Source organism: Callorhinchus milii, unplaced genomic scaffold (genome assembly GCF_018977255.1).
Source record: "Callorhinchus milii isolate IMCB2004 unplaced genomic scaffold, IMCB_Cmil_1.0 Scaffold3, whole genome shotgun sequence".
In the NCBI taxonomy this organism is placed as follows: domain Eukaryota; kingdom Metazoa; phylum Chordata; class Chondrichthyes; order Chimaeriformes; family Callorhinchidae; genus Callorhinchus; species Callorhinchus milii.
Genome location: NW_024704744.1, coordinates 61,979,202 through 62,267,559, shown reverse-complemented (window position 1 = coordinate 62,267,559; position 288,358 = coordinate 61,979,202). Strand labels below are relative to the sequence as shown.

At 41.5% G+C, this 288,358-nt stretch overlaps 2 protein-coding genes and 1 non-coding gene across 7 annotated transcripts in view; 2 read left to right on the top strand and 1 right to left on the bottom strand.

Annotated features, from left to right (window-relative positions):
• The window catches only part of ttc27 (tetratricopeptide repeat domain 27), a 115,497-nt gene extending 95,532 nt beyond the window's left edge, over window positions 1–19,965 (top strand). The window contains 4 exon segments of the mRNA XM_042333120.1: window positions 5,685–5,882; window positions 10,469–10,580; window positions 12,491–12,591; window positions 19,680–19,965. Of these exon segments, the coding sequence (XP_042189054.1) occupies window positions 5,685–5,882; window positions 10,469–10,580; window positions 12,491–12,591; window positions 19,680–19,802 (534 nt within the window). The 3' untranslated portion in view covers window positions 19,803–19,965.
• Window positions 19,966–58,153: 38,188 nt separating this feature from the next.
• ltbp1 (latent transforming growth factor beta binding protein 1) lies at window positions 58,154–262,591 on the top strand. 5 transcript variants are annotated; one of them, XM_007898448.2, is made up of 36 exons: window positions 58,154–58,607; window positions 60,147–60,217; window positions 82,340–82,598; window positions 112,406–112,566; window positions 128,184–128,351; window positions 145,148–145,354; window positions 146,251–146,528; window positions 149,145–149,247; window positions 161,287–161,364; window positions 171,945–172,058; window positions 174,630–174,794; window positions 179,246–179,476; window positions 182,535–182,557; window positions 183,600–183,687; window positions 186,408–186,509; window positions 190,926–191,051; window positions 192,880–193,002; window positions 193,678–193,797; window positions 194,991–195,110; window positions 201,771–201,893; window positions 202,660–202,782; window positions 205,296–205,418; window positions 206,992–207,114; window positions 211,780–211,902; window positions 216,008–216,136; window positions 219,580–219,705; window positions 224,064–224,207; window positions 226,573–226,740; window positions 228,215–228,301; window positions 236,603–236,731; window positions 237,499–237,639; window positions 238,362–238,502; window positions 242,603–242,773; window positions 252,349–252,510; window positions 260,095–260,244; window positions 261,515–262,591. In XM_007898448.2, the coding sequence occupies exons 1-36, from the start codon at window positions 58,186–58,188 to the stop codon at window positions 261,682–261,684; spliced, it is 5,292 nt and encodes a 1,763-aa protein (XP_007896639.2). In that variant the 5' UTR covers window positions 58,154–58,185; the 3' UTR covers window positions 261,685–262,591. The 5 variants fall into 5 exon arrangements, with proteins under 5 accessions (XP_007896639.2, XP_007896641.2, XP_007896640.2 ...); XM_007898450.2 differs by lacking the exon at window positions 174,630–174,794; XM_007898449.2 differs by lacking the exon at window positions 211,780–211,902.
• Window positions 262,592–266,940: 4,349 nt separating this feature from the next.
• Window positions 266,941–267,013, bottom strand: trnae-cuc. The gene has a single exon. It is a non-coding gene; the product is annotated as a tRNA-Glu (tRNA).
• Between the last annotated feature and the right edge of the window lie 21,345 nt (window positions 267,014–288,358).

Here is a 288,358-nt window from a genome sequence, read left to right as displayed (position 1 = left end):
GAGTCCTGTAGCTCAGTGGTTAGAGCACTCGCTTTGCAAGTGAGAGACCTGAGTTCAATTCCAGGCAGAGGGCGAAACCTTGGGCAAGTTTCCTTACTCCACACAGAGCCTAATAATAATCCCTCCAAAAACTAAAACCAATAATAAATTGATCATTTTCAATCTACGACTGTTTGTGGGACATTGCTGTGCGCAATTGGCTGCCGCGTTCGCCCACAAATATATACAGTCAATTCACTTTACTGTGTGTTCTGTGAAGCGCTTTGGGATGTCCTCCCGACGTGAAAAGCGCTATATCAAATGCAAGGATTATTATTATATTACTGTACACTCCACCACCCGCCACCTCCGCTTGCTGGCTCTGGCCTGCTAGTTCCGCGTCCTCTCTAATCCACCATCAACAGCATACTTTCAGCCACACACCCCAAAACCATTGGAACTCTCTCTCTCAATCCCTCTGCCTTGCCCCTTCTTCCCCATTTTCAGATCACACTTGAAGATCTTCCTCTTCGACCATACTTATGGTCACTTCTAGCCGACTCACTATTAAACACTCCTGATGCTGCCCTGCATGAAGGACACTATATAAATGTAAATCTTTATTGTTGTTGGTCACTGAGCATGACTCGAAGTGGGACTTGAGCCCACAACCTGAGCCAGGAACCTGGAAGATACCTCAGTCCTTGTTCCACCTTGTTAGAAATTCATCGCTTTACCTTCCAATGCAAAGTGCATAGCCACCTAGAGAAGATGCTTGATGGCCAACTGTGTTTGCATGGGGGGGAGAAAGGGGAAGAGATTAGTAGTGGCTGATCCTCACCTCAGGGGTGGTAAAGTGGAAGGGAGAGGGATTAGCAACACTGATCACAGTAGTAATAATAATAATAATAATCTTTATATTTGATATAGCACCTTGTCACATCATTGAGATGTCAAAACACTTCACAGGATTTTACTGCGAAGTGTAGTGATTGTGCATTTGAAGGTGAATTTGGCAGCCAATTAGCACACAAACAATCAGGAAGTGAATGACCCATTTGATCAGCCACGACATTGGAAGAATTCCCTTCTCTTTTCAAACTTCTCTTTTCAAATATTGCCATCGGATTTTTAATAGACTGGACCTTGGTTTAACATCTCATCCCAAAGGACGCCACCTCCACAATGTAATGTACCACAAGCATTGCGTGTCAGCTTAAACATTCAGTTGAAAGTCCTGACATGAGGTTTGACTCGGAGGCAAGAGGGCCACCGACTGAGCCAGGCTGACACCATGAAGGAAGGAGCTGCTATTAGGAAGTAACAGTAATGAGTGGGAGGATTGTCGGATTGGGTGGGAAGCTGCTCCAGTTGAGCCTAATTTACAATCGACTGGTTTACGTGGTTTGTTCACACTTTCCAATGCATTGGGTTGCCCCAGTTCCCAGTGCACATTCCAGGACTATCAGCGGTCTCACAAAGGCTAGAAGTTTGGAAAACTCTGCAAAGATTTTTAATTTTCCTTTTTCATGACTAACTTACGAATTGTGCAGTAAAGAGGATGCTGACAAATGACTAATTTTGAAGTGATATCTGATATCTCGTGGCAATAAAATAATTGCAGTTAATGGAAGCAGTGTGAGATGCAGTGGGTTAGCATGCTGTCCTTTCACCATGTAAATGTAAAGCTCATGGAAATTGAATGAAGGACAGTTGTCTGCCACCCAAATCGTCACATAAAATACTCTAGACAGAGGGTTTTTGTTTCAATGTCCTGGATCATTGAATTGTGCATGGGGGGGGGAATACGATTTGAGTCAGACGTTTCCCCCACACAGTGAATCCCACATCACAGCTGAACCCTGGGGAGAGGGAGGAAAAATAGGAGCACAGAGTCCAATTACATTGCTCACTCCCTTTTTGACTTGTTCCAGCGCAATGTTGGCAGGACCTCAGAAATAAGACCTCCTGGAGTTTGGTTTATGGGATAGAGGTCCTAAAACAAGCAAAAAATAAACATGGGAGCCAAAAATGTGTGAGGGAGGGTGGGAAATGACCAGTGTTAACCTTCCCATTGAAACATCTGTGACTTGAGGCTTGAGGGGTGTCAAACCGCTTGTGGATTCCTGTGTGCACAAACACATTATTCCATCAGTGGAGTATTACGTTTGAACTGGGTTTGAGTGGTGCATCGAGTCCCTTGTTATGAATCCTGCACTGTACTGCAGGTTGGATGCTTTTAATGGTGATGTTATCCTGCAATTCCAAAGAAGGATTGTAAATTTGTGTGTGTTAAACCATCACTCACACAATGAGCAAGAACGTCTGCAAAGGAACCAATTCTTAAGACCATCCAAGCATCTCCCTGTAACCCAGGAAATCAGGCTGTGTACGTCTGACCATATCTGATTTACACAATGGATTTCAAAATACATTCAAATAGGAAAAATGCTTAAAATGGGAAAACTCAGTGTAAATAACACTAACAACAACTTGCATTTATATAGTGCCTTTTATAGAAAGAGAAAAGCCAGAGAATAATAATGATCCAGGAATAAGCAAAGTAATTGAGTTAGGAATGGGGAGCAGAGGGAATGGGGGTTTAGCACTTGTGTTTTCGGTGATTTCCATGAGGCTTTTATTGCTGCTCCTGCAAACATTCACATAAAGAATTACAATGAGCCGAGCATTGTGCTTTTCCACACCTGATATGAAGTGTCTTCAAGTTACGTAATAATTCACCGTGGAGTCATTCAGTCACAGGGCTGCAGAATGTTTCTATAACTACACTAAGCTCCACATGGTGTTTTCACAGTTCTGAGTGCTCTGTGCTGATGTTACTGAATCCAGATTCCACAGGCTTTAAAGCAGGTGCAGGCGTGAGTTACAATTCACCTCAATACTTTCCTTCGAGCGTTGAGTGTGAAATTTCACCCACAACAAACAAGGCTCATTTGGGCGTCAGCCTGGCTCAGTCGGTACCACTCTTGCTCTGAGTCGAAGGTTGTGGGTTTAAGCCCCATTTTAGGACTATAGTCTATGCTCACAAGTCTAGACTGACATACACCAATGCAATGCTGCATTGTCAGAGGTCCAAGGTCCTGTCTGCCTGTTCAAGTAGATAAAAAGATCCTGTGGCACTATTTGAAAGGAGAAGGGAGTTTCTCCTATTCCCCTCCAACAAACTGTAAATAATTGGTCATTTACCTTAAGGTTGTTTGTGGGACGTTGCTTTGTGCAAATTGGCCCACGTGTTTGCCTGCAAAACACACAGTATCTACACTTTACAGAAATCCTATAAAATGCTTTGTGACGTCCTCCCAACATGAAATATGTATCAAATGCAAGGAATATTATTAATAATGTTATTCTTGTAGGAAACTTCAGTCAACTTCAAAAGGAAAACAAATGCAAAAGTGGAAGCAGGCAGGAACCATACATTTTGTTAGAGCACCAAGTTGAGCAAGTGAATGTGAACACTTTAATTGTATTGTTCTCTGACGAAGCCTATTTTACACCTCACCTACAGACCATAACAACAACAAAATTACATTTGGAAAACGCCTTTCACATCGGGTGGATGTCCCAAGGCGCTGAATAGTCAGGGATCAGGACCCGAGCATGGGGTGGGGCAGGGTTGGGATGAGGGAGAGCAGAGGGGATAGGAGGGCAGCTGAAGGCAGGGTCAAAAAGGAGGGTTTTGAGTCGTGCCTTGAAGGAGGCAAGAGAAGGAGAAAAGCAAAGAGTTCCAAAGAGTCGGGGAGAGAGGCTGAAAGCCTGGCCATTGATGGTCGTGTCGGTCGGGCGGGAGACCCTTTGCAAGCGGTCAGATCCTGCTGAGCGGAGGGAGTGGACAGGTTGATAGGGGGGGTCAGCAGGTCAGAGATGTAGGAGGGTGCAAGGCCATGAAGGGCCTTGAAAGTGAGGATGAAGATTTTGAATTCTATCCTCCTGAGTGATTGGGAACAGTGGAGTCGGGCGAGGGTGGGGATGATGGGGTCACGGAGCCTGGTGCGGGAGAGGACACGAGCTGCAGAGTTCTGGATGATCTGCAGCTTGTGGAGGGACGAGTTGGGGAGGCTGTCAAGGAGTGAGTTTCCATAGTAGAGAATGCGTGTATGAAGGTTTTGCCGGCCTGAGGGGCGAGGCAGTAGCGGAGTCGGGCAATGTTGCAGAGGTGGGGGAAGGCAGAGCGGGTCATGGTACGGATATGGGGGAGAAAGGACAGTTAAGAGTTGAACAAGACGCCCAGGTATCTGACTGGCTTGGGGAGGTGGAGTGTGCAACCATTGATGTTGCCAGTGCCTGAGGTGTGGAGGCGCTGGCGTGAGACACTCGGGAGGGCCTCGGTCTTGCTGACATTGAACTGTAGAAAGTTGGCTCTTATCCAGGACTTGATGTCTGGCAGACAATCTGTCAAAATGTCGGTTATCCTGGATTCGAGGGTGGAGGCAGAGAGATCAAGTTGGTTGTCATCTGCGTATTGCCTTGGGGTGACTGTGTCACTAATGACCCTTGTATTTGTTGCATTTTATCACATCAAAACTTCTCAAAAACTCTCTGCAGGTAATTCCTGTCAAATGTAGTGGTTGGTTTTTGTAGGCAAACTTGGGTACAGCAATGTCTCACAAACAGCCAGCACCTTGGGAAGTCCTCCCGACGTGAAAGGCCAGTACAAATGTAATTTGTTGTTGTTGTTGTGAAAGACCTATTTCTGTGGAATCATTGTCCACCGCACTGGAAGCAATTCGCTTTTTTCAAATTTTATGCCACCAGATCTAGGTGGGAAGACAAGAGATAAAGACCTCCTTCCTACAACTGGACCTTCCCCCTCCCCAATGCATCATCATTATCATTAGGTCCCAACTCCTCCCTGGGTGGTAATGGTGGTGCAAGGTTATCTGAACACCCACATAAACCACACAGCACACAAATCCTATACAAATCCAACACCTCCAAACTAACACTTAAAAATACATTTTTCTCTGCTGACTCTGCAAAGCTATTTGTTGAACTCTTGTCAGTGTGCGGGCAGTAGTTTACAGAATGGGAGCTGCAAATCTAGTCCACACATCTATTGCAAGACTGCAGTGAATCCATGTGCTTGGGGTGTGTCCTTGTGCAGCACGAGTATGAGCATTCAGTAATCCAAGCTAGTTTTGTAGGTATCTATGAACACCAGAGACATTGGATACTGTTGGTTCATTCGAGACGTGTTACTCACTATAAAGCAAGCATGTGAATGACCAGTTCCTGTGAGTCCTTTACATTTTTGATTCTGGCTTCTTAAACATTAACTTAAACCATTCCAAAAATATCTTTATATTGCACTCTCGAATGCACCCTGGATTATCTCGGACCTTGGGACGTCCTCTCAACGCAAAAGGCACCATATAAATGTAAATCTGGAGAGTATTGGTAAATTTTACCATTGTGATTCCATGACTTACACGTGAGAGCAGCCACATAGAGTTCCGTAGTGATATGACTTAGAAACAGGCCATTGGCCTAACCTGGTCTGTGCCAATGTTTATTCTGCTCACAAGTCCACACCTATTCTATTCACTAAGAGTGTGTCTCTTTAGTGAGGTGGCTATTTTTGCTGCTGCTGTTTTGTGTAATCCTAAAAAGGAAAATGTGAGCCTCTGAACGGAGAGATGGAAAACGATCAGTAAAAGAGCGTACATTGTGCACACTAATTACAGATTCTCAGGATCCTGGTGCGGGCAGCAGTGGAAGGTATCGCCGACTGTAGGGGAGACACAGCTACAGCCTTGAAGGGGAAGGTCCAGGAGCTCCTTGGGAGGGTCACTTCCAAAGTGCCCAATGATGGACAGATTTGGAAATTATATGCCAAACTCTACGGAGACGGACAGACAACAAACACGGAGGATAATGAGAAGGTTGGTACTCTTATGGGGCAAGCAGTAGTTATTGTTGTCAACGTTTGGCACTGAAGTAACTGATGTCTAACCATTTTTAAAAAAAAACAACCTAAAACCCTGCTCCTGGTATTGTACTATAAGGCAGTACAATGTCCAAGAGTATTGTCTGATGACTTCCTTTCAATCTCCCCTCCTCTATTCCTCCCATTGCTTTGATGAATATTGGGAGTTTGATGTATGATAAATCACCAGATCAGAACGCACTGTGCCACCTTCCCACTCCCAGGCCTTAATTTCCCCTAAATCAGACTTACTGATCTTTAGTGACTCCTACGTTGAATCAGTGCTGGTATGTGCAGCAACTTTCCAGAAAAGCATCCTTTTCCATGAGCAGTTTTCTGCTTAAGGAAAAAAAATTGTAATAAACAAAGAGAAATGGATGCTTAGATTCTGCATGAGAAAGCGGGCTTCTATATTGACCCGGTCTTGCTATCTGAGTGCATCAATCGCTGATAATAGACATATTGGTTAAGAAATCCCTTTTTCCACAAGGTGCAGTGACTTTGACAATGTGTGTCTTGAGTTGGATTTCCCCATTAAAAGCATGTGTGTCATTAAAGTCACTGCACTTGGTGCCAAGGGGAACTTTAGCCCTATTCACATCACTGCAACACACTGCAAAATAAATATTCATTGTTGGGTTGTCTTTTTGTTAAAGTCAAGCAGTGTTTTTTGCTCTGGGATGTGGACCGAATCTTCTGGCTTCATTGTGAAGTATTTTTTCCCTCCTCCTTCACTAGCACCTTACCTCCCCCATGTAAAGGCAAGATTCTGTGCAAACCCACTTCAACTAGAATTATCTCTACAGTGTCCAGAGCTCCCAGTGAAATTTGCTCCAGTTTAACAACTGTGGGTACACAATAGGTTTCCAAGTGTCAAATTTTCGCTCCTCACCTGATACTTGCAGATCTGTCCAGGCCAACAATGCAAGCAATATGTTGATGGGGCTGAATCAGCACAGCGTCAGGAACATCAGAGACAATGTTTATCTGTGGCTCCTGAGATGCAGGAAGAGTCAATGGTACCATCTCTTGTTACCTTGTACTATCACCTTCAAAAGCAGAGTTCCTGGGAGCAACATCGCCATAGGGTAAAAATACTAGGTTTGAGATGCTCTTATTCCTTCCCTCTTGTCCACAACAATTTTCTCTGGATAGGTTTATTACGATGTCAACTCATGTTAGAGTCAGTTGTCCTCAGGTACTTCATCCAGGAGCTGCTCGCTCTTAATAATAATAATCATAATCATAATAATAATTCTTGCATTTGGCGAGACCTCGGGTTAACATTTCACCCGAAGGATGGCACCTCTGACAGTGCAGCCACCTCCCACAGCACTGCATTGGAGTACCAGCTTAAACTTTAATTCCAAGACACTTGGGACTTGAACCCACAACCTTCTGACTCAGAGGTGAGTGTGCCATCACCCAGCCAAGCTAACACACAAGATGTGTAACTCGATGCCATTGGGCATCTCATGGGCCAATTGCTAAAATAGAGACTTTTTTTTAAAGCCCTGAACAGGCCTCAGTGAACTGGAGGCTGGCCATGCAAGTGGGAAGCCAAGCCTGGCCCTGCCGTCTTGTGATGTCTGCACAGAGAAACAGCATGGGGTCAGTGGACAGTAACACTGGCTGATTTGATTTTTGAGGTCAGTGGTGGCACCCCTCTCCCCCCTCGCCAGCTGAGATCAGATGAGGCAGCACAGTCGGGGATTGAGATGCAAGGTTTTTATTTATCATGAAAGGGTAAAATATGCTGATCATTTCTGGCCAAGCCTTCTTCCAAAATTACATGACTTTGGTCCAGATTTCAGGCATCTGGTATGATCCTGTGATTTAATGACCATATAAGGTGCCAACTGCACGGTTTAATCCAAAAAGACAAGAGACATAAAATGGTACCTTTTTTTCCTGTCACCAGAGAGTTTTCCGCCTCTGGCAGTCTCCAAGCCTGTGTGTTGCAGGTCAGTGAGTGTAATGTGCTGCTTATTATGACTTGTGCCAGCATCACTGCAGAGATATTGTTGAGGTGCTGCGTTGTGGGAGGAATATCTGTACCAAAGCTGTGTAGAAAGCCAAGCGATTTTGGGGAAATTTGCAATCACCTTCTGGATTTAACTTGTCAGGCTGCTTCAAATCTCACTGTTTGTGGGTTATGGCTGTGTAAATTGGTGCCACGTTCACCCACAGATTACATACAGTCACACCTCTTTACAGTATATATGTGTGTATATGGACTCTCGTCCAAGTGCCAGATGTGGAGCTCCTGCTGCAAACTCCCCTGGGCCAGTCTCTGAGGAGTTTGCGGAGCTGTGTAAAGGCCACTTGACCCAAGTGTCCACCGACACTAATCAAGTTCAGAAATCATCTACTTTCACTTTCCTATATTTCCATCTATTTGCTCTCCACTCCCTCCTCTCCTTTCCGGGTCCAGTCATCTTTAAATCAGTGACAAAGGAAAACCTTGTTGTAGTCTGTCTGGGATTTCTAATGCTAATCCTTTCTTTGGTCTTCACTCAAGGAGTGCGTTGTGGGTGGGTGTCTGCGCTGGCTTCGTAACTGCGTGCTTGGACTGAACCACGTGGATCTTCTCCAGCAGATCTTGGGGCACCATCCTGCGTGTGGGGCAGATGCACAAACAGGGCGTGTCGTGCTCCGAGGACATTTCACTATTTTAGGGGCACGGGAGGGAGGGGAATGCGAGCATCGCACATCCCAAGAGACGTTGCCTGAAAAGAACTGAGTGACTGACTGATTAAGAGAATAGGAACGCAACATTTCTTTTAAATTAAGAGTGAATTTGGAACTTTCAATTGGCTTGGGAGGGGTGGGGGGTAGCCTTGCACTTGCACGAGCTAGACCTCTCCTCAAGGCAAGATAAAGGAGTCTGTGGAGAAATGGGAGTCTCTGGGAGTAATTACAGGGCAGGACCTTACTGAGGGGTCTAGATGACATCATTCCTTGTGAGGCTGAGGCTGTAACAATTAATTGCCCAGCTTCTGAGCCCAAAGATTAGATCAGACTCTTTTTATTACTCCCAGATATTCAATCTCAATATGCTCATGTATTATACTCAACTTAACCCTCTCTAGAAATTGTTACTGAAATGTGCAGTTTCTGCCTGTATTTTTGTGTCTAGGGGGTAGGGTGGGGAGGTGTCTGTTTCAGGCCATTATCTTTGCATCAGTCAGTGATGACTGCTGCGTCTTCTGTGATTGAAGTGTGCTGGATAGTCACCTCGCTGCTCCACCTTTTTGTTTCTCCAGTTGGGTTTGGTAAAAGTGCAGGTAAATAGGACTGAGAGGATTTTCCTTAAAAGAGCCTGTGCTTGTGCGATATCGCATGTTAAAGCACAGTTTCACAGGTACTAATCTGGAGAGGGAACTCTGGCTGATTTTCTCTACCCACTCCATTACACAAAGATTGAGGCAAATTTTAGTATCCTGACTGATTAGATTTGGGTCAGACATGGATTTGAACTTGGGACCTTGCTGACTTCAGCTCCCATCATAGGAGGGTCTATCACCACATCTTTACTGCAATACTGTGCTCATTGTGTGTGAGTTATGATACAGATATATATTAAACAATATATATGTCAGAAGATACTGAAAATTTAAAGGAGCTAATTTGTCCTTGTGTCTTGTCCTCTGACAACAATGCAATTCTACATTTATTTGTTCTTTGCTGTTTAGTGCACTTGAATGCAAGGAGCACTAGATTCTCATTCTCACCTTCAAGTTCCTCCATGGTCTTGCCCTACCCTACCTCTACGACCTCCTCGAACCATACCAACCCAGCCTTCACTGAGCAGGTAGAGGTTGCTTTATATCTTCATCCCACCCCTAACCATCGGGGGTTGGGGTTTCAGCCTAATTGCTCCCACTCTCTGGAACTCCATCTCCAACTCGTCTCCTCCCTCACCTTTTTCAAGGTCCACCTCTTGCTCTGTGACTGCGTCTTCAGTCACCTTTCCTTTCCTTTTCCCCTGGCTCCCACACTCAGCTCGGGTGCTAAGCATCTTGGGTCATCCTCCTGATGTGAAAGGTGTTATATTATTGTAAATTTGTATTGTATTGTTAAGGAATGTACCAAAAGGCTCTGGTCTAGTGACTTTAATCCAGTGTAGCTTATAAACTGTATAGTGGTTTCATACAGAGGATTGCCTAGTCCTTGCACACAAGTGCATTCTACAATCGTGCCTTGATTCTAGACCAGCCTAAATTGGAAGAGAAGGGAGTTTCTCCCTGTATCCCGATCACCAATTCCCCAAATAAAGTTGAGCTGTTTGTGGGACATTGCTGCGTGCAAATTGGCTGCCTCATTTATTTACAAAATACACTGCAGTTTACAGTAAAGCCTGTGAAGCTCTTTGAAAATGCTAACATGAAAGGCAGTAAATCCATCCACTGAGCCATTGCATCCTGTTGTCTGGCTTGTTGCTGTGAATAGCAGATTTGGAAAATTGGAAATAAAAGGGAAAATGCAGAAGTACTATATGTTTGGTACACATTTGTAATTTCTTATCTCTTTTATTTGTAGGCGCTGCAGTTTCTAACTAAAGCTCATGGGTGTGAAACTAACTCAAGTGGATGGGAAAAAGATATTGCATCTTTCAAAGATGTAGCTAAATCAGCTATAGAGCTCGCACACGGTAAGTTGACAATAGTTCTGACGTATCTAATGGGTATTTTTAAATCACTCACACCCAGTGTCGATCCTCTGTTTCCTGTTGTCTTCTTTTGCCATTATTACCCATTAGAGCCAGGATGCAGGAGCAGGTGTGTTATGTTTTCCCCTAAGTTTAATGTTGATGTCGTCTTGTTGCAGTTTCATGTGAACTGCCCAGGCCAGGGATGTTACAAGAGCTGGGATTCACCTCTGGTTCTGTTCATTCTCTGTTGCCCAGTGAGGGAAAGCAAGAGAATCCTATCATGAGTTGTCAGGTGGATGTTGCTGTGAGACTATTAGAAAAGGAGAGAAGGGATCTTTCTCCCAGTATCCTAGCCAGAAATCCTCCAGATAAATTCATCATTCACCTAATTGTGGGACCATGCTGGTGCAAATGGCTGCTGCATTTGTCTGCAAAAGCAAAAAAAGTGTTGTAAAAATGCAAATTCAACACCAGCTATTGTTATTTTGTTTGCATGTCTCTTTGGAAAACTGAAGGTTGTTCAGGTATTCGTACTAAGTGCAGACAACCCTGTTATAACATGGCCGTCTGAGTCCAATATTTCTGATACTGTGTTAAAAGAGGGAGTGAAAAATAACCGACTTCTTGATTGTCAGGTTGCTGTCGATGTCACTTCCTACATGTTGCAGGCATGTGCTATGCATAAGAAACACAACTAACATCACTTTCTTTGTGAAAACGATGCTTCCTGCAAGTAGAAAGCGTGCACGGCGCGTAGGAAATTACACTAGTTGTTTTTCATGCATGTAGCACACATACAGCATGCAGGAAGTGATGTTCGTAACAACTTGGCAACCTGGAAGTCTGCCATTTCTTTGACTGGGTAGCCACATTGCCTGCCGGTAATCAAAGATCTACTTGGTACCTATGTTAAAAGCAAACCCAAACTGTAGGGATGCACTTGATAATAGGTCGCCCTGAACGGTCCAGAAAGGGTTTTCTCTGCAATTTTAAAGAGCACTGTGAAACCAAACAGGGTAACTACTGAACCAAAGCACCTTTGTTGATTTAAATTCTTGGAATAAACTGGGAAAAAAGCAATGTTATTAACCTCGTTTCACAGTTAATGCCGAAATGCAGTATTACACACATCAAAGGGTTATAATAACCATGGATATTCTTGAGGAGTCATCTGGATTTAATTTTCAGGACTTCTTTTTAATAACCTGTTTCATAGTAATTTTAGCTTGTATCACTGCAAACTACAGCTTTAATGCTGGAGAATTTTGCAAATTCTTTGCTTAATGTTGGCAGTGATGTGCACTGAATTCCAGGATGAAAGGAGGCCATAGTGAAACATAGTGTTAGTGGGATGGGGAAAGGGGGCAGTTGTTGCAAGCATTTTTTATTCATAAACAACAACTTGCATTTGTAGAGCTCGCTCCTCACCAGGTTAGTGTCCCAGGGCACTTAACGCTTAATAAAGTCAACAAGTGAAGATTTAAGAGGAGAATCAGCAGAAATAATGCCAGCAATAAAGATTCAGCATCTGGATGACTGAGCTCAATGCTTGGGATGTTGATCAAATTCTGAGGAAAGGATCCTGTTTAAAATAATACTACTACTTGCACTTGATACAGTGCCTTTCGTGTGAAGTCGTCTCAATGCACTTCATAAGATGTGCCACAAAGTGTATTGACTTTGTTGTTTTGTAGGCAAATATAGCAGCCAAGTTGCACTCAGCAATGCCCCACAAACAGCCGTTTGAGGGATTGCTGGCCAGGATGTCAGTCTATCTTTCTCTTTCAGTTCTGGGCATGTCCAACATGCACTGGTTTTATTTCAGATTTCTACTTAAGTTTTTACTGTGCAAAGGGGTATCATATATGAAGTTGTGTATTAATAATTTCTGGCATATATTTTATTTCTAGTGTCAATCAAGTGCAGCAAAGCTCAAAGTAACCCTCAGGTGGCACTCCAGATGCTGTCTTCAGCTCGTCTCAAGCTGCGTGGTCTGTCCAGTAAAGCACAGGTAGGACATAAAGTGTTACAGTACAGAAACAGACCATTCGGCCCAGTAAGTCTCCACTGGTGTTTGTCTCCATGCCAATATAATCACATTCAAAAGGCTAGAGTTAGAAAAACTCCAATAGGCACACATAAGTGCTTTGTTGTTTTTCTTAACTACAAGGTTTCCTTTGCCTTTGAGAATACACAGGAAAATTACTGGGAATCAGTGAGAAAATGACACAAATTTGTCAGAACATAGACCAAATTCAGTGAGTAATTGCTGAACTGCTGAATTCCCGACAACTGGAACCACTTTTACAGGGCTTGTGAAGAGGCCAGCTACTCATTCATATTTATGTGTGTCATTAGATCCCTCACTCTCGAACACTGAAGAAAATAGTCACATGGAAACAATGCTGCCGTTTCAAACGCAAAGATGACTATTATTATAATCCAAGAAATTGATCTTCCCTTCTGTTAGTGTGTTTCATTTTTCACAAGATCACAAGAGAGGTTCAAATAAAGAAAACCTCCAGCCCATTTGATCTCATTGTTCCACAATATCCACCCTATCATCTTCCCATTACAGAATTAAGCTTTTGCTTCAATGGGTCAGGGTCCTGGCCACTGCTACACTTACTGGTGACCTGTTAATCCAACTCAAATGACTAGGTTACACAGTGACAGTTTCAGACAAAGGTACACAATGGATGCATCAGTCTCTTCATTCAATTTCTTGCCACTACTTTTATTGTGTGTTAATCAATGTTTGGTACATATTGCTGGTCTCACTAATGAATATTAACTGTATAGAGAGTCCGTGAGAGCTTGTGAGCTCTGACAGGGGGAAAGAAAACTGCTTGAGGGCTTGAGTTGCCTCTACAGAATTCAGCAAAGAAAATCCCTATTGAGTTTATTGAAGTGCTTGTCACGCCACACCCAGCTCAGCTTCAAGGACCACTCACCAACACATTTACAAGTTAATTCTTTTGAAATACACTGACAGTACTTATAGCCCCAATAATCTGAGTCCTGCTTGAACTCAAAAGCTATGATCTGCTGTCAACTGGGGACCTCGATATGAGATTCTACAAGTACTGAGTGGAGCAAGGGAACACGTTTTCAGGCTCTGCTAATGTACCCCTCTATGGGCACTTAACATGTTTCGTTTTATTACATCTTCAGCAGAAATTGTAAGTATCAGATTTAAACTATGTGGTTGAACATAGTTTTGGAAACTTCAGCATGGATGTAGATACTAAAAAGGCTCGTTAAAACATGTCAGTGCCAATTTAGAATAGAAGTTGTACATTATGATATTATCTCTAGTAGACTTCAGAGCTTTACACAGATGCCATGTGCAGTAGATAGTGATCTAAACTAATCCACTTTGGGGAAGTAGTGTTGCGTTTGCATGTTTTTGTTCCTGTGATGGCCACAGTGTAAGTACAGCTGGCACAATGGCTGTGCATACATGGCGTTCAGGGCAGTTGACTTGCAGTGGAAGTTGCAGACAGAGTAGGCAGTGGGTGATGCTGCATATCTGCACAAGCTGTCTGGCAAACCCACTGGTACCACTGCACAGTCGTTGTAACTTGGAGTTTCTTTGTGCACAGCTTTGCAACCAGCTACTTCCTTTGAACATTGCTTTAAAGTACAACATAAATAAGAACTATGCATTTAGAGATGCAAGACCTGACATTCCAACTAGTCTTAGCCTGCAAGACCATTTAAAATTCTTAAATTTAGCTCTAATTTGGAAGATGGTTCTTTCCAAGCACTCCAGAAAATCCGCTTCTAGATTTCAACCAAATTTAATTATGTTCCATGTTTCTAGATGATTTTAAACTTTAAGACAAAATGATCTTACAGGCTTTAGAGAGCAAGTGGAATTTCGGATCTCTACTGGATTCACTTAGAAGTATGACTTCTGTATTTCAAAGTTTATTTCTCCCTGGTCAACTGTACTATTTTCTCTTTCACCTCTTAATAATCAATAACACTTCCTGCCCCTTTCACTTTGGGAGGATGCTTAATAGGATTTTATTATAAAGCATAGTGATTGCTTTATATCTCTCTGAAACATCTAACATATTCCCCCTGCTGGGTCAATCCACATCTTCTTGCTCCCAGTGGGGAAGGACCTACTCATTGCCATGCATGTCCACAAATTGAGATTGGAAAATTACAACATTGATAGCCATGGATCCACATCCATGTTTTACCACCATACCATTGTACATTAGGGCACGCATATAAATACTGATCTCATCACTTAAACATTTGTTTCAGGTTAAATCAGAAGGACAACTTGCCCAGTATAAATAGTTTGACTTCATCCTCTCCTCAGGTCACAAGAGATTAGCTAGGATGATTTCACTCTACAAAAATACCAGTGTTAAGCTGTTTCTTAATTGACCTCAAACACACTTCCTGGTAACCCGGTTCAGCTGTTAATTACCTTCTGTGTAAATAAATACTTCCTGGTACCTTGTCCTAACTTGCCCTGCACAACCCTAACTTATCCTCGACTTGCCTCAATCCTCAGCCACCTTATGTCACTGCAGCCTTGAGATTTGACCATTGCGCAGTTCAGCATGATTTCTGAGGATTTGAACCCAGTGTATTTGGCAGTTAGCTCCAACATCCTGCTCACTTTATTTAGTGTCACCTCACACTGTTTGGATAGTTGAGCGATATAGACATTACTTTGTAGGATATATTGTCAAGCAACAGCAGTGACTGTGTTTTGCTGGCTAATGTGGCTGCCGATTTGCGCACAGCAATGTCCCTTAAACAACTATGAAGAAAAGTGAGTTTCCCTGTGTCCTGGCACTAATTTTATTTGAGACGAGGACACAGGGAAGAAATTCTCCTTTCTTTCCAAATAGTGCCATGGGATTGTGAATGTCCACCTAAACATGCAAACTGGACCTCGGTTTAACATCTCATCTGAAGGATGGCACCTCCAATAATGCAGCATCCCCAGCACTGTTCAGGAATGTCAGCCTGCCTGGACTATGAGTTTGAAGTCTTAATGTGGGGCTTGAACTCACAGCTTTGTGACTCAGAGGCGAGAGTGCTATCAGCTGAGCCAGGCTGACACCTAACCGAATTAAACTCCACGGGCTGTTTCAGCATTTCCCTTTGCGCTTTTTGTCCCATCAGTGGTGTACACGTGGCTCCGATTTTTGCTTCCAACAAGCAGTACCTTGTATTTGCCCGAATTGAGCTGCATGTATCAATGATAAGTCGAGGTCCTGAAAATTCCTTGTTCCTATATTGTCTGTGACCAGGTCAGTTTAATGTAAAACTTCATTTTGAGTGTGACCTTACTGAACTTGGAAGAAAGTGACTATCCGCAGCTGCTACTGATGGGGTTTAGTAAAGAATCGCGTGGTATAAAAATGATAAAAACTACTCCACCGCTTGTCCTCCCACCTCAACCTTCAAGGCACTGTCCTTGAATGGTTTAGGTCGTACCTTTCTCACTGTCTTCACTTTGTCTCGACGAATGGCTTCTCCTCCACCCCCCGTACTGTCTCATGTGGTGTCCCTCAGGGCTCTGTCCTCGGTCCCCTCCTCTTCACCCTCTATATGCTCCCCCTCGGTGACATCATCCGCAGACATGGAGTTAACTTCCACATGTATGCGGATGACACCCAACTCTACCTTTCCTCCTCTACTCTCAACTCCACGACCACCGATGTCCTGACAGCCTGCCTGTCCGACATCGAGTCCTGGACGAGAGACAACTTTCTTCAGCTCAACGTGCGAAAAACCGAGGCCCTCCTGATTGGCTCACGTCAGCGCCTCCGCACCTCAGGCGCTGACACCATCAGCATCCAAGGCTGCACTCTCCACCTCTCAAAGCCAGTCAGGAACCTCGGCGTTTTGTTCGACCCTGAGCTGTCCTTTCTCCCTCACATCCGCACCACAACTGGCACCGCCTTCCATCACCTCCGGAACATCGCCAGACTACGGCACTACCTCACCCCTCACGCTGCTGAAACCCTGGTCCACGCCTTTGTCACCTCAAGGCTGGACTATGGGAACTCTCTCCTCGCCGGCCTTCCCGCCACCTCCCTCCACAAGCTGCAGGTCATTCAGAACTCTGCAGCTCGTGTACTGTCCCGCACCAGGCTTCGGGACCACATCACTCCCACCCTCGCTCGCCTCCACTGGCTCCCCATCCCCCAGAGGATTGATTTCAAGATCCTCATCCTCACCTACAAGGCCATTCACGGCCTTGCTCCCTCCTACCTCTCCAACCTTCTATCCCCCTACCTACCTGCCCGTACCCTCCGTTCCTCTGGCTCCGGTCTGCTCCACGTCCCCCGCCCCAACCGCCCTACCATCGGTGGTCGGGCCTTCAGCCTCTCAGCCCCCAGTGCCTTCGCCGCTTCCTCCCTTTCCTCCTTCAAGGCCGGTCTCAAAACCTTTCTCTTTGACCGTGCCTTCAGCTCCCTTCTCGACTCTCTTCCCCCTCCTCGCTCCCTCCCTTCCCTCCCCTCACCCTGACCATTTCCCCCCTGCTCGGGTCATGACCCAACTGTGCAGCGCCTTGGGACGTCCTCCTGACGTGAAAGGCGCTTTATAAATGGAATCTTGTTGTTGTTGTTGATGTGTTTTTGATGGAATAATTTCTAATCCCCAGCAATAGTTTGAAATTTTAGCTTGAAGGGAAATGGAACTCTTTCCCATTTATGGAACAATTCAACAATTCTAAAACTAAGGATGGATTTTTAAGCTTGATCTTTGCCCAATGCAAATGATTGGAGTACCAAAGTCCGGTTCTTTTAATTTGAAAAACAGTGTACTCCCGCAGGAGAAACTACAAAAAATCCCTACATTACAGAGTTAACTCTCCCTTATGTACTCGTGCCAAGCGTCAGTTTGAAGTGCTCAAACTTTACAGACAGATGATGAGAGATGCGTTTCAGAATCGCAATAGTGGAGCAGCAGTAGACAATGGGTAACTTATTTCTGCTGCACTCACAAGGGAGTTATCAGATAGAGTGCGTCACACTGCTTGAATATTCTCACACACAAAATGAATTTCTAGAAATAATAGACAGGCAGTTGAGGCTTCAAGGTAATTTCTGTAGGATCCAATTCTACTCAAAGGAAGGTCAGACATAGTGATTTCATCTTTTATAATACCTCATTGCCTGAGGTTGCAACGGATTTGGGTTTGGTTGATGAGTAGCAGCTCGTCTGCTTTCTGGAAATGGAACGTACATTTGACAGCAGACCATGAAGGACATAAGATGCAGAAAGATGACTCCTACCCAGCCATGGGACCTCTTAGACCTGAGATCCTTACATGAATTTCAATTTCTGGGATTCTATTATTGTTAACTATATAATAATTATCCTTGCATTTGATGTAGCCCTTCACAGAGCTTTTTCCTGTGATGTGCAGTCACTGTGTATTAGCATTTGTAGGCAAACAATGCGGAAACCTGAGGTGGCCCACCAGCTCTCTGTGCAACTGGAGTATGTGTTGTGTGTGTTTCACCCAATGAGTGGGTCACAAATGAGATCAGCATTGATCATTTTCAGATGTATCAGCTGTCTATCAAGTTTACTTCCTTACTTATAGCCTGGCTATGTGCTGATGAGGAATGTGATGTTTTCATTATTGGTAAAACATGTGCCCCATTTATATTTCATTTTTAGTGTTGAGTCAACACAATTTTCAGACCAAATTCATATGCAGTGTGTAAGTACAGACTTGGTTCCTGGTGTGAAAATTCAGTTATCGGTCCCTTCCCAGAAACAACTTTTATTGGTTCATGAAAATATTGTTTAAAAGCTTTTTGTAGTTTGAGTCTAATTTCCAGTATTTCCTAATAAAATTATTTCTTAAGGAATCAAGCAATCTTAACAAGAAATCCCATTTGTGTCAAAACGGAGTTTCCCCTGGTGGTTAATGGAAAGAATCACTCTTATTTGGCTTCCGCGTTCACTTATACAGTCACACAATCACCACACTTCACAGTATATCCTGTGAAGCGTTTTGAGATGTCCTTCCTACATGAAAGCATTACATCAAATGCAAGAGTTATTATTATTTTTGAAACTTGGATAATAATATAATAATCCTTGCAATTTGATATAGCACCTTTCACCTAGGGATTTTACAGTAAAGTATAGTGACTGCATTTTATAGGCGAACACTTTATCAAGTCCTTCCTCTCTGACTACTCTTTCAGTCATCTTTCCAAATCCCCCCGCCCACTGGACTGTCCAGTGCCTTCAGACATCCTCCCGACAGGAAGGGTGCTATGTAAATGTAAATTTCTTATTGTTATTGTAATCCCATTAAGAAATCCCATATGTTGCACCCTACGAAGGTTTGTTTCCGCTCCCAACACTTCAAATTATAATTTAATGGTTGATCAGTACCATCACCAGGGGATGAAGGGCTACAATTATGAGGAGAGATTGGAGAAGATGGGCCTATTTTCCTAGGAGCAGAGACGGTTGAGGGAAGACCTGATTGACATATACAAAATTATGTGTTTCTCTTTAGGGCAAATAGAAGTTATGTCCATTGAATAGGGGAATCAGTAACTAGGGGACATGTGTAAGATAGCCACAAGAAGAGTGAAAGGAGAATTCACAAGGAATTTGTTCACCCAAAGAGTGCTTGGGATGTGGAATGCACTTTCGAGTAGGGTGTGGAGGTGGGGTCCATTGTAGCCTTTAAGAGGGAAGTAGACAGGCTGGGGAAAGATAGACAGGTCTGATGTGCCGAATGGCCTCCTTCTGCACTGTAGATTTCTATGTTTCTAGGCTAGCTGAGCTGTGTTGCATGCACTGAGCTCTTAGCAAGTGACATTTTAGACCAAATGTATATATGCAAAGAACATCAATGCTGTAATAGTCTTAAGCGCTCGCTGAAGGTGCGCTGTGTGAAGGGTGCTGGATAAATGCAAGTTGTTGTTGCTGTTATTTCTAATTTTAACCAAGCAAAAGAAATGGGAATGGTAGTTTGAAGATCCTGAATTTGAAAGAACTGAGGAATGAATGCAAGTAGAGGGTAACATGAAAGCAACAAGTGAATATTTAACTCTTTTCATTTGAATCTCTCAACTATTACAGCAAGTTTACACGGACGTAACTACTGGCGAAATACAGAGTGAACTGGCCGACGAAAAAAAGACTGTGGACAACATGATTCTGGAGCTTCAAGAGCTGAGCAACCAGTTGCGAAATCAATCATGAGGAGGTGGAAAACATGAATCTCGGATCCCCATGGGGAAACACCAGGAACTCATTTACGTTCGCCATAGAACTGCGATGAAATGGTGCAGCAGACGTGCCAGAGGATTGTATATTTGAACTGCCTCAATAATCTGCATAATAAAATGGTTCCTTTCTACCCTGATAATCAGTGAGTTTTTGGCTGCTTGGCTTCATCCTTGCAACTGGGTGTATCTGGTCTCTCGTCTGTTTCATGAATTGGAAAACTCTGAATTAACATTGTTACCCACTCAATGTTTGACCTGATGGTCTGGTTTGCAAGCTCTGGAAGATGTTTTAAGACTTGGAGTCCAACTAGTAAAGTGTGTAATGCACCTAACAGCACTGCCTGCCTTCTTTTTTCCTTCCTAGTCCTCATTGAGGCTTGTTTTGTAGTTTTCTCCTCCATTTTTTTCCCCTGCTTTCTGCAAGGCTATAGTTACACACTTTCGCTGAGATATATGGCCTTTGGTCACTCAGCTTAAGTGACCATTCTTCACGTTGTACCTCTGTATGTAGAAATCGTCAGTACTGGCAGAGGTTCTTCAGCACTTGAGAAGGAAGATTTTCAGATGAGGTTTATCCTGGTCTCACATGTTGCCCTAACACACAGCAGAGGTCAGGTGTGAGAAACTTGGACAGTTTTTTTCCCATCCCTAGTCAAGTGATACTGAGGCCATTTGTAACCCTCAACTGCTGCCCTGGCATAGCACTTTATCCAAGTTTTTTTGTCCACATTCCTCTCCTGCCTTCACCAAAGTTGCAGGAGAAAACTCAACACGTGCCAAAAGCAATCTAAACAGAGACAGTAAGTTGGAATTACACAATAGCAGATGCTGTGAAAATAAACAGGAATGCAAGGGAATACCATAGTTGCTCATCTTTCACTGTGGCATCGACCCTGAGGTATAATTTGAGGTACTCCTTAAAGGGATTCCTTACGAAGGAGTCTCATTACAAAATGCTGCAAATTAGACCACAGGGTCAGGCACTAGCTTGTGTTCTCTGGGGACCTGCCAAATTGACACGTGAACCATGTCTGTTCTGTTCAGGGAAAACACATTTTCTTATTGATTTCTTGCAATTGGCTTCCATGGTAGCCACATAGCAGGCTCCTGGGAAGAGATCAACAACAACAACTTGCATTTATATAGCGCCCCTCATCCCAGATCAATTGAGGGAAACATTTTCCTAAAACAAAATACAACCAGATGCCTCTGCAGTGCAACCTCCAGCAAGCACCCTCACCAGTCACAGGATAGGGAGGGAAGCCTCTGTGATGCAAGACACCATCTTATAGGACAAGTTATTAATAATAATCCTTCCATTTGATAATATCGCCTGATCGCATCATTGAGATGTCTCAAAGCTTTTCACAGAATATCCTGTAAAGCAAATTGACTATTTCGTAGGTGAAACGTGGCAGCCAATTACGCACAGCAGTGTCCCACAAACAGTTGTAGATTGAATGACCAAATTGTTTTTTTTGGAGGGATTATTCCCCCAGAAAGCGATCTGCCAATTGACTAACAACCAGGTTCCTACTTACTGCTGGGTAAACAGGCGTGTGGAGTACGGAAACTTGCCTGAAGTTAATTGAAGTAAATTTCTAGAATGCAACTAGTTACATGCTAAGCAGAGTGACAAGTAACGCAGAATCCCTTATTAATATTTTGCATGGGAAGCGGCTGGGATCTGTATGGAACCTCAGATGGGATCGGGGAGAGAACACATGATGATCACAGTGCTTGTTCATTATGATGCTAGTCTGTACGGCAAGAACAGTGCGTTTCAGTAACACTTTGACATTGGCAACACAAAGCTTATACAGCATTTAGATACTTTAAAGAGAGATGGATAGTTATTTAGGAAGTAAGAGTATTAAGAGATATAGAGAAAAGACAAGGAAATGGGACTAAAAGATTTGTCATGATCTAACCCTAATAAAATGGTAGAGCAGGCTCAACAGGCTGAATGACTGACTCCTCCTGCTCTTATGTTTGTAGACAACAGGGATATGTGATTAGAGAGTACCAGTGGGGAATCTAGTGCACCACAAGCACGGGAGGAAGAAAATTCTGTTTGATTAAATCGGTCATGTTAATGGGGGCTTATGTTCTACTGAATTGTGGCATTTTCACGACTGAAGCACAAGCACACCCCCAGAGGAAGGGAAGGAAGATGGAATGTCAATCATTGTGGGCCACCCATTGCAACTTGCTATTGGAGTCCTCATCATCTAGCAAAGCAGGGTGGGGTGGAGGAGAGACCTGAGGGCAATAATAACTTCCAAAGATTTACAAACATCTTTGCAAAAAATTGGTAAAAGAAGAAAGATGCTCCTGAAACTTGGAAAATACAGATAACTGAGTACTAATTCATAACAGGGCTTGAGTTAATAATTTGAGCCCCAAATAGCCTCATTATCCTTCTGGTGGGGGAGATGGGGTAAGCGAGGTCTCATTGGAGCTGAACTGACTAGAATACACTAGAATACAGCAATGCAACTTTGAGCCCCTTTATAGATTATTAGCATTTGGGTTTTAGCCTGATTTGGGCTTTAGTAATAAAATAATACTGTGATATCCATAGGGTTTTCGATCCCAGGCTTGTCACCTGCCCAATGCTTTCTTTTCCAGACCACTGCTTATTTTACTACACCCATAAGTGAATACACAGCAAGCTACCCTATGGAAATGACGAAATTGCTGTGATATTTTCCTGAATAGTAAAGAAACCCGGTCTGTTAAGTGTGTCCTGAACACTTAATCATTTTTTGTAGTTTGCACATGGAATTTCGATTTATGGAAACAAGGGGCAGAGGCTTTGGAATTGGACAGATGACAAGAAGCATGAGAAACCCTGTGGATTCAGCATCTTACAGATTTCCTTCCCAGGTCTGTTTTGAGCATGTATTTCCTGTAAATTACAGGGTTACCTATGCAGGCTGGTGCTCTATTCTATGAACAGATGCTGATGCCTTGGAATTAAGCTACCCACTAGTTGTTGGAACTCCAATGTAGGGGTATTTCCTTCAAAACTCTTGTCACTTATATTGGGTTTGTGGAGGAAAATGATCATATCCTCTCAAGCTGGTCTGATAGTCTATCAGCTGCATGCTTACTGCTTTTTAAGGGACGTAGGATTTTGAATCTGAGGCTCATTTCATCTTACACTGAAAGATTAAAATGCCTTAAAATGTAACATTATGCAGAATTGTGATTTTTTTAAAAAAGTCTTAATTTGGAATCTTTTCATTTTATTTTGGTTAGTTGGGTTTCCGACATATGTAGAAACCTAACACCAAGCTAATACCCTGCCGTGCTAGTATCCTGCCAACTTGTATCGCAACCAGACTGAGAGTTGCACATATGTGTGCGCCTACACATGGAAATTTCTCTGTATCTGGAATGGGATGTACACACTCTCCCCAGGGAGATGCACCGTGCTTACCTAATTCCAGAAATGATATGGGGCAGGTTGTAACGAACCTTTCAAGCCAAAACCGAGCATTGCCTGGCAAGCTTTCCATTGCTTGGTCAGCAAGGACCACCTGACTCATTATCATGTCACCTTGGAGCCAGCTCAACTCCAAAGAAACTTTGCTCACCCTCTCCCCCCCCACCCCATTTCATGCACTGTGGAAAACTGATTTGTAGTACCCTTTCCTCCGAGTCAGAAATTTGTGGATTTAAGCCCCACATCATGATTTTGAGTTCATAGTCTAGGTTGACAATGCTGCCAAATTGTCATAGATGTCATTCTTTAGATGATACGTTAAATCGAAGTCCCGTCTGCCTGTTCAGGTGGATGTTAAAGACCCTAATGCTCTAATGAAAAAGTGAAGGGAGTTTCTTCTGGTATCCAGACCAACAATTCCCCAAATAAAATTACTCATTGATGATTGTTTGTACAACATTGCTTTACGGATGTAGGCTGTGATGTTTGCCTCCAAGTATACAGTCATTACACTATAGGAAACTCTGTGAAGTGCTTTGCGACGTTTCAAAAATTATTATTAAATAAGGACAAGATACTGCTTTCAACGTTTGCATTGGGTTCCTTTATTTTCTTACCAGCTGTGATGTTTTTAGCTGAAAATTCCTCAGTTTTGGCCGGTCACTCCAGGCAATGGATACTCTTGAACATGGTGATGGGTTTCCATGTGTCTCAGACACCTGGGTCATCAAAAAAAATCACCCACACAGCACTCATTGTTCTTTGTGAATGCTCTTAGTTGGGTTGAAATTCCAGTCAGGTTAGCGAGCAGGGGCATTGGCAATGTCGGACACTAATGGAATTTTCTCCTCAGAATTGCATGTCGCCACAGGCGCTACACGGAACAACAGCCGGAATTTCAGCCCAAATGTGTTTTACCGTACTATTCCCATCAGGCGGTTTGTGGAATGTCCGCCCCACAGTTTAATAGGGGTTTCAGAAACGTGTGACTGGGCAGCTCACCTGGGGAACATGTTTTTGCAGCAGGACATATTTAATAACTAGGAATAAAATATCAACACAATCTCTTTTGGCCAGCGAATAGGCCAGCAACTAAGAGCTTGTGTTTACACCTCTGCTCCTGTTTAAATCTGTGTGTACGCAGCTGAAGTGCGGGGGAAGGAATGGCATGTTAACTAAAACCTGTTGCTTGTAATATTACTGGAGGTGGCGAGCTACCCTCCAATAATTGATTGTGGTTCTGTGGAGTACTGTGTCCCATTCTGCTCACCACACTACACGAAGGATAAAGCAGCGATGGAAAGAGTACAACATAGGTTTACCCAGATGATACCAGGGTGACAGGTGACTGCTATCAGGCTGGACTGGATAGTTTAGGCCTTTTGCACTAGAGAAAAGATGTTCAAGAGGTACCTAATAGGGCAGTTTGAATTATAAAAGGACCCACTAAGGTTAGCATAGATTATCTGTCTGCATTGGTTGGGGAATCTGTACCAGTGGACACAAGTATAATATTAGTGACTAGGGGATTTAAAGAAGATTTTAGGAGGAACTTCTTCACGCAGAGGGTGTGAATGTGGAACTCACTGCCTGAAGCAGTGGTTGAAACAGCTAGTATAGATTCATTCAAGTGGAAGATACAATTATATAACATGAAGGGAGTAGAAGGATAGGCGAGCGAGTAAGGAATGGCTGGAGTCTCGTGAAGAGTATAAATATCGGCAGGACTGGTTGGGCTGAATAGCCTGTTTCTGTGCTGAGCAGTCTGTAAATCTATGTAAATAATCATTTCAATAGTTAGGAGATAAATCATTAATCTTTACATTGTAGTGACAGTGATATGAGGGGCAATTCTGATGTGTACTGTTCACTCTAAATCGCGAGCTAAATTAAAGAACAAACACCTGATTTCAAAATACACAGTCACTACACTTTACAGGAAATCCCGTTAAGCACTTTGTGATGATATCCCGTTGTGAAAGATGCTATATAAATGCAAGGATTATTGTTATTTTATTTCAGCTCTCTGTACTTGCACATCCTCATGTCAGCACAAAGCACTGAAATCACAATTGTTTTTTAATAGTTTTAATAATAATAATAATCCTTGCATTTGATATAGCGCTTTTCACGTCTTCTAGACGTCCCAAAGCGCTTCACAGAATATACTGTAATGTGAATTGACTGTATATTTCTGGGTGAACGCAGCAGCCAATTGCGCACAGCAATATCCCACAAACAGTTGTAGATTGAAAATGACCAATTTATTATTGTTTTTGGTTTTTGGAGGGATTATTATTAGGGCTCTGTGTGGAGTAAGGAAACTTGCCCCAGGTTTCGCCCTCTGCCTGGAATTGAACGCAGGTCTCTCACTTGCAAAGCGAGTGCTCTAACCACCGAGCTGCAGGACTCCACATACACAGTCATTACACTTTAAAGTATATCATGTGAAGCATTTTGAGACATATCACGATGTGATAAGGCACTCACAATGCAAGGATTATTATTTTTTATTATTAAACGACTACTTTAATAACCCTAAGAAAATGGTTGGTTCAAAGTTCTTGAACTATCCACTAGAAGGTTTGTGAGATTTGAACTGAGCATGGTTTGTGCTGTATTGTCCGAGGTGCTGTTCTTCAGATGTTAAACTGAGGTCCCACCCGTCTATTCGGGTGGATGTTAAAGATCCAATGCCATTATTTGAGAAGAGAAAAGAGTTTCTCCTGGGGTGCTGCTTCACAATCCTCCAGGTGAAATTGACCATTCCCTTCATGATTATTTGCTGTGCGCAAATTAGTCACAGAAAAAGCCACAGGAGTGGATACAACAAAAAAAGTAGCCATGTTAATTAACAATAGGTTTCATGCAGCAATGGATGCATTGGTTGTGTTCATTCCCTTCCCCGCCCCAAGAAAACACATATTTCTGTAATGCTCTATTTTATATTTAGAGAAAGAAGGGCAAAATTACAGTATTGCAATGATCCTAAACACATCTCAATTCTTATTTAAGGAACAAGGTGAAAGTGTGTTTTGAAATATCTTCATCCCATTCCTTCCCCACCCATCCACCCGATTTCTGAACAACGGTAATAAACTGTCAGAACATATGGGCCTAACTTTGTCTAAGTAAATAAGCACACATGTTTTACACACACACAACCTAATGTAAGACCCATCTCATCTGTAGACCAATGAGACACTTTTCTGTCAGTGCTGCTTTGCTTTTTGGCCACCAGGAGGTGCACAAGAGCAGCCCAAGACGGCTGTTGCTGCAAGTTACCCTCCCCACTGTGGTCCTGCCCTTGGTTACCCTCCCACTGTCTGCCCCAGTCCCCAGATACACATGGACACATGGGAAGTTAAGGAAGCAGGACTTGTGGGCACGGACCTATCTCTTGCCCCGCCCACTCCACAGCATATAAACTTTATTGAGAGAAATGCACTGGACTATAACAGCTTTAATGATGTAAATAACTGCAGGGCTCCTCGTAAGGTTCAAAAATGGAGTAACTAATTTGATGTTAGTCAAACCGGATGCTGGTTGCACTTGTGTATATGAATGATCATCTTTGCCACTGGTTCAAATGTTGTATTTATAGTTTAACCCCCACCCCCCCATAAAAAAGAAAGTCTTCCTCTTCTATCCCCTCCTTTCCAAAAGGTGCCAACTCCTCCTGCGTCCACATAGATTGGCTGCTCTCTGCTCCTTCACCTGAGTGGCCACCCGTTCGTATGTGCATCCAGGCTGTAAAGTTATCACTTTCATAGGGAAGTTCATTTTCACCTACACTGTCCTGTAAAACTTCCGTCCAATAATAACCAAGACCTTCACACCGTTTAGTTCACAATTTTTTTTACCTTAATTATACCTTACATACACAAGTAAGCCCCTGCTGGGAGTTGGGCGGGGGGTGGGATAGTTTATGGCTACCTAGCAGGTAAGGACCGATATCCTCTTTGAACACTGTTCGACATGTGGCTTGGGGTACACAGTGTGCTTATAAACATCACCACACGTCGGATAATGGGCCTATTACTTGCCACAGTACCTAACTAGATGGAACGGCTACAGATTTATTTAATTGTGTCCAGACTTGAATAATTTCAGACACACCATATTGTTGGAATTGCCCCTCCCCCTCTGTGGGGATGAAGATTTATGCACAAAATCTGTTGCAATGTTAATTTGTTTTTAGCCTTAATCAATGCAAGGTAAATTAGATTTTTTTCAGTGGGACTTATAAAGGTTTCTTGTTCAACCTCAGGTCAGCTGGTCACAGCCAAGGCAACAGTAGTGGTGCAACAATTGAATAGAAACTAAAAATATTAAATCAGTAAAGGTTGATGCAATGATCTGCAGTGTTCCATCAGTTTTGAAACACGACCTCTACTTATTGATAATAATTGTATTCATGTCAGGAGGATATCTCAAAGCGCTTCACAGAATTTACAGTAAAGTATAGTGACAGTGTATTTCCTAGGCGAACACGGAAGTCAATTTGAACACAGCAATGTCCCACAAACAGTGAAGTAGTTGACAGTTTTATCTGGGGATTGTTGACTAGGATACCAGGAAAAACTTCCTTCTCTTTTCGAATAATGGTTGACCAGTTTTATCTGGGGATTTTTGACTAGGATACCAGGAAAAACTTCCTTCACTTTTCGAATAATGCTGTGGGATCCTTAACGTCTATCTGAACAGGCAGACGGGACATTGGTTTAACATCCCATCTGAAGGACAGCAGCTTCAACAGTACAGAGCATTGTATTGGAGTGTCACCCTGGACTGTATGAGTTCAAAGCCCCGAACGGGGGGTTGAGTACCTTAACACACACCCTGGGGTCCTCAAGCCTTGACTCTTGCCAACCTGCACTGAATATTCTCTGAATTAGATAAGCAGGGTGTATCCCTCCAGGGAGAGAGTGTGCATTCCATTCCGATAGATGGGAATTTCCACATGTAACTGGCATGCATAGAACTCTATCTGATTGGGATACTCTTAAGCACAGTGATGGGTTTCCACATGTGTCAGACACCTGGCTGACCAAAAAAAGGAACCCAAAGTCTGTTAACTTTGTTCACAAAATGTGTATGAACCCAAGAGTGCTACAAACTGAATCAGGCTAACTACTTATCAATAAATCAATCAATAAGTGGATGGGTGGATCGCTTTCTGATTGTAATAGTCCCTTCCAAAGAAATAGTTTGGTCATTCAATCCACAAGTGTTTGTGGGACACTGCTGTGCACAATCGGCTGCCGCGTTTCGGCCACAGAGTGCAGTCAATTCAGTTGACAATATATTCTGTGAAGTGCTTTGAGACATCTGAATGATGTAATAAGGCACTATATAAAATGCAACAGTTATAGTTATTATTAAGACAATACAGTGCAAATTTACATTTATATCTCGCTTTTCACATCGGAGGACATCCAAAGTCAAGGTACCTTAGTGAAGTCAAGGTGCCAAACTGAATGTCTGGTTGTTTATCAACAGCACACCGTACCTACGTCCAGTGACTTAAAGCAGATTGTGCATGAACTTGTGATACAAGATCTGGAGTGAGCTGTAATGGAGGTGATGTAAACGTGGTAGGTCATTATTCTACATCCACTTGCTGATAAGATAGTTCAGCTCAAATAGTAATTGCAACATTCGAATAGCTTAATGCTGACTCATTTCAGGGAGTTTTTTCTAATCTCCAGACTTGCATGAAATGTGCACTTATCAGGGTCATATCCATCACAACATACACTTCAATTAGCACATGATGAATTTCCTTGTAAACAAAAGCACGGGGCAGGGGACTGTGTGCAGTGATTCTCTAGACTCTAGAGTACTTCATTCTTTAAACTTTAGTGCAAAACCGTTTGTGCTGAAGGAAATATGGTATTTGACGCAACACAAAGTGCACCGACAGCCAGTGTAAAGGACTTTTAATTGAGGTTTAACAATAAGTTGTTACTGTCTATTTGAGAACTAAGTTTGCTCTAACTGTGATACCCTCTCCTTAGCACTTTACTGGCCCAAAAACACTGCACTGAATGCATCGATATTGAAGGAATTGAAAATACTGCTGGGTTTTTTTCCTCAGCCGAGCTTGACAAATGTGGAAACCTATCTCCGAGGTTAAGAGTATTCAAACCAGATTGAAAGTTCCATGTATGCCAAGTACATGTTGAAATTCCCATATCTAGAATGACGTGCACACCCTCTCGAATTCTGGAGAGTATTAGGTGCAGGTTGGCAAATGCCAAGCTTTGGATTCTGCAGCTAAAACCGCACAGATTGTCATTGAAAACACTGCTTGTCCAGCTAGGCTACCTGTTAGGGCTTTGGCTTGCAGGGTTAACAGGTGCTGAATGTGAAAGGGAATAACATGTTAATATACTTTCTTTAAGTCAAAGTTATTGAGATCCATTTGGTCGAAGAGAATCTTTGTGCAGGGACTTAGAGAATGGGCAGACAGGATCTTGGATGGAAGATTTCTCATTGTTTCTTGTAATTCAGAAACAGCAGAATTCAACTACATTTACAATATAATTATCTATTGTTGTAACTTCAAAACAATGTGGTCGAGGTACATATTAGATTTCAAGTATAATTCACAGGTTTATGGAAAAGATGGGTCAATGGAAGTGAATGGTGCTCTACATTTCTGTGGTTCTAACTAATTTTAAGACCAATCTTTTCAACTGGATTTTCAGCCACTGAACAACCTCATCACGTCTTTATGATAATTCCCTGCTCACCGACTTCCCAATTCTTCCCTCCAAAAACTGCAGATTATTCGTGCCCTTTCCCCCACTAAGCTCCATGAGCCGATCACCCCCATCCTCGCCCGGCTTCACTGGCTCCACACCCCCCAGAGGATCATCCTCTCTTTTAACGCTCTTCATAGTCTTACTCCTGCCTATGTCTGTGATCTGCTAAAACCTACCACTCCACTTGGTGGGCACTGGCCTACTCCATGTCCCCTGCTCTGCCCGCCCCACCTTTGGCTCCTTCAATGCCCGTCTCAGGATTTTCCTCTTTGACTGTGCCTTCAGCCACCCCCCCACCTCCACCCCCTTGCCCTCTGCCCGCAGTCTCCAGCTCGGGTGCAAACCCTTGACTTTCCAGTGCCTTGGCCCATCCTCCCAACATGAAGGGCCTATATAAATGAAATTTGTTGATTTGTTGTTGTTGATATTATTGTTGCTGAATTGCAAACATAGAATGCTACATCACTAGAATAAAGCTCGTTGCTTTGTTTGGGTGCCGATTTTTCTCCCTGAAGTTACATAACTTGGGAGATGGCATATGGGTTCACAACAGGTCCAGCCTGTTTGAGGCGAGCCACGCTTTGTAAATATATGAACGTATCTCAGGATTGGAGATTTTGATGAAGTGCTTTGATATGGGTTTGCTTCTCTCTGTAAATGGTTGGAACTTGCACTCCAGGATACAACACCATTCAATTAAAACGATAAGCTGTGTTTGTTTTGTCAACATACCTGATAAGATCAGGTCGCAATGACCTTATCCACTTTTGTGAGAGGCAGAAATGCATGGGTTATCAAGTAGCTTAGCATAGTGTGGCAAAACTCAGCAAGTAAACACAGGTGCCCATTGTGATCACAGCAGGGAAGAACAGGAGCCCTTGAGAATGGGATTGCTCTGTCCATATCTTGCTCGTAGAATAACCAAAGGCAATGAGATATCTCACAGTACGTCTGTCTATGATTCTGACTTTGTTGCCCATTGTTCGAAGTGAATACTCCAAAAACAACATGCTTTACTGAATTTTACTTTTGCCCCAAAAAGTAATGTATATCTTAATTATAAAAACAGTTTTGAATTGCAGCCTTACTGATTTGATTTTAATAAAATATGTATTTGCATATCACCCACCCTCAGTGGCATTGTGTCTGAGCCCTGTTGAATACTGAAAAATACCTTAGTGTTATGCTCCTCCATGTCTGTGCACGCCCCAGGTGCACAGTAGCTCTGTTACGCCATCCAGATATGAAAGTTTGTTGTTCAAAATTAACATGTGCAATAGCATTGCTACATCAATTTTAGCAATTTGGCCTCTAGTCAAAAGGTTGCCTTGGAAAAAACTAAGTGGCAAGGCAGATGGGTCTCCTGAGGCATATTATTGTTCTGGTTGATGTACTATGGGACATCCGATATGCCATGCGGTTCAAATCTCAACATAACCATACTGATCTGTCTGTCAAAGCTCTCCCCATTTGGTTGCAAAACATTCCAACCTGTGATTCATGGTTCCAGTGGTCGTGCCCCAGGCAAACACTGAGAGGCAAACAGCATCTCCTTCGGCTGACCATCCTAACACTGAGCCCTGATGACCCTGACTATGCTCAGTTTGATTTTGCTGCCATTTGAAAGTACAAACACAGCTTGTCCTAGGTATTTGTCTTTACACTGTCTATTATAGTGGTTTAATTGCAGTAGCTTTGAAAGGTTATGCCCTGTGTTTTCTGTGGTGCTTGGAGTATCGATAAGAAATTTCACAGATAATGGAGTCCAATTTAAAAATAATAATCACTACATTTGATATTTCATGACTCAAAGCCCTTCACAGGATTCACTGTGATGTGTATTTTGCCAGGAAACAACAGCCACTTTGCAGCCAGCAATGTCCCACAAACCAGCCATGAAGTGAATGACTATTTGTATTTGGGGGATTGTTGGTTAGGACACCAGGAGAAACTCCCTTTTCGTTTTCTAATAGTGCCATGGAATTTTTAATGTCCACCTGAACAGACAGACAGGACCTCGGTTTAATGTCTCATCTGAAGGATGGGACCTCGAACAACACAGCATTCGTCCATCTGTCAGCCTAGACTACCAGTTTATGACTAACAATAGTTCCTGAAGTTTATGCAATGTAATCAAGTTTGCCATACCATCTATATCAAATATCTACTGGAATGTATTGTTGAATCCCAGCTTTGCTCCTTTCTTTCCCATCACAATCTGTATTAGCTCACCCCCAATGCAGTTAAAACCCTCATCCACATCTTTGTCACTTCCAAACTTGACATTTCCAATGCTTTGCTTGCCGGCCTCCCAGCTCCACCCTTTCCAAGCTTCTTACCATCCAGAACTCGTCAGCCGGTATCCTCTTCCAATGTCCTTGTCTGGCTTCCTATTCCTCAGTGGATCCTCTCCCTTACTTGGCCTCGTCCTATCCTATCTATGCAATTCCCTGCCACCCAGTCATTTCTTCCGCTCTGACAACTCTTGCCTGCTTCATGCCCCCATCTTCAGTAGTTGAGCTTTCAGCTATTTCGTCCCCACACTCTGAAACTCTCTTTCAAAATTACTCTGCCTTGTTGACTCTCTCTTTGCTTTCAGAACCCATCTAAAGCGGTACATCAGACTGTGCCTTCAGCCATCTACCCCTCTTATCACCCTCCCATTCTGGGGTCCCACCCAGTCTGTGTAAAATGCTTTGAAACATTCTCTATGTGTAAATTACTGCTGTTGATGTATGAGCCTTACTACAATATATACATTCTGGGATCGTGAGGAAGTTCAAAAATTCTAGCTGTGAGTGGTGAATACAATTAAATCTACTACGATATCAAATTTGGAACTGAATCCAGCAATAGTTATTTTAGGAATATTTCTGGTTTCAAAGGTTGACCCTTATAGAGCTAAATTTATAAGACTGGCTTGGCACTGGCTGAAAGGCTAATATTACAGACAGGACGTAATATTGATGGATAGATAGTGGAGTGATATGTCTAATCGCAGCACGAGGGAAAAAATATCAGCAAAAGTATCTGAAGAAAGATTCAAGACATCTGGGATTCATGTAATGTTCTTTGCATCTCGAAAATTAACTACAGAGTTTAGGAATGTTTTGTGAGAAATATAATGGGGTCTAAATTGTAGCATTTCATGATGGGATTTTCAAATAAGGAATCCATGGTGCAAAATGGGGACTCTGGACAGTAACCTTAAGAACGTCAGACTGACCTGTGGGCACTCTGCTCCAACACAAGCCCTCAGTTTGACATCTCATCTGAATGAGGACACGTATGACAACCCCCCTCCCCAATCCCGCTGGAACTTCATCAGATAAGGAATTCCATTATAAAATACCATTGTTTACATTCCAGTGTGGCTAGCAATTGCATTTTGTAAATATTCAGCATTTCAGTAAAATATTTGATTAGAAAATTTAAAAACTAAGCATAGCGAGAATGCGTTACAGTTATGTCAAATACTGAATAAGGAAGTTCCTGGCTGTTAAACAGGGCCAACAGCAGTCACGGTTTAAACCTCCTGGCCATTTTGAAGCTCTTCATTCTCAAGATAGAGGAGCCCCGAACAAATCTATGGCTAACTGCAAAAATGTGCAGCTGCAATTCACAAAAAACAATAACACAGCACATTGAAAATATATCAGGCTAAACCTTAGTATGATGCCTCAATGCTGAGAACTATTCCAGTAACTCCTACCACCACCTTTGCACCCACACACCACTGATCAGCTGCCCCTCATTGTCTACCCAGGATTACATTCCACCTCTGCTGCGACTGTAGCCATACCAGCTGATAGTGTATATCTCTGCAGAGACAGACTAGTAATCACCAGATTTTCAGGAAAGTTCTGACACTCAGCAATGCATTGTAATATAAGTAGAGCTACTAATACGTTTAAGAATTGTTTTCTCCATTCTGTATTACAGGTGATAATGTTTTCTATAAAATAATACTGACAAGACTCCTTGCATCAGTAATGAAAAATGCATTGACCTGCAGTGTTCCACCAGTTCTGAAACACAGCCTCTGCTTGTTGATAATAATCCTTGCATTTGATATAACGTCAGGAGGATATCTCAAAGTGCTTCACAGGATATTCTGTAAAGTGCAGAGACTTGGTATTTTGTAAGTGAACTACAGCATTTCCATGTTGAAATTTTGCCTGTGATAGAAGGCTATTTAGTTGATTGAATCCATCCCTTGACACTACCTCAAGAAAACTTTTGCAACCAATGGTAAATTAAAAATTAAAAATGATCAATTCTGTTTTCAGGACAGTAAGGTCTGTAAATGTGACACAGCAAAGCTTCAGATCATGACACATCGAGGAGCAAGACAATAATTGAGCCTGATCAGACCATCAAGGCCACATCACAAGAGCAATGTTTTGAGAAGCAACTTATCAAATGTTAACGCACAAACTGTGGGATGATTCATTGGCAGATGTTCAGCCAATGCCCAGTATTTCATCTCAAATTCCAGCTTGATGCATGGTGGAAAATGGGCAGAGACTTTCATAACACCAGGAGGATTCCATCTCCGTAACATTTGGAAAGTATCTCACACTGCGCTGTGTGTGTGGTGATTCACAGCAAAAGTCTTGCCGAATTACTGTGGAAAAATATAATGTGGGTCAAACTTGTGGCATTCCGAAACACATTATTCAGAAGTAGGGGGTGGGGTGGGGGTGGGGGGGGGTATAGAAATGAAGAAAGGGGTGTTATTTCAAAAGAGATTGTGATGCTGTTCATTAGATAAGGAACTGAACATGGTTTTGGAACACTAGGATTTTGACCCAAGTTTAAATTGGATCTGGGTTGCAGGCTGAGACCTTGAAAATATAGTTTTGACAGGAAATCGATTCCATTCTGCTGCTGTATAAATAAATGTAGTGTTATAAATCAATGAGCTATCTAAAAAATGTTTTACTTATGTAAGTGAAGCTTTGTGTGTTTAGTTGTGTGTGTATGTATGTGTGATGCCCAGAGCTCTCCTCTGGTTGGGAGAGAGATAATATAATCTTTACATTTGATGCTTGATATTTATATAGCACCTTATGCTTCACAGGAATTACTGTAACGTGTAGTGACTGTGTATTTTGTAGACGAAAATATGGGGATGAGAGAGGAATGGAATGTATCGAGCTCGTTTCTGACCTCAAATCACTCTCTGGACGAGAGACAACTTTCTTCAGCTCAACGTGCGAAAAACCGAGGCCCTCCTGATTGGCTCACGTCAGGGCCTCCGCACCTCAGGCGCTGACACCATCAGCCTCCAAGGCTGCACTCTCCACCTCTCAAAGCCGGTCAGGAACCTCGGCGTTTTGTTCGACCCTGAGCTGTCCTTTCTCCCTCACATCCGCACCACAACTGGCACCGCCTTCCATCACCTCCGGAACATCGCCAGACTACGGCATTACCTCACCCCTCACGCCGCTGAAACCCTGGTCCACGCCTTTGTCACCTCAAGGCTGGGCTATAGGAACTCTCTCCTCGCCGGCCTTCCCGCCACCTCCCTCCACAAGCTGCAGGTCATTCAGAACTCTGCAGCTCGTGTACTGTCCCGCACCAGGCTTCGGGACCACATCACTCCCACCCTCGCTCGCCTCCACTGGCTCCCCATCCCCCAGAGGATTGATTTCAAGATCCTCACCCTCACCTACAAGGCCATTCACGGCCTTGCTCCCTCCTACCTCTCCGACCTACTATCCCCCTACCTACCTGCCCTTACCCTCCGTTCCTCTGGCTCCGGTCTGCTCCACGTCCCCCGCCCCAATCGCCCTACCATCGGTGGTCGGGCCTTCAGCCTCTCAGCCCCGAGGCTCTGGAACTCTATCCCCCAGTGCCTTCGCCGCCTCCTCCCTTTCCTCCTTCAAGGCCGGTCTCAAAACCTTTCTCTTTGACCGAGCCTTCAGCTCCCCTCTCGACTCTCTACCCCTCCTCGCTCCCTCCCTTCCCTCCCCTCACCCTGACCATTTCCCCCCTGCTCGGGTCATGACCCAACTGTGCAGCGCCTTGGGACGTCCTCCTGACGTGAAAGGCGCTTTATAAATGGAATCTTGTTGTTGTTGTTGTTGTTGCTGGAAGAGTTCACCATTGGTGATTCTTCAAAGCAAAAGCTGAAAAATAAGAATAAAGTAAGTAACGACAAAATAGAGAATGATCAAGGTATGTGAAATCCGGCATTCATAAATTGAGGAATCCTAGAATTTTACAGCACTTGAAGGAAGCCATTCAGTCCATTGAGCCTATGCCGGCACTCTGAAAGAGCTGTCTGTTTAGCCCCACACCCCTTTCCCTATTCTCTTTTATATTCTTGTTTTCTAACTTTTGGTTGATTTTCAAAGCTATTTTGGGTTATTTTCAGAAGGAACCCAACCTAACTGCCATTGCAGATATTTTAAATCTTACAGAGATTCTCTTATTGAAAATCTTCAGGGCGTGTGAGGTGCATAGTTGAACAATCTTGTTTTAGATGGGGAAGCAATTTACACCCTTGTCTCCAATCCTATCCTGCTGATGTTAGCCAGAATTGTCCTAGTGAGCTGCAGGAGTAAACTGGACTGTTTCCAGGTAGGCAAACATCTGTCTTTCATGTTCTTATCCACAAAAATGCTGTGAGCTCACGTCAGTGCCTCTGATTTACAGCAATGACCGGAATATTTGACCCATTACTCGTTTATTGGATATCAATTTGTGGCTCTGTGGAAATGCAGGGATCTTTAATGCAAGTTTTTTTTAATATAACTCTGTGGATCTTTTTTGTGCTTTGGGCCAAATGATCTATTTCAGCTCTGAAATTTCTATGTAAGGCATTAGTATGAGAGTGTATGGCTCTAGCTTGTGGGGGTTAGCACAGTACATGGCAGGATGGGCTGTGATTTTTGTGGTTCTGTGACTCTCTAAGATGGAGTTACTTAGTAGAGTTATTGCAGAGTTAGAATTAAATGAAGCTACTCAATAAATATTACAATTTCCAGCAGAGTTACAGCTTAATGATACTTTTTATTGCCTTTTTTGGTAGTTCCACACTGTGCTTTGTGCCAGAGGACTGGAAGATAGCAAATAGTTCTGTAGTTTTCAGAAACAGGGCAGGCCACAAACCTGGAAATTGCAGCCAATCTAGATTTAATGATAATTAAAGCAAGCTATTCATATTGGTTTGTGACTATAGGACATAAATAACCCTAGAAATTACAAGATATTGACTCAATATTGAAATATTCCTTTCCACCATAAGGTAGTAGATATTTGGGAACAAACTGAGTCAAGTTTCCAGTCAATTATGAGACAGCGTTGTATCTTTAATATGGGCCAAGATCAAAATCTTTTGAGAAAGAGGATCATAAGGACTATAACACATGTGCTTAATTGTTATGGATTTGGTATGGAATAAAGTTTGAATATAGGGCATCAGTGGTGGCAAGTGTGGTGGGGGTGAGTGATGGGTTAATCATACATGGAGCTATGGAGACAAAAGCCTTGGTGGACCAAACAATCTTTGGTGTTAGGTTTCTTTTACATTCCTGTGACCACTGGTTAATGAAAAGGGAAATGTGTATTAGATTACCAAACAATCAGCTTTGCTTCAAAGAAGAACAAAGAAGAACATTTTTCTGCTCCAGAGCACCAGAATCAAGATGGAAACAATACCTTTCTTTTTAAGTGTTTGTCTCATATAATCCAGAATACACAACAGAGAGAGAGAGATGCTAAAGAGCAAGTGCTTGCTTGGTCTGCAAACAGCAATGAGAACAATGTTGGTATCCCAAAGTTAATGACTGTTAAGATGCTGACCCTCGCATATTTGAGCATAAAGACCACGTAGATTGCGAGAGTGCTAACACTTCACGCTTATCAAGAGTGAAACGAGTTGAACAAATAAATTCTCACTTGCTCCAGCAGTTTCAGTTTCCGAATTGAACCTGACCCGCTATTATGTTACATGAAAGAAAGCTGGTTCAGTTGAAAATGGGAAACTTCCTGGGAATTTTGGAACTTTCACTGTAGTTTGATCCCTTTTCTTTGACGGGCACATTGAAAAACGAGGACAAAGCAAACTTATTTGACCCGACAATCTGCTAAATTGAGAACAAGGAATGTAAAGTTTCGCCCACTCTCACAACTGAAGTAAAACAAGCTAAGCATACTGATTTTTAAGTTTGTTCATCAGTCTGGCCCACTTGATAGAACTCTTGCCTCTGAGTCAGAAGATTGTGGGTTCAAGCTCTACATTACTACTTTAAGATTATAATTTAGCCTGATGTTTCAGTATTGCTGGGGGAGCCCCGGACTGTCATATCTGTTCAGGTGGCCATTAAAGCTCCCACGACATTATTTGAAAAGAGAAGGGTGTTTCCTCCAGAATCCTCCAGATAAATTTGGGCCTTCATTTCATGGCCATTTGTGGAGTATTGCAAATTGTCTGCCATGTTTGCCATCCAATACACAGACACCAGACTTTAAAGATGCTTTGTGGGGCACTTTGAGATGTCCTCTTAACATGAGAGGTGTTAAATAAATGAAACTTGTATAAGTGAAGTGACTTCTTTTCAATATCACATTATGGAAAACGAGTGCTAGAGAATAGGGTTGACTGGTTATGTTGAAGTCTTTCAGACAGTGCAGGTGGCCATACTTGATGCTACACAAAACATTCTCAGGAAGCATTGCAGTAGCTACATCTCAGATACAAACTAGGGAGAAGGGGACTAAGAGCCAGACTTTGAGTAAATAATAAATCATCTTGAGATTACGTGCTGACCAGTCTTTTGCAAAACTGCTTCTTAACACTTCAACATGATGATAATGGGATTGAAAGAATAAAGATTCACAGCTGGATTCACTGATAAACCATTCTGAATTGTCTAATAATAATAATTATAATCCTTGCATTTGATTTAGCGCCTTATCGCGTCTTCTAGGTGTTGCAAAGCACTTCACAGAATGTACTGTAAAATGAATTTTCTACATGTTTGTGTGGGTGTAACGTGGCAGCCAATTGCCCAGAAACATCGTTGATTAAGTGACCAAATTATTATTGGTATTATAATTATTACTCCGGATGATGCTGTCAGTAACTGGAAGTATGTTACAGCTGATTCATGGGGCACATTAAGTGTGATACATTGCCAGTTACCAGCAGGTTCCCTGTTAGTCTCTCTGAGATGCTATTACTGCCCCATTGTTAACGGCCGCTTTTTCCACCTCCAAAGTCTTCAATCTCTAGATGATTGATCTTGGAACTGCCAAAAAGTTCTTTCCTTCTGTCTGTATTCTTGGTAGAAGTTGTGAAGAATGGGTTACAAAGATGGGAGTGTCCCAAGAGATGAAACGCCTCAAATGCTAATTAAGTGACACTGACCGAGCAGTCAAGTGGAAGAGTTATGACAAAGAGAATCATTCAGACGCACCACTTCTCGGAAGCCAGTAGTTTAAGGTTGAATCATGCAACTGTGCATTGAAAGTAGCCCTGAGCCTCATAACAATAAAAAATTATCCTTGCATTTACTATAGCATCTTTCATGTCAGAAGGACAACAGCAGCAACTTGCATTTATCTAGTGCCCCTCACGCAGTGTAGCATCCCAGAGCACTTAAAGGACATCTCTAAGAGGTACACAGCATTTACTGTAAAGTGGAGATCCCATGGCACTATTTCAAAAGAGAAAGGATTTTCTCCCAGTGTACTTGCCAATAATCCTCCATATAAAAAAAATTGGTCATTCATTTCAAGGCTGATTGTGGGACACTAATGTTCAAAACTTGGCTGCTGAATTTGCTTACAAAATAGTCACTACATTTTACAGTCAAATTCCTGTGAAGCACATTGAGATGTCCTCCCAATGAGAAAAGTACAATATCAAATGTAAGGATTATTATTATTATTCAGTGACTGAACATTTTTAGGCAAATAGGTGAAGCTTACAGCACTTTGAGAACAACTGTTTGCAGTGAAAGTTTACGGACCCTCATAGGAATAAGTGACTGGTTGTACAGTTGGTGGAAAATAGTCAACCCGCTTTGGAAGTAAACTTCGATGATGAATTGTTACATTACTACTTTGGTGAGACTCGTCTTCCTTCAAAAAATATTCTGCCCCTATCACTTATCGGTTTAAGCTCCTAAATGTTCATCACAGCCTCACATAACTAGGTGATTTGCTGCCGACTGTACATAGCCTACCTTTATTCAACCTATCCAGTTCTGCTGCAGAATATACGAATGGATCCAGGCTGGCCGTCCGTTGATGGAAAATCAATAGATTTTTGCATTCCAAGTGGCAATGTTGTTCTTAATGCATTCATTTTAACTAGAAAGGAAATGTACCTTCTGTGACCAGCATGGCCATGCACAAACCACTTGGAGTAAACACAAGGATATACATTTGTTATTTGAAAGGATATACATTAGTTATTTACATGTGGTATTATTTTATTGCATTACAATTGACCTCTTTGTGCATCATTTAGTACTGTAACTAATGTGTTCTAATGAATGAATTGAACATAAAATACTTGGTTCTTATAAATCATTCTCTTCTGCACCATCTGCTTCATGGTCTGACGGAATCAGTTTGCTGACTTCATTGAGCAAATTTCAGCAGTTACATCAAAGAAGAAATACTGGTTAGTCTAAATGAACCACTCACCACCATTTCTAATGATTTTTCCTTACATGTTTGATTCTTTGGTCCCCACGATGCATCTATTACAAATATTCATGGTATTTAATAATCCAAATTGAGAGAAACGTAGACTGAATGTGTACAAGTGTACAAATTACAAAATAAAATCTAATAGAGTTTAACTGCTGCGCGCAATTGGCTGCCATGTTTCGTCCGCAAAATATACAGTCAATTCACTTAACAGTATATTATATGAAGTGCTTTGAGATGTCTTGAAGACGTGATAAGGCGTGATATCAAATGCAAGGATTATTATTATAGTCTAATGTGGAACAACCGATACCTCCTTTCAATTCAGATTACATGAATTTCCATGTTATTTCTATGGTTTTACCTGCACTTTGTGGAGTCTTGTAGCATAGTGGTTAACCAGCTCACCTTGCAAGCGAGAGGGCCCGGGTTTGAATCCCAGGCAGCATGAAACCTTAAGCGTGTTTCCTTACTCCACACACCTCTGTTTACCTAGCAGTACGTAGGAAGGCGGTTGTTAGTCGATTGGTGGATAACATTTTAAAAAATTAAAAAAGATTGGTCATTCCATCCATGACTGTTTGTGGAACACTGCTGTGCGCAATTGGTTCCTGTGTTTCGCCCACAAAATACACAGTCAATCCACTTTACAATATAGTCTGCGAAGTACTTTGAGACATAACCCCAAAACTGTGACACATTCCACAATTTTCTTTCCTCAGCAGGAATGCTCTTTTTTTAAAATCCATCGATTTTCTCCCCTCACTGCTGAAGTGGTTAGATTCCATCAGATTCATTTAAGAAATCAGTTGATGGGAGGATGGGAGGGCGAGTATTCTGGAAGGATGAGATCAAACCGGCTGACAAGCCTTCATCCGTACATCTCTTTTGATCTTGTGATCAAATGCAAGAAGTATTATCTCCTTATGGGAGAAAGGGGTGGGGAACACTGAGGAGGCATGATCCAAGGAAGAAAGTGTGGGGCAGGAAGGTGGAGGTCAATGGGAAAGGGAGAAGGAACATCTACTGGCACAGAGAGAAATTGAATAACCAGCTGAAAGGGGGGAAAAAACAAGAGAAGAACTCCTGATAAAGATATCAGACTTGGGCAGAGAGTAGGGATAGTGAAAAGTTAGCTCATTGAAAACAAATCGAGAAAGAGAGGAGTGGGGTCCATGGGTAAGAATGCTGTTGGAATTACTGAAGAGGAGGAGGAGGAGGCATCTGTAAACACTGTAAAGTAGCTTTGGGACTGGCGCTGAGGCATCTAAATCAAAGCCTCGAACCATTATATTCAAATAAATTATTGGGCAGTTAGTTTAAATCTCTAGCACTTTGACGCAGTGGGACTTTAAATATTTACAAAACATAAACAAATGTTTGAATTTCAGTTTTTCTGGAGAGTGGTGGCAACTGCTGGGCACACAGCCAACACTGGCCCTGCATTCTTCATTAAGCACTTTTCGTTTGCGACCTACCAAACAAAGTCGGTGACTAGAGCTGCTGTTCTTGAGCAAAAGGCATCTTTTTTCCTTTGCCTTTTCAGCCATGGAAACCTTCCCTTGACCTACAGGAAAAGGCACTGTTCCCACTACCGATCCTTTCCAATAGTGGAACTTCTTACACTATTAAATGTTTCAAGATGGAATGAGCGAGCGGTGGAGCTAAAGTATGAACTGACTGTGTGACAAATTATTAAAAAACAATGTTTCTCAACGTGTGACTCTGCAGTAGTTATGGAGACTGTGGGACCAGGAGGGAGCCAATCCTTGCAGCTGAATAAACTGTGCAAAGGATGGAATTTTGGCTGAGACGCAGAATAATAGATACTTGGGAGAGAGTTAAACAAACTTATGATTTAGTTACGGGGGTGAAGGGGTGGGGGGGTGGGTGGGGGAGTTGAGTCTGATAATATTGTGAACTGCAAACTTGAGATGGGTTTTCAGAAAATTAATAAAAAGCTAGCTTTTAACTCACAGCTGGATATTTGTTATTGTATACAATTGGATCCTTTTATCATATATTATAGATAATTATCAAACCCTGCATGTCGTATAAGCTGAGTGTGCTTGTGAAGTGGAGGTGATGTCCCATGATTTGCAACTTACACACGAAGGATAAAGTGCATCATGTCACATATACAGTAGCACCAGAAAGGTTTCCAGTATTTACTGTTTATAATGCACTTAGTAAGGATTCATTGCGCTCCTCTATACCCTCATCACTTGTGTTACACAAAGCAGCTGATGAGGTTGTTAAAGAAGCTATAACACAGTCATGGGATTCCATGTTTGTTGCCCAACCTAGGTTAGCTCAGTTGTGGCTGATCTCCTCACTACTGCTAGGGTCAGTTCAGCTCCGATCATCGTAGGGTTAATGAAAAGTTTTTTGTGTTCTGCAGATTGGATCATAAATTCTACTGAGTACCTTGTCCTCAATGTATGAACTGCTGTCAATGTCACAGCTGAAGTGGATTATTGATGTTCAGGACAGCAGGCATGGCACCAAACTGTATATAGAGCAGACAGGCTAGGTGGCTTGTAAAGTGTCTACTCAAGCCTGAAAACAGAAGCTGAGACTTTACCCTTGGAAGAGTTTTTTGGGGTACGTTTTTAAAATGGTTTCCAGCTGGAAGCCAGCTGCTCTAACTGAACTTGCCAGCTGCTCTTGCTAAATTGTCAGATTTGTCCTGAAGGAAACTTCAGAGTTTTGAGGGTGGAAAGCTCGAGTGGTGAGCAGCAGCACAGATAAAATAGCATGAATGGCCTCCTTGGTGCTCTATAACTTCTATGGCTTTGGTGCCATTTAAGCACATTTTCTTAAGCACATAGATAAAGAGGGGATGAGGCAGAGGGATTGAGACAGGGAGTTTCAGAGGGTCAGGGCATAGTTATCGAAGGCATGGGCACCGATGGTGGTGCAGAGAGTTAGGGAATGTGGAGCAGGCCTGGTCCAGCTGAGCGAAGGGGATGGGCAGAAGAGTGCTGCATGAGCAGGGTAGAGAGTCAAAGAGGTGCAAGGATGTGAGGGTGAGGAACTTGAAATTAATCCTTTCGGAGAGAGGGAACCCAGTGGAGCCTAGTGAGGATTGAGGTGATGGGCATGTAGAGTTTGCTGTGGTGAGCTGCACCTTGTAGATGGTGGAGCTGGAGAGACCAGTGAAATGGTCATTGAGAAATTGAGGCAGCAGGTGACAAACACATGGATGGGGCTTTCAGCAGCATTTGGGGTGAGGTAGGGATGGAGGCAGGCAATGTGGCAGAGGTGGAGGAAAGCAGCCCTGGTCAGGGACTGAATGTGCGGTAGAACAGCTGGAGTTCAAACCAGATGCCGAGGTTGAGCACAAGTTCAGATTGAGAGATAAGCCAGGGAGGTTGAGAAGATTGGAGGTGAAGAGACATTGATGGGAACCAAGAGTCAACGTTTAGGATAGTGGCTGAAGGCATACCCACCAATAATAATAATAATCCTTGCATTTAATATAGCGCCTTATCACATCTCCAAGATGTCTCAAACCGCTTCACAGAAGGTGAAATGCAGCAGTCAATTGTGCACATCAGTGTCCCACAGATGATCGTGGATTGAGTGACCAAATTATTATTATTTATTTATTTAAAAGAGATTATAACCCTCAGAAAACCGATCCACTAATCGATTAACAACTGGATACCTACTTACCGCTAGGTAAACAGAGGCGTGTGGAGTAAGGAAACTTGCCCAACATTTCGCCCTGCTGGGAATCGAATCCAGGTCTTCTCACTTGCTACAGGACTCGGTAATGGTAATAGACGAAATGTGGTTCGGAGGGATCAGGAACAAGGAACAATCCATACACTACATTAGCCCTTGTCACCTCCTGCCTCAATTTTCAAATGATCTCCTCACTAGTTTCCCCAGTTCCATCATTTAGCTCGATAGGGTATGATGACTAGCAGATGAAATTCAAAATGAATGAATGCATGGTTGTACATAATAGGAAGTAAATTCGGGAGGTATTTCATGATGGGATAGAAATGGTCAAAGAAAAAGTTGAAAGGCTTCCATCTTGTCCATATTTAACTGCAGGAAGTTGGTGCTCATCCAGGACTTGATGTCTGACAAACAGGCACATTTTAATCATATTCGTGTCTGATTGGCATCAGGAGAAATTATGAAAAGAGCCTGGAGGCAAAATCCTAATGTAGTTTCAACGTGTGCAAATTGTTCACATACAAATACATTCACGAGGTACTTCCCCAGTGTTAGAGGAATGAGCTACGAGGAATGATTAGATAATCTAGGGCTCTTTTGCCTTGACATGAAATGTCTCTGAGGTCATCTTATAGACATATACAAGATGTTAATTTAAATATACAAGCAGAACAGGAGAGTTCAGATTCAAGGATGCAAAGGATAATTTCAGGACAGACACTAGAAAATGTTTCTATTCACAGAGGATGATTAATAGTTTGAACAGGCTATCAGCAAGAGTGGGAGACCAACAACAACAAGATTACATTTGTATAGCGCCTTTCACGTCGGGACTCCGATGAGGTCAAATAGGCTGAGGAGATTTCTTAAGCCAAACATCTCTTGTGATCAACAACCACTTGCAACTTGAGGGGCAGAGTCTTGGAGCGCTTAACAGTGGCAAAGCCTGATGCGAATTGGGGGGTGGGAGGGAGGAGGTAACCGTAAGCAGGTCACCCCTCTCTCCCTCCGATCAATATAACGATCATGGATTCTTTCTGAATTGGCAGTACCAGAATAAACAATATACTGGTTTCTATCTGGTTTGGCCAGGACTGCATCCAAAAATGTATTGCACAAAGAGCTGTGTGGGCATCGCATTCTGCAGTGAACCACAGATTGCACCATACTTTTTTCCAGTGGAGCGAATACTGTGTAATTGGTTTGAATTGAAGAAATCTGCTTCTGGTGGTGCAGACACTTGGCAGGAATCCATCCGAGATTTCAGTACCAGAAGTCAATATAACCTGGTTATCGGATTCAGAATATGATCTAAAATTGCAAAATATTGAAACAAGGCTGAAACCATCATTGTGACATGCAAGTTTAAACAGTGTAATTGCCCCTATTTTGCAAGAACAAAAATTCCCAATATGGACTGGCTGAGTTTCATACCTTCCTAAATCAAAAGACATGCGTAGTAAAGACCAGCTCTATGTATAAGTGTCTGTCTCAGATTGACAGGAATTTGTCAACACAATTAAAAATACAGGCAAGAGCTGTATGTAGGCTCTTTTTTCCCTGCTTATATATAGCTGGCCTTCACTTGGCCAGTAGCTTTTGCTGGCATGTGCCTGGATAAGGTGCCGACATTTGACCTGAATTTTAATAACCAGCTTAAAAATCTTTTTTAAAAAGCAGAGAATAATTCTTTAGGTATTATACTGAGGTCTCAAATTTGATGTACAGTTAAAATGTAAACATGCAATTGCAATACAGGCTTATTATGTTCTATTAATATAGGTTTTAAATAGCTGCTGCATCTCCGAGTCTCCCAAAACAATGTACGTTTGTTCATGTTTAAAATATGCCTATTTTACTCTCCCTGAAATGCTGTCCAACAATGGTTCGGATAAAAATATAAGGGAAATAGTACTTATTGACCATTCATTTTAATCTTTTACCTTAATTCAATTGTATTTTTGGACAACAATCTTGACTTAAATAGAACACTTAATGGCTTACTTCATGGAAAATGTAATTGAATCGGTGTCCATCCTAACAATAACATGTAAGGAAGCAATTGGGAAATGTTTCTGGGACTCAGATTTCAGCCCTGTCATTCTGATATCAAGGAGTCCAGAAAGTCATGTTTTCAGGAAAGGCTGACCTCAGCGATCTACAATAAATCCTGCTTCAGAAACTCACCCAAAACCTGATACAATAGCAATTCAATCCAGTGGAGGAAACGTTTGCTGTCAGCAGGGTCGTTTTGCAGTTGCACATGTTATGAATGATTATAACATTGGTTGTATTAGTGCTGGAGGTAGAATGATTCCAGCTACATGACACCAATCACTCTCTCTGTCTTTACCCACTCCCCCAAAACCAATAAAATTATACACAGGACTTTTTGTTTAATGAGAGACCTGAAGCTAAAGTTGTATAGGAGATACAGATGGAGTGTAACACTATATAATGTACATGTTTCTATTCATGTGTAAACATCCAGCTTTTCATCTTCCAAAAAGTCTTCACAACAGGTGGCAGCTCAACATATGGGAATATGAAAACAATTCCACACCATACTTAAATAATTTACTATTCAGGGCTATGAGTTACTACTTGTGGATTTAAATGCAGATGGATGGTTAATTTAACGTGCTCAGACACTGATTCCAGCAGCAATGCCCAAAGTCCTTATAAGGCAGTGGAGATTACAATGAACCATGACATTAAAAAAGTTTTGTTAACCCACGCCTTTCTCAGTATTTATATTTATGCTTCTAATGATGTAGGATTGGGTTTAGTAGTTTTCAAATGCCATATTAAGTTAGTGAGCTCCAGGTGTCAGTTCCAAATATTTTTACTGAGCACAAATAGCCCAAGGCTCGAACCATCTGAAAAATAAAATGAGGAATTTAAAGAAAAACTCTTTCTCTGCTTAATATTTGGCCTGTTCCTTTGGCATGTTGAAATTTACTATTACTTGCGATTCCTTTCAGAAAACCTGATAGCTTGAATTCTGTAAAGTAAAATCTGAGTTATTATTACAGAAGCTATGTGGTACTTTTCTTTGGACCTTGTGCAGTTTAATGAGGCTTGTTGAGTGAGTTTGATATTTGGCAGTTTCACATCTGGATAAACAGCGGTATTAGGCTATAAAACCATGTCATATTGGCGCAGTGAAAATTCCTAGCCCAGACAATGATATCATTCAGCTGTTACTATCACAGAGACATTACCAATGTGAAGGCACAAGAGTCCAAGGTAGGTGATGGGAAAGGGAACAATTGCAAAGTCAGCGGGAAGCTTCCAAAAATGCATAATCTCTGTTTTTGGCCATTCCCAGAACAAGTAGTGCGTTGGCACAATGTATTGGAGCCCTAGTTCACTGTGCCATTGAATGGTGGGATATGGGTTCAAGCCCACATTCTTCTAAATGATGAAATGCAGATCTCAGAGGTGCTATGATTGATGGAGAGAAAATAGAGGCCAGATGTCTTCCTACAGAGTGAAGCAGAGAACAACAATAATAATTGATATTTGTACATCACCGTTCATGTCAAGAGGACGTCGCAAAGCGCTTCACACAGCTGACCGATGGAAACATATCCTACGGCCATTACTCGTTGTTCTCCAGAGAAGATGGGCAAAAGAAGACTAGATAAAAAAGAACATCTGAACATAATCCCAAAGTGGAATGGGTCTGTGGTGGGAGTTATTATGGCAGAAGTTATGTGGTACTTTTTATGGGCTTGTGCAATTTAATGAGTGTAATGCTGTGTATCTTTTTGTACCCATTGTGTACAAGGAACATCCACAACTACAATTTTGGTCTGCAATTTGTCCCTCACGTATCATGTTGCCCTTCCAGCTGTAGTGTGATTCATTGAAAATTGTATTTTCCATATGCATCCAGCAGAGACTTTTACTTGAAAGTAAGTTTGGATTATAAACCTAGGCATGCATTAGAGATTTGTTAACCACTAACTGTTAGCAGTTGGATAATGCTTCCCAATTTTACATGGCCATTTGCCAGCCACTCCACCAAGGAAAATGCAAGTACCCATTAAGGAGTGTCTGGTGAATCACTGTTGTTTTTCCGATAATGTGAGGTGAGTCAGAAATTCTTGGGAATATATTCAATCAGGCAAGTTTCCTTTCTCATCAGCTTTGCTCAGTTGGTAGTACATTTTCTTTTAGGTCAGAAGGACCATCTCAGACCTCACCATCGCAGACAAAGCCATCTTGGACCATTACTTCATCTCCCTTAATTCCTCAATCCCTCTCCCCACCACCACCCAATCCACCTCCATCTCCTACCACATCTGGAAAAAAATCTCCCCAACCCTCCCTCTCCCCTGCCTTAAAACCATAAGACCATAAGACATAGGAGCAGGAGTAGGCCATTCGGCCCCTCGAGTACTGCCCCGCCATTTGTGGCTGATCTTCTAACTTAATTACATTTACCCACCCTATCCCCATATCCCTTAATCCCTCTATCCTTTAGAAATCTATCAACCTCAGTCTTGAATATGTTCAAGGACTGATCATCCACAGCCTTTTGGGGTAGAGGATTCCACAAATTCACTGAGTGAACAAATATTTCCTCAACTCAGTTCGAAAAGGTTGACCCTTAATCTTGAGACTATAACCCCTAGTTTTAGATTCTCCAACCAGGGGAAACAGTCTCACTGCATCTACACTGTCAAGACCATTAAGAATCTTACAGGTTTCTATAAGATCACCTCTAATTCTTCTATATTCTAGAGAATATAGGGCTAGTTTGGGATGCTTTGTGACGTCCTCCTGATGTGAAAGGCGCTCTTTAAATGTAATTTTGTTGTTGTTGTAGTTTACTCAACTTATCCTCATAGGTCAACCCCCTCATCCCAGGAACCAACCTAGTGAATCTACGCTGCACCCCCTCTAAGGCCAGTATGTCTTTTCTTAAATAAGGAGACCAAAACTTCACATAATATTCTAGGTGTGGTATCACCAAGGACTTATACAACTGCAGCAAGACTTCCCTACTCTTGTACTCTAACCCTTTTGGAACAAACGCCAACATGACATTAGCCTTCCTAGTTGCTTGCTGTATACTAACTTTTTGTGACTGTTGTACAAGGACACCCAAATCCCTCTGAACACTAACACTATCTAGTCTCTCTACCTCCAGAAAATAATCCGCTTTTCTATTTTTACTACCTAGGTGAACAGCTTCACATTTCCCCACGTTATACTCCATCTGCCACCTACTTGCCCACTCTCACCTAGACTGTCTAGTTTCCTTTGCATTCTTTGTGTGTCATCCTCACAGCTTACCTATCTTCATATCATCAGCGAATTTAGATACTTTTAAGTTCTATTTCCTCATCTAAATCATTGATATAGACCGTAAATAATTGAGGCCCAAGCACTGATCCTTGTGGCACTCCACTAGTCATCCTGAAGTCATCTTACTTGGAGTCATCTGAACTCCTCCCCCACTAGGCTTCCTCCCGCAATGACCTATCCTCCTCGGACACTCCCTCACCACCACTCTCGATGCCCTTGCTACTCTCACATCCCGAACTGCCTTCTACTCACAGAAGACACCCTAGTACACCAGCCAACTCCACTCCCTTAAGGCACAGGTGCATGCCGCTGAACGCAGCTGGCTCAAATCCAACTTAACGGACCATTGACAGATCTGGCTGGACCTTATCAAATCTTACCACACCACCCTCACCTCCACTATATCGTCCTTCTACTCCAAGACAATTTTGAATGCCAAAGACAACCCCAAGCTCCTCTTCTCCATCACCAACCGGCTCCTCTGCCCACCCTTTCACACCTTGCCCATCCTCTCCTCCAACACCAACTGCGAGGAGATGCTGGACTTCCTCAAAACCAAAGTCTACCTCTGCCCTTCAATCTACTACCACCTCCCCATCTCCCCTTCACACTCCGATCCCTACCCATCCCTCCCACACCTTCGAACCTGTCTCTCACTACTCTCTCACTACCACTATAACCCACATAAAACCAACCACCAGCTCCCTCAAACCCATCCCTACACCTCGCATTACCTCCCAACTCCACCTCCTTGTCCCTCTCCTCACAGACATCATAAACTTCTCCCTGTCCACTGGCACCATTCCCACCCCTTTAAAAATGACCATCATCACTCCTACCCTTAAAAAACCCTCCCTGGACCCATCCCTGCTCTCAAACTATCGCCCCATCTCTACCCTCCCTTTCCTTTCCAAGGTCCTGGAATGAATCGTTGCTTCCCAGCTCCTTCCTCTTCTGTCACTCCCTTCACGAACCCCCTCCAATCGGGTTTCTGTGCTGCCCATGGTTGAATGGTTCAGATCCTACGGCTCACACTGTCTCCACTTCATCTCCGCAAATGGTTTCTCCTCTAGTCTTGTGTGGCGTTCCTCAGGGCTTTGTCCTTGGTCCCCTCCTCTTCAGTATCTATACGCTTCCTCTTGATGACATTATCCGCAGACATAGGGTCAACGTCCACATGTTGACGATGACACCCAACTCTATCTTTCTGGGTCCACCCTGGATTCTATGACCACTGCTGTCCTGACAGAATGTCTGTCAGACATCAAGTCCTGGATGAGAGCTAACTTTCTTCAGTTGAACGTCAAAAAACTGAGCTCTCCTGATTCGACCACATTCCACCTTACTGAGCCATTCCAGAACCTTGGCGTCTTGTTTGACCTTCAACTATCCTTTCTATCCCCCCATCTGTGCCATGATCTGCATTGCCTTCCCCTTCCTCCGCAACATCGCCAGGCTCCACCACTGTCTCACACCGCAGGCGGCCGAAACCCTCATACATGCATCATAACATTCAGTCTTGACTATGCAAACTCACTGCTTGTTGGCCTCCCCAACTCCTCCCTCCATAGGCTGCAGATCATCCAGAACTCTGCAGCCCGTGTCCTCTCCCACACCAGGCTCCGTGACCCTATCACCCCCATCCTCTCCCGACTCCACTGGCTTCCCATCACACAGATCCTGGTCCTCACCTTCAAAGCCCTCCATGGTCTTGCTTCCCCCTCCTCTGCGACCTCCTAACCTCCTACCAACCAGTCCGCTCCCACTACTCATCGGGCTCCAGCCTGCTTCACGCCCTTCGCCTCGCCCACCCCACCATTAGCGGGTGGGCCTTCTGCCACTCTGTCCCCACCCTCTGGAACTGCATCACACAGTCCCTCTGCCTCGCCCCCTCCCTTGCCTCCTTCAAGACCCATTTCAAGACTCTCTTCTTCGACCGTGCCTTCGATCACCCTCCTTCCCCCCCTGCCCTCCAGAATCCCAAACCCCAGCTCGGGTCTGAAACACTGAATGTCCAGTGCCTTGGGACGTCTTCCCACCGTGAAAGAAGCTATACAAATGTAATTTTGTTGTTGTTTTGGTTGAAGATCAACAATGGGACTCAACTTATAGTCGAGGCTGACACTCGAGTGCAGTTCTGAGGGAGCACTGAAGTGTTAGAGATGCTATCTTTCAGACTGAGATATTAAACTAAGTACCCACCTGCTTGTTCTACTGGTGGATGTTAAAGATCACATGACAATCCTCCAGACTGGTTTGTGATTTGCCTCATAGCTGTTTGGGGGCCTTGCAATTGCAAAACAGCTGCTGTGTTTGTTACTTGATGGTAATTACCTGTGGAAGTTTGAGATGTTTTGATGTGATAAGGTGCGGTAAAAATGCACGCGCTTTCTTTTGTTTTGAAAACCAAAAGTGTAATTCCTTTCAATCTTATTGTAGAACATGCATTCTATTTATGAATTTAGTCGCCATTAGCAACAAATAGTTTTAAGGCAAGTGAAGGTACCACTGAGGTGTTAACTTTGTGAAGAAATGAAACAATGTTTACAAGCTAATGCATTTACTTTACAGTGTATTTACTTTACAGTGTATTCTGTGAAGTGTTTTGAGACGTCTCAAAGATGTGATAAGGCGCTATATCAAATGCAGGGATTATTATTATTTTTATTATTATTAAGATTTGTTCACCTTCTAATTCACCCTGTTTTATAATCACCCAACGACATGGAAAGCCTGACATATGTTATCAACTGGAATTAAACTACTTGACCCATACAAATAAATGCAGCTTGTCATGCTCCAACAGAAAATTGCAATGAGGAGCAAGTTACAACGCAGACCACATTACCATGAATTTAAAGTGTATATGCCAGCCAAGAAATACGTTGAATGCAAATATGCATTTTTGGCACTACAACAGAGAACTGTCAAAGGCATGGACTAATATACGACATTAAATAAACAGTGTTTCTAAAGTATCTTGTCATGCAGAGTATTGCAGAAGAAAGAACCATTGATCTTAAACATGTTGTTAAATTGAAAATCATACATCTCAAGAGAAGTCATCTGTTCCCGAAGATGGCCAATTATCCCCAAGCACTGACTTGTGTTAACAAAAAGGTGAGCATTCTGCATAATCATGTGGGCAAGGGGCCACATGATACTGATACTTTGAAGTACAGTTACTGAGCCAGGTGGGTCTGCAGTCCACCAAAGCACTCCTAATGGCAGATCAGCCAGCCTGGCTCATCAACAGGACGTGGAAGGGCAGATTGAGGCAGGGATTCTTCCCATTTGGCTCTTATTAAATCTGCATGCCAACGTCCTAATTGGTAAAGTGATCCTAGCTGGCTAAGCAGTGGGAACCTTGCCAGACAGTACTCTCAATGGAAAATCACATGGTTTTAGCTGGTTAAATTCCAACAGGAGCGCAGTACACAATCTGGGGAACCAAGCCTTAGTTCTTACCAAGCTGAACCTGATAGAACAAAAACAACAACAATAACTTGCATTTATATAGCGTCCTTCAAGCAGGGTAGCATTTTATAGTGCTTCCCAGTGGTGGAATTTGATACTAAGCCAGGTAGAGAGTGTGGTGAGCATAGGCATGATTTCTTTAAGTGTAATTTAACTGTATAGCACAGAAGAAGGCCGTTCAAGTCATCGTGTCTATGCTGGCTCTTTGAAAGAGCAATCCATTCAGTCCCATTTACCTATCTTTTCTCCATACCTCTGCAAATTATTGGCTTATGGCTCAAAGGTTTTACATTATTGGAATATGTCTTGCTAAGTAAGTTGAATGTTTCTGCCTAATAAGGAACATTCCTTTTCAAATAAGTGGCATTCATTTACTGCTGTTTAACCACCTCATGGTTAAATCCAGATTAGTGGTCAGATTGTTAAAAACACATCTACCATTTCTCCAATACTTCTCCAATGTGAAACTTGCCATACTGATCAAGGAGGTTCCCAGAGTTGATACCCTGCCTATGTTGGCTTCAGGCGAGTTGCTGGGAACAACTAGCATCTGTGCTCTTGGGCTAAGAGGGGGGAAGTAACAGCTGGATTTTCTGCTTCTGATTGTTATATCAATGCCCAAAAAGACGTGTGTGTGTGAGAGAACACCAAGGGAAAGAATATCAGGATCAGTCACAAAACTGCTTACATGCGACGAATGGCTACTTGAACTACATATTGAAGGGAAATCCATGGCAGGGGATCTGTACCCTAGCAAAGAGTCACTGAGGAAGTGTGAGAGGTATGGAAAATAAAACAAAAAAAGGATACTTACAAGCTGAAGTGCTATTTTCAGATTAGTGTTAAGTCTGAAAAATCCTTCCTACATCTTTCATGGCTAGAAGCATAACTTTTTATAACTGGGAGGTGCATTCCAGTGCTTCGCATGGAAGATTAGCAGTCAGGTTGTTGTTGTAAGCAGATGGGAGTAACTTCATTACCTCATGTCACGGCTGCTGGTAAGGGTAGGCAGTGGCAGCATGCTGTTGGATGGACAAGCAACCCGGTGCTACAACCCTGCAGAGCTGCTCGCCAGATGTTGAAAGGGTTGCATGGTTTGTCAGCTTCTTCTCCCTCCCTCAAAGGGAATGTTATTTTCTCAATCTAGCCACTTCCATTCATAGACATTTACAGCACAGTAGGAGGCCATTCAGCCCACTGTGGAAAATTGGCAGCTGCATTTTGCCACAAAGCACACAGTTACTACACTTTACAGTGTATCCTGTGAAGCACTTTGAGATATCTCGATGACTAGATAAGGCGCTATATCAAATGCAAGGATCATTATTATCAGATCATGTATAACAATAATAATAATCCTTTCATTTGATATAATGCCTTTCATGTTGGGAGGATATCTTAAAATACTTCACATGATTTACTGTAAAGATTTACTGTTACTGTGTATTTGTAGGCAAACTCAACCACCAATTGGCACAGCAAAATCCCACAAACAGCCATGAAGTGAATGATCAATTTTATCTGGGGGGGTTGTTGGCCAGGATGCTGGGAGAAACTCTCTTCTCCTTTCAACTAGTGCCATGGAATCTTTAATGTTCGCTTGAACAGGCGGTTGGGACCTTGGTTTAACTTTGTATCTGAAGAGCAGGCCAAGAACATAGGCCAGATGCAGCGTAAAGCTACCTAATTACTGACATTTCTCATTTCCACACCAATACAGCCATGGCAAGAGACAACAATCTAACCCTTGGCAAGATCATCTTTGCAACATCTTTTGAACATTGATGTGGAAACAATCTAGGCAGCAAACCGGTCATGGGATAAAGTCATTCAATATGTCTACCACTGTATAATCAGCTTTTAAGTATATCAGGGAGGTAGATAAATGTTTGAAAAGGAGAAATAGCAGAAATGTGCGGGGAAAAGGCAAGAGAATGGGAACAAGCGCTCTGCGACGCTACCCTGTGTGAGGGGCATTCTGTAAATGCAAGTTGCTGTTTTCAGTGATTCGGCACAAGGACTATGACTAAGCCTTACATTTTGTATAGTGCCTTTTATGTTGGAGGAGTTCCAAAGCGCTTCACAGAATATATTGTAAAATGCAGTAACTGAGTATTTTTGTGGGCAAAATATGGGCTATGGGTTGAATGACCTCCGTTTACGTTGCAAATTCCAATGGTTTTAAAATCATGTGATACAGGAATATGGCTTAACATTTATTCCATCTAATTATTTTCACTGTTGCTTAAAGAATGTACAAACCTGATTCACAAATCACCCACAGCAACAAATTGAAGGATTATACAGTAAAATTGTCTTCGCCAGATTTACTCAGTGTGTTGTTTCTTTTCTTTCGAGGGTGGTGGTGGGCTAAGGGCTCACATTTATGGACAGATAATGAAGAGGTTTTATTTTACACCAGAAAGTAAACTTCGAGCAGGCAGAGAACACATTGTCTTGTACACAGATTAATCTGCTTTTCCATTGCCTGTTTGTACTTAAACTGGGGACCTAATATAGTCCTGCGGTCGGTATCAACTGATACCCACATGGATGGACACTTCTCCTCCAGAGCAGTTATTAAGTAGCAGTTTCTATTTCAACCCAAACTTCTTCAAGATAGGATCCCCCCATATATTACTGTCTGATATGGTGTATTCTGGCCAAAGCAATCCGTGTCCTGATGCCTTTAGGGCATCAAGGAGCCAAGTGGGCTGCAGGTGGGGAGAGAGCGAGACATGTTCTTGTTCCTGGCTCGGCTTCGCTCAGCCAAGTGCCTGATTTCGGAGAATAAAAGCTTTTTGAGGGACAAATGAGGGGGAGGGGAAAAAAAGCCGCACACGCTTGTTTCTGGGAGAACATTAAAACGTGCAGTAAATCGGATCCCGTGACCTGTTGCCCCTTTTGCAAAGATCCCCGTGTTAATCGGCGAGCGCTTTAACGCGCATTTTAAAGCGACAGTTTCCAACACACACGAAATGTTCCTTTCTGAAACGTTAAGTGCCGTGTGTTATATATATATAATATATATAATATATATAATATATTGTCTGAGAAGCATCACATGAAAAGTATCTCGTTTTCCTTTCCAGATGAACCGAAAAACCTCCCAACTAGCTGCAAAGTTGAAAGGAACACTTCGCTGTATCCACGTTAGTCTCTTTATGTTTATTTTCCATTGGGGATTTGCATCGAAATCCTCCATTCAAGTTGAGCGCTGTATTAGACATCTCTAATAGTGCTTTAAAAGTATTCGCAGCTGTTCAGAATTTGATAGTGTCGTGCTTCGTTTGCAGATGTCTGAATGTGGGTTGTTTTTTTTGCAAAAAAAAAACCGAAAAAAAAACCTGCCCAAGAGGAACAAGTTGAGATTTGTAAGATTTCCCTTTTTTTTTGCACGTGGGAAATATGACTTTTCTTGTTGCAATTGTATGGCACGGAGTGTTAGGATGGATGCAGTTTGGTGACAGCATTTCGAGACTGGTTGGGAAACTTATTCACTTTGTGTTTTAAGATCAGTTGCGTTGAGAGAGAGAAAGACAGAGAGAGAGAAAGAGAGAGAAAGGGGGAAAAAGAAAAAAAAAAGTGCTCCTGGGGCACTGGATTGTTAAGTTATGGCATTTTTTTTAATTAAAAAAAAAGGGATAAGCGTTGAGTTTGTGACATTGCTAAAGGTGAGTGAGTGAGTGAGTGAGTATTATTGTGCTTTAAACCAGTCCAGTAACCCCCACACCTTTTACCCCAAACCCTGGGATTGCAACAAATCTACATTTTGCAATGATTTATTTCAGTCAGAGAGAGAGACACACACACACACACACACACACAGAGAGAGAGAGAGAGAGAGTCATTGCAACTTCAATCTGCTTTGCGAGGGGTCATTCTGGTGGGATTGCTGGTGGGGTTTTGGGGGGTAAGTTGTGTGTGTGTGTGTGTGTGTGTGTGGAGGAGGGGGAGAGAAATTGTTCCCAGGTTCGAGAGAGTGACAGCGCCTGGGGGAGCCCTGGGTGCATTGTGAGGGATCGATTCCAATCTCTCCTCTGCATATATATATCTATCTCTCTCTCTCTCTTTTTCTATATATATATATATATACACAAATGGTTTCTGTGTGTCAATTGCAGTGCAAAAAAAAATGGGAGTTTCAGCCCCAAAAATCCATCCCGCAAAAGCCTCTCTGTGCCCTGACGTCATGTCTGCCTGAGATTGGCCGCTGAGCTGAGCGGTGGCGCACACCCTCTCCGCAAACTTTTTTAAGACTCAATATCAGTTCAAACTCAAATATATCACAGCCGGAGCGACACCACCAAACATCTGCCGCCGACTGCCCCCCCCCACCACCACCACACACACACCCCTCACCCCTCACACACCCACCACACACACACCCCTCACCCCTCACCCCTCACACACACCCCTCACACACACACCCCTCTCACTCACACACACACCCCTCACTCACACACCCCTCTCACTCACACACCCCTCTCACTCACACACCCCTCACACTCACACACCCCTCTCACTCACATCTTATTTAGTTAAGTGCTCTCCGGGATCCCCACTGTGTGCTCTTCGCTCTCTGACAGCGCTCACACTCACTCACTCACTCACCCACTCACTCACTCTCTCTCTCTCTCACTCTCTTTCTTTCTCTCTTTCTTTTCTTCTTTTTTCTCTCTCCCTCTCCCCGTCTCTCTCTCTCTCTCTCTCTCTCTCTCCCCCTCAAACAGTCATCTGTTCCCGGAGAACACGTCCCGGTGAGGAGAGGGGACACACCACGAGCCGCCGCCTCCCGGATCAGAAGGAGAGAGAGAGGAGAGGAGAGGAGAGAGAGGAGAGGAGAGGAGAAGGGGGTACACACACACACACACACACAGAGAGATCACCAGTCACAGTCACACCCACAGTGAGTGCGGGAGGAGAGTGCCCCCGGGGGTGGGTGGTGGGTGGGTGGGTGGTGTGTGTGGAGGTTGGCAATGGAGTGGATGGGGTACGCGGTGCTGCTGCTCTGTTTGCTGTCGCTCTTGCAGCCGCCATGTGCCGGGTCGGACCGGGTCAGGGGCAGCCCGAGGAGGATCACCTACGTGCTGCAGCCCGGCACGGCTCGCTCCTCCGGCGGCCACGGGAGCCCCCTGTCCCGGGCTGCGGGGGCCACCAGGCGCGGCGCGTCCACCTTCTCCTCCTCCTCCTCCTCTGTGGTGAGGTCTCCGGTGCTGCAGCTGAAGGCGAGTTACCGAGTGCCGCAGGTCAGGACCAGGCGGATGGGCAAAGCGACCTCCCACGTGCAACTGCACCAACGCCAGTACTTCCAGCACCAGCTCCTCCAGCCCCAGAAATACTCCCACCAGCAGCCCAGCAGACACAGGGCACAGTACTATCAAAAGCAACAACTCACCGGGTAAGACCACCACCCAACCCACCACCACCACCCACCACCACCACACGCCTCTCCCCCCCCCCCCCTACAACTTGCACCTGGTACGAAAAGCCACTCTACTGTTAACCTTCTCGCCCACCAAATCAGACAGTCCATGCACTGGGCAGTGTGATCCTGCCAAGCGCCTTAAGACGCCTCGCGGGCACGGCGAGACGCTCCGGGGAACGCAAGAGTCGTCACCGTTAACCCACGGACGCCTCAGCGCACCGATAGCGTCGCTGAGATAACGGCCGCGGTTCACGCACCGATAGCTTCTTTTTTTTTAATCGATGGCCATTTTACACTTTGTGGATGGATTGTTACAGCATAAAATGAACATTTACCCCGCGTATACGCTAACGTTATCCGGTATCAATTATTGGACATTTGCAGCTTTTTAGGTGTCGCTTGTTACTTTATAGTTTAAATATGTCCAATTGCCAAATGGTATAATTAAATCATAATCACAAAAATCAAGTAGATTATCTTTTGGTATAAAATCTAATCGTAGAGCTCTATTCCAAGTGGACTCTTTTTGCCGTGCACAACTTCTAACTCTACAATCTTTTGTTCAGGCACCATTTACCTATTGACAATAGGCTATTGCACATAATAGGGTCAGTGCTGACAGCATCACATGCTTAAAGTACCTTCAGTGCAAAATGCACCTTACGTTTGTTCCAGAAATACCAAAAACCATTGCTAACTTTGTCACAGGGAATTTGAGTTTGCCTTTAAGATGTATGATTTAACCAACAGCATGTTTATTTGAAAAGCTTAAAATGTAGCCGTATGCCTGGTATAAGTTATGAATGTCTTTGCACTTTTTCATGGGGGGGGGTTTAATTTTTGTGTAACACTTGTGAGAGCTACTTTACAACAACAAAATGACATTTGCATAGCGCCGTTCCGTGGGAAGCGGTTTGACCATAGATGCCCTGTTGTGAGGATGCAGATGGCGGTTGGAGGTATGGCTGGCTGAGTGCAGGCGCTGGGGAGCAAGTGGAATCCTCACCCTGGCCCCTCACTGCGCTGTTTCCCCTTGGCTCAAATACACCCCCCACCTTTTATTTAACGTTTTATTTACCTGTTTTGCCCCGCTGTTTAAGTCCGTGACAATACGTTTTTTTTTGCTCAGCTGGGTGTCTGATACATATGGAAACCCATCACCATGCTTAAGAGTATCCAAACCAAACTGAGAATTCCATGCACCCACCTCCATGTGGAAATTCCAGAGATAGATTTACACTAAATTGTCACCGAAGCTTGAGAGCAGGTGGAGCTGACTGAATAAACAACAACAACTTGCATCTATATAGTGCCTCTCACACTGGGTAGCGTCCCGGAGCGCTAAAAGTCTTTCACACCCTTTTAGCGGGTTTCTTTACTTATTTCTTATATTTTGTGTAATTGATAAGGTAAACATTTAACAACTTGACTGTTTCTGCATCCCTCTCCCCTGGGTCCTGAGTCTGTAAAGCCCTATCTCTGTAATAAAAGTGCTAAACTCGTGATTTGCAGGGTCAATGTTTGCGGAGGTCAGTGCTGTCACGGTTGGACTAAAGCTCCCGGCTCGCATAGATGTACTAAACGTGAGTTATTTTGCATGTATTTCAAACTCTCTTATCTATCTACCTGTCTTCTTTTTCATCCTGGGAGGGGTTCAAGCTGACTTGTTTTTATTCCACTGAGAAAGAGGGTGCAGCCTTTCCCCAACTCACTCTGCTGTGCCAATGACAATTGCTGCTAATGGGAACTAGTCACTGTTTATTGCCTGTGTGTATTTCCTTATTATTGCTGCCCAGAGATCAGTAGCATTGAGGCTTTGACTTCTCCTAGGAAATTGTCAGCAACTTTAAAGGAGTTCTTTTTTATTCTCAGTTGCAGTTCTGGGCGGCACAATCAATGCTGCTCCAAGAAACAGATAGGCAAGACAGTTTGAGGAGAGCTCTCTATTCATGGTACTTCTGTTTTAAATATAAAGTTGATCTCTCCTCATGGAAGTACTGTTAGTTTTTTTTTCGGTTCAGTCACCTCAACTTTTTTTTCTGCATTGCATTCAGAATAGCTGGAGTTGCAGATGGGGGAGAAGTGAATTTATTGCCTCTGTTGTTATACCATGCAATTTCTTGGAAAAAAGGGAGGTGGGAAGAGTCAGGTTGCAGGTGGGTGACAGCTGTATCTGCAGCTGCATTGTGCTCAGCCCACCCGCAAGTAAAACAGTGGGCCTGGCAGAGGAGCAAGAGTGCTGCTTCACTTATTAATATAGCAAAGAAAATGTGGTGTAAAAAGAATGGAACCAATAATAAATGGATACGCAGAATTACTATACTTCTGAGAATTATCGTAAACCATGAGAGTACATCTTGAGCACTTCATAAACTGTATTCTCAGGAGATTTATAGCTTTGAAATCACTGTTGTGTGCCTGCTATGTTTATATATAATCCGTACAGTATTATGAAGCACAGTGTTTGGTTTAATTCGGATTTGGGTTCATTACTTTTGTTACCAGCAGATGTCATGGTGGTTAGGAGGGAGTCAATACTCTGCATTTGATAAGCGGCTGTATTCAGACTGAAGGATTCACATTTGTAATCACTGGATGACGATCCAGAGTTAACTGTTTCGGTGTCAGCCTGGCTCAGTTGTAACCCTCTTAATTCTGAGTCAGAAAGTTTGTGGTTCAAGCCCCATATTGGAAGTTTGACCTCACAGGTCAACTTTGGAACCCATATAGCCCACGCTAACGTTTCAGTGCAGTGCTAGAGGTATACTGTTTTGTCAGAGGCGTAGTCCGTCAGATGAGACATTAAACTGAGGTCCCATCTGTCTGTTCAGGTGGACGTTAAAAATACCATGTCACTATTTGAAAAGAGAAGGCAGTGTCTTCAGCTGTTCTTGTCAACAATCTGTCCAGATAAAATTGGTCATTCACTTCATGGGTGTTTGTGCTACATGTTGGACTTTACAACCTTGGCTATTCTTCCATTGGTGTTTGTGATGCATTGATGTGCATAAAGTGACTAAATCTATGTAGTATTACTATAATAATTAATAATAAATGATTGTTAATAATAATACAAGTCAGAAATTTGTGGCTTCAAGCCACTGAACTTTGACTCCTCATTGGAACTTTGACTTCACATGTCAATTTTGGACCTTATATAGTCTTGGCTGAGACCTCAAAAATAATTTTAGAAGTCAGCCCACACGAAGGAGAAAGGAATAGAGGAATATGAGAGAGGGAACTATGCAGAGGAAGTCTTGCTGATGGGAGCTGTGCTTCTAACACTGTGCATGTGCAGTACCTATAGGAAATGACATTGGTAATACTTCCTGCGCAAAGCGTGCAGGAAATGATTTGAGTGTTGATCTGACGACCCAGATGTTGAACTTGTTTCTAGCGCAGGAAGCCAGCTAAACAGCACCGAAAGTAGTTTCCTTACTCCACATGCCTGTTTACCTAGCAGTAGGTAGGAACATGGTTGTTAGTCAATTGGTGGATCGCTTTCCTGAGGGGTAATAAATTCTTCAAAAACGTAATAACCTTTTCAATCAATCCACGACTGTTTGTGGGACATGGCTGTGTGCAATTGGCTGCCAAGTTTCGTTAACAAAATATACAGTGAATCCACTTTACAATATGTTCTGTGAAGCACTTTGAGACGTCTCAAAGACGTGATAAGGCGCCATATCAAATGCAAGGATTATTATAAGGAATCATTATTATAAGTCCACATTGGAGTGAACCCACATTCAACTGGGACACATTCTATAGTGGCTGCTGCATAGCTGTGGATGTTTGTCTTGAAGTTTTGACCTGGTTTAAAGTCTTAGTACGTGACTCCTATCATTCTTTATTTCTCCAATGAAAACAAGTTGAGATCTGCATATCATTCCAATCCTTAATTCCAGGAATCATATGTTGTTATTCTCTAAATCTTTTATAATGTTTTTGAAAGTAGAGTGTCCCAAATGTTACAGAACATTTCAAATGTGACCTCACCATTGAATTAAACAAGGTTTGAATAACATCTTTCTTTTTATAGTTACATTTCTTTTAAGTAGATCCTAATCTTTGATATGTTCTGTTCATAACAGTTCTCCATTGCTTGGAAAGTTTCAGTGAACAGTTAAAGTCATATCCAAATTCTCTCACTTTAACAATTGGTAATGGACATAATAATAATCTTTACATGTAATATAGAACCTTTCATGTTGGGAGGGCACCTGAGTACGTCATGGGATTTATTGGAATGTGTAGTGAGTGTATTTTCTAGGTGAAAATGGTACATTGTACACACGATATCCCACAAACAGCCATGAAATGAATGGCCAATTTTATCTGAGGGATTGTTGGCCAAGACACTGGCAGAAACTCCCTTTCCTTTTTGAATAGTGCTATCTTTAACACGACTTCCACAGGCAGACAGGAAGTCTCATCCAAAGGACATCATCTTCAACAATGCATAACTCATCATCACTACACTGGAGTGTCAGCCTAGATTGTGAATTTAAAGACCCAACGAGGAGCTTGAACCTACAACATTTGGCTCTGAGATGAGAGTACTACCCACTCAGCCAGATCATACCTTTTTATTAAGTTCAATTCCTGCACAAGAATACATAAACTTAGATTACTGGATAGTCTGAGGCTTGTTTGAATGCTGCTTATCTCCTTTATGCCTGTGTGTTCCTAAACGAAGCATACAACTTGATTGGCAAATGATCATGCTCACGGAATGAGCCTACACTTCATCCAATGCAATAATTGTTTAATAACAAAGTGAACTGGAGGGAATGAAAGCAAAGGTAAAGAATGCCGATCTCCTTTCATCAGCCTCGAGAAGTCTCATGCAGATCTAATTTGTGGGTTGGGTTAACAACCCATGCGCAAAATCTGTAGGTTGGATCAACATGCTCAAGTGCCATTAATTCTGTATTTAAAAACTAATGAAAAGGATAATAGGTGAATTTAGGATGTTTTTCTGAACATTTGCTTTCAAAGGCACACATTACTCTATAAATAGAGGCTGGCAAATAATGATGCAGGGTAAGATCAAGCCAGTGATATTAATACTGTTTTATATAATCTTACATTAATATTAAAATTCAGATAATAGTACAGTGTCTCAAAACACATCTGCGATTTAGTAAAAAGTGAAATTGTAGCTGTAAAGTTTTTATATAGTCTATACTCACAGTTTAGGCTGACACTCCAATACAGTGCTGGGGACGTGCTCTATTAGTGGAGTTGCCGTGCTTCTGATGAGACATTAAATTGAGTTCCAGTTTGCCTGTTCAGGTAATGTTAAAGATCCCATGGCAGTACAATATTTGAGAAGTAAATAGAGCTTCTTCTGGTGTCCTGGCTGACAATCTCCAAATAAAATTGGTCATTCACTTCATGATTGTTTGTGGGGTGTCGCTGTGTGCAAATTGGCTGCCAGGTTTGTCTACAAAATACACAGTTACTACACTTTACATTAAATTCTGTGAAGCATTTTGAGGCATCCTCCTGGCATGAAATGCGGTATATCAAATGCAAAGATTGTTTTTATTGTCATTTTTACTTATCAATAACAAAACCCCAGCTTGTGACATTCACTTGGTGATGATTATCCTAATCGATTCAAAATATGTATGCTTTATGTCCTTGTACATTTCTCAACGCCAAACCTAATCACCAAAACAAAGGTGATGTCGCTCATAAAACATTCGGTTATATCATGCCAGAAAAATATATGCCATGAAGCTCCTCCCATTGTCATCTCCTTTCAGCCAGTGAAAAGGGTAACGTCCAAATAAGGTACAGTGCTCACAGGGTTCACTGCAATGGAAGGCCTTGGCTGTTGCAATCTAACTGAGATGTTACTTGTATATTTGTAATTGAAACCACTAACATAGCTCTAATTCATACTTCAATTGTTAAGGTTTTATTTTTTTAACCAACAGCCTAATATGTGGAGCTGGTGCATTGAAGCACACTGAACATGTAGTTATTTTGGCAGATGCTATATACAGTGTTGTGATTTTTTTTACTAAATGAAGGTTCTGCACTATTATGGTTATTTGCTTCATGAGCCTCTGATTCATGATAAAAATAGCTTTGAAAGTTAATAGTTCAGGAATTGCAACTTTCTTTAAAACTGCAACTTGAACTTTAACCTAAGGGAGTTGATTCTATAAAATGAACAAAATGTAGAGATGTGATGGAAAGACATCAACAACAAATTTCACGTGTATAGTGTCTTTCATGTCAGGAGGACATCCCAAGGCACTGGACAGTCAGGAGATCGGACCTTAGCTGTGGCTTGGGATCAGGAGGGGTAGAGGACAGGGAAGGTAGGGATAAAGACTTGAGACCAATCCAGCAACTGGAAAGCAGGGATCATAGGTGAGGTTCTGATGAAGAAGACCATTTGGCCCATTTGATCTCATTGTTTCAGAATACCCACCCTGCCAACTTCCCATCAAGATGGATATTTTTGTTTCATAATAACTCCAGTGTCCTGGCCTCAACCAACTTTCCCGAAAACCTGTTTCAATCATGAATTACTATCTGGAAAAGGAATACTTCCTGAAATTGCCCTTTGCAACCCCAAACCTGTGCCCTTTTGTTCCATTGCCTCAGGGTATCTGGAAATATTGCTGAGTTTTCTTTCTCAATTCATTTAAAAATTGACATACTTCTATATGGTCCCCTCTGAGGTGTCTCAGACCCACTATTGAGTTGGTGCTTTAGGAGAGAAGGGGGAAAGGAAGTGAAGAAAGATGTTGACCAGGAGCTGGGATTCTTTCCACTCTTTAACCTGGCAAGCCTAAGCCTCAATAGGTAGTATGGCTTCAGTTGGATAAAAAGTGGGAAGCATGACAATGGAAGCTCGGAATGGAAAGCTGCACAGTTTTAGTTGGTTAAACTACAGCAGTACCCCAACTCACACTATGGGGTCCCAAAGCTTTGCCTTTGGCCAATCTGTTCCTAAAATCTCCCAAGATTAGGTAAGCACGGTGTGTCCCTCCAGGGAGTGCACACTCCCTAATGGACAAATGGAAACTACTTATGTGGAACTCTCAGCAGTTTGGTTTGGAGATTCTTAAGCACACTTATGGATTTTGAAGTGTGCCAGGTACCTGGCTGACCACAAAATTTACAATATGTAATGGTTTATAGTTTCTGTGCTGCTGGAGCTGGAGAGAAATACAGCTATAATAATAATAATTGCATTTTAATATGGTGCCTTATCACGTTGTTAAGAAGTCTCAAAGCACCTCACAGAATATATTCTAAAGTGGATCGACTGGGTATTTTGTGGGCCAAATGTAGAGGCCAAATCTGTGATAAGTGAATGGTTTAAGCAGTTATTTAAGTCTGAATAGTGGAGATGGTTGTGGAGTCTTATATCGGCCTTTCAACATTAGGTTAATATTAGTGAGATTTTAGGTTACTGCTGCTTTTCCATCCATCCATTGTTCCGAAGTTCCGTCCAAATACGTTTCAAATTAAAATAGGTGGAGCAGCTGCTTTGCCTCTGTATGTGTGGGGGGCGGGGGGGGGGGGGGGGGGGGGATTGTTGTGGGAAACAAATAACAGAAAAAATAGAGGGAAGTTAACATTTATAATTGGAGCCGAGGCCCCAACATCAGAGCAGTATGCAGAACATATTATAACATTTCTTTGATTTCTGCTGTAAACATTGGGAATGAATAAACAGAGCTGCTTCTGAAATTCATATCAACAGCTCTGATCTAGCTATGCTGCTAAATGGATAACAACATGCACTAACTTGTTGGCATCTAGTGACCAAAATAAACGCATCTTTATTTAACTGTGACTTGCAAGAAGTGGGAGCACCCTGTAAACCTTAGATGGCAAAGGTATTTTGGTCACAAGTGTTTTGAGACCATCCAGCCCAGGATTTCGGCTCCTCATAATCGCCTGTTATCTGATGAAGACATACACCTGATCTTAGAAGCTAAAGTGTGGTTAGGCCGGTATCCTGTGAAAAGCAACTTTTGGCATGTTCAATTCTCAATGTGAATTAACCTTTTGGTTAATTTGGGTAGTGTTCACCTCATGACCAGATATTGACTGAGATATCATCAGGAACAGAATTCCTGCTTAAGTGATGATATCATAGGTGAGAATTATCAAATCACATGTCACATTTTTCTTTCGATTCCACAATTTCGATGGCACCAGGAATATGTTTCCCGTATTCTACAGAATCCTGCTAGTAGGTTAATTATAGTGCGATCAGACACAACTTGCACTTACTGGTACATACTGCCTTTCATGTATGATGTCTTAAAGTGTTTGATCACATGTTAATGTATTTGCATCCGTTCTGTTTGTCCCTAAATTCACCAGAAAGTTTTTTCAGAAATGGTTTATACTTTAGTCTTTCTCTCTTCTACCGAAATACATATAGGTACCTCCCCAACCTGCTTACATTATACCCTTGTATCTGTTCCCTTTTGCTCGCCCTGCTTGGACCTTCTCTGCATCTTTTGACCCAGAAACCATAATTTTAGGCACAACGTCTGAACCTTTGGAACTCCCTGCTTCAATCTTGCCCCTCTTTGCCCATCCTCACATCACACCTGAAGCCTTCCCTCTTTAACCTCCTCTTTCTCCCTAGTTTAATGTCAAACTATGACATTGTAAGCGCTTCGAGACTCTACCCAGTTTGAAGACTGCTATACAACAACAACAAAATTACATTTGTATAGCGCCTTTCACATCGTGAGGATGTCTCAAGGCACTGGACACAGAGTTTCGAACCCGAGCTGGGGGTTGGGATCGGGGAGGTGGAGGGCAGGGGGGGAAGCAGGATGATCGAAAGCATGGTCGAAGAGGAGGGTCTTGAGATGGGTCTTCAAGGAGGCAAGGAAGGGGGCGAGGCAAGTTATTGTAGTAAGTATTATAGTATATGTTGTACTCTTGATCCTACCTGTATATTCTGTTTATACCCCTGTGCTTTTGGGCTATGATTCCACTTAAAACTATTGTTTAATATTTTCTTCAGCTCATGATAAGCCAAGACCTGTTCTGGTCAATTCCTGCTGTCAACCTATCCACATATTTGGGATACCAAACAGAATCAAGCAGATACAGAGCAGACTGATGGCTGTGTTTGTCCACAAGACTCCAACACAATTCACTGAGCACCTGCTGGAAACTGTTGTGTATGGACGATGGCAAGGACAGAATTGGGCTCAACTGTCCTGCCTGGTTGATCTTCACTGTTTGGGCTCATGCATGAACAATCGCTAATTATGTGTCCGTCCGTCTGGTAGCATTCTCTTCTCTGAATCAAAAGGTGTGGGTTCAGCTTCCCACATTCAAAGGGACTTTGAATTCACATGATCTAAGCTGACACTCCAATTCAGCGTTGGGGTTAAACTACATTATTGGAGGTGCATTCGGATGAGATGTTAAACCAAAGTCCCATCCATTCTGGTGGATGGTATTAAAGGAACTGTGGCAACATGGATCCAGAACTGGCTAGGAGACAGAAAGCAGAGAGGTAGTAAACGGTTGCAAAACCAATAGAGTAGTGATAATGGGAGACTTCAATTATCCTAACATAGACTGGGAAACACACCGTGTAAAGGGCAAGGAAGGGGAGAAATTCCTGAAATGTGTGCAGGAGAACTTTCTGAATCAGTATGTTTCCAGCCCAACGAGGAAGGAAGCAATGCTGGATTTAGTTCTGGGAAATGAAATAGGGCAAGTGGAGCAGGTTTGAGTAGGAGAACAGCTGGATAACAGTGATTACAATATCATTAGGTTTAGAATAGTTATGGAAAAGGACAACAATCAATCAAAGGTAAAGACCCGCAACTGGAAACGGGTTAATTTCAGTGAGCTGAAAAGAGACCTGGCCAAGATAGATTGGAAGCAAAGATTGGCAGGTAAGATAGCAAACAAATAATGGGAAGCCTTCAGGGAGGAGATAGTTTGAGGACAGAGCAAATACATTCCCACAAAGGGGAAAGGTACGACAGTCAAACCTCCCTGGATTACTTAGGAAATTGGGATTAAAATAAAACAGAAAAAGGAGGCTTATGACACATGTCAGGTCCAAAACACACAGGATAATCAAATATAGTATAGGAAGTACGGAGGAGTAGTGAAAAGGGAAATAAGAGGGGCAAAGAGATTGTATAAGAGAAGATTAGCAGGAAATATAAAAGGGAACCCTAAGGTATTTTATAAGCATATCAAGAGTAAAAGGTTAGTCAAAGGTAGGGTGGGTCCAATTAGGGACCCTAGGGGAAATCTTCTTGTTGAGGCAGAAGGCATGGCTGATGTACTTTGCAACTGTCTTCACAAAAGAAGATGATGCAACCAATGCCACAATATCGCAGGCGTGTGAACAGAAATCGGATATGATAAAAATCAACGGAGAGGAGGTACTAAAAAGGCTGTCGGTGCTCAACGTAGATAAGTCACCTGGTCCGGACGAGATGCATCAACAACAACAACAAGATTGCATTTATAGAGCGCCTTTCACGTAGGGAGGACGTCCCAAGGCGCTGGACAGTTGGGTCGGGAAACGAGCAGGGGGGAAATGGTCAGGGTGAGGGGAGGGAAGGGAGGGAGCGAGGAGGGGGTAGAGAGTTGAGAGGGGAGGTGAAGGTACGGCTGAAGAGAAAGGTCTTGAGACCGGCCTTGAAGGAGGAAAGGGAGGAAGCAAGGCGAAGGCAGTAGGTTACTGAGGGAAGCAAGGGTGGAAATAACGGAGGCTCTGGCCACAATCTTTCAATCCTCTTTGGACACTGGAGTGGCGCCAGAGGACTGGAAGGTTGCAATTGTTACTCCCCTGTACAAAAAGGGGCAGAAGGATAAACCTGAGAACTACAGGCCAATCAGCCTAACATCAGTAGTAGGGAAACTTCTGGAGATTATAATCTGGGACAATATAAATTCTCATTTAGAAAAATATGGTTTAATAAAGGATAGTCCACGCAGATTTGTTAAAGGCAGATCGTGTCTGATAAACCTAATAGAATTTTTTGATGAAGTGACTGAGAGGGTGGATGAAGGTAATGCAGTAGACGTAGTTTATCCAGATTTTCAAAAGGCATTTGACAAAATGCCACATAAGAGACTTATAAACAAAATAGAAGCCCACGGTATTAAAGGGACTGTGGCAACATGGATCCAGAACTGGCTAGGAGACAGAAAACAGAGAGTGATAGTAAACGGTTGCTTTTTTGACTGGAGGGAGGTGTCCAGTGGTATCCCTCATGAGTTGGTATTGGAATCACTGAATATTAATGATCTGGATCTGGATATATTGAGCACAATTTCTAAATTTGCAGACGATGCTAGGAAAAGTAGCTAATGGTGAGGAGGATAGCACCAGACTCTAAGAGCACTTAGACGGATTGGTAAAATAGGCAGAAGCGTGGCAGATGAGGTTTAATGTGGAGAAATGCAAAGTATTGCATTTTGGTAGGAAGAATGAGTGGAGGCAGTATAAGCTAGATGGTGCAATCTTAAAGGAGGCAAATGAATAGAGAGACTTGGGGGTCCACATAAGCAAATCTCTGAAGGTGGCAGGACAGTAGATAAAGCAGTTCAAAAAGCATACGAGATACTAGGTTTTATAAATGGCATAGAATTCAAAAGTCAGGAGGTTATGTTGAATATTTATAAAATGTTGGTTAGGCCTCAGTTGGAGTATTGCATTCAGTTATGGGCACCACACTTTAGGAAAGATATTAGGGCATTGGAGAAGGTGCAAAGGAGGTTTACCAAAATGGTACCAGGAATGAAGGACTTTAGTTTTGAGGAGACATTAGCGAAACTAGGATTATTCTCCCTAGAGCAGAGAAGATTAAGAGGGGATTTAATAGAGGTTTCAAGATCAAGAGAGGATTTGATAGGTTGAATCGGGAAAAATTTACTAGGTTAGTACCAGGGATGAAGGGGATGAGTTACGAGGATAGGTTGACAAATTTGGGCCTATATTCTCTAGAATATAGAAGAATTAGAGGGGATCTTATAGAAACCTATAAGATCATCAAAGGGCATGATCGAGTAGATAGTAGGAGATTGTTTCCCCTGGTTGGAGAAACTAAAACCAGAGATCACAACCTCAAAATCAGAGGCCAGCTCTTTCGCACTGAGTTGAGGAAGAACTTCTTCACTCAAAGGGTGGTGAATGTATGGAACTCACTGCCCTAAAGGGCTGTTGACACTCAGTCCTTAACATATTCAAGACTGAGATAGATTTCTTATTGCAAAAGGGATTAAGGGATATGGGGATAAGGCAGGGTCAGGTTATTAGCTGGAGTTAGATTAGAAGATCAGCCATGATTGAATGGCGGGGCAGGCTCGAAGGGCCGAATGGCCTACTCCTGCTCCTACATGTTATGTTAAACTGTTTCCACTGGCATTTGGGTCAGTAACCCGAGGACACCAATTTAAGTTAGTTGTTAAAAGAAACAGAGGGGAGGTTAGGAATTTTTTTTTTACCCAGCGAGTTGTTCGGATCTGGAATGCATTACCTGAAAGGGTAGTGGAAGCCGATTCAATAACAACTTTTAAGAGAGAAGTAGATGGGCATTTGGGGAGGACAAGATTGCAGGGCTATGGAGAGAAAGCAGGGTAGTGGGATAGAGTTGGATTGCTCTTTTCGGAGCCGGCGCAGACACGATGGGCCAAATGGCCTCTTTCTGTGCTCTATGATTCTATGTTAAAAGACCCATGGCACTATTTGAAAAAGGAAGAGAGTTTCTTCTGCTCTGCTGACCAACAACCCTCCAGTTAAGATTGGTCATTCGCTTCAAGGCTGTATGTAAGACAATGCTGGGGGCAAATTGGCTGCTGTTTTGCCTACAAATACACAGTCACAACACCTCAGAATAAAATCCTGTGAAGGGCTTTGAGATGTCATTCTGTGGAAAGACGCCATGTCAATTGAAAAATTATTATTACGTGAGATACTGGAACCATCCCAAAGTATGAGCTATTACCTTCAAACTGCTATAAGTCCTTATTTGAGCATGATAGTTTTTCCTAACTCTTGGTACTTAATGTTCCCAAAGTTTAACTGCTTTCAATTAAAAACGTAGTGTTTTATGTTGGTCAGGGTTACTCTGTCTGACATTCTGGACATCTTTGAGGACTTTACAGATAAACTTGATAGTAACTCTCCCTATGATGCCATTTATTGTGATATTCACATTTACACAGTTCTAAACTGCTCCAAACTGGGATTGCTTAAGAAACTGTGACTGCTAACTGCTAATAATACTAAAAAGCAGAGATGGAGGCAGGAATATGGGATTGGATAAGAAACTGAATTAGGAAGTAAAGGAACAAGCCAGACGTGTTGCGGGGCGGTGGGGTTATAAGAATCAGGGTTTGGACCAATGTCTGTTTTTATACTACACTAATGACCTGGTTACAAAACCAACTAGAAGTTGGTCAAGATTTGTAACATAACAAACACAGATGAAGTAGTAGAGACATGGGATACCGAAAAAGATCTGAAAATGGCTTTAGAGCAGTTACGCTATTGGGCAGATGCATAGCAAGTGGAATTTAACAATGGTAAATGTACCGTGTTAAGCACAGCTTAAATAAATACAATCACAGTTCAACAACGAATGAAGTTCAATTTGAGCATAAAGTCTTAGAGGGACCTGGGAGTAACACTCAGACATCATTTTTGACGTCCATACAATATGGGGAATCCATTAATAAATTAATAGAACTCAGTTAATAATGTGTCAGTTTGGCTAATGTGGTAGCAGTCACGTTATTTGGGTCACGTTTTTTGGGTCAGAACCAATGTGGGTTCATTGGGGACTTTCTGCAGTATTGCAGGAACATTGCATTACCTTAGTTGCCATTTGCCTGATGAGAATGAGCACCCATCTGTCTATTAAAGATTCTATGGCACTATTTGAAAAGAGAGGGAGTTTTGCCTGGTGTCCTGGCCAACAATCCCTCAGATAAAATTGTTCAATCACTTCATGGTTGTTTGTGGAGAATGATGCATGAAAACTGCATGTTTTTAAGTTCACATTTTTTTCTATTTTACAAATACAGCATATCAAAGATTACAGGGTACTTGAAGTACAATTGAATGGAACATGGAAAGAAATATAATCCTGCAAATCTACATGTATCCTGAGGTTATTTGAATGAAAAATATCAAAACGTCCAGTCTCATATCTGATAACGTCCGGAACTGACTAAATGTAGGACAGTTGTATAATTCACAGACCTGTAAAGTGCGGGTAGCAAGGGAGCAAAGTTGGGGAAATGAATAAAGACAAAATATAATTTTTTATAAAAATCTGCGAGTCTATTTTTAAAAAAATTAAAGGAAAAATAATGTTTAAAGAAAACAAATGAGTTGGAGCACATTTGAGAAAGATTCCTTAAATTATCTGACGTGCTTGTGAGTAAATTTCCTCCCCAATGCAGGTCACAGAACACAAGTGTGGGCTAATTGACAAACGCATTGAAAATATTGTTTTATACAAAAGCAGCTGATTGTCTTGATAACCAGGTTCCAGCCAGCTCTTCATTGACGTGAGAAATGGAAATACAAGTGTATTGAAATAGCATTTTTTGAGCATTGCAGATTTTCCCAGGAATCTAACAAAGACGAGGTACATGATTAAAGAATCGAAGCACATGGGTTTATAATAATAATAATCCTTGCATTTGATATAACACTTTTCATGTCTTCTAGACGTCTCAAAGCGCTTCACAGAATATACTGTAAAGTGAATTGACTGTATATTTGTGGGTGAAATGCAGCAGCCAATTGAGCACAGCAGTGTCCCACAAACAGTAGTGGATTGAGTGACCAAATTATTGTTTTTTTGAGGGATTATTATCAGGCGAGTGGAATAAGGAAACTTGCCCAAGATTTCATCCTGCCGGGAATCGAACCCAGGTCTCTTGCTTGTGAGGCGAGTGCTCTAACCACTGAACTACAGGACTCCAACCTGATGCCCTTGCCTTCTCTTCATGATATTTCATGTTTATTAATTTTGGATAATTATTTGGGGAGGACAAGTTTGCGAGGCTATGGGAAGAGAGCGAGGGAGTGGGATTGATTTGGATAGCTTTTTTCAAAGAGCTGGCACAGACACGATGGGCCGAATGGCCTTCTTCAGTGCTGTATAATTCTATGATTCTATGATTAATGTTACTGCTGACTAGTGCTTGGAAAATTCACTGAGAATGCAAATGTTATAAATACTATTCATCCAAGGTTAAACATCGCTAGATATTGGTATGTTTTCTGTCACGGTTAAAATGTATGTTTGTGTTGGGAGGGGATCTTTTTGCTCATGGCTTCAGAGTGCTAACTCTGCAGCCTGGGGAATCTCATAAAACTAGGCATCGCAGTTTTAATACAAGTTAACAAGTGTTTGATGGAGAATTCCACAGTAGCTTTGAGATATTTTAAATTGATAGCCCTGGTATTGAGCCCACTCAGGGTTGGAATGTAACCAATGCAATTAAGGCAAAACGCCATAGCAAACAGTATGCTTCCTACCAGAAGGACTCTTCTGCAATGGTGATTAGATTCTGCTTGGCCTATTGACATAAGTTGGGTGTATAGGGCTCAACCTCTGCCGTCATTGTGGGATATGATTATCTGCCACAGGATACTCCTCCCTTATAACAGTAAGTTCAGGGGATGTTCATTTCTTTACACATGTAATGCATTATTAAGGAAGTCAATGGTATCTATAATTGGGGTCTAACTTATGCATTTAAAAGTTATACCATATGAAGGCACCCAAACAAGTCAGGGGATGATAGCTCTTTCTTTTTGGTACCATTATCAACTCACAAATCCATGAAGTCAGGTTGAGTGTGTTTGACTTCTGTTGGGTGGATCACTCCTTTTGCCTGACAGTTAGTGGGATCACAACTTTCATTTTAGTTTTAAAAAAAACTGTCTTACTAACTGGCAGTCGAATTCTGCTATCCTGTGAGCACAAAGTCAATGTCTTAATGGACTTCAGTAATCTGGCTTGTGGGGAAAAGTCTGATGATGGCAAATTCAAATAATTCCTAATTGATACATTACCAATTTTTAGACCTGATTGTGAGGTGAAGTATTGTATTAGGAAATTTCTTTTTAAATGCAGTTGATCCACAGGCATGTTTAACCTTGCTATGTACGTGCACAGGAGTGTATTGCAAGATTACCTGTGAGAAGTTGAAGAATGTAGGGAGTGCAATGACATGAAGAAGTGTGTGTATCTGCCTGGGCGTGCATTGGGGGAAGGGAAGGAAGAGCAGGGAATCTTTGTGAAAGAATTGATCAAATTTTCATGAGGTAATAATTATGTTGAGCAAGTCTGAAGCTCCATGTCTGGACCTGAACTCTTTGACAGATGTTTTGCGTTGAAAAACAAAAGGACCAAAGTCCCAGTGTTGGGGCTTTGAGCATGCATTCTAGGTTGACACCAGTTTAGATGTCGGGGAGTGCTGCATTGTCAGAGGTGTCATCCTTCAGGTGTCGTCAGAGGTGTCGATTCAATCAGAATCCCATCTGTCAGTTCAGGTGGACATTAAAGACCCAATCACACTATTCAAAAGGAGAATGGAGTTTCTCCTAGTGTCCTAGCCAATAATCCTCCAAAGTAAATTGGTCAGTTCACTTCATGGTTGTTGTGGAAAAATACTATGCATAGATTGTTTACTGCATTCACCTATTAATACACAGTCACTACACATGACAAAAAATCCCTTAAAGTGTTTTGTGATCTTTGATGTTATAGGAGCTAAATCAAATGAAAAGATTATATTATTTGCCCTATGATTCCTTTGCATTCGATGGTAGAACACTGTTTTACTTCAATTAGTCCTTAAAAGAATACTTACTGTTGTGTTTATACTTCGTGTTTAGTGGCAAGTTACATGATTCGCCAGTGGATTTATAAATGTCTAAATTTGGATTAGGAATTTTGGTTCAGGCTGGAGCCCTGCTACCGGCCCCAAATGGAGGAGAGAATGTCTAGAGCAATGTGATCACACCCACACAGTATAAAAGTATACTTTGTTGTAAAGCAGTAGCTGGGATCCAAATAATCCCAACCAGCCATAATATGGGGCACTACGTCGTCACTGATCATATTGCTTGGTGACGTCACTGCCTTGGCTGGCTGGCTTGCTGCATATTAAGAAATGACCGACTTCCAGGTCTTCAGGTCAGAGCTGGGAGGTGAAAGTAAGGAGTTTATCATTGTTTTAGACGCTATGAGTTAGATGGTTATGTGATGCTCCAACAACCACAGATTAACAGTAGCACTGTCTGAGGTCTGTAAGCCAGATGGCCAGCCCTCCACAGGGTATGATGAATGGCCTGGGAGGAAAATACAATGTTATGGGGTTGTAAAAAACATAGTTCTGATAACTTTCTGTAATGAGGATTTGTTCTTGCATCTCAAACAAGTAATATCACTTCTCTTGAAACCACGGCAGCTCTTTCACAGTTCGCTCTTGGAAGTAAGCTTGGAAGTGATGGGTGGCAGAACCTGACTCTTCATTGTGAAATGGAGTGAAGCCTTTGAGTAGCAACCAGTTCACAATAGATGTTCAGTTGAAGAGGTCCTTTGGCCCATTTGATCTCATCCTTCTAAAATACCCACCCTACTGTCCTCCCATAACAGCACTGAGTTGTGTATTAAGTGAGTCCAGTGGCCTGACCTCAATCACACTTCCTGGTAACTTGTTCCAGTCCTTTATCAATCTCTGGGTAAAAAAAAATGTCCTGGTGTCTGTCCCGAAATTGCCCATACCAACCCTGAACTTGTGTTTTTTTTCTGTTGCCTTGGTATTAAAGTTATATTCTGGGTTCACTTTGTTTTATCCAATTGCAATCCTATATACTGCTTGCTATATGGTCCCCACTTAAACATCTCTTTTCAGGAATAAAGAGTCTTACCTGTAGAAGCTCACACATATATGTAACAGGAGCTGGATTGCTGAAGTCCTGTTGAAGGGAAAAGAAGTACAGTTAACACTGCCTAGTCCAGGAGTTATAACAAAATGCTAGGCCAACAATCCAACAAGTTTCAAACAATATAAGAACGGTTAGACAGGGAATGAAACCATGGAGAATCTTCATTGATCATTATTTTATTAAAAATCTTAATATAAAAAACTTACGTTCTGACATTCTGAGAGATTTTTGACTCTGATCTCTTCATGGTGAAACAATATGTCATTGAAATTTTGACCGTGGTTTGAGAAAATAAAGGGCATGCTTGTTTTTGTTCAATTATTAATATCACACAGAAGTACAAGTAATCTATGATAGTCATTAGTCTCATTTTTTTATCTTAATTTTTCCAGATTACTCACCCAATCATCCTCTAATTGCAATATTTTGGTGTCTGCCTGGCTCAGTTAGTAGCACTCTCGCCTCTGAGTCAGAAGACTTGTGGGTTTAAGCCCTACATCGGGACTTTGACCTCACAAGTCTAAGATGACACTCCAATGGAAGGCTTGGGGTGTGCTGCATGGTTGTTCGTGCAGTCCTTCAGATGAGATGTAAAACCAAGACTGCCTGTTCATGTAGACGTCAAAGCACTAATCAAAAAGAGTAACCTAGCTAACAACCTCTGAAATAAAATGGTTACTCACTTCATGGCTTTTTGCGGTTCAATGCTATGTGAAAATTGGCTGCTGTGTTCACCTACAAAATATAGTGACTACACTTTATGATGAATCCTGGGAAGCACTTTGAGACATCTTCCTGATGTGAAAGGCATTATTTCAAATGCAAGGGTTATTATTAGTTTTATTTAGTTTATCTGTTTGTTTCTGAAATTTGTCTGCCTATAGTTTAGGACCAATTGGTACTGTTTCGGGGGAACAACTGCTCTGTTTTTTTGTTTATATTTTTTTAGTTTTGAAAGTTTCAACAATTCAGGTGCTCATGTAGCCAAAGCCAATGTGTAAGCCTCCTTCAACCAAGAGGAAACAAAGGCATATTTCCCACACTAAATTACAGGCATTGGATGCACATATAGTTATCCCATGTTCTCTCCCCCCCAGCCCCTCTCCCCCCAAGACTGACGACTGCCAAAGTATGACTATGTTTCCAACATTAGACTGCAAGATATTAGATGTTTTCCCACTGGGGCACCGGGTTTGTAAAATAATAGGAATTGCACAATTTAAAAGGTCACATTCATTTGGCTGTTATCACAGACACTGTGCTGTATTGACGGGAGTTGTTTGGTGGTAGCATCAATCATGTAAGGTTGTATAATGCCTGTACTGTCTTCCCGTGCACTAGACATAGGAGATGATGTTGGACATTCCTCAGGGGAAATGTGCATTGAAACTCTGCTCAAAGACGGGCCAAATTCAAGCATTTGTTAAATTAACCTGAACTGGTCCGAATCAATTCCCTTCAAAATCTGAACTCTGTTCACTCATCACGCCTCATCATCTGTTGAGTTGACTCCTAGGAGTGGATAATGAAGAATATGGAGATGCCACACAATTGTGCTGGAGGCTGGACTTCTGAAGCATTCCTGGGATGATAGGTGCGAAATCCTCTATTGGACGTGAATTAGGACTTACCATCATGTGGGACCATGTAGAAAAAATTGTTCCATTCCCCTTGGTGGCCATCCATCACTTTGTTGAGCACACAAGGATAACAAAACATTAAAATACTTCAAACAATATTAGTAAAACAGATGTGAGCAGTTAAATAAACATTTAGTTCTTGGAAAGTAGTTGGAGGGAGTCTGTTTAATTGTTTTAATCTAGAATTCTCTCCAGGCAAAGTCGGCATTGTAAAACAAGGGAAATTGGTTGAAATCTCTTTTTTCAGAGACAGCTGCAGAGATGGAATCAATAGGAATGATTAAAACAGAAACACAGATACTTGGGTTTAGGAGTATTGAAGGGTATGGCAAAAGGATGTGGCATTGGGATTAAAGATCTGCCCATAAATGAGTGGAACAGGCTTCATCGGCTGAATGGCCTCTTCCTGTTTTCCAATGTTCCTACATCTTTTATGCCCTTCTTACAGGAATCAATCATTGTTGTTAACATTAATATAACGTTCCTACAGATTTTATGCCTTTCCTATAGGAATCATACTTCCAGCAGTAAAAATGATGAGTGGTAGACTGGAGTTATGTCACAAATTCATGTCAGTCAATTTGTAATGGATTCAATAACTCCCACACATGCAGTGATTTGACATTGCCGTTGTAAAGCCAGCACATTGTAACATAGCCTTGTCATTAGTGCCGGAGGCTCCAAATACCAACTTATCTTCGCCAGTGAGACAATTTTGTCTTAAAACATTCGGGCGCATAGAGTTGCTGAATTCAATCATTAATGCGCAGGTCAGTTCTTAAAAAGATCGGTTTACGGTTTCCAAAGACAGGCTTTAATAATATTTCACATTTCTATGTGATCATAAATTGTAAGACAAAATAGTCACACCAGATAAACTCGACAGAATTTTGAGCCTAGAATGTGACAACAGGGACCTTGAATTAACACATTACCAGTGTTCTTATAGTACCAATGATCAACTGCTGCACAATAAGAACTATTCTTACCATAGTTCTTATGGTGCAGTGGTTGATCATTGGTACTTCAAGTAGACAATAGATCGTCTATTGATTTAGTCTCAAAGTATATTCTTTTAAATTTTGAATGGAGTGTTTGTATTATAGCATTATACTCAAAATACAGTCACATTATTTTGCAGTATATTCTGTGAAGAGCATTGAGATGTCTCGACGACATGATAAGGCACTATTCGAAATGCAAGGATTATTTTTATTTTTTATTATTAACACCTGATTGTGGTGTGGTACATGTACAGCTTCGGAATTGATTCCATTGGGTTATTGTATTTTCCCTCAGCCCGATTGAAAGTGATGCATAGGTGGCCCATTATACACCCAGCTTCTCCCTGTTCTACCCATCTACTGCTATACAACCAACTTGGCTCACAACCGTTTAACCTCAGCATTAGCCAACATCTTCACTGCTGCTTTTGTAAGGCGAATGTGCATGATTCTGCTTACCTTGGGAAAGTAAATTAAACTGGAATTTAAACTGATAGAAAATGTATAGAAGTCTATGGTGACATAAACTGGATTCATCTCATTGTAGCTATTGTGCATTCAACTAAACAATTCATTCATTTACTTGTCTCTTGAAGGCATGAGGTTCAGTAGTTGATCATTGGTACTTTAATCTTTATTTGGCAGCAAAATCAGTAAATTCGAATCATTACTTTAGGATGAATCATGACAGTAGAACAAGAGGACATAGGTTTAGAGTTGTAGAGGGTAACTTCAGAACAAGTGCTAGGAAGCTTTTCTTTACACAGAGGATAATCAATGACTAGAACAGGTGCCAGGAAAGATAGTAGAGACCAGGACACTGGATTCATTTAAAAAGCAGCTTGATGCTGTGATGTAGGAACAGTAGGGTGGGTGTTCTGTAAGGATGAGATATGTAAGGATATGTCGAAAGTTCTTCATCCAGTCCGATCTTGTGGGCTCAATTTGCTCTCTGTATTGTTGATACACAACAGGGGCTACCCCAATTTTTAAGAAATATTTTCAAATGTGACGTAGAGGTTTTTAAGAATATAATAACATTCCTTATGTTTGATATAACGCCTTCAAGTCAGAAGGATGTCTCAAGGAGCTTCACAGGATATACTGCAAAGTATATATTTTGGAGAATTTGGCAACCAGTTTGCAAATAGCAGTGTCCCACCAACAGCCATTAAGTAAATGACCAGTTTATTCTGGGGGAATGTTGGCCACAACACCAGAAGAATCTCTCTTCATTAATTTAAAAATAACCTTGTTCTATAGTTTGTAAGCTATGGAGTTTCAGTAACACTGTAAATCTAACAAGAATCTACAGGGATATTTGCTTCCCAGTGGCACGTTGTTCCTAGCTGCCCTGAGGAATCAAGTCTCGAGACTCATCTTGAAGACACCTGCTATGAAAAGAAATATAAAAATCTGATATGTCATCGACAAACTGCTTGTACCTCTATTTTATTCCATTTCCTGAAACCTGGTGCCCGAGCAGGAAATGTTTCCAGACACACATCTGGGCTTCGTTTGTGAACGTATGCACAATTGCTAGCCCAGTATGGTCCTTATAAAGCAAAGCCACACATTCCATTACAAAAAGCAACTTGTTTGTTTTGTAATTGTATGCCACCATTTGGTTCTTATCTCCATTCACAGCCAGGTGTGGCTCAGGTCACAAAACAATTTACAACCATTTACAGTAATTAGGTAACCATTGGAATCATACACAGGCACTGTATGTAGAGCATACTGCAAATTGTTCTGTTAAAACCTGCAGCATTGACGCCAAGCGGGCTTGTAAAAATCCTTTCCAATGCCATCTGTGCTCGATTAAAACTTATTAAGACTTATCTTTTCAACTGTTCTTTTGGCCACCTTACCCCATGTTCCCCCCAGTTCCCGCCCCTCCAGCTCGCTCTATCAGTCAGCTGTGTGAATCACTTTGAGGCATCCTCCCAATGTTAATGTGATGTGTAAAGGTAAATTGTTGTGGTTAATTCATGCAATAAACGGACAATTCTTTGACATTTCAATTGAAATGCATTCTAAAATCTTTTACAATAATCCTACCAGTTTAAATAACGGATCATAGAATTTAAAATATGGAACAAGGCCCAGTGAGCCCATGCTGGTGTTAGCTCCTCCTGGAGTAATAATAATAATATAATAATATTTATATGTGATATAGCACCTTTCATGTCCAGATAATATCTCAAAGCTCTTCACAGAATTTTTGTACAGTGTCTTGACTGTGTATTTTGTAGGCAGCCAATTTGCACATAGAAATGTCCCAAAACAGCCATGAAGTGAATGATCCATTTTATTGGGGGTTTGTTGGCCAGGCCACCAAGAGAAATTCCCTTCACTTTTTGAGTCGTACCATGGGATCTTTAACGTCCACCGAACAGGCAGAAGCAACCTTGGTTTAATATTGTTTAAGGTCTCATTGGAAAGATGGCACCTCCGTCTTTTGATGAGACATTAAACAATATTAAACTGGCCAATGTGTGGCTTGAAACTAAAATCTTCTGTTACAGATGTGAGAGTGCTACCAACTGAGTCAAACTGACACCTCTCACTCCACTCCTTAAAAATTAATCCCATCAACCAGCTCAGATCACCAGATTTTGCAACAGTGGCTGTTGTAATTTTAGTCTTTTTAAGACATGGACATTCCTGTGTAAGCAGTTTGCCTGTTATTTCTGGTCATGTTATGCAAGAGATGTGTATCTCATGAATTATTAATCACCACATTTTTTCTTTAACTCAAATCTGACAGGCTCATTTGTTTTGATACTAGGCTTTGTGAAAAACAAATTATATCATACTAATTGTGCCGATTGTGTCTTTTTGCCCCTCCAGCTGTCTCCCCTCCCCTCCCCACCCAATACACACACTTTTAATGTCTGCCTCAAGACTTATCTTGTTGACCGAGCTTTTGGTTATCTTTCCGCCTGCACCCTCTTTTGCTTTCCCACATTTGGCCTGGCTGCTCCGCCATCTGTGACAACTTTTTGAGATGTCCTCCCGACATGAAAGGTGCTAATTAATGTAAATTGTATTGTATATTCTGACATTACAGTCATTAATCCCCTCTACTTGCTTCCTTTATTACAGCTAATTGCACTCCAAAGTGCCTGAACGGAGGTATGTGTCTACGGCCCCAGTTTTGCGTGTGTAAACCTGGCACCAAAGGTAAAGCATGTGAGGAGAAGCCATCACATGGAACCCATTCCACAGGCACCCAAGACACCGTGGCACAGACTCAAGTTCTTCCTCAGCAGACCCAGTCACACAGGATGGTGCAAGCTCCTCAGAAGATGACTCTGACAGTCAAGCAGAAACCCATAATGATGCCACAACACATACAGCCGCAGTAAGTAATACGTTTACTGTGCTTCATAAATGGGACACTTCAAAAAGCTAAGAAGTAGCACATTGTGTTGTCCTGCATAGTAGCCTCCTGATCTGGAGTGTGGAGGGAGGGAGAGATCCCAGAAAGCAGTCTGTGGTGAACTGAAGTGAACGAAGTTCTCCCCTACCCAGTCAAGTGACTGTTCACGAAAAGCAGGCAGTCAATGTGAAGATGCTATAAGATCACTTCATGGGGTGCAGTTCAAGAATCCAGTCCATACCTACGTGCTGAGACATGTTATTCTAACCAAAAGAATTGCTTTTAATATTCTGAAATAGGTGGTTATTGTAGATGAAAATAGATGATTTAACTGAAAATGCAGGACTAGAAAATTCCCCATAAAATCACAGTTAGACTCCAGCTAATTCACTTCATGACCTTCTGCTTAAAAACTTTATTCTTGAATAAGATCTGGTTGAATACCTATTTTGGAGCAGAATTGAAGTTTTACGAACAATATCAGATTGAAATACTGTAGATTGAGTGATGCTTACAGGAAGTGCCAGAATAGGTTTCCGTACATTTAAACCAATCAAGAATATTCCCTTTTCGCATTTGCTTCAGTAAAGAAGCTGAGTGGGGCAGGGTTTACTGAGAACTGACCGAGTCCTGCAGACATCTTGCAGTGGACAGAAATAAGCCAATGTAATGAAAAGCTTTGTAAAATATGACAAAAACTCAGCCGCTCATATCATGATATCTTGGTATATCTCAGAGTTCATGATGAAGAAGGTTGTTCAAGTTCTGTGACCATTTCTGATTCTCATATCGCTGATGTAGACATGGCTTTGTAGTGAGCAGATTGTGAGCAGTCTCTCCTGGCGGAACTGTAGTTTGTATGACCTCAGTGGTTATAATGTTTGTTCCTCACTTCCTCATTCCCACCATTGTGGCTGAACCTCCTACTCTCTGGAACTCTGCTAAAATCGTTTCACCTTACACCTTCCTGCCTTCAAAACTCTTGTCAAAATCCCACTGCTGTGAAGCGCTTTTAGACATTTGTTGCATGTGAAGCATGTTGTAAAGTGCAATGATGCCTGTCAGCTTTCTCTAATTGAGGATGCTGAGCTTGGTTACAGGAAACCGAAGGTACATGCTTACTGTCTGCTCATGTTTATCACAACTTGTGATGATCTCTTTTCCCATTGCAGTTAAAATGCTAACGTGTAACATGATTCCCCATTTAAAATAACCATGATCAGCAAAACACAATCCAGAATCACGTATGGATCTGCTAAACTACCAGGGTGAGAGTTGATCCACATGTTTTGACTGCCTTTCACCATTTCTTCAACTTTGCTGTGATGTAATGAATCCCGACACAGCATTGTATTTCTTCACCGGCTGCTGCTCAATTGCTGGAAACTGCTGGATTTATTTTCAAGGTCAGGCTATTTGTGTTAATTTTAAAAACAAACTCGGAGCTGACCATCCAAGAACACAAGTGCCCAACTGCAATTTGCGTTACAGCAACAAAACGTGCTATGTTTGACATTTGACCCAGGCTTGTGTACTGAGCACTGAGACATTGCATCCTGTTGACATCCACTTCTGAACTTGCAATCTTGCGTGGCTCTCTATGTATTGTATCCAGTTCCCTCTACTGGTACAGACTCATTTGGGGTGTTGCACAGGAGGCGGCTGCCCTCTGATAACTTACTAGACTTACTTGCTTCCTCCCTTTCCTCCTTCAAGGCCGGTCTCAAAACCTTTCTCTTTGACCGTGCCTTCAGCTCCCCTCTCGACTCTCTTCCTCCTCCTCGCTCCCTCCCTTCCCTCCCCTCACCCTGACCATTTCCCCCCTCCTCTCTCCCTCCCTTCCCTCCCCTCACCCTGACCATTTCCCCCCTGCTCGGGTCATGACCCAACTGTGCAGCGCCTTGGGACGTCCTCCTGACGTGAAAGGCGCTCTATAAATGGAATCTTGTTGTTGTTGTTGTAGATGGTCATTTTCCACATAGGTGTCAGTCAGTCAGTACACATTCACTATATTTTACGCTCTATCTTATGAAGTGCTTTGAGATAATAAAAATAATCCTTGCATTTGGCACAGTGTCTTATCCTGTGATCGAGACCTCTCAAAGCTATTCACAGGATTTTACTTTGAAGTGTAGTGACTGTATTTGTCGGTAAACATGGCAGCCAATTGTCCACAGCATTGTCCCACAAACAGACATGAAGTATGTACCTTGGCCAGGACTCCAGGTGAAACTCTTTCTAATAGAATAGTTTCTTGAGATTTTTAACATCCACCTGAACAGGCAGACGGGACTTCAGTTTAATATTTCATATGAAGGCTGGCATCTCCAACAATGCAGCATAGCCTGGCCATTGAATTGGAATGTCAACCTAGACTTGCGAGTTCAAAGTTCCCAAAGTGTGGCTTGAATTCATAGCCTTCTGACTCAGCCAAGAATGCTTCCATCTGGGTCAGGCTGACACCTGAGACATTCTCCTGACACTAAGGGTGCTATATCAAATGTAATGGTTATTATTACATTATTATTATTAGTGAAGTCTGAGTACAGTGGTTCAGTAATAATATTAATAATAATAATAATCTTTGCATTTGATATAGCGCTTTTCACGTCGGGAGGACGTCCCAAAGCGCTTCACAGAGCACACTGTAAAGTGAATTGACTGTATATTTGTGGGCGAACGCGGCAGCCAATTGCGCTCAGCAATGTCCCACAAACAGTCGTAGATTGAAAATGACCAATTTATTATTGTTTTTGTTTTTGGAGGGATTACTATTAGGCGTGTGGAGTAAGGAAACTTGCCCAAGGTTTCACCCTGCCTGGAATTGAACTCAGGTCTCTCGCTTGCAAAGCGAGTGCTCTAACCACTGAGCTACAGGACTACAGTACCACTCGCAAAGCACCTCCATGTTTAGGGTTTAGAGTCCTGTAGCTCAGTGGTTAGAGCACTCGCTTTGCAAGCAAGACACCTGGGTTCAATTCCAGGCAGAGGGCGAAACCTTGGGCAAGTTTCCTTACTCCACACAGAGCCCTAATAATAATCCCTCCAAAAACAAAAACAATAATAAATTGGTCATTTTCAATCTACGACTGTTTGTGGGACATTGCTGTGCGCAATTGGCTGCCGCGTTCGCCCACAAATATACAGTCAATTCACTTTACAGTATATTCTGTGAAGCGCTTTGGGACGTCCTCCCGACGTGAAAAGCGCTATATCAAATGCAAGGATTATTATTATTATTATTATTAGGGCTAAGCTTGTGACAAATTGTGCATTTTTATTTGGTATCAGTCAGTTTCCCCTCAAAATTCTCTCTGTTTGCATACACGGTGGTGGTGGGAAGGGTGCGGGGAGGGGTAGAGTGGGGGTGGGCAGAGCCAGTAGACTGCTGAAAGCCATGAAGACTCTTAACACTGCACGATTCTGTATCTCACAGGCAGAATGTTGCACTGTTGTTGACAGGCATGTCTGTTAAAGAACTGTTTGACTTACCACAAACATTGTTCAAAGTCCTGATTTGCTTTTTAAGAGAGTAGTTTCAATAGCCTCCAGGTCTGGGAAATCCTCTTACCCTGGTGCAGCAAATCATTGAAGGGTGGGGTTGTGGGGGGCACTCCTGTGGTCAGACCCCATTGTGGGCTTGGACAATCCCATGTTTTTCTCAGAATTTCAGAAACATGTATGCGTGGGTTGAAACACATACATCACCAATGATGTGGGATGGAAAATATGGCCAATGAGTCATTAAAGCAAGGAAGTGATATAAACTTGGGGATTTGTTTGGGGGGCATCTGATCATGATTGATAATTTCCCAGTTCTTTGAAACCCTTCAAATCATGGTAAGAGCAGGAGCATTCTGCTACTTTTGACTTCTAAAAGATATGATTGGCATAGGGGAGCAATTACCAAAAGTAAAATAAAAATAATATCAACACTGCTTAACTTCTACCTAGTTGCGTAGAAGTCGAACAAAGGAAAAAAGAAATTGCAATTTTGTAGAGCCTTATCACGTCAAAAATACCTCAAAGCACCTCCCAAGAATTTCCGTGCAAGAGCAGTGACTGTTTTTGTAGAGAAGCACACAGATAAGGAGGAGGAGTGAGTGGAGGCGGGAAGGAAAGCTGATAAAAGACAATTTCTTCTGCGTCATTTACCACATACGTAGTGTACTACTTTACTGCGCTCATGCTTAACTGTGACCTTGCTCAGGGCTTGAATTAACCCATTAGTCTATTGTCTTTGCTCCTTATGTGCCTAGGTGCAACTCTGCTTATATGATCATTCTGGTATGTTTTGTGCTGGAATGAACTAAGAGTCAATAAAGTGCAAGACCACAGTCAAGGGTTCCCCCCTTTAGGTTCCCCCAAACAAATTGCAGGGTAAATATGCACAATGATCACTAGCAGATGGATGCTCAAACGTCAGTACTGATTGGGGTCACCGAACAATGTCTAGAAATGCAGTGTTTGCCGTGCAGTAATCCACATTCTCTCAGCTAATATGTGTCTACTAACAAGAGTTCTTGGAAATGTTTGGTTTCAGTTCTGTTTTATTCTTGGCTCTCGCCAACCTGTGACTAATACTCTCCAGAATTAGGTAAGCAGAATGCATCCCTCCAGGGAGAAAGCGCACATTCCATTCCAATATATGGGAATTTTCAGGTGTAGGTGCGATGCATGAAACCTCAGCTTGATTTGGATACTCGTAATCATGTGATAGGTTTCCACATGTCTCAGACACCCGGCTGACCAAACAACCTCCTATGTTTTATTGATCATTTCTTTCTTGAACTTTTCATCTGTCCGGCAAGAAGCCTACAGTTGACATACATTCATTGACCAGCGCTACGTGGAGGTGTTTTCTTTATTAGTTGCTGCAGAATGCAGGCAGTTTAAGCCCAATCCATTTGACTAAGATTTCTGGGAAGATTGTGTATCACAGTGGTATATTCCATAAGACTTTGCTGTATGTTTGGAAATTTTACATCCAAAGTATATCATTTTGGTTCAGCTGCTAGTGGGTTCAAGTTCTACGTCAAGGTTTCAGTTCATAGTCTAGAGTGAAGCTCCAGTGCAGTGCTAGGGCCAGGGAAGAGGGAGAGCGCTGTTTGAATCTATCAGATAAGATGCTAAAGGTCCCATGACATTATTGAAAAAAGAAGAGAATTTCTTCCAGCATCATGGCCAGCAATCCTCCAAATAAATTGGTTATTCGCATCATGGCTATTCATTGGACATTGTTGGGCCAAATACCTGCTGTGTTTAACTATGAAAACAATCAGTGAACTTGACAACAATTACTTGTGAAGTGCTTTGAGATGTGATGCTTGATAAGGTGCATTTCTTCCCAAAGCGTATATGACTTATGTATTACCTCACAAGTATCAGCAAACTGATTCATAGGTGTAATGAAGAAAATGTCCTTATTCATCTGGTGCCTGAACTCCAGTTATTTTACTTATTTCATTATAGCTGCACAATATCACTATTTGTTCTGTCGAGTGAGCAGGACACAGGTTGGAGCTCACTGTGAAGGATTTAAACTGGCATTTTTCTTTCTGCTATAAAATGCTTGATAGTTGTAGCAATTTGTCTGTATATTTGGTGCATTGCAAGTACAAGATATTTGCAAGATATTTTAGTGAATGAAGTGAATGTTTACAAGAACATAGGAATATTAAATATCATAGAACAAGACAAAATCTAATTTCCTCCAATGAGCCATGTGTGACTTATGCTGCTTTTTTTTGGTCAGCCGGGTGTTTGACACAAGTGGAAACCCATCACCATGCTAAAGAATATCCAAATCAAACTTTCATGTATGTATGTCACCTACACACAGAAGCTTATCTGTGTCTGGAATGGAATGTGCACTTATTTACTTAATTTGGCAAAGTGTTATGTACAGGTTGGCAAGAGTCAAGTCTTGGCAAACCCTAGAGTGTCTGTTGGGTCTTCAAGAGTGTTTAACCAAATAAAACTGCATTGAGATCATTATTTGGCAAGCTTACCTTCCCCGAAGGAGATAGTTTACACTCCTGTAGATTCCGTAGCTTGTATGTAGCTGATTGACGTGAAGGATCAAAAAGGAAAACAAAACCTTGAACAAGAGAAAATTAAGAAACTTTTGTAATGAATCTCTCTCCCAACCCCAAACCAATATCAATATAATGTTATGGAATTAAAAGAAGCTGAGATTAGCAGCAGGATCCACTAATAGATGCTCAGAGTCATTTACAATGAGTACTGCCAGTAGCCGGCAGTACATCACAGCCCGACTCACAGAGAGCTTTGGAAGCTACTTCTGGCACTTCGGAACAGGCATCCCAGGAGTCTGAGTTTCTGTCAGTACCATTACAGCAATACAGTACACTTTACTTTTATACAGTCAGGAGAACATCTCAAAGCCCTTTGCATAGCCGGCTGGGCACCTGAGCCAGGGGGTGGGGGTTGGGGGTCGGGAGTGTGGAGAGGGCAGAGAGGGGAACGGAAGAAGGTGGAGGCGGGGAAAGCTGACTGGAACAGACACTAAAGTACACTCCACAACTCTGCTTGGCTTTATTCCACAGATGACGTTCCCAGAAGCCTAATAGAAATAAATCTCTTATGTTCTTTGGAGTATTTGAACATAGATGGTCAGACCCAATCCTTATGAACTTGTACATTTATTTTATGTGTTTTCCCCTATGTTTTATTTAAAAGTTATGTTCACAGAATTTGCCTTGTACGGGCTGTACGATATCTGTGGCCAGAGTGATATTGACCCAAGGAAAGATGCCTCCTCGAGCTGGTCTCACTCTAATGTTAATTTAGTGTTTGTGTCAATCCGATGCTTTTTACACATTGATCTGATGCATACAAGTTAAAAATCCTGAGTATTTTATGCCTGAGATTTTACTGTAAAATCAGATTGAGTTTTGTCACATTACAAAATAATAAAATATTTAAAAAGCCTGTATTTGTGTGCGCATGTAAGAGAGTGTGTGTTTGGGTGTAGCTGGGATCCATACTAAAAAGGATTTAAATGGAACATTTACACCCACTGGTTTCAAAATGGACACAAGTCAGTCTGGGGAGCGGTCTCTGCCTTTACAGTAGAAATCTTGTGTTTCGCTTGAAAGTACGATTTGTAGGCTGATCCCTCATCCTGAGATTCCTGCCAAATCTTCTTAATTCCTAATGCAAACAAAATCATGTACAGTGGTTGGGACAGTGCCATTATAATGGGTGTAGCAAACAGCACTTGCACACACACAAAAAGAAAATCTGAATACAGAATCTGTGGGTTTTAAAAATCTGAAGCTCAAAAGAGCCCAGTGAGTGAATATTTTCTGGCCTTTTTAACTAACCCCTTGTCTGGCAAAGTGTGTTTTGTCAAAGCTCTTCTGACTGCTGTGTTGTGAAGTTACATTTAAAGTTTGCTCAGGCAAAAATGAACAAGACAATGTGTGTTTATCTTGTGTTTTGGCACACCAGGGCACCGTGCAATCCAAGAGGAATTCAGTGTGCCACGTGCTGGATAACTAATGCCCTTGAAGTTTATATTGCCATTACATTGTGCGTTTGGGTATTTTTAGTTGTTTTGTTGCTACTTTTATGCTTTCATTCTTATTATGCATAGAAAGAGTAATTCATTCAGTCCCATTTTACTTTACTCTGGGTTCCAAGATGTTATCCTTTGTGGAGGGCGCTCTGTAAATGTAAGTTGTTGTTACCTGGCTTTTCCCCATATTACTCCTTTTTAGATATCTACATAGTTTCTTTCTTGAAAGCTAATATGAATCCACCACTCCTGGCAGGCATTCCACATAATAAACACTTTCTGTGTGTAAAAAAATTCCTAATCTTGCCCTTTACACCTTTGGAAAATTACACCCCCTTTAAATTCATGCCCTCTAGTTGCTGACTCCCTGACCAGTGGAAATACTTTCTACCCATTGACAAATCGATCACCTGTCAACTTTCTGTGTTCCAGTGAATTTAGGTCAAGTTCCTCTGGACTCTGCTCATAGCTGACTTACTCATCCCTGGGATCATCTCAATAAATGTTCTCATCAAAACATCATTTAAAAATATATAATGAAGCAGATCTACATTGAGCAAAACCATATATTTATATGTCAGAATCACACAGCTAAGTATTAGTCGAGATGAAGGTCCTGTCTGCCTTGTCAGGTGGATGTTAAAGATCCCATGGCACGATTTGAAAAACGAAGGGAGTTTCTCCCAGTGTCCTGGCCAACAATCCCTCAAAAGTAAATTCTAAATGTAGATTTAAGATGTTGCATACACTGTTTATCAGGGGCAAAACAATTGCTATCAACTAAATAAGTTATTTAGAAATTCAATGAAAGCTGTCATATACACAAACTGGTAGTTAATTGGTGCCCAGCAAAGTCTCCAGAACAAGTGGTAAATGTCAGCAGTAAATGAGATATTTGAATGACTTGAGTGAGTTTCGCCCACGTACTGTGTGTTGTTTCCTGGTGGTGCACCATGCTGTGCCTAGTGACTTGGTAAAGGTTCTGTGATTGTATTACAATTAGTGATCCTTCCTTCCTTGGAGCATGTTATTTCTTAAATTAGCCTGAAACCTAGGATGTGAATGAGAATCTAAGCTGCTAATAAAACTAAATTGCTGACTAATTGCTGGGATGCAGGGCCATTTTTAATCAGCTAAATCATTCACACATCCCTTATTAAACTGATCTTCCTCAATTGCACAGGGGTATTCTGCTGTGCTATGTTATGTGTTGCACTGTGTGGTGCTGCTTTGTTCTGTAGTTTGTTGTACTGTGCTGTGTAGGGTTGTGTAGTGTTGTGCAGTGTTGTGTTATGTAGTGTTGCGCTGTGGTGTGTAGTGTTGGGCTGGGTTGTGTAGTGTTGCATTGGGTTGTGTAGTGTTGCGCTGTGCAGTGTTGTGCAGTGTTGTGCAGTGTTGCGCTGTGTAGTGTTGCACTGTGTTGTGTTATCTTGTATGCACTGTGTTGTCTTGTATGCACTGTGCTGTATAGTGTTGCGCTGCACTGTGATGTGTTGTGTTGTGTCCTGCTGGACTGTGTGATAATAATAATAATGAGTGTTTGCCAATAAATGAAAGATCTCCTGCAGTTGCACAAATATTTCGTTTTTAGATCTGACATGATGAATCAGGGAATGGTTCCTTCCAGTGAGCATTTGTTGTGATTGTCTATTTCCATTAACTTGTGCTAAGTTTTCTTCTTCCAGTGTTTCTGTGTTTTGTTTCTAGGAATAACCTTCCACTGTGCATGCTCCAGACATTTTTCACAGTGATTCATAACCCTCTTTCTACATTAGGATTACTGTTGATACCTCACTGATAAGGGCTTATCTTAGATTACATTGGCATGTTAAAGACGGTAGCCATTGGTGATATGTTTTAACTGACCCATTAGCTGAAGTGGTTGTAAAACAGTTTTGGAAGATACTATTGGTGAGTCAGGTTGATTGATACTCAAGGGTCCATCTGAATGTATGATGGAAGACAAGAAAAACTAAACAGAATGTTCCATGGTTTAACATTATCCAAGCAGCATCCAAAGAAATATTTCAGCTCCATAGCATGTTTATAAACAGGACATCTTTAAACAACAAAACCCCCTCACTGTTTTACATGATGACAGATTTTGTGTTGATTTCCAGGACAATTATCCTCCAGATACTGTATATGTCATTCCAGATAATAAAATTGGTCATTTGCTTCATGCTGTTTGTGGGACATTGTGCAAATTGGTTGCTGCGTTCCCCTACAAATACATAGGCACTATACTTTATAGAAATGTTGTGAAGTGCTTGAGACTTTCTTGATGTTGAGGTGCTATATCAAATACGAGTATGATTATAATTATCCTTTAAAACAACATCTTGCGTTTATAGAGCCCCCTTCACACAGGTAAGCGTTTCAGAGCGCCACACATGGTGGGGTTGGAAGCCAAGCATTTAAAAAATACCTTTGGAAATAATAATACAAAAGAAAAAATGTTGGAAGTTCTGCTTAACTGGTTCTCTTGATTTCCTTTAGGTTTCTTTTGATGACAGTCAATCAGCCTGTGAGTGTTAATCTGTTAATGATGAGGTTTCCGTACAGCATTGCCTTTGAGGTTTATGGGGCTCGGAAGCATTCTGCAAATGTAGTTTGATCTGAAGTTGTGTTTAATTGTTTGTGGGTAAATTTATTATTACACATAAAGCAGTGTTATCTCCTAATAATTAACTGCAGATTCCTTAACAACAATTTGCACTTAGGGTGTAATCGAGCAGTGCTGAAATCACAGATTTATTTAGTCAGTAGAGATATTGTAAATGGATCGGGAACGCTAGGAACAGCTGTGTATAGAAATTGATGTGTATAGAGATAATGTCGTTGTAGGAATGATTACAAGATAATCTCATCATGATGTGCGCTGTTGTCAATTATAAAAGTGAAGCTTGTGTAGTTTAATGTCATCCAGATCCAGAGGTTCTCCTCTGATTTTGCAAGATCGCAAGAGAGGTTTGTGACGAAGTCCCTTCAGCCTATTTGATCTCCTTCCAGAGTACCTTCCCTGCTGTCCTCCTGTTAGAGCATTAAGCTGTTTCTGAAATGAGTCCAGCGCGGCTGTTGTTTGTTCATCAATCAAATCAAATTAGCTCCTTGCATGTGTGTTGGGTACTGTAGGTTCTGATCATTTAGTCTTTCAAAGCCATATAAGCTGTATTTAATTTAACATAAAAATCAGGAGGGAAGAGGAAAACACATGGCAAATGACTTTTATCAGTAGAACTGCTGAGCTGATTCCATGCGAATGTGCTGGGACACAAGATCCACGGGATAGCAGATGCAACACTGTTTAAAAGGAGTGTCTCAGAATGTCTTAGAGATGAGGATTTAAAGGGAAGTGTATGAACAGAAGAAGGTCAGAAGGATGTTCCTGTGAAAGGCGAATAATAATAATAATCCTTGTATTTGATATAGCGACTTATCACATTTCCGAGACATCTCAAAGCGCTTCACAGAAGTGAATTGATTGTATATTTTGAGGGTGAAAAAAAATAGTGTCATATCCACAGATGGCAAATACTGCAACTGGAGCTTTGCGAAGTCCTTCTTTTCATACAGATCGGCCTCTTTGGCTCGGATGCCACCTGGAAACAAAAGGCCTTATTGCAGTGTAAGGAATGAAAATAATTAGGCTGGATGGCAAAATGGTGGTGTTTGCTGGAGAGCTGAGAGGGCCAATGTGCCGTGTCTCTACACGATGGGATTTGTTAATAGGGAATTAGCAATAATGCTTACATTCATTAAAATCATAGAATTATACAGCACGGAAGAAAGCCATTCGGCACATTGTATCTGTGCCGGCTCTCTGAAAAGAGCTATCCAAATCAATCGCAGTCCCCCGCTCTCTCCCCATAGCCCTGCAAACTGTAAACTGTGTATTTTGTAAGCAAACTCAAATAGTATCATGGGATCATTTTACAATTGTAAAAGAACAAGCAGAAGGGAGCTCGGGTTTTAATGACTCATCCGACTGATAAATGATAATTAGTCATTCGTGGCTGTGGGACCTGGCAGCACGCAAAACGGCTGCCGTGTTTGCCTACAAAGCAGTTACTGCACAACCTCCTTGTGAAGTGCTTTGAGATGTTCGACAACATGTGCCATGGGGCCGCATATCACAGAGTGGACACAAATATATGGTGCACAAAGTTAGCAATTGTGCCACCTCCAATAATGTAGCCCCCGCCCAGCACTCCACAGGAGATGAGCCTTCTGTCTCAGGCCAGAATAGTAGCAGCTGAGGAAAACTGAGGAAGCTCTTTAATTACATCTTGCAAATACATTTTGAAAAGAAGGTATTTTCCGAATACAGGAGGTGACTTTTTTTTAAAATACAGCCTTTTTCATATTAACCAACATTGAAAGGCATATGCCCGATAAGTGCAGAACAGATTGATGGAAAATCAGTAAATGCTTGACCAGAGTACTAGTGTGATTGTTCTTGTTACGTGCACGTCTGGTTTTGTGGTTCTTCTCCGTCTGCTCTATGTATGAAGGTTGCACCATGCTTTTTGGTGTATGCAGCTGTGTGAGACCCTTATTCTCACTGTTTGTTGTGTGAATGTGTTCAGTGAGGCATGGTATTGGAGTTTCTCAGAGAGCTGCTATAAATTCTCTTTCCTGATTCACCAAGTTTAACTGTACCGCGAGGGTAGGGGAACCAGCCATTTTCCCTAGAAGGCAAGGTGAATTGTAAGAAGCTTGTCCCTGGCTATAATGCTGCATTGGCAGAAGCTCAGGAAGCACTGTCTGTTAGCAAACAATTTTTTTGTCCTGGTCAATATACCCCAAATAAAATTGGTCATTCACTTACTTCATAGCTGTTTGTGGGACATTGCTGTGCATAAAATTGGCTGCCGCTTTTATCTACAAAAATACAGTAAAATTCTGTGAAGCGCTTTGAGAAGTCTTGAAAACATGAGAAGGTGCTATATCAGATGCAAGGATTATTGTTATAAAATTGGTGAAATGTAATGAAGAATAGTGGCACTTTTGTAAATGAAAACTGTGCTATATTGATTACCAGATTTAAAGTAAGCGCTGGTGAGTATGCGCTTAGGAATGGGCTACAAGGATAAATAGAGATAGTGGCGATCAATATCTATGTGGGACAAGCTGGGGCATTGAAATTTCACGTCAATGAAAAGAAATCATCCAGGATGTATAAGGGAGGATGTGAGGGTGGGTGGAGAGGCATTCAGCAATTTTGCTCAATTTATCTTTAGGAGGAGCTGGAGAGACTTCACAGAACCTTCCTTCAGGAGGTTAAGCAGAGACCACGATGGAGCCAAATGTACTCTGGGGTCTAGTATGTGGAGACTTGTAACAAGCACCGAATAATGACTTCTGATGCAAATAGAGACTTTCATCAATAACCAGAGTATACCACAACCCCTCTGGGAACTCTGTTCCACATGATCTGCTTCTGTTGACTGGAGTTCCTGCCAGTTGGCGTGAAGCACTTCTGGTTACCGACAGGAATTGCTGATTGTGACTCAGATTCATTATTAGTGATTCCTGCTGACGTGTTAGATCCCAGTGTCAGGATGTGTGGTTGACAGACTCGCTTGCCCCTCAACATATCGTATGGAACTGCTCGATTGTCATTCCCAAATACAGAGACAATAACATTGAAATTTCTTTTTCACAAGGAGATTAATATGTTAATTAATTTGATGGGGAATGTGGTGCTGTCATTATTTGCAGAGAAACTGAAATACTCTGTTTTTCTTGATTAGCTTAAAAACAAATATTTTAGTCATTTTGAAATCAGCACCAGTTTGATTCCACTAAAATATATTCCATTGCCAATAACATTCTGCTTTTCTTCTTGTGACTAAAACAGACCCTTTTATGATCCGCACAAAGGGTGAAAGTCAGTGTTGCCAGCAGCAGTTGAGCATGAATTGGTGTGTGGGTATATCAAAGAGACAAGCTTGCTCTGTTCAGTGTTTGTACAGTGGCTGGAGGTTTGTTTGTACTCAGCTACCAGCAGCCCGCTTGAAAGAGAAATGTTTCTCAGTTTCTTCAGCAACATAAGAATGCAGTGCTCTGGCAGAATCAGCAGTGGACGTGCAGAGAGTTGCAGCCTGGGCAGTCAGAGTTGGAAGCAGTAACACAAACATGGGTATGGGGAAAAGGCGGGTAATTGGGACTGAAAGGATTACTCTTTAAAAGAGCCAGCACAGGCACGATGGGCTGAATGGCCTTCTTCTGTGCTGTGGATTTCTGTGGTTCTATGGTTACTTTAACCTCCTAGCTGGAAAACGTACATTCAACACTGACATTCACATTCAGGCTTCAAAGGCTAATTTTTGACAATGCCTTCTGGGTTGATTGGGGTGGGAGAGGGTAGAGGAAGAGTGGAAAAACTACTCTTCTGCTGCCTCCTTTAAACCGCATCACATCCAGTAGTAGAACAGTTCGGAGATGTATTTAGTACTACTGCTGCCAATTTTCTCTTGTCTAGTGCTGAGGAAACATTGCACAAATGCTTAGTTGCATCGTATAGCAGAGCGGAGTTAACAAACGGTGAATATTGTTTTTAAAGTAGCAGCAGATGTCTTTTGTGATTTTAAGGATAGGCTGCTCAAGGACGTTTAAAGTTGGATTTTACAAGTTGGAAGGTTTATTTGAAGTTGGCTGCAGTCCAGATGTGCAGTTCAGTCCAAGTATTGCAATGATACAGAAGAACTGGAGTTATAGGGCAATTGTCTGCATCATCCGATCCCAGAGGGAATTCTGATAGAGGCACAAACTGGTGCCCATAAAACCAGAGTCACACTGCACTATTAGCATCACTTTGATGTGGAAATGGCATTGAATTGGACCTGAACAAATATTATCAATGGTAGCCAAAGAGTGGTGCTGTTTGAAGATTTAGGAGCGTTTATAGTGGGAACAATAATGAAACAGGCCACTCAGCCCAACTATTGACTTCCTCCCTTTTCTTGGCTTTGGGTTTCCCCAGTCCTACCATTCACAGGGTCCAGCTGATACAAAACCCCACCGGCCATATCCTTGCCTGTACCAACCTCTGCATATGCTTCACCCTTGTCCTTGCCAGGGTGCAGTGGCTCTCTGTCTCTGAATGGATCGACTTCAAAGTCTTCACCCTCACATACAAAATCTCTTCACACCCCAGCACCACCCTGATCTACTTCTACTCCTAAAAGTTCTGAGGGAGGCCATTAGGCCTATTTTGCATTATAATAAAACTTACATTTACATAATACCTCTCATGTCAAGAGAACTTCTCAAAGCACTGCTGGTTGGGCACCAGAGCTGAGGGGTGGGAGCCAGGGCTTGGGGGGTGGTAGGGTAGGGGAAAGGTTAGTGAAATCGTGGTCAAAGAGGTATGTGTTGAGAACCCTGTGAAGCGCTCTGACACATTATCCTGATGTGAAATGCGCTATGTGAAATCCAAAGCTTATTATATTATTTATCTGATTCCCTTTCAAAAGCTAATATAGATTATTCCGAAGCCATGTTTCAGCTAGGACAATCCATGTCCCAACAACTCTTTGTACAAAAATTCTTTCTCTGAACCTGTCCCTTTGTTGGTGATTACCTTAAATGTGTGCCCTCTAGTCACTGACTCAGCAGGAAGTTATTTCTCAGTTTATCTTATAAAAAAATGTTCAGAATTTTAAAAACCTCTATCAGGTTTCCTCTCAACATTCTCTATTCTAGGGAAAAAAGTCTCATTTGCTCCATCTTTATTCTCTTTCACATGTTTTTGTCCTGCCGCCTTTTTTGAATAGGATTTTAATCCCAGTTACTGTCTGCTGTGATTCAACAACTGCATTAATATCCTGCCCTTCATTCAGGATGGTGTCTCAGAGCACTTCACAGTATCAAGGTTGGACACCAAGCAAGGGAGAAAGGGGAGGGGACCAGTTGAAGAGGTAGGTTTTAATATGGGATTTAAAGATAGATAGAGGGGGCGAGGTGGAGGGATAGAGGCAGGGGTTCCAGGGGTTAGGGCCACAGTGACTGCTGATGGTGGTGTGTACGTAGTGAGGAGACATACAGCAAGCCAGTGTTCGGGACCATAAAAGGGGGGTTAGAGGAGGGGGATACAGTAGGGAAGGTAAAGATTGCACGCCATTATTTTAAAAATAACAGGGCGTTTCACCCGATCTCCTGCCCACCATTTTTCTTTCCATCTAAATCAATTTAATTGGCCACTCATCTCATTGTAGTTTGTTGGATGTTGCTGGCACGGATTGACTACTGTGTTTAGTGCCTTTGTTTACTTAAAAACAGTCATTATACTTCAAAATAACTCGTTTTTGCAAAGTGCTTTGAGATTTGAAAGAAACCTTTTGTTTTATTCATTTAAACCAGATGATAAAGTTCAGCTGGTCTATGCAAGACTGAATTAACACTGATAGAGTTACAGCCATAAACACAGACAGACATCAGTACCGACACTGTATGTTACCTCCATTATAGCATTGAGCTCAGTAACTGCTCGGAGCTAATTTGCCCAATGATACCATCAGCTCTTGCTATTTAAAGCAAAGTTTTTTTAAAAACTGACTGGTGTTTATAAGGGTCTCTGTTGGTGAGTCACTAGCTTCAATGATTGCTTTGTATTATCATGTAATCTGTTACACAAGTTCAGTTTCTAGTTATGTGACGATCATAAACTGAATTCTATTAAATTGCAGGCAATGAATGCATTTTACTTCCGCTTTATATGGCTGGAAGTGGCTTCAGCATGTTATATGCCAGGGCATTTGCACCTTGCCAGGCAGGCATTAGCATCTTCACATCTTTTCCAAGCTTTCCTAGCACTTTTCGAATACTGGTGGATGACAAGAAGTCGCCAAATAGTGAGTTTTGCATGCAGCTGTCACACCAGGCATCACATCAAACAGGACATTGAAAAGGAAAGGCAATCTGGAAGTAGGATGAGAGCAGATAGGTGCACTGTGGAGCTAAATCAATGAATAAATACTCCTTATGTTTGATATAGCGCCTTTTGTGACCGGAGGACATCTCAAAGCACTTCACAGGACGTCCTGCAAAGTGGAGTGTTTGTGTATTTGTAGGTGAACACAGCACCAATTGTGCACAGCAGTATCAAACAAACAGCCATGAAAAGAAAAGACTAATTTTACCTGGAAGAATGCTGATCATGCATCAGCAGAAACTTACTTCTTTTTTTGAATAGTATCATGGGATCTTTAACACCCACTTGAACAGGCAGTCGGGACTGTACTTTGGGTCCCTTTTCTGTCTGCACAGTCGTTCCACCACCCCCCCCCCCTTCCCCGTCCCTCTCCCCCATCCAGTTTGGGCTCCCAGTCAACTATGTGAAATGCTTTGTGACATCCTCTGGATGTGAAAGGCACTATAAAAATGCAAATTGTTGTTGTAACAACACAGCACTGCAACAACTAAGGTGAACAAGCAGGCACGGATGTCATTTTTACAGTTTCAATCGTTATCACTTAATTTCAACAGTCATATCTTTTTAAGCCCTCTATTTTGTGCAAATTACATAATAAATAATATTAATCCTTGCATTTGATGCAGCGCCTTTTTACATCAGGAGGATGCCTCAAAGGACTTCCCAGGATTCATCGCGATGTGTAGTGATTGTGTATTTTGTAAGTGAATGCCACAAGCAATTTGCACACTGCAATGTCCTATAAGTATCTTTTCAAAAGCACCTTTTGACTTGCTTTTTTCTATAGGCTCTTACTTTTGCACAGACTTGAGGATAACATGGAGTGGGTGACTTTTTTTCAGCACATAAGCAAAAGCACTGAAGCGCTCCCTCCCCACCCCCTTCCAGGCACTATTTGCTTTGCTGAGTAAGTAAGTAATAATTAAATAATTAGCCTAGATTGTTACTATTTGTTTGCACAAGAATTCTGGAGCAACATTTTAGAGTAGGGAGAGGGAAGCAATTACTATAGTTATAAATATCTATGATCAGCAGACTTAGATGTTGTGCATTTCTGTTATCTGTCAGTTCTGATGACATTGTGGAGCTTTACCTGAAATGTGTGTGTATGTCTGTGTGTTACATGTAGTCCAATCTCAGGTCTCTGTCACATGCTGTACACACTGTCCACCCTCAGGCCTCTGTCACATCCTGTCTCTCAGTCACGCAATGTCCATGGCTAAGAAAGCAGCTGAGAAACTTTCTCACGGGCCTTTGCCAATGCTTGTCTGAAACATGATGGTGAGAAGTTGTGTGAGAATGGCTCAGGGTTGACTGACTGTCCCTGAGGTTTTCCTGCCTTCCTGTAAGGAAGCACCTGCCCTTTGTTCTTTCCTGCACTCTGCGACGTCCAACAATGGCACAGCAAGTCACAGACAGAGGGGTTTAATGATCCACTCAGGAGCTATTTAGTCTAATCTCATTTTACTGCTCCTCCTCCTCCCAGCTTTTTATATATTTATTTCTAAAATATTGCTTTGAAATGTTGTAATTGACTTGACTTCAATTGACTACTTTTTAAAGTGCTCCACACCCTGATGTTTTCTCTAAATGTTTATGTTTCTGGCAGTAAACGTGAGGTTAGGGTCTACCCCTCATTGTTGATTCATCATACAATGGAAGTGATCTCTTGCTGTTCATTCCTTCAAACAGTCACAATCTCTGCTTCACTCAGTGCAGAATTGCATACTCCACATCTGATTACAAGGTTCACAAGATTGGTTTGGACGAACAAGATCTTTTTGGTCCATCTGATCTTATTCTTCAAAAACACCCACCCTATCTTACTCCATCACAGTGTCAAGTTGCTTTTTAAATGAGTCCAGTTTCCTGGTAACCTGTTCCAATTATTAATTACTCACATCCCAGGTGCTTGAAAAGAAATAATTTTTTGAATCCAATTAAACAATTTATATACTTCTGTAGGATCCCCTCTAAGATCTCTCCATTCAAGACTGAAGAGCCCTAGTTTGTCTAATCTTTGTTCATAACTCATTCATTGAACGCTGGGGATTATCCTCTTTGTCTCCCTTGCACTGTCTCTAAGCTTATGGTGCTCTAGGTGCTGCCTGACCAGAGCATGCCATCTGAGAATCTGAACTCAACTGATTTAGCAAGATAAATCAGTGTTCCTTTTGCCGTGNTTTTTTCTCTCTTGAGTCTGGCCAGTCAGTTGCAGGGTTTGTTAGCAGACGGTGGAGGTCTTGCACTTTCTGAGACTTGATTGAGGTGTGCAGTGTAAAAGAAAAACAAGCAGTGGATTCAAGTCTCAGTACATTATTATCCGGTAACCAATGGTGTTACACATTTTCCTCAAGAGGTTTTGAGGAACCCACTTGGTGAACATTTAGACAAAACCAGCTGGAGTGAGGTGGGTCTGGGTGGCACCAGCATAGGTGAAGTGTGTTCAGTGTAACAGTTGCAGTAAAGTTGTGAAACATGGGCAGGAATCATGAAATTCCCGGTTTCATAACTTTACTGAAAATTACAGGGATTTTACGAAATCCCTGATTTCACAACTTTACTGTAACTATATATATATACACACACGTTTGGCTTTACACTTCTCGCAGAGAAAGGAAGAGCTCTAGTTTTAATAGCACCGTTTCACTTTGAAATGTGGAAGCCAGTTTTCTGCAGTTCTTAAAAAGATTAACCTTCCAAGTCAACACTGAATGTAAGAATTTTCCAAAGTGATACACGATCCTCAATCTAAAGATGAGGGTACAGTGGAGCCTTGTTGTAATGCGATGGTTGAGAGCTATGGAATCCCAACCCACTCTGTATTGAGGCTGTGATACCTGTTTCATTGTGGGTGTGCGCAGCTGTCCGGCTTGGTTATCAGATCGCTGACAATGTCATTTCCTGCTTTGCTCGCGAGCCGAAAATAGGAAGTAATGTCGTCAGCGACCTAATGGCCAACCGACTTGGCCATTAGGTCGCTGAAAACATCACTTCCTATTTTGGCCATTGTAGCATGAAAAGCCATTGGCAAATGGGAGAACATGCATCCGATGAAGCCCACCATGTGACCACACTATAACTGAATTTGCGCTGTATAGAAGTGTGTTATAATGGCGCTTCACTGAAATGAAGGCAAGAAACGTTTTGGGAATTCTGAGAAAGTAACTTTAACTATAATACAGATGGGGGAGGACAGGCTTGAAAACAAAATACAACTGCAATCAAGGTAGAAAGTATTCAGGTTATGAAGCGCAAACAAGTATGATTGAGAACATGCCCCTAACCTGCTGAGTTTACACGGCACACAGGAACTATTTATTGCCTAGTAAGTGGTGAGACCATAAGAAATCACTAACAACTGCACAGTAGCTGTTTGCGGAGGGTAAAGCCGCAGTTTGAATATGCACAACAGTTGTGTCAATTTTTGTGTGTGCTTTTTACCAGTTGTCTGTGTGGGTTGCTCGGCATGATTGTTTGTGGGATTATTTTTCTGTTTAGAAGCAGAGAAATGTTGTTGAAAGATAGGTCTTCAGGCAAAAAGTATTTTCTCAGATATTTTCCTCACCAATACTACTGCTTGACTAGTTTGCACTATGGATGCCTCGGGACACCGAATGTTCCAGAAATTGGCTAGGATTTAGCTTGTTTTCAGTGCAGTGTTTGATTTCTTGTTTGACAAACAACAGAACTTGAAACTGGGAAGAAATTTCCCAAAGACTGAGATGTCAGAGTTATGTGGAAATGATCCTGGCTTGTTGTCCGTCGCTGGACAAATAAACTTGCACAGAGGGAGGGAAGCGTTTCCATTGTAACATACCTGCTGCCCACCCAAACCTCTTTGTGTAGACAAGACAATTGCTGCTTTGTAGAAATCAGTTTTGGGTCTGTATGTGAAACCCAGATTCATGAGTAAGAACGTTTAGTACTTTATCATGATGAAACTCTCAGAATGCTTCGCAGGTAATTATTTGCAAATGCAGTGAGTGCTTTTGTAGGGGAACTCGTCAGCCATAAGGTCAGTTGTCAAATAATCCAGGACACCACAACAAAATCCCTTCCCTTTTTCGGAGAGTAAAGCCGTCCTCCCAAAGTGAAAGTGCTATATACAGTAAATTTAAATTTGTACAATAATAATGCCATAGAATTTTTAATACTTAGTTTAACAGGTAAACTGGATGTCAGTTTAATTTCTTGTCTGAACTATGGCATATGATACAATACAATTTTACATTTATATCGTGCTTTTGATGTCAAGAGGATGACCTAAGCTGCTGAACCATCCAGCCTTTGCACTGAATTGAACCTCCGACTGCTTTGACTGATTGAGATTGGAGCAGAGTTCTCATGGGTTAATGTGACTAGTTAATGGAAGAGATCCTATTTTCAATTTGAAGCCTTTAATAAAGAATGCAGTTAGAAATAGTCGCGTTTTAGATCCCATGGGTAGCAAATTTAGATCAAGGGTCATGTCCTAGAGCTAAGAAGAGGGACGATGAGCAGGCAGCCCAGAGTTAATTACTTTACAAAGTAAATGGTGATTGCAGGAAATCCCTGTTACATCACAGTTATCCAGGTCTAGAATCCACCAATGTCACTTCATATACATGTGTGTGCATTATGCACAGGTAGCTCAGCTTACCTCACTTCCTGCTATGTGCAAGAAATGCTGATAATGTCACTTCCTTCATAAAGCAATGTTAACGTGCTTCCTGCATGTAGAACCCATATGCAAAAGTGATGTTAGCACTCACCTGGTGACTCGGAAGTCAACTTTGTTTTAGTGTGGGGAGCTGGCCGGTCAGCACCAGAAGCCAGCTATACTGTGCTCCCGGATAGCACAGGTCTACAGTAGACTCCAAGCGAACCTGCGAGCATCTGGAGTCCCTTCCTACCAGGTTGCTCGGAATATGGAATGGACCACCAAAGGAATCAGAGGATGCAAATTCAACAGGGAGTAAAACAGTTATTTGGTGAAGAATTTACTTTAGAGTGTATGAGGGGTAGCGTTATTTAGTTTTTTTTCTCAAAAAAAAAGAACTTTGGGTCCAGCCAAATGGACCACAATGGTTTTTCTGGTCTGCACATTCCTAATTTCCTATGTTTTATGTCTGTTTGCAGCTGGCAGTTAGTGTTCTGAGATGGCAGCATTCATTTGCTTGTGAAATCTCTTTTTATAACTGGTTCATGCTTTATGCTCCTGGAACTGGGAGCTGGGCACACTTTCCAGGCTGTCTGGGAGAGAGTTGCTGAGTCCAAAACCTTAATCAGATCCATTTCAGAATGTAATTGCACCAGTCTGAGAAAAAATAACATATGTAAATCTTCAGTTATAAAACCCGGTGCCTGGCCAACATCCTTGGAGTGCTGTGTCTACAGTGCGGTGCAAGGCTGTCTAAGAAAGCCTCTGTCACAAAGCCTGTCTCTCAACCAGTGTGCAAGTACATTTTGCTCCAAATTCTTTCTTAATTACAACCCTTTCTCGGAGGTTGGGTTACCAGATGTTAGCACGTTCCAATCGTAACATCGCAGGATGTGTGAGGGCCATTGATCTTCTGGGACTTTCAAGGGCTCTTTCAGGAATATGTAGTTCGGTCCCAGTGTCGAGAGGAGAGACCACCTCCTGGCTGCTATTTACTTTGCGAGTCTTAGACTTTCAGTAAATAATGTCATTTTGCCAGCAGTCTACGCTGGCCGTGTTTGGCTCACTGCAGCCCAGACTGAAAGCTTCGGGCAAAACCGATTGCTGTCTATCAACATTGTTTAATAATCTTGCTCTGGACTTTCTCCTCCTGTGTCTGGATTGTTTGTTGCTGTTTGTTGCATGCAAATGATTGAAAGAAACGCAGCACATATAGTCTACTGGTGGCACTCTAATAATGAGCCGATGCTTTGGTATCATAGGGTTGTGAACTGTAAACCACAAAACAAAACGTCTTAATGTTTTGTAACACAGCACACTTTACTTGCCTGTGAAAAATTTTCCCTTGTTGGTGATGTGCCTGGAAGTTTTTTCTCACTTTGTCCCCAGCCAGATAGAACTCAGTGCTCTTTTCCAGTTGTGTACTACTGTCTCGCCTGCTGCACGCAGAAATGTGGAGCATCTCTTAACTAATGAGAGACCTCTTTTTCCTCTTGTACTTCTCCCCCTTCCCCATGCCAGAAACGAGAGCTTCTTGTGAAACACGTTTTAAAGGTTCCCCAGCGTGCACTTTATTTCTTGTGCTTCATATCCATTGGGGTCTAACTTGTGATCTTCGCCAAACATTTGCAAAAAGAATGGGAAGTGTTCTTTGAATTGTCAGAGGTCAGTTTCAGGGTTTAGATTGGAGCGGGTGGGAGGATTTTCACGAATGCTGCCAAAGGCGAAATGATCAGCCATGGGGAGACAGAAAATCATTCACTGGTTGGGGAGTTGCTCCCCCCGGGTCAAGTCTGAGACCTTTTCTTAGCCTTTGTGAATGTATAAATTTTGGCCGAGGCTTCAAAATTTGAAGTCCCTTTCTCAAAAGAAAAGATTTTTTTGAGGATTCCAGATAAGTGGCTTCAAAGTTATTACCTGAATCTTATATTTTTACGCTATTGTTTTAGACTCGCCAACAAGTGGAAAAGATGTGAAAAAACCCATATCAAATGCAAGGATTATTATTATTATTAATGTCCACCTTATCACATCCTTTCATAACCTTAAAGACCTCTATCAGGCCCCCTCTCAATCGTCTCATCTCTGTTTAGGAGTGTCAGTATTCAGATCCAGTCACAGGTAAAGATACCATTAAATCCTAATCTGTGTGGAGTAGGTGATAGAATAAATAAATCTTCTCCCCATTTTCCTTGAGGCACTCTGAGACACTACCCAGTAAGTAGGGCGATATATAAATGCAAGTTGTTGCTCTTTTTGTTCCCCCCTTTTCACTCTGGCTGGTGCAGGGATTCGAAGAAGAAGGAAGTAATGATAAAATAATATTCCTTGCATTTGATATAGTAGCTTGAATGTTGGGAGAACAACTCAAAGCGTTTCACAGTATATACTGTAAAGTGGAGTGACTGTGTGCTTGGTGGGCAAATGCAGCAGCCAATTTGTGCACAGCAATATCCCACAAACAGCCTTAGAGTGATTGATCAATGAAATGGGGGGATTGTTGGCCAGGACATCAGGAGAAACTCCCTTCTCTTTTCAAACAGTGCCATAGGGTCTTTAACATCTTCCTCTAGCCCCCACACCGTCTCGTGAGGTGTTCCTCAGGGCTTTGTCCTTGGTCCCCTCCTTTTCAATATCTATATGCTCCCTCTTGGTGACACCATCCGCAGACATGGGGTCAACTTCCACATGTATGCAGATGACACCCAACTCTATCCCTCTGCCTCCACCCTTGACTCCAGGATCACTGCTGTCCTGTCCCCTCTCTCCGTTCAGCGGACTCCGGCCTGCTCCATGTCTCCCGCCTGACCCTCCCTACCATCGGTGGCCGGGCTTTCAGCCTCAATGCCCCCACATTCTGGAACTCCATTTCACGGTCCCTTCACCTCGCTTCCTCCCTTGCCTTCCTCAAGGCCGGTCTCAAGACCCTTCTCTTTGACCGTAGTCTCCCTTCCACCTCTCTGCCTTCCCTCACCCCTACACCACCCCTCCCCCATGTTCGGGCCCCGACACCTGACTGTTCAGCGCTTTGGGACGTCCTCCTGACGTGAAAGGCGCTCTATAAATGTAATTTTTGTTGTTGCTTTTCCTGACAGAATATCTGTTGGACATCAAGTCCTGGGTGAGAGCTAACTTTCTGCAGTTGAACGTCAACAAGACTGAGGCTTTCCTGATTGGCTCCTGTCAGCGCCTCCTCACCTCAGACCACTGACAATATCACCGTCCATGGTTGCACACTCCACCTTGCTAAGCCAGTCCGGAACCTTGGGGTCTTGTTTGACCCTCAACTATCCTTTCTACCCCATATCTGTGCCATGACCCGCTCTGCCTTCCCCCACCTCCGCAACGTCACCTGGCTCCGACACTGTCTCACACCACAGGCCATCAAAACCCTCATACACGCCTTCATTACATCAAGGCTCGATTATGCAAACTCACTGCTTGTCGGTCTCCCCAACTCCTCCCTCCACAGGCTGCAGGTCATCCAGAACTCTGCAGTCCGTGTCCTCTCCCCCACATGACTCTGTGACCCTATCACCCCCATCCTCTCCCAACTCCACCGGCTTCCCATCACACAGAGGATACAGTTCAAGATCCTGGTCCTCACCTTCAAAGCCCTCCACGGTCTTGCTCCCCTCTACCTCTCAGACCTCCTAACACTCTACCATCCTGTTCGCTCCCTCCTCTCAGCGGGTTCCAGCTTGCTTCACATCCCCCGTATTGCTCGCCTCACTATTGGTAGGCAGGCCTTCCACCACTCTGCCCCCACAGCCCCTCCGTCTTGCCCCCTCCCTTGCCACCTTCAAGACCCATCTCAAGACTCTGCTCTTCGACCATGCTTTCGATCTCCCTGCTTCCCCCCCTGCCCTTCACCTTCCCCAACCCCGACTCCCAGCTCGAATCTGTAACTCTGTCTGTCCAGGGCCTTGGGTGTCCTCCCGACGTGAAAGGCGCTTTACAAATGTAATTTTGTTTTTGTTCTACTCAGCAACCCGCATTCATGTCACTGTGAGACAGCCAGCTAGCAGTGTCAACATGTTCATTCTTCCAAGCTAATGCTGAGTATGTGAGGGTGTGTATGTCTCTCTCTCTCTCTCTGGGGTCTTAAGATTTGCAACTTTGATTCACAGAAGGCCAAGTTACCTGTTTCTGTGCTGTACATTCTTTGTAAATCTTTGAGGAAGCTAGACATTTATATGAGGGGAAGGAAATAGAAGGGTATGAGAGGAGTAAAGAATGGGTGGAGATTCAAATGGAGTATAAATAATGGCATGGAATGATTTGGCGATGTTGCCTGTGCTGTACATTCTTTATAGAAGAATGGAAATATTAAAACCTGCATCTGACTCGCTGTACATTGGGCCAACCTACAGGAACTCCACTACGACTTGATCTCCTTCTGGGCCTTCAGGGGATAGTTCCTGTGGACTTGTGTGACGCACATCCAATCACTAGCAGGAATTGATGTTTACAATCCTTTGCAAATTCAGGGTGCAAATACCACATTTTTTACTCCAACCTTTCCCTCCTCCCCCTCTCTCTGTAAATTTCTCTTTGTCTGATCTCAATCTTGCTCTCTCTAAGTATAGAGTGTGTGGTCTTATCTCTCTCTGTGTCTCTTGTGGTGCATTTATTCTACAGTTGTGGTGCAGCAAACATGCTGGTAGAAATGGGTTTGAGCCAGCATGAATGTGTGTGTGATCATCTTCTCTCCTCCCCCTTGTTCAGTGTCCGACCCAACTACGATAAACCGCAACAAGATGTTATCCTACATGAAGAACACTATATAAATGCAAGATGTTATTTTTCTCAATGCTTTTCTTGTCCAGGTCTTTATATAGCATCTTTAATATTGAGAGGATGTCTCAAAGTGCTTCACCGGATTTACTGTAAAATACTACAACAACAACAAATTGTATTTGTATAGCATCGTTCTCGTTAGGAGGACGACTCAAGGTTTCTGGACAGTGAAGGATCCGCACTTGAGCTGGTGTTTGGGATCAGAGGGGTGGAGGGCGGGGAGGGTAGAGGTATTAAATAATAATAATTCTTGCATTTGATATAGTGCTTTTCATGTTTTCTAGACATCTCAAAGCGCTTCACAGAATACCCTGTAAAGTGAATTGACTGGATATTTGTGGATGAAACGCAGCAGCCAATTGCACACAGCAGTGTCCCACAAACAGTTGTGGATTGAAGTGACCAATTATTTTTTTTTCTTGAGGGATTATTATCAGGCATGTGGAGTAAGGAAACTTGCCCAAGATTTCGCCCTGCCAGGAATCGAACCCAGGTCTCCTGATTGGGAGATGCGTGCTCTAACCACTGAGCTCCAGGACTCCTTTAAGGGGTAGGAGGGTGACCGAAGGCACTGTCGAAGAAGAGGGTGTTAAGACGGGTCTTGAAGGAGGCAAGGGAGGGGCGAGGCAAAGGGACTGTGGGATGGAGTTTCAGAGGATGCAATCCCGCCCGCCAATGGAGGGTCGGGCAAGGCGGGGGACGTGAAGCAGGCCGGAGCCCGCTGAGCGGAAGGAGCAGACTGGTTGCTAGGGGGTTAGGATGTCACAGAGGTAGGGAGGTGCAAGCCTATGGAGGTCTTTGAAGGTGAGGACCAGGATCTTGAACTATATCCTGTGAGTGATGGGGAGCCAGTGGAGCTGGGCGAAGATGTGGGTGATAGGGTCACAGAGCCTGGTGTGGAAGAGGACACGGGCTGGAGAGTTCAAGATGAATACTCTGAGTATGATGGACAATAAGGTCTTGTATGTGATTTGTGGCAACCATGTGTAAATGTTTGTACATTTTACAAGTTTTAGTAACTATGTATGAATATGTGCCGAGAGAGTTACAGATGCCATTCATTGTGTCATTAACAAGGAGCCAGGTCATCTTGTGTAATTTTTTCTGTACACATGTATTTTGCACATGGTTTACACAATCCACATCATATGTGTTTCCACAATTTGCACAGTCTGTATAATACACAGTCTAATACAACCCACGCAACACACATGTGTGCACATCATTTACACGACCCACATGATAGACTCTAGTCATGTGCTTTGGGAGCTGGGTCAATAATGCTCTGTAACCAGCAGCTAATTTTGGGATAAGCAGAGCAGTTCAAGCTGCCTTGCTTTCTGATCGTGATTTGCTTCACCCCCTCCCTAAGTAGGAAACTCTGGCACCTGCTCAACTTTTTTCCCATGGCCTGTCTGACATGAGGAGCTGGGGATGAGGTGCCCTCCCTGGTGCAGTGCAGTAATAGGCCAGTGCACTACGTCACTCCTCGGGTTACTAATAATTTGGATTTGAACGTTCATAAACCGTGAATGGTTCAATTACAACATGTAATTACTTTTTAATTATTTTCAAAACATTTGCAGCTTCCGCATTAGGGATTTCAATTGGAAAATTCACACAGGAAAAGATTTGCATTTTTCTCTCTCTCCCCCTCGCCCTTTCTGTGATGTAATGATTTGATCTGTGGATGTTGTTGAGAACATTTTTTTCTCCCCGGATTGGTATTCCAGGAATTCTTGGCAGTCGTCCAGTTTCCTCAAACCTGCACTCTATTGGAACTCTGAATGTTCTTTTTGCAGAGCACTGTGCGTGAATGTGTGTGTGTGTCTGTCCAGAAACAGAACTTTTCCCCCAGGAGATAGGGTGTGTAGGGTGATGTCGATGATAGATAGGCAAGCTTATTTGGCAGAATGACTTTCTCTTATTTGATGTTTCCTCAGACCCTTTAGCAAACTTGACATACTTTTCCCCAACAATTCCTACTCTTGAGACAACCTCCTTCCCACACACCCCTCCCTCACACACTCTTATTTCTACTTCTTGTTGGACCCTATTGTGGGACTGTGGGGTAGAGCCCGGCTGATACAGGGTGCTCCACTCTGAGATGGAGATTGTTGATCCAACTGAGGGATTTGAGTTTTTCTTGATTGAAGTTAGCTTCATGCTAAATTTAGCACATTTTACTGGACTACAACATGATTTTCATGCTAAACTCATGCTATCAGCCATCTATATATATATATGTGATGCCATCATATATATATATGATGCCATCATATATATATGTGATGCCATCATATATATATATATGATGCCATCATATCTATATATATATGATGCCATCCCATCAATGAGAAATTATCCATGAATATGAATGACTAGATTATTTTATTGTGGTATGTGCTTCATGTCTTGTATATTGTAAGTGTTGTCGGCGAGCAATTTCTGGTAGGGCAGCATGTTGAGCTAGTGAATTAATCTCTGGAAGGAAGTACAGGGTTTGCTGTTCTGCTGCTTTAAGCTTAGTTCTTTTAAATGCCTGGGGTGTCATTTCTATTGTCGTTCAGTTTGTCCCAGTGATCCTGCAAGGACTGCATTCAATCATCTTAAAAGAGGTTGGGCACAGGTTATGAAAACAAATTAGGAATGACTGAACTCTAGATAGCAGCAGAAGAAATGATTTGTGCCACTGTTCAAGTGATGGTTATTTATTATTTATTTCAATGCTGAGGGGGAAAGTAAATGAAGAACATTCCCAAGATATTCTCTAGCCAAGTTGGTAAATCGGTTATTTATATTTGAGAAAAAATGCTTGAAATGTCACAAAGATGGAAAACTGGGGGAAAGTGACTTTCTTCATAGTTCAGTTGCAATGGCAAGCTTTAGCGGATTAAACTCCAGCAATGTCCAAATGCACACTTTGCGATCCCCAAGCCTGACACTTTCTGGAGTTAGATAAGCAGGATGCAAACCTTCTGGGAAGAGAGTGCGCATTCCCTTCCAGACATAGCAAAATTTCAATACATATTTAGAACCCAGTACTATAGTTTGGTTTGGAGACTCTTAAGCACGGTGATGGGTTTTGGCATGTGTTGGTCATCCGGCTGACTAAAAATAATTCATAGCTCGATTTAGATTCAATTTGCTTTGTTAAGGAAGGGGAGGGATCGGCCTTTGTAATGTGACATGGATGTAAGCTGTGCATCTAATGATTGCACCTTGAAAACTCATAATGGAGCTGAAAAGGCAATATTGTGTTTGTAAAAGGATGTAACAATAGTGACAGAGATAGCAGCAGGTAACCATACCTGTGTTACTCTGACCTGTGGGAAATCTTGCCCCGAAACACCTGAAAGTAGATTGCAGCCAAACAAAATTTCAAAGGCTTATCCGGGTACTTGTGCCATCTCCTATTTACAAGTCCTCTTGCGAATTAATCTCGTGAATTAAGAGCCCTGTGATCTACACGGAATTAGGAAAATCATTCCTTGGGGCAAGAACCAGCAAATGCCTGACCACTGACCCCTCATGTTCAGGGCTAATGCTGCTATGCTGTGCGTTTCCAACTGTTTCTATTTCTTTATTTCCAATTCCCAGAGTTAGTTAAATATTACTTCTTTTTATCTCACAAATCTGCCACCCCTTTGTTGTGACTTATTCTGTCTTATTTTTGAAGGTACGACTATTTTAAACTTTGAATGTGCAAATTGTGACATTTCTTGGGAAAAGTGCCGACAATTTTGTTGAGCTGGAAATGACACCCAGACATTGGTGTGTTTGTCGCTGAGATCGCACTCTAAATCCAGGTCAATGTTTATTTTACATGTTTCTAAAGTTAAGATTTGTATTTTTCTTCCTTACAGTTTGGTGCCTCTCTCCTCCCAACCGCTGATGATGACTGTGCAGCGAGGGCAATCTCAGCAGTTCACATTCAAGCCCAAATATTACACTCAGAAGTATTACCCTGGAGGTCAGCCTGCAGCAGCCTCACTGCCTCACAGTTCATCGGGATCCACTTTCCAAGGTTAGTTTTACTGTTTGATGTCTTTCTGCCTTCAAGCATTGGATGTTTGGATAACAGAGAGGCATGTGTACACTGGCCAAAGTGCTGGATGGACCTTTTGACCTGAAGTGAAATGTGAAAGGCTTTTTTTTTTGCTTACTGTCTTCAATGCTTACTCACTGCAATATACAAACAAATGACTTTTTCCTGGCCATCAGCTTTTGATAATTGGTTGATAGATGTGCTGTAATGGTTAATCCTTCAGTCTGGATATGATCACACATCAACAAGAAAAAACAGTGCTGGACGTTAACCTACTTCTAGGATTGTTAGCGGAAACATTTGGGGAGAGGTTAGAAGGAATGTCTTCACTCAGATGGTTGTTAGGCTTTGGAATTCATTCCCACAAGTGACTATTGAAGCTGGATCAATAGAATCATTCAAAAGGGAACTGGGTAGTTTTCACAAGGAGCGAGTTATGAAAAGTTGTAAATTTTACCCCTTATGTTTCTCCCACCCCGCACCGCCCACCCCACACCCTCTCAAAAAAACTACACATGAATTTGACAGTACGTCTGTGGATGTGTAGGAGTAGTTTTAAGCCTGTAATTTCAGAGATCAAAAGGTGGCTTTAACCACTGGAGCTTTCCTCTCATGCTTTACAATGCAATTTTAACCCTCCTCAATGATTACCATCACCCATTCCCGGCTAACCATTGTCCAATGGTAGGCTTTAATCTATTTTACACACTCTTAAGAGATTGACAGCAGGGTTCTTTCTTATCAAGGGCTGACCACTAGCTCACAACTGACAGCCCCGAGGAGTGAAAGTCTCTCATAATGAGAGGTTTGTGGTGTTTTTCTCTGATGAGGTTTACCCATTTACTTTAGAGTAATGGATACGTTGACAGGGAATTACAAAGTAATGGATAGGTTGACAGAGACTGAAAAGGGTAAATCTTAAACACAGCATCTAAACGTTGAAGTTTATTTTTATTATTTCCGCCTGTTCAGGTTAAAGATTCTATGGTACTGTTTGGAAAGAGAAGGGAGTTTCTCCCAGAGTCCTGGCAAACAACTCTGCAAATAAAATTGGTTTGTGGGATATTGCTGTAAGCAATTTGGCTGCTGTGTTCGCTTACAAAGTCACTATACTTTACAGTAAATTCTGTGAAGCTCTTTATGACATTTCAACAACATGATTGGTTGTTTTATCAAATGCAATAATAATAATAATAATCATTATTTTATTATTACCAAGATATTGGTATATAAAATGCAAAGATTTTGAATAGAATTCTTTTATGAGGACTCCTTCCAACACCCATATATAGGATACATAGATACATAGGAAGGAAAAAAGATTCTTAAGAAATCTGTTTAGATTTGATGGATGCTATTGGTACAAACAGTTTGGCATGGGAGTCTGCTCCAGATGTCCGCCACTCTCTTCCTCGTGTCCAGCTGGAAGTGTTTATGTTCCAGGCTGAAGGGGTAACTATAGTTCTAGATTACGTGTTGGCTCTGAAGACATTGTCACCGGTCGACTCCATGCAAGGGCTTGTAGACCTCAATGAGATTGGCCCCAGTCTCATTGCTCCAATATCACATCACTTCTGAGCAATCTGTTCCACACCACTTAATTGGCTCTCAGAGTCCTGATATTGAGGAATCTGGCTCGAACTTGACGTGTTTTAGACCCCATTGTTTCTTATAGTGTATACAGTTTAATTTAGTTTAGAAAGCAGAGCTTTTGGACTTGCCTGTGCTTCAGAATCTTGATACTGGAGATTGCATATTACAGTTTATTTATGTAAGCAGGTGTGAGTTTATTGGTTATTGAATCAGCAGAAGGGGCACTGCAAAGCTACCTTTTGTGTACATCATACTGTGGTGTCTACATAAACAAATGCCTGGCCAGTCACAGAATACCAGAGCACTGATCCCTCTTACTCCCACTGTGTAGAGTTACTAATCCAAGTATAACAATCCTGGTATTGTGTGTTTTGCCAGGTTGCAGCTGTAGTGTAATGTTAGATAGATACTGACCGCTGTGGAGTAAAGCACGCCAGTACTTTGTTGAACATGTGGTATTTCGGTGTAAAAGTTTTTGGAAGTGTTTATTAAGGGATCACTGAAGTGAAAGCACTTCTGCTTGTGCTGTTTGTGTGGCTGCAAGGCTCACCACATGGCCAGGTTATAACATAAAACCATAAAACAAGAAGCAAGGAAACTTCTGAGGTAGGAGAGATCAGCTGACTCGGCATAGCATGCGGATCTAGCCTGGGATATATTTTGCTCTGAATGGCTCCCACTTTCACTCTGGGCATTGACTCTATCAACTGAGAGAGGTGATGATTGATACTATGAATGTGAAAGGCGCTCTATAAATGTAATTTTGTTGTTGTTGTTGTACAAGGGGGTGAGGTGAGAGGGGAATTAGTAGCAATCCTACCTCTGATCCATATCCAGTGACCCTGATACAGATACTTGTGTATATACTTCAGATGAAAAGGTTTGAATTTCATCAGAATGTGCTTTGTGGATGTCCTGCCATAAATAGTGTCCATTGAACCTAATATAATACTACAGATGCTGGAAATCTGAAACAAAAACAGAAGTCACTGTAAACACTCAGCAGATCAGGCAGCATCTATGGAGAAAGGAAAGTGAGTCAATGTTTCAGGTCCACGACCCTGACAAAGGTATTATTTGAAATGAGAAGGGAGTGCTCTAACCAGTAATCGTCCAGATAAAATTGGTCATTCACTTCATGACTGTTTGTGGGTCATTGCTTTGTGCAAATTGGCTGCTACATTCGTCCACAAAACAGTCACTCCATTTTATAATACGTGAAGCGCATTGGATTGTCCTCCTGATGTGAAAGGCGTTGCACCAAATATAAGGATTATTATTATTATTTTGCAAATAGGCTAACAGCAGCATGACTTTTTTTGATGGAGTCTTCCGCAGAGAAACCCTTGAGGAACATAATTATTTAATGGTCATAATACACTAGAAAATATTGTATAAAACAATGCTGCTGTATTTCAGTTGGAGAACCATAGAATCATAAAAATTACGATCATTGAATCGTAAAAAATTTTTTGCACAGGCGGTCATTAGCCCCATTGAATCTGAATTGATACCCCTCAGCAAATCTTCTGGAGCTAACTCCAAATGATCCTAATTGCCTACTTCTTTCTGTATGCTTTTAAATAATAATCCTTATATTTTCATGTAGCACTTGTCACATTCAGGAGATTTACTGTCGAGTGTAGTGACTATATTTTTCAAGCAAACCGGGCAACTAATTTATGCACAGCAGTGTCTCCCAGACGACCATGAAGTGAATGACCAATTTTATCTGGGGGATTCAAAACGTATCTCTCACCGCGCTTTCAGTCACCTTTCCCTAACCCACCTCAGCTGCCACCCCAGCTTGGGTGCCAGACAATATTGAGTATGCTTTGAAATGTCCTGCTTATGTGAAAAATGTTATATAAAGGTAAATTTTATTGTTTTCTAGATTTTATTAAAGCACCTGCCTACAAATACACTTTAAAATCAAATCCCGTGAAGTGCTTTGAGAAATTTGGATGTAAGGATGAGGACTGCACTCGCACAGAAATCTAGCCAGCTTCCTGTGCTGAATTTTGGGACATCAGGTTGTCGCCAAGGTCACTTCCTATGCACTGTGCATGTGTAAGGAGCTGGAAGAGATGTCCGTGGTGACCTGATGTCCCAGAAGTCATCCATTTGTTATCATATGGGAAGCTGTCCAGCTTCTCGACGGCTCTCAGCTAGCTCGTTGTCAGCTAGCTTGTGTTATATCAGATGTATTTCGTTTATTATAATGTATTTAGTTTATATATAAAAAAATCCAAATATACAATTCCACTCTTGCCATGAAAAGTAGTTGGCAGTGCTAATGCTCTTTATTATTTCTTTAGAAGCACACAACCAATTCATGTTAACTGACGCTTAAAAGTAACGCACAAAATTCTCCTGGCTCTATTACCTTCCCCCCAACAAATAACAAGCATTTTCTGCTGTGAAGGCAGTGTCTCTTTAATGTATGGCAAACAGTTTTGAATCTAATCTCCTGGTATGCCAGGGTGTGGCCTATGTCCCACAGCCCTCCCTCAGTGACCAGAGTGTTGAAAAGAGTTGTACTGCTCAGCCTCTGTGTGCTCATTGTATATTGAATTTCTGTTACATCACTGGGATTACTGACACTGCATTATGCCAATGTGGGAAAGCAGATGTGGAATGTGTAGGCGGATTGGCAAGTGACAACTTTCTCATATTTCCCGATGTTTCCAGATAGCCTGAAAGTTGTCCTTTACATTAGCTGGAAGGCCCGTGATGTCACCCACTACAAATGACTCAGAAATGACTGTGTCCTTGGGGACAAGCCATTGCTGTACGCAGATCAAAGTGCATTCTCTCTGTGATAAATGCACTGCAACACATGTGCTGCTACCCCTTATTCAGAGTGTAATTGCTGTGGAGGATTACATTTGAAATATATCATCTTCAAAGGCTGGATTTTGAAAAAATGCTTTGCTCAGGCAGAACTTGCTGCATGAGATATGTTAGTAATTACCACATCTACATTTCAAATAATCACTCAAACACTTTCCTGGAAGGATATAGGCATTCATGTTATTCCACAACATTCAATGTTCAATTTCCAGTTTATACTTCAACATCATATTTCAATCCTTTCCTCAATAAATTCCATTCTAAGCCAAGTCTCTTGCTATTTTTCTCTCTGTCTCCTCTTCCTCTTCTATATGTGCTGACTCTTATTGTGGGGAGCACTTCCATTGGCATTCGGTAGCCCTCGGGTATTTACAATACAATTTACATTTCTATTAGCTCTGTTCACATCGGGAGGATGTCTCAAAGCGCTGTGCTCAAGTGGCCTTATTTTTTCCATGTGTGAATTGAGACAGTGTCCCAATTACAGCCAAGGCGGATTCTGTCCTCAGCTGCTAGCCAGTCACACACATGCACTTACCCGCAGGGGGAAGGTAAGCAGCGGCACTTTAGTGCTGAGCTTGTTCCAGGGTGACGGAATAGTCTCGGTAGTCTGGTTCCTTAGCCAGGCAGCACTGCTGGCCACTGCTGATGACAGGCCAGCCAGCTCTGGCTCATTGGTACGACTTCGAGGAGCAGATTGGAATTCTTCCCACTCAGTTCCCTGCAAGCCAAAGCCCTAAAAGGTAGATTGGTCCTTGCTGGACAGGCAAAATTCTGAATTGTATGACTTAATCTAGTTGTCATTGATGAACTTCAGATGACTTTTACTTTGGCTGGAGAGAGCATAATGTGGAGCAAGGGAGATGTTGTTGTTGGCATCCACTTTTAATAAAATGAGTTTCATCTTTATTGTTAAAAACAGAGGTGATGGCTTCAAGCGCCACTTGAGCTCACAGTCTAAGCTGACACTCCAGTGTTGGGGGAGACCTGCATTGTTTGAGATACTGTTCTTTGGATGGGATGTTAAACGAATGTCTTGTCTGCCTTTTTCCGTTAGATGTTAAAGATCCTGGACACTGCTCAAAAAAAGAAGGGAGTTTTTTCCGGGGCCCTGGCCAACATAAAATAACTAAAATTGGACATTTAGTTCATGGTGGTTTGTAGGAGATTGCTGCACGCGTGTTGGCTGCCATGTTTGTCCACAAAATGCAAAGACACTACTCTCTACAGTGTATCTTGTGAAGTGCTTTGAAGACGTCCTCTTGACATGAAAGACCTATGTCAAATGCAAGAACTAGTATTTATTATTATGAATTAGGTATTCCATCTTTTGGCTGTCTTTGGCACCTTGTGTGGCACAAATGACTGCTACAGTGTGCTACAAAAGCAATCACTAGACTTAACAATAATTGTCTGTGAAGTGTTTTGAGACATTTTGATTATGATAAGGTGCAATAAATAAAGTTCTTTCTGCACTCAATGTGCTTCGGAATCAATGGTATGCAGTGACATGATTTCCTTTTCCTGGCACAGAGCTTTGGTTGCAGTTAAGCCTGCAGGGTATGAATTCATGTTTGCTGGATCTTGTGGCCACTGAGCATTTGTATCCACTTCAAAGACAGATTAGATTACAATTGGTGCTGTAGAACCACTAATTTCTAGTGGGACCCAACTTCTAGTTTGCGTCTCTTTATTGTCACCCAGCCCCACGTGATTGTGCTCCAACCATTCACTTTATTAAAGATAAGTCAAAATTTAAAAAATTCATGGATCCGCAAAAACAATAATAATCCTTGCATTTGATATATTTGATATATTTGAGATATCTCAAAGCACGTCACAGAATATACTATAAAGTGGATTTGACTGTGTATATAACAAAAACTGCCAGTTAAACGTTATTGAGACTCCTCTTAGCCTGTCCATTGGATGTAGGTGTTCATGCACTTCAATGCTTTGGGGCCATTATTGGTGTTGACAGGATCTGTCACTATGGGCATCCATTTCCACTGTACTCTTTCTGCACCACGATGAAGGATTACCAATTACTGCATTACCTTTCTCCAACGTTTACAGATAAATAATTTGCAATTAATTACACGGAAATTCCACAGCTAATGTTTATCATCTTCCAAGCAAATAAATGAGGCTTCCGATTCTCTTACAATTCAGCTTCAGAGCTGAAGAGTAAATTCTCATTGAGGCTTTGTCAATCACATGACATCACTACAACCTGGCTCAGTCTTCAACCTGAGCCATTTTAGTTCCACAATTTATCTGTCGTCACCAACTCCTTCCAGTTCTCCTTCACTCCAGATGCCTGGCATTTCTCGTTGACATATTCCTTAAGACAGTTGTCTGAAAATGTTTAACATTGGGCAGAAAATTTTGAACACTATTTTAAGTTCACTCTCAATTTGGAAGCTGGGTTTCTCTAGTTCTCTTTGGGTACTGTAGAAATACATCCCCAAAAGCAGACAGAATGAATAATTTTCCAAGAGTCTGTATGATCTCAAATTTAAAATCTAGATCGAGGATTATCATGACAATAACAGTGGGGGGGGGTTAGTAGAGAATTAGAAAAATACTTGAAGTAAGATAATATTAATGGTTGCATGGTAAGAGCAGATTAATGGGATCAGATCAGTTAGCTTTAGTGGGGCAGTGAGCAGCAGCAGATCTTACTTCTGTGATGTGAATGTACAGTAGTACTGTATGATTCTATGATGTATATTTACACAGGTACTTGTGCTTGCGCTATCAATTGCTGTATATTTGGGCTGCACATGTAAGCTTACTGTTCCGCGATTCACTTGGTTATAAAGAGCTGTTTGTTGTGTGTCAGCAAGCTGTTGATCTTGTGTCTGTGGCAAGCTGACCCTTGTACTTCCATTCAGACAACATTAAATATAATAACAATAGAGCCTGATAGAGGGTAAATTTGAAGCTGCAATTTAATCTTAGGGTTCAGATCGTGTCCATGAATTATTCAATCTGTTCCCGTAGTTAGAATGCAACATAACCCCATAGAGACATTTACAGCTTATTGCTCACTCCCAAATATCTGTAGCCCTAGTATTTAATATTCTTCAAAGGCATAATGCCCTTTAATGAACTTCATCCCACATCAGTGAGGTAATGCATGTTGTCAGCAATAGACAATGAACAGCTGAAAAAGGAAATAAAAGCTCAAGGTTAAATTCAACTATGTGTATTATTTAAATAAAAACAGTTAGCATGGAATAATTTAATCCAATCTGATCCCTGTCTGACCTTCAGAACTTGCTGTCTTCTCTTTCATAATTTATGATTTCATCAGAATCCCTCGAGTTAATTGTAGCTTTGTAACTCACTGCCTCAGTCAGTGTCCTGGATTTCTTTAACCCAGACAGCTTGTAGGGTAGTATTTGAATTGGAGACTTCATCCTATGTTCATGGTGTGTGTACAGTCTGACAGAGGCGCTACGCATGTTTGGATGATGGTTGGATGATGGGTGTCAGACACACACAGAGACTCATCACCATGTTGAAGAGTATCCAGAGACGGACTAAGAGTTTGACCTGCACATAATTTCCCTGTGTCTGGAATGGAGTGTATGCTCTCTTCTGAGAGGGATGCATCTAATACTTACCTAATTCCATGAACTATTAGGCACAGGTTGGCAAGAGCCAAAACTTGGGGACCCCAGAGTGCATTGAAGTACTGGTGGAGTTTAACCAGCTAGATCGGAGTCCTGTAGCTCAGTGGTTAGAGCACTCGCTTTGCAAGTGAGAGACCTGAGTTCAATTCCAGGCAGGGCGAAACCTTGGGCAAGTTTCCTTACTCCACACGCCTAATAATAATCCCTCCAAAAAAACAAAAAACAATAATAAATTGGTCATTTTCAATCTACGACTGTTTGTGGGACATTGCTGTGCGCAATTGGCTGCCGCGTTCGCCCACAAATATACAGTCAATTCACTTTACAGTGTGTTCTGTGAAGCGCTTTGGGACGTCCTCCCGACGTGAAAAGCGCTATATCAAATGCAAGGATTATTATTATTATTATTATTATTATCTTTGTGAGCACTGCCTGGCAAGCTTCCTCCAGCTCAAGCTAGGATCACCCTACTCCTTAAGGCTTTGGTCTGCAGGGTTAACAGGGGTCGAGTGGTAACAATCCTTTTCCCTCGTGAGCAGTGACATAAAGATGTTCATTGTACAGAATTAAATAAATAGGAAGGAAACAAAAGCTCTGTACACCATCTTAACCTGTTTATTTGAGTAGACTATGTAGTCAATGCTCCATACTGATCCCCACTCCATTCCCACTTATCTGATCTCTGAGGAAAGATTCTGCAGTTTCTCTCAGCCTCTTGAAGAGTAACTCAAACCCATCCCAGTCCAACCTCATGTTCTACGTATTCAGCCTTGAATTAGTTGCCTTTCATTGCATGACATTTCGAAGCAGCTCATGTTCCACACAATATTGTAATGGTAACGCTTTAATGATTAACATTACTGGTTTAGGCATCCAAAGCTTTTACCTGTGGTGAAACTGGAATGCACCCTAGGGTGTGAAATTTATTCCACTCTGGAGTAAGGCCTTCACTAATTGCTTCTTGATTATGATATCATCCTCACTTGTGGAACAGACTGGAGTTTTTTCTGTGTTCCCCACAGCGTCTGCTCCGCATTCTCCATTCATTACCCTGGAATGCACAATGCACCAAGCTCCCTTTGTAGCACTTTGTACAGAAACCCTTAGGTCTGCCATGTGTAATGCATGCTTGCTGTGAACTAGGGTCTCGAGGGAAATGAATGGCAGACATTCAAAAGCACTTATAAGGAAACAAAAAAAGGGTTATTGAGAGCTTTGGAAGTACCAGCAGGTCTAGAAGAAACACTTGCTGTACATGTTCTCTTTAGCTAGAAAAGAACAGCTGATTCTGACCGTTTCTTGTATGTGCAGGACTTTCTATGCCTCTGCCGCTGAATTGTGAAGAGATTCTTGGCTATGTTCTGGAGTTCTGGAGCATTGGTGCTTAAGTATTTAGTTCTGGGTAAAAGAGGGGATTGTTTTCTGAAATCTATTACCCAGTCAGTCATTTTCATTTTGTGAATTTCTGAGATAATTATGGAATTTAAGGTAGTTACAGGCTATTAAATAGGAATGTTTTAATCAAAGTTATGAGTTGTTGGTGCTGTTAAAAACGCTACTGAGAATTCAGTCCCCATGGTGTTGCATCATAATCTTCCTAATTTCTACATTGGCATTAAAGGCCAGATCAAAGACGGGAGCTATAGTTGATGTTTCACTGCATGCAGTTGTCCCATTAATTGTCCTGGAGATCGCAGTCTCACTCAGTCAGGCCACGCACACAACTGGAGTTCAACTCTGATATTGGACAGAATGGACGGAGAGATAGTCCATACCTGCCTGTCTGTGCCGGATGTGAGATTGCTTCATTGTTTGGACTGGGTATGTTCCTCTACTCAGAAAATAAATAACAATTCCCTCAACAGTAGGGCTGCTTCTTTCTGCTTCCCTGGACCTCTAGATGGGTTAGTTAGGTCCATCAGGTGGAAAAAGTAAAAATGAGATACATTTACCATAGTCTTTAGTTTCAAGAAACATATATGTTTTGCTAAAGATTCCACGGTTAGCCAAAAATTATATCTTGGCTAGACTTGTTTTATCATTTGATATTTCTCGGTGTTAAAAGTCAAACAACAACCAAGTTTACTCAAACAACTGTAGACGTGTGTGTGGTGGTGGGGTGGGGGAATGGGATTGTATAGTTCTGATGTGATTGAATGAAATGTCTAAGAATATAAGTGATGAGACTAGGGGCCTCCCTGGCGATCGAATAACATAAACAGTCAGTGAAAAGTTGAAAAGACTCATAAGTGAAATTTGAATTAAAAAGCAGCAGCATTGAGAGAGGATTTACATAGATTTATATAGATTGTACAGCATGGAAACAAGCCATTCAGCCCATGTCAGTGTTTATACTCCACAATAGTCTCCCCCTAGTACTTACTTCCTCCCATATCCCTCGATTCCCTTCTCCCAATATTTGGTTTCCTCTCAAATACATCTACACTATCTGCTTCAAGCACTGCTTCAGGTAGCGGGTTCCACAATCTCACTGCCCTCTGTGTGAAGTAATTCCTCCTAAATTCTCTCTTGGTTCCATCGTATGTCATGGAGCTGGTGAAAGGTTTGAACCCTCGAACTGAATGGTAGATTATTCGAAATGTAAATGTTCAGAAAACAATTAATTCCGCATTTCTGAATTGCAAATTCCAGACCTGACACTGCTGCCAGTACTTACTTAATTGCTCCTCAATCCGGGAAACGCAAATAAATCTCAGTTTGGTATGTTTCTTTCAATCAATGCAGCAACATTTTTTGAAGTACAATTTAGCCATGGAGCTTAAACTTTTCACTAGCTCTGTGACAATGAGCAGCTTTTGCCATTGGGTCCTGCAACAGCTTATATTATTCAAGCTAATTTTCTGTTATGGAGATTTTCCCAAAAATGAAGGGAGTTTAAAGCATATTTTCAGGCCTATAAGAACTCAAGAGTCTTTACAGTAGGAAAATACACTGGTTCAGTGTCCCTTTTTGATAGTGCTTGTCGGGGCTTTGGCACGTTCCCCTAGCTTGAAAGGTGCTATATAAGCATAAATTGTATTGTATTGATAAGTCTCAACTCCACCTGCTCATCTTCTAACTGTATCCCTCAACACCTTTTACCAGACACACATCCAAGTTGCTTCTTGAACTGCTTTATTCTGTCTCCTTCCACGGTTTCCCTTGGTAACTTTTTCCACAAGCCTTTGCNAAAAAAAATCCCTGATGCCTGACTTCCTTCATAATCTTTATTCGTAAATTTCGAAAACATCATATTTAATTTAATTTATCATATAATACTTCACAATTTAAATCCAAAAATGTATTGGAAAATATTTCTAATTTTGTTATTTTTATTNAAAAAACACAAAGCAATACTCAGTCGATATTCATGAGAAGGCTTTTCCTGACACTGGTACCCTTACCCTTATGTATGGTGCTTACATGCCATACAAGCCCCTACCCCTCCTATTCCCTTCACTTAACCCTCCCTATTCTCACACAGTTTGCAGTTACTTACCGAACATTATCTTTCCTCACATTCAACTTTACACTTATTTTTTGAAACACACACAGTAAGCCTGAGCTTGAAGTATCTGACCAGAGGTTGTGTCTCTCTTAACTGCCCACTGACACTGTGTAAAGTGACTGCGATCCTGTTTCATAGCATATGCTTCTTGTCGGATCTTGTTGCTTAGTCCAGGCTCTGCGCCATTAACAGCAAACGATCAGGCCCCCCTGTGTAATTCACAATCATCAAATCATCCCATCGGGCTAGACCGTAACTCTGATGGAACTTGGTAGTAATTTCATTTGAAGCCATATCGATTTGGTACAATTTTAACCATTTTCTGCAGCGAATTAGCAATTTGCACGGAGATTTGTGAATTGAATCACTCAATGTTTGGAGCTACAAGTTGTACCATTGGTAGCCAGAAAAAAGTGGCAGTGGACTGTTTGAGCTGTTTCATGTGTCATAAGCAATAGAAAGTGAGGTGTTCAGCGCTGTCATATGGAGCTTGTTTTTCTTTAATTAATTTCACAGAATGTTTTTATTATTCTGTGCCCAGAGCGGATTTCAATCTGATCATTTTTTAATCTTTTACATTTTCCTCAATCAAACTGGAAGAAATATATCCTGTGCACATATTTCTGTCTGGATAGATGGCTTTTGTTTCTCGAGGGCTGAGGTTGAGAAATGGCATAGAGATGAAAGATTTAAGCCAAGGTGCACTGCACGCTGAGTGAAAGCTAACACCCCCATTCCATCTGATCCTGCCCCTTGTACATCCCAGTGTAAATGTACGGCCTCCATGCTGTAAACCAACACATTAAGGAATCCCATTAAGAGATAGGTTTAAGATAGTAGTAGTGAAATTGTAGCAAATGAGCAAATAGGGAGGTCAGGAGAAATGTTTACCGTACAGAGTTGATAGGACATGGAATGCCCTGCTGGGAGGGTAGGTGGAGGCAGAATCCATCTTCGCTTTCAAAAGTGAACGAAACATATATCCAAAGGGGAGTAAGCTGCAGAGGCATGGGGAATAGGCAGTTAAATGGAACTAAAATAATTGCTCTTTAAAGAGTCAGCATAGACAGGATGGCCGAATGGCCTTTTTCTGTGCTGTAAAATTCTATGGTACTGCAAACTAGATGCAAATGTTAACCTTGATGCAATCCATTCTGTACAGATGAATTTCAAGATGAATATTTGAATTCAAATCCCTACAACAATCACAAACAAGAACCTCACTGGTTCCTATGAATGTGAAAGAGATGGGAGGATATGTCCGTTTGACAAAATCTTAAGCACCATTTTCACTAGGTTTACAGCAATGCTGCAAAATCCCTTGCGTGCAAAATCCCTGCCCTCCACCCTCTCCGATCCCGACCCCCAGCTCAGGTCCGAAACACTGATTGTCCCGTGCCTTCGGACGTCCTCCCGATGTGAAAGGTGCTATACAAATGTAATGTTGTTGTGTTTGAGGGCATTCTGCCATTGTCTTGGAGGACAACTGACTGGGTTAGCAACAAGAAATGGTACCAGTGCCACAGTGAGTTCCCTCCATTATGAGAAGGGCTTTACTCCGAACAAATATTATTTTGTGACAAGAGATAACCATTACAATTGAAGAAATAACCTCAAAACTACACCTCAAAAGTCTACCCAGCAGCAGAAGACCTTTAAAGCATAAATGTTTCCCCTCTAGGAAGCACAGATAGTGATGTTAAAGTGTACCATGCTCAAAAACAGTAACCCTCTAGGCCCAAGTCCTGAACTCAACCAATTAAGCTACGTGGGATGTTAGTATAACACTGGAGTGCTGCCATCTCCCATAATGCGAGAGGAATACCTATTATTTTGCAAAAATGTCTCTCATCCAGAAATGATGGGGTATAAGTATATGATAGACAGTAACAGCTCTAAAAGGAAGTTTAGAAAGAACTTCTTTAAACACAGGATAATGAGAATGTGGAACTCATCGCTGGAAGCAGAAAGCATCATCATACCTAAGAGGATACCTATGATGCATACATGAGGGAGAAGGTAATAGAGGGGTATAAAGAGGGGTGGAGGCTCATGTGGTGTAGAAACACCAGCATGGTCTAGTTAGGCCAAATGCTCTGTTTCCATGTTGTTATGTTCTATGTAATTCTATGTAATTTTCAGTTGCCTCCAAGCATCAAAACCCAGCAGGTGGGAGAATGGTTTGAAGACCTCATTTTATTCAGTGTTTCAAACTGCTAGTTAAACTTACAATCTAAAGCCACTTTCCCAAGTCACACTTCAGCCTCTTTCAGACTTTTGGGATTTGCTATTAGGTTGTTTTACAAATCTCACAAATCCTTCACCGGATGCAGGGATAATGCAAAGAACTTTGTAAATTATACCCAGTGTATAGGTGTAACGTTTGATTTAATGAAACATTTATGGGAAACCACTTCATTCAGAGAAAACATAAAAGGGAGTTGTGGACTTAAACCCAGTCGGAACTGGGTCTAGTCTAGTTGAACTTGATTCTTTTAGGAACTGTTACCTGGATTTACTTGGGAGGTGCTCTGAATGCAATGGTGGAAGGGATGTTTTAGTAACATTCTGCGCTATGCAATCCCAAATTATTTAATTCCTTTGTTCCGTCTGACACCATTGATACATTTGGTTATTTGGTCTGGAGAACAACCGTAGGTTTAAAGTTTGGATTTTTGAGGTGAAATTTGGAGTACTTTGAGGTCTCCCACTCATGTCAAATGCAGCACAGATTCCGCCAACCTTCGAAGTATAGGAAGTGGTCGAGGTCTGGATGCTGGACTCATTTAAAAATGCAGCTCAATGTTATAATGGGAGCAAGGCAGAATGGGTCTTATGCAAGGATGAGATCAATTGCGCTGAAGGGCCTACTTCATCCAAACCAATCTTGTGATCTTCTGAGTACCTGTGGTGCATCACCATGAAGCTTTGCTTTTCCACATCAACCATCCTTAAGTACTTTATTTGAAAGTGTCTGACTGATCTGTGGCATTCAGTGCTGAATTATGGGCAGTCAATCTATGCCAAGAGAGGGACTTCCAGCACATCTGCCTGGACTGGCTTTGAAGACAAATTCCAGATGTGAATGGGCAGCTTTGTAGTGTATTTCACCACCTGGCCCATTAAAGCCAGTCCGGGGGGGAGGGAGGGAGGAGGGAGGATAGGGTAAAAAACACAAATTGAAAAAGTTTGTATAAGAGAAGTCACACACCTTTCTCCACCCCCCCACCCCTGAGCCATGTTTTTTTTTGGCTGTTTCCTGGAAGTACTGTGTCTGTCTGGCAAATAATTTACAGCCCTACGTGTGTTTTTTTTATATATATTCTGAAACCTTGTGCTGAATCACCCCGAAAACTTTGCACTCATTTTACTCCTGGCCGTGTGCAATTGACAGCCTCAGCCTGAACGCATAGCTTTGGGAGTCTGGAGGGAGATGTTTTGCCAAGAAGCTGTGAAATGGGCCAAGCAGCTGCATCATGGGGTTTGATAGCTTCAGGCTAGAGTGCCAGATATTTCAGGCTGATGTTTTCAGACGTGTGGCATGCCTAAAATCATCTCCAGGGGTCAGCTCCAAATCACTTAATATCCACGAGAATATGCGGGCAAAACAAAATGTTTATTCGCCCCCCCCTCCCCCAGCCGGGCTTTATCACACTGCCTTTCTGCCCGTCAGGTTTCCTGTACTTAAGCTGTCATGGCCCTTGTCTGAGTCAAAATAAAGTGCAGCTCTGCAATTGCTAATCCTCTTCGTGTGCTTTGACTTTGAAAGTTGGTTTGGAGTGCATCCCGGAGTTCTGTTTGCTGAGTTTTCCTCTCCCGTTTCACAGACGTGCCTGGCTAGCGGCTAGCAAGGAGCAGTTACCATAATATTGTTTCTCTTGTAAGAGTGCTCTGTCTCTCTTTCTGTCTCTCCCTCCTTTTTTTTTGTGCGCGAGTGAAATCGATGGATATCAGGCTGATCTGTTTGTTTTCCTTCCTCTCCGCGGCTCCTTTCGCGACAGTGGGGAACAACACTGGCCGCATCAAGGTGGTCTTCACGCCCACCATCTGCAAGGTAACCTGCACCAAGGGCAAGTGCCACAACAGCTGTGAGCAAGGCAACACCACAACCCTGATCAGTGAGAATGGCCACGCCGCAGACACTCTGACAGCACAGAACTTCCGTGTGGGTAAGTAACATTGACCAGGGCTGCAGCTCTACCAAACACTGTGCACTAGCCTGGGATACAGCCACAAACCATGCACTGGGCGACTGAGAAGAGACTTTAGGATCAAAGAGGAGGTGGTGGGGGGGGCAGGTCATTCCCCACTTATTTGCAATCCCTTTCTCTTTTTTTTAAACTTTTCGCTCAACCTCTACCAAACTTAACAAAAGTTACAAGCGAAAAGTGAGAAGGTTTTACTTTTTTTTTAAACTTCCAATGCAGGCAGTCTTTGTTAATTAAATTAAAATTAAAATCGAATGATTATCATTTGTTTCCCCCCTCCCCCACCCCCCCAAGCCAGGCTTTGGCTTCTTCAAGTTCGTTTTTTATTAAACCGTTGCCTCTGCCATCGGTGGTTTATTTTCCGCAGAGCTGGCCTCGTTTTGTTTTGGGACAAACGCTGCCGACTTCTTTTTATTTCCGTGAGCTAAAATGTGGAATTAAACAACAGTGGCAAGTTGCTGGTGCAGCTGGTTTGTGAATCTTAATTGTCTGAGACTCTTGAGAGGCTTTCTCAACCTGTGTAAGTGTAATTACCTCCAGAGCTGATTTATGGCAACACTCCCATCTGGCTCCAAAAGCGTTGTCTTTATCGATTGTTCCATTTAGTCCAACACTGGAGGCAGCATCAACAATCTGAATCGGTAGCTGGTTAAATCTCTCTTGCTCTCACTCCCCCCCACCCCCCCCCCCTTTCATTTATGTTGGTACCATTAACGTCTGCTCAATTGAATTGGTTCGGATGGCTTCTTGAGTCTTGAGAGCAAAACTCCAAGAGCAAAAATGAATCTCCTCTGAAAGGAGGAAGCACCGGAGGGATTAATCTAGCAAGGTTTTCACTACATCTACAGTGCGATTTCACCTTACATAGAGTAGCAACAAAACCTTTCTGAAATCGGCCTAAGTTGGAACCATCCCAGTCATCCACAATGTACATGTGCAATTTATAATGGGACAGCAACATGCTATCGCGAGCCTACTTACGCAAAGAATTTCTTTCATTTCTGATTATTCTCTTTGTTTTTTTTCTCGTTCGGCTACAAAATACAGTTGCTCCTTGTACTATTTTACTACAATACAGTAAATCCTGTGAAGCGCTTAGAGACGGCCTCCTGCCGTGAAAGGTGCTAATCTCAAAAGTAAGAATTATCATGAGATTATTGTTTTGATTGTTTATTATTTATGATAGTACAGGAGTAGACAGTGCTCACTGGCATGAATTGTCATCATTGCATATACAGTTCTGTACCCAGTGATCCACATTGTCCTTGTCAAATGCTTTGCCACTTGTTAGTGCACACTTCAGGATAGGGGCAATGTGTTAATAATGGTGGTCCTGAAGGCAGGGTGAGCAGCAGTGAATGAGGGTGACCCTGCAGGGTGTGTTGGCTCAGGATAACACTGTGCTGCTTATCCCTATAGTGTTGTCACTGTACAGACTGCGGGTGTATGGGAGATTGTGGCAATGTAGGCATTAAGGAAAGGGCAAGGTACTTGTCCAGTCTTAAGCAGAACATTGTTCTCTCTGACTTTGATAAATTTAAAACTTTATTTATCTATGCACCTACTCACCTACATACCTGCCCACCTACATATACGAATCCCTGCACGCATGCACCCTCACCAATGCTCTCCCAGTGTCCTGGGCTTCATTCCTCAAAATAAAATTGGTCATTCATTTTATGGGACACTGCTGTGTGCAAAATGGGCATCCGTGTCTCTCTACAAGATACAGTCACTAAACTTCACAGTCAGTCCGGTGAAGTGTTTTGATCCACAGAGAATCTTTTCAAGGGAAGAGAGTCTGTTGAGAAATGAATAAACAAACTAGTCTGAAAGAGAGAGAGAGACCCTGGAATGGCCTCCTGGACAAAACCTGGAGATAAATTGTTCATTACATTTGTTTTTTTATACATAAAACAAATCTATGTGCAGAGCATACTGGTAAAGAGTTCAAATGAGATCGTTTGGCTGAATTTTCTGTTTTTATAAAAGAGATTGTTGGCCTGTTAACATCTCTGATGTTTTCCACACTGGCAATGGGAACATGAGCAACAGCTGTTGCCAGATGTCCACTAGATGTATGCTTAATTTGTCATATCTGCTGGATAGTCACTACAAGACAGAAAAAGGACAGAAATAGTTGGAAATGAATTTATCACCAATGGTAACAAGTTTGAACGTGCGCAGAGCAATTTCCAGACCACAGTCTGTTCTATATATTTACTTTTTGGTAAAGGGTTACGCTCATTAAGGTGAGTAGATGTCAGTGCTGGGAAAAATAAATACTTTTCCATCACTTTTTCAAGCGCTCCCGGGTCATCCATCACACAGGCAAGAATGAAGCTCACTTCACTTTCCCAACAGGTATGCTTGCCTTCAAGATTAAGGATAAGGGGGAAGAGCTGGAAATAATACTGTAGCAGGTTATTAAATGTCTCAACCTTTATTGTCAGCCAACAAAATAAATGTTCTTGATTGAATATTTCTTGATTTATGCCAAACAAAACACACAGTCATTACACTTTACAATATATCCCGTGAAGCGCTTCAAGATGTACTATATGAGATGAAAGAATTATTATTATTAGTGTAGTATAGTGACTGGGTATTTGTAGGCAAACAAACGGGATTAATGAAGAAAGACTAAGAGAAAATGAGTAACAGTAACAAAGACAAGATGGCCTGAATGACCTCCATCTTTGCTGAAAATATCCATGTTATTTTCAGGGGGAAAACCATTCTCCATCACAGGTGCCTGGTCAGCTGTGTGAAGCACTTAGAAATGTCCTCCTCACATGAAAGGCACCATATTAATTGTATTGTATGATGTATTGATTACGGACAGTTTTATACTATGCATTCATGCCCACCAGAAGACACCTTGATTTATTTGGTGATGAGAAAGAATATAAAAGGATAAGGGGAAAGAGTAGGAAATTAGTTTTTGAGCAGTTAACTTCAGTGGATGAGGCAATACCAGTTTAGACTTGATGGGCTGAATGACCTCCTTCTGTGCTGTAATTTCTGCAATTTCCTATAAAAGCTGTTAGAGGTAAATGACTTCTGTCTCCCTATTGTAGACAAAGTTGTTTCCTCCCCTTCTCCCCCGGAGAGAACTATACCATCCAGTTCCCAAACAAAATGAATAGAATTTGAAGGAGTGTAAATTGGGAACATTTTATTTAATCTGTATATTGAATTACTTTTTGGGAACGTGGGATAAGGAAAAGAACCCTCTGGAAAATGTAACCAAAGAGACCAGTTTGCAATTGGATTACATTTCTAATTCCCCAGTCAGTAATATTACTTATCCCACGTGGGTGTGTGGTAATTCAATAAATACTATTATATCTGCTAATGTTCACAGAGGATGTGATCCCATCAATAGAAAATGATCCAGTGGGTCTCAGCCCACACGTGTGGTAAATTAATACCAATTTATCCACTGTGACCAGTTTCTGCATCTGGCCAGAGGTCCTAAAATAGCTTACAGATGTGGCCTCACAACTTGGGTAAGTGTGAAAATGGTCACTCGTGCTGCAAGACTGACTCAGTGCAGACCACAACCACAACTCTCGAGGGAGCTTTCATATTTAATATCTGTCAATTTGTGCAGAGATGATTCACAGATCAAAGCCACTTTGTTTGGAGATACAGGAGTGAAAATTCGGACATGCAATGTGATTGTCAACAACAACTTGCATATATGTACTGCCTTTTATGTATAATAATAATCATTGTGTTTGGTATAAAAGGATTATTATTATAAGCTCCTTCCATGTCAGGAGGATGTCTCAAAGTGCTTTGCAGGATTTACTGTTAAAGTGTAGTGACAGCATTTTAGAAGGGATCATCTACAAAATTAATGTCAAGAAGATCTTCAGAGAGGATCGTGGAGGAGAGAAATGAGAATTTAAAGTTGTTAATCAAAGACACAGTCAGAGAGATTTAGGGAAGAATTAGGTTAAAGGTGTATTTGAGAATTTGCCAAATTCTGGATGATCTGAAATGCTACAAAGAAATAGAGTAAATCTGGACACAAATGGGATTTCTCCCCATTAGTTATTTAGGAGAGTTTTGAAGACAGGGGGAGTAAGAGAAAGACAAAGAGAGTTTGGGACAGAGTAGGGCAGGAGCTTTATTCACTGACGACTCGACCAGCAATTGTGGGAGTGAGGGATGAGCAGAGAGCCCAGAGCTGGAAAAGTGGGGAGCACAGGTGTCAAAATACATCTTGAGGAGATAGTATAGGATTGGAAGGATGATATTGTGAAGAGAAGCTTTTTAAGTCAGTCTGTCGGCATACTGGTGGCTTGTGGAGCCTGGTGATAATAATATTAACCCTTGCGTTTGATATAGTGCTTTTCACGTCTTTTAGCCGTCTCAAAGCCCTACACAGAACATACTGTAAAGTGAATTGACCATATATTTGTGGGTAAAATGTTAATGGGTGCACAGCCTAGGTTGGGAAATGATAAGAGCTCCAGAGTTTTGGATGAGTCGGAGCTCAAGAATCCATCTAGGAGGGCCACCATAGAACTTGTAGGAGAAAGCCAGTCTGAGTATACGATGCTTCTGATTATCTGATACAATTTACATTTATTTAGTGCTTTCACATTGGGAGGATGTCCCAAACGCCTGGCAATTCTGGCTATGTACCCAAGCTGAGGGGTGGCAGATGAAGGGGGTGAGGAGGAGAAAGATGACCAAAAGGGTGGTCAAATGGTACGTTTTGAGATGAACCTTGAAAGAGCAGAAGGGGGGAGCAAGTTGGAAGGACCTGAGAATGGAGTTCCAGAGAGTGGGCGCCAAGTGGCTGAAAGCCCGCCCACTGATAGTGGGGTAGATAGAGTGGGGGATGTGGAGTAGGCCAGTGTCTGCCAAAGGAAGGGAGTGGCTGTGTTGGTATGGATGAAGGAGGTGATTACTAATATCCTAAAAATTCACCTCACATATTTCACATTTCCTATTCTGGGTGCGGTTAGTGACTGCCAGGTGGAGATCTTGTACAGGGTTTGGAATCAAATTATTTCCTTCTATAAAACCTCCCTCGTTAAGCACATGCTGGCCCCAAATTGTGTGTCAACCTGGCTCAGTTTGCAGCACCCTTGCCTCTGAGTTGGAAAGTTATGGTTTCAAGCTCTACATTAGAACTTTAAATCCAAATAGTCTAAGCTGATATTCCAATTCAGTGCTGACATTTTGCTGTGCGGTTGGAGATGCTGTCATTTGGATGAGATGTTAAAGATCCCATATCACTAGTCATGAAGAGAAGGGAGTTTCTACCACTGTCCTGGCCAACAGTTCCCTAAATAATATTGATTATTCACTTCATGACTGTTTGTGAGACATTGCTGTGTGCAAATTGGCTGCCACATTCACCTGCAAAATATAGTCGCTGCACTTTACAGTGAAGCAGTTTGAGATGTTCTCCAAACTTGAAAAGCCTTATATCAAATGTAAGGATGATTACATTATTATTATTAATAACTTTGTATTGTTTGGGGGTCCCAAATATAAGACGAAAGGCTGCTGCAGCTTTATGCTGTTACACAAAGCCAATCTGTACAGCTGGAAAAGTCTAACAGCAGCCCAGCTCCCACAGATGGTCTGATGAGCTCCTGGAGGCAGGCAGCCTGGAAAGAATTATGTGCTGGTTGCAAAGAAAATTCTATTTTATTATGAGTGTAACTTTGCTGGTATCCCCTTTCCTTATTTCAGGATTCATGAACATCTTTTTCTAATTTTTTTATATTTTCCAATTTGCATTTCACCAGCCTATCTGATCCCCAATCATTTTATTCCTTCACTTGTTTGTTTACCTCAACTGTTTCCCTACCATTTACTGCCACTTTCACCTACAAATACACAGTCATTCACTGCACAGGAAAATCCTGTGAGGCACTTTGAGAAGTCATCCTGATGTGAAAGGCACTATACCAAAAGCAAGGATTATTATTAATAATTCTGAAAAATCAATGTACAAATATTTCTTAGCCTTCACCAACTTTCTCTTCTAATTTTCGTTCCACTCCACCTCTCCTGAAGGTGTTTGACCTGGCTCCACGAGCATTGTTGGTCTTCTAGTTCATCACACATATTGTCATTCTTAATATGTGATCCTTGACAGTGAGTGTTAGGAGGCTATTTCACGAAAGGGTCATCACAGCCAAGCAAGTAGTAATGTGATAAGGAGGTTTCCTAAAAATGCAAATTTCTTCCTGACTGCCGTCCACTAAATTTTACTGGAAGGTGCATGTGTGTGGACTCTGTATTGGGACAGAATTGGGCTTGTGGAGTACTGTAGTTCAGTGGTTAGAGCAGTTGCTTTGCAAGTGAGAGCCCTGAGTTCGATTCCCGGCAGGGCGAAACCTTGGGCAAGTTTCCTTACTCCACACGCCTGATAATAGTCCCTCAAGNAAAAAACACAATATTAAATTGGTCAATTTCAATCCACGACTGTTTGTGGGACACTGCTGTGCGCAATTGGCTGCCGCATTTCACCCACAAATATATACAGTCAATTCACTTTACAGTCTATTCTGTGAAGCGCTTTGAGATGTCTAGAAGACGTGAAAAACGCTATATCAAATGCAAGGAGTATTATTATTGTTGAATAATCTGCTGTCTAAGTTTACACTTCAATAACAGACACTTGGGTAAGATATCAAACCGCTGTGGCATCTGTCAGACTAAACCCCAGCACGAGGCACCAACTTCAGAAGGAGGGATGGAGAAATGTGGTGGGGTGAATCAAAAAGCATCGTGGCCTCTTTCTGGCTGAATAGGCAATAATTGTAAACTGCTTTGCCCTTTGAAAACCTAATGCACAAAGGAGTCTGCGTTTTATGTGAGGAGTTGAATTGATCATGTTCTGCTCACATGTATCTTTGGCCAGCTCTACTTGGATTAGCAATTTGTCTTTCCGCCCTTGCTTTGCTTCACGTAGTGAGTGGTACTTTACTCTTCAATAAAGAGAGAAGAAACCACCAATCGAAAATGTTCCACCGATGTTATATTTTTTATATAAAATATCCTGTTCCAGTTGGAAGCCAAGAGTAAAGACAACACAAGTTACACTGTCTGCTCATAGGATGGTCTCCGGGCACTAACTAACCAGCTGAAAAACAAAGAAGTGTAAAAGGGGATGTTCTGCTGAGTGAGAGAAAGAATAAAACGTTTAAGTTATATATTGTGAGTTATGAACTGGGCGGGTGAGCGAGTGAGCAAAGAATAGAAGTGACGAGTGGAAACAGGACAAGTGGGAGTAGATGGAGCAGTAGCATGGCACATGGGGAATATACAGTGACAAAGCTCAACAAGTCAGTGTTCAGCAGATCTTTTAATGGTGTTTATTACCAACAAAAAAAAGACACTTCTCCCCCATTGCAATAAGGGTTCTCGGGAACCAAGCGTTTGGCCTACTCTGTATTTAAGTCACGTGCCAAAATAATGTTGTATTAATGTGGCGTAATCTGTATCCCGAAGGGGAGAATAAATCAATAGGCTTATAACCAAGTTTATGCATTAACAACGAGATATATAAAATTAAGGTTGAGAGTTGGAGCACTCTAAAATGTCAGATTAATGGACTATTATTTGTGTAAATGGCTGATGAGGCCAGTTGTTGAAGATTGTATATCATTTTGGGATGCTCTATCAGGATCAAAATGTCCTGGCCAATAATCCTCCAAATAAAATTGGCCATTCACTTCCTGGCCGATTTGTATGTCATTTCTTTGCACAAATTGGCTACTCTGTTCGCCAATAAAATACACAAACACTCCACTTTACAGAAATCACTTTGCGATTCCCTCCCAATGTGAAAGGCACCATTTCAAATGTAAGGATTAATATTACTATTATTAATAAATTGTTGGACAATATCCAGGTTGGGGGTGGGGGCCAAAGTGATCCCTAGATCAGGGGAAAGGTATACAGATCTTAGTTTCTTTTCATTGACAAAAGACTCAATCCAGGTCTCTAAAATGCTGAAAGGCATAGATAATTTGAGTGAGCCATTTAAGAGTTTGTGAATATAGAACTGTAGCACAACATTAGTAATTCTCAAGCAAGAATAGATGTCCAGTGCTGATGTAAGATTAATTTATTTATTCCCAGTGTAGATATGAAGCGGCCTCTTGCATTATAATAAAATCTTGTGTTACCATTATGCTATATTTAGCTTTGAAACAAAATGCTTCCTTAAAAACCATACACCTGAATTTGAGTGGAAATGTGGAGCAGACTCTCATTAATAATTAATGTTGCGTTAATTCTTGCAAGAAACAACTTGATAAATAGCTGGTAAGCAATGGGATTGGGCATCATAGGGTTAAACATAACCAAGGAGAATGAAATATTCCATGGCATTTAATAATAATAATAATTATATGGTAATTTAGAATGTAATTATGTAAAGACCAACTGGTATGAACATCAACCAGCACAAGTGACATAATAAATAACAAAATCACAATAATCTGGGACTCACAAGTACATACAGATAGATCAATAATCTGTAACAAATCAGATATTATGAAGAACCAAATAGATTGTACACAGAGTATTATTGTGGTTATCCCAAGTGATTACAATGTAAAAAATGAGAAACTATAGAAGATCAGGAAATATATTGATCTAGAAATTGAATGGGGATGTACCTCACAGTATAAAGCAGCAAACATAGCTCCTATTATCATTGGTGCAACTGGGACTGTTAAGACTATTCAAAAATGGCTTGACAAAATACCCAGTGAACAAAATATCAAACTATTTTAGGAAGCTTAAACGTACTAAGAAAAGTAACATTCATTCATATGTAACATGGCAATGTTATTTGTCTGGCTGATGCACAACTGAAAAACACTTAGAAATTAACTCTACAGAGTGATTCATTTGTAATAACATAATAATAATAATTTACATTTGAAATAATGCCTAATCACATCATTGAGACATCTCAAAGTGCTTCATAGGACTTTTTGTAAAGTGTAGTGATTGTGTATTTGTTGGTGAATAGTTTTCATACAGTGCCCACGTTCAAGTCTATGGAAGGACACAGGCCAGGACTCAATAGTGGAGATGTGAAGATGGTTAATATTAAAAAGTTTTGCTGCATTTTCTTTGGGTTCTGGGAGAAGCATTTACACAACATCTCTCCTAGAGGTTAACTGAGTGGGGTAGAGTTTGCTATGGGGTAGGTTTTAAAGTGATCAGTAGAAGGAGAAACTCAGGAGAAACCTTCTCTTAGGAAAGAAAATGGGTTGGGTTGAGTCAGTGATAAACTGAAAGAAGCAAGCTTGATAGATCTTTACGCATTTTCATTTTACGCTTTTTAAAAAAAAATGTTTCCAGACATTTAAGCGCTCTGAGTCCCTACCCTGCGTGGAGGGCATTATATAAGTGCAAGTTGTTGTTGTATTTTCCTCCCATTGGCATATGCGGATGTAACTGTTTTTCACGTGTGAACCTCTGCCGTGTGAACAGGCTAATTGACTGTAGAGGGCATCACAGCTGAGCCTGACCTCTCCTCATCTGACTGACACATGCACTAACAGTAGAAGAAACGGCAGCAGAAACTGGTTGTTTTTCTCTCTAATGCTGGAAAAGTTAGATCCAATTTCTCCTACCTATGCAGCCCCCTGAGACTAGGAAACCAAGCATAGACTGGGATTTGAACCAGCATGCTCTAGGTCTGCAACCTGCAGCTCAATAGACTGCATCATCTGGGCTGCCCTTATTCCATTGCTTTCTTAGGTTCTTGTTACCGATTCATCACTCAAACCCAGGTTTACTGTCATTAAGGAAGCATTTTGTTTTGAAGCTAAATACAAGGTATTTGTGGGAACATGACAGTATATAAAAAAGAAGCGACCACTTAAAATCCACTCTGAGAAAAAAAGTAATTCATCTTAAATCAATGTCATGGACACATCCTATATTTTATTTAGATTGAGATACTGTTCTTTCCCGTCAACATGAACCGTCTTTGTTCAGTAACATTGGGTTACTAATATGAGACCTTTCTCTGTTGTAAATTTCAATAGCTGATTAGTATCTTTATTACATAGAAAATAGTTTTGCAGGAAAACCTAGTTACACCCATTTTGCTTCTTGTTCTTAATTATATGCTTTTAAGTATAGAAATATTTGGCACAGATTACACTTTTAAATGTCAGTGTATCATTTCATTTTAAAAGCCCACGTGACTTTATGTAGATTAAAGCAGCCTCGATCATGAAACCTTCAGCAATACTGAGTCTTTAGTTACAAGTCTAAATGCGGTGGCTGCTTTAAGTACGGAGAAGCAATGTGTTGGCTTATTTCCACACTTTACTTCCAGACATAGGCAGTGAGTTGTCCTCAGGTGCCACTATGCACCTGTTTGCACCTGTATGTAGCTAATGCTGAAGAGTTTTCATCCTGAAACATGCAGAGGTGGGAGCTTGGTGTGAAACAGGCTGTCCTCATGACAATGGTGTCTACCCATTCTCTCCCCCTCCCCCACCCACAGACAGAAATTTCTCTGCCAGCAAAGAGAGATGTTTTCGCTCACTTGCCAAGTGCTAACTTGAGGTCCTGGGAAATCTTGTGTTTTGTATTACAGAGATGCTTTCCCAGCCAACAGTTCCTCTAGATTAAAAGGTTTATCCGCCTCATGGAAATTTTGCAGGGCTTTTGCTGTGTCCAAATGGCGACACAAGATGGTCACTACGAGTAGCAGTAAAACTGTGAAGCACTTTGTGATGTTTTGACGTGCTATTGTCATGCAGAGCATGTTTTCACCGGCCGACCACTAACTACTAATAAAGCAGCTTGCGTCCTGTGCTGACAATTGGGTCTGAGGTACTGTACAAGTGTGTGTGCGCGTGTCTGTGCGTGTGTGCAGGCTCCCTCAGGCTCCAGAGGAAATTCCTTTGTGGATGACTAAGCTTTGGGTGGCTGACAGTTCTTGCAAAAAAAGAAAGTTTGGGACTAGATTGCTAACAGAGGATTGATTCCGACAGCAGCACCTTATTCTCCCCAAAGATAGTTATTATTCCTGGAGCTGGAATGTTTTTCTTCGGATCAGAAATATTTTTGTCCATATGAGCCTAGGAAATAATAGAAGGTAATCTGAACTATTCAGATAAACTACACATGATTAGGTTCCAAATTAATATGACCTGGTGAGTTTGGTTGCATCATGCGCTTTATGTATTTTTTTTGACCAAACTTGATATTCCCTATTTCTCCATTTTCTCCTGAAAGTGCTGGCTCATGTAGGCTTGGATTTCATAGGCATTGGTCACTCACCCATGTGGCTGTTCATGTGTGAGCGCAAGAGTGAGTGCTTGCAATCTATTCAATCCCAAAGAGCATCATAGCCAAGCCTGATCCTGTCTTCACCCAATTTCTATACACCCTCTCCTTCCAGCATAGGTTATTGGAACAGAACTTGCTTAGTTTTCTCCCCCCAACCCCTTTCTCAACCCACAGCTCAAGGACACTGAGAATCCACCATTGCATGATTTTTGTAAAATAAGTAATCTCTTTAAACTGAGTGTTTTGCGTTCAAAATAAAGCTTTTACAAGATGTATTTATTCACACAAACACACAAGGAATGGACACAAATTCTGATGAGTGTTAAGCACACACAAACTTTTGGGATGTTTCAGGTTACTAACGTAGGTAACTGAATTTCCCATTATTATCGGACATTAACCAAAGGCAGACTTTTTTTACCAAGAAGTCGACACACCTAAGAACAGCACTTCTAGAATAGATACACTTCTAGGTGGTTAGTTAAGTTAAAGGTGGTCCTGAGTCAGTGACAAGGCCAAAAATAACAAGGAACCCTGTTGATATATAATTCATCCCTTAACCACTTTGTAGAGAAATTCCACCTGGGTGTTTATGTAACATTTCAGATCAACTGGAATTTGACAAAATGTTGAATTCAGTTTTAACTTTCAAGATGATTTTCTTGTAATTTTTATACTAAACTTACAGAAAACTGGCTTAAAAAATAACATTGCATTTAAGAATTTGCCAAATTATGGATGGTTGGAAATGTTAAACAAATAGAGTAAATATAGACCTGCGAAGAATTTCTCCCATTTGGTGCCTTTATATCATGTGTTTGCTTATAAATAATAGTCATTACATTTTACATTAAAATCCCTGTGAAATGCTTTGAGATATTACTGTGACAGGATAAGGCTCTAAATCAAATACAAGAATTATTTTCAGATTTAGCGCCTATAATGTTAAAGTCTCTAAATGCTTCATAGGTAATTTTTATAAAGGTGACTGCATTTGTAGGAGAATGCACAGTGTCCCACAAACAGCCATGGAGTCAGTAACCAATTTTATTTGGGGATTGTTGACCAGGACACTGGTGGAAACTCACTTCTCTTCTCAAGTAGTGCCATGGGATCTTTAATGTCCACCTCAATAGGCAGACAGGACCTTGTTGAACATCTCAGCTGAAGGACAGATCTTGGATCACTGAGAGTTAAAATTGGGTGTTTTCTCAATGACTATTACAAAATGGATTTTACTGTTCTTTTTGGTGACAATGGCCTATATGGCGATTTGCAATGAGAAGCCTATTAGTAATAAAGACCTGTAAGAGTGTGACTTCACTGAGGCAAATGTTGGAGCAGCAAAATTGTAGTCAAAACTGTACATTTTTAGTTTGGAAATTTGTGCTGCTTTTGTCATTTTGAATAAAAAAAGCTAAGGTAGGAAAGATCTCATGGCCATCTTATGTAGAACGCCAGATGGAATGTATTGCAAGGAATTTGTTCTACAATGCTTGTGCTCCCACCTCATAACTGTCTGAAATTACAGCACACAACATGAACCTAAGCACTTTGTTCTCAATGATAATAATATCCCAATATATGAATATGAATTCCTAAAACATAGAAGGAATCTTCAGTATACGGCATCTGCATTTTATTAATAATAAATAATCCTTGCATAATGACCTTTCATATCAGGAAGACGTCACAAAGTAATTCACACGATTTACTGTAAAATGTAATTTTGCTCACTGCAATGTACAACAAACAGCCATGATGTGAACGATCAAGCGACTGATTTTTACCCGGGTCAGTTTTACCCTGGACACCACTGAAAATAATCTGTGGTTTTGTATAGGGCAAATTATTTCCTTATTCCCCTTCAGGCTGCATGTTGAGATTAGGAATCGTGGTGTGTAGAGATGTGGTCATAAACCCACATCCTACTCTTGTGACACTGCACAAGTTAGAGTTCCAATACATTGCATCACAAACACCAAATACGTTTTAACACAAGGGCATTTGCCACTAAGCAGCCTGGAAAGTTCACCTGATACAGCTGTCCTGATGGCTCAGTGGGTAAATGCATACTGTGTTTTTCTATGCTGAACTATGCAGAGCTTGAAGGGTCTAGGTATGATTCCTGGTGTGCAGTGAGACTTACTGAGCTGATCTTACTGAGTCTGTACCAGGAGGCTGCAATTGGCCCAAGTGCCTTTGGGGTTAGGTGATTGGGAAAACAATCAGATTTCTTGCTTCTTATCCCTCTTCGGTGATCTCTGTTGAAAAAGTCTGAATGTTTGGATATTGGGTTTGGCTATGATGTCTGCTGCTGTTGAATAGGCCACTGCTTCTCTATTCATAGTGAAAAATGATCACTTGGTTGAGATATTAAAGAACCTACCCCAATATTATTTGCTATCTTCAGGAGCAAGAGTGTGGGATAAGGAGGGATTCGTAAGAAAAATCTGGAGTATAAAAAAGGGATGTTTCATAAAAGATTTAATGTTATAACATTGAATCAGTTATGAAATGTTGCTCTTTTCATCCCAATATGAATATTATGTATTGCATGTTCATTGTGATTTATTGCTGCCTTGGTGTATGGTTGAGTGTAACTTCAGTTTTATATGAATTTTAAAATCCTACAAAATAGCTAGTTCATTGACAGTAAATCTTGTGAAGTATTTTGAGGTGTCCTTCTGATATGAAAGGTCTATAGCAAATGTAAGCAAATGTGTGCTTGATGAATTCTGTTTTACAATGATGGGGATATAGAAGGATCAAAGCAACACTTCAATGAAATCTTGGTCAGCATCAGCTAGTGTTTCGTGTTTTGATTGATGCAGCATTGAATATGTGAACTGGGATTCTATTCCGCCAATCTTTGACGATTTGTATTCGGGGAGGGCCATCACTTTGCCTATGAAAAGCAGTTTGGTTAAAGCTGATGTATGTGCAGATTTATTCATGAAGACTTATAAATGGATTGACTGTAAACCCAGATACAACACCACATACCTTCAGTGAGAAATGGGCTGTTGCCTCATTTGAGTACCACAGGCACACTGTGGATTGCATAATGCTTCGATGCTTAAAAATAACAATCTTGGTCATTCACTTCATAGCTATTTGTGGGACATTTCTGTGCTGTGCACAGATTGGCTACCACGTTCACAGCAAGTACATAGTCACTGACTTTGCACTAAATCCTGTGAAGTTTAATGCACCAAAAAAATACCTGCTTGACATTTCAGGGTGTTCATTTCAGGAACAGTGCTATAATAAGGGTAAAGGGTAGCAGAAGCAGCAGTTGAAATGGTTTAAAACGACACCAAAATGCATTTGTATAGTGTCCTTCATGCCGGGAAGACGTCCCAAAGTGCTGGACAGTCAAGGGTTTGCACCCAAGCTGGGGGTTGGAGTCAAAAGAACCTGTTTCTAATTTATGTCATACAGTGGTATGTCATTTATATAATGAATCTGGAGATTATGAATCTGGGATCGATTCCCTGCAAGCTGAGCTCTAATGGGTAATACGGGCCGAGCTGGACAAGCACTGGGAAGCTTGCTAGATAGTGCTCTCAATGCAACCTATGTGGTTTAAGCTGGTTAAATTCCCAACATTAAATTCTGGAATCCCCAAGCCTTGGCTCTTGCCAGCCTACGCTTAATAGTCTGGATTTAGGTAAACGGGATATGTCCCTCAAGTGAGAGAGTGTGCATTCCATTCCAGATACCGGGAAATTTCTTTGTGTAGGTGGCATACATATGTGAAACTATTAGTTTGGTTTGGACACTCTTCAGCATGATGATGGGTTTCTGCATGACCATAAAAACCTCAAAAATTATTGTAACCAAGGATGAGTTGCTCTTTCCCTGGGGTTGAAAGCGACTAATAATGATTTTATTGACACAGATTTCTTCTTGGCTGTGTTTTGATGTATAAGGTACCTTCTGACAGCCCAGAGCTTGAGTAGAATCAAAGAATCGTACAACACAAAAAGAGGCCATTCGGCCCATCGAGTTTGTGCCGGCTCTTTGAAAAGAGCAATGTAATGTCAGTCCCACTCCCCAGTCCTTTCCCCATAACTCTGCAAATCCGTCCTCCTCAAATACCCGTCCACCACGTTTTTAAAAGTTGTTATTGAATCGGCCTCCACCACCCTTTCAGGCAATGCGTTCCAGATTCGAACAACTCGCTGCGTGAAAAAAATTCTTCTCACCTCCCCTCGGCTTCTTTTAGAAACTATTTTAAATCTGTGACCTCGAGTCACCGAAACACCCACCAGTGGAAACAGTTTTTCCCTTTCTAACTTATCAATTTTAACACTTCCTTACGTCCTCCTTCCCCAGCCAATCAGCTTTTTCACGGGGTAATTGAAAAAAATGGAATTGTAATGTCAAAATAGCTTTTCCTTGAAAACATTTTTTTTAATCAAAAAACACATTTTTCAGGCAGTTTAGCTGAATAAGGTTGAAAGGTGAATTGTCTAGTATGTGTGGATGTGGTTCGGAAATATAAGTAAGTTTCTTTTATCATAGAAAGTGTCATTAGGGATGTTGACTTGTAAAAAGCACATCAAGCACAGCAGGAGGATGAGGTTTTGTCGACAATATCAATTGGCTGTGTCTGGCGTTTCAATTTTTTCTCTATCTCTCAGTCTGAGAATGTCTGGTTGCTGCTTGTGCCGCAGCATTGCAGAAGCAGCATGAAAGAACTCGCCCCTCTTTTATTCCTCACACTGAACTGTGGGACACCATACTCTTGGTACCAGTGTTTCAAATAAAAGGAATGATACATTACAAAGAGGATTTTGTTGCTGATGTCGGAAAAGTGACATTATGATTCACAGAGTCAGAATGTTTACAGCATAAGTTGATGCTCTTTAGTCACCGACCAGTGGAAATAATTTCTCCCTATTGACCCTATAATAATAATAATAATAATCCTTGCATTTGATATAGCGCTTTTCACGTCAGGAGGACGTCCCAAAGCGCTTCACAGAACACACTGTAAAGTGAATTGACTGTATATTTGTGGGCGAACGCGGCAGCCAATTGCGCACAGCAATGTCCCACAAACAGTCGTAGATTGAAAATGACCAATTTAATTATTGTTTTTGGTTTTTTGGAGGGATTATTATTAGGCGTGTGGAGTAAGGAAACTTGCCTATTGACTTTTGTGCATGTCTGTGTGGTGGGGGATAAAACATTCACCTCTGGAACATGGCAGGGGACTGCAGAGATGATAAAAAGGCCACATTATCATAGTTCTCTGGCAAAAATACACAATCACTATACAACTGTCAATCATGTGAAGTACTTTGAGACGTCTTTCCAACATGAAAGGTGCAATATCTAAAGCAAGGATTATTAAATAAATGAAAATAAACTGAAAATCTGAGCAGAAGGATAGGATTCAGTAATTGCCTTCCACCTAAGCCTTGGCTTTATCTTTCCAGTTGTCTGCCACCTGCCTTGCATGAACGGAGGAGAGTGCACCTCCAGGGACAAGTGTCAATGTTCGCCTAATTTTACCGGCAAGTTTTGCCATATCCCTGTACAGTCTGCAAACAGTCAGAGGCAGCATCACCACCAGCAGCAGCAGCAGCAATCTGTCAACAGTCCAGTGGTTCATTCCACACACACGTTGCCACTGTCATTTGGAGGTAAGTCTGGAATACAAAGTAAAATTTACTTTCTCTTCAACACACTTTTTAATTTACCCTCACCGACAAGTGTAACACTCCTCTATGAATATAATTCATTGCGTTATACAGAGGAGCTCCATAATTATTCATTGTGTTCTACAGGGGTGTCACACTTCTGCATATAATATGCTGTATTTTATGAATTGAGCAACACTCCTATATTTAAATTATGCAGTGCTTTAGGGATGCAATAATTCAAGAGTGTATAACTCTTTTACAGCTGTAGACAATTCACACATCACCCTGTATCTCCTGGGAATGCAGTCCTGTGTGAATTATAACTTACAGAAGCGCAACTCTCCAGTATCAATTATATGATAATAATACACATTATTTTTCACAGAATGCATATATATATATATATTGCATTTTGACAGTTTTCTCTATTTGAAATATAAAGGCATTCTGTTTATCACAGTTACAAGCGTCTCTAGTTCATATTATAATGGATTGCTCAGTGAGGACCTGCTTGCTTCATGTTCCCCGCCCTATCTTCTCCAACATTGGCTGACGAGCTTTCAGTTATTCTGCCCCTGTTCTCTGTAATTCCACCCCAGAGTCTTTCTGACTCACTTGCTTCTTCCCCTCTTTCAAGGCATGTCTCAACATCTATCACTTTGACTGCTTTCAGTCTATCCCTTCTCCCTACCCCAAGATCCCAGCTCAGGTGTGCACCTTTCTCATCAGGAGGAAGCCTCAAATCGTTTCCCAGCAACGTGAAATGCTTTGAGACGTTTCCTGATGTGAAAAGTGCTATATAAATGGAAATTGCATTGTATTGATATGTTCAGGTTACTTTGCATGTGTTACAATATTTGTTGACGAGCCTATTTCTTTCTTTCATGACAATGCAGTGAAGTTCCCGCCTAACATTGTGAACATCCATGTTAAACACCCACCTGAGGCAACTGTCCAGATCCACCAGGTATCCAGAGTGGATAGTTCCTCGATGGGACAGAAGGTGAAGGGCGTCCACCAGTCGAACCAACAGCGTATCTCTTATCATGTTCAAAACCCTTCAATGCCTCAAGTCCCGAATTCTGTGTATACCCATCAGCAAGTCAGAACTCATCACTATCCCAGAATGCAGTCTAAATTAGGTCGCTGCTTCCAGGAGACCACAGGTTCACAGGTGAGAGCAGAACTGGCTGTGCTTTTGCTTGTAGCATTTTTCTGCTAAGGTTGTAGTCTGGAAGATTATGAGGTCTTAATTTAGGGGGCAGGATCCACTCAATCACAATCAGGTTTCACAGAAGTCAGAGCTGCTGGAGTGGAATGGGAAAGAGTCGGCTCCCGACACACCCAAGTACCTGCAGGATTCACTGGTTCCAACTCCTTTTGCACCCCTTGCAAATGAGTCCCCGATATGTGTTATGTGTAACACTTATGTCCTGCAGTCATTAGCAACAGGAACCTGCAAAATAATAATTATAATAATGATTAATCCTTACATTTGATAGATCAGCTTTCACATCACAAGGACATCTCAAAGCGTTTCACAGGAGATATAGGGTGACCAAAAAGTCATGATAATAATAATAATCCTTGTATTTGATATAGCGCTTTTCACGTCCCAGACGTCTCAAAGCACTTCACAGAATATACTGTAGAGTGAATTGACCTTATATTTGTGGGCGAAACACGGCAGCCAATTGCGCACAGCAGTGTCCCACAAACAGTTGTGGATTGAGAATGACCAATTTATTATTGTTTTGTTTTGGAGGGATTATTATTAGGCGTGTGGAGTAAGGAAACTTGCCCAAGGTTTCGCCCTGTTATGTGATATCTACCCTATTATCTAAAATACCCCCAAAATATCATAATTTCTTTAAGACTCATTAGACATTGTAATGGTATCATGACTATTTGGTCACCCTGTGCAATAAAATGTAATAATAATAATAATAATAATAATCCTTGCATTTGATATAGCGCTTTTCACGTCGGGAGGACGTCCCAAAGCGCTTCACAGAACACACTGTAAAGTGAATTGACTGTATATTTGTGGGCGAACGCGGCAGCTAATTGCGCACAGCAATGTCCCACAAACAGTCATAGATTGAAAATGACCAATTTATTATTGTTTTTGGTTTTTGGAGGGATTATTATTAGGCTCTGTGTGGAGTAAGGAAACTTGCCCAAGGTTTCGCCCTGCCTGGAATTGAACTCAGGTCTCTCCCTTGCAAAGCGAGTGCTCTAACCACTGAGCTACAGGACTGTAGTGACTATGTATTTTCTGAGCAGCAAGGATTTGGGCTTTAGAAAAGAAGCCTTAAATACTTAACCGGTATATATGTTGACATTGTCTATTATTGGAGAAGGTTGCAGGAAAACACTTGTCCTCTATGTGCTGGCCTTCCCTCCTGTTAGTGTAGATATAACAATTCTAAGTTGGTTTTGTTTAGTTATAATGTTCTGTGGTGGGGCAGAACTTCACTGGTCATAAACCACTGCTCTGAGTCAACACATGGCGCACACAGAACCCACATGTAAGGGATTCGGTGGTTTACATAAAAAATAAACCATCTTGTGGTGTTGGTCTAATGCTACTCGTGGGTACTGAGGAACATTGAATACAATTCACAAATGGATTTGATTTTTGTGGAGACTAGTAATCTTCACTAAGACTACATGTGCTGTTGCTTGTGCTATGGAGGTCCAAGAGGACAGGTAGTGGAAGGACGGGGAGGCTGTATTAAATGAAAGAGAAGTACAAGTGGAAGATTTAGCAACAAAGCCCAGATTGCCTATTGAATCTCATTAGTCCGAGCAGAAAACAGCATGCATTCGACCAGTTTACAGGTACATGCAGTTCATTAACATCTTGTACTTCAAATTAGGATTACAGCAGTGCTAACATTTTGGCACCAAAAATAAAATGACATGCAGACACCTTCCAGACACCTTTACTCTAGTCACATTCACCTATCCCTGTGTTCAATTTGTACTGTGCTGGAGGTAAATTATTTCTGTACTACTGTTCAGCGTTGGGCTCTTGTCAGAGATGGAATGGTATGAATAATATTTCTGATTTATTTGGTGTAACAGGATCCTTCTGTACCTCAGCCACTCCGCTCACAACTCCAATCTCAGTTTTTATTGTTCTTATTTTCTTTTCTATTCCAGTGCCAATTTTGTCTGAAGCTAGTGGACTGTATTTGTTTAATACTTTTGCCTACTTTTGATTCCCGTGCAATACATAAGCAACTTGCCTTAGCAAAACAAACAACATAGAAGGTAAATTCCATGGCACTTTTTGGGTAAATTGTGTTGTCCTTGTGAGGTTCTTCCATGATTACTAATCTGTTATAAGTATTTCCAGCCAGGAGGAAGGTCTGCTGCCCGTTGCTGACTTCTCCCATGATCTCTGCCAATGCTTTCCCACAAGCAACGGAAGAGATACTTGGAGTTAGTGGAGCCTGGCAATGTTGTAGAGTATTTGGGTGTGTGGTGCAGGAGAGAATATAGGCTGAAGCTCATGGAGAAAGGAGGTCAGAGGCAAGCGAAGGAATCGTTGGATAAATCTGGACATTATTCCTCTTCCTGTGCTACTTTAGTCAAAGCTTCCTCCCATATTATAGTCTTAATGAACTCCCCACACCCTTCCGTGCATTCTAACTCTAACCATTAAGCCTCAGAAGGTATAATTTCAATCGTTGATACACATAATTTTCTTTGTCTTTTTTGGAATCCGTGTTCACACTTGCTAGCGAACGAGCACTAACTGAAGTATTCATGTTAATTGCAGTGTGGTAAGGCTCTTCCTGGACTATTGAAGCAAGAAGATTGCTGTGGAACCGTGGGCACCTCGTGGGGGTTCCACAAATGCCAGAAGTGTCCAAAAATGCCATGTAAGTTTATCTCTTCATCTCGCCCCCACCGCCCCCCCATCCCCCCCCCCCACCACCTGGAAGGTGGGGAAATCTTTTTACAAGTAATGTTTTGCTTCAACTGTACAAAGCCTTGGTCAGACCCCATCTGGAGTACTGCATTCAGTTTTCGGTACCTCACCTCAGGAAGGATATATTGGCTTTGGATGGGGTGAAGAGCAGATTCACCAGAATGAGACAGGGGCTTAAAGGGTTAAATTATGAGGACAGGTTGCAGCAACTTGGTCTCTATTCCCTTGAGTTTAGAAGGCTGAGGGGTGATTTGATTGAGGTTTTTAAAATAATAAAGGTATTTGATAGAGTAGATACAGATAAATGATTTCCTCTGAAGGGGGAATCCAGAACAAGGGGAGCATAATCTTAAAATTAGTGCTAGGCCATTTAGCAGTGAAATCAGGAGGCAGTTTTTCACTCAAAGGGTAGTGGGAATCTGGAACTCTCTCCCCCAAAAGGCTGTGGATGCTGTATCTATTCAAATTTTCAAGACCTAGGTGGCCAGATATTTGTTAGGTCAGGGTATTAAGGGATTTGGGGCAAGGTGGGTAATTGGAGTTGAGGTAAAGATCAGCATGATCTAATGCAATGGTGGAACAGGCTTGAGGGACTGAATGGCCAACTCCTGTTTCTATATTCTATGTTTGTCAGTTTCTAAATGCAACCTGGTTAGTTACATAGATACATAAATAGTAGGCAGAAAAGACAAAAATTCATTCCTGGGAGAAGCTCTCCCTTTTTCTACCAATCTAATCTACTTCCCTCACTTTAAGCACCTACACTGCTGTTGGCCAATGGTTGAACGGAATTGCGAATTGTTGAGTTCAGTACTGATATGCTGGCCAGTGTACAAGTATATGTAATTTATTCCCCTCTTTTGTTTGAATAGTGTTTGTTTATAGACTGGTATTAAAACAGTACAGAGGCCCATTGAAATTGCAGGGGTGGTAAAAACGTTTTACTGCTGCAACTCAACTTATTTCAATAACATGCATGAACTCGCTTTTGTATGATATAATAATTGGCATATACTTGAAGTTCATTTTAAAGGTAATTAATAGGTGAAGAGAAGGCATTGTCTGCGTGCTAAACCCAACGTTTAGGAGTGGAATATTTGAATTAGTAGGTGATGAAATTAACTGTTATGACAGAGCTCTGCTTTCTTTTCCACTAACCTAAGCAGTGCTAGATTAACAACAACAACTTGCGCCCTTCATATAGTGTAGCATCACAGAGCTCTTCACAGTGGAGGAGATTGATGCCGAGATGGGGAAAGGGGAGAGGTGACCATAAGCATGGTTGAATAAGAAGGTCTTCAGGTGTGATCTGAATACGAGTAAGGAGGGAACAAGGTGGAGGGATTCAGGCAGAGTTCCAGAGAGTTGGGACATAGTGGCTGAAAGAACAGCTGCCAACGGTGGAGCAGAGAGGACACGGGATGTGCAGGAGGCTAGAGCAAAGTGGGTGGTTAGAGGAGTGAGATGTAAACAGATCGGAGAGATAGGGAGGTGCCAGGACATGAAGTGATTTGTAGGATATTGAAATCAATCCGTTCTGCAATAGGGAGCCAGTGAAGCCTGGCAAGGACTGCGTGATGGGGGTGTGAAGGTTAGTATAGTGAGGATAAGGGTGCTGGAGTTTTGAATTAATTGGTGTTAATGAATGATTGAACTGAGGAAATAAACCCCATTTATAGGTAATAGCTAGAAATAAAATTAATGCAGAAATCTGAAGTAGTCTTAAGTATCTCAGCCAACATTAGGAAATATTCTAAATATTTTCTTAGTAAATAGAATTATTTCTGTATTCACCGGGTTCCATTTTATTCACCAAAATGTTACTTTAACTGTGTGTGTGTGTGTGAGGGTGGGATTCAATAACAATAATAACAACTTGCATTTATATAGCACCCGTCATGCAGAGTAGAATCTCTGAATGTTTAATTCACAAAATATATCTATCATGCAGATGAGATGTAAGATTGCATAGAGAATGTGGTACAAAACCCTCATGGCATTGTCTTTAGACCATTGCTTTATCTTTTAACATTGTGCAGAAGTTCAGAAAATTCTTCAAAGATTTTTAAAGTTTTTTAAAAATGTTAGGTACATTGACATATTGTGTGGGGAGGGTGGGGGGCACAGCTGCAATATTCATTGTAGGGGTGAACTGCAATTTCCGAAAGCCACCAAAAGAGTAATAATTGGAATTTTCTCACCATTTTCCACAATTAGCTGGTTGCTCTTCTCTGGCTAATTTTTCACACTTCGGCGGCTTTTAGAAATGATTAACCCTAATCTGACCACTCGTGTCGACCAAATTAGTACCATAGAACTATAGAAATATTCAGCGCAGAAGAAGGCCATAAGGTCCATTATATTTGTGCTGATTCTTTGAAAGAGCAATCCATTTAATCCCATTTACCTGTCTTTTTCCCATACGGCTGCAAATTACACTTCTCAAGTCCCTTTCAAAAGCTAAAATGGATCCTACCTTGACCACCACATCACACAGGTCAATATCAAATTAGAACTTCCCACCACTTTTCTAAATAGAAAACAGTGAGAACATATGAGAAAAAATAGTCTATAGCACTTTCAGTCATTTCAACATGATACGATTCTAAACCAAAAGTTCTGTCTTCTAAATATCACAAATTAGACCCCCGTGTCTTGTGGAGGAGGGAGTGGGTTTTGACTGACAGCTTGAAGATAATCCTAGCTCCTGTTCTCCATTCTTCTGACATATTAATTTAAAGCGGAGTGTTTCAAATTGACAAATTTGGGTTTGGAGAGATTTAGGAAGACATGTCCATCACACGTCTGCCTTAAATGTGGTTCCGTACTTGCCTGTACAGGAAAATGGTAAGAGAATACTAGGTTTAATTTATGCACTTTGTTGCTCTGAAGTGTTTCTGTTCTGAGAAAATCAGCCATGCTATTTTGTTCCAGATTTGGTCATTCTTTACAATTTTGGTTGTATAATAACTTTCTAACAGGTTTAGCTATTTTTAGAAGGGAAAAAGCAACCCAAACTCAGCTGCTGATTCCCCCTCGCCCCTGAAATGCAAGCACTGTACATTTTGATGCAATTACCATCTCTTCCAGAGATGAAGACTTGAAACCTAGTCATTCCTGGTTCTAGTTTATTCAATTAAAAACAGATGTACTACTATATGCTGTATTATCCCATCACATTTATTGCAGCAACTTGCATTTATATAGCGCCCTTCAAGTAGAGTAGCTTAAGGAGGGAGTCATTATAGCTTAGTTGGTACTGTTCTCGCCTCTGGGAAATGAAGGTTGTGAGTTCAAGTCCCAATTTGGGGACTTTGAGCTTATTGTGCAGGCTGATGCTTCAGTGCAGTACTAGCGAGTGCTGTGTTGACAAATGAGATGTTAAACCAAGGTCCTGTCTGCCTGTTCAGATGGACGTTAAAAGATCCCATGACAATATCAGAGAAGGGAGTTTCCCCCAGTGTCTTGCCCAATAACCCTGCAGTTAAATTCATTCCTGACTGTTTGAAGGAGAATGTGGTGCCCAAGCTGGGTGCTGCATTTGCCTAGAAACACATGGTTCTTTACAGAAAACTCTGTGAAGTGCTTTGAGATTATTCAACATGATGAGACACTACATCAAATGTAAGGATCATTATGAAGGAGTTCCGATTTTTCATCAGTAAAAATTGCGAACAGCCCTGTCTGACAGCACAGAATATCTGAGATAATATTTTTCCATATTTTATCTAATACAACAACAACAAGAAGAAGATTCCATTTATAGAGCGCCTTTCACGTCGGGATGACGTCCCAAAGCGCTAATAATTGATTCAATCACTCCAATACAGAAAGAGCTCCCTTATGTTGTTCTCACATTTGTGTTAGGTACACAATCATGGAATTTTACAGCATAACATTTTGTAATATTCCATACAGTCGCTTCTGAGACTGCTCCGTTCAGGAATGAAGAGCCCTAGCTTGTCTAATCGTTGTCATCGCTCATTCGTCTAACACTGGGAATCATCCTTGTTGCTCTCCTCTGCACTGCTTCTTGGCCTGGGTAGTGCCTCTATGTCACATTGACCAGAGCTGCATGCAATACTCTCAGTGCAATCTGACAAGAGCGCTGTAAAGCCTGATTATTACCTCTTGGGATCGGAACTGAATCGATTTGATAATATAGCCGTGTTTATTGCTGTCTCACACTGTTTTAATGTAGTGAGTAACAAGTCAGCTAACCCTCCTAGATCTCTTTCAACTTCCCTCTTAGCAAGTTCAATCCCAATCCACGGAGTACTAGTGTTTCAATTTTTGCTTCCTGCGTCTTTCTAAGAACTTTGCTGCCCTTCCCTGATTCCACTGTTGATCCTCAACTTGTTATCTGCAAATTGAACAACCTTACACTGTGTCTACGTATCTGGGTCATTAATATCAATAAGGAACAGGAGTGATGTCAGTACGGACACCTGATACCTCCCCTCCATTTTCACTTATAGACCCCTAACAACTACTTCCCCTTCAGTCAATCCATGTCCATGTCTTGCCTTTGAAATACAGTGACATCAGTTTGTGAAGGAGTCTTTCATGTGGTACTTTGTCAAACACTTTTTGGAAGTCGAGGTACTTTGCGTCATATAGTTTCCCACAGTCAATTTGGGATATCACCTCCTAAAAATGTCTATGAAGTTGGTTAGATGATGTCTGGCCCTTCTGAACCTGCATTGGCTGCCATTCATAGTCCTTTTGCACTTCCAACTGCCAATGTTTTCGCTATGTTTGGAACTGAGTAATAGACTGAATCCAATGCTGTTAACCATAGTCTTGTACGAATGTGTAACAATCGGGCAACACTGGCTGCCTTTTTATGTTGCTGTTTACATACAGTGTATTATCTTTCCATGTGATGTGTTGAGGGATACAACTGCTGGTGGATTTTCTGTTTGATAAATGCTCAACTTGAAATGTAGATTAGTTTTTAATGGGCGAATTTAAAGTCAGTGGTTCTAATGATGTGAATATTGGCTTGGTTGTTAATTAAAGAGAAATAAAACATTGTGTACACCAGATAGTATCTTATTCTTTTGTTTATAAAGTAAGTATGAGGAGGTCTGTGGAGGTTTTAGTGGTCATTTAAAACAGCCAGAAGTAGGTCTGAAGTTCTATGACTGGGTTTTGCTTTCTCCTTATTATCCCTTTTGTAAAGCTCACCCGTGGTTACGATTCTCACTTATTCCCTTCTTACCAGAACCAACCAAATATTTATTTCCTGACCTCATTCTCCTAAACTATGCCCACAAGCAACAATTTAGTTCTCTTGACATCCTTTGATGTGGTTCCCTATTAAGTAGATTGGAAAGATCAGAGTGATAGATGTGCATTAATGGCTTCCTGATAACCACATCTCTTCTAAATATAAAGCTTTATATCCTGCATGCCGATGGAACAATAATTACGTAGGGTTATGCTGGCAAAAGAAATGCAAACTAGTATGGTTAGTTTTGTTCATTTAATTCTAATGTTTACAACAAATGTGTCTGTCTATTCAATAAGATTACAAACTTTGATTCTTATGCTCAGTGGGCACTGGCCTGCTTCATGATCCCCACCATTTCAGCCTATATACCTCCACTTTCTGGAACTGCATCCCAGTGTCTCTTTGACTTGCTCCCCCCCTCACCTCTTTCAAGGTCTACCTCAATATCTACCTCTTCGACTGTGCTTTGGGTCATCTTTCCCCTCCCCATCAGCTCCCATCCCCAGGTTGGGTACCAAACCAATACTGTTAAGTACCTTGGATCAACCTTCTGAAGTAAAAGGTCCTATATAAATGTAAATTTATATTGTATTTGTATTTTTGCACTGTGTAACTTAATGGGGCCGAGGAGAGAGGTTAATGTTACAGTGTTTACTCTGTGCCTTTGTCTCTCTGTGAGGATTGGTCTTTGGACATAGTAATTTAAGTTTCTTCCTGGCGTGGGTATGTGTTTGTGTGTGTGTGTGGTGCTGGGGATATGGTGGGCTCTCTGAGTTTAATAGGATTCACAAAGTAAACCCAGAACAATACAAAGAATATGTAACAATAGCAGGCAGATATGTTGAGGCGAAGAACTACGGGGAATGCGGAGATCAATTTTAGGACACTGGCATAACTACTCTAGCTGATGTAATATGGGAGGAAGGGAAAATGAGGTCACATGGACCAAATAGGCTTCTTTAGCCAAACATCTTGTGATCTTGTGAACATTGTAAAATATAGTCTTGTTCAGGCTGAGGAGAGCTCTGTGCGAGTAGAGCAAATAATTGGGATGTAACTCTTTGACAGCCGTTGAGTTCCAAGTAAATTGACTTTAGTAATGTCAGCCTTGTAACGGGGGTTGTTACACAACAAGTGCTCATAGGTTGGGTCAAAATAGTAATCTAATTCCTAAAGGCCACACGGATAACTGGTATAAGAATTGGAATATAATTCACTGGTGCAATTGGATGCTCTTCTGAGTTCTGGATTTGCAAAGATTGGTGGGGGTAGATGGAGATTTAATTTTCATCTGGCCTTTGGTATACCTGACTTGTGAGTGCTAGATCTTAGAAACAGAGATGACAGCACAAAAAAAGACCGCATGACCCATTGAGCCTGTGCTTGGGCTAGTTTCCCTTTTGGAGTGAACTACTCCTCAGTTTTGAGATTTAGAGTTGTTAAGGGTAATTTCAGGACAGACACCAGGAAGTTTTTCTTTAGCAATGAAGTGAGTGAGCAATTTGATCCGTGGACATATCTTCAGCTCTGCGAGCAAAAGCCATTGTAATGCAATCTTAACTGTGTGGTGTGTGTTAAGTGATATTCTATTATTGTCCTGTGTACAGTTGAGCTTCGAAACATACACAAACCGTCTTCGCTAAATCCAAGTGGTCTCTGCCAATGTACCTCTCTCTCCAACCTGAAGAGGACCCTGAACCATAAGTTAAACTGAAGAGCTCTGCTTCCTTCACATCACATCCACATGGCGTCATTCTTGTTGACTGCACTGTGAGCAGCACAACCTGCCGCCAGTAGAGTAGAATTTCCAATCTTGGTCACTGTGACAGGAGTTAGGCATTGCCTAGGCATTCCCACTGGCTTTCTACTCATGCTTGGTTGGTGGTATGGAAGTCCTGACTGTAACAAGAGATGTTTTTCCTGTAATATTGATGAATTGTGAAATCCATTTAAAAATTGCGAAGATTCATTTACCTTGTGAATGAGTTACGCTCTCTCAAAGTCAATGCCAGTGTTTCTGCTTATGGTCAGCAGCTCAGTGACAAAATGATCCAGACTGGAGCAAGCCTTCTTGTGTTGGAGGGGTTCCCATGACAACATAATTGGGTTTGCCTTTAAAAAGCTGGCCATATCTGCCGGTTCACAAAGTACAGTTTAATCCCCTTCACCTTTGTCTACTTAGCGCTCAGAAGAATACTGAACAAAGAGGCCATTGTTAATTTCAACCACTTTACAATGAAATTATGCAGAGGTTGCCGAATAGGATTTATTTTTTTTAAAAAAAGAAATCACAACCCGCTTAATATGGGTCATTAATTCTGTTTTCTTCGTAAACTGCTTGTGAAATTATTCTTGTTGATGGTCTAATTATTTTAGTGTTGACATGAGTTTGCTTCTGAAGATTTGTTAGCAAAAATATCCAATGGGAGATCTTCCACCATTACTTTTAAACTCTTTGCCCTGTTGAAGAACAGACATTTGTGAAAATGGGAGACATCAAGGTGGGTGGGCTTCACTGTGCTCCCCTGTGGACAACAACTCCAGACTGAGCATCACAGTGAGAAGAATGTGCAACAACTCCATCAATATAGGGTTGAGGGAATTCCTCATAATAAGCTGCGGATTATTCTTTAACGTGCAGCTATGTTGGCACATTAGACCTTATAAGACTGAAGCTTTGTCATGGATTCAGTTAGCAGTTCATGCCCAGTGCTTATAGCAACTGCTCCTAGCACAAGAATGAACAATAAGAGAGAAACACACGCATATACAAACACAGAACACACACAACACAATACACAGATGCAACATGCACACACAGACATTTATGGATGTGCACACATGCACAGACATATGCACTAGTACATAAATACTCAAGCATGCACGTACACAGACATTCAACACAGAGATACACACATAAACAGACATAGACGTGTGCAGACAAACCCACATGCCACAAACACGCATATCCAGACACATGTGCATAGCCAAACACTCAGGTATGCAAACACAGATTCCAGAGCAACCCAGAAAGTTACGAAACAATACAGTTTACATTTATAGAGCACCTTTCACCTTAGGGAAGGTGTGTGAAAGCAGTTCAAACTGGTGCCAGAGTCCTGGAGCTGGATGCTGGGAGCTGAAAAGTGTGAGGAGAGCAAAGATGACCAAAAGCGTAGTCAAATAGATAAAACTTTGGACAGGCTTAAAAGTGTTTTTATACTTAATTAGTTGTTAACTTCAACTTGATAAAGTTGAAATAAGTGTCTTGTCTCTGAGATGCTGCCCTGCATGGAAGGCGCAATGCAAGTGCAAGTTGTAGATGTGAGGGCCCTATCCTGAAATTGGTGTTCCCAAGTCCCCAGGGCAGACATGTAGGTCAAAACTGCCCACAGCTTTCACTCAATTCAGTCTTACTCGGAGCCCAATTATCACCAAGATTTGCTACAGAGGATGCATTCATCCCTGACAATTGGCTCATGTCAGAATCAGAAATGTTATGTTATAGTGGCAAATGCCCTCTTTTTGCTCATCACTTCATCTCTTCTTCTGAAGGCATTTTGACTAATTGTTTCTCCTACTTCGGAGAAAAACACAGGGAGCACCTTGCCATATGAGTAATAGGGTGTTTTCTGAGATTGAGGCTGAGGTGCTTTATTGAGATAGAGCAATGGGACCTTTAACCTGCAACTGTTTTTTTGGTTTCTGGTTCTTAATGTCCTTCTGATTAACCTGAGGTCCTGTCTAGCTGCTCAGGTGGACATTGGTTTGACCTCCTGCCCTCACTTGGTCACCTATGGCTTTCCCCAAGGCTTCATTCTAGATCCCTTTTCCTCATTTACACGCTCCCTTTCAGAGACATGGGATGTTTTCCACGTGTATACGAATGACACCCAAATCTACTTCTCCTCCTCTAGCTGTGACCCCAGGCCCACTGATGTTCTGTCCTCTTGTTTATCAGACATCAAAGCGTGGATAAGTGGCAACTTTCTGCAGAACGTTGACAAGATGGAAGCCATACTTCTTCGCTCCCATCAACGACTTCTAACCTGCAGCTCCAATTCCTTAATCTCCCCGGCCTATCCCTCAGACCTACTGAGCCTGGTCCTAGACCAAGACCACTTTTGTCAACCTCTGTCACATAGCCTGTCTCTGACCATACCTCACACCCAAAGCAGCTGAAACCCTTATCCATGCATTTGTCACCTCCTGCCTTGATTATCTGATGTCTTCCTCACCAGTCTCCTCAGCTCCACCATTCATAAAATTCAATTAATTAAAACTCCATCGCCTGTATTCTCATCCACACAAAACTATGTACCCCAATCACCCCAAGCTTTGCCAGGGTCCACTGGCTCCCTATTGCAGAACAGATCAATTTCAAGATCTTCACACTTGTGTACTCCCATTACTTCATTCCTTTTTCAGCTCCCTACCTCTCTGATCTGCTTACACCCCACTCCACTACCCACTATCCACTCTCAGCTGGCTCTAACCTACTGCACGTCTATTGTCCCCTCCGCTTCACCATCGGGGGCCGTGCTTTCAGCCCCGAAACTATGGAACTCTCTTCCTCAAACTATGGAACTCTCTTTCTCAATCCCTTCACCTTGCCTCCTCCTTGCCCATCTTCAGTTCACACCAGAACACCTTCCTTTTCGACCGTACCTACGGCCACATTCCCTGGCATCAAGCACTGCCACTGTTAAGCATTCCACAACATAATTCTACATGAAGAGTGCTATATAAATGAACTTGTTCTTGTACTGCAGCAGGGATCTATTGCTGACACTTGATGCAAAGAGAGAGCAAGTATTCTATTCCCAGATGCTGACATTCCTCACCTTGTTGAACATGTACAAATAAAAAATCCTGTAAACTTCAGAGATCAATGTAGATTTTGTAAACAATTCTATTAATCATATCGAACATTATATGGAATGATTTCAAACCTGCCATCTAATCTGAGTATTGTTCCAAGCTGCTCAATCATCCACTCTAATACTTATTGAGATAATGATAATAATACTTGTATTTGATATAGCGCCTTATCATGTCTTCGAGACACCTCAAAGCAAAGCGCTTCACAGAGATCCTGAATCCTGGTTTAGATCAGTGTTTTGTAATCACTCACAGCAATTTCATTATCGTGTACAATTGTACAAATTGTACAGGCTTCATTTTGTTAACCTTCAGTAGCCTCTTCACTGTAACATAATGGCTGTAATGACTCTTGCAGCATGATCGTATGTTTTGTATTACTGGCAAGCATGCTGATTTAAGTCAGGTGGAGCAGCCAATTCAGTCACCTTCTCTAATGTAAAGCTTGCTGGAAGGTTCATTATAGCCAGTTGTAGACCTGACAAAACCAATTGCAAGGGAATAGCGGCAGAGCAGGAATGTGCACTGTACCATCTTTGATCTCGTAAACTAATCTGAGTAATGTTGACTGCTACAAGATCACAAGAGACGTTTGGGTGAAGAAGGCCCTTTAGCCCATATGATATTATTCTTCCAGAATACCCACCCTACCGTCTTCCCATTACAGTGTCAAGCTGTTTGTTCAATGAGTGCAGGCTTTTGCCTTTAATCACCTTTCCCAGTAACCTGTTGCAGCTGTTAATCATCTTTGTTTAAAGAAATAGTTCTTGGTCATGAAAGTGCAGTATATAACCTTGAATCTGTGTACTCTTTTGCTGCTGTCTTGGCATATTTGAAGGTATCGTTCTGGGTTCAATTTCTCTGTTCCATATAGCATTGTTTTTGCCTCTATAAGATTCCGACTGTGATTTCTCTTTTCAAGGCTGAAGAATGCTATCTTCTTTACCTGCTCCTTACAGCTCATTCTTCTGACTCTAGCAAATAATCCTCTTGACTCTCCTCTGGGGCTCCTTATTTTACAGTAATTAGAATTGCAGCAGCTCCTTATTTTACAGAACTGTATGCAGTACTCTAGACATGAGTTGACCAGAGTCCTACACAGCTTGAGCATTGCATCTGGGGAACTGACCTCAACTGATTTGGCAATGTAGCCCAGCATCCTGTTTGCCATGTTTATTACTGCCTCACACTGTTTCATGTGGTAACCATGCATTAGTTACTGATGTACTACAATCTCCTTGGTAATACACATGTTTTAAGGCGTGTCTCCACTGAGAAAATATATAAAGTAACATCTCTATAGAAGGCGTCTCAATTTAACCCATTTTTGTCTGTGTGTGTGCGTGTACACTCGCACGGGTGTGTGTGTTCAGGGGAAGAGAGTGCTGAAAGAGTGGTGAAGGAAACAGTTGTTGCATATATTTTTTATCGAGTTAATACTCAATCAATCCATTAGCAAAATGTAGGAATTAATCCATTAGCAAAATGTCTTTGTTTTAGTTTGTGAGAAACTACCAATACAGGTAGATCAGTAAAACTTTTGTACAATGTTTAGGCTAAAATGCGTTAGCGTGAGTCAGAGCATTCATTATTCGGAAAATTCATTAGCATGAGGCTGAGTCGTGCTCCGCCACTATCAAGCACTCTGGGAAACTACTCTCCGTGAAGGGCGCTATATAAATGCAAGTTGTTGTTGTTGTAGTAAAATACAAGACTCAATATGGATTTATACTACTATGTAGCAGCAAAGTGATTGTTTTTGATGATACCTGTATCTGCAGAGCACCTGGGACTTTCTACCCATGTTTTCAGCAGCAGTGAAAGGGAGCAGTTATGTGACATTTGTTAATTGTTATTTTATTTCAATTTCAGCTATCCCAGTAATAGGCAATGGACAGATGGTGGAGTGTCCCCTGGGCTACAAGAGGGTTAATGCCACATTTTGTCAGGGTAAGTATGCCAGCTGATTCCCAGCACATGGATAACTTGGCTGTGTTGCATGCTAATGATAAATGTGGTTTTGATGTAAGTGGATTGGATATTTTTGTTGGAGTCTTATTTGCAACCATGGTGGAAATAATTCAGCTTCTTTGATGCTACCTGAAGCGATGTGACGTGCGAGCGGGAAGCTAGATTTATACTTGCCAGATCCGAATTGTTTTCATCCAGAGCTGAGGGAAGCGCTACACTTGTGCAGAGAGAGAACTAGGAGCAGGAAGAACTGAAGCTGAATTCTGCATGCACATGAACATGCCAACCAGCATCAAACACCGCTTAATTTTAATGGTGTGGCTGATTAGCTGTAACTTCTCCAAGAACTCTTAAACTACTTCAAATGTAAGTTTGGAATCAACTGGATTGACACGGGAGCCAAAGGCATTGAATAGATTCATGAATCGATTCTCATGGATGTTTTGGGGACTGGGACGTTTTTTTAGTCCCTTGGTTCCCACTCCCGGTTTGGGTGTGAACCCTGGACTTTCCAGTACTTTGGGATGACCTACGCATTGTGAAAGGTGCAATATAAATGTAAATTTGTTGTTGTTTTACCTTGATTCCAATCAGAGCATGTACAGCATTTTAAATAGTCCCCAGGCACAACCACCTACAGGGGGTATTTCCCAGACTCTAAGGATATCCCCATGAATGTAGCAATATTACAGACTCAAACTCTATAGGTAAATCACAGCATTACACAGACCCTTTGCCTCTGCATGCACCACCACCACCGCTGGGAAGTCAGGAGAATCACTGTGAAGAACCTTACAACAACAACAATTTGCATTTATATAGCGCCCTTCACACTGGATGGGGTCTCGGAGCGCTTAACAGTAGCGGAGCCCGATGCTGCACTAGTAGGAGGGGAAAGGGACCATGGGCACAGTCAAAGAGGAAGGTCTTCAAGTGCGACCTGAAAATGGGCAGAGAATGGAAGAGGTGAAGGGATTGAGGGAAAGTTCCACAGCTTTGGGGGGGGAGTGGCTGAAAGCAAGGTAGCCGATGGTGGAGCGGAGGATCCAGGGGACAAGGAGGAGGCTGGAGCCAGTCGAGCAGAGGTAGTTTAGGGAGAGAGAGGGCGTGAAGGGATTTAAATACAAGAGTGAGGGTCTTGAAATCAATCCGCTCTTGTGACAGGGATCAAATGGAGTTTGACAAGGACTGGGGTAAAGGAGGTACGGAGTTTAGTGTGGGCAGAATGTTTCTTTCAAATAAACAATGGCCACATGTGTACATTGTCTGATTTTGGGAACACCCTCAACACATAGCCATTAATTAGAGTGTTGGTACACCATCCGTTTTAGTGCTCACATCAACTTGTGCCTAACTGCTTCCTGGTGTGCTAAAATCCCACAACAGATGCACAAATGCTTGTTTAGTCATTATGCTACATCTGCAGCTTTTCAGCTAATCTGTGATGCACAGACAGAAATGGATTATGTAACTATTTAATTTATCCATTAGACACAAAAGTAGAAGAGCAGGAAGTGATTGCAATGTCATTAATCCGCCAATTTTCATGAGAGTTGACTTTAAGGCAATGAGAGGGAAATTGGGGAGGTTGTGTTGGGATAAAAATTGAGTACTTTAAAGATTAATTGGAGAGGCTGCCGATTAAGTCTATAATAAACACAACATGGAACATTCTTTTGGTAAAGAGTGAGGACATATGGAACTAATTACCAGCACAGGTGGTGGAAGAAGGAAGTATAAAGAGTTTCGAAAAGAAACTAGACAAGTTCCTGGATATTAAAAAAAAAGTTTTGGGATTATTAGGTGATCACATAAATGTGTTGAAGGAATGTTTTAGGGAGTCTGATGCAAAGCTAGACGGACCAATGGTCAAATCCTGCATTAAACTATCACTGAGTTACTATGTTCCACAGTAACATGTTATGAAGTAAATCAAACCCAATATAAATGCTTTTCCCAAGATCACGAGAGAGGTTCAGATGAAGAATGTCCTTCAGCCATTTGATCTCACCTTTCCACAGTACCCCAAACTACTGTCTTCCCATGATCAAAGCGCTTAGTTAAAATACAGTTAGCTGTTAACCAGCTGTACTGATGAGTTGATTGTGGGAGCTGACTACTCATCACTGTTCACCATACAATTTCACCAACAAAAATGAAAGTGGAAAAAAATCAGGAATGCTAAGTGATATTAGTTTTGTATAATTATACAGAATAGCTGAGGATGAGGCAGCTTTCTGAGTTTGAGGTGACATTTAAATTGCAGACATTTTACTGCATTGTTACACACTGAATTGTGTTACCTTGTGTTTCTTAGGCTACAGATATATCTACTCCCAAACCCCAAGGGCTGTTTGTTTTTGTCAGCCAGGTGTCTGATATATGCAGAAACCCATTACCTTGCTTCAGAGTATCCAAACCAGACTGATAGTTCCACATATGTATGCCACCTTCACATGGAAATCTCCCTGTGTCTGGAATAGAATGTGCACTCTCTCCCTGGAGGGACACACACTGCTTACCTAATTTTGGAGAATATTTGGGGCAGATTGGCAAGAGCCAAGAATTGAGGACTCCAGAGTGCGTGTTGGGGAACTGCTGAAGTTTAACTAACTAAAATGCATAGTCTGCCATTCTGCTTGTCCAGATGAGTCCTGTAGCTCAGGGGTTAGAGCAGTCGCCTCACAAACAAGAAACCTGGGTTTGATTCCTGGCAGGGCGAAATGTTGGGCAAGTTGCCTTACTCCACACACCTCTGTTTACCTAGCAGTAAGTAGGAACCTGGTTGTTAGTCGATTGGCAGATTGCTTTTCCGGGGATAATAATCCTTTTTAAAAAAAAATAATTTGGTGACTCAATCCATGACTGTTTGTGGGACAGTGCTGCGTGAAATTGGCTGCCGGTTTTATAGACCCAGTCTACCTGTTAGGGCTTTGGCTTGCAGGGCGACCAGGAATTGAGTGAGAAGAATCACTGCTCTGAGTGATTGACCTATGCCTCCAAATCCCCACAATGAGTGAGGCTGGTTTGTCTATGATCAGCAGTGCCCTGGAGTACGGCAGACCTGCCTGGCTCAGGAAGAGGACTGCCAACAGCTGCAGAGGGTAGACTTAACTCCGATATCGATTGCCAAGTATGTTAACTTGGTGCCAGGTTAGTTATGGAGGCTTTCCCCTCCCCACCCCAAGAAGCTATGGTTTGTAACCAAACTATAGTATATTTTACAGAAATATTGCAACCCAATATGTCCACCATTCACTCACAAACATGAGGCAAAATGGGCATGATTGGCAAATGGGTGCAAAAAGAGTATTTTATTGTACCTTGAGCACCAGTTTTGTGTTCAGTGAAAATGAGCTGAAAGTCGACACTAAATTGATTCGAGACCGGATTGCAAAATAATGTGAAATATTTTGCAAATGTGCAGTGTACAGAAAGTGACATCAGTGACACTTCCTGTTTAAAGCACGCATGTGGGAAACATGAAGGAAGTGATATTAACAGGAACTTGATATCTCGGAAGTCAGGGGTTCCCTTATACTTGAGTTTTAAAATAATATTATCATTGTAGGGCGATTATGGATTGCTAAATGTTTACCTCACATTACAGTCCATAGCTCTGGGGCAGGATCAGCAGTCTGATAGTATAGCTCGAGGAGCTGCTGTAATATTGAGTTTGGCTACCAGCCATACTGCAATTTACAAGTGGATCTGATTTCAGTAATCTTTTACACATGCGGGATGTTTTACATGAATCCCGACGCAAGGTCTTTTCTTCTTATAAAACCTTTTAGCTCAGCTGGTAGTATGAGGTGGTTCAGACGGAATGATGTGCAGGACCATATTGAAGAGTAATACAGTGATGCTGCTTTGCTGAAAGTATCCTTTACCTTCACTAAAATTATCTCTCAAAATATTTGTTAATATAGCTAGCTGTCTAATTCTTCTTTTATGAAGAAGATCACTTGTACCAAAATATCGTCATCCTCAAGACTGTTTTGTTCCATCAGATTAATCCCATTTTAGGGTCAAATTTGTGGTCCACCTGATAGTTCTCACATACAATGGACCACGTGTGGACGTTGCTGCCCCCACTCCCACACCCCCTCCCAGCGTCATCATTTACAAAACTTGGAGTAGGTGGATCCATAGTGTTGGACCAGCTTTTGAATGATGCTTAGAGGGTTACCGGTTTTATAGAACTACATCGGGAGGACAAGGGTGAATGACTCAATACTCCCAGCCGGTTCTCTTTGATAAAAAAAATCACATTGACTACAAACTTCACCCTGGGATTTGTAACAAGGTATTATGGAAATGTGATTGCCTATTCTCTGGAATAATGGCACATTCAGCCTTGTATGACAGTCATGCAGCCTGCCAAAATGATTTGAAATGGCATTTCCTTTTGTTCTATGCAATACAATTTATGGTTATATAGCACCTTTCATATTAGGAGGATGTCTGAAAGAGCTTCATAGGCCCGGGGGGAGGGTGAGTGAGCACGGAAAAGATGACCCAAAGCAGCAAATCTTCAAATAAGTCTTCAAGCATACTGTAACTGAAGGGGAATTTAATGACTATTAATGGAGTTACACATCTATTTAATATCAACTGTCTGGCTCAGCCCTTCAGATAAAACATTAAACTGAGGTCCCATCTGACTCTTCAGATTGATGTTAAAGATGCCGTGTCACTATCTGAAAAGAGAAAGGAGTTTCTCCTGGTGTCCTGGCCAACAATCCCCCAAATAAAATTGGGTTTTAATTTCATGGCTGTCTGTGGGACATTGCTTTGCACAGATTGGCTGCTGTGTTCACCTACGAAATCACTATACTTTACAGAAAACTCTGTGAAGCCCTTTGAGAAGTTTTAATGATGTAATAAGGCACTACATCAAATGTTAAAGTTATTGCAATTATGTCAGGTGGTGTTTGGTCATGTCTATCCAGGTGAGATATGGTTATGACGTGGATATTGAATTTAGTAATTAGGGATAAACACAGACACCCTAAAAAACATCATTATTCAATAGTTCTCATAAACTTTACTTAGCTTCCTCTCTCTGTGACTTGTGGTGAGTGGAAAAATGGAGTCATGCACCTAACTCTTAACATTGCTGCCTTTATCTGTAGCAGAGATCATGTCCTGCCAGTAATAAGACTGGAACACTAATGTATCTGTTTTTATATAAAATTCACACTTGGAGTGAGTCATGGAGCTACAAATATCAACTAGCCCTTGATGAGCTTTAAAAACAGTTTAAGGACGGCCAGGGCAGATGTTACAGAGACTTAGAAAAAGTCTAAGAGGAAATTTGTCTCAGTGATGGGAATGAGATAGTGTGTAATAGCACATTTTTTAGTCCTACATACTGGATTGGAGGTATGATGAGAGGCGGGGTAGGCTGGGGTTATATTCCTTAGAGTAGAGGAGATTGTTTGAGGTATTTCAAATAATTTAATGAACTGACATGTTAGATAATGATAATCCTTACATTTGATACAGCACCTTATTACGTTGTTAAGACATCTTAAAGCACTTCACAGGATATACTGTAAAGTGAGTTGACTGTGTATACGATCACAAGATTTGTTTGGATGAAAAAGGCCCTTCAGCCCATCTGTTCTCATCCCTCCAATACCCCCAACACCAAGTCCTTCCATCACAACATCAAACTGCTTTTTAAGCCTGGCTTATCTAATCACTGCTCATAGCTCATTCCTCTATACACTGAAGATCATCCTTGTTGCCCTCCTCTGCACATTTGTCTTCAAATTACATGGTCATGACACTTCACAGCAAATCATGTGAAGGGCATTGAAAGGTCCTCCCAATGAGAAAGGTGCTATATGAAATTCAAGGATTAAGGTGATGTACCACACACATAAGCAGAATTCACTTTGAAGGAATTGGGAGTACAGTTGGAGCTTGCTACGGATTTGATCTCAGGCTCTGCTTCACCTCTGCGGGTGCCAACTGGCAAGAACACTTTGTGGTGTGCCAATGCTAAGTATTCGCAAAAAGAAACAGCCACAACTGGAATGCAATACCTCCTGCACAACTAGTAGGTGGAGATCACATTTCTGTATTTATTTAATTTTTTTTGTCATTAATACAGTGCTGGTGTGGTTACATAATGATACACCTTAATATAATAATATAGTATCAAGTAAACACTTTATCTTATCTGTCAAGAGCTGTCTCATTCGACATTTGACCAGGAGTCCAGTAAACCACTAAATGCCCTTTGGTGTTTTACTTTGCATGCAAAGGAAACTAACTGACTCATTCAGAAACCTATTGAAGTCCCCACTTTGATGATAATAATGTGGGAGGGAAATTGTTCCGTGCTGGAGTAGCAAGGATTTCATCAGGAAGTTAAAATGTAAAAGCCTTTCCCTCATTATTTTTTCTCCACTCTAACTGCAGCGCTGATAAACGGTGATGAAAATAACTATTTACTTGAATGAAGCGAGATTCTGATAAAAAACAGAGAGTAATGTTGCTGCCTGGATCAATTTTGCAACAAGAGCAAATTACATTTCAAGACCTACTTTGCTGCTGAGAACATACGACAATTAAGTGCATCAGTCAGTTTACTTTAATTGCTTTACTCATTATTATAGTCCATTAATGCAATTGAAATTAGATTTTTATAGACTTTGCCAGCATGCTGCAATCAAAATCATTGCCTTTTTGACTTTGGGCCCTGGTTTAAAAACCTTAAATGTGCAGAATTAAATGGCACAAATACCATATCAGGGAACTCAATATTGGCTTGATTTGTTTCCAAAGGTCAGGGAATTTGTGCTGTGTGAAGACCCAGATATGTTTCTGCTAATGGGTAAGGTTACTGAGTGTGTGCACCTTAGGTGGGATTTTCTAATTCTCAGTGCATTGCTGATAGTTTTACAACAGTTGGAATTTCAGGCGTACATTCCAGTCTATTTTCTACAAGTCAAGCTCACTTACTCACTCACTCACTCACTCACTCACTCACTCACTCACTCACTCACTCACTCACTCACTCACTCACTCACTCACTCACTCACTGCGCTATCTCCATAAAATCACTGTAAATAATTACTGGCTTTTAGTAAGTGAGGAACCTAAGGAAGGTAGAAGTCTCTGAGTCCCTGAATCCCAAGCACTTTGAGACATCTTCCCCACATGAAAGGCACTATAAACATGTAAATTGTATTGTACTGCATTGATTGAACAACCTAGATATCAATTAGAAGTAACCCACCCGCTACCTGCAACAATTAGATTGTTCATAGCAATTATTTTCAAAAACTCAGGGAATGAGAGGTTAATGTTTGCTTTCTCATCTATACAAAGAATATACATTTTCACAAGTATGTTTTTACAGTGTGGTTTTAGGATCAGGACGTGGGGTAAGGAGTATTTTGGCTCAGGATGTAGGGGGCTAAGCAGTATTTTGTGGACCTGTTAAAAGATGACTATTGTGGGCGATGCTGGAGTTAACTGCTGAAGTGAGGGATTCAAACACATGAGTTTGGATTCAAACATCTCCCAAACAAATGGAGCGGATGGAACATGACGAATTCTTGCAGACGAGCTGGCACAGTACAGGGCCCAGATGTGGAGTGAATTCCATGCTGCACCAGTGATGAAGTGGGAGGAAGAAGCAGTGACTACGAGACAAGTCAGTAGAGAGACTTGACACCCCCCCACAAGCATGTTGGACAGATCGAAATGCTAAGTGCAACTTAATTGATGGTCATTGAAAATGAAGTTTAAGAAAATATGAAAGAATTCAAAGTTTAAAAGCTTTTCCCATACATTAGCAATTAGCTGCAATGAGTAATGGAATAGGACCACGGGGAGTGGGGGAAGTTGCTTGATTGTTTAAATATCTATTCAAAGTTTAAATCGTAAAGTTTAACCTTAAGCTTTATTCCTGTGCTACATGGAGACCCCCTCCCACTTCTCCATGGCTTGGTATCCAAACCTGTTACTGTCAGAGCTCCGAGACACGATGCTGCATGAAAACTGCTGTATAAGTGCAAGTTGGTGTTCTGTTTTGTAGAGATGTAATACAAGTTTTGACTGTGATGAACATCTACAGGTTTCACTCTGGAGATTTGGTGTGAATAATCTTCCTATAAATCAGTGCTTCCTTCGTTTGTACTGTGTGTTGCTGGCTTCAGCACAGTGTGACCCAAACATCAGTGCAGACTACCACTCTGAAGCATGTTGTACCATACAGCTATGCCGTTTACTGCTGCCAAAATGTTTCTGATATAAGCCAAGTTATGAGAACATTTTGGGAGATGACAGATTTAAAACTAAAGTAACCTGCGTTTAATTTTATTGAATACAGTCATGCAGTCATGTATGTAATTTATATATACTGTATATTTTTCTTGTGCATGCATAAATATCAAGCTGTTTCTCAGGTTTGCAATGATTGGATAAATACTTGAGGAAACGTAACATAATAATAATCTTTGCATTTGATATAGTGCTATATCACATAGTTGAGATGTCTCAAAGCTGCACATGATTTACTCTGAATTGCAGTGACTCTGTTTGTAGATGAAGAAAGCAGCCAATTTGCACACAGCAATGTTCCACAAACAGCCATGAAGTGAATGACCAATTTTTTCTAGAGTATTGTTGGCTAGGTCACTGGGAGAAACTTCTTCCCTTTTCGAATAGTGCCATGGGATCTTTAATGTCTACCTGAACAGGCTGGCAGGGTCTCAAATTAACAAATATTAAAGGTATGGAAAAAGATTGAATGGGAACAGCGAAGGAACTAGAAGCATCATAGTGTTGAATTGCTTGCTTTTGCTTTGTAAACTTTCTATGATTCATCGACCTGACATTTACAAGGAAAAACCTGTGCAAATAAGAGCAGGAAAAAAGACTGAATAGACACCAGAATGAAAAACATTTTGCACCATTTTCTGCCCAGTTCTGCCTTAATCCAAGCTAACTGCCTCGTGGCACAAAATGGTGGCTTTTTCACTGTTCAGCTAATTCTCAAGGGCTAATAGGAAACCTACAAGTAATGTAGAAAAAGAGTCTAGCCTGGGAGTGATACAGAGAGTCAACGCTGAATGGAATGGTAGCAGTGCATTTATTACCTGAATAGATGAATACAGACCACATCATTAAATACAGCCTGGAGAAGTTAGCTACCTGCAGATTCTCTCTACTTAATTCACTCTCTACTCCTTATACCAGATCCAGCATGTCCCATACATTCCGTAACATGCCTGGTGTGGTTCACATTCATGCTCCAGTATTATAATTACAGCTGAATCTTCAATAATATGTGCACTCCTGTATATATATATAATTATGGATATTAATAGCAACCGCACAAAAAATGTTTTTACTTCATGAAAAATATACTGTTGTATTATGTTTTGTTTTGTCATCTTCGGGACTATCGGAGTCCTGTAGTTCAGTGGTTATAGCACTCGCCTCGCAAGCGAGAGACCTGGGTTTGATTCCCGTCAGAGCAAAATGTTGGGCAAGTTTCCTTACTCCACATGCCTCTGTTTACCTAGGAGTACGTAGGAACCCAGTTGTTAGTCGATTGATGGATCGCTTTTCCAGCAGTAGTAATTCCTTCAAACAAAAATTAATAAAAAGTTGGTCACTTCAATCCATGGCTGTTGGTGGGACACTGCTGTGTGCAATTGGCTGCTGCGTTTCGCCCACAAAATATACAATCAATTCACCTTACAGTATATTCTGTGAAGAATTTTGAGACGTCTCGAAGACGTGATAAAGTACAATATCAAATTCAAGGATTATTATTATTTCCTCATTAGTTGCTTTCCTTATTTTACTCGGTGCCATTCTCCCATTGAATTCTACCATTAGTATTGCTGCATGGGTATTTTATACAGTTCACACACAAGCCTTCCTGTTTCACTCACAAACATGTAGACATGTAGAGCACTACTGATGTCCTATTATCAGATGACTCAAGCAACAAGTAGTGTTGGTTACACATTAGCAGCTCAGTAGTGATCAGCCTTAGTGCCTTTACACTCATTTGTCTGAATATAGAACTTATGCTCCATTAAAAAATGGCAAGTGATTAGAGAGAAAAGGAGCAGGGGACAGAGATAAAGTGAGATATGAGTAGGTGAGATCAATATTGTTATGACTGAGCATTACAGCTTCTCATTCTATGCATCACTGATTCATAGGCCTGAAAATGGCAGACCTCCCATAGCAATCAATGCAAATATGCACTCACTGTATCAGATTTTTATAACTGTATTGGGATCATTTCAGTTCCTAGTACAGCATGACAAATTGCACCATAAACTGTGTAAATACTATATATTTTCAGAATTTTGTACAATAAATAACAAATTGCATTCAAGTAGTGCCTTTTGGGAAGACGTTCCAAGAGTTTGCACCTGAGCTGAGGTGGAGGGATGGAGGGCAAGGGAGGTGGTTGGGGGAAGGTGACTGAAGGCATAGTCGAAGAAGAAGCTTGAGATACCCAAGGTTAGGGGTATGATTATCGGTGAAGGCTTACATGACGAGTCTTATTTTTCTAGATATCAATGAATGCCAGCTACAAGGTGTATGTCCCCATGGAGAATGCCTGAATACCTTGGGCAGCTACAGGTGCAGATGCAAGCCTGGATTTGTAGCAGATCCTGCCTGTAACCGTAAGTAAAAGTTTAAGAGCACAGTTTAAATATCGATCCTGTACCAAAAGAAATGTTAACACCAATGCACTTCTCATGCTTGGAATGGGAAAGCCTTGAAAACAATAGTTTTTCATTCAGAAATATTTTTTCCCCAAAGATACCAATGACCTATGGAACATCCGTGAAAAAAAAGTATCTTTTAGTTAAAGAACATCTTGTAATTTGATGCTGGTGACATAGACGTGGAAGACACGTGGAACCTGAAAGCTGCGTCCCACAAATACCGTGTTTTTTTGCAGGAACAGCTCGGCTTCTGACCATTACACAGAACCAACTGCATTGTCTGTGCTGTCGTGATCCATAGATACACATTGGTGTTAATTTGCACTGATTGCGATCTCGAGTGAATTTTGTGTTCTATGCTTATAATGGAAGCTATCAAACACTGCGTGACAGTCCTTCTTGTGAATCAAAACTTTTTTATTTCAACATTATAGAAACTAAATGTTTTGTGCATAAAGCGATAAATTCTCTGCCTGTATAATGGAGTCTAAAATGTTGTGATTTCTATTAGGAATTTTCAATAAGGAATCCTGGTCAATTTCCAGCTACACCCCCCTACCCCCTCTCCCACCCCAGCAACTCTGACCTGGAAGTAGCTTGAGCTTGAGCCATAACACTGCACAAACACAAGTAAGAAACACAAGATAAACAGAGATTGCACTGTTGGGGTCAAAAGTGTATCTTTCACAACAGGATTCACAAAGCAATTGTATATATTGAATCCTGTTGGTAACTAGGTGTGCACCTCATTAATCCTTATGATGCACAACCAGTTATTGTGAAAGCCACATTATTGAGCCAGACTATTTACCTCATGTGCTTCTTGCTTTTGTGTGGTGTTATGGCTTTCTATATAAACATGAACAACTGAGCTTTAAAACAGCCAAAAGGAAAGGGTTGATTTTAGGTTAACTTGATTTTTTTCCCCACCCCTATCAAATTATGCGATGCCATTAATGCTGAAAGGTATTGTTTGAATGCTAACCAAGAATCAAGGTGTTTTATAAACTGTGTCACAGCTGCTGTTAGTTACTGGAGTAACTCAATTAGCTCAAACAGTTTTCAATGCCAGATAAGTGGGTGTAAACAAATTAATATTTTAACAATGTGGTTGAGCAAAATTAGAATCCTTGTGAAAAACAATTACATGGAGAGTATGTTACTGTCTTCTCTCAGCATATGTGAACGTTCTTCTGACAAAGGTGGCAAGTTTTTTTTCTGGGTGTTTGATGAAATTGCTGTTTCAGGTGTTTGAGTTGATCTGTTACTAAGACATTCGACAAACTTGTGCACCAGTCACGACAGACACTTCCTAGATCCCGTTGCAGCTCCAGCTATGTACACGGCTACAGCACTGAGCCCTGTGTTGGGCTATTTGCATTCACTCGTTCTCGTTTTGATTTGCAAGAAAAAAAATCAACATTTATGTGCTAGGTATTCCAGGCCAAAGGAGGCACCAGCATCCAATTTAAATACCCAATTGTTTTTGCTATTTAGGCTTAAAAGTGTTTTCCTACACTTGGATGGCTTGTCCTTGCCTTGCAGCCATTTTGATATCAGTGTCGGTGATTTGGCTCGGGTTGGAGACCTGTGACTTCATCTATGAACTGTTAACTTGGGGGGCCATTCTTCCAGCTTCCTTTTGGCTTCCTGCACCAATATTAATTTCATCTGGAGCTCAAAATGTATACAACAATTATTTGAAGGAGCGATGGTAATCAGATGGGCAAAAGGTCACACTGGTAGGATTGACAGAGCTGGTTTCTTCTCCCCCTCCCCCTCCAAATCACCACCAGGGACAAGCTTGGTACATTTTAGAATACAGTATGGCTGGCGTATTTTAAACACAGGACTAGACTAAAATGCACACCATACCAAAGTTAGTTTAAGCACTACACAGATAAGAAAGAGTGCCAATCTAACAGTACATAAAAGGTCTGCACATGGTAGTCAGTCTAATACCGTTACAACTAACAGAAAAGAAATTGGAATGAGGAATAAAATTGCCCCCTTATTGCCTGCAAAACCTGAATGATTTAGATTGTTCTGTGAGCATGTCAAGGTTGTTAAAATAATGTGACAATACAACATTTTTTAAAAAAAGTGAGTGTGGATTTTTATATAGAGCACTTAGCAATCTTGCACTGCTCTCAACCCTGAGGCTGCTACTGTACTAATTCAGGTGCATGGAGAAACACTTCCAGCTTATGCATTTTCTGTTGGGGCCATGCTGGCTTTCCCTTTGCTCCGGTTTAAAGCTAAATATTTGCTAACTTAAGATCTATGCATTTCATGACTTTGGCTCTGACTTAGTACAAAAGGTGCTTCAAGCCTTTCTGTGCTGGTATACACACATACACACGCACACATTCACACACACATGCACACAATGGTGTCTTAACGTATATTGTTTTCACTTTGTTTGCTGTTTTTTTTCCTATCCTTTTCAGCTGGTGATGGAATTTTAATATTTAAAAAAAAGATAATTTCTGGCAACCTCCCTCCCTTTTTTCTTTTCTGCTGCAGCTGAAAATCTTTTAACTGAAGAGAAAGGGCCCTGTTACCGATTTGTCAGTGCAGGGAAGCAGTGCCTGCATCCTCTGTCTGTGCAGCTCAGCAAGCAGATGTGCTGTTGCAGCGTTGGCAAGGCTTGGGGCCCAAACTGTGAAAAGTGTCCCATTCTGGGAACAGGTAAGGGCAGCAGACAACAGCATATAACATTTGCTTCATGGAATCCGTTTACTGCTCCTCTGTCTTTCTTCGCTGGCTGCTTTGACTACTTTACGCTGGTTTGTACTCAGTGGCAGAAAGCAGGCATTAGAAAGTATTACCAGAACTCACACAAATCAATTGGGGTTTGAGGCTGGGGAAGTGAGGAGGAAAGACAATTGGTCCACATTATGAATGACTAATGCGGATGCTCCTAAAGGCAGCTCTGTCTTTTTGTTTTCTACTCACTAAAGTTAGCAGCTAAGAAAACCCCTGCTTTGCGAAGAAAACATCACACGTTTTTATAGACTCTCTTTCTGCGGGACACAATGTAGCCTAGAAAGAACATGTTTCAATAAAATTGCAGCTGACATGGCCTTATCCAAAGTTGTGGTAAAATAACAAATCAGTCTTGTTCTGGAATAGCCAAACAGGTGATTATCAGTTTGCTGTTTCTATTGAAGAGAGTTGATGGAAATTCTTTCAGATTTAGGATCGTTTTTGCATGTTAAAACCTTACAAAGGAAAAGATGTTGAGATGTTTGACCACTGTTGGGGATAGATTTTATCTGGGTCTAGATTTATTCTATTTATGTTGCAGTTTAGAGCGTCCAGCATTTGGCAATTGTTGATTTCAGAAAGAAAAACTTTTCTTAAAAGAAAATCGGCTTCAAAATTAAGCCTGGATTGAAGAATTTGTCAAATTCTGGATGCAGTGAAATGCTGCATAGATTGAGTGATTCAGATCGTATAGATGCATTCAGTTAGACCTTCAAATGAAGGAGACGGGAATAGAAGGCTATGGGAGTGAGTAAGAAGTGGGTGGAGGTTCATATGATGTATAAAAATCAAGACGGACTGGTTGGACAAACTGAGATCTGTTAGGCTGTGATCACTAAAAATAGGATCTTTCCATTACGTCCTTGTGATTGGAGATCCTGTTAGAAACATTTGACAAAAAGATCACTATTTTTAGTGGTCATGTCATGAATAGACCCCACTATCTATCCATAGGCATGTGTGTTGAATGTAGGCTGGCTGAGGAGACTGTGGGGTCTGATCTCACTCACAGAGAAACAAAATCACTGTTTTAGCAGTCACAGTATGACCAACCCTGCAACTTCAAATCCGTACAAGTATTCGGTTACACAACAATAACTTCAGGAGAAACTCGAACATTATATTTGGAAATAATAAAATGGCGAAAATACAGCTCCCAGAAGAGCCTTCTGTATTAGTTACAGCTTGCACTAAAATATAAAGAGTAAACTGGGAAAAGAAATGCTCAGTGGACTATATATCACTCTACTTTAACTCAGTTTTGGTATCTGCCTGGTTTATTTGGTATCAATCTCACCTCTGAGTCAAAAGGTTGGAGTTCAAGCCCCACGTCGAGATTTTGAACTCACAATCCAGGCTGACACTCGGAGGAGCACTGCATTGTCAGAGGTGCCGTTTTATGAAAGAAACATTAATCTGAATCCCTTCTGCCTGTTCAGGTGAACATTAAATATCTCATGGCAATCTTTGAAAAGAGAAGGGTGTTGGCCAACAATCCCCCAATTAAAATTGCTCATTCACTTCATAGCTGTTTGTGAGATGTTGCTGTACGTAAATTAGCTGCTGTGTTCGTTGATAAAATACGCAATCACTCATCTTTCTAGTAACTCTTGTGAAATGCTTTGAGACGTCTTTCTGATGGGAAAGCGCAATAGCAAATTTAAGGATTATTATTGTTCTGTCAATTTAGTCAATAGACTTTGGGAGCAATCTCCTTATAAACCTGTCTAAAATACATAATTATGGATAATTCCTTAACCTTTCTAATCAAATGACATGAGAGATATACGTTTACCACAGATATACTTGAGGTACTTATGGTCAAATCTTATTCCCATTATTTGTCTTCTCTCTGGCGCTGCTGTTTTCACACTGGGTCAGGTGAGGCTTTCATGTCCGGGACTGGGATAGGCACAAGATATAGTCAAAGATCCCATCATTGCAAACTCAACGGAACCACTCCAACTTCTCCCTGTAAAATCACAGGAGCAGGCTAGGCTGTGAGGTCCCAAAGATTCCTTATTATAAGGTAAACAATTTCAATCATAAGAGAGTTTGTATAAAGAAGGTCCTTCGGCCCATTTGATCTAATCCTTCCGGAATTCCCACCCTATTGTCTTCCCATCACAGAATCAAGCTGTTTTGAGTGTCCTGGACTAAACTGTCCCAAGGTTGGATTGAGGCTCAGGCCACCCAAAGCACCTCCTCCGATTAAAGCCAGAGGCGCTTTCCCGAGCAGCCTAATATAGAACGAGATGGATCTCAAATACAGTGAGGATTTCCCAAAAGGGCTGAAAGTACATCATGATGTATTTCCAGAGAGGATAAGTTAAATGAAAAGTGCTTCCTTCAGACTGTATTCCCCAGTAAATACAAATTACACATAGTGAATATGCAACACAATAATAAGCTCTTCGTGGATCAGAACGCCATGTCCTTGGAGGTTGAATGTTAATTATCAAGAAGTGTAGCCGTGATTCCCATTGGTGTTACTGAGGACAATCAGCAGTGGCTATGAATTAAGAAATGTAGCCAAGCTCCACTTCCAGGTTGCTCTATTAGAGAGCCATAAAACCATGACCATGTTTCATGGGAAAATTCCAGAGCTGCAATAAAAATATTTCAGGTAATAATTGGCAGATGAGAAAACCTTATTGTTGCAAGTCTCCATCACACTGCCAGGATTAGGTAGAATGCTTTTATGGTGGGGGAGGGTGGTTCTAAATGTGACGATTTCTAACAGGATTCCTTAATAAGGACTTATTTAGTCAGACCGTCCGACACAAAGCCTCATTAAGATCAATGGAGCTGCCTCAGTTTTTCTTTCTAACTGGAGTGACTAATTTGCTGAAGTATACGGACAGATGCATTAGAAATATAAATTCCTCACTCACAGTACACAGAAGTATGTCACTCCAAACTGCGAGAACTCTCTTCTCGCATAATTTTCATAAGGATAAAAGCTCCTGTGGAGCTTGTCTGACTTGTGTCAGGAGCCCCTACTTGCAGCTCAGAATTCTCATCAAGAAATCATTTATCAAGAAAAATCTTTTGATGTCAAACCCATAATAATAATAATGATTATTGTATTAGTATTATAATTTTTTGTCCTAGTGGAGTGACATTTTACACGAATGTTATGGATGAAGAAAGCTTTTCGACCCATCTGATCTCATCCTTTCAGAATACCCAACACTACTGTCCTCCGAGCACATCATCAAGTTGCTTTTTAAAATGTTATACACCTCTTTGTATTCCTCTCTGAGACACCTTCTTAATTTGCAGGGCTCCATGCACCACTAATTTCATGCTGCTCAATAATTAAACACATTCCCCATCCACCTTCATTCTCTGTTGTCACCTTCAGGCGAATTCAATGTTGTTGGGACCCTTGGATATTGTGTTGTGGTCCCATTGAGGCAGAATGACTTCAGTTTGTTTCCTCTTCTGCTACGTTCGAAGGTTGATAATTGGAATTTGAGTTCCCATCCCTGATATTGTTAAGCACTTTGAGACATCCTCCTGATTTGAAAGATGCTACATAAATGCAAATTGTATTGTAGTGGGCACCATTTGAGTGTGGGGATTCCTTCAGCCTGGATCATTGAGGCTCATGGGGGAGGGGGTGGATGATAGATATGCTTAGCAATAGGTTCCATCACTTTGTTCAACTGTCTTGGTGCATCCGAAAGTATTGTTTACTTATCAAGCATCATGACATGAAGTGGCATTTGGTAATATGCATGGAGCATCACAAATTAAAGACTTGTCTTAAAGTGGACTTAATGGAGGCATATAACGTTTTATAGATGATTCCATACCTTCAGATGCACCAAGACGATAGAAGAAGAGATGGACGACTTTGACCTCACTAATATAGAGAAGATTGCAACATATGTAGTGAATACAGTGTACATGATTGCAGGAAGTGCATGTGAAAGGAATCAGTAGTTAGGCCATCTGGAAAGTCCACATTCACGGTCTGAAATTCAAAACATGGGAAGAAATAAAGCGTTGTATGTGTGTAATAAACATGCCCCCACCCAGGGAGGAGAAAGGAAGATGCACCTGATCCATTCAACTTACCTGATCATAATGAATAAACACCTGCAAATAAAATTGAATTATTTTGGGGATCTCATGACTGCGGTCAAGAAAGAAACATTTCGACAATGCAAGTAAATGTTTTCTAATGGTTTGAATCACTTTAGTTCTAAAAGTTCCACAATATCAGAAAGTGCAAAGAACCCATTCATGTAATATTTAATGCTTGTTAATGTCAGAGTTTAAAGACATGTAGACTTTTACAAGGTTGGAGATATCGAATGAAATTTAAAACACGCTGAGCTTCATTTTTGCATTGCCCACAACAGCTGCCTTCAAGGAAATCTGCCCTGGAGGAATGGGCTATCACGTCAGCCAGACCGTCAAGAAGGTGACTGTTCAGCCTGAGCCAGGTGTTAAAGTCCCTGGTTTTGTACCGATTAAAAACAAGATTATACTCTCTAAGCCCTTACCTACTCCAGCTCAAGTACCACCGGAACAGGCACCAGTGGAAGCCTTCTCTGAAAGGACAGAACAGCCTGAGGTTGTCATACAAGAAGGTAAGAAAATAAGGCATAATGTTTACTGTGCTCGCTTTACCATCAAACCGGAGGTCAAAGCTCCATCAGGATCTTAACCATGAAATTAATATCCAATTAAAGCGCTTTGATGTGAAAGTCACTATATCAAGTGCAAGGATTATTTATTATTTTTGTTTTAATGTAAGAACATGCAGAATTTTGGAAAAATCTTCAATTCACACTTAATTTGGAAGCCGGTTTTGCACATTCTTAAAAAAGAACTAGTTTCCAAAATTATGCACTTCCCTTGTAAATTCTAAGTCAATGTTTTTTTTGATCGAGAAGAAGGGAGAAATTATTTCCACTGGCCAGTGAATTAGTGACTAGAAGGCACTGATTTAAGGTAATCAGCAAAGGGGGAGATTATGAGGAAATTTTTATACAAAGCTTTGTTTGGATTGGGAATGCCCTGGCGGATTTGATGGTTGAGGCACGATCCATATTTGCTTTTAGGCGAGAACAAGATAAATATCTGAAAATGAGTCATTTGCAGAGTTATGGGGATCAGGCAGGTAAATTGGGGTGAATTGATCGCTCTTTCAAAGAGCCAGTACAGACAGGATTCGCCGAATGGCCTTCTTCTGTGCTGTAAATTTCTATAGTTCAAGGTTAAAACCATGAAGAATTTCGGACTTCAGGGTTAACTGTCAAAGTACATTTATTGACAACAATGAGACGTATCCCTCCAGAAAAAGCAAGCTGCCCTTGAGGTGCTGATCGTACTATGGACACTTCAGGCATACCTAATAGATGAGGGTTTCTTTCCCAGTGAGATGAATGGAAAACTGAGTTCATTCATAATTCTGTGTGTGGATGTTTTCCATCACTCGGCGTTGTTCACTGGGCTTTTGAAAATACATGCAGCAACAATCTGATTGAAATTCTTTCCAACCAAGAGCACAGAGTTGAAAATACCTGCAGTGCCATTCACGCCTCACAAATCTGAGCAGAGAGGAGGATCTCTTAACTTACACCACATCAGCAAGCGTGACCTTCAGGCATCAGCAGCCTGTTTGACACTTGCGCACGGTAACTTTAAAGATTGTGCAGCAATTCTGTATGAAAATGTTGCAAAATTAAAAAAAATACTCAAAAATCATTGAGTAAATCTTCTTGTGATTCTATATCTTGGCTTATATAATGCTTGTTATCAAAACCTTGCAGAAAATCATACATTACAAGCATTCAGTGGAAGAACTAACATACTTCAAAGTAACAAAATGCTTTTGGCCCTGGCACTGGGAACAGTTCAATAGGCTGCCCAATAAATATTGATATCTTAGAAAAAATCCCACTTATTCAGATCAAAGTTGCAACTGCAAATGCCACCCAATGGTAGACATTTGTGCTGAATGCATTACATGTTACTGTTTAGTATTTCCTAACAAATCTGATTTCTGTGCCACATCTCTGTTTTCATATCACTCTTAAAGGAAGGATGCTATTGATCTGACAATTCACAGTACAGCTTTGCACACCCATCATCCCAGTCCTTGCCAGTCTCCACTGGCTGCTTGTCTCCTGTTGAATTGATTTCAAAGTCATCACCCTCATCTATAAATTCAGCCACTCTTTAGCACCTTCTATCCTCTGATTTCCTCCTACCCTACTCATCTGCCTGCCTGCTCACTCTGTTTAGCTATGTGGGCTTGTTGTGCATCCCATTCCCTCTCCGGGCCACCATCAGTGGCTGAGCCTTCAGTTCCTATCCACCTAACCTCTGGATCTACTTCACTTTACCTTTCTGGCATTGCTGAGTAACTTATGGTCAAGTTGAGTGTGAAAGACAAACTTTAACTACAACAGCGGGATTTAATGTGATCATCTCAAGCAGCACGAAGAGCCAAAATGCTTGCCAATTATGATAGGCGTTGCTTCTTCACAAAACCTAAGATGTTCTGATGTGAAAACAGAGGGAAAAATGTCACAGTTTGCACAGCCACTTAGTCATGTGGCTTCATTAAGGAAGAAGTCTACCTCACGTTGTGTTCAAATGCTCCATGGAGCTGCCTTGTCTAGGCAGCTGGAAATGTTGTTTGCTTACAGCAAAGTGGACAGACTTCACGCTGTAGGAAGCAGCATAATAACTTTGGCTTCAGAGCTTTCCAAATGCTTTCGGTATTCATCAGCAACTTAGACGCTACACAATATTTACCCCTTGCTGTGCTTTGAGCAAGGACAATGCTGCAGTTTTCTTGGCAGAATGTCCTCTTGTTAAAAGCACGAAATCCCAAAGTCAGTGGAGACTGCACAAAAACACATCACAATAAAGGTCTTAATTGGGTATATGAGATCCAGCAGGAGAGAACTATTGTTGATTCATTCAACAGTTTATTTGGGGGTAAAATGGGCTTTGGGCTGAGAAAAGAACAAGCCCTTCACCCAGTGCTGAAGCTTAAAGCAATTTAGAAAGCTTGTATTACCACAATAAATAGAGGCTGTGAAAAACATACTGTGGATTTGAATGCTCATTAGATTTATTTGTCCATTTTTATTTTGTCTGCATATTCCTTGTCTCCCCAGAGTATACAGATGAGAATATATCAACAAAAGTGGCATTTCTCTCAGACCCTGGCACGCCCCTCATCCCCTCCAGTCTACCTTTGGAAGCTATGCTTTCAGCCACTATGGCCTGAGACTCTGGAACTCTACCTCAATCTCCACCTTGCCCCCTCCTTGTCTATTTTCCTGTTGTGCATAGGCATTTACTGACTAATCCATCACCACAATTTATAAGAAGCATAGCTTACAAAATACACAGTTATTATACTTTGAGCTCTTTGGAAAATCTTCCCAATATGAAAAGCACTATATAAATGTAAATTGTATTGTATTATGTAAATCCTGTAAATGCTTTGAAATGTCCTCCCTAGGTTGTCCTTTGGAGGTTTTTTTCGAAGTCTTGCCCATCCTCATCATCAGCAATTTAAATGTCTGTGACTTAGTATTAAAAAGCAAAGTGTTGCATCTATAACTTGTGCCATGGTACAAAACTTGTACTAATTCTTGCCTTCCATGTATGTCTTTTTTATTTCAGTGGTTACCTTAATGCCTGAACAGGTAAGTTACCATTTAATTCACAAAGCTTGGGGGGGGGGTATATTCAAATTGATGTGTACCTCACTGTGCTACCATGGGACAGTGTGGAGAGACATGAATCCTTTCATGCCCTTACACCTTCCTATCTCTCTGATCTTGTACTACTCGCCCTCTCTGCTCAGCTAACTCAGGGCTGGTGCATGTTTTCTTGCGCCCTCTGCTCTCTTTATATCCACCTTAAAACCTATCCTGAGATGGTGGAATTGGACATTTACTCTGTTACCAATCTCCGGCATGCCATTGGAAGGAGATGCTGAGTGGAGACCAAGGGAACATAGAGCACACACACAGACACCCAATGAACTGACTGATTTCAGTCATAATAATTGGGAAGTTTTGAATTTCAGACCGTGAATGTGGACATATTTTACGTGATATGCTTTTGTAAAATCTTCAACTTAATTAACTATATATTTTTACCCCTTCTCTTAAGCTCTCTCTTCCCTTCATCCCCCCTCCTCCTACCTTCAGGTCTGCTGGGCTTACATGGAGGAGGAGTCTCCTTGTCCCACTCTGCAGCACTGAACACTTTATACTGCCATACTCTGTTAATGTCAGCTGGAAAGTTTGCAGCAAAACCTCCTGTGCCCTCAAGAATAGCCCATGTCAAGTCTTTGAACTCTAAGCTGACAATCCACTGCAGTGCTGGGAGGTGCCGTATTGTTGCATCACAGTCCTTTGGATGATACGTTAAACAGAGGTTCTGTCCTTCTGTTTAGGTGGATGTTAAAGATCCCATAACACCATTCGAAAAGGAGAATGGAGTTCCTCCCAGTGTCCTGGCAAATAATCCCCCAAATACAAATTGGACACACACTTCAGTACTGTTTGTAGGTGATTTCTGTGCGCAAATTAATTGCCTCATACACCTACCAATACACAGTCACTTTACTTCACAGTAAAATGCTGTGAAATGCTTTGAGTTGTTCTCCCAATGTGGAAGGCGCTATATCAAATGTAAGGATTATTATTCTTATAAAAGTTTGCTTTTCTTTAAATCTAGGAAATAGAAGAGAAAACGAATGCAGAAGGTGGTCAGCTCCAGCTATCGCCTAGCATTACCACTAAACAAATAGAGCCTGGCTTCCCTGGTATGTATTCTTTTTATACCACAGCTCCTATCACTGCATGTTTATTTTTTTCTCCATGTCCAGCTGTAGCAACTCGTGAATATAAATGTGAGTCTATTTTGGATTTATCACATGAACCTAGGACTTTACCATATCTGCTGCTACAATTCCTTTCACTGCTGCTATTTTGGGAAAATAATTTGAGGAACATTCATAGAACAACAACAAGATTACATTTGTATAGGGCCTTTCACGTCGGGAGGACGTCCCAAGGCGCTGGACAGTGTACAGCATTTCGGACTCGAGCTGGGGTTGGGGGGGGAAAGGGGGGGTGGGGAAGGGAGGTGGCCGATGGCATGGTCGAAGACGAGGATCTTGAGGCGGTGCTTGAAGGAGGCTAAGGAGGGGGCGAGGCGGAGTGACTGTGGGATGGAATTCCAGAGGTTGGGGGCAGAGAGGCAGAAGGCTCACCTGCCAGTGGTGGGGTGGGTGGGTCGTGGACGTGGAGCAGGGGGTTAGGAGGTTGCAGAGGTAGGGTGGGGTGAGGCCATGGAGGGCTTTGTAGGTGAGGACCAGGATCTTGACCTGGATCCTCTGAAGGATAGGGAGCCAATGGAGTAGGGTGGGAATGGGGGAGATGTTATTGTTATTGTTCTTTCTGAATTAGTTTGCAGTGTGCAAATTGGCTGCTACATTTGCCTACACTTTATGGTAAAATTCAGGGAAATGCTTGAGATGTCTTGATGATATGATAAGGCGATGTATAAAATGCAAGAATTATTTTTATTTAGTACGTCCTCCTGTGTAATTTGTTGTTGTTGTTATTCATTAATAATTCAGCGGAGAGAAATTATGAAAAACATGTTGCTTCATTCTCTCTTCAAGTTGTTGACAGTGCTCTGAGATGCTATTGTGCGTGAAGGGTGCTATATAAATGCAGGTTGTTGTGTATTCTCACCTTCTGTTGAGAGGATACAACCATCCAGCTTAACACTATTGTGAATGTTATCTATTGGACTTCCTGCTAGCGGGTAGTGGTATTGATTGGCTGGTTAATGGGAAACTGGTGTATCACTGATTGTTTGTTTTCTGTTTGGTTAAAGTATAGTATCATGCTAACTAGCAGTCCAATCCCATGATCCACAAGCCAAAATTGCATTGAGTAGTTGGCTTCTGGGCGCAAGCATTGAGAAGCGTATTGAGACTGGGGAGAAGTTCACCTGGGAACCAGTCAATCTGTTAATTATTATCATGGAGTCCTGTAGCTTAGTGGTTAGAGTACTCGCCTCGCAAGCGACAAGACCCGGGTTCAATTCCCCGCAGTGTGAAACGTTTCCTTACTGCGCACGTCTCTTATTTATCTAGCAGTAAGGAGGAACCTGGTTGTTAGTGGATTGGCAGATTGCTTTTCCGTGGATAATAATCCATCAAAAAAACATTTGGTCAGTCATGGAAACATGACTGTTTCTGGGATATTGCTATGCACAATTGGCTGCCACGTTTCACCCACAATTATAGAGTCAATTCACTTAACAGTATATTCTGTGAAGCACTTTGAAACAACAACAACAAAATTACATTTGTATAGCGCCTTTCACATTGGGAGGATGTCCCGAGGCGTTGGACAGACTAAGAGTTACGAACCCGAGCTGGGAATCGGGGTGGGGGAGGGTGGAGTGCAGTGGATGAAGCAGGGAGATCGAAAGCATGGTCGAAGAGGAGGGTCTTGAGGTGGGATTTTGAAGGTGGGTTTTGAGGGAGAGGGCGAGACGGAGGGACTGCGGGATGGAGTTCCAGAGGGTGCGTGCAGAGTGGCAGAAGGCCCGCCCGCCAATAGTGGGGTGAGCAAGGCGGTGGACGTGAAGCAGGCCGGAGCCCGCTGAGCAGAAGGAGCGAACAGGATGGTAGGGAGTTAGGAGGTCGGAGAGGTAAGGGGGGGCAAGACCATGGAGGGTTTTGAAGATGAAGAAGCTTTGAGACGTCTAGAAGACGTGATAAGACACTATACCAAATGCAAGATTATTATTATTGTTATCATGCTGCCTTTTCCAATTTGAATGTTCATTAGCACTATCGGTGTTAATTAATACATCATAATAATACAAGAACCACAATTGTGTTTAGTTGCTGAGCTGTATTGGAATTTGATATTTCCTTACAGCCATCTCATCCACGTTTGCTTTTGCTAAACTTTCCTTTCACAGCATCTATTACTGGCTCATGAGCTGCCTCTTTTTACAATACAATATAATTTACATTTATATAGGGCCTTTTTTATGTCGGGAGGAAGTCTCAAAGCGCTTGATAATGCCAGCCGGACACCCAAGCTGAGGGTGCCCGGCTGGTATTAGTGGGGAGCGGGGAGAGGACAGATGACTGTAGTCAGAGAAAGTTGGGGGACAGACACAGGATCAGATTTGGGGGGAGGCAGCCACAAATATGTACTCCTAGACTAGGAGCAAGGTATCAGCAGGGCATGGTCAGGTCGTTGGCATGGAAGGGACATGGGCAATGGTGAGAACTGCAAACATTTCTTAATTCCTTTCTGATGTATTTTGTTACTTGCCCTCCCCTCCTCTCTGCTACACAGGGTCCCATGACCACACTTTCATTTCTGATGGATAGTCAGGCTTGAAATGTTATCCTTGTTTCCCATTCAGAAGCTGAGTGACTGTTGTGAGGTTTTCTATTTATTTCCACTGTGTAGTTTTATAAGATGTTTGTTCCTTTTGTCATTATAGAGGTAATAGAGAAAACCTCGCCACCAGGACCGGTTCACATTGCCCCTGAGGTTTCCACTCCAAGCGTCTTGCCCCATCTTATTGCAGCTACTCAAGTTGCAGGTACAGTAAACATAGCAGTTTTAGCATTGGTTAAAGAAACATGGAATTTTTTTATTTCATGCATTTGTCCAAATTGGTTGAAGGACCTTCTTCTGAATTGCAATTTCAGGCAAATATGTACTAAACCTCAACACTGGCATTTTGCTTTTTAACAGTTAAAATGTTAAGCCCGAGAACAGGGCAATTTACAAAGGAAGTTGATATTCATAGTTCCCCAGAATTCAGATAAAACTTGTCATTTATTTTAGTCAGATGGGTGTCTGACACATGCGGAAACCCAGCACCATGCTTAAGAGTATCTAAACTCAACTGGGAGTTCCATGCATCCCACCTACATGTGAAACTCTCAGTCTAGTTTAGCTAATCTTAGCATGGTGATGGGTTTTCAGATAGTCAGCTGACCAAAAACTTGTCACTTGAAGGGGAAAATTTAAGCAGATCTTTTCAGTGCTGAATGGTTTACACAGGAAAGCTGAACATGGGCTTGTATAACTCTGCCAGGTGCCATTTCTTCATTGTGATGGATAGGATTTTGCATCAATTGTAGGAATGCTGTGAGTCATGTCTTAGGAGGACTCTGTTGCCTTTAAAGCACTGAAAATGTTAACAGACCTTTATATCTTTAACGATCCTCATGTATATCTTGCCTGGTGTGTTTCTTTAAAAATAGTCTTGTTTACTTTTGAAGCAAATGGAACATCCGAGTGTTACAGCTTTCAGCATTGTCCTTCCACAACTAAACAGGTGAAGGATGTTTAAAGCTAGCGTGAGCCTATATTAAGAAACAGGATTACTAAAGTAATCAAATTGGTTCTCTAGATATGGTTTCCGATTAAACATCCTCAGCAATGGATATTTAAAGATAAGATAGCATTTTGCAAAGGTCCCTTCTGTATTTAGGTGCATCCTGTGCTTGCAAAGGCTGCTATCTCTCGGCGAGTTAAAAACACCACACAGATATGAGCAGGAGGATTGTATACTGCAGTAACAGGCAGGCAGTCATTGGGTATCCCAACTTGTGCTGAGATAAGAGTCTAGAAATCACAAGAGCGTCTGATATGCATGTAGGAACGTGAGAAAGCATGGAATAAGGAAAGGCCATTCAGCCCATTAAGCAATATTCCTTTACAACCAGGGAAACATATCTCATCAATGCTTTATCCATCCACTCTGTCTCCTTGCAGGTAGTGTTGTATAGATGCCCCGTTTTTCCACCGGGATTGAGAACATTCTCATCAGGTAAAGAGTAGCATAAATGAGTCCTAGCACTGAAAGAAAAATGTCTCAGGACATACATACAGTGTGTCTGCACCATAGAGCTCCACTACATAACACTGACCTGCGAGATTTCTTCTCCAAACTGAGATCCCCTTAGAGTTGAGGTCTCGTGTTGATGTGGTTTACCTGAGGTTCCCTGCAGAAGAGGCACTTCAAATCCCCATGCACTATATACACTACAGTTTTCCCATTGAGAGTTTTCTCAATCCTAGTGAATCACAAACTGCAGAATATGCATACATGTCCTGATTGAATCAATAAATCTTTGGACTCTTTCGCCCTCACCATCACTCCAGACAGCTGTTTGTCTGATTATGAGCTTCTCTTATCCTGTAATTTCTCTGCAGGAGTCTACACAGAACGTTTCTAAGGCAGATTCATATGCTGTTCTTTGAATGTGTTAAAGACCACAACACTGACTACTCTTGTTGTGAATCTGCTCTATAAAGTCACCATTGTGTGTGGGGAAAACACATTCCTTGTAATCTCTAGTATTAGTAGTATCTATTTTTATATCATTTTGGAAATGGCCACATTCCCACTGTTTGCATTTCTCCCTTCACCATCAACGAAAGTTGCAACCAAACATAAAATTTCAGCAAGCATATCTTATTTTGTAAGGATTTAGTCTCATTGGATGAATTTGGATCCTGGACATTTTGAAGGAAACCCTGTCAATCAAAAATGTCACATGTTCTCTTCCTACCCACTTGGCCTGAGTGACTTAGACAGCCACTGTTTCCATCCCCCGCTCTAACCATGGCACTGTGAGGCCACCCGCACAGAATAAAGCACTCAGTTTAACATCTTAACAAGCACATGAACACCAAATTACATAAACACCCCTTTCCCTTACCCTGTGGGGCATTGCTAAAGCAGATTAACTGTTGCATTTGCTATAGTCACTGCACTTAAAAAGTAACTTACTCAAGGGAATTGCCTTGAGAATTATAAGACTGTAACAAAGGCAAGCATTATTCTTAATGCAGAGCGTACATGTTTAAGAGCCTTTTGTGAGGCAATCGTTTAGATAAATTCTGCATTTTAAGAGGTCACCTCTAAGAAGCTTGATGTAGGTCTGAAATTGCGACATACATGTGGGGGGAGGAGGTGGGGGGTTCCTTTTTCACTCGTTCTAAAATATCCTCTGTGCCTCACTCCATTTCTGGGGTTTCCATGGGAGAGTGTAATTACCATGAAATTCTAGCCTTGTGTATGCTTCAGCCAACTTGTGTGGGCCAGTAACTGGTGGCACTATTATTTGCATTCCTCCCGATTGGTGCAACAGCCTGAACAGCATTTCATCTGTTCCTCACAGCAGTTCCCAGAGTAGTTCTGATAAGAACAGCATCGTTTACTACCCTTTGTGCTCTTGCCATTCTTCGGTCGGTTATTAAACTTGGCTCATTTTCAATTTCATCTGTTGAGTGTACTTGTTCCCACTGTAGCACTGACTCAAAATTGACATCTCAAATCAACCCATTTCACTCTTAATCCCGATCACTGCCTTTAATCTTATTCTATCTCAATCTTAATCTAACTCTGTTTTGAGCCATTTTGCACAATTTTATAGCATCTTGGACTTAATACTTTAATCTTAATGTTGATTAGTACCAATCATGACAACTTTTATTCCAGATCAGTTGTAATCTACCTCAATCCAATCCACTGTAATTTTAATCCATTTTAATCGTAATCCTACTCCGTCTTAATACAGCTCAATTTTACCCCACTAGATTGGAATGTGCCTTTATCGTAATTCCCTTTAAACACAACCCAGTTTAAGATTCTGTGATATTCTTATGTAGTAACATATGTATTTTTTATTATTAATAATGTATATATATTGAAATATATTGTCATATGGGCAATTGTTGGAATACTGATCATTTCCTTAAAATTTTACAGTGGGAATTCAGTGGGCACATGATTATATTAGAGTTGGTTTAAATCTAAGACTAAATTTTTCCCACCATTGGCAGGAGAGCCTTCAGCCACTCTGCCCCCAACCTCTGGAATTCCATTCCCCAGTCACTCTGCCTCGCCCCCTCCTTAGCCTCCTTCAAGTCCCGCCTCAAGATTCTCCTCTTCGACCATGCCATCGGCCAACCCCCTTCCCCACCCCCCTTTCCCCCCCGCCGACCCCAGCTCGGGTCTGAAATGCTGTACTCTGTCCAGTGCCTTGGGACGTCCTCCTGACATGAAAGGCGCAATACAAATGTAATGTTGTTGTTGTTGGTTTGACTACTGTAGAAGATCAGTGGTAATGCAACATGGACTCTTATGTGTTATGTGTGCTTCATTGTAGCAGAAGTTGGAATTGCATTATGTTTCAGTTTTATTCCATCTCAGTTTAAAAAGAACACCATATACCTGCATTTTTAGTTTATTGTTCACATGTTTTGTGTTCACAAGCCAAGGAGACAGCAATCCACACAAGTGCAACAGCCATCCTCTCCTTGCTCTCTTACACAATTGCAGATCAGGTCTTAGATCACCTCCTAGTGCTTGCTATCAACAACTGCATGTGCAAATGTTGACAGCATGTTTACTGATCCTAACAAAGCAATGGTGAGGCAGCAATAGTACTATTAGAATGAAAAATACTCCTCGGGTCCCACTCCATCCATGTGAAGCTTTTTCAGATGTTTTTGTACATGAAAAGGTGTTATATATAAATGCAAGTTATTATTGCATGTGTGAAATAACCCGAAGTTCTAGATCCAGTGTCGTTAGGGTCTACCTTACACTGATCACTGTCACATTATATATTTGTTATTAAGTTGTGATGAAAACATTGCTAGTTTAGAGATCAGTGTTAGACCAAATATGTCACTGATTGCCTTGGTGCTGTCTCCTTTATGGATGAACATGGAAATGAAACTTGTAAGACATGTGATAATTGATGAAACAGCGTTTCCAATTTTCCTAAGGTATAATATTAAGCAAGAATGAACAATATCATTGAAAGCATAACGGGTTGATAGTTACTGAATAAATCATTTTTTAAAAAAAAATCCTTTTTACCATGGAACAATTTATTGTATTGATGAAAACCCCGTGGAGGGATAGTGACAGACAGACATGTGGATCTCTGACCATTCGTTTATGTTTCAATTGATTATCTTTCATTCCCAGAGATCAACGAGTGTTCAGTCAATCCTAGAATCTGTGGACCAGGCCGGTGCATCAATCTGCCAGAGGGCTACACGTGTAACTGTGACTCTGGCTATAGTCTCAGCACTCGGGAGACAAGATGTATCGGTGAGGCTTAACATTTTGCAGCCTTTTGTATTATGAAATGGCATTTGCTTTGAACTGTGTCATTTAAGTGTTCGAAGCGAAGGGCCAAGGTAAAGAGCTTCAGAAGAGAACTGGGGAATATAGGAACAGGTGCAGGTTGACATGAACAATTTCCCCATGGGATAATGCATTTCCTTGTGCTGTCAGGTGGGAAGTGAGAAAGCTGGAGGAGACTTTGTTGTATGTGGGCGGGTAGGAGGGAAAGAAGGTCAGAGTTTAATACGTGAAGATGTGAGGTTGGAATAACACTCCGGATAACATTTTTGCTTCATTACCTGAGAATGTGATCCCAGGAGATAACATGGCAAACTGCCTGACAGGTCAAATTGTCCTGGTCTCAGGAAGGAGGAGGTTTGATTGGTTAAATGGCCTTTTATCAGTTTATATTTTCTTAGACTTTTGTGAGGTACAGTCCGACCCTTTTGCTACATAGCTACATGAAATATGTAGCTCAGGGCTGACTGGCTTGCTTTCTACACATGAAGCACAGGAGAACTCCTCTTGCTGGTGCTGGAAACACTCGCAAATGTGGTTGTTGCTGTCTAGTCATCTGGCTTTCTACCACCAGCAGCATTATCAGCTGCTCTGTAACAGGTCGGAGGAAAGCTGTAATGTGGGCGTTGATTTTACGGTCCCAAACCACTGTGTTACAATGGAGTCCAACTGCATAACATAGCTGGTAGATATGAAGTGTAGTTGGGCATTAGGTTGCCTCACTGAATGATAAAGGAAAGACATGTTTGGCTGAGAGGTCCACAAGAGTGAGGAAAGGTATAATTTATTCATTTGATGGTTCTGCTATACAAGAATCCCATCAGGTCACAGAACCCAGATCAAACAGTCCATACACACAATGATTTCCTAATTGAATAGCCAGAATACAATGGCCCGTTTATCCATTCAAATCTCCTGCATTCAAGACAAGCAGCTGGAAAAAGAGATGAGGGCCAAAATTCTGTATTGTGAAAGTAACAACAACTTGCACTTATATTGCGCCCTTTACGGAGGATAGTGACTTGGAGTGCTGATAGCGTAAAGGAATTTGGTGAGAAAATTAAGACATATGCCATTAAACTGCACATGAAATTCCACAGGTTACCTATTTTGGTGTGATGCAGCATCATGTTACTATGTCATGGGGAGTGGGGGGGTGCGGTCAGCGGCCCACAAATCTGGACCATTGCATTTCTGGCTATTCATCAGGAGGCCATCAATTTTTCTTCCCACTCTTTTGCGAACAGACTCACAGCCACTATATTTGGCAGCAGTTACTTGCGAAGGGAGTGTCCCCTGGTGCCCTGGTCAACACAATCCCCCAGATAAAATTGATCTTCCACTTTATGGTTGTTTATGGAACATTGCTGTGTGTAAATTGGCTGCCGCATTCGTCTACAAAACACACAGATACTACACTTTACAGTATATCCTGTGAAACTCTTTGAGATATTCTCCTGATTTCTCCTGAGATGTTCTCAGCTAAAGACCTTTCTTTTCAACCGCGCCTTTGGTCACCTTCCTCCCCCTCCTACTGGCTCAGCCCCGGGATCCATTATTGTGAAGCGCTCTGAGACGACTTCTGGCGTGGAGGATGCTATATAAATCTAAGCTGTTGTTGTTGATTTGAAAGATGCTGTATCAAGTGTAAGGATTATTATTATGTCATTTACGTTCACTGTGATGAATATCAAATTCTAACTTTACCCCAATTACACGGTTGCTGTTATTCAAGGCTGGGGTAATTGATGGTTTGACCTGTTCTAATGAATATGTGGGTGAATGCGTTTTCCAGACCTGGATGAATGTGCAGTGACCCCAAAACCATGTACCAACGCGTTCTGTGAGAACACTGTGGGCAGCTTCCGATGCATTTGTCACCAAGGCTACATGTCAGATGGAGGAAACCAATGCTTCGGTAATGTTCTCAACTACTTTGAATTCCTTGACAGGTGGATCTCATTGGGCGATTTAACATCAACGAAGATTCCAATATCTCTAAACCTTCCAGTCATAGACTCTTCTACCAGTAAAACCTGATTTAATTGAGGAAAAGTGGTAGAAATGTGTCAAAAGCTAACTGATGTTGGGAATTTGTTTTGCTCAGTGTACGTTTTTCAGAAGTTACTTCTGTATTTCTAACAGCTCCTAACACCTGTATGAGTCTAGATAAGAAAGGTCAGCCCCTCTTAAAGGAGAGGAGGAACTCCAGCCTGGCCCAACTCTGCTCACACACCATGCACATCCCAGCAGAAACCAACACATCTAGGAATCACTGGGAAGGAATTCCACCTGGGTCTTGATCTACCTCAATTTATGCAGCATTTCAAGGCATCCAGAATTTGGTAAATTGTTGAATTCATAATTTAACTTAACCTCAGTTTCCTATAGTTCTTAAAAAAAACTTTGAAATTGAGAGTCCGTTTCAGAATTTGCCAAAATCTGGTTGCACTAGACCATCCAAAATCTAGACGCAGGTGTAATTTACCCATAGGTACTAAATATTGTCTGAGCACTCAGATGATAGGCTTACAGACAGAACAGTGTTTTAGCACAATCCAGAAATGTCAATCAATCCTCATGTCTTTCCAAGATATTGATGAGTGCCTGACGCCCATCATCTGTGGAGAAGGACTTTGCATCAACATGTTGGGCTCCTACAAGTGTGAGTACTGTGATGCTGGATATAGGATGGACGGAGGCCAGTGCATAGGTGAGTCTTCATTCAGCTTTATTTCAACCTTCTCATTTATACGTATCTTACGCCTAAAGTAGTGAATTTTTCTCCCCGGATAGTCTAGTGAGTAAAAGCACTGGGTCTTAAAGACAAGGCAATCCCAGATTTGCATCCCAGTTTATGCTAATCTCAGCCAGGGCAGCAGATATGAACCTACAATAGTACTTGATGACCCGGTGGCGGGGCGGGGGGAATCAGCCAAAGTTCCTGCTCCTGATTGCGTTCCAGAACCCTCTGGTGGATAGTATCTGTACAGGGCCAGGATAAGGCTCGGCTACCATGCTGCCTGCTGACCCATTGTATGCTGGCTATCACTGTCCAGGTCCACTCAAGAAGAATGGCCGGCCGCTTGGGCGAGGTGCTGGTGGGCACCTGCAGGATTGTATCCCAGCATGAGTCATGGTTTTGAGGAGAGGAGGGAGAGAAGAGGAGAAAATTAGGAAAAACAATATACGTGCAAGTAATCCAACACCAGTTATGAAATCAAAAGCACAAGTGTGTGGGGAGATTCTGGTGCCAAAACAAACACTGCAGTGGTTGTGTGAAGCCCATCCCCAGATACTCACACCCTGTCATTATTAAGGAACTAAATTATCCTCTCATCTCCTGCTGCCCTTGAAAACCCAAAAGGAAACACTTTGTTAATTGTCAAAGAATGGGCTTGTTTCAAATGAATCCTGTGCCCAGTTTGCTGAATACATTCCATCCTTTATATCAACTGAGTGATGAATCAATCACAAGCTTATATAGCTGGGCCTCTGGAAAATAAAAGGAGTGCGGGTCAAAGTTCAGACAGCTCTGGCTCATTGCACAGGACAGTCCTCACTGCCTGCATTGTGATATTGACCATCTAATGTCAGCCCCAAACAATCAGTAATTCTGTGTGATTGTATGTATTACGCTTAAACACTTGAGCCTATCTCACATGATCACTGGAAATTGTTGCCAAAGATTATGCTTTTTGTAGGGGAATAATGTTATACATTTTAAATTCTGGTTTGTTTTCTGAGCATTGAAACAGCAAACTTGAACAGCTAGGAAAAAGCTATGTTGTCTTCTCCAAAGAAAATGTCAACCCATTTTTTTAGTTATTTGCAGCCATAAAACTAAACTTGAAATTTCTTTTGATTGTTGGCTAGGTTTTAAATATGCCCTTTTTAAATTCACAGACATTGATGAATGCCAGAATTCAAACATATGTCCGTCTGGAACGTGCATTAACAGTCCTGGCACTTATGAGTGCATGCCTTGCCCAGATGGATACAAAAGCAGAAATGGCCAATGTGTAGGTATGTACTGCAGTCAGAATGCAGACTGCTCCTCATACCTAGAATTCAGAATCACTTTTACTTGGAATTTTTAAATAAAAGTTGTTCTTTCCTGTAACTAGTATCTATAAAATCTTGTCAAATGTCAGAATAAAGATACATGGGTACAAATTGTGCACTCCTTTGGCAGGATTGGCTGACAGTGGGATTTACCATTACGGTAATGCTGAACGGGAATTAAGCTCCTCAGTGTGCTACAGACACCCCACAGTGCAGTGCTCTGTGTGGGGGTATGTAGCACACTGAGGAGCTAAGCTAGAAGTGAATATCACTAAAATGTACTAAACTTTGAGATGCAGAGCTTCATCCCAATATAGTACTTACAGTGTGTGGATTATTTTTCCACAGTATGGAACAATATACTTTTCCTTAATATATTGCATATGAATTGCTTTGTATTAAGTGTATATATATATTTAATTAAGGAATCTCAAAGTACTTTGCATTGACTAGTGGGAACTCTGCTCTGACTTGATCTACTTTCAGAGTGGAGTTTATTAAAAGAGAACTGATGTGTTGTGAATGTCTGTTCAAGGCCTTCTGGTTAGAAGGCAAGAGACCCCACTCGGAGTCCCCATTTAAAAAACTCTATGTGAAATGACCATGTTTTACACCTTACAATTGCTATCGTGCATGGTGAGGCCTGTGTCACTGTTGCTCCTAATATCATTGCACTAATAATAGTAATAATCCTTGCATTTAATATAGCGCCTTATCACCCTGTTGAGGTGTCTGAAAGGGCTTTACAGAATATTCTGTAAAGTAAATTGACTGTATTTTGTGGGCACCACCTTGTACCATTGTACTATGCATCCCTACAAAACGATTAGAAACTTGGTTTTATATCGAGTCTAAACTGTTAGTTATGTAAAGAGGAATAGACATCTGGCTCTAAGTTTAAGGAAGTAATTCAGACTGATGGGGGTGCGGGGGTGGGAGGGGGGCATGCGGTGGAGAGGGTGGGTCTGTCGATGTGATCAGTGTTGTTGAAGTACTGTCTTGTAACTCGCTGCCAGATGTCTATTATCCTGTACTTATTACCTGCTTTTAATATCCGAAGAATTTGTTTTTAGAGCAAGTTCCAGACAGTAATTGCCATCATTCTTTCTAATATTGGACAGACTACAAATCCAAGGTCTGGTTAAATTAGATATCTGGTTAATTTTTTTTTAATAAAACGGAAAAAATGTGGATAGTTGCTGTTAAATATAAAAACGCTTTTTCAGCTTGTTTGCCTGATTTTGTTGAGCTTTCCTGTTTTTGTTGTGTTTCCTGTGTTGAAGTAAATAGATCAAAGTGCGAGGGAAGGCAGAGAAATATCATTGAATAATGAGATGGAATTGACAATGTGTCTCAGCCTGGCTCAGTTGGTAACTGAGTTGCCTCTGAATCAGAAGGCTGTGGGTTCAAGCTCCACAAGGGGATTCTGAACCTGGATGAGATTAAAACTGTTAAACTGAGGTCCTGTCTAACTGACCAGTTGGATGTTACAAATCCCATGGCCCTATTTGAATCGAGAAGGTAGTTTCTCCTGATGACCTGGCCAATACTCACCCTATAAAATTAGTCATTCATTTCATGGCTGTTTATGGGGTATTGCTGTGTGCAAATTGGCTGTTGCTTTTGCCTACAAGTTGGGGTTGGAGGGAGAAAAGGGTGGGGGGAATAAGAGGTGACGAAAGAATGGTCCAAAAGAAAGGTCTGAAGACAGGCTTGAAAGGTGGGGTGAGAGGGTCGAGGCAGAGGGACTCTGGGGTGGAGTTCCAGAGAGTAGGAGCAGAATGGCTGATGGTGTGGTGGGCTGGGTGGGGGACATGAAACAGACTGTTCTTCGCTGATGAAGGGAAGGCCAGGGTGGTAAGTAGAGTTGCAGGAGGTCGCAGAGATAAGATGGGCAAGGCCGTGGAAGGATTTAATGTGAGGATGAAGATGCTGACTTATATTGGATTGTATGAGGAGGGAATGGGGGGGAGGGGGTGCATCGGAAGATTAATTTGTAAATATTGAATGACACAACTCTTGGTTTGGATATTCTTAAGCATGATGATGGGTTTCCACCTAAGCAGACACACAAAAATATGATGAAATGTGGAGTAATTTAAATCCGATAGACATCTGATAGAGTTCACCTACAAATACACAGTCATCCACTTCACAGTCAATCTTTTGAGGCACTTTGGGGGCATCCTCCAGCTTTGAAAGGCGCTATAACAAATCAAGTATTATTATTATATCCTGCTGCGGGCAAAGCAGTAAAAAAATGTGTTAAACTCAATAAACTCTGAATACCTGTGTTTGGTGAAATTGACCGAGTCCTGTGGTGCCAACCACTTCCCTTGAAAGGATCCATTTTGTTATGTAATAGTCTGTACTTAATTTTATTTATTCAGACAGAATATCAAATTGCTTTCTCTTCTCCAGAAACTTTCATTTAATCCCACGAGTCGTACCATAAAATACATCCGTCCTCCTTGATAAACGCGAGCCCGCTTTTATTGTGACGGTTCCTGATCTGTGAATTAATGCCTTGAGGTCTTCTAGTTCTGCTGCTAAGTGTCTGGACTAACCAGAAGCCAATATTTACTTTGGCTTTTGGGACCAATTTGCTCCTTCCTTGCTGAAAACATTTCAAAGTGTTCGTGGAATTACAAAAGAGCAATGCATGATTACTGGGATTTATTTTTGACTGTTCAAGATGTGAAATTTCACCAATGTACGAGCACTAAATATTTGGCTCCCACAATGTACAATATGCTTTTATGTGGATTCCCTTTGCTCTGAGTCTTCTATAAGGACTCTACTACTTCTACTTCTTAAGAAGTGCTTTTATAGCAATTCTTTGTTCTACTTCAAACAGTGGATCAGAAACCCTTTACCGTCTCTTTTAGGAACCAAAAGCTACCTATAAAATGGAACATGTCAATCTGTCATCTTATTGTAATACTGAAATAACATTTCATTTACCCCGGTTCATGTCCAAAAAATGTCCTTAATAAGGTGATTGTGTGATCTGCTCTTTATTAATATCCTTCAGCCTCCATTTGGCAGAATTCCTCAGTTGCTGTCCATCAAGCTGTTAGTTAATAAAGAACTGCACTATTTAAAAGGGAAATTTCAAGTGTTTGAAGGAATCCTTAAGATGAGATATTAAACCAAGATCCTGTCTGACTGTTCAGGTGGACGTTAAACATCCAATGACACTACTTCGATAGAGAAGGGAGTTTCTCTCTCGGTGTCCTGGCCAATGATTCCCCAAATAAAATTGGTCACCCATTCTATGGCTGTTTGTGGGATATTGCTGTGTGCAACAAGCGCATTTTACCCACAAAGTACACTTTCATTCCATTTTACAATATATCCTGTGAAGCCCTTTGAGACTCGATGACGCCTTGGGACGTCCTCCTGACGTGAAAGGCGCTTTATAAATGGAATCTTGTTGTTGTTGTTGTTGATGATGTGATAAAGTGATATATCAAATGCAAGGATTATTGATTTATTATTATTTAAATTCCCCTTGCCAGGCAGTATTTTGGTGGTTTGTTCATCAGCCTCCATTTACATAAACGTGTGACATTTCACAGCAAATTCAATATGATAAATTCAAATTTGCTCTGAAATTTTGTAAATTTCGCTCCTACAGTGGTACCAGTAGACCATGTATGTTTTCAGTAAGGAAATCACTTTATTATCAGTGTAAACTCTGCTATCACTATTCAAAAAGAGAGGGATCTCCTGGCTAACAATCTTCCAGATAAAAATGGTCATTCACTTCATGGGTCTTCCTGGGACATTGCTGTGTACAAATTGGCTGCATAGTTCACCTACAAAATACACAGTCGCTGACTGCACTGTAAATCCTGCGAAGCGCTTTGAGATGTCTGCCAAATGTGAAAGGTGCTACATCAAAACCGAGGATTATTATAATCTCTGCAAATCATTTTTGGTGTCTATATTACATAGCAAGCATTCACCCTTTCAATTGAACAAAAGACTGAATTGATTGCCCATATACGTAACCATATATACATATACAGTTGAGAGGACGAACATTACGATTAGCACTCAAAATGTTTTTATAATGTTGAAAAAAACACATAAGTACACAAAGGAGAATGAATCTAGGATTATCTCAGCTCTGATTTTAATCAGATACAGACATCTTAAGACCACTGAACTGTGATTGAAATCAGAGCCCTGGTGTTGAACCCTCCATCACAGCAAGGGTGGAAATACCTTACGAAGATTCCCAGAATAAAATGCCATGCAAATGACTGTTGCGTCAATGGCAATTAAATTGTGAGGTTCGTAAAAATAATGATTTCTAAATAGTGAATCCCAGATGTGTCCCAATCTAACCCTTTGGAAATCTGCCTGGAGCCTGAATTCACTAAAGTTGGAACTGAGATCGGCCATCAAGCAGAGTTCCAGAGGATCAACCAGAGCACATCTGGGAATCACCAGCCACAAACGGTTTTGTGAATTTTGTAATGATTGTAGTTGTAGCTTGTTCAATTTATAATTACAAATGAACACTGTAATAGCTCCCTTCTTCTGTTTCATGCTTCCCCTGCTAAAAAATGAACGACTTCTGCGGGGATCACATTGCCACTGTTGTCATCTCCTGTGCGCATGTGCACTTTGCACAGGAAATGCCGCTAATGTTACTTCCTGCACACGACGAATGCAATCAAAAAGCAATAAGCCCTGCCAAAGCCACTTGGCGAAGAAAGTGATGTCAGCGGTGGGTTCTGCGATTGATACATATGTGCAAGATTTGACATTAATGGTTCTTCCTGTACATAGCATGTATGAAGGAAGTGATGCTGACAGTAACCTGGCAACAAGGACATCAATCATTTCTCCACGCCTCACTTATAGGGCTGTCAGGGAGACATTAGACCTGGCCAATCATTTTATAACAGGGTTTCCCTTTATTCAGTTATTATTGCAGAACCCCTTTAAATGGGGGTCAGAATGATCATTTTATTGATGAAGAAGACTAAATAATAAAATAATCCTTGCATTTGATACCGCACCTTTCATGTTAAAGTGCTTCACAGGATTTTATGTAAATTGTAGTGGCTGTGCATTTGTAACTGAAAACCTATGCACAGGAAGTATTTTGCATTAGCTATAATAATAATCCTTGCATTTGATATAGCTTTGAGATGTCTCAAAGCGCTTCACAAAATATACTGTAAAGTGAATCGACTATTTTGTGGGTGAAAATGGGTTGCTTGTGGGTTTCTGTAGCAGTCTTAATATACTTGCATTTTGTGTCAGAGTTGCTACCTGTCAGCCATTGCTTACCTGGGTACATAAATCATTGAGGGATAGGAATATTCCCACTCAGCTACCTATAACTCTGCGAGCCAAAGCTCTTGAGAGTAGGGTGATCTTAACTGGAAAAGAAGTGGGAAAACTTCCCAGTGCCTCAGTCTGATCCTTTGTGCTGTTTTACTTGTTCCATTGAAATCTCATTATACATTTGAGGCTCCTATTGCCTTGGCCTTTGCCAGTCTGCATGTGTGCTACCCCAGCACAGGGAAGTGGGGTTTGTCTCCCTCCAGGGGATAGATTGCATACTGCATGCAGAACCCACAAACAGAAACTGTGCAAGTTCTTGCCAAAACCGGAGAGATTGAAGCACGACAAGGGGATTCCCGTGTGTCAGACTCCTGTTTGACCAAACAAGGTCTAATCTTTAGGTGGTTTACATTTTTGGAACAAAATACATATTTTTAAACATTTGTTTTTCTTTGTAGAGCAGAGAGCAATGTGGCATTTGCATTTTGATTTAATGCCAAACAATTCAATGCCCTGAGGTTAAAAAAAAGTACAAATTATTGTTTGTCTGTAGTCTATGGAAACCTTGACCCAAGCATAATCTTGGCCAACAGTAAGGAGTTCATTAGGATTTAATTGTATCTCTTTCAGTTTCCCATTACTAAAGTATAACCAGTCACATGCAGGGTTTCTTCCACCGAAATAAAGGCGGAAAGATGCTGCAGGTGTTCCACAATAATCAAAACATACAGAAAAAAATTAGAGGATGTTTTTATTGCTCATTTGCAATAGTGTCAGTCTGGCTCAGTTGGTAGCACTCTGGCCTCTGAGTCAGAAGGTTGTGGGTTCAAGTCCCACGTTGGGACTTCAACTCACATAGTCTGAGATGACACTCCAATGGAATGTATGTTGCATAGATTCAAGTTGGAGGTGCTATCTTTTGGATGAGATGTTATTTGAATGAGATGTTAAACCGAGGCCCAGTCTGCCTGTTCAGGTGTACACTAGAGATCCCCTGAATCTATTTAAAAAGAGAAGGGAGTTTCTCCCAGTGTCCTGGCCAACAATCCTCCAAATAAAATTGTTCATTCACTCCATAGCTATTTGTGGGACATTGTTGTGTGCAAGTGAGCTGCTAAAAATACATTGTCACTACATTTGACAGTATATCCTGTGAAGATCTTTGGGAGGTACTTCCAACATGAAAGTGCTATGCCAAAATGCAAAGATTATTAGTATTTCTCGCATCTGCTATTAATTGACAGATGTTTATCATGCCGCTGTGGCTTCTGCTTTGACCTCTTCAAATTGTAACTTTGCTTTGTTTGTTCTCAGATATTAATGAGTGCTTGGATCGGTCGACTTGTGCCAATGGCAGATGTTCCAACCAAGAGGGCACCTTCATCTGCTCTTGCAACCGAGGGTACGAGCCATCTACCGATGGCAAATTGTGCGAAGGTAACCACTCTTAGTGCACCAAGATTAACATTCACAGAGCCTGTTAACCCTTGGGCAACAAAATATTTGTTTGTGCTCCTAAAATAAAAATGATCAAGCGAGTTGTTCAAAATTTGTGGTTTGGTTTTAAACAAAAGTTTGCTATTTCTTTCCTTTTTCTTGTATCCTCACATTTCTCGGCCAAAGTCATCAGCTCCAGGCTCTTCTACCAAATTGTTCCTGAAACTGTTTATGAGCCTTCGAATGGATGGCCCAAGAGCTTTCAAGGGACCATATTTTAATGGGATAATTTTCTTACGAGCTTTCAACAACTTGTCGCATGGTTAAGAGCTGAAATCGGAGTTCTAAGTATGGGTTTAGAGATTTCCTCAGTCTCCACCCATTTTCCTGCTCTACTTTGCTGTACTGCTGGAAGAGAATTAAGCTGCTCAGGATAACAAAAACGACTTGAATTTATATAGTACTCTTCAAGTAGGATAATGTCTTGGAAAACATCACAGTTGCATGGTTGGATGCAGAGCAAGGGAGAAGGGGGAGGTGATTATAGGCATGGCTGGACAGGTAGGTTTTAAAGTGAGATTTAATGGTAGATAGAGATGGGGCAAGGCGGAGATGATAGAAGCAAGGCGTTCCAGAGGTCTGAGCATTAATCCTCATATACTTTTATAAATTCTTACTTTGTTCAAGATGCTCCTTATCTGCTGATGGCTGAAGATTGTGGCCTCGTAAAACAGATAATTAATTTATTGTTTGCTGTTGGGTGCAGATGTGGATGAGTGTCAAGATGCTGTACTGTGTACCAATGGGCAATGCAAGAATACAGAGGCTTCCTTTTACTGTGAATGTAACTCCGGCTACAGTTTGACTACCACAGGAGACCAGTGCGAAGGTAAAATTCTCTTTGGGAGAACTGAAGAAATATATTCATACAAGTGATTTAAGTTTTTGTGAAACATTTTATTTTCAAAATTGTTAAAATGTCATAATGATCCTTGCGTTTGATATAGCACCTTACATGTGGGGAAGACATCTCAAATTACCTCACAGGATTTCTTGCGAAGTGCAGTGACTGTGTATTTGTAAGCAATGTATTTTGCGATCTATTTTGTGGGTTAACACATTGATGGGGAGAAATTCTACCTGGGTCCAGATTTACTCTATTTATCGAGCATTTCACGTTGTCCATTTTAAGTTATTAAAAGAACTGAATTGTGAAGCTGGTTTTCTGTAAGTTCTTAAAAGGACTTACAGAAAACCAACTTCATAATTAAGACTGCATTTAAGAATTTGCCAAATTCTGGATGCTCTGAAATGCTGTACAAATGGAGTAAATCTAAACCTAGTAGAATTTTTCCTGAATCTGTTAAGGAACATTCTCCTGAATCTGTTGATGGACGTTACATTTTCTAGTTGTTAAATAAGGTTCTGTGCCAGTTGTCTTTAAGCCCAACCCTGACCACAGTGGGTTGGGCTGAAAATTTCAGCACCACTGTTGCTATTGTGGAGTATGGCATTTCAGTGCTGATTCATAAAATACTGTCCTTCGGATGAGATCTTAAACCATGGTCCATCTACCTGTTTAGGTGGATGTTAAAGATCCTATGGCACCATTTGAAAGAGAAGGGAATTCCTCTCATTGTCCTAGCCAATAAACTACCAGATAAATTGATGCATACATGAGGGAGACATGAATACAGGCATGTAGAGGAAAGGATTATGAAGGATGTAGGCTTGTATGGGAATATAAACACCATCATGGGCCTTTACAACATAACCTACTCCAATGGTAGATTTACTGTTTCAGGAGAGGGGGAATGGCTGTATGTGTTCCAGAATTCTGGCACTTGAATGGTGAATCTAACCTTCAAGGCATTACTTGGAGTCTGAGTTCATGAACACACATTCATACATCCAGGGCTTGCAAACCACCTTGATTAGTATGTATAGAACTAAGCACCTGCTGCTCAAACTCTGCCTCTCCAACTTTCAATGGGTAGGGATGTGTGTCAGAACTACAGGCAGGAAAATTGTGGAAATGCTCTCAGCATTTGACGCTGAGATATGCTGCTTATGTGGAAGCTTGCAGGTTGTACCTGTCATCCACCTCGTGAGGGCTCAAACAATGGCCTGTCAAATGACCAACCAGTGACTATTCTGCTCAGTTGGAGATAAGCAAGGTCTCCTTGGACCTGAACTGAAAGAGGGTACACATTCTATTCCAGGAGTGGGAATGTCCACTCCCAGTCTGGTTTGGATATTCTTAAGCATGGTGAGCGTGTTCACATGTGTGAGACATCCAGCTGACCAAAAAGATGTCAACGTGTTTTACTTTCCCATGCATCTTTGTTGCATTTACAACACAGGGAATCCTCATTCACTTTCACCAGCAAAAGCAAGTCAACTGTGCCTAGTTGACTTGAAGCAAAGCTTTCACAACAAGAAAGATTGAGAGAAAGAGAGCGAGAGAGAGAAAGTTTGAGACAAAAAGGGAAGACTTTGAGTTGTGTTGCAAGTGTACAGATGTTTCCTAGCTGGCTGAGGCACATACAGAGAATGTTCCCCTACATTGCTCTTAAACAGTAGGGATTATTCTGTCCCTGCTTGTTGGAAAATTCCATTTTAAGTGCACACACCCAGGTCATTATGTTTCCAAGTGGAGAATAACTCACCAAATTTGAGGCTCTTAAGAATCTTTACCGAATAAAATTGTGTCAGGTCAGTTCAATTTGTAGCACGCTCACTTCTGAATCAGAATATTATGGGTTCAAGCCACCCCCTCCCATCAGGATTTGGACTCTAATTCTAGACTTTAACACTAGAATGTTGTACTAGTGGAGGTGTCATTCTTTGGATGCGAGGTCAAATTGGATGTTAAGGAACCCATGGTGCTTTATTGGAGGAGAACAGCAGTCTGTCATTTGGTCTGTCAAGCCTGTACAATGGCAAATATTCCACTCTCATTTGATTTAGCGCTTTTCATGTCAGGAGATAGTGAACAATTGTGGACAGCAATATCCAACATACAGCCATGAAACAACTCCTGAGCCAGAAGGTAGATGTGTCATCTTCAGCTGGAGGTTCATATTTTGCACCCTGTGACTGCACAGAGCGATAATCCAGCTCATTCGTGTTTACTCCGAGAATGGGGGGCAAGTTATTTTGGTTAACACTATTCACTTACAATGGTATACTGTTGTCAGAGATGCAGAATCACTTAGCCCTACTCATTGCAGTAGGTTCTCTTTATTAGCATGACTTTGGCAACCAGACATAAAGGAATCTGTTGCACAAGAAGCATTTTTTTCTCTGAAAGCAGTCCCCTGTTAGTGAGGGAGCAATAAAGTGTATCAGGTTTATCAAAGAGTTGACAGGTTTCTGAAATCATTTGCTGTATGATTGCAGACATTGACGAGTGCCAAGAAGATGGAGACGCCTGTCAGGGAGGTTTGTGCATGAACACAGAAGGCTCCTTTATGTGCGTATGTCCAAGTGGCTTCCAACTGGTGCATGATGTAAGGTGTGAAGGTAGGTTACAGCTGTGGAAATCACATTGAACACGTTATTTTCTTGAAGCTGGGTGCTTTCGCTTACTGTTGTGGTATCTTGTGGTAATTTACATTTGTCAGTAAATGTCTCATTGCTGTGGGAAATTTCTGGGCACATTCTGGGCACTATTCCCATCTCCTGGTCATTTCTCTGGTTTCAGCCAGTATCAATCTGAACTGGAAGCTGGTCAACATGGGCTTGAAGATCGATCCACTGATATTCCTTCTTCCTCTCAAATGTAGTATCAGCCCACAGCAAGGTGCCTTAGATTGGAAATACGAGGATTGAATCTCCATCTACTATGGGGTGGAATAGTGGAATATTTACACACTCTGTCACTGAACTATTAAAAAGCTACTGGAGACGAGCATTTAATCAGATGTCATTATGATTTTGAGAAGCCTCAATATTTTGTCAATTATTGGTCAGATGGTGAAGTGAAACAACTGTTTCCAAATTAAAATTGTAACCAAAGCTCTGTTTGACTGTTGCTTGAATGCACACAGAGTTGTTAATGCACAATTTTGTTTCCAAGCTATTTTGTTTGCATCAGATATTTAATTTGTTTCACCGTAAAATTACAAATATGTGTAGAATTGACTAAAATAATTACTTGGGGAAAGGTATTGAGAGTTTGTAATCATTCCAAAAAATCTCCATTGTGTGTTTTCATTACACAGAGCACTGACAGTGATCTTAAATAGGGCAATAAGGTGGCATAGTGAATAGCAACCAAGCTGTTTCTCTTCTGGTACCTGGGGTTAAATCCACCCAGATTTATGGGTTGAATGGCTCCTTTACATACCAGCTCTGGAGGTCCATTGTGGAGTGTATTAGAGGTAATCCCAATCCAATCCGATTGGGTCCTATTATTGCACTGATTGGGATTTTATGGACTCCAACCATCACATTGTCACAGGAAACCTAGAATATTATTGGAAGTCAATAAACCATTTGATAGTTTTTAATCCAGTGATAATGATCACAGCAGAATGGTTATCAAACAGTGTGTATTTTACCTAATGTTAGAAAGAAACTTGTTCTGTATTTGGTACTGACAATGAATGCCAAAAGGAGAAAAACAAAGTAGAAAATGACCTCATAGATCAAATCGGTATTGAAACATTCCAAATTTTCCATCAGGAGGGGAGGAGTGGAGCACCAATCAGTTTATTGCCAGGGTCTCGAGGGCTGTAGGTTAGAGCCAGAGTGTAGGTAACTCAATAGAATCAGAAAGGGGAAAATAACACGGAAACAATTAGAGGGTAACAAGCTTCAAAAACTAATGCCAAATGAATAATTGAATGTTAGTGCCAATAACAATAGTAACCTTCAACAAACAAAAAAAAAAGCAGTTATTACATCTCCTGCAATGTGACTTTTTCCTGGAGACCAAGGTAATCTCATGTTGAGATTTTGGAAGAGGCATTTCCAGGTTCCTTGCTGTGTCCCTCCATTTTAAGAAGGAAAAACTGGCGGTTTCTATAAATGTACAAGAAATGCAGTTTTTATTGTTGTTTCCACAAAAAAAAGAAACATTGCTCTTTTCCAGACGTGAATGAGTGCCTGATGTCAGAGCTTTGTGCTAATGGGGAATGCCAAAACACAGAGGGTTCCTTCTATTGCATGTGTGAACAGGGATTCGCAGTCTCGGCAGATGGACGGAAATGTGAAGGTGAGACCAGCAACAGGTACAGTTTAATACAATACAGTTTCATAGGAAGGTACAGGACAAGACACCAATGAGGTCACCTGGTTTCGGTGAGGACAAGCTAACAAATTATTTTTAAAATAGAATTATAGATTCTAAAATAAAACCTTGGTAAAGAAAACAAATAACACTTAATTTATTTTCATAACGTTAACATTTAATAAGTGGTAAATTGGTTTCAGTCAGTATGTTAAAATTAGCATCAACCAACTCTTGTAGGGAGAGGAAAAATGCCTTAGGGATCTCCTCTCTTATGGGTAGAAATTCCAGCATGGTTTAGATTTGCTCTATTTATGTAGCATTTCAGAGCGTCCAGAATTTGACAACATGTTGTTCTCTCAAAAGAGCTTACACAAAACTGGCTTCAAAATGAAGGCTGTATTTAAAATATTGCCAAATTCTGGACACTGAAATGTTATATAAATAAAGTAAATCCAGACCTAGGTGGAGTTTCTCCTTATTGATTTGCTTTCCATTAACCTGTACATATGTGGGTGCCCCCCACACACACAGTTGAATACTTTACCAACACTCACTTAATGAAGAATGGCTGCTTTGGCAATAAACCGTTATCTGTCAATGGCCGGAGGGAGTGGGGGTAGTGGAGGGAGAGAAGAAGGTCTGTCTACCAAATATCCAATTAATTCATATTTCATACATTATTAAATTGTAAATTTAAATCACATGATAGAGCACAGTGTTGGTCTTAGGTACTGAGCAGAGGAGGGAAGGAGGGGGAAACACAAGGGTTCCAGTGGACCAATTTAGCACCAAGACCGCGAGTGCTGTTGGTTAGAGCCAGGGACAAGTAACTCAATGGAATCAGAAAGAGGAAAATAACAGTGGATAAAACAAGTGCCAAATGAGTAATTGACGACACTTATTAAAGCATACCCACTCAATCATTTCAGTCCAGTACAAGTGGATAAGAAAAATGAGACACGCTTTAGTTTGCCAATTAACTGCACAGGTCATGTAGCATTAGAGATTTGCTTCATCATGAACTGAAGACAAGCTCAATGTTTTCTCAATTAAAGGTCAGATGGTGGAGTGAAGCACAATTGTTTTAGTGTTCTTATTAAAGCGGGAATGGAGCCTAGCCGTGCTGGAATCTGTTTTCCTTTTACTTCACTGCTCAAAGTTACAAATAGGATCATGCTGCTGGGCCTCCAATACCCCTTTGGCTAATATTAAGAATGAAAACTATTTTTATAATTGCGCCAGTTATGAAGGTTCTAAATGTTACCGTCAGTTATGTGCATTAAAGCTGTAAGCTTTACTCTGTGATTTTTCCACTATAAAGAATAGGCTCCTATTGTAAGTGGAAAGGAATGCTATCCAATTTTTCCTCAGTTAAATTATGCTGCTTTGTGCCTTCTACCATTGACGTGTGCGTTAATGCACACAACGACTAGATAGCCTGATACGACTAGAGTATTGCAATGGTGCTTTCCCAATGGCTAACTAGGAAATTGAACCACATAATGTGGTATTGAGCCATACAGATCAGAAAAGATCCCAGGTTTGATAATAGACATCTCAGTGTTCCCAGGCTCGCGAAAGTTAGCATCAACCACTCCTGATCATTGTAGAAGGATGCTGCTCCAGGTTGCACCTGAGTTGGGAATTAGATTCGGGAGGGATAGGGCGTGAGGGGGGTTGGAGGAGGCCCGAATGTGAAGACAAAGAGGAAGGTCTTGAGGCAGATGTTGAAGGAGATGAGGGAAGGGGCAAGGTGAAGGGACTTCTGATTGGGAGTTCCAGATAGTGGGGACAGAAAGACTGAAGGTGGGGGTGGGGGGTGCTGGGTGCAGACCAGTGCCTGCTGATTGGAGGGAGAGGGCAGGTTGGTAGGGTTTTACAGAGGTAGGGTGGAGCAAAGCTGTGGATGTTTCTCACATAAAGAATGGGCACTTGGGCAAGGTACTGGCAATTTGGTAGGTGGTTTTTTAAAAAAGGTGGGAAGGCCCAGGACACTCACTCCAAATAAAAACTAAAGTTACCGATTCTGCACAATCTTCAATTTTAAGATAAATTGTCTTACAGGCAAAGACTAAGTGACATTTTGGGCCACTTTTTTAGTAAAACTAAACCTAGAAATCAAGTCAGATATACAGCACAAAAGGAAAGAGCCTTTAAAGCTCAGGACAACCTTGTTGTAATGTGGGTTAATGGCTCAGATTGCACTTTAAAATGAAACACGTAAAAATGCTAGACGTCTGGGTTGTCGTGTCACTTCCTGCGGGTCACCCATGTGCCTATGTGCAAGAGCTGGCATTCACATCACTCCTTAGCACAGTGATGTTAGCATCATGTAGGTGTATGGGCAGCCTGCTGTAACCAGCATCAGCCAACCGGGAAATCAGCCATCTCTTAGCAAGCAGGAAGCTGGCTGGTCCATGAGCCAAAGACAACTACAGGTTTACAGGACACCCTCCCAACCTTATAAGGGACTGCTTTATAAAATAAAAAGTGAACTTTCTTCCTTCGCAAATACTAAAGATCCATGCAATTGACTAACTTTGTAGGTATTATTCCATTCATGTTTCAGATTGTAACCAAACACAAGTGCAAGCATTTGTAGAGTTTTGCTTTTCTCAAACATCCAGTAAATTCTGATCTATTTTTTCCCCTGGTGAATCATGTTAACTTAAACATGTGGTGTTCTATACCCGAAATGTCAGTCTATCTTGTCAGAATGTTAGCCCATCATCTTTTGTTTCCTTAGCCAATTATTGTGACAAATGCCCTTTCTGGCAGTAAAGGAAACCTTTCAACAGTCCAAGAGCTGCCTGTCTAGACAGGGAAAAATATTTGGTGTACAACTATCCCCCATAGGTTCCTTTTGAACAGTATTTGACCTAACGGATTATTCAGCTCAACACTTCGCAAACACTTGCAATCTGATCAAATATATTTGTAGGGATCAAATATGTTTTATTGTCCAATCATATCATTTTTTTTGCAAGTGTTCCTGCCTTTTTGAAGTAAAAATGCTAACCAACAATTAGACATGAAGCAGATATAATGATCCAGGCTGATGATTGAAAGGGTTGTGACAGGTCCATTTTCTATATCTTACACTAAATGATTGTATGATGTGGTTCATTAGCTAATGATAGGCAAGTTCTTTCCTTTTGTCTTTTGCGTACGTATGCATTCATGCATGTTTCTGTGCCTGTTATGCATATTTGATATGTGTGTGTGTCTGTGGGGGGGTTGTCCATTCTTATGTGTGCGCTTTTATGTCCAGTCGTGTGGATGTATATGTGCATTTATGTTTGTGTGAGTCTGTCTGTGTGTGCACATCTGTGTATATGTATGCATTTGTATATTTATGTGTGCATCCGTGTATATTTCTGGGTATTCATGGTGAATCTGAATGTGGCTATTGTGTGTGCGTGCATGTGTGAATGGAAACTACCTTGGATATAATAGAGTAAAGTTTAGCCAAGAACATTTGCTTGCTTAAAAAAGCACAAAGCTCATTTAGTTGGCTGTAGATTTAAAGCATTTTTGTACCCGGTACGAATGTACTTATGAAAGAACCCGAGGGTTATCTCACTGAAGCACAGTACGGCAGTAATGTCATTGTGCAGAGTCTTAAGGCATTAAGTCAGTCCTATGATTTTCATCTAAAGATCAAAAAACCTGATAAACCCCAAAAGTGTCTTGGGTAAGTGGGGCTATTACTGTCATTGTAATCCACATGAAGCCATTTTAGAACTATAATCTTAACTTATTAAAAGATATTTGCATGGAACTTGCAAGGCAGACGTATGCACTTCTCAAAGATGCCTGAGCGTATGGGTGAAGGAGTATGTTGTGAATGGTTATTGAGCCAGTTTGTACAGAAGTAGCCTTGATCAGGCTATTTATGTTTGGGGAATGGGGTGGCGGGTGTATAGTAATTACTCTTGGATGTGGAGCACATTTGAAGCAGAGCTTTAATGTGACAGTAAGTACTCCAATGATAATAATACATTATAAAATTACATTTGTTTAGCGCCTTTCATGTCGGAAGGACGACCCAAGGCGCTTCATAGAATATACTGTAAAGTGAATTGACTGTATCTTTTGTGGGTGAAACAGGGCAGCCAATTGCGCCCAGCGGTGTCCCACAAACAGTCGTGGATTGAATGACCAAATTATTATTATTTTTTGAAGGGACTATTACCCCCGGAAAAGCAATCGACAATTGACTAACACCTTGATTCCTACTTCCTGCTAGATGAACAGAGGTGTATGGAGTAAGGAAACTTGTCCAATGTTTCGCTCTGCCCAGGAATCAAACCCAGATCCTCTTGCTTGCGAGGGGAGTGCTCTAACCACTAAGCTACAGGACTCCACAGAAGTGGATTCAGTATTCCCCTTGGGTCTATTTACTCTATTCGGCAAATTTTACAGCTTCCGGAATTAGGCAATTGTTGAATTCAGTCTTAACTTTAAAGCTAGATTTTTGTATTTCCAAAAAGAATCAAATCTCTCTTTGTTTTAATTCCTCCTCCCACCCCCAGCCTCCACCCCCTAAACTTTAAGTAGGTATCACTTTCAGCTGTTCAATCTCTGCAGCCTTGGGTTTTGTAGGAGTAGACTGTATTTCATGTGTGAAGTGTCTATATTTTGCAGATTTTGATGAATGTGCAGCTCGTACCAAATGCTACGGCGGCACTTGTGTGAATACTGATGGCTCCTATAGATGTGAATGTACCAAAGGTTTCCATCTCAGCCCTACAAGTGAAACGTGTGTTGGTAAATGACCTTTGCTTTTTGTTAAAAATGGATCGTATCAAAATGCTAACAAGAAAAATGACAGAAACTTGTAGTTGATAAGTATTCTTAAAAAAAACACATTGATCCCAAATAATTTTTTTAACATAGTCAAAAAACCTGGAGCCAGGGAACAGAGACTCAAACTCACTGGAAGGAAAGTGAACAGACAGTTCAGATTTATCAATTTGCGTGCAGTAGTGAATATGTGGAATGGATTACATATTTGAGAGTCAAATAGTCAAGTTGAGTAGTTGTTTATGTGCAGATCCAGCAATCCATCTGATTGATGAGTTCAATTTTATTCCGTGTTCTTCTACAGTAGTGTGTGTTGTGGCTAGGTTGAGTCTTGTTTTAGAGTTGGCTATGGATCAGAACTGCTTTGAAATATTTGCTGACTCGGGTCAGTCTGGTGTCACTGTGCACTGACAAACCAGTGCACCGCCTCACTCGGCAGTACAGTATGTGGGTCTGCCATTCCCCACACGTGGCCTGAAATTTCTCCTAGTCTTAGCCAGTAAGACAATTTTGTCATAAACCTTAAGAATCTACAGAATTGTAGAAAACTCTTGAATTCAGTCATTGTTCGGAAGGCGTTTCTTTTTAAGAGCTGCAGAAAACAGCTTCCAAATTAAGGCTGAATTTAAGAAATGTCTGCAATTTTACTAACTCTTGAAATTTAGAATGATGACATCGTAATCTTCCGGGGGAAGATTGGGTAGAATAACAGGCCTGTGCTGAGGTCTCAGTCTCAGATGTTTCTGGGTTAGGGATGATGATTCGCTTGTGTGAAGATTGGAGAAGAGGGAAAAGCAAAATCAAAAGTAAAGGTTTAGTGAATTTTTTAAAAAAATGTTAAAAGGTGTAATGTATAAAACTGCTTTTTATACTTTATTGAGTACAGACCTGGCAAGTGTGATTATAGCTCCAGTCATTGATTCACTGATGGTTCTTACTCGCATTGCACAGTTAGACCTAGTTTAAGATTCTTGACTATTGAAAAGTGCAGACCAATGGATCCTTGCTGGATCATGGGCCTTCAGGGGTGTGTTAACTACTACATTATACTCAGATAGTTACATTGATGTACATCCATGGGGTTGTTTTAGATCTACAGTTTTTCTTCCACAGAACTGCACTCAACCCGCTGCTCTCACCCAGTTTACATGTAAAACATTTGAAAGGCCATTAAATTTAATGCAGTCAGTGGAGTGCAGTTTTTATAGAGAATCACTAAACACAGAAGGCTGGGTGGCAACTGTCAAACCGTGATCAAAAGCCTCATTCTTGATGCATTGCCAGTGTCAACAGACTCTTCAGATTAAGGTTTCAAGAGTTGGCGAGCTCTTCAGCACTGTACGATAAGATAGTCATCAGGTCACCATTTACACCCAGACCGCAGACAGGCACCCTGTGGTATTACATGAAGAAAACAAAAAGCATGCATGGGAAAAGCCCAGACATTTGGCAACCTGATCAAGGTAGCAGCAGGACATAGAGCTCTTAATAAATCCAGGTCTGTCCTTCTTGGAATAAGACTGGTGGTAACCCTACATTGAAATTCCAAACGTAGAGAGGCTTTGCTTTTCACCTACATCTTCTCAATAGGGGCAGAGTCTCCATCCGAGTTAGGGCAAACACTGATACCTTTGTCTAGAGAGGGAGAGTTGATACTGATTCACTCTGGTAAACTTGCCTTAGATTGCAAAGTATAACCATATTGCACAGAATGGACAATAAATCTGCGTCTTAATCTTAGACGGATGGCCTTTCTTGCTCCCTCTTGGGTGAACACTTGTCAGGGCATTGTGACTGCAAAGAAAACGGAATAAAGTTGAAAAAGATCAGACCCCGACTTCTTGAGCATCATTGTAATGGATTGTAATTCATCTGAGAAGGACTGATGTATACAAATTGTTGATTAACTATTGGCTTTATTTGCTATTCCTATGCTTGAGTAGACAAGGCACACAGTGTTTAGTCATGCACATTTTATACCTACCCATTAAAGTTTTAAATATAGAACATTAGATACCTTAGAGAGATTTGACCAAATGCATTACAACTCTCAGAGAACGGCATAGACTACAAGAGTGAAATCTTGACAAGAGTGGTGTGAGTGGTTCACAATTGTTCCCTGCATCCCAAAATAGAGTTAAGTAGCCTTGAACAAGTATCTGTTATTTTATATAAAATTCATAAAATGAAATTTTATAACAAATGATATTGACTTCCTGATTTGGAATGTGTGAGTTTGTAATTCTTGCCTGTTGATCATCTTCACTGAGTCATAAACTTGACAAAGGTATTACAAACATTTGTGATGCAAACGAGTGCATGATATAACTTTACATAACCGGTAAAAGGGCATTAGAATGTTGTTTGTGGTGCATTGCTCAATAATTGTGTGTCTGTGTTTGTTGCATGAGAAAGGCCCTACCGTTGGTGTTGGTGTTATTGCTTTAATTTGGTGAGTGTGAGACCCAGAATAAGCTATGAGGGAGAGTCCCAGTAACAATGTGTGAAGCCTAGCAGCACATAGGAAGGACCCCAGGAACAAGGAGTTTTTAGTGAAAACAAGTGAAATAAAGCTGTAATGTTATTTGATTGCGTTTTGCTCTATGAATGTTGATGACCAACATTTTTTGATAAGACCTGACACCTGTGTCTCAAAATTCTTCTTGATCTTAGTTTCAAGACCATTGTATTCAAATTTAAGATCGTGCAGAATTTTGAAACTGTTTAAAATTTGGTCTTAATTTGGAAGCTGGTTGTCTTTTAACACAAAACTGCAAACAAATTGGCTGAGTAATAAACCTTGCAATTGGTTTAGTGTTGGGACGTCTCAAAGTAGTTTTACGATTGGGGCTTCCCCCAAAACAATTATCTAAAGCCTAGGACCAGGCCTCTGGAAGAGGGCAACAGGTGAATCCAGTGGTCCATTGTCACATCAGGGAGAGGGGAGTGAATTTATCATCAACGATCATAGAAAGATATGAAATATATCTTGTAATATTTAATATACAAAGTGTGTAAGGTTCTATCCATATGTTCTGTGCTGAATATCTAATATTCACAGCCTTACTAACGGATATCGCTTGCATTTCTCATTCATTGTGAGTTCAGTAACATTGATGGAGTGGCGCCATCACTAATCCTATCTTGTCACGTCTTACCAGTCTGTAGGTGGGCCCCATTTTCCCCTTGTCAGTTGTTAGCACTAGTTTTGGGGACTATTGACAGCATTCTGGATCTGTTTTCAACCTAGGTTGAAAATTACATTGCATTAATTATCACAAATGGTGGCTTTCACAATCATAAACATTCTACTCAAATTTATTGCTGGGTCTGCTGTGTCACTTACTTGTGGAGTGCAGACCAGAGACATTGGAGAGCAGGTTAATGGGCTATTGGCCTAGCTCAACAACATTAAAAAAAAACGAAACTGTATTCTGTGAACCACTACTGCAACATCTCATGAGGCTGCAATGCTGCAGATCCCAGTTGACAAGTGAATGGCTGCCATGGGCTGACTTTGGGCCCAAACTTTGTGGCAGAGCTTGGGAGGCGGGATAACCTGTGACCAGCCTCTAAATTAGTAAGGAAATTATTATATAAAAATGACAGAACAAATTCGACTCACATGTAAAATGGAGAGGGTGCGGTCACACGGTTGGTTATTCCCATTTTTTAATACAACCCAGTTTCAGTCTGCGCTGGGCTGTGTTGGGAAGTTGCTAATCAAAGGACAGAGAGGAAGAAAACAGCACAGCACTTCCCTAAGCTGCTCAGCAGCACCTTCAAGTAGCCATCTTATAGAGACACTGTGGGAGCCGGAGAGCTTGTCACCTGCCCTCTTTCTTGGGCAACTACTGTTACCCAAGTGCAGATAGCCAGCCCCCAGGGGAAAATTGGGCCTGTATATCTCAGATTAACAGGATGACTTTAAACATCTGTATTTGTTGTAGTATCTGAGCTGGTGGCAGATCACAACTCCAAAAGATGAGCTAAACTCTGCCAGAAAGCACAGATAGTCCACAAATGCAGAGGTGAGGAATAAGGATGCATTACCTTACTCTCTGTGCAGACATTGATGAATGTAAAGAATACAGCAACATCTGTGGATCTTGGCGATGTGAAAATGCTATTGGCTCTTACAAATGCATCATGGATTGCCCGCCTGGCTACTCTCTTAAGTCTTCAGGGATCTGTGTTGGTGAGTTGGACCAGAGACACGCTGTAAAGATGTGGCGATGCGTTGTGAAAACTAACCTGTAGAGCTACCTCTCTGACTTGCTTCTGCAGGAAATCAGCTGCACTTGCCACTTCTGTTTTTGTATTTGATAGAAATAGTCTCTAGGTTAAATGTGGTTTAGGAATAGGTGGTGCTTAGAATATTGCGGATGAGATTTTGCTTGGATTTTTAACACATCAGCAACAACTGCTTGTATTTACATAGCGTCCTTCCCGAAGGAGCACAGACCCTGAGCAGAAAATTTGACAAACTGCAGTTTATTGCCTGCTCAAAGCAATGTAACTGCTGGTTCTCCAAAGCAGCAACAAACCAGTGTGTTCTACAGAGATTGAAAACCTTAGCTACAATGCAACAATCTCTTTTTGTCAATAGAATTTCTCTAGGATTTGTTTCAGGCACTGATGCACCCTGTAAAAACATTCACTTTTCTTCCTCAGCGCCAGTTTAAAGATCCGTTGGCATTGTATGTATGGAGCGAAGCTTTGTTCTGCGGCTTCTGCTTTCAAAAGTAACCCAGTTTGAGTTTTCTTGGATCCTTCATGTTTCACTGCTGCGATGCATCTGTACCATGAACCAGTCATCATTCTAAGAAAAATATTTATCAAAGGAAACATATTGACCACATTAAGGTCTGAATTATCCTAGCATTTATACTGCCCTATCAATCACTTTTATAATGTGGCCTTTCAAACTTCAATTTGTTAAGTATTCTGAGCTTTAAGAAACGTTAAGATCAACATTCAAATTATTTGAGCAAATGTTAAAAGCCACATATTTTATCTCTTCTTTAATCAGCGAACAGGAGAAAGAGGTGAATGTTTTCCAAGCTCTCGACTGTGTACTTGCAGTGAGGGTGCCGCGGACTAATTCAAATGAAAAAACAGGATCATGAATGGGAATTCAGGAGTGTAGAGTGAAATGGTGAATCAGGTGCATCAACACTGAGGCTTGTGTTTGGTAATGTGAGCTGTGAACCTGATGGGCATCAGCAGTGAGATGGGACAGCCAGCTGCTATTCTTGGGCTTGTTGTCCGTGGGAATGGGTCAATCTCTGTAGGATCATGCTCGTTTGATGCTGCTTTGCAGACTCGGTTGCTGTATTACTTGTAGCAAATCTACATACATTTCCTTCAGTGTGTGTGTGTGGGGGTGGTGGTAAGATGTGAAATGCCCTATCTTTTAAGAGAGAATGAATCAATTATGTTTCTGAAAAGGGGGAAATATGAAAGAATTTGGGGAAAAGGCAATAGAATGAGACTAACCAGACACCTGTTTTAGATCCATCACGAGATATTCATTACATTGAACACATTATGAGTCCCAGCTTTAGTCACTCTATAGTTTCCATTGATATTTGACAATATGCAATTGAAAATATTGAATGCTCAAAACAACGCAATTTGCCTATGTTACCTGTTTCTGAGGATTTAAAAACAAATTCTACTATATTACAAAAATGCTAGCGATGTATTAAGCCCCCATAAGACTAAATTCATGTTCTATTCTTGCTGTGTTTATATATCATTTGAGTATTTGTTCAGTGAAAACATTTCAACTTAACTATTCCTGTTCCATATTTTCATGGAAAGCACAGAATTAGCAAACATTATTTTGGCTGAAGTGATAAAATTGAACTATATCGTATGTGCACTTGCAATTGTTTGTGTGTGCAACAGAGATGGTGGTAATTAGTAAAATCCAGGTCTTGGCATTAAATATTTTCTGAACATTGGATCAAGATTTCCCACAGAGCTAAGTACATGTTCATCTAAGTAAGTATTTTAGATTAGCTGCCCCATCCTCTGATGAGCCATGGAAGGGAGCAGAGGAGAGGGGAAAAGAGACAGGGCATTTACTGTTAAAAGTCCATTCTTTAAAAGAATGATTCATATCACACTATTATTAACGTGTCGGTTTAGTATGGTGCTGGGGGTCAAATGTGCTGTTTAACATGAGCAAATGTTTCATCCTGCAGTTTTCAAGGAATTTACCACTGTAATCACAGGACAAAAAGATTGCTGGCATTACTGAATGGGATGTTTTAGACCCCCATTGATGTAACCCTGAAATAATCCAGATATCAATAATGTTATTGTATATGGATTGAAAGGTCGAATTCAAAGATTGCCTGTCCTTTGTGTGTTAGTTTTGTGGTAGCTGTATGTTTTTAGAGATATTTTACCACTTTTTCTCCCATATTGTTCCTTTCTGTTTGATCTCTCTATGGCATGCACCATCTTCCTGGTTGAGAGGTCAGAGAGGCAAACTCTCTGTCTCCCTCCACCCACATGACAAGGGATGCATTGGAAAGGTGGGCTGGGTTTACTCTTCTCTGCCTCTGCCCAGGGTGAAGAAGTGTCCACTGGCCTGTGCTCTCCCCTCCCCACAATTTGTACAACTGAGAATATTGAGTCAGAGTTATAGACCCATATGTGCCGGACTGCGTAGTACAGCAGGTTGAAGCTCTTACATCTTTTACTGATTGTTACTAATAATGCCTGTGATGCTAATGAAATCTTAATGAATGTGGCTTCTTTAGGCTATGTAGGGGAGAAATTTCACCAGGAGCTAGGTTTACTCTGCAGCATTTTAGATTCTGCAGAATTTGTAAATTGTTGGATTCAGTCTTAACTTTGAAGCCAGTGTTTTCTGTAGTTCTTAAAAGAAACGTACAGTTAACAGGCTCCAAAATTAAAACTGCTAAATTCTGGTTGCTCTAAAATGTTACATAAAGTAAATCTAGAGCCTGTAAACTTTCACTGTAAAATCCTGTAAAACCCTTGGACATGTTTCAACAACTTGATAAGGCATTATATCAAATGCACCGATTATTTATTAAGGTGAGCAGACCATGTGTAAACACAGGCACACAAGGAATTACATGTTTCTACTTATGCAATTAATAATCAATGAAACGTTTACACATAGTTTATGCAACTGACGTAAAAGATCACAGTGATTAATAGCAGATGGTTAATATAGAACCTCTCTGCTAAGGTAAAGGCTGTGCTTGCGTTTTCTTGTGGGAGAGAGTAAAAATCCAACTTTACAAAGTACCCATTTCGTCCTCAAAATACGCAGTCAATGCACTTCACAGTATATCCTGTGAAGTGCTTTGAGATGTTTCGACGATGTAATAAAGCGCTATTCTCAAATCCAATGATTATTATTACTATTTTTGTTATTATTATTATTACAGAGCCAGATAGAATTTCTCCACAATGTATGAGTGCAATGTTTGTGCTTGCTTTTGCTCTATAGTGAGGCAGTGACTTCTAGCAGATGACTGGATTGCTCAGCTTCTCAGGAGCAGTTCATCTCCAAGCAAATTCCAGGTTTTCACTTGCAAGAAGTGTGACACTTCCCATAGGCATGGTCTGATCATTGTAACCTTTCATTTGCAGATGTTGATGAATGCGCAAACAGCTCAATGTGTGGCAGTCATGGTTACTGTGAAAATACTGCTGGGGCATACCGCTGCATCTGTGACCAGGGCTTTCAGGACTTGCTGGACGGGCAGGGTTGTGCGGGTGAGTGTCCACTGTTTCCAAATAACATTGCACCACCCAAGTAACGTGCTACTGAAACAACTCATGTCTGGCTCGAGAGAAAGAACAGATAGAGTGGGTAGTGTAGATGTGAGACTGCAGGATAGTCAGAACATCCCAGTGGGTGAAAGTGGCATTTGATTGTACTTTGATTCTGGGCATTTAACACTGCAGCAAACCTGGGGATTACAAAAACAACCACCTGCATTTCTGTAGTGACTTTCCTGTAGGATAATGTCCCAAAACACTTCACAAAGACAGAGTTGGATACCAAGCAAGGAAGGAGGGGGAGAGGGTGCAGAGGGAGATTATCATAGACGTGGTCAAAGAGTTAGGTATTTTAATAATCCCTCCAAAAAACCAAAAACAATAATAAAATTGGTCATTTTCAATCTACGACTGTTTTGGGACATTGCTGTGCGCAATTGGCTGCTGCGTTCGCCCACAAATGTACAGTCAATTCACTTTACAGTGTGTTCTGTGAAGAGCTTTGGGACGCCTCCCGACGTGAAAAGCGCTATATCAAATGCAAGGATTAATATTATTATTTAAGTGGGATTTTAAGACCGATCAATACTGAGAGGGTGAGATGGATGGGTAGATGGCGGGGATTCTCGAGGTGCCAATGATGGGGGAGACACAGCAGATCCGAGTTAGCTGAATAAATGGAGCAGGTAGAATAGGTTAGGAGAACATCTCAGAGATGAGGAGGTGACAAGGTGCAAAGGTATTTATAGATGAAAAATAATTCGGCTTCTGTAACTAATAATCTGTGATGTTTGTATGTAGCTGCATCTAACGCTGCATAAATTGATAAATGCTTTCGTGAAAGTAAGTCAACAGAAGCTGACTTTATGCGCCGTGGACAAACTTAAGTTCTATTTAAAGGGGAGGGAATACTCATGAGGATCAGGTCAATTGTGGTGTGTGTTTCCGCCACAAACCAGGCAGAGTGCTGCACAATCGAGTGATTACTGGCCTGCGATCCATTCCCCACCATTCACAATGAGCATGTCCAGATAGGCGAAACTGACAGGGTTAAATTGTGACTCATTCATGCAACGAATGGAATGTACATTGGTACATTTTTGGTGAATGACGGAATCCAATCACAGGAAGATATTACACAGCTGGTCCAACCACAAGAGTTGTATAAAGGAGTGTATGAGGTTTCTGTTCGAATAAAGTGATGCTTCAGAAGGGAAAGGTGCATTAATTGTTCCCATCTTGCTGACTGTCAGCACAAATTTACTGCTACAGCGTTCGCAAACTGAGACACATCACTTTAAATTCTCTTCATCATATTTTACTTTTATTTTTTTCCCTTGAAGACCTTTAAGGTTGTTTCCCTCCCTCCCTCCCTCTGAAGGCATTCTGACCCATTTCCTATTGGAGTATGGTTCCATAGGCTCCCTCTGGCCCCACACCCATATGCCCATTAATCATTTGTTAACCTTTGACAGTGAGTGTTTGAGGGCTTTTTGAGCGTCGAGGAGTATTGCATTTGAGTCTGATTATTTCCAAGACCGGTAGTGCCCTCACCTAATGTTCACACATGTACCTTCCAGTAGGCGGGGGAGGGGGATTATCTCTCTACTGTGTACTGTTTGAGAAGGAAAAATTAATCCAAAAGCTTCAGGAAGGGAGAAAATTGAAAGAGAAATTTTGTCAGTGAAACAAATAGAAGTGTTTGGCATCAATTATATGAGTGCAGCATTGTTAAAAAATGTAGAACCATAACAAATGAATAATTTTTTTAAAGCCATATGAGGAAATAAAGTAGGTGATCATTTATTTTCAATTTCAGCTGTGGTTGCTTGGCAACAACTGGAATTTTGTCTATTTTGCAGAGAAAAAAAAATGTCCCGAACTGGAAGCCAGTTCATTTTTATTTTTAAAGCAAAAGTGAAAATGTAGATCCATGTGGATGAAATTCCAGTCTGGAACTGAGCCCCAGTGACAAGTATTTTGACCAAGAAATGCAGCCGGAAATACCATCTGGTGTTTGATACGCATACTCTGTACAGAACTTGATTAAAATATCTCCTTCAGTGCAATGTCTCTGTAGACATTTGGCCCGTTTTGCAGACTAGAGTGGGGAAAAAAGGTTGTGCTGCCCAGCTAAGTATTTCTCATCCTGTCAAGATATGCATATCTCCAGTGAGAGAACTGGTGCTCTAGTTTCATTCTGGAGCATGTTCTTGTAGACTATCCATCGCTTCCCAGTCTGCATGTTAATGCAGGACGTCTCAGCACTTCGTAACCCAGTTAGAGTGACGGATGGACCCAGATTACATTGCTGCAAATAAATCCATTTAAAGAATCAGGCTTCCTTCTGCTGTGAAGATCCCAGCCCCGGGACTGCACTGTAGACATCAAACAACCACTCGCATCTATAAACAGATGATTAGGTGTGCCGGTCCTTTGAAAGAAAAAAAATGCTTGTTAGAATTTCTAACAGCAGACCTCCAAGAGGTTCCTGAAGGAGTTAGAAACATGCCAAGGCTGTTTTATCTGTTGAAAAGTGTTGAATATTTTGAGTTTCGAGTTGGGGAGGAGCAGGTGATATTTGAAGATAAGATATTTGAAGATAAGCCCCAATTGATATTGTCACTCCATTTAATCACCCCTCCAAAAAGTATTCTCACAAAAACATTAATGTTAATCTGAGCATGGCATCATTCTCTCAAAATACTGTGGGTATGATTTGGTTCAAAGCTCATCTCAGAAGCTATTCCCATACTTTTGCAATTCCCTCTTCACTCTATTCTTGTAAATGTAATTGACCTGTCAATTAATAGCTAGTAACATGTCCATTTATCTTCCATCAAAGTCAGTTGCATTTCTAATCTGAACTAATAAATTCACTGTGTTGCACCATGAAAAAATAGTGGCACTTAGGGTAGAATTGCATCTTACAATCACCGTGCAGCACATAACACACATGCTTTAGGCATGTAATATATGTGTGTGTGTATATATATATATATGTCATGCTCAGGATTTTCGAAACCTTAATAACATGCTCAAAATAGCTTTTTTATTGCTCTGTCAGTTGGCCACAAATAGACAAAGCCATGTTCTATATTTTGCTTAAAGCAGGAATGCTGAAAATCTAAAAGCCACAGATCATTTGAGGATACTACTTTAACAAGTACATTACATGGCTTATGCAATAGGTTATTGTGAGATTCACACAAGGATTATTAAACAGTGGGTCTGCTCATACTCTGATGAGTCTCTCTGAATTCTGCTTGAACATCAGTCTTGACTTCACTTTAAAAATTGCAGCTTTATTATTTGAGCGGAGTCGTTATTTGTAAATCCTTTTAGGAATCCTACAATTCAGCACCAACCTCAATGATAACTTAGGCAACAATGCCAATGATAACTTAAGACACTAACATCAATGATGTTTTAGACATATTGTCAATAATAATTTAGACATCAATCTAAGTGATACTTAAACACCAATGTCGATGATAATTTAGATGCCAGTGAAAAGAAATGTAATGTAAAGGGATAACTCAATGAGATAAATACTTGTATAAGGTATGTGTGCTGGTGAAACATGCAATATTTGACTTACTCTATCTGCAGTTCATCTGTTTTTCTTTACTACCCTCTCGTTTTTGTAAGTAATGTTAATTTTCTTCATCTCTTTAGGCTATTAGGCTCTCTTCCCACAATACGTATTGCTTCTTGATAGAGGCCAGATGGCTGGTTCCCAGGTTTCTGTCAGCACCAATCAGAGGTGCACAGGAGCATGGTTTGACATATTCTCTACCTGTCCCTCCTTCTGATGAAGAACTTCCTCCACCCCCATTACTAGTTCATTGCTTTGAATGGTCTGACTAGAGTTCTGTTCGTTTCTGTCCATTAACTCTGCAGCCTTCTCCGCTTGATAATTGGAATCCAAATCACAATAGAATAAAAATGGTGGTTTTTCTAAAACGCATTCCACCTTTAGTTAAGGAACAACATTAATTTGTGTTTTGAAATTACCCCCCCACCCCCACCCCTTCTGAATAATGGTCATATCCAAACATGACTTAAATACTCTTGTGTCTTGGACCCCACTTAACAGGGATCATTTACAAGTGCAGAAAACTTTGTTTATTCAGGGGTGACTGGCCTCACTCAGTCTGAGTCCAGGAAGTATCTTGTGAATAAAATCAGAAAGGCTGTTTTGCACTCTCGCAAACAGATAAAAAATAACAGCGGCAACCTAAGCTTTAAAATTAAGACTAAACTTAAGAATTTTCTAAAATTCTGTTAAGAAATTAATTGTGTGTGGGCCAGTGACTAACTTATTATATCATACCTATGGTTGTCTCCAGATGTAAATGAATGCGAAATGATCAGTGGAGTATGTGGTGATGTCCTCTGTGAAAACGTGGAAGGCTCATTCCTCTGCATCTGTTTCACCGATACCCAGGAATTTGACCCAATGACAGGAGAATGCCATTCCATCAACCCTCCAGGTATGGAGAAAACATTTCCCTTATAATGATAACAAGCCTGGCATTTGATCTACAGCTCTAGCACATTGTTGAAACATCTCAAAGCACTTTGCAAGATGTATTGTAAAGTGTATTTTCACTAATAGGTTCTAGTAGAACTAGATTCAGTGGTTAGAGCACTCGCCTTGCAAGCGAAACACCTGAGTTCAACTCCAGGCAGGGTGAAACCTTGGGCAAGTTTCCTTACTCCACACGCCTAATAATAATCCCTCCAAAACAAAACAATAATAAATTGATCATTTTCAATCCACTGCTGTACGCAATTGGCTGCTGCGTTTCACCCACAAATATACGGTCAATTCACTTTACAGCATAGTCCATGAAGCACTTTGAGCCATCTAGAAGACCTGAAAAGCACTATATCAAATGCAAGGATTATTATTATTAGTAGTAGGGGAGTGGTCACTAGGGGACATACTTTTAAGATACCAACAACAAGACTGAAAGGAAGTTTAGGAGAATTATTTTCACCCAGAGTTGTTGGGATGTGGGATGGCCTGCCAAATAAGGTGGCAGAGGACTCTATCAAATTCAAGGATTATATTATTATGCACAGCCTCAAAATGATGTTCCTTAATTTCCGCCTACAATAGAAATCATGCTTTGCGTGAAAGATAATACTCAAGTCACTATCCCAATTAATGGAAATCAAATTTAAATGCTCGAATTCACCACCATCGGCATTGAGACTGTTTTGGGAGGGAACGGGCTGTCTCTGGCACATCTGGATCATTACTTTAGGAATTTATAAAGTTAAGCTGCCTCTCAGACCCCTGGGCAGGTTTCTGCCAGACCCTGACCTCCGTTTAGGATCCCGGTCATTCTTTGGAGCTGATAGGCAACAACAAGCTGTGTATTGCGTCTGCTGAAGGTTCAGAATGCATTGTTTTTTTCTAGGAAGAGCCAGCAAGAAAGGAATACACCAAGCAGTAGAGATCAATGCACCATCTAGATGCAGGCCCCACACTTAAATAAGTGCACAGACCTGCATCCAATAGCATGAGTGGTTCTCATTTCAATTGGTCAGCGCTGATTCATTCATTGGGTTCTGGCAGTGAAGAAATGTAATGGAAATGTTTATGCCCCCAACATTACATTGTTTGCCATAAAGATCACTCAATGTATTCAGGAGGTCATAAATACCAGCTTTTATACTTTTAGCTAATGCAGAACAGATTGGCCATCATTATGAACCCAAAGAAACCTCAGTCTATTTTAACTTGTGGAGAAAATATGCACACAAATGGAAAAAACCTACATAAGTGAGATCTCAGTAAGTGCCAAGGAATTACGATCTGTTGAACCAAATGTTGCTCCCATTCAAGTGCAACTCACTACAAAATACGCAGTCACTACACTTGACAGTAAATCCTGCAACGTGCTTTGAAATGTCCTCTCAACATGAAAGGCTGTACATCAAATCCAAGGATTATTATTAATAATAATTGTCCTCCCATGTCACCGACAAGATAACTCACTAAGTGAATTGTATGTTCATGCCACCCATCCACATACCCCGTTACCTACTTCGGCCTCTGATGTGGAAGTGAAGGTTGTGGCAAAAAAAAAGCGTTTTGCACTTCAACAAAGTTGCGATTGTGTGTAACTTGACATATCCAGTTCAAAGATCATATTGTCTAAGTAGCAAATATCTCCAAGATCCAGAAAAACAAAAAGCAAAATACTGCAGATGCTGTAAATCTGAAACAAAAACAGAAGTCGCTGGGAACACTCAGCAGGTCAGGCAGCATCTACGAAGAAAGAAAAGTGAGTCAACGTTTTAGGTCGAGTCAACATGTCAGTTCTGACAAAGGGTTGTGGACCCGAAACGTTGACTCACTTTCCTTTCTCCACAGATGCGGCCTGACCCGCTGAGTGTTTCCAGCGACTTCTGTTTTTGTCTCCAAGATACAGGTTCTATGGTGATATGGGGAAAAATTAACCAATAAGGAGATGACAATTTTAGTTGGCTGTTCAGAATTTTGGGCTCAATCACTGGTTAGAACATCCCACGCTTATTATTTAGGTTATAAGGTTAAACGTGTTACATGGCCAAAGTAAGTGAGCCTGTGATACTCTTACCAGAAATTCTTACCTGGCACTTGCAGGTGAATGTATCTTGGTCAGTTGTGTATACTGGGGTATACATGTGGGGTGAAGATCAATTTATGGCTCAGCTCCAGTAGTGTGATTGATTGAGGAAGAAAGAGGGCTGATATTTTCAGATAATTAGGATGTGAATGAGGTTTGAAGATTCTGTTTAATTTTTTATTAACTCACTGAGTTAAAGTCTTTCATTGAGATTTCAGAACAATTTATTTTCTAGGACAAATGGCAACAGAAGAGAAAAAGGAATGCTACTACAATCTAGACGACACCAACTTCTGTGACAATGTCCTGGCTTCGAATATCACCAAAGAGAAGTGTTGCTGTACTCTTGGAGCGGGCTGGGGCGACAACTGTGAAATCTTCCCCTGCCCAGTGTTTGGCACTTGTAAGTTTAACTCTAGATCTCTTGACTCTTGATCTGATTAGGCATCTACTGAAGATATTTGTTTGACCCTCCCTTCCATGTCCAATGTTAAACTTTAATGTATGTTACTTTCGCCCACAAATATGTAGTCAATTCACTTTACAGCATATTCTGTGAAGTGTTTTGAGATGTCTAGAAGACGTGCAAAGCACTATATCAAATGCAAGGATTATACTTATATTTCCACCATTCCCAAGTTGATTCTCCTTTCCTCTCCTGATGAAGCTGATTTATGCCAGTGTACAAAGTGAGCCGGTCTTCAACAGTCTGAGAGACTGGGACTGATGTATTGTTGCACTTTATGGTATTCGTAGGCTGGGGATACCTTCTCTGGGTGCATTGTAGACTCATGCCTGAAATTCCTCATGGTCTTAAGCTGGGAAGTATCAGCCTCCGGTACTTCCGGTACCTTATCCTAGAGATCAATCATCATGTGTGAGCTCAGAGAATAAATGATGGGAGGTCTTCAACAGTGGGCAACCCTGTGAGTTGATGTATGTTTATACATATTCATATACTGGCATTACTTTCTTTGTAATGTTCCAAAATTTATTGTGGTATAAGCTTCTAGCCACTCTCTTAAAATGCAATATGGTGCAGAATTTTGGAACATTCTTGAATTGAATCTTAATATTGAAGCTGTTTTCTGCAATTCTTTTTGGGTACAAATTAAAATGTAAAACATTCCTTAACTCTAAGACCATGAGGAATTTCAGGCGTCCAATGATTCTTCCCATTAGGCCCTTATTAAGCTGCAAGCTAAAGCTCGAGTAGGTCGGATGCTCCTACCTGGACATGCAGAAGGAAACTTGCCAGTCCTTTACAATGGCAGGCTGGGCTGTTTTAGCTGGTTAAACCTCAGCAGCACCCCAACATACCCACTGCCCTCCCCAAACTTTGACTCTTGTCAACCTCCATTTTCTAGGATTAGATAAGCAAGATATAGCCACAGACATATGTGGAACTTCTGTCAGCCGTTTGGTTTGGAGACAATTACATTTTGTGATGGTTGTCTGTATGTGTGTCAGACCACCTTGTAAAGAACCTTTGCCTTTGATGACCCTGGAATTTCTTTTCTCCGGTCTGCTCCACATTCCCTGCCCTAACTGCCCTACTATCGGTGGCCGGGCCTTCAGCCTCTCAGCCCCTAGGCTCTGGAACTCTAACCCCCAGTGCCTTCGCCGCTTCCTCCCTTTCCTCCTTCAAGGCCGGTCTCAAGACCTTTCTCCTTGACCGTGCCTTCAGCTCCCCTCTCGACTCTCTATCCCCTCCTCGCTCCCTCCCTTCCCTCCCCTCACCCTGACCATTTCCCCCCTGCTCGGGTCCTGATCCAACTGTCCAGCGCCTTGGGACGTCCTCCCGACGTGAAAGGCGCTCGAAAAATGAAATCTTGTTGTTGTTGTTTTTGGAAAATAACTTATGTTTTGTTCCTCAGCCGGGTTCGCTGCCATGTGTCCAGAGGGCAAAGGCATGATAGGCAACGGAGACTCAGCATACGGAATCAGTGCATACAATTTCACAGGTCAGAATTGCACCTATACTTTCACTAACCTGCTGGGCAGAAACAGCCTACGTTTGCCACGTATCTTGTGTGTGACATACCCACACTGTTTTGAAATATGGAAACAATTTCTGACACAACAAATTAGTAATTAATTAATAATTCCTTGAAGAATAGTTTGGTCACTCAATCCATGACTGTTTACTGTTGTGCGTAATTGGCTGCTGCGTTTCGCCCACAACACATTCAGTCAATCCACTTTACAGCACATTCCATGAAGCGCTTTGAGACGTCTCAACCATGTTATAAGGTGCTATATCAAATGGATGGATTATTATTATTAACAACTTTCATATCATTTTAAAAAGGCACAGGAGGAAATGATGGTACCTCGTCCAAGTGACTATTCTCAGTGTGGTGAACCTGATAGGCTTTGTGACTGGCGAATTGAATCTGGTCTAGTCCTCACTTGAAATCCACACTCAAGCCCTTTCATAAACAGATGTCACATTATATGCATCAGGAGTGGGGACCCCAATTCATTTTGCCCATCTCCAGCCTAAGGAAATAAAGCTATAGCTGTAGGATACCGGTCAGCTTGCCTGGGAAGCTATTTCAGCTCTTGATCACTCTCCGGGTTACGAAAACTTCCTAGGGTTTATTCTAAACTTGCCATTTGCAAATATGAATCTGTGTGCTCTTATTCTGTTGATGTGATGCATCTGAAAATATTTTGGTTTAGTTTTTTTAGTCTGTTTGTGTATCTTGTATACACGACTGTATAAGGCCTCCGTCTAAGACATTTCTTTTCAAGTGTGGAGTAATTTATTATTAAAATAATATTAATAAATTGGTCACTCAATCCATGAATGTTTGTGGTACACTGCTGTGCGCAATTTGCTACCTCATTTCCGCCACAAGATATGCAATCAATGCACTTTACAGTATATTCTGTGAAGTGCTTTGAGATGTCTCAAAAACATGATAAGGCGCTATATCAAATGCAAGGATTATTATTATTATATAGTGGATGTGGGGTATTGTCTCAGAGTGCATATAGTGAATGCGTTTAGACACCATGGCAAATACTGAAAGCCCCTAAGAAGGATCGAGTAGTTCTAGATTTTTACTTATGAAAGTATTATTAATAGATATCCTCACATCTGATATATCACTCAGATATGTCTCAAAGTGCTGCAGGGTTTTCTATAAAGTGTGGTGACTGTTTTAGGTGAGCACAGCAGCCAATTGCACACAATAATGTCCCACAAACAGTCAGAAAGTGACTGAGGATTTTTTATCGCAGGCATTGTTGTCAATACCTGGAGAAATTTCCTTTTCCTTTTGAATAGTGCCATGGGATCTTTAACATCCACCTGAACATACAAGTGGGACCTGTTATCTCTATGTGAGAAAAGTACTAAATGTCAAGTCAAAGTACATTGTATGTGTGGATTTTTATCTGTTTCATTAACTAGCAGTGAGCAGCTGTCAAAAAATTGCAGTTGTGCTCAGCTTTGTTTGACAATTTCCTTTGTTGACAAAAATGGAGTTGTAAATGAGTCAAGTCTTGTTGTTTGAGGTGGAGTGTCAGCCTGAAACATTCCAACATGGGACATAATACTCTGAATGACGTTCCAAAGCACTTCACAAGATATACTGTAAAGTGCAGTGATTGTGTGTTTTGTGGGCAAAACGACAGCCAATTTGCACACACCAATGTCCCACAAATTGCCATGAAGTGAATGACCAATTTATTTGGGGGATTGTTGTCCAGGACACCAGGGGAAACTCCCTTCTCTTTTCAAATAGTGTCAAGGGAACATTTAGATCAACCTGAACATGCAGACGGGACCTCGGTTTAACGTCTCATCTGAAGGATGGCACCTTCAATAACGCAGCACATCCTCATCACTGAATTGGAGTGTCAACTTAGACAATATGAGTTCCAAGTCCTGATGTAGGGCTTGAACCTACAACCTTCTAATTCTGACTCAGAGGCAAGAATGCTACCAACTGAGCCAGGCTGACACAATTTATGCACAATGTGCACAGTTCAAACCAAGCTTTGAAACACTCTGATGTCAAAATTAGTTAAGAACAACTAATGATACCAGTTTACCACATTCTGAAGAGGGGATTATAAAAGCCAGACTCCATCAGTCTAGACCAGATTGTTCACGCTTCATTGACACGAGGAGTGAGTGACTTTTGACTCAGTTTGGATGCCCTCTGGTTAGATGAACTGGAAACAAGCCAGTTGCCTCCAAGTAATAGGAAAAAAATGCTTTATCTCAAACAAGCAAGACTTGATTCATTCACAAATCCATTTTTGTGGTTTCAGCATATCCTTCAAAGTGTCAACAAAACTAAGCACGAATCTTCAATTGCAATTTTCTGACAGTAGCTCACTGCTAGTTAATAAAACAGCTAAATACCCACACATGCCATGTATTTTCACTTGACATTTAGCATATTTCTAGTGCAGTCATTAAACCGAGGTCCCGTCTGCCTATTCTGGTGGACATTAAAACTCCCATGGCACTACTTCAATAGAGAAGGGAATTTCTTTCGATGTTCTGGCCAACAATCTCACAGAAAAAATGGTCATTCATATTCATGGCTGTTTGTGGGACATTGCGGTGCACAAATTGGTTGCTGTGTTTGGCTACAAATGCACAACAGCAAATTGCATTTATATAGTGTCTTTCATGTCAGGTGGACTTCCCAAGGCACTGGACAGTCCAGAATTTGCACCCAAGCTGGGGGTTGGATTTGGGGGGTGGCGGGGGGCTCTAGTTGTGGTGGGGGGGAAGTTGACTGAAGGTGTGGTCAAAGATGAAGGTCTTGACACAGACCTTAACGGAGGTGAAGGAAGAGGTGAGGTGAAGGGACTCCAGAGAAACAGAGAGTCGGGGCAGAAAGGGTGAAAGCCCGACTGCCGATGGTGTAGCCGGCAGGGTGGGGGCGGGAAGCAGCCCAGTGTCTGGGGAGCGGTGAGAGCAGTCACTACACTTTACAGTACATCCTGTGAAGCGCTTTGAGGCGTCTCATTGACATGATAAAGTGTTATGTCAAATGGAAGGATGATGATTATTATACAAATACAACTATAAAATTACATTTGTGTAGCGCCTTTCATGTCAAGAGGACGTTCCAAGGTGCTGGATACTTAAGAATTTGGACCCGAGCGGTGGATGGGGGATGGGATCAGGGAGAGGTGGAGGCCAGGGAGGTAGGAGAGTGGCTGAAGGTGTGGTCAAAGAGGAGGGTCTTGAGACACATTCAAGGAGGCAAGGGAGGGAGTGAGGCAAAGGGAATGTGGGATGGAGTTCCAAAGGGTGGGGACAGAGAGACTGAAGGCCCGACTGCCGATGGTGGGACAGGATGGGCGGGGGACGTGGTGCAGGCCACAGCTTGCTGAGTGGAGGGAGGGGACAGATTGATATGGGGTTACCAGATCACAGAGGTAGGAATGTGCAAGGCCGTGGAGAGCCTTCAAGGCGAATGGGTCAGGTTTTGTTTAATGTGGAATTGAAAGCCTTGAATTTGAAACCTCGTTTGTTAAAGGAGCCTATTAGGCTGTTGTAATTATATCATGGAATGTTTCTGTCATTTTCTGCATTGGCATAGAGGTGGCAGGGCTGGGGTTGCAGTGTGTTGGAGCAGCACCACGAAGCGCAGAGGCAGAGTGAACAATCAACCAGTTCACCTGGTTTCCCAGTCTTGTCTGCAAAACTGTAGGGAACTACAGAAACTAAATGGTTGCTCCAGTGGTGGGGAGGGGAGAGAATTCAAAAGGTGAGTCGTGCCCAGGATGCTCGTGTCTATCTCACAGTGACTGGCTCGCACCTCAGCATTGATGGAAGCAGGGAAGGTACAACAAGACTGGTGATAGGGAAGAAGACAGAACAGTTGGTAATTCCATACCAGACAGCACTTAAAGTAAGTGTAGATAGTGGTGAGAGTAATTGCTGTGAGTTGGAATGATCCCAAGTTTTACCAAAAGTAATAATGCAAGCAGGCTTGCTAAACATTAATGATGGATACACTGTACATTTACTGTAGGAATATGAAGCATAATTTGACTAGCAGAATGTGGTTGATGTAATCACTTGGAACACAGCCAAGTGACCCCATCTTGACAATTAATATCATGCAAACACGTTACTCACAGTAGGTCAGGAAAAGCAAGGTACTAATACATAATTAACCTTCATTATAGCGGCAGCATTACTATGAAGATTGAGATTTGAGGCAATTTGCATATGGAAGCAAATTGCCAAGAATTTAGTTAAATGGGGTTTACATTTATGGGAATTTAATGATACAATTCTTACTGCGTTAATCCCCACTCAGTTGCTGAGGGTTCAACTGCTCAGCTGTCAATTGGAAAAGCCTGTGGTTTTATTTCAGTGGAAAAATCGTAGACTGTAGATACTAAAAAACCTAAATTGCCTTATAAATATGTTTTTCTTTAGCTTCATGTTTAACAAAGCACAGATGTACAGTGTACTGAATCACAAAAGTATTTGGGCAGTGACACATACTCATGTCAGACAATCTCTTTGTACAATGAAGATCAAAGTCCAACAAAGTCTTGTGCAGAATAGAGTTTGCGAGTTTCCAGCAAAACTTTACATTAGCGATTCTGAGCTGGAGATACATTTAAATGCTACTTGGATGAGTGTACTGCCTGTCTGGTGGTGTAGTAGCTGCATTAACCAAAATGAAAGAAGTGTGATCTGATCTCTATAGTATTTTAAAGTTAGTTGAATCATATTGTGAGGAGAGAGGAGACAATTTGTACACAGCAGTGTCCCACAAACAGTCATGAAGTGAATGACCAATTTTATTTTATTTAATCCAGGCACTAGGAGAAGCCCCTTCCCTTTTCAGATAGTGTCCTGGGATCTTTACTATCCACGTGAATAGGCAGATGGGGCTACAGTTCAATGTCTCATCTGAAGGACCGAACGATAGTTTACCTCAGCGTAGTCCAACAGGTGACACACAAGCCACTAGCGGCCTGATGGGTGATTTTATGCGGCCCGCAAACCATTTTGTACTTTAGTTTTATCTCCCAACTATGCCTCTCTTGTGGTCGATCTGCACATTGAGGCAGCATGAGGCCACACAGTGTATGATAGGAAGAGGAGCATAGCTCTAGGACTCCTCTAGCTCCCCCCCACACGCAGTCAGGATCTGCGCCACTCGTGTCTCATGTAACCTGGGGAGACACAGCGAGAATCCAGGCCCAGTAAGAAACAGAAGATAGAAGTGGAAAATAAAGGATTTCAGCGTAAGTGGGAAATTAATTACTTGTTTATTGAAAATAATGTAAAATCTCAGTGCCTTCCTTGTTTGCCTGCAAGTAATATCTGTGTTGAAGGAGTTCAACATTAAAAGGCACTACAACGCACACACAAGACAAAATACAACAAGTATACTGGCTTATGCATTTGGTGAAGTATAATACGGCCAATAATTTTGAAAGTGTAGCACTGTCTCACCAAACTGTGGTAAAGGGAATAAGTGACATGAACGAACACTTGAATACAAAGCTCAGGACAATCTTTGAAAAATGTAAATACTTCTCATTAGCTCTAGACAAGAGAACTGACATTACTGATATCAGTCAGCTATTAATTTTCATCAGCACCTTTGATGAAGATGTTGTTGTTCATGAAGAATGACTTGAGTTAATTCCTCTGGAAACTGCTAAAGAGGGGTTGGATATTCACAAGGTTCTAACTTCAACTGTCAGTAAATACGGTGGATTTTAGAAGTGTTCCTGCATCGTAAGATGGTGCAAAATCAATGACTGGCTGTAAAAATGGTTTGCTGAAACAAAATGGAGTTCAATGTACTTCCGTCCACTGGATCGTACACCAGGAGTCCCTTTGCGGAAAACCAATGAAAATTAGGGTCATCAAAGAGATCAATATTATCCGTAGATGAAATCGAGCAGTCACAGAAAGTTCGTAAACCTCCTTGAAGAATTGGATCTTTACTATCCACGTGAATAGGCCTTTCCTCTGTCATCCACCTCAGTGGGACCGCACTCGCCTGGTTCGAGTCCTACCTTACAAACCACCAGCAGTATATCTGCACAAACGGCTTCTCCTCCCGCTCTCACCCGGTCACCTACGGGGTACCCCAAGGATCCATCCTTGGCCCCCTCCTCTTTCTGATCTACTTGCTCCCTTTTGGGGAAGTCATCCGCAGACATGGGGTACATTTCCACATGTATGCAGATGATGCCCAACTCTATTTTTCCACCTCTCTTTGTGATCCCCAGTCCCCTGATGTTCTGTCAGCTTGCCTGTCAGATCTCGGGCTGGTTTACACATTTATATTCTATGGCTCTCGTCAACGTCTAAAATCTCACGGCTCTCACCTCCTCCACCTACCCGACCTCCCCGAGCCTGTACGCAACCTAGGTGTCAGGTTCGACCCCCAATTATCCTTCCTCCCCCACATCTGGTCCCTCATCAGCACCGCTTTCTTCCACCTCTGACATATCGCCCGTCTCCGCCAATACCTCTACCCAAAAGCCGCTGAAACCCTGGTCCATGCTTTTGTCACCTCTCGGCTGGACTACTCTAACGCCCTCCTCGGCGGCCTCCCATCCACTACCATCCATAAAATCTAAATCATTTAAAACTGTGCCACCTGCATTCTCACCCGCACAAAACTCTGCTTCCCGATCACCCCAGTCCTTGCCAGACTGCACTGGCTGCCTATCCTAGAGAGGATCAATTTCAAGATCCTCACCCTTGTATTCAAGTCCCTGCACTCCTCTGCACCCCCTACCTCTCTGACCTCTCTCCTCAAAACAGTACCCGTTGCCTTTGTTCCTCCGGGTCTGGCCTCCTCCTCGTCCCCCGAGTCCTCCGCTCCAACCTCAGCAGCCGTGCCTTCAACCACTATGCCCCGAGACTCTAGAACTGCCTTCCTCACTCCCTTCGTCTCGCTCACTCCCTTCCCATTTTCAGGTCTCTGCTGAAGACCTTTCTTTTCGACCGCGCCTTTGATCGCCTTCCTCCCCCTGGCTCGGACCAGGGATCCGTTACTGTAAAGCGCTCTGAGACGCCATCTGGCGTGGAGGGCGCTATATAAATCCAAGTTGTTGAATGCAGAACATCGTGATTCAGAAGTGCATTTGCTGAGTGCACACAACTGCCTTGTACAGTTTTTTTTTGCACTCAGGAAGGAGGTACTTTCATTTCTCAAGGAACATGTAAAGAGCAACACTGTGCAATTTGAAAAGGAATTAGAAGAGCCAACTTACCTATGTTAATTGGCTTTCTTAAAGACATAATAAGCCATCTCAACATTCTCAATCTTCAACTACAAGGTAGAAATGAGAATATTTTGCACCTGAAAAGGGCATGTTGATGGGCTCCACGTAAAGCTACAACTGTTGAACTCATCCCTTTTGCAGAACGACCTCACCCATTTTCCATCATGCATGGTACTTGCAACTGAGCTTGATGAGACTGATTTTTGCAGCTTTTCGGAAATAACGGCAATTGGATGAGTCCAAATTTGCTGATTTTGAGGTTCTGAGGTCCAGTGTCTTCAGATGGAGACGACCTGCAGGGTGACGCTTTGTTCCTCTCAGGGAAGAATGAGGTTCATGAAAACTTCTGGAAATGTATTACTAAGGATCGTTTTCCTAAATTAAATGACATTGCACTGAAGATATGTTCTAGGTTTGTAAGAACGTACATTTGTGAAAGCACGTTTTCTACAATGAAACATGTTAAGTCCAAACTGTGTCAAGGAAATGTATGTTAGGTAAAATAATTTTATTTATGTAGATTTAGATATGAAAATTGTTTTGTATATTGTTGATATTATTTTGAATTATATATTCAAAACAATCTTTATTCAAAAGTATCTTTATTATGTTCCTTTGTTAGTTTTGCAATTATGGATAAATTTGTTTGGGTTTTCTTGAGCATTCTCTGTTGGGGTCTCCATGTGCTCAGTTTATATCTTGTGTTTTGACTTTAATACATTAAAAAACTTGTTGCATTTGTGTCCATTTGAGATGATCAATATTGTAATAGTCTCACAATTTAAAACATAGGATTTCTACATTATTCGTTATGTTTCTGGAAGGGAAAATAAAAATATAGCTTACGTGGCCGCGGACATGTGAAATGCAGCCCTCGACACCAAAAAGGTTGGACCAACCTGGTCTACCTCAATGGAACTAAGAGTCAGTGGGCAGCTATAGAGCAAGATATAAGACCCGCCTCATCTTTGAATAAGGTTATTTGGTTTACACATTCTTTTGGTTTCTGTTTACAGATGCTGATGAATGTGCCTTATTTGGACAAGAAATCTGTAAGAATGGATTTTGTTTGAACACTCAGCCCGGCTATGAGTGCTATTGCAGACAAGGCTTATATTACGACCCTGTTAAACTACAATGCCTGGGTAAGTGATTTTCTTATATGTCGGAATACTGCAGAAAATGTTACTGCACGCTGGTGTTCACAAACCTGAAATGCTGATACAGTGGAAGCTCACCAATAAGGTCAGTGAAGTGACTGAGGAATTTTGACCACATTAGCAGTTTGATCTCACAGTAAGTCATGACCTCAAGAAACTATTCAAAATGACTCAAACGACAGTATGCACAGTAAAAATGGAACTGGCCATTTACTTTTTAGCTGTTTGTGGGATACTGCTGTGTGCAAATTGGCTGCCGCATTGGTCCACAAAACAAAATAATCTGCATTTGCATAGTGCTTTTCATGTAGGAGAATATCTAAAGCCATGTTTTACTCTGCACTCTTAAACAAGGCCACTCAAGGTGGTGTAGGACTCTCAGGCACTGGCTGATCTCCAGTTCCTCATCTAGTGCAATCTGTCATCATAATCCTTTGGTCGAAAGGTGCTACATTGTAATGCTCTGACCTCCTGACCAAGTCCCTCTACCTCGCCCCCTCGCTCCTCACCTTTTTGACCTTTGCATTCAGTCACCTTTTCAACCCACTTTCCTGAAATGAAATAAGAACTGCAAAAGCATTGACCTCCTTGGTAAATTGACCACGTTTGTGGGGTTGCTTTAAGGTTTCCGCTGTAGTTTGAGAAAGAGGGTGGAAAAAGGACAAAGAGAACATTTAACTTTTACTGAATGCTTTGTTTTTTTGTTAACTCTATGTTGCCCGCTCATATACAAAATCCTTCCTTCACTGTAGATATCGATGAATGTCAAGATGCAGCAAGCTGCATTGATGGTCAGTGTAGCAACACTGAGGGCTCATACGACTGCTTCTGCACAGAACCAATGGTCTTGGACATCACAAGAAAACGCTGTGTTCAGTTTCCAGTCTCTGATGGTAGGTATCAGCAGACATAACCTGTCATTTTATAGTTATGTTGCAATATCTACAATCAATTTTACTGCATATAAAGAAAGGCTGCAGTTTCTAAAGGGACCTATGGATGGCATTTAAGTTCCCTCTGTACATTAGCACTTTGAGACAAACTATTCTAGGCTATATAAATGCTAGTTACTAGTTGTATAGATTTTATTTTGAATTGTTATCCAGAAAAAGTTCTTAAAGACAGTTTAAGTGGAGCAAGCACCTTGAAATGTTGTAAAGTGTCTCATGCAGGGCACATTATGTACGTCAGCACAAGAACTCTGCTCCAACATGCAAAAGCTAAGTTCCCTTTGCATCTATTGGGCCCACTGTAAACTTGTAAAATAGTATGTCGCTTTATGCCTTGAAGCGCTTCACAGAATACACTGTATAGTGAATTGACTATATTTTGTGGATAATTACAAACAGTTTGTCAGATGTTATCAAATATATAGTTTTTTTATTGGAGCAGCAGTATGATATATATAAATAGCTGTATGTACACATACTGACCTGCCAAGTATATGCACTTTGGTTGCATTAAAATCTGCTGTAAGTGTATTGAAATGCTGTACACTACCAGCACCTTGGGACGTCCTCCCGACATGAAAGGCGCTATACAAATGTAATCTTGTTGTTGTTGTTGCGTATAACATTGATACTCAATGGATTAATTGATTTCCTTTCATTCCCAGATATCGATGAATGTCAAGACCCATTAAATTGCATTAATGGCCAGTGCATTAACACTGATGGTTCATACAACTGTTTCTGCACACACCCTATGATCCTGGACAGTACAGGAAAACGCTGCCTTGAACCTTCAGACATTAGAGGTATGTTGCTGCAGGACAACTGAATATGTAACTATGCATTGTACACAAGTCCTCGAGAGACTGTAATCTCTCAATGAGACTGACAGTCAGTGCACATTTGTGTAGATTCTTGGTGTTAAAGGACGATCCTGAGGAAAGAGTAATCTTCTGGTGTGTGCTCCTTGTTCTTTGTCGCTCCAGCTGCGTTTCTGGAGATTGGAATATGTCAGCTCTCCATCTTATTCAAAAGAGACTCTGCACAGCCACATATAGTTCTTGTGAATGTGATCAGCCCATTATACCGTCCTCAATGGAGTCCTAGTGTTAAAGCTACATTTTCTTTGAAATGTCACCAATTCTTTAAAAACTGTGATTTTTGGTGCGAATTAAACAGTAATGGTATTGTTTATTGTTTGGATTATCCAAGACCATCAATATGCTTTACACAGTTAAGTGGTAAGTTCATTTGCTAACTGTGCATCTTAATTTACTGCCAGAGGTAAGTTGACTTCCAATAATATTGCTAATCTCCACTGATGAAATGTATTGTCTCAGTGAGGAAGAGTAAAGGTATGTGTGCTATGCTACTGAATGATGTACACTGGTGGTCGCTGAGGGTAGAACACAGAGATCAAAGCAGGAACTTAAAGACAACCACAATTTTCTGCAGCAGAATTTTTTTTCTCGCCAAACAGTTTATTGGACATGAAGACATTTTTCTTGGGGGTGGGGGGGAGGGAAGGAGAGGAAGGAGAGCCGAATTTCTACTCTTCCAATTCACAACTGGTCATAAGACGACTCAGACTTTGATAGAACATAAAGTTAACACTCGCAAAAGTTCTGCAAAGTTTTCAGAATTGCCATCAACAAACCACTCATCTCAAGAGAAAGTCAAAGATGAACGTGAATTTCAAAACGGAAAAAAATTACAAAGGAGACACAGATCCCTGCAAGAAAGGCTTAATAGTTGATGTGAAAATGTACCACGGATAAGGGGCTTGTGATAGCCAAGGGTTCACAGCAATGTTCCTTTCGATCCTTCGATGTCACCTCTTCCTATTGTTGTGAAGCAGAATTCGCTGAGTATCAAGTATTTCACAGCACTTGGTGAGGAAGATAGCATCTCGTCAGAGTTTCTCAAGCAGCCCGGCAGGTGAGACATTCAGATTGTTTTTTTTCTAAACACTTAACTCATGTAGCTTGTAAAGTGATGAAAATGCATGATGGACAGTGATCTATGCATATTCCTCAGCTACACTTACAAATGAATAAATTATTCTACAATAATATAGTCCAAAGTAATTGATACTCTTGTCTTTACAGAGGCTTTGTCTTCATCCAGTCCTAAAGCGATTGTCCTCTCGGAGCAAGAGAGTGATGAAACACAATACATTGGTTTCTTTGACAAAGAGAGACTAACAGCTAGTCATCAAAACCGGTGCCTTTTTAGGAACCAGATTTCACACTGTGCTCTCTACCAAAGTGGGAGGCAGACCCTTACCCGTCACTGGGTTCGACTCTAGAATACATTGGAGTATGCAGTATAAGGTAGAGGGTCTGCACCAAAAGATGGGCCAGCCACAGTGGCCTTTGCATACATTCACCATCGTCCTAGAAAAAGCCAGAGGAGGGAATGTTCCATTTGATGCAGTGTGGTCTGGAATGCCAGTGTCAAGGTATCATTACATATTTATGATATTGGACTTGGAGTAGTTGGCCCAACAGGTTGGCTCTCTATTCTGTATGATTACCACCTTGTTACAAAATCAGGAACCCTCACACTGCAGCTCCAGGATACAGGTTGCAACTCATGGTTCCATTCAGAGATGCGGATCATTCTCTGAGGAGTCTGGGACCAGCACTTGGTTCTTCTTTGAGCGATGTGTCTTTCCGGGGCTTAGTAGACAGAGCTCTGTAGATCTGTAACTAGAACAAATACATGTTGGGAACACACTTCATGCAAAAAATATCATACACCGACATGTCAGTAACATTGTAACTCGCACCCTTACTGTTGCACACAATGTTCTAGTGGACTGCAGACATTTTATGGAGTTTGCATTATTTTAAGATATTGATTTACAGTTGCTGCCTTGGTGCACCAACTATTTTAATGCATGTATCGTATTTAAAGTTCAAGAGAAATTTTATTTGTAATAATTTTCTAGTTCTTGAAGTAAAAATGTTATTTTTCCTAATTGTGGCTCCACTGTCTTCTTTTCTGTCTCTGGGTCAGCTTCTCAGTCCTATCCCATGTACAGGGTACAGAAGATGACTTGATTTGTGTCAGTTACAGAGAAATTGGCACATAAACTATACAGTTACATTCACTTCCAATGTGCCAATTTACAATTGTGCTAATATAGTACACACACGACAATATGATCCAAGAGGGATAACCACTTATTTCAACAATCATAGGATAGAGGATGTCTCAAAGAGCTTCAAAAGATATATTGTAAAGTGGATGACTGCATTTTCTAGGCTAACAATACAATAATAATCCTTGCATTTGATATAGCGCCTTATCACGTCTTTGATACGTCTCAAAGTGCTTCACAGAATATACTGTAAAGTGAATTGACTATATATTGTGGGCGAAACACGGCAGCCAATTGTGCACAGCAGTGTCCCACAAATAGTCGTGGATTGAGTAACTAAATTATTAATATCAAAGTGGGACAAAATAATAATATTATTATATCTATTACTGCCTCCATGAATATCCACATAGTAATCACTTTATAGAGTAAATGTTACCAAACTTTTTTTTAAAAATCTATAGTTGCCCAATGTTAGTTTCAGGTCCAGTCTGTGGTAATAAACCCAGGTCCAATTGGCATTCAATAACTCTGGTGAGTTATACCAATTAATTACAGTATCTGGAATCAGCAGCATGATTTCAGTTGATGGATTCATTTTTTTCCCTTAATAACTGGCTCAATAAAACATATGCCACTATGTTTCCCACAATGGAAAATGCAAATTAGTATTAATGCCACCAAAGTAAACTTATCCTGGTGATGAATTGACCTAAAATAGCAAAGGTTTGAATATAGCAGCCACAGTCCAATCCTTAGATGCATTGTGAATAAATAGTACAATACTCAATATGAATATTAAAGTTTAGACTCCCAGTTATACACTAGTGTGCTTAAAACATTAGTATTTCAAGATTAACCATCTTCCTTATGGAATGGTTTGCAGCATTTGGTGAAGTGAATGAATCATTCATCGGGTTATTGACATTGTCTATATGTACAGGCCTTTCTATTGTGCTGATGTGATTTGGCTGCTTTGTTAGAATTCTCTGCTTGAGTTCCACATATGTGCTGCACATATGTGGAACTCTATTTCGCTTGGATACTCTTAAGCTTAATGATGGATTAATTCATGTATCAGGCTGACCCTCCTCACCCCCCTTCCCCCCAAAAAAGAGCAGCACCTTTCACGTGAAGCTGCATCAAACCTGGCACTCTGTAAAGGCCAATTGAGATGTATTCGTCAGAGAGTCTCTATGAATTAGCAAATTGTCCACGCTATGCTTCATGGATATATTGGCAAAGGCACAGACTTGAGACGCTGAATATTGATACATGGTGGTGGCTTGTAAGCCTCTTCCCCTTAATTTTGTGGTTCGCCACTTCAACCGGTTGCTGAAATAAATTCACCCAGAGCTTGATGCAGCTGTGCAAACACCCATGCCTTTTGATTTGAAGTCACTATTCATGTATTTGGACTTGCATTGCTACTGCTGCCAATGAGCTGCCACCCACTTAGAGGAAATATTTTGTCTTTCCCAGCTTTAGAGACCCATTTGATGATCACTGTGTTGATGGCTAGAGATGGTTAAAACCCAACTTGCATGGTTTAGTGCCTCATATTTTGCCACCAATAATTTCAGTAGCGCAAGTTTTTAACTTCAACTTTCAAAAGACATATCCCAAAATATTAACAGAAGTGATGATCTGCGTGTTTTGAATGCTGACTATTATTGAAACCAGGAACCATAGAGCACATCTGTGCACACAGTATGTAACAAACACAATACTGAACATTGTCCCAGTCCACCAATGGAAATATTCTAACTCTCTTCTTCCGTTTCCTCTTTGTTGTTTTAGTGCAAACTGAGGAAGCAGATGTGTACCAGGACATTTGCTGGCAAGCCGTGAATAACAAATTCATATGTGCCTCGCCTTTAGCGGGAAGACCGACCACTTATACTGAATGCTGCTGTATGTACGGAGAAGCATGGGGTATGAACTGTGCTCTTTGCCCCAAGAGAAACACAGGTAAGCTACTGCTATATGGGATTCGGAAAATGTTTACACCACAGCAGAAGTCCATTGTATCTGCTGGTGCTAACTAGATTGTAATCTATATTTAGTACCTTTTTTGAGTTTAAATACCACATTTAAACGGATACGTAACACAATGAGTGTCTATTACTCTTTGTCTGATCACTCCTTGGTATCCATATTATCCCTATTATCTCTTTAGAGGATGCTAGCTCAAAGTCTGTTATATGCTTTTATTAGGTATTAAGAAAATGGAATTGATTATCCATTTTATAGAATGAGGGATTCAAATACACCTGATGTGCCATTTAATTTAGTCAGCGCACTGCAGAGTCACATTACCCTTCAATATTCTGCACAGGGACAGATTCTGATGTTTCAAGCAGCTTCCTGACAATTGGATCAGAATGTGACAACATGCACTGCTTCTGAATTAGTTCTGGCATGAAACCAACTCTAGAGGCAGAGCTCCTCTAATTTGAAGCCAGGACTAATTTGAAGTGCTGAATCCACAGATGTTGAGCGCAAGGAATCAGATTAGTGAAGACGCCAGGTCTGCTTCTGCCACCTAGTGACAATGTAAACAGGTTAACAATACAATAATAATCCTTGCGTTTGATATAGCGCCTTATCACAACAACAACAACAACAACAACAAGATTCCATTTATAAAGCTGGGGGATGGAGTTCCAGAGACTGGGGGCTGAGAGGCTGAAGGCCCGGCCACCGATGGTAGGGCGGTTGGGGCGGGGGACGTGGAGCAGACCGGAGCCTGAGGAACGGAGGGTACGGGCAGGTAGGTAGGGGGATAGTAGGTCGGAGAGGTAGGAGGGAGCAAGGCCGTGAATGGCCTTGTAGGTGAGGATGAGGATCTTGAATTCAATCCTCTGGGGGATGGGGAGCCAGTGGAGGCGAGCGAGGGTGGGAGTGATGTGGTCACGAAGCCTGGTGCGGGACAGTACACGAGCTGCAGAGTTCTGAATGACCTGCAGCTTGTGGAGGGAGGTGGCGGGAAGGCCGGCGAGGAGAGAGTTCCCATAGCCCAGCCTTGAGGTGACAAAGGAGTGGACCAGGGTTTCAGCAGCGTGAGGGGTGAGGTAGTGCCGTAGTCTGGCGATGTTCCGGAGGTGATGGAAGGCGGTGCCAGTTGTGGTGCGGATGTGAGGGAGAAAGGACAGCTCAGGGTCGAACAAAACGCCGAGGTTCCTGACTGGCTTTGAGAGGTGGAGAGTGCAGCCTTGGATGCTGATGGTGTCAGCGCCTGAGGTGCGGAGGCGCTGACGTGAGCCAATCAGGAGGGCCTCGGTTTTTCGCACGTTGAGCTGAAGAAAGTTGTCTCTCGTCCAAGACTCGATGTCAGACAGGCAGGCTGTCAGGACATCGGTGGTCGTGGAGTTGAGAGTAGAGGAGGAAATGTAGAGTTGGGTGTCATCCGCATACATGTGGAAGTTAACTCCATGTCTGCGGATGATGTCACCGAGGGGGAGCATATAGAGGGTGAAGAGGAGGGGACCGAGGACAGAGCCCTGAGGGACACCACATGAGACAGTGCGGGGCGTGGAGGAGAAGCCATTTGTAGAGACAAAGTGAAGACGGTGAGAAAGGTACGAAAGGTTCAAGGACAGTGCCTTGAAGGTTGAGGTGGGAGGACAAGCGGTGGAGTAGGATAGCGTGGTCGACCGTATCGAATGCTGCCGATAGGTCGAGGAGGACGAGGAGGCAGAGGGAGCCCTGGTCACAGATGGTCAGGATATCATTGGTGACCTTGACCAGGGCAGTTTCTGTGCTATGGGCAGCACGGAAACCTGACTGAAGGGGTTCGAAAAGTGAATGGGTGGAAAGGAAAGAGCGCAGTTGGGAGGCGACAACTCTTTCCAGGACCTTGGAGAGAAAGGGGAGGTTGGAGATGGGCCGGTAGCTTGATAGCTGCGACGCATCAAGGGAGGGTTTTTTCAGGGTGGGCGTGATGGTGGCAGTTTTTAAGGGAATGGGGACAAAGCCAGAGGAGAGGGACAGGTTGACGATGTCGGTGATATGTGGGGCAAGAAAGTGGAGCTGGGAGATAAGGAGTGGAGTGGGGATGGGGTCAAGGGAGCAGGTGGTTGGTTTCAAGGATAGGATGAGTTTGGTGACAGAGGGTGGGGAAACGGGTACAAAAGTGAGTAGGGGAGGATGGGTAGCAGTCGGAGTGTGGGAGTGAGGGGGTAGGGGGTTGGTGGATGTTGGAGGGGAAGTGACCGCGGAGCGAATTCCCTTGATCTTGGATTCAAGGAAATCCAGCATCTCCTCGCAGTGAAGGTTGGAAGGTCTTCAAGACGTATCAAAGCGCTTCACAGAATATACTGTAAAGTGAATTGACTGTATATTTTTGAAGGAGAAACACGGCAGCTAATTGCACACAGCAGTATTCCACAAACAGTCATGGATTGACCAAATTGTTATTATTTAAGAAATGGAAAAATCTTATGTCAAATCCAATATAATTGACAAATTCAATATCGTACTAGCCAAAATTGACACAGTTGCATCCTGAAAAGCAAATCTAATCTAATAACTGTAACGTATAAGAATCTTAATGCAATCTGAAATGTCAAGCTATTCCCAATATGTTGGCCATGTTTTGCAGTCATGTGACCACATAAAACAGGACATCTGGCATGAATATCAGAGATTGAAGCATCCTGTCCTTTACCACATGATGCAGCTGCGCACAGTCTAAAATATGTTCTATAATTCCATCTTCTAATAATAATAATAATCCTTGCATTTGATATAATGCTTTTCACGTCTTCTAGATGTCTCAAAGCGCTTCACAAAATAAACTGTAAAGTGAATTGACTGTATATTTGTGGGCGAAATGCGGCAGCTAATTGCACACAGCAGCGTCCCACAAACAGTCATGGATTGAAATGACCAATTTATTATTTTTTTGAGGGATTATTATCAGGCGTGTGGAGTAAGGAAACTTGCCCAAGATTTCACCCTGCCGGGAATCGAAGCCAGGTCTCTTGCTTGCAAAGCGAATGCTCTAACCACTATATACAGTCAATTCACTTTACAGTGTGTTCTGTGAAGCGCTTTGGGACGTCCTCCCGACGTGAAAAGCGCTATATCAAATGCAAGGATTATTATTGTTATTATTATTATAGTCACACCACTTTACAGTGTAACCCACAAAGCACTTTGAATTTTGATTCTGCAGTTGCAAGCATTGATTCCACGCCTGAAACCACTTTCTGTGAAACAACAATTATTAGTGCTTCGGGGCAGCTTTGAATCTTCAATCAATATAAGATTTCTAGGAAACTATTTTTGTTCTGCATTTATAGTGTCAAATTGATTCTAAAGGTATAGTGTAAAAAGAACGTTGCAGGAGACAATCCTGGTACTGTAAAGTATTGAGAAATGACTTAAGGATTGCTAACTGGCATACTATGCTTGGATAAAGTTTAAAATTATTAAAACCACATGACTAATCCACTCTTTTCCAGTTTATCAACTTAGATTGATTCGAAAGATACAATGCAACAACATAGGCATTAGTATCATTGGAGAACCTTCTTGCAAAATGTCTAGTTTCTTGGGTCTGTCTGCTGGAGTCTGTTTTCTGAAACATAAATGTTTCCCCCTTTGCTTGTCAGTAGGACTGCTCCCTAATCTGAAGAGTTTGTCTTTACATTGATCTTACATTGTGCAGCCATTAATAATATAAGGTTGGGCCCTCTTTGCTCATACAGGTATTTAAATTTGGTCCATGCTCTTGATGATTGCACATGTTAGGCGCCTGGGGCACGGATGCAAAGACCTGAGGTGTGCAGATAGGACCAGACATCGTTCACATACTTCAGCAGTAATTGATGGCACATTAGTCATCTTGCCAAATTTAGGATAAATTGGACAATTAAATGATCTGACCAGAAATTTTGGAGCTGGACTCAGTTTGGCTGCAGAGTATCCAAGAAATACGTGATCATGTCTTAAGATAATTTATGTTTCAGTAATTTGTTGTGGAATTTTTAATCATATATAACATTCGGTGCCAATACCTGCCGGCATGAATTTTGCTGATTCGCCCTGCAACCCCCTCGACAGCACTCATTCAGCATCTTTTCGTTTTAATTCGGGAAATAAAGCATGAAAGATAATATAAGTTGTGTACATTATTTTAGCTGTGGGAGCAGTGCGACCCCACTGGAAAGTATAAACTTCATTGATGTGCATGGCCGGAGGAATTGTGTAATGGCTCACTGCCTGCATCTGTCTGTCTGATCCGCATGTCCGAGATCTTTTGGTATCCATGAAACCCAGACAGGGAGAAAAATGTTTTGGCAGCAATGAGTAAGCAATCTGCCTTAGCAAAATTCTTCTGAACTCTGATTGTGCCTGCTCCTCCATAGATGGTAAATGTTGTTTTGGGTGTGCTAAAAGATTTCATCATCTCCGAGCAAATGTGGGGCTTGCGCAGCACAGACAGATTATCCCATATATGGAGTTTTGCCCCTGGAGAATTGTTTGCTGCTCTTCCTCCAGAACCGTAGGATTAACCCTACGGGAAATCAAATTGGCCAAACCCACAACTAAGAAAAATGCCTGATCAAATGTTTATTCAAAATGATTACAGTGGCAGCTCCAGTACTGTAGTGGATAGAGCTGCAGCTTACGGTCCAGAAATACACTTGGTCTGCGCTGAGTTTACTGGTCTCTGCTGAGGTTGCTTGTAGAGCTAATTTGGCCCCAGACTTTACTAGGGTTAGGGAGGGGAAAACCAACCAGGGTTCCTTCTTCAGGGCCCTTTTCAGCACCCTCTACTGATGGCGCGTGTCAGCTGGGGGTGGGTTGAGGGCTGGGGGGTGGTTGGGCTCGTCTGTGATGCCCCTGCCGTCCGCCAATACTCATTGCATAGTCTCACGCGTGAACCATGACCATTTGGGTGGTGTTCTGCAAGGCAGTCAGTGCCCATGCAGTCTTTTATTATGAAGCTGGTTTTTTGGTCATTCTTTTAACAAAATAGGCTTCAAAGTTAAAACTGAATTAAAAAATTTGCCACGTTCTGCATGCTCAAAAATGGCACATTAATAGAGTATAACAACAACAACTTGCACTTATATAGCACCCTCCACGCAGGGTAGCGTCTCAGAGTGCTCACAGGGCTAGTACATCTAGCCCCAGATGGAATTTTATCTCCATTGGTATCAGATGTTCTGTAATTCTCTATGAATTTTCTCCCAAATGTAACCTCCACCTCAGCGCCCCTCAAACCCCCCACCACCTCCCGCACGAGAAATTGTTCCTCAGAACCACAAAACATTCCTGCGTGTGGAGCTTTGGATCCAATACAGCCAGAGCTGAATAATGGAGATATGGTGATGGATGAAGTGTTCTTGATTTTCACAACAATCTCTTTCTGTACATTTTTGTTTTTCAAAATTCACTATTTAGTCAATTTAGTGAATATCACAAACTAGACCTCAATGTCAGAAGGAAAGTCAGAAAAATGATATTAAGTTCTTTGAAAATGGTAAAAGCATTTGGAGCTCCTGTTAAGTTAGGGAACAGGGTGGGTAGATAAGCTGTGTGTGTGAGTGTGTATGCATGTTTTTGATGTGTGTGGGTATGTAGGCTGTTTGTTGATGTTTCTGGTGCGTGTGGGATGCGTGTTGGCATAAGTGTATGTGTGGATGTGTATGAATGTCCGTGGTGTGTGCGTATAGGGTGTGGCAGTATATGGGGTGTGTGTGCAGAGTGTGGCAGTATATGGGGTGTGTGTGGAGGATGTGGAGGTTTATGGAGTGTGTGTATGTTTGTGATGTGTGTACAATGGGTGTGAGTGTGTACTGACCTTTGTGGTGTGGGGTGTGTAGATGTGGATATGAGGACAAAAATGTGTGTTGTTTGTGTATTGATTTATGTCTATGATGATATTGATGGATTGTGTGTGGGGGGGATGTGGTTATGTGGGTGATGTATGCGGTGTGTGTGTTTCAAATGGTGCATGTGTTGTGTGTGTGTGGAGTACGTCTGATGTGTCGTTGTGGGGTGTATGTATTGTTTGTGTGGGAAGGGATGTGTGTGGTGTGTGTTTGAAAATGTGCGTGGTGTGTACATGGAGTATGTCTGGTGTGTAATTTTGGGGTGTGGTGTATAGTTGTGGGGTGATTGTGTGGGGGAGTGCGGCTTGTGTGTTTGTGGTTTGTGTGGGTTTGTTTGAATGATGACGATTTGGATCCCTTTCATAGCGTACTTAGTCATTCCTCTGAACCACTTATAATCATCACACCACCTCATTCACTTTTCCTGTAAATATATTCCCTGAAATATATTCAGTAGACAAAAAGTAATCCTGGTGCTTTTTTTAAGCAAGTGGGTTACTGATGTTAAGACTTTCTTAAATGGTATTTTCGCTTGCAACCCACACTTGTATGTGAGTAGGGGCCAATTTAAAAATGGTGACAGCCATGATCTTAATGTTTTGATCAGCTCAAAATCGTTGTTATTCTGATACATTTTGCAGATCTCCATGGCTATCAATTGCCATTCCAATTACAATCCACCAATTCTCCCCCCTTCCAACCCACAAACTGGTTCCTTGTTTATATATGAAATGTGTAAGCCAGAAATTCCTGAATGAATTTCTTCCCTGAAAAAATCTGTATAATATTTATAGAGCAGCAGTAAAACTCTCCCACTTTTTTTGACTTTTTTTGACTTTGTTTGATTCATTGTCAAGGAATGTAACCAGCTTTCTCCTTCCTTCATTCTTACTGTAAAAATCACATCAAATGCCGCATAGAGCAGATTATCGGAGGGAGGGAGGGAGGGAGGGAGGGAGGGAGAAAGACAACATCTTCAAATGTAGGGCTTCACACTGCAAGGGATGCAGTGAGTCTGTTTTAGGGTTGTGGTTAAGCAGACATCAAATGACTTGTGACAGAGGATGTTGCTGCAAGCAGTACAACATGATTTGTCAAGCAGCCCTCAATGACTGGGAAGGAGCTGGGCAGTGAGAAAGAATGCATCTGCAGCTCTTCAGCGTTGTTAGCTCTTGCCCAACAAGGAATGAAGTTAGGATTAGGATAGTCAACCCAAGTAACACACCTCCCCCTCTCCTATCCTGAAGATACTGAATCTAGTTAGATTGCAGGCACAAGGGGCTTCCTTCTGCGATTCATCCAAAATGCTTTCTCCTTACATCAGCTAGATAATGATTTTGAAAGGCCTCTTAACTTTGTGGGGCATTGTGGCTGAGCCTGGTGTTCCTCTCATTCATTGACTGTATAAACATACTTTCCAGCTTGACTCACTAAATGCAACAATTGATACTTACATAGTACCTTTCATCTCAAAGCAGTTGACAAAGACAGAGTGGGAGCCCGAGCTGGGAGGGACAGGGGGAATAGGGGAAGAGGTGGCTGAAGTTGCAGTTTAGGAGAAGTTTTTAGATGGGTTTTGAAAACAGTCAGAGAGGGAGGCTTAGAGAATTGAGGGAAAGAGATCCATAGAGTGGAGAAAAGTGGCTGAAAGCACAGTCTTTGATGATGGGGTGGATCAGATATGAGACATGGAGCTGCCCAGAGCTGGCAGAGTGAAGGGGTTGAGTGAGTAGGAGAGTCGGAACACAGGAGATAAAAGGGGTGGGGAATGGGGGGAGATGGTAGAGGTGTTTAAATGTCAAGCATCTTAAAGTTAGTCCACTGGAGGGTAGGAAATCAAATGGATCCTGGAGCCCGGATCGAAGCCTTGATCTGGAGCTTGTGAAGGATAGAGCTGGGAATTGGAGTGGTCAATCTGTGGTGACAAAGGCATGGACGAGGGCTTGGCTATTTTGGGTAGGGACAGAGGTGATGTTGAAAGTGACCTGGAGATCAGCAGTGGGGGTCTTTGCTGATTTTTACATTTGTGCTGAAATGTAGGGCTTCCCACTGCTGCTCCCAGCAGCACGCTGCCATGGCCCTCCCAGCCAAAATAATTTAATACAGCACAGACTATAAATCAAACATACAGTCTTGTGGTGTTCAGAGAAGCTTTAATACTTTACTTATCGGGCAATCTGAGAGATTCAGTGGGTCTGTTTTAATCGAAGGATGAAAACGTGAATGTATCTGGACACATGGGGAGAATAAAAAATGACAAATGGAGAATAAAAAATGACAAATGGTTTCAATACCTGATATGTGATTGGAGTGAACTGACTGTGCAGGTCACTTGGAAGCATTACATATTTGCGCTCGTGACTGCTCATCTCAAAGCTTGCTTATATGGAATACACAGCAGAACTCTCTTTCAGTGCTATGTTGGCTGTTGGCTTGAGAAAAGGCCTCTCAGTTTTTAAAAGCCTTGTATAGTTTATTGTACATCTGGTCATTGTTTTTGCCTGGTCTTATGCTTCCCCCTTAAGTGCCAATTGCAAAACTCTTCTTTGCAGCACCTGAAAAAAAAGTTCACAAAAAGTGCCCCAGATGTGCGATGTTTCATAAAGCTTTTGGCCACCTCATCACCATGTCTTCAATCACCAAAGCCGCAGCACTAAATCACAGCATGGGCATTTGATAAATATCGAAACATAGTACCAGATTGTTTTTAGAGAAAACTTTCTCTCGGTGTTGACAAATGATTGGTGGTTATCATGTTCTCATCATTTCATAATGTGAGGCTTGATTTTTAATGCCTTCTCTTCTCCCATTTCCTTTCCTCCTCTGCGGACAGCACAGACTGATTTATGTTAATGGTACCAGTCTTAAATCTTGAAGCAAAATCTCTATGTGTTCAAATTCTAAGTGATCCCAGAGATAAATAGCTCAAGCCCACCACATGAGACCTTTAGTTTTCTGATGACGTTCAGACAAACATTTGAGACACCAAATGATGTTGGCTTCTGGCCTTTGTTACACTACACTAGTATTCTGGGTATTATAGTCTATTTGCATATAACAATATAATAATCCTTGAATTTGATATAATGCCTAACACGTCTCCAAACACTTCACAGATAACTTCTGGCAACTGATGGTAGCAACTATGTATGTGTACAACAACAAAATACAACAACAAAATTACATTTGTAGAGCGCCTTTCACGTCGGGAAGGCGTGCCAAGGCACTGAAACAATAATAACAAGTGGAGTCCTGTAGCTCAATGGTTAGAGCACTCGCTTTGCAAGCGAGAGGCCTGAGTTCAATTCCAGGCAGGGCGAAACCTTGGGCAAGTTTCCTTACTCCACACTCCTAACAATAATCCCTCCAAAAAACCCCAAACAATAATAAAAATTGGTCATTTTCAATCTACGACTGTTTGTGGGACATTGCTGTGCGCAATTGGCTGCTGCGTTCGCCCACAAATATTCAGTCAATTCACTTTACAGTGTGTTCTGTGAAGCGCTTTGGGACGTCCTCCCGACGTGAAAAGCGCTATATCAAATGCAAGGATTATTATTATTATTATTATAAGTGTAGGCAAACAAGTAATCAATAATCAGAATAGGCGATGTGCCAGAAAAAAAATAGTGAGTCAATTCAAGTGCTGTCATAATTTATTAGGAATTTGTCTTATGATCTTGTGCTGTTTTTACACAGATGACTACGCTCAACTTTGTAATCTTCCCATTATGGGGAGACGGCAAGAATATGGCCAGGATGGACTGATAGCCTACCAGCCTGATTATTCCATCTCAGAGCCTGAGTACGATTCACACCATTCAGTTCCCGGACTTCTGCCTCTATTTGCAAATGAAGGAAGTAAGTGGAACTTTCATTGGTTGGGTAGTAAAATAATTAATTCATTGAAAGCACACACACAAGCATGAGACAATGAATGGCTAAAGGTTGCCATGTAAGATGTAAGTAAAATGAGGATGAGTAACATTGTCCATCTCATCCCAGTCAGATGGAAAATGTTGTCAAAACTGTTCTGTAAAATTTTTAACTTGAATTAATTCAATTTACTGTGTTTACCTTATCTATCTGTTCTGGTGGATCTTAAAGATCCCATGGCACTATTTGAAAAGATAAAGGAGTTTCTCCCGATGTCCTGACCAGCAATCCCCCAAAACAAAATTGGTCCTTCACTTCACGGCTGTTATTTATGATTTATTATTATTGAAGCTTGATCAGTGGAATCATTCAAAAAAGGAACTTGATAAACAACTGGGACAATAAAAACATTAGGGAAGAAAGCGGAAAATTGCATTGATAAAATAGGAAAATGATTAATGATACAGATAACAATGTGCAGATTAGATGGGCTGAATGGTCTTCTTCTATGCTGATACTTTCTATGTATCTATCACTTTTGGGACAGGATTTCAGAGAAAACACTCAGGTAGATAGATATTCATGCACTGCAACACACAACCACACACACACACACACACACATATATTGTAACACAGCTGTTTTTGCTTTAGCTTAAATGCTGTTACATTTTCCCAGCAGCAACAATCTCAGTGTTGCTGTCTGCACAATCTGATAATGATTAATGAGGTGCAAAGCATATAAAACTATGGAAAATATCAGTAAAACTATGGCAAATATCAGGTTGGTGTATTTTGTTTGGTGTATAATGACATTTCTTAGAAAGGATTGTACATTTATGGTTAGAGAAAAAAGTGATAAATATGACTTTATTATCTGAAAGGAGTCAATTTTGGCCAGGTCTGAGCACATAATGTTATTTTTCTGCCTGCATGGGTAGTTTTATGAAATCAAGGCAAGACAAAGTTCTGGAAAATAGAACATTATGGAATGTGTGTGTTTTTAAAAAAAATCCAAATGCTCTTCATCATTTAAAGTATTTATCTTCCTGGGTTATGTTTTCACAGTCTGTGTAAGAGATCACACAGTAATAAAAAATACACTACAGAAGAAAGACAGTCAGTCTATCAAACCTATGGTGGTGCTAACTCGCCTATTGGAGCTTACACTCCATTTCCAATTCTCCGCTCCTTTACATTGTTATATTGTGGAGTTGTGAAGTTTAGTGGTGAGAGGACATGGCTTGCAAGTAAGAGGACCTGAAAGGGTGGTAGGAGATGATTCAATAACAGCTTTTAAGAGAAAAGTAGATAATTATATGGGGAGGACAAATCTGCAGGGCTGTGGGGAGAGAGCGGGAGAGTGGGATTGAATTGGATAGCTCTTTTTAAAGAGCTCTATTTTGCGTCTGGTACATGCAGAAAACTATGCTTAAGAGTAACCAAGCAAAACTACTGAGAGTCCCACAAGTAGATACCGTAGAATTTAACAGCACAGAAAGCCATTCAGCCCATGTGTCTCTGTTGGATCTTTGAAAGAGCAATCTCTTCAGTTCCATTTACCTGCCTTTCTCCCTACGCAGCTGGTTGAATATTTCCATTCGTCTTTAAATATGTATTCAATTAAATTCTGTAATGGTCTTAGTTTCAATGGTTCCTTGCTACAAATGGTGTCCTTCAAAAACGATTGATTTTTATCAAGATGGAGTTGAGATGAGATGGAACTCAAACATGTAATTCATGCCATTACAAAAACAATTACGGTGATGATGTACACAATTTCCAAAATCAGCGGATTATGTCCAGACACAATCAATATCAAGTATTGCTTACAAAATAAACAGTCGCTATATGTCAAGAGCTTTGAGACGTCCTCCCAATGTGTAAAGTTATATGAAATGCAAGGATTAATATTAGTGTGAAAAATCTGTGAATATGGATAATCTAAAATAAACCACCAACTGCTGGAAATTAATAACAGCTCAATCAGACAGAAGAAAAATTCTCAAGCCCTGATTGGGATAATAATAATCTTTGCATGGGTTAGAGTTAGATTGCAATGTATTGTAAAGTTTGTTTTGTGGGCGAAATAATAATTATAACACAGAAGAGGGATTGTTGGCTAGAAGACCTGGAGAAGCGTCCTTCTCATAGGATCTTTAGCTTTCACCTGACTAGGCACATGAGACTTCAGTTTAACATTTCATCCTAAAGACTGCACCTCTGGTAATGCAGTGCTCCCCCTACACTGCATTCGAGTGTCAAATTTGACTGCAAGTTAGTTCAAAGTCCTGACATGGTACTGGAACTCCACAACTGTCAGACTCTGAGTTGAGTGAGAATGCTAACAATTGAGCTAGGCTGCTCCTGAATGTCAGGTAATGGAATCAGGAGAGCAATGGGACCAGTCCAAAAGCAAACTAAGACCACTCTTCCTTTTACAACAACTTGCATTCATATAGTATCCTTCACACAGGGTAGTGTCTCGGAGCGCATTACAGTGGCGGAGCCTGATGCTGAGTCGGGGGGAGGAATCAGGTGACCATAAACACAGTTGAAGAGGAAGGTCTTCAGGCGTGATCTGAAAATGGCGGAAGAGTGGGCAAGGCAGAGGGATTGAGGGAGAGAGTTCCAAAGTTTTGTGGCATAGTGGCTGAAAGCACGACCATCGATGGTAGAGTGGAGGGGTCGAGGGACAAGCAGAAGGCCGGAGCCAGCTGAGCAGAGGCGTAGGTAGTGGAGTAGGGAGTAAGCAGATCAGAGAGGTAGGAAGGTGCCAGGGCATGATTGGATTTGTGGACGAATGTGAGGACCTTGGTTGATCCATTCTGTGATAGGGAGCTAGTGGAACCTGGCAAGGATTGGTGTGATGAGGGTACGACGTTTGGAGTTGGTAAGTATATGTGTGGCAGAGTTTTGGATTAGTTGGAATTCATGTATAGTGGAGCTGGGGGCATCAGTGTGGAGGGCGTTGGAATAGTCAAGGTGGGAGGTGACAAAGCTGGACAAAGTATGTTCATGCTTTGGCTTGAGGGTTAATAGGAACTGAATGGGAAAAATCCCTGCTACCAGTCTGCCCTTCCAATTCCTGTCGATGAGCCAGGTTGGCTGCTCTGTCATCCTTGCTGCCCTAGAGTTCTGTGCACCTGGCTGTCTCAGACACTAGACTACAGAGACCACCACAAGGGTTGTCTGGATTCTGACATTCTGTTGCCAAGCATGTATCTTTGGAGCAGGCCCGCTTAGTTCCTGCCCAGAAAGATTGAAAAACATGGGTTGCTAGAGATTTTGAATATAAGCAAAAAAGGCTGGAAATGCACAAATGTTAAACAGAGGCCTAAAGGCAGGCCAAATCTTGGTGCCTATGCCCCTACCCTCAGGCACTAAGCCACCCACTGTGCATCTTTAGTATTCCTGTCCACACTTCAGGTTTAAAGCTACTAACGCCAATGTCAGGTCTGCCAATTGAAGGATGCCAAAGAAGACAATGAGATATTGTTCCTGAAGTTTTTACTTCATATTTACTGTACTTTCTACTTATCTGTGTGGATTTCATAAGATAGGGAATGAATAGCTGAGAGAATTCAATGAGCCTTTGAAAGAAAGGTAATAATCATTTACATTCATAGAGCACCTTTCACAATGCAATGAACATCTTGAAATGCTTTACAAAATACAGCAGATTAGAATGTTCTTCAAGTGGAGTCCTGTAGCTCAGTGGTTAGAGCACTCGCTTTGCAAGTGAGAGACCTGTGTTCAATTCCAGGCAGGGCGAAACCTTGGGCAAGTTTCCTTACTCCACACGCCTAATAATAATCCCTCCAAAACAAAAAAAACAATAATAAATTGGTCATTTTCAATCTACGACTGTTTGTGGGACATTGCTGTGCGCAATTGGCTGCCGCGTTTGCCCACAAATATACAGTCAATTCACTTTACAGTCTATTCTGTGAAGCGCTTTGGGATGTCCTCCCGACGTGAAAAGCGCTATATCAAATGCAAGGATTATTATTATTATTATTATAACAGACATACGTCCCAGCAACATCTATAAACAATGAGATGAGCAGCCTTTTCATTTGATACATGTGGGTAAATTTAGATTGGAGGAGGAGTAAACAAACAGGATGTAATCCAGGGTGTTCAGAAGGACAGTCATCAAAGTCGTTGTGGGAGATTTTTGTAAGTTTGAAGTAGATGTAGTAATAATAATAATAATAATACTTGCATTTGATATAGCGCTTTTCACGTCTTCTAGACGTCTCAAAGCGCTTCACAGAATATACTGTAAAGTGAGTTGACCGTATATTTGTGGGCAAAACGTGGCAGCCAATTGGGCGCAGCAGTGTCCCACAAACAGTCGTGGATTTAGTGACCAAATTATTATTATTTTTTTTCTTGAGGGATTATTATCAGGCATGAGGTGTAGGGAAACTTGCCCAAGGTTTCTCCCTGCTGGAAATCAAACCCAGGTCTCTCGCTTGCGAGGCGAGTGCTCTAACCACTGAGCTGCAGGACTCCTTGTAGACGTCTAGAAGGCGTGAAAAGTGCTATATCAAATGCAGATGTAGCTGGAAAACCCACTACCTGGGATGGAGAGGAAAATATTCAGAAAGGAAAGTCAATATAGTGGCAGTTTTTATGGGAATAAAACACAGAATTATTGGTTAGAGACGTTGGAAGCCTCAAATCATTTCAAACTCTATTCTGGACAAAGACCTCTAGTTTGTAATGTTCTGCACAGATGTAGATCCCAGTGCGCTTTATTGCCCAGCGTGCCTTCAGGACCATGCACAAGACAACGTCTCATTCAGCCACAAAGCTGGCATTCCTCTACTGTTCCACCAGCTCAGCACTTACTTCAGAGCCAAACAAGAGTATGCAGACCTGATTTACAACTCAAGGTTTACAATCCTTCTCAATGCCAAGTGCCGGTGTACATTGTTGAATGTTGGATTCTTAACACTGTTGGGGAGAGAAGGGGGGAGAAAAGGACATGGTGTACTTTCAACAGTGAAATTACACGTATGGTTTCAATTCAATTCTTGCTGAAAATATTAATCTTAGGGGGAAACTTCTTTTCACACCAACAGGCAGCTATCACCACCTGGTGGTCACATTCAGATGTGATTCCTATTGTTTAAAAATCAAATCCATATAATTTATCTGAGTACAAGGCATCCCCTTTATCATTGAAGCTAGACAACTGATAAGTAAACTTGACCTCCACTGGAAAGGGGAGGGGAAGAAAATACATTTATTCAAAAAAATATATATTTCAAGACCAACAAAATATGTAACAATTTTAAAGTGGATTTTCAATTGAATTTAGCCTACAGTATATCAGTACGACATTCTATGTTACTAATATAAAGCACAGGTAGATTTCACGGTATCAGGTTAGATCCTCTTTACCTCTTTGAGCTTTGACTCATAGCATTGAGGACATAATATCATAGATATTACAGCAAAGATGGAGGCCATTTGGCACATTAAGCATAAACTCTTCCACTATAATAATAACAACAACAAAATTACATTTGTATAGGGCCTTTCACGTCAGGAGGATGTCCCAGGGTGCTGAAATAATAATCCTTGCATTTGATATAGGGCCTTATCACATTGAGACATCTCAAAGCGCTTCACAGGATATACTGTAAAGTGGATTGACTGTATATTTCGTGGGCGAAACGCGGCAGCCAATTGCACACAGCAGTGTCCCACAAAAAGTCATGGATTGAGTGACCATGTTATTATTCAGAGCCACAAAGGACACAAAACAAGTTGATCAACTTCGAACAAACTCACTAGCTCTAACTACTATAATTTCAATTCCATGCCTTCTCACCGTACCATTTTACATTATTCCGGTTGAAAGATTTATCCCATTTCCTTTTAAATATTATTACAGTCTCAGCCTCAGTGGCTAATTGTGCTAAAGGAGCCATATTCTAACAACCCTCTGCATGACAATACTTCTAATCTTCTTTAACTCTTCTGAATCCATTGCCTGACATTACTGTTGTCAACTTGTCTCAGCCGGTAGCCCTCTCGCCTCTGATTCAGGTCGGAGGTGCCTTCCTTTGGATGAGACTTTAAACCAAGCTCCCATCTGCTTGTTCAGGTGGATGTTAAGCATCCCATAGCACTATTCAAACAGAGAAGGGAATGTATCCTGGTGTCCTGGCCAACAATCCCCCAAATAAAATTAACTTAATTGCTTTTTGTAGGACATTGGTGCCATGTGAAAATTGGCTGCCATGAACGCCTACACTCATCACAAGTTACAGTATATCCTCCCGATGCGAAAGACACTATATCAAATATAAGGATTATTATTATACTGCAGTGAATACAAACAAGAGTTAGACTCTAGGGGGCAGGATTGTATTGCAGAGCAAGAGGACTGATTTTCTGCCAAAATGATTTAAAATGAGAATGAAAAGGATATTAAAGGAAGAAAGTACTGTACTTTAACATTCAATGTTAGGAAAACAATCATTGTACCATATATACTACAGTAACAAACCTAACAAACCAACATCCATAATAGACTTCTTGGGATTCCAATAATTTTGAAATTAATGCCATCTCCCACTTTATTCCCACTTTATCCCACCGAATCAATGAACAACCTTGGCATCTGATTTCTGCTGCATTTCTTCACCTGCTGCTGCATTTCTTCACCTCTGCCACAAAATCTGCCTCTGCCCCTATCTCACTCTTAAATGCCACTGAACCCCTTATCCACCCTTTTTTTTTGCCTCCCACCTAGACTTTTCATATGAACTGCTTGCTGTGGCTGACTATGTCATTGTAAAGTACTCAGATATGTTCTCCTATATAAAGGGCACTATATAAATGCAGGTTATTGTTGTAAGCGCACATTATCAGAGTACACTAAACCAGCACACTGCATCATCTGCATAGTTTATTCTTGATTTCTGTGAATTATTGGGCAGGGACTACATAGTTCTCTCCTAACTATACACAATCTCAATCATATCACAAGTAATGATGCTTTACAGTGAAATAACTGGTAGACACACATCATGGAATCTTTAGGGAATGATATGTATTTAAAAAGTAGTACTGTGTCATCACAAGTGCATTATAACATAATCAGTTCCTGCTTAATGAATATTGAATCTAATTTGTCATTCCCACATATTTCAGTATGGCCACTAGGAAATGAAATTCCAACACAGATAAATAGGAGACACGAATATTTCTTAGGTGGGGATAGAACGTACCAATCGGGAAGGTAAAAAAATACCTCAGGGGTTAATTGACTCATCATTCATCATCATGTACAAACAATGTGAGTCACTATTAAACAAAGAAACAGGATCAATTGAGTTCACAAGTTCAGATTCCTGTTGTGCAGTGCTGGAGTATTCTGTTTGGGGTGATACAAGGGGGCTGCCCAGAACCCTACAACTGCACTGAGAGATCAGGACCTATCTGCTTTCAAAATCCGGTTCAGTTTCATTTCTAAATGGGTGCAGCAGCATCTGGAACACACTGAGGTTTTTACCTGCTGTATATAACTGCTCGCTTTGTTCCACAGATCCATTTCAGAGTTTCGAAGGGCTCCAGGCAGACGAATGCGGGATTCTGAAGGGTTGCGAGAATGGCCGGTGTGTCAGAGTTCAGGAAGGCTACACTTGCGATTGCTACGATGGTTACCAACTGGAAATGATAAAGATGGAGTGTGTTGGTAAGGGCACGGCCACAATAGGATTTAAAACAAAATCGCGAAATATTCTAACTGTACTATTAATGTGTGTACAACTTTTCAAACCAAAGGCAATTTCAGGGTGGATAATGGGTGACACTTCGTAAAATTAAAAGGGAGATTTGGATATAGAAGAATACCCACCCGCCTGTCCTCCCATCACGGCATCAAGCCGTTTTTTAAACGAGTAAATAAATAACTTTCCTGGTAATCTGTTCCTGTTGATAATTACTCTCTGGGTAAAGAAATGATCATGTTAATAGTTTATGGACAAATGAATGTCCAACGAGAGAAAGGTTTATTGCAATATCCAATATGGGTGGAACACCAACTTTCTGGGGCAGAATCTTATATTATATTATAACAGTAAAGATGTAACACGAAGACACAGCCTGTTAGGGTTTCAGTGTCTGGTAGGACTTTCCAATTTTGTTCTAGACGCTGTTTTGAGTGGGAAGTTGGGAATTTTCTATAAATGTAAACAAGACACCAAAAGTGAATATCCATTTTTACCTCTTCCGATGTGGAAGCATTGATAATTTGGGTCAATGCGATCTGTATTGAATCTCAGTCATCGTCAACGTGAACCTCAGAACTCAACCATGCAACCTCTTCTGATTTTGGACTTGCCCAAAGGTAGTAACCATATGTAGGTCGATGCTCACCTTTGGACATACTTTGGTGTCTAGATTGCAGGTTGGACTAATAGTCCACAGGTTAACCATGTTCAAACACATGAGTACCTGGCCTGATTCCCATAGAAAAGCAGAGAGTTTGAGGTGACGCAAATTAAATGTTCAGGATTGGCAAGGTTGATCCAGTGCAGGGATACATTTTCCACATTGGCTCTTATTAACAAAACCAATCCCCAGCTGCAGCTTGGTATCTGCCAGTACGTAACACAAGGTGATCAAATTCTATTCATCTATAAGGCTTCAAACGGGGGAATTGGATTTAACCCATTGTTCTGGGCTAAGTGTAAGACCACATCTGGGGTAGTGAAAGCAAAGTCTTGAAGTGGATGCCGACAGCTGTAAGACTTTGCCTCTGGAGTAAATTTAATTGAATGTGAAGATGATATTCTGTGCTCGCCGTATGTTCTGAAATATGGCAGCATATGTATTTCACGTCCTTGTCAAAATGTTCATCAAAAACTGTCAAAATAAAACAGTATGCACAGTACCGTGCAATAACATAAATCCTCAGAGGTATTTAATTCCCTGTTCTTCCCCTCTTCTCCCTCTCTCTGCAGATGTTGATGAATGTAATGAGCTGAATGACAAAATGTCATTGTGCCGGAATGCCAGATGTATCAACACGGATGGATCGTACAAGTGCCTGTGCCTGCGAGGCTACGTACCCTCAGAGCAGCTAAACTACTGCGTACCGTCAAAGACAGAGAAAGAATCAGAGCTGGAGTAATCTGGGAAGAAGTCAGCTGCCATCTGCTCTGCCCTCCGTAACAACTAGAACACGTCTCCACGCACTTCAACCAAATAAAAAAGAAAATAGTTGCTGTGAAGAATTCATATTCAGCAGCTGATTACTTCAAGGAAGACCTTGTGGGAGAACCACATCACTCTCCCAGAAAGGAATAAACCCACTTGTTTGCAACCAATAAATAGAAAGACCAAATGGATTCACTTTCTTTTTTGCACGACAAACTCTGCTTAATAAATTAATAGTCTGTAAGGACATGTAAAGTTCAGTGAGAAAGCAACGTATGGCTGCATTCATTCAAACAGAATACTCTTTGTTATTAGCACAAGGTTTACACTATGTATAACAGCGGTGAAAATATTTTGTATTACTGTTATAAGACGTATTTGATAATGTGCAGTATATTATACTACACAATTTTAGAGTTTTATGACAAATGTAAATTCTTTGATAGTAAGTAACTTGTAGTCTTTTTTTGTATTTTTTTAAAAGGTAAAAAAGGTTGTGCTATTCTGTGTCTGGAACATTGGTCAGTGACAGTTTTTACCTTGTTCATTGTCTGCCCTGTGGAGCAGGCATGTTGTTGCGATAAGGTTTTTTTAAAAAAAAAACTAATTATACAGCCGTGGAAATTTGAAGTTCTTGGTTATGTTCTCCTTACATACACTGCACTACAACCACATAAAACCAACTTACCAGGTCGCAAAGCTGCTACGGGACAGCCAGAGGATACATGATGTGTACATTTACACTGAAGAATTGAGAACCAGATTATGTATTGTAATTTGTAAATTGAAAAAAAAATCTCTTGTATGATCATCTTAAAAACATATTAAACTGTATTCTAAACATCTGTAAAACCTATAAATAAATCACTTCTGTAAGTGAATTGAGTTGCCTCTGATGAAGCAGTAGAATGAGTGAATGCAGTGGAATGAGTGTGTCGACTTGAGACACAATAAATTTACACTTATAGAGAATAGTTCAAGTCAGGGGGACATCTCAAAGTGTTTAACACAGCTGGTTGGTTACTTGAGCCAGAGAGGAGAGAGATGTAGAGGGTGGGAGGAAGAGCTGAAGAGGGTGGGTGGGAGAGGGGGCGAAAGATGACCAAAAGTTTGGTCAAAGAGGTAAGTCTTAAGGCGGATTTTAAAAAGTAGGGAGAGACAGGATGTGATAGAGGGTCTCCTGGTTTGAATTCCAGAGAATGGGAGGATACTAGCTGAAGGTTTGCCCACCGATAGGGCAGGGGACATGAAGCAGACCGGGGTCGCTGAGTGGAGGGTCAGTGGGGTTGCTGGAGATCAAAGGTAGAATGGGGTGAGGATGTGAAGGGTCTCTGAATGTGAGGATGAAGATGTTGAATTTGAATGTACAAACAATGGGACACATTCTAATGAAATTATGTTAACTTGATGCTACATGTGTTATTGACTTATTCGATGAATAAGTTGCTTACTATGAAACCCACTTTGTAAATTTGCTGTTGATGGTAAAGGTGACCATCTTCCTATTATGCTTCCTATTTTAGTGTGTCTATTTTACGTGCAGATATATTCTTACTTTTATTTGCACCTTTTTTTAAACAGGTGGCTGTTAAGTATGCAAAGCTCAGGCGGTCTGTAGAGTGATAGTGGTATGTTTCATATCACCACACTTTCAAATACCGAACGTAAACTGATGTTCTCTAGGATCATTATAATAATATATAATAATAATCCTTACATTTGATATAGCACCTTATCACATCTTCGAGACGTCTCAAAGTGCTTCACAGAATATACTATAAAGTGAATTGACTGTATATTTTGTGGGCGAAACGCAGCAGACAATTGCGCACTACATTTCCTTACACTTATAGGGTCAAGGAGGGTGGTTTTATGGTAACTAAAAGCATGTCACATGCCAGCTCAAGGGATGATCCTCTGTAAATAGCTTGAATTGGAGAAGCGTCCTGCAATCCAGTATCATGGATTTTACTCAGAAATACTGTAACGTTGACACCAAGGCCCTTCCTGGACAGAGAGTAGAGAGGAGTTTATTGGGTACTGAATGTTACTCTAGTTTATTGAGGATTTTGGTGAGTAGTGAGCTTTTGGGGTCAGGCTCCTCCACTGTTAAGCCTTCTGATATGCTGCCTAAATGAAGGCACTGTATGAATACAAGTTGTCATTGTTATTTTGGATCTACTCGTTTTCTCTGATGGTCAGAACTCCTACATTTCAGGCAGGGGTGAGAGTGCTACCAACTAAAGCAGGATGACAGATTACTTTGTTTTTTTGAGCTGGAAAAAAACAGCAATTGTGAATCAAAGCCTTGCAAAATAAGGCAGGAAATATGTTCTGAGAGAGTACAACAATAGGATTAGTATTAACATAAAACTTATCAGCATTCTCTTAAGAAGATCAAGTCACTCCCTCAACAAACCATGCCCCATTCACTGCTCCCTCCCTCTACAAACTGTGTCTCATTCATTGGTTACTCCCTCTGCAAACTATGTCCCATGCTAAAAAAGGTTCTGTATTATTTCACCCTCTATCCAAAAGATACAGTCAAACCTGTTCAAGCACAACCACCCATCAGCCACCACCCCATGTTAACAACCACCCTTAAACAAAATTCTACACCCACCAACAGACCCTTGCTCAGAGGTCACCCTTATATAATAATAATAATAATAATAATCCTTGCATTTGATATAGCGCTTTTCACGTCAGGAGGACGTCCCAAAGCGCTTCACAGAACACACTGTAAAGTGAATTGACTGTATATTTGTGGGCGAACGCGGCAGCCAATTGCGCACAGCAATGTCCCACAAACAGTCGTAGATTGAAAATGACCAATTTATTATTGTTTTTTTTTGGTTTTGGAGGATTATTATTAGGCGTGTGGAGTAAGGAAACTTGCCCAAGGTTTCGCCCTGACCTGCCTGGAATTGAACTCAGGTCTCTCGCTTGCAAAGTGAGTGCTCTAACCACTGAGCTACAGGACTCCATAAAGGCCACTTTGGCCCAGTTCGCTGACTGGTTATTAAAGGCAGGTTTGACTTTATGTGCTAAAACAGATTATCTATTTAGCTGTGTTACATGTCTTCATTGGCATCAGATGTAGGCCAGGAACCATCGTGTTTCACACAGCTTTTGACTACTTCCCTTATTTTTTCCGACTATTTACCATGTGACTTCTTGTTCTGAATACTTTTGACTTATTTTTCCTTCTCCTGGGGTGTACAGTAATTTCCCCTAATCTGAATCTGGATTTGGAATAGAAAGCTAATCTGTCACTGGCAGTGGCTGCAGTCTTTAACTCTGTCAAGGCAAACAAACCTCAGAATGGAAATTCAGTTGCCAAATAATATAAGGAAACCCGTTAGTAACATTTACCTCCAACCTCCAACAAAGCAGCTCTCCCTCGCTACTGCACTGAAGGTTATTTTAGGCTATTTGAGAACTTTTATTCCCTTACTATTTTACCAGAGTTTGACGGGAGGCTGTCACTTGTCATTGCAATGACAGAGCTTGCATTGGTAAGTGTCCCTCTATATTTCTACTTAGCATAGCTATGGTTTGCTATGGTGATGGAAGCAATCAGGCCTTTTTCCTCTTCTGAAATGCTAAGAACATAAGAAATGCTAGACGAAACAATACCAAAGTCCATCTAGTTCGCCTTCCACCTTCCTGGCGGTCGCATGCATATATGTCCCGAAATACCTATGTACTATATTCCATAATGTTAGTTCCTAAAAGAAAATTATCTAATCTGTGTTTGAAAGAATCAAAATTTCGTGCTTCAACCAACTCCCTAGGGAGTCTGTTCCACAGGTTCACTATTCACATACTGGAATAGTGCTTGCGTAGATTCGTTCTGAATTTACCCCCTTCAATCGCAAGCCGTGTCCTCTGGTTTTACTATTCAGGACAAGTGATGCTGATTCCCCTTTAAAATAGGGGATGGGAATGATTATGGGAATGATGCTGATTCAAAAAAAACAATAATAAATTGGTCACTTCAATCCACGACTGTTTGTGGGACACTGCTGTGCACAATTGGCTGCCGCATTTCACCCACAAATATACAGTCCATTTACTTTATAGTCTATTCTGTGAAGCGCATTGAGACATCTAGAAGACGTGAAAAGTGCAATGTCTATTGCAAGGAAATGCAAATGCAAACAGGAGATGGGAATGATTGTCGGAATGATGCTGATTCCCTTTGAAATGGGAGATGGGAATGATTCTGGAAATGATGCTGATTCTTCTTTAGAACAGAAAAAGAGAAAAACTAATGGAAATGCCCAGCCATCTGGTGAATCAGATTAAAGGGGAATGATTTATCAAGCAGCACAATTCTTTCTGATCCCAAGACAAGCAAAGTCTAGCCAACGTTTGATGCATGGCCTAAAGCATGGAATTCATTTTGGTGGCACTGCTAGGAATTCCCTGCTGGCAGTGACTCTAACAAAGCAGTTTCTGCAAATATTTCATATAGACTGACATCAATTAATTCTCCTTTGACAAGTGATTTCCAAGTTACGTGGATTTTGTGTGTTCTGAATTCTGTCTGAGAGCGTTGAATAAATCTAGTTCAGTGAAAGTGGCATCATTGTACTACTAGGAAGTAGAATTCTATGTAAGTGGAATTCTTAGTAGTTTGGTTTGCAAACTCTTAAGCATGGTGATGGATTTCTGTGGCAGACATCCGCTAGCAACAGAAAAAAAGAGACATTGGCGCTATACTCAAAATTTATGATTTTGTTAACATTTCCTATCAATCCACAATATCACAAAAGAGGTTTGGTTGATCCCGATGCCTCATCAGGTGGCGAATTCCATATGTCGTATGATAAAAATGCAACTTTCCACAAGCAGTTCTGTGAATAAACTATCAGGCCCACTTATAGATGTGAATAATGGGCTGATGGCTCCAATGGCTTTTGTAATGGGGCACTCAAAGCTGCATTTGATATAGCGCCTTATCACATCTTCAAGACGTCTCAAAGCATTTCACAGAATATACTGTAAAGTGAATTGACTATATTTTGTGAGAAAAACATGGCAGGCAATTGCGCACAGTGGTGTCCCACAAAGAGTTGTGGATTGAGTGACAAAATTATTATTATTATTATTTTGAAGGAATTATTAACCCCAGAAAAGTGATCCACCAATTGAATAACAACCGGGTTCCTACTTACTGCTAGGTAAACATAGGCGTATGGAATAAGGAAATGTGCCCTTTGTTTTACCCTGCCAGGAATCGAACCCAGGTCCTCTCGCTTGAGAGGCGAGTGCTCTAACCACTAAGCTACAGGACTCCACAATTTTTAATATCACTTTGTACTTTTGCATTCAATGCTCCATTACGGAAAACCTAGAATATCAGGTACCTTTTTATGATCTTTTCTACTGGACCCCCAATATGAAAGATTTCTATATTTACATATCTAGATTTATATATATAGATTTCCCTGCCCCTCAACATCATTAAGAATTTGCCATTGGGGTATACTTCCTTGTTTTGTTCTTTCACTCAAAATGCATTACTTCACACATTTTCAACATTAAACTGCTTGTGGCACCTATCTACGCAATGTACTAGGTTATCTATCTTCAATGCTGAATTTTTTGACTTTTAACTTTACAATGGCCTATGTCAAAATACTCAACAAATGAGGAATTTCTGCTTGTGTTTTGCTGTAGAGAAATAAGTAATGAGATCCCTATTTAGAACATGATTTACTCAATGTCTGGCTTTTCAAGGCAATACTTGTTAAGGGAGTAAGGGTGACACACAGGATAGTTTTGAGGAGTTCAGTTTACTGTCTAGGTATATATCCATTAAAGATTTGAAATGATTTACTGGGACAATACAAGTTGTAATAAATATTTTTGTCATTTTTTTAACTTGCTCTCTTCTGTGTGATCAGATGTTTGTTAAGGAATCGTTCCATAGTTAATATTTAGTTCCAGTGCAGCTCAATGCTTATTGTGTGTGTCAGCCTGGCTCAATGGTAGCACGCTCCCTCTGAGTCAGAAAGTTGTGGGTTCATAATCCTATGTCGAGACTTGAAGTCACATAGTCTAAGATGACACTGTAATGCAGTGCTGGTGGTGTGTTGCATTGTCACAGGTGCAAGCTTTTGGATGAAATGTTAAACCGAGGTCACGCTTGCCTATTCAGGTGGATATTAAAGATAACATGGCACTAATTGACAGAAGGAAGTTTCTTCTGGTGTCTGGCCAACAATCCACTAAGTAAAATTGGTCATCTTATTCATGCCTGTTTGTGGAACTTCATGTCTGTTTGTGGGACATTGCTGTCTGTAACTGACTATCGCATTCTCCAACAAAAATCCACTTTACAGTATATCAGTATATCTCATTGACGTGATTGGGTGCTGTATCAAATGCAAGGATTATTATTATTATTTTCTGCAGACTGCTTAACATGCAAGTTTCATGTTTTTGAGGAGAGAGCATGTTGCTCCTGAGAATGTAATGGGGCATGCAGTTTTTACTGTCAGTGAAATTTCAACAGGCTGTTGGGCACTATATAAATATGAGTTGTTGTTGAGAAGTGATCCATGCCCTCTCACTTGTGTTTTTACTTGGTCAGTTGGATGTCTAACATTTGCAGAAATCCATTGCCATGCTTAAAAGTTTTCAAGCCAAACCATTGAGAGTTCTGCAAACACTTGGAAATTTCCATTTGTTTGAAATGCAGTATGTCCTCTTTCCTGAAAGGATGCATTCTGGAAGGTATCAAGGGCAAGAACTGAGGCTTAGGGACCTCACGTGTGTGTTACAGCACTCCACATTTAACCTGAAAAATCACGTAGCTTGCCACTCTGAACAATGTTTGGCAAGCTTCCAGCTGAGACCCAATTTGCTTTGGCTTGCAGATTAACAGGAACTATGTAGGAAGAATCTCTGTACCCAGTGCTTGGGTCTGCTTCTCCAAGCCCATATGTTGAACTAGGCTGGCTGGTTTATCATCAACTATCAACTTGTAGAGTTGCTGGCTTGTGTGGCTCGGGAACCATACCACCAACACTGCCATCGAGAATCAACTCAATTCTGATATCCTATCACCAGGCACATTAACTTGGAGCCAGCTGAGACGTAAAAAAACACAACTTACTGCCCCCCCACACCCCCATGAAGATTGTCACTGTTTGGTCACTAGACATCTGGCAAGAGCATGTTTGAGTCCTCACTATGTTAGAGCAGGCACCAGGAACTCCTTGTGAGCCTCTTGGTGGAAGGTAGGAGATTTGCATCAAGCGGATCAGAATGAGATCAGGCAAGTAATCTAATACTACATGTGCATGAGCCAACACAGGCCACTCTCAGTTCATTTACTGGATCTTTAGTTCCTTGAAGGACCTCCGGGCTTCCAATATAACTGAGTGAAGCCTTCTTACCTGAATGAATCAATGGAATCTTTGCCCTCAGCAATTCACAGCAGCAGGATCAACTTTGTCAGAATCTTATCAAATCATGATTTTTTAATAAAATTCAGGTTGATGCAGTGTTTAACCTACTGCATAATGGATAGCTTAGCTCCTTGAAGCCTGGTCACTGGGCAGAGTCCTGGTATTATCAAAGATCAAATCAGGTTATTGTTGTGTTTGTAAAAGCATTGTTGTGAGTAACTCTTTTTAATCACCAATCCATATTGCTGAGACAAGATCTGGAAATCTCAGTTACTGAAATGTTATTGATATTACATTTACGGGATATAGTTCACTCAAAGCTGCTCACAACATCTGCACAAGTATTTATACATCTTTGCAAGATGAGAAATTCACCTACAAAATAGACAGTCACTACACTAAATCTTATGAAACATTTTGAGATGTCTCTATGAAGTGATAAGACTCTATATCAAATGAATCAGAACATCACTGAATTTATAAAATGAGGATTAAACATCACTCCAGCACCAAGACTTTAGGAATATAGGATCAGGAAGAGAACATTCGACCTATAGTGTTTTTCCGACACTTTAATAGATATTGGAGGATCTTTTAATCTGGTTTTCTTGTCACCAGTCCATGGGTGGCATAAAAACGACCTCACGTTCCACCATTAAATCTGGACCAGTTAAAAAAAAAGCGCCTCTCCCTCTCCTGGTTGAAAACATTTCACTTCAGAGGTCCTACTCTAAGGTCATCCTAGAGGCCAAGGACAACCACAAGCTACTCTTCACCACCATAGAAAGGCACCATCCAGTGAGCATTAGGTCATCCACAAAATATAAAGTCAATTCACTTTATAATATATTCTGGGAAGCGCTTTGAGACAGCTCGACATGATAAGACACGAGATCAATTGCAAGGATTATTATTATTATAAATCGCTTTCCTCCATCCTTCTCTTCAAGCCGCCTCCATTCTCACCTCCACTTCCAAATGCAAAGAGATAATGGACTTTGTGTGACTGAAATCAAAACGATTCTTCTGGCTGCTTCTTCCTTCTCCACACCTCTCTTTTGCCTTGTCAACAGTTTGCACACATTCATCCCTTAATAACATTGCTGCATAAGTATCGATCTATCTCCCTTCACAACACAATGCAACAGATGCTTTATCAGAGAGAACTAGTTGTTGGTTACTGAAGTATGATTGATGAGGCTCACATTGATCAGTGGCATGATTGTCCATGTCCTCACCGGATCTGCTCTCTGTTCTCAATGATCTTTTTCTCTCTGCTCTTAAATTGTAACCGCAACATAATGAAGGCACCCCCTCCCCTGGAAGTCCCAAGCCAACGGGCTGCATACATTCAGCATATGCTCGGCAACCATGAGGCAAATGATGGATGATTTTCCAGGCCTGGTTTTGTTCCAGGAGTTCCAACACAATATGTATCAAAGTGCATTATCTGCCCCCAAAGTGTCTGTTTCCTCTCCACTTTCTGCTCAGTGATGTCTAACTCATCCATTTCAGTACAGCTAGCAGCTGTGATCCAAATACACTGAGATCGGGGGAGCTAAATCTTTTGCCTCATTTTTCTTTTGTAGAGAGGCAATCCTGCTTGTTATATTCTGATAATAAGCTTGGAAGATCAGAGTCTAGGCATTGTATAGTGGAAACACTAATGGCTTGAATTGTCCTTGGCTCGTAAGGCCATTTTGTCTCAAAAATTAAGGATTGCAGAGGATAGTGGAAAAATGTTCAATTTACTTTTACGTTAGAAGCTGAGCCACTAAGAACCACAGATAACCATCTAGCAAATTAAAATGGAATTAAGATTTTCCACAATTCTGTAGGATGTTAAGGATTTTAAGGATTATTATTATGACACTATACTTTAAGAAAAATTGGCCCGATTGTCTAAAACTGTGTGGATTCCAAAATACTTAGCCTTAAATGATTGCAGAGCAGCAGAGTATAGAATCACATAGACAATATAATATGGAAACAAGCCATTCAGCCTATGCTGAATCCATGATGGTATTTAAATTCCACTTGAGGTTCCACCCTCCACCCCTCCTATTTCTCGCTCTCACATCCCTCTATTCCCTTCTTCATGCGTTAGGTTTCCTCTTAAATATATTCATGCTTTTTGCTTCAATCACAGCTTCTGACAGTGAGTCCCACATTGTCACTCAACCCTGGTAAAATCCTAGTAAATTTACACTGTACTCTCTCAATCACAACAATATCCTGATAAGACAGGCTAAAAGATCGCATGAGAAGAGGTTACCAGGTAACATAAAGGGGAATCCTAAAATATTTTACAAGCACATAAAGGAAAAAAGGTTAGTTAAAGGTAGGGTGGGGCCAATCAAAGACAATGACAATGTGGAGTCCTGTAGCTCAGTGGTTAGAGCACTCGCTTTGCAAGTGAGAGACCTGAGTTCAATTCCAGGCAGAGGGCGAAACCTTGGGCAAGTTTCCTTACTCCACAGCCCTAATAATAATCCCTCCAAAACCAAAAACAATAATAAAAATTGGTCATTTTCAATCTACGATCTACGGCTGTTTGTGGGACATTGCTGTGCGCAATTGGCTGCTGCGTTCGCCCACAAATATACAGTCAATTCACTTTACAGTGTGTTCTGTGAAGCGCTTTGGGACGTCCTCCTGACGTGAAAAGCGCTATATCAAATGCAAGGATTATTATTATTATTAATGACGGCAATCTTGTTGTGGAGGCAGAGGGCATGGCTGATGTACTGAACGAGTATTTTGCATCTGTCTTCACAACGGAAATGGATGCCCCAAATGCCGCAGTATTCGATGAGAGGGTAGAGGAAATAGATCAGATTATATAGACAGAGAGGAAGTTCTGAAAAGATTGACTGGGCTCAAAATTGATAAGTCACCAGGACCAGATGGGTTTCATCCAAGGTTGCTGTGGGAGATACAGGTTCAAATAGCGGAGGCTTTGGCCATTATATTTCAATTTTCATTGGACACAGGAGTGGTGCCAAGAGACTGGAGAGTGGCTAATGTTACCCCCCTCTGCAAAAAGGGGCAGAAAGACAAACCCGGAAATTACAGGCCAGTCAGCCTAACTTCGGTAATGGGAAAACTACTGGAGACCACAATCTGGGATAGAATAAATCTTTACTTAGAGGAACATGAGGTAATTAGAGACAGCCAACATGGATTTGTTAAAGGCAAATCTTGCCTAACAAATCTAATAGAATTTTTTGAAGAGGTGACTGCGAGGGTTGATGAGGGAAATGCGGTGGACGTTTACATGGATTTCAAAAAGGCTTTTGACACAGTACCACATAAGAGATTATTACAAAAATTAAGGGAACAGTGGCAGTTTGGATTAAGAACTGGCTGAGTGACAGAAAGCACTCTGGGTGTTTCTCGAAATGGAAGGAGGTGTGCAGCGGGATCGGTATTAGGACCACTGCTCTTTCTAATATATATTAATGATCTGGACTTGGGCATAGAGAGCACTATTTCCAAGTTTGCAGATGATCCAAAGTTAGGTAGGGTAGTAAATAGTGAGGAGGACTGTAACCAACTGCAAGCAGACATACACAGAATGGTGGAATGGGCTGACATGTGGCAGATGGATTTCAATGTGGATAAGTGTGAGGTGATACACTTAGGTAGGAAAAATGATAGGAGGCAATATAGACTTGGTAGCTCAATCTTAAGGGGGTGAACGTACAGAGAGATCTGGGTGTTCAAGTAAGCGAATCATTAAACGTAGCAGGGCAGGTCGATAAGGCAGTAAAAAAGGCATTTGGTGTAATGAACTTTATTAGTAGGGGCATAGAGTATAAGAGCAGGGAGGTTATGGTTAATCTATACAAAACCTGGCTAGGCCTCAGGTGGAGTACTGCGTCTTCTGGGCACTTTACTTCAGGAAGGACATTAAGGCACTGGAAAGGGTGCAGAGGAGATTCACGAGAATGATACCAGGAATGGGGAACCTTAGCTATGAGGACAGGCTGGAGAAGTTAGGACTTTTCCCATTAGAACAGAGAAGGTAACGCAGGGAACTGATAGAGGTCTTCAAGATCATGAAAGGTTTCGACAGGCTAGATAAGGAAAAGCTATTTCTGCTGGTAGGTGTGTCTGTGACCCATGGTCACCGTCTTAAGATATCTACCAAAAGAAACAGAGGGGAGGTTAGAAGAAATTTTTTTACTCAGCGAGTTGTTCGAATTTGGAATGATCTGCCTGAAAGTGTAGTGAAGTCCGATTCGATACAGCTTTTAAGAGAGAATTGGATAGGTATCTGGGGAAGACGGGTTTGCAGTGTTATGGGGAGAAAGCTGGTGATTGGGGTTAGTGAAAGTGACTTGCTCTGTCAAAGAGCCGGCACAGACTCGATGGGCCGGATGGCCTCCTTCTGTGCCGTAACATTCTATGAATCTATGAATCCTCCCTGTAGTATGGCAACCAGAGCTGCACGCAATACACCAACTGTGGTCTAACTAAGGTTTTATATCAATTTTACATTAGTTCCCTACTTTTATAGTCTCTTGTAGGTGTCAGCCTGGCTCAGTTGTTGCTGAGTCAGAAGGTTATGGATTTCTCACCCCTCATTGGGATTTTGAGCTCATAATCGAATCTGATACTTCAATGCAGTGCTGGGGTTGTGCTGCATTATTGGAGGTGCTGGCTTTTGAATGAGATGTTAAACGAGGCCCTGTCTGCCTATTCAGGTGGACATAAAAAAGATCCTGTGGCACTATTTGAAGAGAGAAGGGATTTTCCCCCAGTTTCCTCACTGACAATCCCTCAAATAAAATTGGTAATTCATGGCTATTTTTGAGACTATTTTGAGCTTCATACAAATTGACCACACTTTACAGTATATCCTGTGAAGCTCTTTGAGACGCCTCAATGTGATAAGGCTTTATATCAAATACAAGGGTTACTTCTTCTTTTTCTTCTTCTGTATATAAAGCTATATTCCTCCCTTATCCACCTCTACCAAAAGATAAGTTTTCAATGCTGCTTATGAGTTGTTGCTGAGGCAGATTAGCTGCTAGGTTCGCCTAGATAACAGCCTACAACAACAACAACAAAAACAAATTACATTTGTATAGAGCCTTTCACGTCAGCAGGACATCCCAAGGTGCTGGACAGTCAGGGATTTGGACCCCAGCAGGGATTTGGGATTGAGGGAATAGAGTGCAAGGAGGATAGAGGTAGGAGGATGGCTAAAGGTGCAGTAGAAGAGGAGTGTCTTGAGACGTGCTTTGAAGGAGGCAAGGGAGGGAGCAGGGTGAAGGTTGGGAGCAGAGAGGCCGAAGGCCCAACTGCCAATGGTGGGGTGGGCTGGGTGGAGAATGTGGAGCAGGCTGGAGCCTGCTGAGCAGAGGGAATGGGCAGGTTGATATGGGGTTAGCAGGTCACAGAGGTAGGAAGGAGCAAGGCCGTGGCGGGCCTTGAAGACGAGGACAAGGATTTTGAACTCTATCCTCTGAGGGATGGGGAACCAGTGGAGCTGGATGAAGGTGGGGTGGTAAGGTTATGGAGCCTGGTGCGGGAGAGGACATGAGCTGCAGAGTTCTGTATAATCTACATCTTGTGGAGGAAGAGTTGGGAAGGCCAACAAGTAAGGAGTTGGTGCAGTTGAGCCTAGATGTGATGAATGTGTGGATGAGGGTTTCGGAGGCCTGAGGGAAGAGGCAGTGGTAGAGCTGGGCGATGCTGTTTTTTATGTGTCCAGTTCCACTCTTTGCCACTGGAGGTCCCTTTACTGTCAAAGAAAGCTATCTACAAGCAATCATGAGAGGCAGCATTGAAATAAAGTCAATACAATGAATAACTACAGTTTAAAATTTCACAAATGGAAAGCTTTCATTAAATGAGGGGCCTTTCCTTCCTCAACATCCCTCCTCCTGAGCCATTTTCACAGAGTTTAGTAGATCCTTGGATTAGCTTTAAATTAAAAAACTTTGGATTAATTTTTCAAAAGCTATGGCCAGCTGCAGTGTATGGGAGCAGCCCAGAGAGATCCCTTTCTCTCTGTCCTCCACTCTGAGACTGAGTAGAATGGCAGATTGAGCTTTGGTCGAATTGTTCTGTGGTGAAACCCAGTGGTCTCATGCACTCCCAAAAGCCACCATAATAATTTGAGAGATATTCCGGAAGAGGAAATTTGAGTTTCTCTGACAGTTACTTTTAGGCTATAGCTTGGGGGAGGGGGGAGCAATCACAGCCGATCTTGCCTTCAACCAGCCTGCACCTTCCAGCAGTGGTGTCTGATCACTGATCATGAACAGAAATCCTGCTGTTTGTCCCTGTGATCAGAGAAACCAAGGCCTATGACAATTCCCCAGCTGCTGCTATGACTGAGATCTGCTAGCTTAGTGCAGATCAAGATCCGAACCTGCAACTTTCTGGTCTCTATAATAATAATAATCCTTGCATTTGATTCAGTGCCTGATCACGTCTTCGAGACGTCTCAAAGCACTTCACAGAATATACTGAATTGAAAGTGAATTGACTGTATATTTTGTGGGTGACCTAATGCCCACAGGATGGTGCCTTTAATCCTGGGACATCATTGCTGGAAAGTGTATGTTGGGTGTGCAAAAGCTATGATTTGTCTCCTGCCAACTTCCTCCCTACATGATAAAATAGCATAAAAAATTATTGTTATTAAAGTCACGGTCCATTATTGTATTTTGTGGTGGTAGCTCAATTGAAATAGTCCCAAGATGGTGTGGTCAGTATCACACTATATGAATTTTTTTTGTGAGCTTGGTGTCTGACACATGCTGAAACCCATCCACACCAGACTGGGAGTTCCACATGGAATATTTTCTCTGTCTGGAATGGAATGTACATTCTTTCCATGGAAGGATACGGACTGTTTACCCAATCCCGGAGAGCGCAGGTTGGTGAGAGTCTTGGGGAATCCCAGGTGCGCGTTGAAAAGCTGTTGGAATTTATCCAGCTTGCCATTAAAAGCACTGTCTAACAAGCTTTCCATTGCTTTTCTAACTAGGACCAACAATGCAGTGCTCCTCCAACACTACACTGGGGTGTCAACCTAGACTATAAGCTCAAATCCTGATGTGGGACTTGAACCCGTAACCTTCTGACTAGGAGGCAGAGGCTACCATCCAACCTAAATCAGCCAAGGTGTGACAGGATGAAGGAGTCATGTGATGTGGTTATTGTGTATTCTCCATTCACCATGGAATGTGCATTGTAGGGTAATGTAGGATAAACTAAATTACAGCACTCAAAACCATGCTCCAAGACGCTATCCTGCATGAAGGGTGCTATATAAATGCAAGTTCTTCATTGTTGTTGTAACCTGTGTTCTGAAAGAAGAAAAATCTTTAGTTATTATACACCAGTAGGTTAATTGTTTGCACCTATATCTCCAAGCTTGTATGTTCAAAAACAATTAACACTTTGGGAACCTAATGGCATTCAATTGTGGCTGTCTTTTTGTTTATTTGTGCTCCTGGAAAATTAGTCTCTGTGTAGTACATGTCTGTGTTTGTATTTCTCTTTGTGAGTTCTCTGTATAGTTTGATAGTGATGACATTAACAACCGTGCTATTTATTGCTTTTCCACTGTTCTCTTTGCTTGTCATAAGTTATTCTTTGCTGGTGATTCTTTTAGTTTCTATTCTCTTTCTCTCTCTCACACCCCTGACAGTCCACTCCTAAACCTCCCTTTGCTTATCTCTGCTTCTTCCTCTTCAGTTTATCTTCTCTCTCTATCTATGTATCTCTCTATCTCCTATTTTGCTCTTTTGTTTGTTGTTCTCTCTTCCTGTGGTGCCTCTGCCTTTATTATGATATTCCTCTTTCCACAGTTAACTTCGATTTATTCCTAATGGTCTGTCAGTCTGGGGATTACAGAGCAAAGGTCTTGTGGTTTAATCTATAGGAATTACAGAGTGAAGGTCTCGCTGTTTATCCCTAATAATCTTACAATTTACTTTTACGGCAAGTGTCCTTGGGCTATTTACTTACAAGTTGTACTATTAAGTCTGCAATCATGTGAAGCATTCAATAGGCCTGAAATTCCACCTAATGTTAGCTCATTAAATTTTGAGCTCATACTCAAGGCTGACTGTCCAATGCATTGCTCCTGCAGAGCTCCTACACAATCCTTTTAGGAAATACTCCAACATTAACCTATTTAATATCATTCACAAGATGACAAGAGAGGTTCTGATGAAGAAGACCCTACCATGTACTTCAAAGCTATCTGCATGAGCGACTTTAATTAAGATTAACAATAACATCAACAAAAACAAAATGACAAAATTATATTTGTATAGCGCCTTTCACGTCGGGAGGATATCCTAAAGTGCTGGCCAGTCAGTGTTTTGGACCCGAGCTGGGGATCGGAATGGGGGAAGGTGGAGCGCAGAGGGGGAAGGAGGGTGATCGAAGGCACGGTCAAAGAGAAGGGTCTTGAGACGGGTCTTGCAGGAGACAATGGAGGGGGCGAGGCGGAGGGACTGCAGGATAATAATAATAATAATAATAATCCTTGCATTTGATATAGCGCTTTTCACGTCGGGAGGACGTCCCAAAGCGCTTCACAGAACACACTGTAAAGTGAATTGACTGTATATTTGTGGGCGAACGCGGCAGCCAATTGCGCACAGCAATGTCCCACAAACAGTCGTAGATTGAAAAATGACCAATTTAATTATTGTTTTTGGTTTTTTGGAGGGATTATTATTAGGCTCTGTGTGGAGTAAGGAAACTTGCCCAAGGTTTCGCCCTGCCTGGAATTGAACTCAGGTCTCTCACTTGCAAAGCGAGTGCTCTAACCACTGAGCTACAGGACTCCACAGGATGGAGTTCCAGAGGGTGGGGGCAGAGTAGCTGAAGACCCGTCTGCCAATGGTGGGGCGGGGGATGGAAGCCGGCCTGAGCACACTTAGTGGAGAGAGTGGGCAGATTGGTAGGGGGTTAGGAAGTCACGGAGGTAGGGGGGCAAGGCCATGGAGGGCTTTGAAGGTGAGGACCAGGATATTGTGTGATGGAAAATCAGTGGAGTTGGACGAGGATAGGGTTGATAGGGTCACAGAACCTGGTGCAGGAGAGGACATGGGCTGTAGAGTTCTGAATGATCTGCAGCCTATGGAGGGAGGAGTTGGAGAGGCTGACAAGCAGGTAGTCAAGCCTGGATGTTATGAAAGTGTGTATGAGGGTTTTGGCGGCCTGTGGTGCGAAACCATGGTGGAGCTGTGCAATGTTGTGGAGGTGGGGGAAGGCAGAGCAAGTCATGGCACAGATGTGGGGTAGAAATGATAGTTGAGGGTCAAACAAGTCGGCAAGGTTCTGGACTGGCTCAGTGAGGCTGAGTGTGCATTAATTCTGCTCGATCTTAAACTTTGAGACAAAGTAATCTTATATGCTAAGGTCAAAAGTACATCTAGCACACTTTAAAACACATGGAAACGCATCACAAAGATCAAACTAATATCATTGACTGGAAGAAAACAACACGTTGGGCTAGGTAATGAACTGGAGTAATGGAACACAGCCCTGAAGTTTTTCAGCTTTACAAGCAGCTTTTTAAACTCGTTCTACCGATATATAAGATGAAATGAAAATAGTTTTACATTGAAAAAAATGTTTGATTTGAGCAGTGTATATTTATTTGGAGGCTATAAAATCAGATGTTATTCAAAATGCTAGGATATTATTCCCTCTTTTGAAACATTTCCTGCCTTTGCATTTACCATTTAATTGAGGCAGAGAAAAATGTGACGGTCCTATTTATAGTTAAAGAAAGGAAAAGGCTCCGATATAGGCAGGAAAACTAAGTTAGGAAAGAATAGGAGGAAGTGTGCCTGCCACTAAGCCAAACAATCTGGAGCCAATAGAGCTCCCAACCTACCAGTTATTTATCAGTCATTGGGAACAGGCAGCAGGGAACTACACAGAGATGGGATTCAGGCTGTCCAGCAATTCTGATCTCTCAGAGAACTGGATTTATGCTTTATGGTGACTGTGAGCTCCCACCTGTCCGTCAATTAACAGAAGGCTGCGACGAAGATTGTGGTTTTGCAAAGAGTAACAAGGCATTCATTTGAACGTCTGAAAGCAAGTTGCGCCAGTAGGAAAAACAGAGAGCCAAGTAAGTCTTTCCTTTGATCTCAATCGAGCTAGTGAAGTTTCTGTTCTTTGTTTTTAGTTTGTTTGTTTGGGGAGGGGGGTGAAACACTTTGAACGATGAGAGAAGTGAAAAAGCTATTGAAGAGCTCAAACACATTTACCTGATTGCCGCATGTTCTATCCTAGTGTTTGGAAAGGAGTCTTACAGGAAAGTTACACTGTTTTTTATAACTCTTTTCCAAAGGAAGCTATAAAAAAACAAAGAAAAATAACGTCAGTGTAAGTGGTTGCTTTCCTACAATATGCTCTTAACTAGGATGTGGTGTTGAATCTTTCTCAAGTCTGTGATTTAAAGGGTCCTTGGTTTGCGCAGTGCTTTGAAAGGGCGGTTCAAAACATGGGAGATACTGACACTCCACAAACACATACCGTTCATACTTGCCAGCATTATGACAGAAAAATAGATAGAATGTGGCCAGCCATTCCGGTGTCTCAGAAACATGTGTAAACAAAATACATTTTCTTGCATTTAAAATTAATTGTCTGCATTTAAAATGCACAGTGGTTCAATTCAGTGCTTTCATTTAAACCGTGAATGTGAGGGGGAGCGGGTGGGGGGAACAAAAGAGTGAAGTTACTAAAAAAAAATCAACGCTCGCTGTCTTTTCATCAGTAACCAGCATCCCATGCATAGCTTGAAGAATTAGAGCATTTGATGACTTGTCTTTTTGGGGATAAGCAAACCACCCTGAGGTTTCCATGCATCCCATCTACAAATGGAATTTCAGAGATAGATAGTTGGAATGGAATGTGCGCTCTCTCCCTGTAGAGAGGCATCCTGCTTACCTAATTCCAGAAACTATCAGGTGCAGGTTGGCAAGAGGCAAGACTTGGGGATTCCAATTCCAATGTTTACCACCACAAAAGAGCTTCATAGTAGCATCTGGCAGCATCTCCACACTTTTGATGTCTTTCCCTCTCTGGAGCACACACATGGAAACTTAAGTTCTGAAGAGTGATTTGAGCTTCAGGAAGGAAAGTAAACAGATAAATAATCCCTGCATTTGGTATTATTTTGGTTAGTGTACCTTACCACATGCAGAAACGCATCACCATGCATAAAAGTATCCAAATCAAAAAGAGCTCCAAGCATCACATTGAGCTCTGTTTGGTTTGGTGCCAGTTGGCAAGAGCCAAGGGTTGGGTATCCCAGAGTGAGTGTTGGGGTATTGTTGGAGTCCAACCATCCAGAATTGCATAACTTGCCACTGAAAGCATTGTCTGGCAAGCTTTCGCCCTACCATCGGTGGTCGGGCCTTCAGCCTCTCAGCCCTCAGGCTCTGGAACTCCATCCCCCAGTGCCTTCGCCGCTTCCTCCCTCTCCTCCTTCAAGGCCGGTCTCAAAACCTTTCTCTTTGACCGAGCCTTCAGCTCCCCTCTCGACTCTCTTCCCCTCCTCGCTCCCTCCCTTCCCTCCCCTCACCCTGACCATTTCCCCCTCCTCGCTCCCTCCCTTCCCTCCCCTCACCCTGACCATTTCCCCCCTGCTCGGGTCCTGACCCAACTGTGCAGCGCCTTGGGACGTCCTCCTGACGTGAAAGGCGCTTTATAAATGGAATCTTGTTGTTGTTGTTGTTGCTTGTCCAGTAAGGACTTGTTAGGGCTTTCTCTTGCAGGATTAACAGGAACCGAATGGGAAGAATCCCTGCCTCCAGTGACTAGTCTGCTGATGAGGTAGGCTGTCTGAGCTGTCATCTGCAAGTGCACTGGTATTTGGAATAACATTTTTCACAGGATATCTTAAAGCTTGTCATAGGATTTACTATAAAGTGAAGTGACCGGGTAGTTTGTAGGTGAACACAGCAGACAATTTGTACACAGAAATGTTCCATATCAATGATGTTTGTTAACTGCCATTTCACTCATTACACTGGATATTGTACAATGCTGGGATTCCTTGCTGCTTTCTGTTTCTCCTTGGGTGGGAGGCAAGCGGGTTCCCTTAGAGTTAAACTGGCTCCAAGGTGACATGCTTGACAATGGAATGTCGGAATTGAGCAAACCCTCTGTGGTGGTCTTGGTAATCTGCTTCCTGAGTCAGGCGGGTCTGCAGTATTCCAGGGCACTGCTGATGACAGCACAGACAGCCTGGCTCATGAGCAGGACGTGGAAAGACAGACCAGTCGCTGGGGCAGGGAATCATCCCACTCAGCTTCTGTTAACCCTGCAAGCCAAAGTCTTAAAGGGTAGGGTGGTCCTAGCTGGACAAGCAACGGGAAACCTTGACAGACAGCGACATCAATGGCAAGTTATGCAGTTTTAGCTTGTTAGACTCCAGCAGTACCCCAGTGCACACTCTGGGATCCCCAAGCCCTGGCTTCTGCCAAACTGTGCCTAATACTTTCTGGAATTAGGTAAGCAGGATGTGTTCCTCCAGGGAGAGAGTGCGCAATCCATTCCAAGAGTCTATCTCTGGGATGTCCACATGTAGGTGGAATGCATGGAAATCTCAATTTGGTTTGGATATTCTCGAGCATGGTAATGAGTTTCCAGCTGCTAATTTCTGTTTGTTAGGGTACTGTAGGTTAGGTTTGTTGTGATGTGGGATATTTTCACAGGCTGCTGGAGTGAGCTCTGAACCAAATTCCAAAGTAACTACCTGCTGGAACCCTTTAAAGTCTGTTCAAAGTGGCATGACGTTGCCTAGTCTGGACCACAGCAAATCTTTTTTATTAAAACAAAATGCTGATGGAACAAAAACAAAAATAGAAGTTGCTGGGAACACTCAGCAGGTCAGGCAGCATCTATGAAGAAAGGAAAGTGAATCAACGTTTCGAGTCCATGACCCTTCATCACAGCGTATCCCACATCACAAGTATGTACCCTAACAAACAGAAATTATCGGCTGGAAACTCATTACTATGCTTAAGAGTATCTGAACCAAGTTGAGATTTCCTTTCTCCATAGATGCTGCCTGACCTGCTGAGTGTTCCCAGCGGCTTATGTTTTTGTTTCAGATTTCCAGCATCTGCAGTATTTAGCATTTTGCTGATGGAACAAACACAGCTCCATGCATGTATACCAGTATTTATCAAGCTCCACTTCGGCCATACTCCTGTGCAGAATGATCTCTCTCCTTACACACATTCACAAGGTCATTTGTGAATCATGCTACAGTGACCCATTGTTCTAGTGGATAAGTTGCTGTCTATGACTATAGCTGAATTATAATAATCCTCAGATTTTATATAGCACCTTATCACAATGATGAGACATCTCAAAGTGACTCACAGGATTTTACGGTGAAGTGTAGTGATTGAGTGTATGCGTGTATGTGGTGTGTTGGGTGGGTGGAGGGTGATTCCTCAGAGCTGGTTATAACACAGAAGTGTTAAGATGTTATGATGTAATAATGCAATCAAACTAGTGGAATTATTGATTGACTGTGGACGGGAGAGGGTGCGGAGATGGTGAATTCCATCCTCCCTTCAGCTTTGGCACAATGGTTGGGCTCAAAATGTTTTGGAATCATTCAGAAGTGACCCTCAAACTATCAACAGCAATGATGGCTGCTGAAAGGTTCCATCCCAACCATTGAACTGAAGCTAAAACTGTGAGCAGTTTTAGCCAATGTGACGGTGATAATTATATCACATGTCGTATTTTTCATGCCAGAACAACAATGCCTGCATGTGTCCATTCATGACGCATTCATTTCAAAGTCACCTGGATGTGACCCAGATGACTGGGAAAGATGTACACAGGCCAACAAAGTGCAGCCCTTCTGCATGGCCAGGGCAATGATAGTTGGTGCCAGCAGTGCAGATGCCTCTGGATGTATCCCCTCTTGAGGAAGGACTCATGAGGCAGCAATACCTCTTCCTTCACATTACAATAATGTTGTTGCATCTGTGCCCACTGCCAGTGCATTGATGTAATGTAAAGGTGCTACTGGGGAGAGTGGGGAGGATTGTTTGTCTGTATGTGTGTGGGGGGCGGGGTTGGGGTATCTTCCTGGTGTTGTTGGTGAGTTGATAGTGCTTGGGACGGGCTATTTCCGATTCTTTACCCGTGTAGATATGAGTCACAAATGCAGTGTGAGCAGGCAATGGTTGGCAGTGCTAGGATATTAGCTCACTGGGAAACCAGTCCAAAGGGTGTGATTGACTTTTGTGAAGTCCCTCCCAAGTGTACTTATTTGGAAAAACCATTGTACTCTGCAAATTCCTTCATATAAACATTCTGTTCTGTTCATTGCCAATGGCACTGGCTGTCACTTCCAAATTCAAGCTTTGTTTGAAAGCTGCTCTCTCTTTAACTAGAAGTTGGGGCTTTTTTAACAATAGAGAGTTAACAGGTTTCAACAGGAGTATTACTCTAAGTAATAACTGTTTGTAAGACATTGCGGAGCACAAATTGGTTACCATATTCACCTACAAATGCACAATGACTACACTTTGCAGTAAACCCTGTGAAGTGCTTTGGAAGATGCTGTATTGAATACAAGATTATTACTATCATAAGTACTTTGTTTGGTAAAACTCTGCTATCCCACTAACTGCCAGTCAAACACCCAAATCCTTGGAATTCACCATCTCTGCACCCTGCCCCGTCCACAGTCAATCAATAATTCCACTAGGAATTACGTTAAAATTTCCCAAAGGTATTTTACTTGGGCATTAGAAGAGACTTTGAGAGCCATCATCAATTCCCCGTGTTTCTCTGTTGAAGGGACAGTGTCCTAATTTATTATGTTTACTTGTATGTCTTTTCTGGTGTCTGACTGGAAATCGCATTCAGATGGGACAATAAGCACATTCTTAAGAATGCTTCAGCCAAGGTTTGTTTATTCAGCCAAGTGGCTGACACATGTGCAAACCCACCATCATGCTAAGAGTATGGAGGTCTGTTGCTTAGCAGTTAGAGCACTCGCTCGCAAGTGAGAGGACCTGGGTTTGATTCCCGGGCAGGGCAAAATGTTTGGCAAGTTTCTTTACTCTTTTCTTGCCTCTGTTTACTTAGTAGTAAGTAGGAACCCAGTTGTTAGTGGATTGGTGGATTGCTTTCTGGGGGTAATAATCCCTTCAATTTTTAAAATAAATAAGTATATAATTTGGCTGTGCAAAACTGGCTGCCACATTTTGTGGGCACACAAAATGTGCAGTCTATTCACTTTACAGTATATTCTGTGAAGTACTTTGTGATGTCTTGAAGACATGATAAGGTACTATATCAAATGCAAGTATTATTATCTAAACCAGACAGAGAATTCCACATATGCATGCCACACCTATAGATGGAAATTTCCCCGTGTCTGTAATGGAATGTGCAATCTCTTCTTGGAGGGACGCATCCTGCTTACCTAATTCTTGAGAACATTAGTTGCAGGTTGGCGAGAGCCGAAGCTTGCAGACCCCAAAGTGTGCCATGGGGTATTGATAGAGTTTAACCAGGTAAAACCATACAACTGTTAGTGAAACCACTAACTAGAGCACTGAGAGAGTCTGGCAAGCTTCACATTGCTTTTCCAGACCTGTTGGGACTTTGGCATGCAGGGCTAACAGTAGTAGAATGGGAAAAGTCATTCTCCAGTCTACTGCTCTGAGTTCTACCGATGAGCCAGGCTGGCTGGCCTGCCATCAAACATTACATATGAGCTCTTGTTTTTAGAGAAAATATTCTATAGATGGAATACCTGATGGCCACTGATTAATTCAGCAAGATGGCCCTCCCCCCATGAAAACTGACCCTCATAAACATGCCAGCTTTTGAATTGACTTAAATGACAGGACTCCACTGTGACCCTCAACTTTGAGAATCTCTCAAGGCTGGTAAGAGACTTAGGGACAAGGACTGTCCATCTACCAGTCTTTCAAAATTAACAATCATAGAACTTATGGCACAGAAGGAGGCCATTTAATCCACAGAGACTTTTCTGGTGCCGCCTTCTCCACTGAAGCTATTGAGATCATAACAGTGGTATTCCTAAACATATTGTTTTTTTAAGGAATGTTATTAAGATGTGTTTTGAACTATCCCCCACCCGACATTTCAACAATTGAAGTGCCAAACCTGGCTGGAAAGGCCTGAGCTCCAACATCTTGGACTCCCATTAAGCAGAGACGTCTTTTGAGCCTTCAGACCTCAGTGTCTTGTGATGTCCTCCTGAAGTATAAGGTGCTATACAAATGTAATTTGTTGTTGCTATTATCTTTGCCCACAAAATATACAGTCAATTCCCTTTACAGTATATTCTGTGAGGCACTTTGAGACGTCTTGAATTACGTGATAAGATGCTATATCAAATACAAAGCTTATTATTATTATTCATGGACTGAAGCCCAACTCAGATGGAATCAAGTCTGTGATAATAATGATATTCCTTGCATTTTATATAACACTTTTTACATTGGGAGAACATCTCAAAGAGCTTTGCCGAATTCACTGAAGTAAGCAAGACTATATAGCACTGTTTTGGATGCAGTTCACTCTGGGTGACTGCACATGCCATGAGTACAGTAGAGAATGGATGTATTTGTGCAGCAGCACTGGGAAGCTTTCACTTGAATAACATTACTCAACATTTGTTATTGGAATCCCAAAAACCTTGTAAAGGCCAAACAAATTATAATGGAAAATGTAGTTGAGCAGTTAAAGGGCCTTGTTATAAAATAGAAACTATCTAATCGGACTGTTGCATTTTGACTCCTACAAACTCTTGAATACAAATACCTAAAATGTCACCAAGTTTCATTCCTTAAGATTATTATGTCTCAAAATTGAAGTTTGCACAAAATTGTGAAACATTCTTAAATTCAACCTCTATTTTCAAGCTGGTTCAGCTTCCAAATTAAGACTGAATGTAAGAATTTTCCATCAGTTCTGCAGAATTTTACATTTTAGGACAAATGATATCTAAGAACGGGTGGAATTTCAGGCTGTAAGCTGTCCAGTCAGGTGGGAAAATGTGTGCTCACGTCCGGGTTTGGTTGTTATGAAGGACTGAAGTCCTGATGGATTCTTGGGCATTGAATAACATGAGGAAGTCATTAGAATACCATGAAAAATAAATTGCACATGAAAGAAATCCCGTGCACAGAGCTCCAGTTATGCTACCATATTCAGATGTTGTGATTGAGATTGAAAACTCACTGATGACACCTTCCCTAAATCCGCTACGTGTGCCTTGAGTTCACTTAAAGCAACTTGTGATTCATTACGTGAGGAGATGAGTAAATATCTGCTTAAAGGCTATACATTAAATTATGGTTCATTCAGGTACCTTCAAATCGGGCACAGCATTTTCATTTACTTTTCTTTTAAGGAATTTAGCAATCTTTGTTCAAAGATGCTGGTGTGGGCTAGATGTGCTGATGGCCTGTTTCATTGCTGTAACACGCTGATATATAATCTGATGTAATCCTATAATACTCTTTAGGTTCCCAAAGAGTTTGGGCTAGAATCTTTGATTTGTCCTGGGCCTATTGTGCACAGGAGGTTTGATGCTGATTGCTGGGTATTGAGGAGTTTTGTGTGAAGGCTTTTGAGTGTTGGGTGTTAGTTTTGAACGATGAATGCATCTTTCTTCTGTAATTGCTTGGTACTGTCGCTTGCAGAAGCTACCAGGGAGCACCTGGAATAGAAACTTCACTCAGCATCAACACAGATGTTTTGGTACCTCTGCAGGTTACTATTTAAAGCATCCAATGTGGGGGAGGAAGCCATAAAACTAAATCTGCAACTAGCAAAATTCTCATCTAAAGAATCAATTGTTTTTCCATTTGGCAATTTCTCAGTAATCCACTGTGCATGTCATGTATTTCCCAGCACAGTCAGTACATATGTGCACTTCAAAGCATTAATGAGGCACTTTGTTTTATTAGTGGGACACGGCCATTTGGACTGTTAACGCTTGTTGCCAAATAACTGCGTTAATCTGCACATATGGCACTCTGGCTTTGCTTAAGCCAAGCATAACGCTCAGCCAGCAGTAAAACTCTGTGCTTCTGTCTCGCACCTCTTTACTTGACCACTGATTTGCTTCACTCTCCACAACGCCCTCACCCCTCCCAATCACTGTGTCAAAGAGAAGCCAGGTTTACCTTCCAGTTATCTTAATTTATATTGAGTTTTTCATCCAAACCGCTTGCAAATTCAGCCCAAATTGGCTGTCCGTTTCCTTGTTATTTGTATGATGTATGTGTGAGGCTGACTTTGCTGAATCAGCCATGCCTTTTGTCTATGAAACAACACTCAAATCATGTCTAAGCAATCTCATTCTGTAAAGCACTTTGAGTTGTTTGCTGTGAAAGGCACACAAAGTGTTTTTTTTTAAATCCTACAAATACACAGTCACTACACTTTACAGTAAAATTTTGTGAAGAACTTTGAGACATTTCGACAATGGGATGAAACGCTATATCAAATGCAAGGATTGTTATCATTACTTTACAAAGTGTTTTTTCTTTAGTCTGGTTTTTGTACAGGTAAGGAATTGATTCACAGCCTTCCTTGTCCCTCTTAATGGATCTACTTGAGTGACAGTCATGATAAAATCCCTCCCGTATCCTAAACGGTCAATTTAGAAGAACAAGGAGCAGTGGCCCAGGCTCACTGTAGAAAATGTCTCTGCTTCTATTTTAACTGAGAAAGAGCATTGGGTGGTCAACAGCTCACAACAACAATGTATTACATTTGTATAGCACCTTTCATGTCAGGAGGATGTCCCAAGACACTGGATAATTAGGGATCCACACCCGAGTTGGTGATTGGGATAGGGAAGGGTGGAATGGATAGGGGGTGGAGGTTGACCAAAGACACAGTTGAAGAAGAGGGTCTTGAGACTGGTCTCAAATTAAGAAATAACAGTAGGCTTCAATCTGCTGAGTTGTCTGGATTCCACCTGATACCCTCAGCAGGTCTCCGGTCTCTCCATCTCCACTATTCAAAAAATCCAGCTCATTCAGAGTCCTGCTGCCCGCATACTGACCCGGACCAAACTCCGTACCCCCATTTCACCAGTCCTGGACAGGCTCCGCTGGCTCCCCAACATTGAACGGATCGACTTCAAAATCTTGACACTCGTGTTCAAATCCATTCATTCCCTGGCACCTCCCTACTTCCGCT

What these genes read in the sequence shown, in the direction of transcription:
- ltbp1 (XM_007898448.2), top strand. Translation starts at nt 58,186, where the DNA reads ATGGAGTGGATGGGGTACGCGGTGCTGCTGCTCTGTTTGCTGTCGCTC. An exon ending in CCACAACACATACAGCCGCA is followed by an intron (nt 82,599 to 112,405) that starts GTAAGTAATACG and finishes TCTTCCTTACAG; the next exon opens with TTTGGTGCCTCTCTCCTCCC. An exon ending in TGAGGTTGTCATACAAGAAG is followed by an intron (nt 179,477 to 182,534) that starts GTAAGAAAATAA and finishes TTTTTATTTCAG; the next exon opens with TGGTTACCTTAATGCCTGAA.